This window comes from Heterodontus francisci, chromosome 37 (genome assembly GCF_036365525.1).
Source record: "Heterodontus francisci isolate sHetFra1 chromosome 37, sHetFra1.hap1, whole genome shotgun sequence".
In the NCBI taxonomy this organism is placed as follows: domain Eukaryota; kingdom Metazoa; phylum Chordata; class Chondrichthyes; order Heterodontiformes; family Heterodontidae; genus Heterodontus; species Heterodontus francisci.
The window spans coordinates 26055077-26304380 of NC_090407.1; the positions used below are offsets into that span (position 1 = coordinate 26055077).

Genomic DNA, 249304 nt, shown 5'->3' on the forward strand with positions numbered 1-249304 from the left:
AATAGTGGATGGTTAAGCCTGCTGTGTAAAAAACCATAGAATTATAGAATGGTTACAGCATGGAAGGAGGCTGTTCGGCCTGTCATGTCCATGCTAGCTCTCTGCAAGAGAAACTCACCTGGTTCCACTTCTCCGCCTTTTCCCAGTACACCTGTAAATTATTTCTCTTCAGATAATTATCCAATCCTCTTTTGAAAACCACAATTGAATTTGCCACCACTTCACTCTCAGGCAGTGCATTCCAGATCCTCACTACTCACTCCATAAAAAATGTTTTTCCTCATATCGCTGCTGCTTCCTTTGCCAATCACCTTAAATCGGTGTCCTCTGGTTCTGGATCCTTCCACCAATGGGAATAGAGTTTTCCCTATCACCTCTGTCCAGAACCCTCATGATTTTGAACACCTCTATCAAATCTCCTCTCAACCTTCTCTCTGTCAAGGAGAACAGTCCCAGCTTCTCCAACCTAGCCATGTAACTAAAGTCCTTCATACCTGGAACCATTCCTGTGAATCTTCTGCATCCTCTCTAATGCCTTAACATAGTTCTTAAAGTGTGGTGCCCAGAACTGGACACAATACTCCAGTTGAGGCCGAACCAGTGTTTTATACAGGTTTATCATAGCTTTCTTGCTTTTGTACTCTATGCCCCTATTTATAAAGCCCAGGATCGTTTATGCTTTACTAACTGCTTTCTCAATCACCCCTGCCACCTTCAATGATTTGTGCACGTACATCCCCAGGTCCCTCTGCTCCTGCCTTTCCTCATTCTTCCTACCAAAATGAATCACTTTACACTTCTCTGCATTAAATTTTATCTGCCACTTTCCGTCCATTCCAGCTGCCTGTCTATGACCTTTTGAAGTCTATCACTAATCTCCTCACAGTTCACAATACTTTCAAGTTTTGTGTCATCCACAAATCTTGAAATTGTGCCCTGTACACCCAAGTCTAGGTCATTAATATATATCAAGAAAATCAGGGGTCCTAACACTGAACCCTGGGAAACCCCACTATATACCTTCCTCCAGTGCAAAAACAGCCATTCACCACTCCACTCTGTTTCCTGTCACCCAGCCAATTTTATATTCATGCTCCTACTGTCCCTTTTATTCCATGGGCTCCAACTTTGCTGACAAGTCTGTTGTGTGGTACTTTATTAAGTGCCTTTTGGAAGTCCATATACACCACATCAACTGCATTATCCTCATCAACCCTCTCTGTTACCTCATTAAAAAACTCAAGCAGGTTTGCCCTTAACAAATTCATACTGACTTTCCTTAATTAATCCACATTTGTCCAAGTGACCAAGTTAATTTTGTCCTGAGTTATCCTTTCTAAAAGCTTTCGCACCACTGAGGTTAAACTGATTATGCTGTAGTTGCTGGGCTTATCCTTACACCCTTTTTCGAACAAGGATATAACATTTGCAATTCTCCAGCCCTCTGGCACCACCCCTCTATCTAAGGAGGATTGGAAGATTATGGCCAGTGCCTCTGCAATTTCTACCCTTTTACACTGACCCCACCCATAATACCGTACTATTTTCTACTCTAATACTATCTGTCTCTCGCAATTCTCTGTGCACCTTGGTTTTCCTCTCTAATATTATCTCCTGGTTCCCATGTCCCTGCCAAGTTAGTTTAAACCCTCCCCAGTAACACTGGGAAAGCACCCTGCAAGGGCATTGGTCCCAGCTCTGTTCAAGTGCAACCAATCTGGCCTGTACAGGTCCCATCTTCCCCAGAACGGGTCCCAGTGTCCCAGGTATTTAAAGCCCTCCCGTCTGCACCATCTCGCCAGCCACTTATTCATCTGCTGTATCCTCCTATTTCTATACTCACTTGTGTGTTGTGCTGAGAGTAATCCCGAGATTACTACCTTTGAGATCCTGCTTGCTAGTTTCTTTTCTAGCTCCCTAAATTCTGCCTGCAGGACCACATCCCTATTCCCACCTATGTCGTTGGTACCGATATGGACCACGACCACTGGCTGTTCACCCTTCCCCCTCAGAGTATTCTGCAGCCGCTCAGTGACACCTCGGCACCAGGGAGGCAACATACCATACTGGATTCACATCTGCGGCCACAGAAACGTCTGTCTGTTCCCTAACTATTGAATCCCCTATCATTATTGCTTTTCCAATCTTCCTCCTGTCCTGCCTCGTGCAGCTGAGCCAGTCGTAGTGCCATAGACTAGGCTTTAGCTGCACACCGCAGAGAAACCATCACTCTCACCAGTACTCAGAATGAAATACAGGTTAGAGAGCAAGATGCACTCTGGGGACTCCTGCACTACTTGCCTGGTCTTCCTTGACTGCCTGGCAGTCACCCATTCCCTGTCTGCCTGCGTACCCTTAAACTGCTATGTGACCACATCTGTAAACTTGCTATCCACAAAACTGTCAGCCTTGCGGATATACTGCAGCGACTCTGTACCTCTCTCTCCTCCTGTAAGATGCACCTGAAAACCTACCTCTCCAACCAAGTTTTTGGTCATCTGTCCTAATATCTGCCATGTGGCTCAGTGTCAAATTTAGTTTTGATAATGTTCTATGAAGTGCCTTGGAACTTTTTTCTATATTAAGTGCACACAATAAAAGCAAATTGTTGTCGTTGATTGCTCAAAACCTTTGTAATTGTAGCTTTAATATCTAAACAAAACCAATCCCAATTCATTTTGTCAGAGTTTTATTTGAGGGTAACAATTGAGGCAAAGTCTATTGTAACATAATTTAAAATGAAATCGTTTACATTTTTAAAAAAATCTAAAAATCAGCAAAGAGTAGGAAAATTGTATTAGAATAGATGGCTCCAGTTGGAAAGCTCAGTTGATTTGAAATTCTGGGACGAGTATGGACTCAATGGTTTTGTCTGGAGTGTAATTTCAATGATTCCTCAGAATTCCAGTAAACAGAGAGCACGCAAGAATCATGTTCAGCCACCAGAGGGTGCACAAGGGCCATGTGGAGTTTTGCTGAGCCAGTTCATCTTTTTTCCTCTGGCGTCAGTTATTTTGGCAGCAGAGCGTGACATTTGCATAGTTCATTCTTCAAACCAAACCAATCACAAATGACGTACCTGGCTGATGTGGACTGCAAATTCACCCCATTTAGGGAAATAGCCTACTAGTTTCCCTGCATAACCACAGTGACTACACTTCTTAGAATCATAGAATGGTTACAGCACAGAAGGAGGCCTTTCGGCCTGTCCTGTCCATGCCAGCCCCCTGCAAGAACAACTTAGCTAGTCCCACTCACCCTTTCTCTGCAGCCCTGCATTTTTTTTCTCTTCAGTTGCTTATCCAATTCCCTTTTGATAGCCACAATTGAATCAGTCTCCACCACACTCTCAGGCAGTGCATTCCAGATCCCAACCATTTGCCACATAAAAAAGTTTTTCCTCATGTCGCCGTTGCTTCTTTTGCCATTCACCTTATATTGATGTCCTTTGGTTCTAGACCCTTCCGCCAATGGGAATAGTTTATATCCATCTACTCCGTCTAAACCACTCATGATTTTGAACACCTTCATCAAATCTCCTCTCAACCTTCTCTTCTCTAAGGAGAAGAGTATTTAATTGGTTGTAAATTGCTTTGGGACGTCCTGAGGTTGCCTAGATCCTAGATAAATGCAAATTCTTCCCACTGTTGAGGCAGTAAGTGGAAATGGCTGGATTCACGGATGAGGTAGATGGGGGAGAATGGTAGATGACAGAATGGTGAGAACTCAGTTGGGTGGGAGATGGGCGACAGTACCAGAGGTTGGCTGTTGCAGCTCGGGCAGTCAAAGGAGGCTTTGTAGGTGGTCTTAATTTTGGAGACAATTAATTCCACAAGTTCCCTGCATTTAAAGTTTGAGATGTGGAGGGGAAACTCTGAGCAAAGGACAATGTCTCTCTTAATAGCAAATTATACAAAATTGCGGCTCATGCAACCTTTGTTTAAATAGTATTTATTCTGAAACTTAAAATAGGCACATTCACATCGAGTGAGAACTGGACAATTTAAATTGAAAAGTCTAGCTTCCACTAATACTGGATATTTCAGATGAAACTATAGAGAGCATCTTGTGTAGGTTTAAAAGGATGATGTCAGGGGTGTAATAATAGTTATACAGAGCAATGTGAGTTGCTAGGACTATTTCTATTGCAGGCAAAGAGAGCTAAGAGGAAATATGACACAAGTTTTCAAAATAGTTAACAGTTTTGATTGGGTAAACAGGGAAATACTATTTTGTCTGGTTGAGAAGCCAGTCAAAAAACCCTTGACCCCACTGTCCTTACCAACTGCTGCCCCATCTCCAAACTCCCTTTCCTCACTAAAGTTCTTGAAAGTGCTATCGTGTCCCAAATCCATGTCCATCTTTTCTAGAACTCCATGTTTGAATAGCTCCATCAGGTTTCCGCCCCTGTCACAGTCCCGAAAACGGCACTTATCAAAGTCACAAATAACATCCTATGTGACTGTGACAAAGGTAAACTGTTCCTCCTCGTCCTTCTTGACTGTCTGCAGCCTTTGACACGGTTGACCACACCATCCTCCTCCACTGTTGTCCAGCTGGGTGGGACTGCTATCACCTCTCATTCATATCTTTCTAATCATGGCCAGAGAATTACTTCCAGTGGCTTCTCTTCATGCTCCTATATTGTTATCTCTGGTGTCCTTCAATGATCTATCATTGGCTCCCTCCTATTTCTCAGCTACATGCTGCCCCTTGGCAACATCATCTGAAAGCACAGTGTTAGTTTTCACATAAACGCTGATGACACCCAGCTCCACCTCACCACTTACTCTCTCAACCCTTCCAGCATCTCTATATTTTCAGATTGCTTGTCCGACTTCCAGTAAAAATTTTCTCCAATCAAATATTAGGAAGCCATTGTTTACAGTCCCCACTCCAAACTCCGTTCCCCAGCTACTGACTCCATTCCTCTCTCCCAGGCAACAGTTTGAAGCTGAACCAGACTGTTCGTAGCCTTGGTGTCATATTTGACCCCGAGATGAGCTTCCAACCGCATATCCGTACAATCACAAAGACCACCTATTTCCACCTCCATAACATCTTATTTGAAACTACTGGTCACCTTTTGTTAGTTTTGTAAGTTGGTATAAAGTATACTTCCCTTGGATGCAGATCTGGCTAACAGACCATCTAACCCAGCTGAATTTCTGAATATTCCCATCTTTTGCGTGGTTCTGAATCATGAGTGTTGGCTCCGTGTGGTATTCTTGCTGCTGTATCAGAATTTCACATGTTCAAACCTCACTTCTGAGATTTAAGCACATAATCTGGCCTTCAGTGCATTACTGAAGGAGTGTTGCATTTTTGTAGGTGACACCTTCCAGATGAGATATGAAATCAAAGCCCTGTCTGCCCTTGCAGCTGTATGCAAAAGACCTCATAGCACCATATGAAGTAGGACTGAGAAGTGCTAGTAACATAGGAACAGAAGGAGGCCATTTACCCCTCAAACCTGTTCCACTATTCAATAAGATCATGGCTGATCTTCCACCTAACTCCATATGGGCCTTTGCTCCATATCCCTTAATACCCCGGATAACAAAAATCTATTAATCTCAGATTTCAAATTCACAATTGATCCAGCATCAATTGCATTTTACAGAAGAGAATTCCAAACTTCGACCACCCTTTGTGTTTTGAAGTGTGTCCTAATTTGACAGATCTGACTCTAATTTATTGACTGTGTGCACTAGTCCTGGACTCCTCAACCAGGCAGAAATGTTTGCTCTCAATCTACCCTATCAGTTCCCCTTAATATCTTGAAAACCTCAATCAAATAACCCCTTAACCTTCTAAACCCCAGGCAATACAGCCCTAGTTTGTGTAATTGCTCCTCGTAATTTAGCCCTTGGTGTCCAGGTATTGTTGTGGTAAACCTACACTGCATTTCCTCCAAGGCCGATGTATCCTTCCTAAGGTGTGGTGCTCAGAACTGATCGTAGAACTTCAGGTGTGGTCTAAACAGGGCTTTGTACAACTGTAGCATGACTTCTATCCCCTGCTATTCTAGTCTTCTGGATATAAAGGCCTTTCCAATAGCCTTTTTGATTATTTTCTGTATCTGTTTATAGCATTTCATTGATCCATGTACCTGGATCCCACGTCTCTTTGGACCTCCGCTGTTTTCATCTTTTCACCATTTAGAGAATTTTATCCCTGTTAGGTCTAAAGTAAATGGCCTCACATTTGCTACATTGAAATCCACTTGCCATAGTTTAGCCCATTCATTTAATTTATCAATATCTCTGTAACTTTATGCTTCCATCTACAATGCTTACAATGCTGACTATCTTTGTGCCATCAGAAAATTAGGTATGTGGCTTTGTATCTCATCATTTTCAGTGTTAATAAAAATGGTGAATAGTTGCGGCCCCAGCACAGATCATTGCGGGACACCACTAGTCACATCCTGCCCATTATTCCTACTCCCTGTCTTCTGGCCCTCAGCAAATTTGCTAACCAGGTCAATAACTTGCCTTCAATTCCATGTGCTTCAACTTTAGCTAACAGTCTCTTATGAGGGACTTTATCAAATGCCTTCTGGAAACCCATATAAATAATATCCATCGACATTCCCCTGTCCACTACATTAGTGTACTGGTCAATATTCTTCCCTCACCCAACATTGCTAAAACACTTATCCCTCAAACATTACTAAGATAAATTATCTGATCTTTTATTTCACTGCTGATTGTGTGACCTTGATTTTTTCTTGGTCCCCTACCATTTCTCATCTACACGTTGCCCCTTGGCGACATCATCCAAAAACACATCAGTACACTATGACACCCAGCTCTACCTCACCACCATCTCTTGACCTCTTCACTGTCTCTAAATTATCAGACTGCTTGTCTGACATCAAGTCCCATTCATGCAGCACCCTGTGCTTGCTGACCTAGACTGGCTGCCAGTTAACAATACCTCAATTTAAAATTCTTATCCTTGTTTTCAAATCCCTCCATGGCCTCAGACCTCCCTATCTCTGTAATCTCCTCCAGCCCTACAACCCACTGACCCACTTCGAGTTCCGAGGAAGGGTCACTGACCCGAAACGTTAACTCTGCTTCTCTTTCCACAGATGCTGCCAGACCTGCTGAGTGGTTCCAGCATTTCTTGTTTTTATTTCAGATTTCCAGCATCCGCAGTATTTTGCTTTTAGTATAGGTACTTCTTCTTTGGGCCTCCTTATCTCGAGAGACAATGGATACGCGCCTGGAGGTGGTCAGTGAGTACTAGTGCTTTCGTTATGCGGGTTACCTGTTTTGTGTGAGTAAGACCAGTTTATTTGCAATTACATCTGATGATGGGCTAAGAAGTAGTGTTGCAATACAGCCTCCCATGATGAAAACGTGGCATTTTTTGTCTCATTGAGTCAACAAGACTCCAAATCCCAGACGCCTTTGCAGCTGTGGCACATGCGCAGTTTGTGCGGACAGGATCCGTGTGTCATGCAAAAGCCAGGATTGGGCGTGACTGCGTGATGACGTAACACGTAGTGCGCGAGCCATCGAGAGTGATGAGAAGACGGCTGGGCGAAGATGAGCTCAGGTGAGGAGGACTGCAGGTGAGGGAGGGGGAGAAGAGGAGGAGGAGTGTAGGTGAGGGGGGAGAAGAGGAGGAGTGTAGGTGAGGGGGAGAAGTGGAGGAGGAGGACTGCAGGTGAGGGGGGAGAGGAGGAGGTGGAGGAGTGCAGGTGAGGGGGAGAGGAGGAGGTGGAGGAGTGCAGATGAGGGGGGAGAGGAGGAGGAGTGCAGGTGAGGGGGGAGAAGAGGAGGAGGAGTGCAGGTGAGGGGGGAGAAGAGGAGGAGGAGTGCAGGTGAGGGGGAAGAAGAGGAGGAGGAGTGCAGGTGAGGGGGGAGAAGAGGAGGAGGAGTGCAGGTGAGGGGGGAGAAGAGGAGGAGGAGGAGGAGTGCAGGTGAGGGGGGAGAAGAGGAGGAGGAGGAGTGCAGGTGAGGGGGGAGAAGAGGAGGAGGAGTGCAGGTGAGGGGGAAGAAGAGGAGGAGGAGTGCAGGTGAGGGGGGAGAAGAGGAGGAGGAGTGCAGGTGAGGGGGGAGAAGAGGAGGAGGAGGAGGAGTGCAGGTGAGGGGGGAGAAGAGGAGGAGGAGGAGGAGTGCAGGTGAGGGGGGAGAAGAGGAGGAGGAGGAGGAGGAGGAGTGCAGGTGAGGGGGGAGAAGAGGAGGAGGAGGAGGAGTGCAGGTGAGGGGGGAGAAGAGGAGGAGGAGGTGCAGGTGAGGGGGGCGAAGAGGAGGAGGAGGAGGAGTGCAGGTGAGGGGGGAGAAGAGGAGGAGGAGGAGGAGTGCAGGTGAGGGGGGAGAAGAGGAGGAGGAGGAGGAGTGCAGGTGAGGGGGGAGAAGAGGAGGAGGAGGAGGAGTGCAGGTGAGGGGGGAGAAGAGGAGGAGGAGGAGGAGTGCAGGTGAGGGGGGAGAAGAGGAGGAGGAGGAGGAGTGCAGGTGAGGGGGGAGAAGAGGAGGAGGAGGAGTGCAGGTGAGGGGGGAGAAGAGGAGGAGGAGGAGTGCAGGTGAGGGGGGAGAAGAGGAGGAGGAGGAGGAGTGCAGGTGAGGGGGGAGAAGAGGAGGAGGAGTGCAGGTGAGGGGGGAGAAGAGGAGGAGGAGGAGGAGTGCAGGTGAGGGGGGAGAAGAGGAGGAGGAGGAGGAGTGCAGGTGAGGGGGGAGAAGAGGAGGAGGAGGAGGAGTGCAGGTGAGGGGGGAGAAGAGGAGGAGGAGGAGTGCAGGTGAGGGGGGAGAAGAGGAGGAGGAGGAGGAGTGCAGGTGAGGGGGGAGAAGAGGAGGAGGAGGAGGAGTGCAGGTGAGGGGGGAGAAGAGGAGGAGGAGGAGGAGTGCAGGTGAGGGGGGAGAAGAGGAGGAGGAGGAGGAGTGCAGGTGAGGGGGGAGAAGAGGAGGAGGAGGAGGAGTGCAGGTGAGGGGGGAGAAGAGGAGGAGGAGGGGGGAGAAGAGGAGGAGGAGGAGGAGTGCAGGTGAGGGGGGAGAAGAGGAGGAGGAGGAGGAGTGCAGGTGAGGGGGGAGAAGAGGAGGAGGAGGAGGAGTGCAGGTGAGGGGGGAGAAGAGGAGGAGGAGGAGGAGGAGGAGGAGGAGGAGTGCAGGTGAGGGGGGAGAAGAGGAGGAGGAGGAGGAGGAGTGCAGGTGAGGGGGGAGAGGAGGAGGAGTGCAGGTGAGGGGGGAGAGGAGGAGGAGTGCAGGTGAGGGGGGAGAGGAGGAGGAGTGCAGGTGAGGGGGGAGAGGAGGAGGAGTGCAGGTGAGGGGGGAGAGGAGGAGGAGGAGGAGTGCAGGTGAGGGGGGAGAGGAGGAGGAGGAGGAGTGCAGGTGAGGGGGGAGAGGAGGAGGAGGAGGAGGAGTGCAGGTGAGGGGGGAGAGGAGGAGGAGGAGGAGGAGTGCAGGTGAGGGGGGAGAGGAGGAGGAGGACTGCAGGTGAGGGGGGAGAGGAGGAGGAGGACTGCAGGTGAGGGGGGAGAGGAGGAGGAGGACTGCAGGTGAGGGGGGAGAGGAGGAGGAGGAGGAGGAGGAAGATGACTGCAGGTGAGGGGGGAGAGGAGGAGGAGGACTGCAGGTGAGGGGGGAGAGGAGGAGGAGGACTGCAGGTGAGGGGGGAGAGGAGGAGGAGGAGGAGGACTGCAGGTGAGGGGGGAGAGGAGGAGGAGGAGGAGGAGGAGGACTGCAGGTGAGGGGGGAGCGGAGGAGCAGCAGGAGGACTGCAGGTGAGGGGGGAGAGGAGGAGGAGGAGGACTGCAGGTGAGGGGGGAGAGGAGGAGGAGGAGGAGGAGGACTGCAGGTGAGGGGGGAGAGGAGGAGGACTGCAGGTGAGGGGCGAGAGGAGGAGGACTGCAGGTGAGGGGGGAGAGGAGGAGGACTACTGCAGGTGAGGGGGAGAGGAGGACTACTGCAGGTGAGGGGGAGAGGAGGACTACTGCAGGTGAGGGGGAGAGGAGGACGAGGAGGACTGCAGGTGAGGGGGAGAGGAGGACGTGGAGGACTGCAGGTGAGGGGAGAGGAGGACGAGGAGGACTGCAGGTGAGGGGGCGGGAGGAGGACTGCAGGTGAGGCGGAGAGGAGGACGAGGAGGACTGCAGGTGAGGGGGAGAGGAGGAGGACTGCAGGTGAGGGGGGGCGGGAGAAGAAGAGGTGGACTCCAGGTGAGGGGGGTGGAAAGAGGTGGACTCCAGGTGAGGGGGCGGGGGGGTGAGGGGGGAAAGGTGGACTCCAGGTGAGGGCGTGCGGGAGAAGAAGAGGTGGACTCCAGGTGGGGGGGGGCGGGGGAGAGGGGGTGAAGAAGTGGACTCCAGTTGAGGGGGAAAGAGGAAGACTGAGAGGTGGAGAAGCACGTGAGGGGGTGGGGTGGGAGGATGCAGCCAGGTTAGGGGGTTTGGGAGGAATGGGTGTCAGTCGGAGGCAGTGATTCTGGCTCAGAGTGTGGTCTGGCATCTTGTTCCTCCTTCCCAATTCTGGTCCCCAATCTACTGCACCCTGTAACTCTATACCAACCCTTGGGGGGTGAGGGTTCAGGTTTAAGGCAATGCTGCAGTGAAGGACTTAGCCGACCACAGATATACTGCACGGCATTGCAATGTTCAATCCTCAATAGCATTGCTTATTTATCCGAAGCCATGTTTTATGGCATGAGCAACTTGCAATTGCGTAGTACCTTTTAATAGCAAAATATCTTCAAGTATCTAAGATTGGGGAGGGGGGAGGGGGGGGGGGGGGGGATGCGGATGGGGGGAGGAGGTGTTGAGGGGTGAGGAATACAGAGAAGTGACTGAAAGCTCTGAGGTATTAAGCACAGATTTAATTGTTCTTGCTTTGCAGTTTATTTTGTTTTAATTAAATGTTGAAATGCATAAGGACTATGGTGAACAGTTATGTTCCATTAGATAATGTATCTAGTTTCAACACCATTATTGTTTAACCCATGTTTAGTGCAGTTCAGTCCTAATAAATACTGAAGTCAAGTTTCTACTCTATTCACAGCTTCAGTTTTTGCAGTACTTGCCCAGTTATGACTGTTAACAGTGGTACTAGAGAATTTGAGACTGGGTTCCACAGAATCCCTTTTGCAATTCAGTGCATATTCAAGAATAGATTACAACGTACAAGACTATTAGAGACCAGAGCTTTTTATCTCGGCCCAATGTTCAAAGGGTACCGGTTAGTATACTCCTACTTTCATTGCTTTCTCCCCAAATATCTACAGAGTGTCTCCTGACAACGCAGCCAAGTGCCACTGTCATTACTGCAGTTCGAACTGCAGAATGCATTCACCTTGTGCAAGCTCAAAATGCACCCGAACTTTGCCAGCTTGCTAGTACTATTGTGCGCATGCGCCCGAATACGCCATCACACACAGGGACGTCAACCTCCAGCGCGGGTTTTGGAAAGCAGCCTCAATTGCCGCTTCTCTTCCCTGCTTCCTTTCCCAATCGGTGCCTCATTCGCTGCTTCTCTTCCCTGCTCTCTCCCGTACCTACCTGCTTACTGCTCCATTTCGGAGGCAACGGCGCCCAGTTGGGTGCGGGAGAGAGCGGCAGGATGGAGCGGCAAGAAGTTGGGTGCAGCGGGATGGAGCAGTGTGAAGTTGTGGGAGGGAATGGGAAACAGAAGTGGCAATCGCAAGAGGGTTCTGTGGGGGGTGGGGGGGGTGGTAGGTGGCAATCAGGGCCATTGAGGGGGTTTGGGGTCGAATTTTTTTTAACTGTTAAATTGTGCAGCGCCATCTTTATTACTGGCAGTTTCCTGAGATGTTGCAGGCAGTGACGTTTCTGTTGATGAGGCTCATTTGCATATGTGGCAGTACTGTGGTGCCTAGTCGTTTGACTGGACCCCATGAAGTTTCATGGCATCAGATCAAACATGGACAAGGAAACCTCCTGCTGATTACCACCTACCGCCCTCCCTCAGCTGATGAGTCAGTACTTGGATGTACTGAGGGTGGCAAGGGCACAGAATGTACTCTGGGTGGGGGACTTCAATGTCCATCACCAAGAATGGCTCGGTAGCACCACTACTGATTGAGCTGGCCAAGTCCTAAAGGACTTATCTGCTAGACTGGGTATGCGGCAGGTGGTGAGGGAACCAACAAGAGGGGAAAACATACTTGACCTCGTCCTCACCAATCTGCCTGCCGCAGATGCATCTGTCCATGACAGTATTGGTAGGAGTGACCACTGCACAGTCCTTGTGGAGACGAAGTCCCGCCTTCACATTGAGGATACCCTCCACCGTGTTGTGTGGCACTACCACCATGCTAAATGGGATAGATTTCGAACAGATCTAGCAATGCAAAACTGGGCATCCATGAGGCGCTGTGGGCCATCAACAGCAGCAGAATTGTACTCAACCACAATCTGTAATCTCATGGCCTGGCATATGCCCCACTCTACCATTACCATCAAGCCAGGAGACCAACCCTGGTTCAATGAAAAGTGCAGGAGGGCATGCCAGGAGCAGCACCAGGCATACCTCAAAATGAGGTGCCAACCTGGTGAAGCTACAACACAGGACTATCTGTGTGCCAGACTGCGTAAGCAGCATGTGATAGAGCTAAGCGATCCCATAACCAACGGATCAGATCTAAGCTCTGCAGTCCTGCTACATCCAGCCGTAAATGGTGGACAGTTAAACAACTGCCTGGAGGAGGTGGGTCCACAAAGATCCCCAACCTCAATGATGGGGGAGCTCAGCACATCAGTGCAAAAGATAAGGCTGAAGCATTTGCAATAATCTTCAGCCAGAAGTGCCGAGTTGATGATCCATCTCGGCCTCCTCCTGAAGTCCGCAGCATCACAGATGCCAGACTTCAGCCAATTTGATTCACTCCACGAGATATCAAGAAACAACTGAAGGCACTGGATACTGCAAAAGCTATGGGCCCTGACAATATTCCGGCAATAGTACTGAAGACCTGTGCTCCAGAACTTGCCGCGCCCCTAACCAAGCTGTTCCAGTACAGCTACAACACTGGCATCTATCCTGCAATGTGGAAAATTTCCCAGGTATGTCCTGTACACAAAAGCAGGACAAGTCCAACCCGGCCAATTACCATCCCATCAGCCTACTCCCAATCATCAGTAAAGTGATGGAAGGTGTCATCAACAGTGCCATCAAGTGGCACTTGCTTAGCAATAACCTGCTCAGTGATGCTCAGTTTGTGTTCTGCCAGGACCACTCAGCTCCTGACCTCATTACAGCCTTGGTTCAAACATGGACAAAAGAGCTGAACTCAAGAGGTGAGGTGAGAGTGACTGCCCTTGACATCAAGGCAGCATTTCACCGAGTATGGCATCAAGGAGCCCTAACAAAACTGAGGTCAATGGGAATCAGGGGGAAAACCCTCTGCTGACCTAGCGCAAAGGAAAATGGTTGTGGTTGTTGGAGGTCAATCATCTGAGCTCCAGGACATCACTGCAGGAGTTCCTCAGGGTAGTGTCCTAGGCCCAACCATCTTCAGCCGCTTCATCAATGGCCTTCCTTCAATCATAAGGTCAGAAGTGGGGATGTTGGCTGATGATTGCACAATGTTCACCATTCGCAACTCCTCAGGTACTGAAGCAGTCCGTGTAGAAATGCAGCAAGACCTGGACAATATCCAGGCTTGGGCTGATAAGTGGCAAGTAACATTCGCACCACACAAGTGCCAGGCAATGACCATCTCCGACAAGAGAGAATCTAACCATCGCCCCTTGACATTCAACAGCATTACCATCGCTGAATCCCCCACTATCAACATCCTAGGGGCTACCATTGACCAGAAACTGAACTGGAGTAGCCATATAAATACCGTGGCTACAAGAGCAGGTCAGAGGCTAGGAATCCTGCGGCGAGTAACTCACCTCCTGACACCCCAAAACCTGTCCACCATCGACAAGGCACAAGTCAGGAGTGTGATGGAATACTCTCCACTTGCCTGGATGGGTGCAGCTCCAACAACACTCAAGAAGCTCGACACCATCCAGGACAAAACAGCCTGCTTGATTGGCACCCCATCCCCAATATTCACTCCCTCCACCACCGACGCACAGTGGCAGCAGTGTGTACCATCTACAAGATGCACTGCAGCAAAACACCAAGGCTCCTTAGACAGCACCTTCCAAACTCGCAACCTCTACCAACTACAAGGACAAGGGCAGCAAATGCATGGGAACACCACCACCTGCAAGTTCCCTTCCAAGTCACACACCATCCTGACTTGGAACTATATCGCCGTTCCTTCACTGTCGCTGGGTCAAAATCCTGGAACTCACTTCCTAACAGCACTGTGGGTGTACCTACCCCACATGGACTGCAGCGGTTCAAGAAGGCAGCTCACCACTACCTTCTCAAGGGCAATTAGGGATGGGCAATAAATGCTGGCCAGGCCAACGACGCCCACATCCCATGGATTAACAGGATTAAGGATAATCCCAAAGCTTTTTATACGTATATAAAGAGCAAGGGAAAGGGTTGGCCCACTCCAGGACAGAGAAGGGAATCTATGTGTGGAGCCAGAGGAAATGGACGAGGTACTAAATGAGTACTTTGCGTCAGTATTCACCAAAGAGAAGGACTTGGTGGATGATGAGCCTAGGGAAGGGAGTGTAGATAGTCTCAGTTACTCATTATCAAAAAGGAGGAGGTGTTGGGTGTCTTGCAAAGCATTAAGGTAGATAAGTACCCAGGGCCTGTTGGGATCTACCCCAGAATACGAAGGGAGACAAGGGAAGAAATTGCTGGGGCCTTGACAGAAATCTTTGTATCCTCATTGGCTACAGGTGAGGTCCCAGAGGACTGGAGAATAGCCAATGTTGTTCCTTTGTTTAAGAAGGGTAGCAAGGATAATCCAGGAAATTATAGGCTGGTGAGTCTTAGGTCAGTGGTAGGGAAATTATTAGAGAGGATTCTTCGGGACAGAATTTACTCCCATTTGGAAACAAACGAACTTATTAGCAAGAGGCAGCATGGTTTTGTGAAGGGGAGGTCATGTCTCACTAATTTGATTGAGTTTTTTGAGGAAGTGACAAAGATGATTGGTGAAGGAAGGGCAGTGGATGTTATCTACATGGACTTCAGTAAAGCCTTTGACAAGGTCCCTCATGGCAGACTGGTACAAAAGGTGGAATCACACGGGATCAGAGGTGAGCTGGCAAGATGGATACAGAACTGGCTCAGTCATAGAAGACAGAGGGTAGCAGTGGAAGGGTGCTTTTCTGAATGGAGGGATGTGACTAGTGGTGTTCCGCAGGGATCTGTGCTGGGACCTTTACTGTTTGTAGTATATATAAATGATTTGGAGGAAAATGTAGCTGGTCTGATTAGTAAGTTTGCGGACGACACAAAGGTTGGTGGAGTTGCGGACAGTGATGAGGATTGTCAGAGGATACAGCAGGATATAGATCGGTTGGAGACTTGGGCGGAGAAATGGCAGATGGAGTTTAATCCAGACAAATGTGAGGTAATGCATTTTGGAAGCTCTAATGCAGGTGGGAAGTATACAGTAAATGGCAGAACCCTTAGGAGTATTGACAGGCAGAGAGATCGGGGCGTACAGGTCCACAGGTCACTGAAAGTGGCAACGCAGGTGGATAAGGTAGTCAAGAAGGCATACGGCATGCTTGCCTTCATCGTTCGGGGCATAGAGTATAAAAATTGGCAAGTCATGCTGCAGCTGTACAGAACTTTAGTTAGGCCACACTTAGAATATTGCGTGCAATTCTGGTCGCCACACTACCAGAAGGATGTGGAGGCTTTGGAGAGGGTATAGAAGAGGTTTACCAGGATGTTGCCTGGTCTGGAGGGCATTAGCTATGAGGAGAGGTTGGATAAACTCGGATTGTTTTCACTGGAACGACGGAGGTGGAGGGGCGACATGATAGAGGTTTACAAAGTTATGAGCAGCATGGACAGAGTGGATAGTCAGAAGCTTTTTCCCAGGGTGGAAGAGTTAGTTACTAGGGGACATAGGTTTAAGGTGAGAGGGGCAAAGTTTAGAGGGGATGTGCGAGGCAAGTTCTTTACACAGAGGGTGGTGAGTGCCTGGAACTTGCTGCCGGGGGAGGTGGTGGAAGCAGGTACGATAGTGACGTTTAAGAGGCATCTTGACAAATACATGAATAGGATGGGAATAGAGGGATACGGTCCCCGGAAGGGCAGAAGGTTTTAGTTTAGGCTAGTATCAAGATCGGCGCAGGCTTGGAGGGCCGAATGGCCTGTTCCTGTGCTGTACTGTTCTTTGTTCTTTGAATGGATGAAAAAAAAAGTTGCGTTGTCAGCAAACGCAGTCAAATATCTATCACGTTCCCTCTTAAATTTAGCCACATATTCTTTCTCCTTGGGCAATTATTTCAGAAATTAGCCAAGACTTAAAATTAATCTGTGCCTTGATGGTCTGTTTGTGTGAGTGAAATGTCCTGCAATAAATTGCAGTTATCTACCACCCCAGCCCTTGCTGATCTCTTCTGGCACCCTGACCCCCATTGCATTGAATTCAAAATCCTTGTCTTCAAGCCCTCCATTCTTTTACCCATTGTACTTTTGCAAGTTCCTCCAACCCTATGTTCCAGTCTGTGTCTTACAATCTCCCATATTTCTCCTCCCATATTGGCAAAGCTTTAATTGTCTTAGCCCTACTGGCTGGGATTCCCAGATGGGTACGCTAGCATCGTGGCTAGATTACTGGATTAGTAATCTGGAGGATGGTCTAATGATGCAGAGATATGAGTTCAAATCTCACCATGGGGAATTTAAATTCAGCTAATAAACTAAATCTGGAATAAATTAGTAATGGTGGCTGTGAAACTACCGTGTTGCTGAAAATCCATCTGGTTAACTAATGTCCTACTAATACTCTTTTAAGGGAAGGAAATCTGTTGTCCTTGTCCAGTCTGGCCTACATGTGATTCCAGACCCAAAGCAATGGGGTTGACTTTTAACTGCTGTCCAAAATATCCTCGCAATCCACTTGGTTGTATATGGATGAGCAATAAATGCTGCACTCGCTAATGATGCCCACATCCTGTGAATGAATTTTAAAACAAAACGTTGTCCCTAAACCCCTCTGCTTTGCCACCCTTTCTGCATCAGAAAACCTCCACAAAACTCTTTTGAATGTGCTTTCAGTCCTCTGTGAGTCATCCATGGGATGTTTAATTATGTTAAAAGGGTTATTATGTATGTGCAAATTGTTGATTCTGAAAATGTTGTGGCCTGCAATCAGTTGGCAAGTTGGAGCAGTAAGTCTATGAATCATGCCCAAAAATGCTGTGATTGAATCTGTCTGTAGGTCTGAGATCTGCCTGGGATTTGGAATTCTGTAGAATAGGCATATCATTGTTCTTTATTGTCACTGGGTCAAAATCCTGGCGCTCCTTCCCTACCAGTACTGTGAGCTACACCACTTGGACTGCAGCCGTTCAAGAAGGCAGCTCACTACCACCTTCCCGAGGGCAATTAGAGATGGACAATATATGCTAGCCTTGGCAATGGTGTTCACATTAAAGGCCTGCTCGGGTCTGCAAATGAAACCTGACCCAAGCCCGACAGGACCACATCCGACCCGAACCCAACTTGGCCCGAGTCCTTTCATTTTTTTCCCACACATGACCCGACAACCAGAATGTTCAGTGAACTGAGCTTCCGGTTTTCACTTTTTAAGCTTGTGCAGATAAGCAATAAAAACTGTAACTGGACTTGAAAGGTTGTTTAAAAAGTACATTAAGATTGGAGCCATGTACCGGAGGTGGTGATAGTGTGTCCGACCTGAGCCCGAATGCCGGACCTGGAAGAGCGACCCTACCAGACCCGAACCCAACGCATGTCGTCGGGTCCCGTCTGGTTCGGGTCGGGTAGCCATGCTCTAGTTCACATCCCATAAACAAATTAAAAAAAGAGTGACTGGGTTCACTGCCCTTCTGTCAAATAAGTAATGCAGTTGATTTGAATGCCACATGTGGATCTCGTAGTGTATCAGCTCCCACTTTCTCAACATATCTGTACTTGCTGAACTGCACTCGCTCCCTGTTCCGCAGTGCTTCATGAGTAGCAAATTACTTTTTGAAGTGAAGCCGCTGTTGCAATGCTGGTGATGTACAATTGTTTATAAATCTACCACTGATGTGAACAATTTTATAGCAAATTAAGAGTGTCACATAACATTCACATGTATTGGCTTAAGTGTGATTTTTTTTTTCTCTAATGCACTGATACCCATATTCTAGATAAGCCTGGTGACGACACTGTTAAGAGCTTTTATATGTGTTGCAACACAGGAAAATAAAAATACAGAACTGTGTTCATATTCAGATTGCATTGAGATTTGATGTACTATGAAGCCTCATCCATCTGAAGATGTGTTTGGTTATAGGTGAAAAATGACATTTTCTATTCTCATATTTGATATTTCTGACTGGGCAAACTCATGTCTCAGTTGAAGCTGAGCTACTGTTTCTTGAGCAGTAGCCTATATTTTCCAGAATGTAGTGGGCCCATGACATAAAACTACCTCTAAATTGGGCATTAGATTGACAGGTCTTACTCTTGGGGTATCTGTAGTTCAGGCTTTGGGATCGTGATGTATGTGTGTATATATTTAAAAAAAGTCTTCCATTTATATAGTGCCTTTCATGATCACAGGACACCCTAAAGTGCTTTTTAGCCAATGAAGTACTTTTGAAGTGTAGTCACTGTTACAGTGTAGGAATAGAAGTACAACTGGCTCCTCATCGCGAAAAAATAACTGTAGATCCACTTTTTCATAGGTTTACAATTCTGTCATCAGGTTAAAGGAAATGGTTTTAAAGCATTGAACCGTGTTTTCCTGGAACTTGGACTATAGAAATACTCCTGGCCTGGCCCCTCACTTTCTGTTCTCTGTAAACTTGAGGTCTGCAGCCTGTGTCCTAACTCACACCAAGTCCCAAATGTCCATCACTCCTGTGCTTGCTGGCTTGCATTGGCTCCCAGTTAAGCAGCATCTCAATTTAAACTTCCTATCCTTGTTTTCAGATCCCTCCATGGCCTGGCCCTACCTATTTTTGTAATCTCATCCAATCCCAGAACCTTCTGCGATATCTACGCTCCTCCAATTCTGGCTTCTTGAGCGTCGCCGATTTTAATGACTCTACCATTGGCAGCCATGCCTTCAGCTGCCAAGGCACTACGCTCTGGAATTCCATTCCTAAACCATTCTGCCTTTTTCCCTCACTTTCCTCCATTAAGATGCTCCCTAAAACCTAACTCTTCAACCAAACTTATGGTTATTTGCTCTAATGTCTCCTTTGTGATTCAGTGTCCAATTGTCACACTTTACTACATTAAAGGTGTTATATAAATGCAAGTTATTTTGATATTGAGTTTGGGTCTGATTTGCAGAGTAGAAGGAACATTGGTCTGTATCTGACCAATGCTAGATGGTGGCACTGTTGTATCTGAAATGGAAAGTGTTCCTTTCCTAAACATTGAACATCCCTCATCTTGGCTAATACAAAATTCATTTAAAAAAAAAAGGCAATGTCTGCTTGAACTGAGGCACATGCCCATATTATAAATTACTGCAAATCCTGACACATTGGACAATTCTCTATATGCTGTCTGTATTGTAACACTGTGTTGCAACGCTCAGCTTCAATGTAAACGATTGCCGTTGAATCATCATTTATTTAAAAGCATTTTAAAAAAAAAACTATTTTAAGCTGTTATGAAAAACGAAATCCGTCATCAACCACTTCATCCTTTTATTAAATTGTGTAAAACATAGACTGTTATAGACTGAAATATTACTAAAAGAAACAGGATTATCACACAAAAGTGAGAGGTTGTTCATTTTACAGTCTCAGACATGGCTCGGTTGGAGTCAGAAGGTTGTGAGTTCAAGTCCCACTCCAGAGACTTGAGTACAAAAATCTTATCTGACACTAACTGCAACAGTGCTGTTTATGCGAGCTTGCTGTGCACGTGCTGGCTGCTGTGGTTCCTGCATTGCAACTGTAGTGACACATCATGGCCAATTATGTATTTTTGAATTCCTTTTCGATGTCCGGAGATTGTGTAAGTTACTGTTTAAGTGTAACTGTCTTGCCTTTTATCTGATGCGCTTATCTATCCAAGTAACAAAAGACTTTAGAATGTAAAAGCAAAATGTTGCAGATACTGGAAATCTGAAATAAAAATGGAGAAAGCTGGATATACTCAGGTCAGGCAGCAGCCTGGAGAGAGAAACAGAGTTAATGCTTCAGGTTGATGACCTCAGAATCATAGTCATAGAGTTATACAGCACAGATACAGGCCCTTCGGCCCATCGTATCTGTGCCGGCCATCAAGCATCTAACTATTCTAATCTCATTTTCCAGCACTTGGCCCGTTGCCTTGTATGCTATGGCGTTTCAAGTGCTCATCTAAATACTTCTTAAATATTCTGAGGGTTCCTGCCTCGACCACCCCTTCAGGCAGTGCATTCCAGATTCCAACCACCCTCTGGGTGAAAATTTCTTTCCTCAAATCCCCTCTAAACCTCCTGCACCTTACCTTAGTTCTATGCCACCTGGTCATTGATCCCTCTGCTAAGGGATAAAGATTCTTCCTATCTAAGCTATCAGTGCCCCTCATAATCTTGTATACCTCAATCATATCTCCCCTCAGCCTTCTCTGCTGTAAGGAAAACAACCCTAGCCTTTACAGCCTCTCTTCATATCTGAAATGCTCCAGCCCTGGCAACATCCTGGTGAATCTCCTCTGCACCCTCTCCAATGCAATCACATCCTTCCTATAGTGTGGTACCCAGAACTGTACACAGTACTCCAGCTATGGCCTAACTAGTGTTTTATACAGCTCCATCATAACCTCCCTGCTCTTATATTCTATACCTCGGCTAATAAAGGCAAGTATCCCATATGTCTTCCTAACCACCTTATCTATCTGTGCTGCTGCCTTCAGTGATCTATGGACAAGTACACCAAGGTTCCTCTGAACCTCCTAGGGTCCTACCATCCATTGTATATTCCCTTGCCTTGTTAGTCCTCCCAAAATACATCACCTCACACTTTTTAGGATTAAATTCCATTTGTCACAGCTCCGCCCATCTTAACAGCCCATCGTCCTGTAATCTAAGACTTTCCTCCTCACTATTTACGACACCACCAATTTTCGTGTCATCTGCGAACTTACTGATCATACCTCCTATGTTCACGTCTAAATCATTAATGTACACTACAAACAGCAAGGGTCCCAGCACTGATCCCTGCGGTACACCACTGGTCACAGGCTTCCACTCGCAAAAACAACCCTCGACCATTACCCTCTGCCTTCTGCCACTAAGCTACTTTGGATCCAAATTGCCCTGGATCCCATGGGCTCTTACCTTCTTAACTAATCTCCCATGTGGGACTTCATCAAAAGCCTTACTGAAGTCCCTGTAGACTACATCAACTGCTTTATCCTCATCTACACATCTCGTCACTGCCTTGAAAAATTCAATCAAGTTAGTTAGACACAATCTCCCCCTCACAAAGCCATGCTGACTATCCCTGATTATTCCCTGCCTCTCCAAGTGGAGATTAATGCTGTCCGTCAGAATTTTTTCCAATAGTTTCCCAACCACTGATGTTAAACTCACCAGCATGTAATTACCCTGCTACCCTTCTTAAATAATTGTACCACATTCGCTGTCCTCCAGGCCTCTGGTACCTCTCCTGTGGCCAGAGAGGATTTGAAAATTTGTGTCAGAGCCCCTGCTATCTCTTCCCTTGCCTCACATAACAGCCTCGTATACATCTCATCTTGACCAGGGGATTTATCCACTTTTAAGCCTGCTAAAACAGCTAATACTTCCTCCCTTTCAAGCTAATATGTTCAAGTATATCACAATCCCCCTCCCTGATCTCTACACCTACATTGTCCTTCACCGTAGTGAACGCAGATGAAAAGTAATCATTTAAAATCTCACCTATGTCCTCCGGCTTCACATACACATTGCCACTTTGGTCCCTAATGGGCCCCACTCTTTCCCTGGTTATCCTCTTGCCCTTAACATACTTATAAAATGCCTTAGGATTTTCATTTATCTTGCCCGCCAGTGTTTTTTCATGTCTCCTCTTCGCTCTTTTTTAAGTGCCCTCCTACATTTTCTATACTCCTCTAGTGCCTGCACTGTTTTCAGCACTCTGAATTTGCCATAAGCCTCCTTTTTTTTTTTCCTGATCCAATCCTCTATATCCCTTGACATTCAGGGTTGTCTGGACTTGTTGGTCCTACCCTTCACCTTCATGGGTACATGTTGGCTCTGAACTCTCACTATTTCCTCTTTGACTTCCACTGATCTGATGTAGACTTTCCTACGAGTAGCTGCTCCCAGTCCACTTTAGCCAGATCCTGTTTTATCATCATAAAATCGGCCTTCCCCCAATTCAGTAGCTTTATTCCTGGTCCATCTTTGTCCTTTTCCATAACTATTTTAAATCTTAGAGTTATGGCCACTATCCCCGAAATGTTCCCCCACTGACACTTCTACCACTTGTCCGGCTTCATTCCCTAGGATTAGGTCCAGTACTGCCCCTTCTCTTGTAGGACTTTCGTCATTCTGGCTCAAAAAGCTCTCCTGTATGCATTTTAAGAATTCTGCCCCTTTAAGCCTTTTGCACTAATACTATTCCAGTTGATATTGGGGAAGTTGAAATCTCCTATTATTACCCTATTATTTTTACACCTCTCTGAGATTTGCCTACATATCTGCTCCTCTATCTCTCGTTGACTGTTTGGAAGTCTGTAGTATGCTCCCAGCCAAGTGATTGCCCCCTTTTTGTTTTTAAGTTCTACCCATATGGCCTCATTTGAGGAACCTTCTAAGATATCATCCCTCCTTACTGCAGTAATTGACTCCTTAATCAACAGTGCAATGCCACCTCCTCTTTTACCCCCTCCCCTGTCACTCCTGAAGATTCTATACCCTGGAATATTGAGCTGCCAGTCCTGCCCCTCCCTCAACCATGTCTCTGTGATAGCAATAATATCATAATGCCATGTGCTAGTCAATGCCCTCAATTCATCTGCCTTACTAGTGAGACTCCTTGCATTAAAATAGATGCAGTCCAGCCTGGCATTTTTCACTTGTGCCTTAACAGGTCTATATTTGCTCTGCCTTCCAGTTTCTCTTCTATATTTGACTGTGCATCACCTCTACTGTAACTCCACTCTGTTTCCCATCCCCCTGCCAAATTAGTTTAACCCCCCCCACTAACAGCACTAGCAAACCTCCCAGCAAGGATGTCAGTGCGATTCTGGTTGAGGTGCAACCCGTCCAACTTGTACAGGTCCCACCTTTACCAGAAACTGACCCAGTGATCCAGGAAACTAAAGCCCTCCCTCCTGCACCACCTCCTCAGCCACAAATTCATCCGCTCTATCCTCCTATTCCTATACTCAGTCGCACATGGCACCGAGAGTAATCCAGAGATTACAGCCTTTGAGGTCCTGCTTTTTAATCTGCTCCCTAGCTCCCTAAATTCTTGTTGCAGGACCTCATTCCTTTTTCTACCTATGTCGTTGGTACCAATGTGTACCACGACCTCTGACTGTTCACCCTCTCCCTTCAGAATGTCCTGCAGCCACTCCGAGGCATCCTTGACCCTAGCACCAGGGAGGTAACATACCATCCCGGAGTCTCGTTTGCGGCCACAGAAACCTTTCGTCAGAAGTTCTGTTTTGATTGCTATCCAGTGGCTGATTCATGCTAGAAAGTGCATGTCTGAGGATAAGATTGGACTTGGTGGTGCCCCTTTGTTGAACAACTTTCCAACTTTCTAGGCCTGGTGTGACCCTCCAACATTCCGTCTAGACCTGGGGTGACTCGACTTTTAGCCTTGATGGATAACTTAGTCGATTGTAATAGAGACCTGTGGATCACGTATTCAATGGTTTGGGATTGGCGTTCCTACTTGACACAGTTACAACTTGTGCATCCTTGCTGATGTATTTTCAGATTTGACTGCAGGACATCGGTGGGGTGGGGGGTGGGAGGTGTGGGTGAGGGAGGTGGTGTTGGAGGATTACTCCAATCCTGGTGTTTTGATTGCCTACTAATAGCATTGCTGAATGAACAGGGAGATGGAGCTTCATGTTAGTTCCCTGCAATCAGAGGCAGGTCATCCTCTTCATCCTGGGGCTCTTGAGATTCTCTCTCCCCCCTCTCTTTCCCCTCCCTCCCCCACCCCCACCCCCAAGGAACAAAGGAAGGAATTAATATTTTAATATTTCAGGCTTGAAGTTAGAAGTAAAAAAATGGCTTCTGAACTTGCATAGATCAGCTTTTCAGATTGGACTAGATTATGCGGTTAGTGGTGAAGGAATGACGCTGACCTTTCATCAGATCAGGCTGCCCAGAGTTTTAAGTGGCAACTTAAGGTCGCTAGGGATCATTTCCATTGCGATGCCCTCTACAGTGGATCTGTGGCATGTATGAGCTGGAAAAGCAATAGCATGGCTCTTCGACCAATCAAATTGAAGAATCTTTACTGTGCCATGCGCAGTCTAAACCAGGAAGTTAAAATATTTAATTCTTCAATGATGTACAGAAAACAAAATACAGTAAAAGAATGATGGGATTGAGAGATAAAAAAGACAAAAAATTTCAAAAATTAAAATAAATAAATAAAATTTCCAACATTAATTAAATTCTGAAGGAATGAGACTCCACATTTAGAAAATTAAATTTTCAGTGACAGTGAGATTGTTTGACACTAATTAAGTCTTGTCATACCATTAAAAATTCACTTACACCTGAATGCAGTAGCTCTAACTTTTCTGGCATGTGTCGTGTGTAAGTACTGCAAATTCAACCCTTCCCTTGGATTTCACTGCCAAATCTATTGGCACTGATGGAGCGAAGCTTGTGGAGGAACAGGACAAATTGGACAGCAGCTTCCAAATTTCCATTTTAATTGACATTTGTGGACTCCAGGTGTTGCTGTCTGACTAACTCCATACTAATAGCGACTGCTCATCCCAGGACTTATGTCTGCACATACCTCCTGTCTTGCTGCCAGCTTCCACCATCGTCTTAATCTCTGCTTTAAATGTGCTTTGACATGAAAATGGGGAGGAATGCAGTGAGTGAGTGCAGGAGACAATGTGACCCTAGCGATGTAGGCGCTAGTCTCGTTGGGGCGCGGTGGGGGGGGGGGTGGGGAATCAGACTGGAGTTGGCAGGCGACTTGCAGGTTATATGACCAACTTGATCGGATTTTTTGAAGATGTAACAAGGAAGGTAGATGAGGTGGTGTCGTCTACGTGGATTTATCAAGTCTTTTATTTTATTTTATTTAGATATACAGCACTGAAACAGGCCCTTCAGCCCACCGAGTCTGTGCCGACCATTGACCACCCATTTATACTAATCCTACACTAATTCCATATTCCTACCACATCCCCACCTGTCCCTATATTTCCCTACCACCTACCTATACTAGGGGCAATTTGTAATGGCCAATTTACCTATCAACCTGCAAGTCTTTGGCATGCGGGAGGAAACCCACACAGACACAGGGAGAACTTGCAAACTCCACACAGGCAGTACCCAGAATTGAACCCGGGTCGCTGGAGCTGTGAGGCTGCGGTGCTAACCACTGCGCCACTGTGCCGCCCTTTTGACAAGGTCCCACATGGCAGACTGGTTTTAAAAAAAAATAAAATCCCATGGGTTCCAGGGAAATGCTGCAAGATGGATACAAAAGTGGCTCAGTGGCAAGAAACAAAGGGTAATTATTTATTTAGAGATACAGCACTGAAACAGGCCCTTCGGCCCACTGAGTCTGTGCCGACCAACAGCCACCCATTAATACTAATCCTACATTAACCCCATATTCTCTACCACATCCTACCACCTACCTATACTAGGGGCAATTTACAATGGCCAATTTACCTATCAACCTGCAAGTCTTTGGCTGTGGGAGGAAACCGGAGCACCCGGAGGAAACCCACGCAGACACAGGGAGAACTTGCAAACTCTGCACAGGCAGTACCCAAAACTGAACCCGGGTTGCTGGAGCTGTGAGGCTACGGTGCTAACCACTGTGCCACTGTCTTTTTTACGACTGGAAGGCTGTTTCCAGTGGCGGTCCACCGGGCTCTGTACTGGGTCCCCTTTTTGTGGTATATATTAACGATTTAGGCGTAAGTGTAGGGGGCGTGATCACAAAGTTTGCAGACGACACAGAGATTGACCGTGTGGTAGATAGCGAGCAGGAAAGCTGTAGGCTGCAGGAAGATATTGATGGTCTGGTCGGATGGGCAGAAAAATGACAAATGGAATTCAACCTGGAGAAGTGTGAGGTGATGCATTTGGACAGGTCAAACAAGGCAAAGGAATACAAAATTGTGGCAAAATGCTGAGAAGTGTGGTGGAAGTGAGGGACTGTGGAGTGAATGTCCACAGATTCCTGAAGGTAGCAGGACAGGTTGATAAGGTAGTTAAGAAGGCATATGGAATTCTTTCCTTTATTAGCCGAAGGATAGAATATAACAGCAGGGAGGTTATGCTGGAACTGTATAGATCATTGCACCTCATTACAGAAAGGATGTAATTGCACTAATGAGGGTGCAGAGGAGATTTGCGAGGATGTTGCCGGGACTGGAAAAATGCAACCATGAGGAAACATTGGATAGTCTGGGGTTGTTCTCCTTGGAACAGAGAAGGCTGAGGGGAGATCTGATTGAAATATACAAAATTCTGAGGGGCATGGATAGAGTGGATGTGAAGGGCTCATTTACCTTAGCAGAGAGGTCAGTGACTAATAGATTTAAAGTGATTGGTAAAAGATTAGAGGTGAGATGAGGAAACATTTTTTCATCCAGAGGATGGTGGGGGTCTGGAACTCACTGCCTGAAAGGGTAGTTGAGGCAGAAATCCTCGACTCATTTAAAAGGTATCTGGATATGTACCTTAAGTGCTGTAACCTGCAGGGCTATGGACCAAATGCTGGAAGTTGGGATTAGACTGGGTGGATCGTTTTTCGGTTGGCACAGACACGATGGGCCAAGTAGTCTCTTTCTGTGCTGTAAACTTTCTATGATTCTGTATGTGGCCGGCATCTGTAGTTTGGAAACCACCAAAGCTAGATTTGCATGAAGAACGGCCACTAAGGCAATGTGGAGTTATACTGCCGTGAGGAAACAGTGTCTTGAAGTTGCAAGGGAAATTGTCATTGTTCATATATTAGAGTTTTTACGGTATTTTCCAAACTCACTAAAGCAGAGGTCAAAAGCACCCTGGCCAGCTGTTATCCTGTCTGCTTTGATAATGCAGCTGCAAAGGCAATCTAAGTACTGAGCTTTCATGAAAAGATGAGAGAACCGGGAATTGCTAGCAACAAATGGGGAGGCTTTACAAAGAAGAGTTTCTGTGATAAGCATGCTCTATTGCAACAATAAGAATATGAATGTCTCCCAGCAACCGAACCTGAGTGTGCTACTAAAGAACTCATATTGTGAGTGTGTTGTTTCCTAACAGAGAGAGACCGGACCTGATGCTTCGTTCATTGTAAAATAATCAATGTGAACCCTGCTGGCAGAACTTTAGTGTGGCATTCCACTTCACAATGGCGACCATGGACATTGTGGGTAGGACACTTTGAACAATGTTTTAATTTGCTTTAAAGTTTTATTTGTAGAGTATTGATAAGTCAGTGTGGTAGAGCAGCAGGGAATCCAGCTTTGTGGTACTGGGACCTCGTCCTGCTAGTTAATGGTGCCGTGTGGCATGGGATATGCATCACAAGTATAGTTTGATCATAGATAAGTCAGTAGTGGGAAAGGCTGCAAGCAAAACTGAGAACTACTAGGAAAAAAGTTCAGGGAGTGGTACAGGATGTTTATTGTGACTAACTGCTGCCTGGGCAATTCCTGTAGCTGTCTTTTGAGAGAAGCTCATGCAGTGTCATTCAATGCTGAGCGTTTTAAAGAAGTCTCTCGCTTCTGTCTTCCCCTTTTGCAGTTTTGCCAGGAAAATTGCAAGAAATGTATGGTAACTTTAGCTGTTAAAGACAGCATTTTTGTGGTAATTTTGAAACTAAGAACCATGACACTGGAGAGAAACTTGAAGTGTAGTGGTTTTCCTGGAGAATGCCAGATAGTGGTCTTTCTCTGTCTTTCACCTCCCCAACCCCACACCACACCCCCGCCCCCCCCAAGCTACCTTTTGGAAAGGTTTTGGATTTAGCACTCAACTTGATTTTTGTGTAGCGTGCATTACAATTATCCAGAACTTGGATTGAGACCCTGACCACATTTCATATGCATTCCAAGCAGCTAAAGGAGTCTGAGCTGACTATGAACGGTTGTCTTGGGTAATTAGCTGCATGTTCATTGTTGGGAATGGAGGTGTGAACCAGGGCTTCATGAGAATTTAAAAGTTATAAGCCCTTCTTGTATGGAAATATTTAGCAAAAGTGGGCGGCGCAGTGGTTAGCACCGCAGCCTCACAGCTCCAGCGGCCCGGGTTCAGTTCTGGGTACTGCCTGTGTGGAGTTTGCAAGTTCTCCCTGTGTCTACGTGGGTTTCCACAGGGTGCTCTGGTTTCCTCCCACAGCCAAAGACTTACAGGTTGATAGGTAAATTGGCGATTGTAAATTGCCTCTAGTGTAGGTAGGTGGTAGGGGAATATGGGATTAATGTAGGATTAGTATAAATGGGTGGTTGTTGGTCAGCACAGCCTTGGTGGGCCGAAGGGCCTGTTTCAGTGCTGTATCTCTCAAAAAAAAAAAAATTGCTGGAGCAAAAAAGTGCCTTGATCGGTAGCTGTTGGTCTGAGTAGTGAACGACACATTGAGTTATGCTGAGAAAGTGCTGCACGTAGTTTCTATAACTGTTAAAATTAAAACCCTGACTCAGTTGATAGGCTACTTGGTGTGACGCTGAGCCGTACAAACCAGGAGGTTTTCTGGGTTTCACCATGACTATAGAGTCATCGTGTCATTTACGGCACAGAAGGAGTCCATTCGGCCTATTGAGTCCACAGAGCAATCCAGTCAGTCCCATTCCCCCGCTCGATCCTGCAGTTCTGAGTCAGTTGATCTCCGCGAGGGTGGGGCAATGCATTTGGCCTCAGTGCTCTTCGAGCTAGGGAGGGAAAAATTTAGCTCGAATTCGTGCTCTGATCACTTTCCAGTGATCCTACTGGAAACTGCAAGGTGATATTGATTGAGAACAGGATCGGCTCAGCAATTATGTCTTCCATGGTGCACTGCGTGTTCTAACTGTATAAATTCTCACATGAATGGTTGCTTGGGCGTGGTGGCCGGTACATGTGGGGCCCAGCCAAGAGACTATGCCTTCAGGGGAGTTGAAGGGAGAATAGAAACATTTTAAAGTTGTGAACAAAAAGCATCGTTTTGGAAACACACGAGTCAAATCTGATCTGTATGGAGCTGTGGTTCAGATGAAGCACTGGACCTATATTGGACTGAGCTCAATTACAATTCAAGGTTAATACAATTATTTGAAAGCGGGTTGATGGGTTTTAAAAATGGCAATGTAACACCAAATAAATCTCCGATCAGCTCTACTTATATATTCAGCCTAAGTGTACGCCATCTTACCTTCTGAAGTGTTTCTAAATATGTACTCAAACTGTGAAATTTAATGCCTGTTTTCATCAGTTACTGGTCCACTGTGTCCTCATGCCTCTATTTGGGAGTTCGCCTCTGTTTTGTTCCACATTAAATACTGATCTGATGCCAATAAGTTGTTTCTGAATCAGTATTTGGCTCCATTTGGTGGATCAAGTTATAGATTACAAACTGATAGCGAACTTTATTACCATCACAGTGCTGCTGATAAGCCATTTTTAATGCTGAAAATCTAACTTTTTACTTTTTTACAAAAAAATTCCTGTCTCCTATTTTTCAGATTAAAAAGAATCCCCTTCAGGTTATCACCATGCAGCGAGTTATCAAGCGCACAGCCTGCCCACCCATTTTGCATGTGTTCACTCCTCTAGCAAGCTGTTACTCCATATCTTTTCCTGCAAAGAATCCTGTGTTAATATTCATAAACCTCAGTTAGGAATGGGCCTAACAAAGGAACTAAGCAGCAAACTGCAGTTTATCAATGCTGCTACTTTTATACGTCGTCCTTCCCTTCCCCCAATGGCTAGAGATTTCTACATTCTCTGGCCATCTGTCTTGTTGCTGTTTTCCTGTTTAAAGAATTTAACTGCTTGTCATCTCCGTTTTACTCACTGAACGTTTTCATTTCTAGTGCAGTAGACCAGAGATGTACAAGACTTTAGAATGGAGGGGAGGTGAATCCGTGTCCCACAACAATAGAGGGGCCTGCGTATGAAGGAAATGTTTTTAGGCTTGGTAGAATCGGGATTAAACACCACACGCCGTTGTTTTATTTTTTAATAGAACATTTCCACATTTTGTCTCACTTTCACAATCTCTTTTTTGTGCAATTTGTTTCTTACATTTATTGGAAAGAAAAGCATTTCTTATACAAGTTGACTTTTCAGAATGTGAGTTGGCTTTGATTTTGCTTCACTGGATTGCTCACCTGTATTTCCAGCTTTTGCCATGGACAACTGGAGGAAATCCTGCCAATATTCATTTTGAACCTTGAGCAGAAGTGCAATTTCTGAAGGTTCATTTGTCAAAATGCTTTTTCACAAATACTTGTTACCAGGCAATGACCTGCTGGGTGTGACATTGCAGGCAAGTAGTTAAAGAATGCCGGCATATTGTGTCAAACCTGATTTTCAGCTGATCTTTGCGTTGGAGCTAATTTGAAATGTTTGGTGGGGCAGACTCACAGTTGACAGAACAACAGTTTCCATAGACCTTCAGCTCTGGCCATTTGTTCTGGAAATCTATGAAGGTGTTGACAAACTCATACCCACACTCCTTAGCTTTGCAGTGAAGCAGTTGGCCTTTGCAGTTCCTTTATAGTGGCAGCATGTGAAGGGAGACGTGATGGCTCACCAGCTGACTTTCAAACACCTGAACGTTAGTCTCAAAACGCACACAAGGTTGAGTTCCTCTTTCACAACCTGATGAGCCCATTGAGAATATTCAGTGCATCTTGAGGGATGCAAGGTTCATTAGCCATGCCTTGTTGCAGAATTCTGGCTGAGGTGGTCTGTTTAACTCTGCAAGGTTAGGTTGGAGAAGCTTTTGTTGTTTTACTTGGAGCAAAGGAGATTGAGGAGAGATTTGATAGAGGCATACAAGATTATGACTGGTTTAGATAAGGTAGACAAAGAAAAACTGTTCCCCTTAGCTGATGGTACGAGGACTAGAGAACATAGATTTAAGGTTTGGGTGTCAGGCAAACCCCCCCACCTGCCAAGATTGAGGCATACAGGATTTCGCCACATGAACATTAAAACTTAAAAATTGCAAGTTCTTGACTGGAAAGACATTTGCATAGTAGCAGACGGTGTTGAAACAATGGGGACCCAGTAGTTGCTTCCCCAATACACTGTCACTCCAGAATTGGCCTTTATAGCCACTCCAGGCGCTGCTTCACAAACCAATGACCACCTCCAGGCGCGTATCCATTGTCTCTCGAGATAAGGAGGCCCAAAAGAACACAGGAGTGTTCAGACCAGTTTTAGTCACATGACTAACTGGCTGTTGCGGAGGTTTGAACTGAGAGTCTTAAATTGCAGAAAACAGTACTTGAGATCAGAAGCGCCTGGTTTGAGCAGTCCTCTCCTCTCCTGCCTGCTCATCTCTCGGAACTGAAACCATTGAAGACACATTAACTCAGAGATGAAAATCTCCTACGTGAACAAGGTTTACTAAGAATACTGGGCCCCACCAAACGCAACACCATACCTTTGATCAAGGACTACAGCGAGCTTGAGAAACAGGAACAAGATATTGTCTCAAACTGTTCTACTTATCTTTTCTTCTGCTCTTTTCTGTCCCTATTTGCATGTGTGTACCATGTGTGCATGCTAGCGTGGGCGCATCGCATATCCATAGGTGTTAACTGTATTAGAGTTTAAGTTTAAGTTTTAATAAAATTTCATTTTTCTTCTTTAAACCTCAGAAAGCCTTTGTGAATTGGTTTCTTTGTCTTATAATTGGAAAGTTGTGAACAAGGATTCACAAAAAGGGGAAGCTCAAAACAGTGTGTTTAAAATTAAACCCTATTACAATAAGACCAGGTGAAGATAGTAACAGACCCCTAAGATACCTTTCGCACCTGGGCGTAACATGGGCAAGAGATGCAGGTGGGAGGTGAGGAAAACCTTTTTATGCAACAAGTGGTAATGAACTTGAACTCACTGCCCACGAGGGTGGTGGAATCGAAGATGATCAGTGCTTTCAAAGGAAATTGGATGGACATAACAGAAACAAATTTTCAGGTCTGCGGGCATAGAGTGGGGAAATGAGACTTAATTGGATTGCTCTACGGAGAGCCGGCATAGACTCGGGTCAAATGGCCTCCTTCTGTGCAGTAATGACTCTATTACTGTCTGCAGTAGTGAGCCCTTCTATGAGATTGAAGGAACCATCAACTCCTCAAAGATGAGCTGCTGGACAGTGTCTGTATTAACAGTGCTCTTGTCCACAGCAATGTTGGAGCACAGAAAGCCCCAGGCATTTTCAGTGAGTTGCTCTGTGATATGCTTTGATAGTTGTTTCATCCTTAGTGGACTGTGATCTCTGTCGTCCTCCAATTCTGACCTCTTGAGCCTCTCTGATTTTTATTGCTCCACCATCGGCATCCATGCCTTCAGCTGCCTAGGTCCTCAGCTCTGGAATTCCCTTCCGAGACCTCCCTGCCTCTACCTCTCTTGAAGACGCTCTTTAATGCCTACCGCTTTGACCAAGTTTTTGGTCATCTATCCTAATATCTTTTTAACGTGGCTCGGTGTCAAATTTTGGTAACGCTCCTGTGAAATGTCTTGGCACATTTTACTGTGTTAAAGGCTCTATATAAATGCAATTTGTTGTTGTGTGCTGAAGGGCTATTGGTTTGGGTTGACGATGTCTGCTTTGGTTGTTATGTACGATTGACAAAAATAGCACCAAAAAAGGGTTTTGATGCCTTGGCTAGGATGGTGCCCTTCCATCACTCTGTATACTAAAAAGCAGAGGAAGATGATTTTTCAATTTGCTAACCTTCTCACTGCTGATGTGTTGCTGGGAGGCATGCACGAGAGCCTCCCTCCCTGTCTGATGTTTACTCTGCACACAGTCATGGTGTAATGGGCACTTTTGCTTTCAAGGAAATTACATGATAAAGACCATTATGCCTGTGCAGGCTCTTTGAAAGAGCTATCCAATTAATCTCGCTGCCCTACTCTTTCCCTATAGCCTTGCAAGTTTTTTGCTTTCAAGTATGTGGCCAATTCCCTAAGTGGGAAAATGAGAAAATGTCTCAAAGTGGAGTTTTGGGAGGCAATCCACAGGGCATTTTTTCAGTCCTTCTAGTACTTCAGTAACCCAGCCTAGCATCCAACTGCATCTTGAACTTCCCCAATGTTTTCAATTCCACTACCTGGTAGATCAAATGTTTCTTTGGATGCAGACAAACTCCAGAAAGAGCCAGTACGTTGAAGAGGGAAGAAAGAGGTTTTATTTTAATGCATTCACAGGATGTGGGCATCATTGACAAAGCCAGCATTTATTGCCCACCCCTAATTGTCCTTGAAAAGGTGGTGGTGAGCTGCCGCCTTGAGTTCAACTGAGTGGTTTGCTAGGCCATTTTGGGAGGGCAGTTGCTGTGGGTCTGGAATCACATAGGCTAGACTGGGTAAGGCTGACGGATTTCCTTCCTTAAAGCACATTAGTGAACCAGATGAGATTTTATGACAATATGGTAGCTTCATAATCGCCATTGCTGATACTAGCTTTTCATTCTAGATTCTATTTAATTAACTTTATATTCACCGGCTGCTGTGGTAGGATTTGAACTCCTGTTTCTGGTTCATTAGTTCATGCCTCTGAATTACTAGTCCAGTAACATAATCACTATGCTAACGTCCCCTTAAGTCAGCTAATCATTCAAAAATCATTTCAAGAAGAATCCAGCCTTTTTACAATCCAGCTTTTGGGTTCATTCCTACCCATATAAGACTTTTGATTCTAAAGGATATTTGAAAATAATCAAAGAAAAGCCTTGTGCAGCAGACATCAACATTTCACATTGTAACAGCTGGGCTGGAAAATCAAGAGTATACGTATGGCTGTGTCTCCAGATAAGGCTCAACTTTATCCTCACTTAGTACAACTGTGCTTTGTTTGTTTCTGTCTCTCATGAATATCTGACTCCATTCAGACAGCAGGCAGACTAAGTTAGTGCTTGGTGTGGAAACCCACAGTGAGTTGTTTGATAATATACAGAGGAATAATTACACTCAACTCTGCTTGCCGAACAACCTGGTGAAGGGTCACCTGATGTTTAAATTGTGGACTCCACATGGATAAGCTCATTGGTTTTTATGAATTTTTGTAAGGAAACATGGATTGAGAAATTTCTACAGGGCAAGAGTGGAAACAGGAGCTTGAGAATTATGTGGGTCACTGGGTAGAGTAGAAACAGTGAGTGAGGTGAGTAGAATAGAAACAGGAGTCTAAGGTTCAAGTGGGTCAGTGGAACCAAGTAGAATTAGGCTGATAAACAAAAATATTGGTGAGAACAATGGTGCAGAAGTAGTGTGTAGGATGCTTCAGTGCACTCACTGACTGTGACTGCTACAGAAAACAACAGGGTTCAAAGTCCATTTTGTTCTGTACAAATTCCTCACTGCCTTATTCTGCTCACTTACCTATGTTTCCAAGTATCCTGCATGAACTTATTCAAAACCTTCAATTCTCCAAGAAAATTCTGTCGTTTCTTGGCAAATCCATGTCTCTCTAGTGCCTTGGGATGTTTTTATACCTGAAGGCACCGTGTAAATGCAAGCCGTTGTTGCATGACAGAATTGAGTGTGGTGTGGTGATGAAAGGGTAAAATATTAGCCTGTGGGAGTGGTTCTTAACCGGAGGTGAGGTGGTTCAGGAACCAAATCTGGGAAGGAGGTGAGGTGCTGCAGCAATTTGATAGTTTATCTGTTAAATATTCTTCTTCACAATCAGTTCTAGTGGTTTTGTAGACTAAGCTTGTTCAGACCAGTAACTTGAGTAAAACAGGTGCACAGTGGTATGTTTTTCAGCTCTCCCTTGGCACCGGCTGTTAGTTGAGTTCTACTACTTCCTTTCTGAATAAGTGTCTATGGTTACTGAAGAAACTCTTCTCACCTCTTATGTCATGGAATCGTTACAGTGCAGAATCAGTCCATTTGGCCCAGCAAGTCCATGCTAGCTCTCTGTAAAGCAATCCAGTCAGTCCCATTCCCCCACTCTATCCCCATAGCCCTGTAAGTGCCCATCCCATTTCCTTTTGTTGTTCCTCATCTCCACCCATACTGATTCTACTTCCTAGATCTTCTGAGCCAAGATCCTTTCTCACTACTTCCTTTTGTCATTCTTTATCAGGGCTTCTCTTTTTTTTTCATTCTGCCTGTCTTTTCGAAATGTTGTGGTCCCCTGGAATATTTATTTCCTAACCTTAGTCATCTTGTAACCATGTCTCTGTAATGGAGTCCCTTCGAGTATTCATCCAATTTCCTTTTGAAAATTATTACTGAATCTGCTTTCATCACTCTTTCAGGCAGTGCATTCCAGAAAGAGACGGGGAAGGAATTTATAGTGCAGAGTTTACCATAAGGTATTGTTGCAGTACACTGTTGGCCTAATGGATAAAAGCATCAAATTGTTTAATACAAGATCATATTGACTAGGAAGATCCCAGGTTTGCGGTTTGATTCTTAATCTCTGCCGAGTTAGCTGACGATAGGTCACGTTATCGTTGAGCTAAGAGAGAATGAGGGGAAAGGAAGAGGGGAAAAAAAACAAATTGTCATGGTTCTTGCTCCTGATCATAATTGAGATTTTTTCATTGTTTTCATAAAATATTCAGATATTATGGAAGGATGTGTAATTCCAACTTGAATAGCTGTTTAGAAAACTAAACACTTATAGGTAACGGATAACTGCAGAATTCTTTCCTCCCCACTGGCTTTTTTTCCTCCTGCAGGTGCTAACTTGGACTGGAGAATATTTCCTTAACTTTTAATTCCTTCAGAATTAACTAAAGCTGTTGGATGTTAGCCATGTGACATTGGTTTGGGCATTTTTCATTACTCGTGCATACTGGTCAAGAGACACGGGAGGCCATTCGACCTGTCGTGTCAGCAAAGAGTGCTTTACCTAGTGCCACACCTTGGCTGCCTCCCTGTAGCCCTGCACACACTTCCTTTTCAGATAACAATCCAATTCCCTCTTGAATGCTTCCATTGAACCTACCTCCACTACACTCTCAGGCAGTGCATACCAGATCCTAACCACTCGCTGAGTGAAAATGTTTTTCCTCAAGTCACTGTTTGTTTTGCCAGTTGCCTAAATCTGTGCCCTCTTGTTATCAATCCGTCCACCAATGGGAACAGTTTTTCCCTATCTACCCTGTCCAGACCCCTCATGATTTTGAATACCTCTATCAAATCTCTTCTCAACCTTCAAAGAAAATGGTCCCACCTTCTCCAACTATCCACGTAACTGAAGTTCCTCATTCCTGGAACCGTTCTCATGATCCTTTTTCTGTGCAGTCTCCAATGCCTTCACATCTTTGCTAAAGTGCGGCACCCAGAACTGGACACAGTAATCCAGTTGAGGCCGAACCAGTGTTCTATGCAAGTTTAACATAACTTCCTCGCTTTTCTACTCTGTGCCCCTATTAATGAAGCTTAGGATGCTGTATGCTCTATTAACTGTGCTTTCAACCTGTCCTGCCACCTTCAATGTGTTATGCACAAATACGCCCAGGTACCTCTGCTCTTTCACCCCTTTAGAATTGCACCCTTTATTTTGTATTGTGTCTCCCCTTTCTTCCTATTAGAATGAATCACTTCACACTTCCCTGCAGTAAGTTTCATCTGCCACTTGTCTGCCCATTCCACCAAACCTGTCTGTTCTTTTGAAGTTCTACACTATCCCCCTCACCGTTCACAATATTTCCAAGTTTGGTATCATCTGAAACTTCTGAAATTGTGCGCTGCACACCAAGGTCTGTGTCATTATAAAGTCATAGTTATACGGCACAGAAACGGGCCATTTGGTCCATCATGTCTGTGCCAGCCATCAAACACCTAACTATTCTAATCCCATATTCCTGCACTTGGCCCATAACCCTGTATGATATGGTGTTTCAAGTGCTCATCTAAATACTTCTTAAATGTTGTGAGGGTTCCTGCCTCTACCGCCTCTTCTGGCAGTGTGTTCCAGATTCCAACCACCCTCTGGGCAAAATTTTTTTTCCTCAAATCCCCTCTAAACCTCCTATCCCTTACCTTAAATCTATGCCCCCTGGTTATTGACACCTCCACTAAGGGGAAAAGTTTCTTTCTATCTAACTTATCAATGCCCCTCATAATTTTGTACACCTCAATCATGTCCCCCCTTAGCCTTCTCTGCTCTAAGGAAAACAACCCTAGCCTTTTCAGTCTCTCTTCATAACTGAAATGCTCCAGCCCAGGCAACATACTGGCGAGTCTCCTCTGCACCCTCTCCAGTGCAATCACATCCTTCCTATAGCCCAGAGCTGTACACAGTACTCCAGCTATGGCCTAACTAGCGTTTTATACAGCTCCATCATAACCTCACTGCTCTTTTATTCTATGCCTCGGCTAATAAAGGCAAGTATCCTAAATGCCTTCCTAACCACCTTATCTACCTGTGCTGCAGCCTTCAGTGATTTATGGACAAGTACACCAAGGTCCCTCTGACCCTCTGTACTTCCTAGTGTCCTACCATCCGTTGTATATTCCCTTGCCTTATTAGTCCTCCCAAAATGTATCACTTCACACTTCTTAGGATTAAATTCCATTTGCCAATGCTCTGTTCAGCTATACCAGCCCATCTATATCGTCCTGTAATCTAAGGCTTTCCTGCTCAATGCTTACGACACCACCAATTTTTGTATCATCTGCTAACTTACTGATCATACCTCCTGTATTCACGTCTAAATCATTATTGTACACTACAAACAGCAAGGCTCCCAGCACCGATCCCTGTGGTACACCACTGGTCACAGGCTTCCACTCGCAAAAACAACCCTCGACCATTACCCTCTGCCTCCTGCCACTAAGCCACTTTTGGATCAATTTGCCAAATTGCCCTGGATCCCATGGGCTCTTACCTTCTTACCCAATCTCCCATGCAGGACCTTATCAAATTCCTTATTGAAGTCCATGTAGACGACATCAACTGCTTTACCCTCATCTACACATTTAGTCATCTCCCCGAAAAATTCAAGTTTGTAGACATGATCTCCCCTGACAAAGCCATGCTGTCTATCTCTGCTTAATCTTCACTTCGAGAGGCAGGAATTAATGCTGTCCCTCGGAATCTTTTCCAATAGTTTCCCAACCACTGATGTTAGACTCATCGGCCTGTAATTACCTGGTTTATCCCTGCTATCCTTCTTGAATAATGGTACCACATTTGTCGTCCTCCAATCCTCTGGTACCTCTCCTGTGGCCAGAGAGGATTTGAAAATTTGTGTCAGAGCCCCTGCTATCTCCTCCCTTGCCTCACATAACAGCCTGGGATACATCTCATCTGGGCCTGGGGATTTATCCACTTTTAAGCCCGCTAAAACAGCTAATACTTCCTCTCTTTCAATTATATATCAGGAACAGCAAGGGTCCTAACATTGACCCTTGGGAAACTCCACTACAAACCTTCCTTCAGTCCGAAAAACTTCCATTGACCATTACTCTGTTTCCCGTCACTCAGTCAATTTCGTATCCATGTTGCTCCTATCCCATTTATTCCATGAGCTCCAATGTTGCTCACAAGTCTGTTGTGTGGCACTTTATCAAATGCTCTTTGGACGTTCAGGTACACCACGTCAACAGCATTGCTCTGATCAACTTTCTCTGTTACCTCATCAAAAAGCTCCAAGTTATTAAACATGATTTGCCCTTCACAAACCCATGGTGGCTTTCCCTAATTAACCGCATTTGCCCAAGTGACTATTAATTTTATTCTGAATTATCGTTTCTAGAAACTTCCCCATCACTGAGGTTAAACTGACTGGCCTGTAGTTGCTAAACAAGGGTGTCACATTAGCAATTCTCTAGTCATCTGGCACCATCCCAGGAAGACTGGAAAATTATGGCCAGGGCTTCTGCAATTTCCACTTTCACTTCCCTCAGTATCCTTGGATGCATCTCATCTAGTCCTGGTGCCTTATCAACTTTAAGTACAGCTAGCCTATCCAATACTTGCTTATCAATTTTAAACCCTTGAAGTGTCTGAATTACCTCCTCTTTCACCATGACCTGCACTGTAGCATCATCTTGGGTAAAAACAGATGCAAAGTATTCACTTAATACCTCAGCCATGTCCCCCTGCCTCCATGTGTAAATCCCCTTTTTGGTCCCTAATCGGCCTCTATCCTCCTTTCACCACCCTTTTGCTATTAATATGGCCATCGAAGACTTTTGGAAAACCTTTTATTAGCTGCCAGCCTCTCCTCTTCTCTTTGCTTCAGTTACTTTTTCGTTTCTCCTCTGAACCTTCCAAATTCTGTCTGACTCTCTGTTGTGTTATTCACCTGACGACAATTGTCGTAAGCACACTTTTTCTTCCTAATCTCTTTCGTCATTCAGGGAGCTCTGGATTTGTTTGCAGGGGCAGAAAATATAAGTGGAAGAGTGCAACAGAACTTAGAACCAGAATGAGTAGTAATGGCAAAAAGTCAAAGCTTAAGGCTCTTTATCTGAATGCATGCAGCATTTGTAACAAGATAGATGAGTTGACGGCACAAATAGAAATGAATGAGTATGACTTGATAGCTATTACAGAGACGCGGTTGCAGGGTGACCAAGACTGGGAACTCGATATTCAAAGGTATTCGATGTTCTGGAAAAATAGGCGAAAAGGAGAAGGAGGTGGGTTAGCTTTGTTAATAAAGGAAGGTATCAGTGCGGTGGTGAGTAGTGATATAGGTGCAATAGCTTGTCATGTGGAATCAGTTTGGGTGGAAATAAGAAATAGCAAGGGGAAGAAGTCACGGGTGTCTATAGGCTCCCGAAGAGTTGCCTCACTGTAGGACAAAGTATAAATCGGGAAATAACGGAGGTCTGTAATTGTCATGGGTGATTTTAATCTGCATATTGACTGGACAAATTAGATTGGCAGAAGTAACATGGAAGACGAATTTGTAGAATGCATCAGAGATTGTTACTTCGAGCAATACATTGCAAAACCTACCAGCAAACAGGCTATTTTAGATCTCGTAATGTGTAATGAGGTAGGATTAATAAGAGATACCGTAGTTAAGGATCCTCTAGGGGGGTAGCGATCACAACATGGTAGAATTTCAAGTTCAGTTTGAGGGTGAGCAACTCTGGTCACCACCAGTGTCCTCAACTTAAACAAGGGCAATTACATAGGTCTGAAGAAAGAGTTGTCTAAAGTGGGCTGGGAAAATAGACTAAGGGGTAGATCAGTGGATGAGCAGTGGCAGACATTTAAGCAGATATTTTATAACGGTCAGCAAAAATTTATCCCGGTCAAAAAGGACTCGAGAAGGCTGTTGGAGAGTATCCAATCAAAAACTAAGGCATACAAAGCGGCGAAAACTAGTGGTAGGCCGGAGGATTGGGAATTTTTTAGGAACCAGCAGCGGATGACTAAAAAGCTAATAAAGAGGGAGAAAATTGTTTATGGAAGTAAATTGGCAAGAAATATAAAAACAAACAGCAAGAGGTTCTACAGGTTTATAGAAAGAAAGAGTAGCTTAAGTGAGAGTGGGACCCTTGGAGGATGTGACTGGAGAATTGATAACGGGGAACAGGGAAATGGCAGATAATTTAAACCAATATTTTGCACCGGTCTTCACGGTGGAGGACACAATAAATATTCCAGATATCAGATAAGCAAAGAGATAATGGGAGGAAAGATCTTGTAACAGTCTGTATCACGAGGGACAAAGTATTTGAAAACTAATGGGCCTAAAGGCAGACAAGTCGCCAGGACCTGATGGCCTACATCCACTTTAAAGGAAGTGGCTGCAGAGATAGTGGAGGCATTGGTCAAAATATTGCAGAACTCACTGGATTCCGGGATGGTCCCAGCGGATTGGAAAACCGCTAATGTGAGGTCTATGCTCAAGAAGAGAGGGAGACAAAAAGCAGGAAACTGTAGGCTAGTCAGCGTAACATCGGTCATTGGGAAAATGCTAGAGCCCATTATTAAGGAAGAAATAGGACATTTAGAAAAGCTTAACGCAATCAAACAGAGTCAACCTGGTTTTGTGAAAGGGAAATCATATTGACAAACTTGCTAGAGTTCTTTGAGGATATAACAGTGTTGATAAAGGGGAACCAGTAGATGTAGTGTATTTAGATTTCCAGAAGGCATTTGATAAGGTGCCACATAGATTATTGCACAACATAGGAGCTCATGGTATTGGGGGTAATGTATTAGCATGGATTGAGGATCGGTTAACTCATAGAAGACAGAGAGTCGGGATTAATGGGTCTTTTTCAGGTTGGAAAGACGTAACTATTGAAGTGCCACAAGGACCAGTCCTAGGGCCTCAATTATTTACTGTCTATATTAATGACTTGGAGGAGGGGGCAGAGTGTAATATATCCAAATTTGCTGCTGATACAAAAATAGGTGGGAGGGCATGTTGTGATGAGGCCATAAGGAATCTGCAAGGGGATATAGATAGGTTGAGTGAGTGGGCAAAAACTTGGCAGATGGAGTTTAATGTAGGAAAGAGTGAGGTCATGCACTTTGATAGGAAGAATCAAAAGACAGACTATTATTTAAGTGGAGAAAGACTTCGAAAAAGTGCAGCACAGAGGGATCGGGATATTCTTGTGCATGAAACACAATAAGTTAGCATGCAGGTGCAGCAAGTAATTAAGAAGGCAAATGGAATTTTGGCCTTTATTGCTAGGGGGTTGGAGCTTAAAAATAGGGAAGTCTTGTTACAACTGTACAGGGTGTTGGTAAGGCTGTACCTGGAGTACTGTGTACAGTTTTGGTCCCCGTGTTTAAGAAGGGATATACTGGCATTGGAGGTAGTTCAAAAGAGATTCACTAGGCTGATTCCTGGGATGAAGTGGTTGAATTATCAAGAATGGCTAAACAGGTTAGGCCTTTAATCATTAGAGTTTAGAAGAATGAGGGGTGATCTTATTGAAACGTACAAGATTCTGAGGGGGCTTGACAGGGTAGATGTTGAGAATATGTTTCTGCTAGTGGGGGAATCTCGAACTAGGGGACATAGTTACAGAATAAGGGGACACACACTTAAAACTGAAATGCAAAGGAATTTCATCTCTGAGGGTAGTGAAAGTCTGGAATTCTCTACCCCAGAGAGTTGTGGAGGCTAGATCACTGAAAGTATTTAAAGAAGAGGTAGATAGATTTTTGAAATATCTTGGAGTTGAAGGCTGTAAGAAGCTGGCACGAAAGAGGAGTTGAGGTCGGGGCAGATTAGCCATGATCTTATTGAATGGTGGGGTAGGCTTGAGGGGCCGAACGGCCTACTTTTTATGTTCTTATGTTCTTACCCCATTGAATTTGGCTGTCCCCCAGTTCATTGTTCTTACTCTGGATTGTTCGTTATCCTTTTCATGTAATGTACATAGAAACAAAAGTAACTGAGCAGAACTAGATGGTGAGGCATCATGGAAAGTGCAGTATCTGTACAGAAAAAGTAATATAAATCTGGAACTGTTCTTTCATTATCCTATGGAAAAGATATCATTAAAAGTTAGGGTGGGTTCGGCTACAGGTTGCAGACGATATGAGTGGGCAGGATGCGTGAGCAGACTTGAGCCCAAGATCTCAAAAGATTTGATTACAGTTGAGTGCTGAGACATTGAAGTCAGAAGGAGCTATGTACAGTTTTCAAGATTTGCTCTTGCATCATTTATTGCACACCCTAATTACCTCGAGAGCTTTAAGAGTCAGCCACATAGCTTGGGACTGGAATTGCATATTGGCCAGGCTGAGTACGGCGTCAGTTCTCTGTGGTGACTTTATAACAATCTGTTGTGGGACAGAACCACTTTGGAGCCGGGAGTGGGCCGAACTATAAAAATCTTCAATGGACCAAAGTCTCTCAAAAATCATCAGTTACAGCAGGACTATTCATACAGCAGCATATCGGGAAGTGTTCTTTTGCATGATCACGTTTGTGTCCCTTTGCATAATCACACTTGTCCCGTACAGAGAGAGAAAGCATAACTTTAACAGTATGAACTCTGATAACTCTATTAAACCTTCACTTTCCACATCTGTCCGTCCTGTTGACCTCTGGACAGATTGTATCTGATCCAGGTGGGCACAACCTACTCGTAGAATTCTTGGCCAACAGGGTCGTCCAGGGATCCTACTGGACTCCTGTGGGCATCAAATCCTTAATAATTTGGAATTCTCTTACAGCTTTGTCAGTCATCCTAGTGATGTCTGGCTAGGCTCGGAATATGGTGAATCAAATTGTATGCTATAAATATTAACTTGGTTTCCCCTTCTCTGGATGTGGTTTTGGGAAGGTTGATAGTGGGGCATTTCTCTGGCTGGACATCATTGCCATCTGCACAGTGTTTTTTTAATTTATTCGTTTCATGGGATGTGGGCTTCGCTGGACAGGCCAGCATTTATTTCCCATCCCTAATTGCTCATGAGAAGGTGGTAGTGAGCTGCCTTCTTGAACCGCTGCAGCCGATATGGGGTAGGTACACCCACAGTGCTATTAGGAATGGAGTTCCAGGATTTTGACCCAGTGACAGTGAAGGAATGACTATATAGTTCCAAGTCAGCATGGTGTGTGGCTTGGAGGAGAACTTGCAGGTGGTGGTGTTCCCACGTATCTGCTGCCCTTGTCCTTTTGGGTGGTACAGGTCCCGGATTTGGAAGGTGCTGCCTGAGTAGCCTTGGTGCGTTTCTGCAGTGCATCTTGTAGATGGTACACACTGCTGCCACTGTGCATCAGTGGTGGAGGGAGTGAATGTTTGTGGACGGGGTAACAATCAAGCGGGCTGCTTTTTCCTGGATGGTGTTGCGCTGCTTGAATGTTGTTGGAGCTGCACCCATCCAGGCAAGTGGAGAATATTCCATCTCACCCCTGACTTGTGCCTTGTAGATGGTGAACATGCTTTGGGGAGTCAGGAGGTGATTCCTAGCCTCTGACTTGCTCTTGTAGCTACAGTATTTATATGGCTATTCCAATTCAGTTTCTGGTCAATGGTAACCCCCAGGATGATAGTGGGGGATAGTCAGAAACGGGGGAAATTATAATGGGGAACAAAGAAATGGCAGAACAATTAAACACATACTTTGGTTCTGTCTTCACAAAGGAGGACACAAATAACCTCCCAGAAATCTTAGGGAAACAAGGGTCTGATGAGAGGGAGAAACTGAAGGAAATCCGTATTAGTAAAAAAAAAAAGTGCTAGGGACATTAATGGGGTTAAAATCTGACAAATCCCCAGGGCCTGATAATGTACATCCCAGAGTACTAAAGGAGGTGGCCCTGGAAATAGTGGCTGCATTGGTGGTCATCCAAAATTCAATGTACTCTGGAGCAGTTCCCACAGATTGGAGGGTGGCAAATGTAACCCTACTATTTAAAAAAGGAGGGAGAGAAAAAACAGGGAATTACAGACCAGTTAGCCTTATATCAGTAGTGGGAAAAATGCTAAAGTCTATTGCAAAGGATGTGATAGCAGAACACCTGGAAAGCGTAAACGGGATTGGACAAAGTCAGCATGGGTTTACGAAAGGGAAATCATGCTCAACAAATCGACTGGAGTTTTTTGAGGATGTAGAGTAGATAAGGGAGAACCAGTGGATGTGGTGTATTTGGATTTTCAGAATGCTTTTGATAAGGTCCCACATAAGAGGTTACTGTGCAAAATTAAAGCACATGGGATTGGGGGTAATATACTGGTATGGATTGAGAATTGGTTGACCGACAGGAAGCAGAGAGTAGGAATAAACGGATCTTTTTCGGGTGGCAGGCAGTGACTAGTGGGGTACCGCAGGGATCAGTGCTTGGGCCCCAGCTATTCACAATATATATTAATGACTTATGACTTGGGCGAGGGAACTAAAGATGACATTTCCAAGTTTTCAAACGTCACAAAGCTGGGTGGGGGGGGGGGTTTGCAGGGAGGTAAATGTGTGCTGTGAGAAGGATGCAAAGAGGCTCCAATGTGATGTGGACAAGTTAGGTGAGTGGGCAAATGCATGGCAGATGCAGTATAATGTGGGTAAATGTGAGGTAATCCGCTTTGGTTGTAAAAACAGAAAGGCAGATGATTATCTGGTGATAGATTGGGAGAGGGGGAGGTGCAACGAGACCTGGGTGTTCTTGTACACCAGTCGTTGAAAGCAAGCTTTCAGGTGCAGAAAGCAGTTAGGAAAGCGAATGGTGTGTTGGCCTTCATTGCAAGAGAATTTGAGTACAGGAGCAAGTTTTACAGGGCCTTGGTGAGACCACATCTGGAGTATTGTGTGCAGTTTTGGCCTCCTTATCTGAGGAAGGATGTTTTTTCCATGGAGGGAGAGCAAAGAAGATTTACTAGGCTGATTCCTGGGATGGCAGGATTGACGGATGAGAAGTGATTGGGTCGACTAGGCCTATATTCACTAGAGTTTAGAAGAATGAGAGGGGATCTCACAGAAACCTATAAAATTCTAACAGGACTAGACAGGCTAGATGCAAGGAGGATGTTCCCGATGGCTAGGGAGTCCAGAACCAGGGGTCACGGTCTCAGGATACGGAGTATGCCATTTAGAACCGAGGTGAGGAGAAATTTCTTCACTTAGGGTGGTGAACCTGTGGACTTCTCTACCGTAGAAGGCAGTGGAGGCCAAGTCATTAAATATATTCAAGAAGGAGAGAGATATATTTCTTAATGTCAAAGGGATCAAGGGATATGGGGAGAAAGCAGGAACAGGGTACTGAATTAGACGATCAGTCATGATCTTTTTTGAATGGCTCAGCAGGCCTGAAGGGCCGAATGGCCTACCCCTGCTCCTATTTTCTATGTTTCTATGTTTCAGCGGTCATGATGCTGTTGAAAGTCAAGGGGAGATGATTAGATCCTCTCTTGTTGCATTTCTACTCAGACTGCTTCAGTATCTGAGGAGTTGCGAATGGTGCTGAACATTGTGCAGTCAGCAGCAAACATGCCCACTTCTGACCCTATGATTGAAGGAAGATCATTGATGAAGCAGCTGAAGATGGTTGGGCATAGGATGTTACCCTGAGGAACTCCTGCAGTGATGTCCTGGAGCTGAGATGATTGACCTCCAACAACCACAACCATCTTCCTTTGCGCTAGGTACGTTTCCACCGATTCCCATTGACTTCAGTTTTTCCAGGGCTCCTTGATGCCATACTCGGTCAAATGCTGCCTTGATGTCAAGGGTAATCACACTCACCTCATTTCTTGAGTTTCAGCTCTTTTGTCCATGGTTGAACCAAGGATGTAATGAGGTCAGGAGCTGAGTGGCCCTGGCAGCACCCAAACTTAGTGTCGGTGTGCAGGTTATTGCTAAGCAAGTGCCACTTGATAGCACTGTCAATTACACCTTCCATCACTTTACTCATCGAGAGTAGACTGATGATGGTAATTGGCCGGGTTGGATTTGTCCCATTTTTTTGTGTGCAGGACGTAGCTGGGTAATTTTCCACATCGTTGGGTAGATGCCAGTGTTGTAACTGTACTGGAACAGCTTGGCTAAGGGTGCGACAAGTTCTGGAGCACAGGTCTTCACTACTATTGCCGGGATGTTTCAGGGCCTGTAGCCTTTGGCGTATCCAGTTCCTTCAGTCGTTTCTTGATATCAGGTGGAGTGAATCGAATTTGCTGGGGACGTCAGGAGGAGGCCAAGATGGATCATCCACTCGGTACTTCTGGCTGAAGATTGTTGTAAATGCTTCAGCCTTATCCTTTGCACTGATGCGCTGGGCTCCCCCATGATTGAGGATAGTGATATTTGTGGAGTCACCTCCTCCTGTTAGTTATTTAATTGTCCACCACCATTAACAATTGGATGTGGCAGGACTGCAGAGCTTAGATCTGATCCATTGGTTGCAGCATCACTTAGCTCTTGTCAGTTGCATGCTGCTTACGCTGTGTGGCATGCAAGTAGTCCTGGGTTGTAGCTTCACCAGGTTGACACCTCATTTTGAGGTATGCCAGGTGCTGATCCTGGCATGCCCTCCTGTACTGGGATATGCCGGGCCATGAGGTTACAGATTGTGATTGAGTACAGTTTTGCTGCTGCTGATGGTCCACAGCACCTCAAGGATGCCCAGTTTTGCATTGCAAGATCTGTTCGCAATCTGTCCCATTTAGCACGGTGGTAGTGCCACATGAGACAATGGAGGGTATCATCAATGTGAAAACGGGGCTTCGTCTCCACAAGGACTGTGTGGTGGTCACTCCTACCAATACTGTCATGGGCAAATGCATTTGTGACAGGCAGATTGGTGAGGATGAGGTCAAGTATGTATCTGCACAGTGTGCAAAATCATCTGTTTCTGGTAACAGCAAATGCACATACTGATGATCAGAATGAGTACCAAAGCGACAGTGGTAGCCATTCTGCCTATTTGCCACCAATTGTATTGCATACGGCCGGCCACGGCACTGGCGCTGGCCGAATCCTCCAATACCTTAGTGGTCCCCTTTGTTAAGTTCACCTGCACCCTTCCATGTGTGATGGCCTGCTGAATCGATCAACATGATCTATGACTGTAGCCAAGCCCTTTTGACTGCTTCTCGGGGTGTCTTTCTGGCCGCATCATCTACGTTCAGCTTATCATCCACCAAGAGCCGAAGACCAAACCTGTCAGGGTCCTTCCTGCTAGGTGAAAGCCTCCCAAGCTGAATGAGTCTGCAACTTGGAGACAGAACATGTGATTATTTGCACATACCAATCTTCCATAGAGGTAACTCTTCTCTTTGGTCAGGAAACACCACTGTGTTGGGGACACCTGAACTGCCTTGAGTGCTCCCTGTATGGACTCAACTGTAACCACTGCGGAATTGTCATCTGTTGGTCTTAAAATGTAACGTGCTCATTATCTAATGTGATTTGGTACAGCACTCGTCCGTGATAATGAGCAAGGTGCCATTAGTGCCTTTTTTCACATCCAAGTGACCTCACCCTATATACCGATTCACCCTTGACCACTCCGAGATTCTGTTCAACATCCCCCTGGATATGTACTGTTCTTGGTGCCCTGTGGCATTATCAGCAAAAACTTGAGCGTGTTTTCCCTACCACCATGAGTTGATCGGGTTACTAGTAGTTCTTCTCTACCTGGCTCCAAATTAATCAAACTTAGGCCAGTGTGGTGTCTGGGCACGGTGCTGATTCGAATATCCTCAATATCCAAGTCTACGCTGCCAGTTAAGTCTTGAGCCAGTACATTGCAGGCCTGTCCCTTGGACTGTGAATCAGTTGAATTCATTATGGCTTCTCCCAACGGAGTTAACTGTTTTACTAATCCTATTCCTTGCAAATCTGCTGCTGTGAGTGCAAATTCTGTCCCTCGAGCCACAAATTGCAATACTTTAGCACTTTCCTGTGCCACCCATGCAGTGTAATCATTGATATTCAAAATACCCCGTGAACTTGGGACCGAGTTAGCACTGCTGAACAGGTCCCCTACATCCCTAAGTATACTGCACTTCTTTCTCCCATGTGGGTTCTTTGTTCCAGGGGCTATCTGACTCTTATAGTCACTGATAAGCTGCCCCAATTTGCACTCTGCCCAGCCAATTGACTCAGGATGATTACTGCAGTTGGTCTTCAATGTGGCGATTACACTACTCAAGTTATAGGTTACTTCTAATGTGATCAGAGTAACATCATGTAGCAACATTTTTGGGTTTCCTATCCTTATCACGCAGTCGTCAGGAGGCTACACAGTGACTGGACAGCTTCCGATAACCACATGTTAGATTATAGCATCTTATATCAGTACATCATAACCAGTTAATAATATCAGTACATAATTCTTGACAATATTGTCTCTCAAGTCCTAGCTCCCAGACGAACGGGGGCAAATTAGTCCATCCTGAGGAGATTTTTATGCTTCCTCTGGCATCCTTACTTATCGTACACAACCTCTTCCCGTTACTCAGAGCCAAGGTTTGTCCTCGTGAATAGGTGAATTCCCATCACGGTTTTGGCATGGCCCAGGATTCATTTATTTTCAGTACCTTGATTTTGTCAGATTCTGTCAACACATCGCTTACCCATGCATGACCCCCATCTATCCTGGTGGTTCTTCACTCTCACTTTCCCCCTTTGGGGAGCTGCACATACTGCCCGGGATGCACACAAGTGTCGCTATTAATGTGCACGGTGGGCGTCTCCCATGCTGCTGCTGTTGTCAGGAGGGTGATCATTGCCCCTGGCGTCCACCAGGCTGCCATTGTTCCAGTGGTTTGCCTGAAACAAAATAATTAAGAGATCTGCTGCTCGCTCTCCTTTTGGCAGAAAGAGAATGTGAGTGATATAACAACCTGAGACCAGTGTTTTCATCTACTCCCCCTGGCATATCCAAGCATACACAGGCATCGCTGGTCATCAGGACCATGTAGGGTCCCATCTAGTGGAGCGCCAATCCCAGTTTAGATGGAACTACCTTTGCCATTACTCTGTACCCTACCTCTGGGAGCTCAGGCAGCTTAAGCTCAGGTCACTGTCTATTCCTGTCGGTGGCTTCTTGCTGCTGATTCACATCTGCTTTCGTTCCTTGGAGCTGCTTGCCCAGTTCTGTCACATAGCATTTAATTCTGACCTTCAGGAGTTCTGATCTGTTATTCCCAGCTATGTCTGCCTCAGGTACTCTCATAGCCCTTCCAGTCATTAGCTCGTCAGGGGTCAGACCTATTCAGTTAGGAGTGGCATGTAGCCTCATCTGTACTGTTGGGAGTACATCTACCCAGTTTTTCCCTGTGCTCACAATTGCTTTTGAAATAACGTTTTTTTAAAAGTTCGATTCACACGCTCCACCATCCCTGAGCTCTAGGTTGGTAGGCTATGTGAAACCTTTGTTTGACTCCCAGTAGTCTGCATGAGGTCTTCATAACCTTGCCTGTAAAATGGGTTCCTTGGTCAGAGTCTATCTGCAGGGGAACACCCCGCCATGGTATCACTTCTGCCTGTATCCTAGCAGCTGTGCCTGCTTTGCAATTTTGCATCAGAAACGCTTCCGCCTATCTAGTGAAATGATCTATTATTGCCAGACAGTAAATTTTCCCTCTGCTCTTAGGCAGGAGTCCTGTAAAATCAATTTGCAGATTTTCCCAAGCCCCTCTTTGGGCTGAATTCCCATGCACACCTTTATGCCTCTCCCTGGGTTATGCTGCGCACAGATTAAACATCTCTGACAATGTTTAGCTATGTCCTGGCCCATGCTCGGCCACCACCAGCATCTCCCCAGCGAGTGTAACATTTGGTTTTCGGCCACCAGTTCTTCTGCCTGAGCTAGGGCACCTCCCGGCAGATTTGCCTGCCGGACTATCGGGCTGTCGTTTTTCACCACCGCCCAACCAGTGTGTGGTGACCCATTTATGAATTTCCTTGAGCCAGCGACAAAGAACACTTCACTGTCTCCCTCTAATGGAGTGTCTTTTACTCCACAACTTTCCTCCCTTTCAACTGCTAGCTCACATCTGTAGCATTGTTGTTTTCTGTGCCCTAACTTTCCATAGTTCTTGCATTCCACTGTGGACTTGCCCTTCCTCTACTCTGCTCTGCCTTTTGGACTGCAGCAGTCTTGGGCCACATGCCTTGGCTTACCATAGTTGAAACAATCACCCTTTGTTCTGCCTACTGCAGCCACTACAGCGGCTGCCTTCTTGGTGGGTTTCTTTCCCCTCTTCCCATCCACCTCACTTGCCCAACTCACTGCTGCAGCATAAGTATTTCCTACCCGAATACCCATCCCCAAAATGTCTTGGTGGGTCCCACGGAGACCCTCCTTCAACATTTTCAAGAATACTGCATCGTCCCTACCTGGATTGGGAAGCCCTGAGAACTGCTCATACGCCCTATAATTTCGTTCCACGTACTCTTTTGCAGCTTCTCCCTCTTTCAGGGTGACGCCCATTATGGTGCACCAATTGCTTTGTCCTCCCCCGAGCTGACCTGAAACGGCTGTCTTAAGAGTTTGGTACTTTTGATCATTGGTTTGTCTGGCAGCTTGTGTCCATGTGCCATCTCGTACCTTGGCTGGACACCTCTCCCACACATTGTGGGGTCAGTTCACTTTTACAGTTATGTGTATATCTTTGGGGTGCATTTGATGAGTATTTATCATTTCTTCTAACTTGCTCCAAAGTTCAGTATTCCCAGATGCCAACTTCCATGACAGTAACTATTTAAGATTAACTGTTTTGCCCCTGGGGTGAATGGCTTGTGGACAGAGGTGGTCAGGTTTATCATCTGTCCTTGGTCCTGCATGTCTGGCGCCTGTCTGATTATGGTTTTGGTTGGAGCATCCTTGAGTGACCTCCAGTGCCCTCCCTTTCTCACTGGGGCGGCTGCGCCCTTGGATTCTTCTTCTGAATTCTTGGACACGTTTCCACCCTTGATCTTGGAGCGGTATCATGGCAGGTCATCATCATGACTTTGCCATCCCCACTCCCATGCTTTCTGCCCTAACTCATCCCAATCAACTTCATCTTCATTACTGCTGACTTTCTTAGATCCTATACCTTTCCTCATGATTGCTGCGCATCAGCTCTCTTGGCCTTGATTAATTTCTCCAAGTCCTGCTTTTTTTTAGCCCCACTGTCAATTTACACAATTTCATGTGTGCATAACAAAGGGCTACAGTTCCCTTTTCTGCTTTGCCCTTCGTCTGTTTCCTCCACCAATCCTTTTGTTGGTCTGGGATCCACTCAATGTCCCAACCATCTCTCTCCGTATCTTTTCGTATTTCACAGAATCACAGAATTGTTACATAAGAACTAGGAGCAGGAGTAGGCAATTCAGCCCCTCGAGCCTGCTCCGCCATTCAATATGATCATGGCTGATCTCATCTAGGCCTCAACTCCAGTTTCCTACCTGTTCTGCATAACCTTTCAACCGTTTACTAATTAAAAATCTGTCTATCCTCAAATTTACTCAATGTCCTGGCATCCACTGCACTCCAGTGTAGTGAATTCCACAGACTCACGGCCCTTTGAGAGAAGTAATTTCTCCTCATCTGTGTTTTAAATCCGCTACCCCTTATCCTAAAACTATGACCTCGTGTTCTAGATTGCCCCACAAGCGGAAACATCCTCTCTATGTCTACTTTGTCAATCCCCTTATTCATCTTATATACCTCAGTTAGATCTCCTCTCATTCTTCTAAACTCCAGAGAGTAAAGGCCTAAACTGCTCAATCTCTCTTCATAAGACAAACCCCTCATCTCTGGAATCAATCTAGTGAACCTCCTCTGAACTGCCTCCAATGCAACTACATCCCTCTTCAAGTCAGGGGACCAAAACTACGCAATACTCCAGGTGCGGTCTCGCCAATGCCTTGTACAATTGCAGCAATGCTTCCCTACTTTTATACTCTACTCCTTTAGCAATAAATGCCAAAATTCCATTTGCCTTCCTTTATTACCTGCTGGACCTGCATACTAGTCTTCAGTGCTTCATGCATGAGGACACCCAGATCCCTCTGTACCTAAGCACTCTGAAGTTTCTCTCCATTCAGATAATTTGCCTTTCCATTCTTCCAACCAAAATGGATAACCTCACACTTATCCATGTTAAACTCCATCTGCCAAATTTTGGCCCATTCACCTAACCTTTGCACATTCATTTGTAAATTTCTTATTTCTTTATTGCAACTTACTATCCCACCTATTTTAGCGTCATCTGCAAATTTGGCTATAGTACCTTCTATCCCTGCATCCAAGTCATTAATATAGATTGTAAATAGTTGGGGCCCGAGTGCAGAAGGTGGCCACTCGGCCCATTGTGTCCCGCACCAGCTCTCAGAGCAAGTTCCGCTCCCCTGCCTTCTCTCTATAATCCTGCACATTCTTCCTTTTCATATAACTGTCTAATTCCCTTTTGAATGCTTCAATTGAACCTGCCTCCTCCACAGTCTCAGGCAGTGCATTCCAGACCTTAACCACTCGCTGCATGAAAAAGCTTTTCCTCGTGTTACCTTTGCTTCTCTTACCAAATGCTTTAAATCTATGCCCTCTCATTCTCAATCCTTTCACGAGTGGGATGAGTTTCTCTCTATCTGCCCTCATGATTTTGAATACCTCTATCAAATCACCTCTCAGGCTTCTCTTCTCCAAGGAAAACAGTCCTAACTTCTCCAATCTATCTACATAACTGAAATTCCTCATCCCTGGAACCATTCAGATGAATCTTTTCTGTACTCTCTCCAGTGCCCTCACATCTTTCCTAAAGTGTGGCACCCAGAACTGCTCGCGATACTCCAGCTGAGGCCAAGCTAGTGTCTTATACACGTTCAACATAACTTCCTTGCTCTTGTACTCTATGCCTCTATTAATAAAGCCGAGTATACTGTATGCTTTATTAATTGCTCTCTCAACCTGTCCTGCCAGCTTCAATGACTTATGCACATATACAACTAGGTCCCTCTGCTCCTGCATCCCCTTTAGTGTTGTACCCTTTATTCTATATTGTCTCTCCATTGTTCTTCCTACCAAAATGAATCACCTCACATTTCTCTGCATTGAACTTCATCTGCCACCTGTCTGCCCATTCCACCAACTTGTCTATGTCCTTTAGCAGTTCTACACTATCCTCCTCACATTTCACAATGCTTCCAAGTTTCGTATCATCTGCAGACTTTAAAATTGTGTCCTGTACACCAAAGTCTAGGTCATTAATATATATCCGGAAAAGCAAGGGTCCCAACGCTGATCCCTGGGGAAACTACATTACAAACCTTCCTCCAGCCCAAAAAATATCCATTAACCATTACTCTTTTGTTTCCTGTTACTCAGCCAATTTCATATCCATGTTGCTATCATCCCTTTCATTCCATGAGCTACAAGTTTGCTCACGAGTCTGTTGTGTGGCACTTTATCAAACCCCTTTTGAAAGTCCATGTACACCACATCAACAGCATTGCCCTTATCAACCCCCTCTATCTCCTGAAACTCCAGCAAGTTAAACATGATTTTCCCTTAAGAAATCCATGCTGGCTTTCCTTAATTAACTCACATTTGTCCATTTCTGTAGCAGGTATTCAGTGATGGGCCTCTGGGAGCCCACCTCCTTTTCTGCCATGCTCTCGGGTTATGTGCTGCAGCACGACTGGCTCTCGGCCCTTCAGCGCTTGCAACCCGTCTCCCTATTCTGGTGTCTTACCCCTGTGCACAAGGCTCTTCACCTTGGGAAACACCTGCTAAGTGTTCCCACCACAATCAGTCTGTCGGTAGGAGTGTCTAAACTTCGGTCGCAAGGCTGTTTACCTCAGAGGTATCTGCTGAGTCTCCTTCAGCTGATGGCGATACTATGTACAACGTTGTCCTCTTACCCTTTTCCCTCTTAGAGTCACTCCGTAATTTGTTGTCCTTGAGGCTGCAAGGAGGTTTCAGCGGTCAATCAGACCTAACTAAAGCTGGGTGTGGTATAAAATGAAGTGTACTCGCCCTCCAGTATCTGTTGTTCGTGAGAACTCTCCTTTGGTTGGAACTGTCAGTGGATCCTGCTGACTGTGCCAAGTTGTTGTGGGACAAAACCACTTGAGTCAGGAGTGAGCCAAAGTCTGAAAATCTTTATTACAATCATGTTACAAGCTCAGTGGACTGAAGTCTCTCAAAAATCAGCAGTTACAGCAGGGCTATTCATACAGCATCTTATTGGGAAGTATCCCTTTGTATTAACACATTTGTGTTCCTTTGTGTAAACCACAGTATGAACTCTGGTAACCCTGTTAACCCTTCACTTTCCACATCACAATCCAACATTTTTCATAGTCATTTACTCATGTGAGTCCACAAATTAGCAGGTTTTTAAAAACTTCAATACTGCAACTTGCCATGATTTGAATTTATGATTTCTAGGCTGCTAGTCCAGTAGCATAACAAGTAGGCTATAATACTCCATCTCCATTGAAAGGAAGTGGACAGTGAGACCTGGGAGGGCAGCAACACATGCTTATAATGGTCTGCGAGTACAATGTCGCCACTTTGACTTCAGCCCCGATAAGCAATGACGTTCCATTTGGTGTTTTTGTTGAGCCTGTGTTGCCCCTCGTGTGATGTCCCTCCACAAATGGCTCTAACCTGTAGAAATTATTAGTCTGTAATCTTTCCTCATAGTTCATATATTTATGATTTTTGCTGCTGTTCCCTGTACTTTTCTAAGCAAGAATTTTTTTTTATAATATGGTGGTGAGAATTGAGCACGACTCCATTGTAGGATTTCAACATGCAGTTTCTGTTACATTCCAGCCGTGCTGGTGAATATCCTGACGTTATAATTTTTTTAATTCCTTCACCAAATTGAGATACTTGTGTAAGTTGGTCATTATCTGGCACTTAACTGGTGCAAATGTTTCCTGCCCCCGTGTCAGCCCAAGTCTGGATATTCTCCAGGCCTTTTGTTATAGGCTGGCATGGGTTGCTTCATTTGAAACAGGGCTATGGGGAGAGAGAAGAGCCGTGGAATTAATTCTGATTTGCTCTGGCAAAAGACATGATAGGGTGAACAACCTCTTCTGTGCTGTAAATCTCTATGGTTTAACTATCTTGGTTTTGACCATGTTTCTGTGATTCCCAGGTCCCTTGCCAAGTCTCCCTGCACTGATTCATTTCCTTTAATTGTTTGTTTATTGATGCACATTTTTTTCAACTAATGTGCAATACACTTGTCAGTATTGCATTCTCAGTTGCCACTTTTTGGCCTGGTTATATAACTTACTGTTTTTATAGATCTTCACTGGTATTTTAGTTGTCTACAAATTTGTTATTTTCATTTGATTGCAGTGTTTAAGTTTTGTTTAAATGAGAAACAATAATGACCTGAGCACCAATTCCTGACGATACAGTCATTACCTCCACACCCTCGTCTGATATTAGATCTCCCCGACAGCCCTTGATTTTCCGTTTTGAACAGCTTCGTTTGCTGCCCTGGATTCCTAATATTTAGCTTAACTAGATGTCTTTCTTTTAGTATCTTGTCGAAATCTTCCTGTAAGCCTAAGATTTCACCATCGATCATTGACTGTCTAGACTCATGAAAAATTTGAGCCTTGGGTAAGTGGCCAGAAGTTTGCCAACTTGCATCAAAACAGCTCGGCTAAAGATCATGCAGAAGGAAAGGAGAAAATTGAGCATTTCTTGCTGATACTTGGTTTTTCAATGTAACCTTGAGTGGTTGTGTGCATGCTTTTTGTATGGACAAAGGGAAGTCACTCTGCAACCAAACAGTCATTAAATTGGAAAGCTTCAGTGTCATGTGTTACGATAGAAATGGTCCTGTCACCTTTGACTATGGTTTAAACATAACTCCCAACTTGCAGTGGGTGAGGTCTATTTGGAGCCTGAATTGTGAGGGGCAAGTGATTCTTTTCATGTGTAGCCCAAATAGGTGTATCTTTTTTCTCTTTCCCACACCCCCCCTCAAATCATTCACCTTCTTTCAATGCTGAAGTGTCTAATGTTCTTGAACCTTTCTCATATAGCCGTTCTCTACTTCCAGGGCTTTGATTATTTCCCTTGTGCTTCAGTGGCCAGAGCTGGACTGTTCAAGGTGCAGTTTGATCAGAAGACTTTACAGCTTTGGTGTGATGGCCTTGAAAATGTGTGATGCATCACCACTGCATCGCACCGCACTACCCCATTCCACTTAGTAGATAAGGAGTTGGCAATTCTAAGGATGAAATATGGACTACACAATCACCCTATTATTTTTGATACACTGATATTCTACAAAACCTTTTACTGTCTCCTATCCTCATAACTCTCTGTATGCCCCCGCCCCCACCCCCCCCGCCTCTTCCTACTTTCTCAAATCACAGGAGCACATGCGTGGTATAAAACTGACTCCAGTTATTTCATACTGGATATGGTTTGACCATGAGAAGCTCAACTGGGCATTGACACCGTCACCAAAACCATGCAATATTCTATGGTTATCCTGCTGGGTAAGGATAACTCCAAGCTCCTTTAACACTGAACTCCTTAAATCTCATTCTCTTCTCCCTTCCCTTACCTCTAACGCCAAATGTGAGGAGCTTGTGGATTCTTTGTCATAGTGATTGAGCCCATCCATTCAGCTGCCTGTTCAAATGATTCTGGCCTCTTGCACATTCTCCTTATCCTTTCCTCTTTTTGCCTCACCAAAGGTGGCTATGCCTTCAGCTGCCTTGGTCCTACTGTCTGGCATTCCCTCCCCAAACCCCTTGCTTCTCCATCTCCCCCCACTATTAAGACTGCTCTTAAAGGCAGTCAAAGGCCCTTTGTCCAAACCCTTAGTGACCCTTCATAATTTTTTCTCTTTGGCATCTATTCCTCATCATGCCTCTGTGATGTGCTTTGTTGTTGTCATCATTGTCAGTCTGTCACCACAGGCTTAGATCTGGGTTCTCACCAGGCTTGTTTAATGCATTGGTACCAGTATATTGTAGGACACTAGTGTCCAAACTATGACATGTTTGTTATGATTGAATTTTGTGGCCTGGAGATTTGGAAAGAGCTGTTCTTAGTTGCCTCTTTAGTGTTCAATCCTAAATCCAAGTACCAAGATCTGTTTTAATCATGGATTTAAACCTTGTATGCAACCCCTGAGGTATCATGATATCTGTGTTGCCCACAACAATGGAAAGTTTTGGCACCCCCGCTATAGAAGATTCTTTCTTTTTGGGCCTCCTTATCTCGAGAGACAATGGATACGCGCCTGGAGGTGGTCAGTGGTTTGTGAAGCAGCGCCTGGAATGGCTATAAAGGCCAATTCTAGAGTGACAGGCTCTTCCACAGGTGCTGCAGAGAAATTTGTTTGTCGGGGCTGTTGCACAGTTGGCTCTCCCCTTGCGCCTCTGTCTTTTTTCTTGCCAACTGCTAAGTCTCTTTGACTCGCCACATTTTAGCCCTGTCTTTATGGCTGCCCGCCAGCTCTGGCGAACGCTGGCAACTGACTCCCACGACTTGTGATCAATGTCACAGGATTTCATGTCGCGTTTGCAGACGTCTTTAAAGCGGAGACGTGGACGGCCGGTGGGTCTGATACCAGTGGCGAGCTCGCTGTACAATGTGTCTTTGGGGATCCTGCCATCTTCCATGCGGCTCACATGGCCAAGCCATCTCAAGCGCTGCTGACTCAGTAGTGTGTACAAGCTGGGGATATTGGCCACCTCGAGGACTTCTGTGTTGGAGATACGGTCCTGCCACCTGATGCTAAGTATTCTCCGGAGGCAGCGAAGATGGAATGAATTGAAACGTTGCTCTTGGCTGGCATACGTTGTCCAGGCCTCGCTGCCATAGAGCAAGGTACTGAGGACACAGGCCTGATACACTCGGACTTTTGTGTTCCGTGTCAGTGCGCCATTTTCCCACACTCTCTTGGCCAGTCTGGACATAGCAGTGGAAGCCTTACCCATGCGCTTGTTGATTTCCGCATCTAGAGACAGGTTACTGGTGATAGTTGAGCCTAGGTAGGTGAACTCTTGAACCACTTCCAGAGCGTGGTCGCCAATATTGATGGATGGAGCATTACTGACGTCCTGCCCCATGATGTTCGTTTTCTTGAGGCTGATGGTTAGGCCACATTCATTGCAGGCAGCCGCAAACCTGTCGATGAGACTCTGCAGGCACTCTTCAGTGTGAGATGTTAAAGCAGCATCGTCAGCAAAGAGGAGTTCCCTGATGAGGACTTTCCGTACTTTGGACTTCGCTCTTAGACGGGTAAGGTTGAACAACCTGCCCCCTGATCTTGTGTGGAGAAAAATTCCTTCTTCAGAGGACTTGCACGCATGTGAAAGCAGCAGGGAGAAGAAAATCCCAAAAAATGTGGGTGCGAGAACACAGCCCTGTTTCACGCCACTCAGGATAGGAAAGGGCTCTGATGAGGAGCCAACATGTTGAATTGTGCCTTTCATATTGTCATGGAATGAGGTGATGATACTTAGTAGCTTTGGTGGGCATCCGATCTTTTCTAGTAGTCTGAAGAGACCACGTCTGCTGACGAGGTCAAAGGCTTTGGTGAGATCAATGAAAGCAATGTAGAGGGGCATCTGTTGTTCACGGCATTTCTCCTGTATCTGACGAAGGGAGAACAGCATGTCAACGGTCGATCTCTCTGCACGAAAGCCACACTGTGCCTCAGGTTAGACGCGCTCGGCCAGCTTCTGGAGCCTGTTCAGAGCGACTCGAGCAAAGACTTTCCCCACTATGCTGAGCAGGGAGATGCCACGGTAGTTGTTGCAGTCACCGCGGTCACCTTTGTTTTTATAGAGGGTGATGATATTGGCATCGCGCATGTCCTGAGGTACTGCTCCCTCGTCCCATATCGTCTATAGAAGATTCACACACCAACTAATTCATTTGTTCGTGAAACTCATTCACCCCCTTAGATTGCTCCAACTGCTAGCACCACAAGTGACAGATATTCAACCACCAGGATTTCACTTTGGTGTTTTATACAGCTCAAACTGCACTCCCCAGATGCAGGTGAAGTTTGCAAGGAAAAGATCAAGTTGTTCACATTCATATGAACGCAGTACAAAGACTTCACACGCTTATTGTTATAGTTTACTGAAATCCTAGTGGATGGAGCTGTGAAACAAAAATATTGGTATTGAAGAATGAATCTGCTTGAAAGTTAACAGCTTTATTTTGGGTGTTCTACAGCTATTATCCTGTGAAATTTGCACACTGCTGCAGGGTATACACTGAGGTAGATGGTGGACTGAAATAGTTTTCTGTTCTTCCACAGATAGCAGCAAGCTGCTGAAGGACCAGCCGTCCTGTTACGGTACAGTCCGGCATACTGGGGCTGCCATCTCCATGGTAATGTATTTTGGAGGGGCTAAGAAGAATGAAATCAGGTGTCTGGTCAATATTGGTAGCATGTTTGTTTAAAAATGTTGACGGTGTATTTAATTCTCTTCTGTGAAGACATACACTTTTATATTCTCTTCCCCACAAATCCCCTCACTCCCCCAGCCCCTCTGAGCTATGCACCTGCATCTGACTATGGGAGTATGTGGTCTGATCCACAGTGTCATCAGGGTTGCTCTTAGCTGGCTAGCAGAAGATTTATGGGGACATCCCAGTGAAAACTTGAGCTCATTCATTTCTGCATCGGAAAGTATTTATCCAGAGGTTCAGCGGCCCTGGACTGACTCTGAAGTAAGTGGATCTGCTCCAGAATACACACCAATCCTCCCGATACCTGATGTCATTGGAGCAACCAAGGAAGGGGCAGTGAGACTTCCAGTGATGGGTCTTAGTGAGGCAGCAAATTCAGTGACTAATGTTGTGAGGTGATACAAATAGCTGAGCTGGGGCAAGTGCTTTGAATAGGAAAGTATTCCTTGGCTTCATATCCCTTTTAAGCAACACAATTTTAAAATTTAACAGATTTGGGAAAGATCTATTTAATTCCAGAATCACTGGGATTTTGTGAGGTGTTTAATTTTAGATGTGCCAAATTTTCATGATTATATTGGGTCTTTGTGAGTGATCTACATAGTACTGAGTGGTATTGTTATTAACTGGGGTTCTGGGGGTTTTTGTCGTAAAGTGGTACTAATGCTAACACATTTTCTCTGTAGGAGGTGACTGGCTACCAGCGAGTGCAATGGCGGGTAATTCTCTGCCATATTCTTACTGTGCTGACAGTGGGAGTACTGTGGATAATCTTTCACTGGAAGCCAGTTCTGGAAGTGCTCGCAAAGTGCCATCGCTGCCACCTGAGCCAGTCTGACTGTGTCATAATCAAGGTAAGAAAAACAAGCCTGGACATGGGATCTCGCTGGCATTGTTGAGGTTTGAAGATCAGTTTGATAAGTTTTTGGACTGGCAGCTCTCTTGTAGTTACTGTTATAAGTTTTTGCAGCAGCTCTCTGTCTCTGTCAAGGCAGTTAACACCAATAGTTCAATTACTTGCACTGTTCCTTCTAAGGGAATGCAGCTGATTGGCTTCCCATCTCTAAGCTGACTTTCCATTATACCATGGTTTGTATCTCTCCTTTTGTTGCAAATGGTTGACTTATTATCAGCACTAATGAAGTCTTGAAGTTGTCCACCTACAAGTCTCCAGTTCTTATTGGATGAAGGTGGAGAGCAAGGATGGTGAAAGCAATCTAAAAAGTCTTCAGACCTTGTCCTTCTATTGCTTTCTGTTCTATTTTTTGTGTTGTGACCTCGTGTTTAACAATACACATCTGATTTGCTTTAGTAGTGATGAATTATTTTACTATAAGTAGGTACGTTTCTGAATGTAATTTTGCTCACCTGAACAAGTGATCATTTAGTTTTTAGGAGGAAGCCTCTTTTTAAAGGAGAGTCCTGTTGCTGAGATTCTCCTTTTAAGTTGTAGGGAAACATTGCAGCTTCACAGATTGAATAAGGAGCAGCCTAGTATGGGCTTTTTGTTCCATTCAAAGATCCCCATATGTTTAGCCTTTTAAGAATTATGTATTTTAATCATATAAAATCTTTTTAACATTAAGTTTTGAAATTTTTTTTGCTTCAATTGTTAGTTATAAATATACATAAAGTTTAACAAATTTGTAAAGATCAGATTGACAGGAGTTAATATTCAAACTGCTTTCTTGCAGGATTCATTTAACCAGCAGTTCGTAGCCAGAGTCTGGACAGAAGAGATAGAGGAAGACTGGTTAGTTCTTCTATGTTGGTCAGAATTACTGTGCACATAGAATGACGGAATCTCACATAACAGTGGAACTGTACTGCACAACTACAGCTTTAATCCAGTGTTTACTTGATCATAGAGATCATTGCCCAAAGATCTGGTGACACAAAATGTATGTATGTACCCGACCAACTGGCTAGGCTGGCACTAGGAGTACTATAATTGGCATCAGTGCTTCAGGCTGTAGAGAGGGTTTCTGCTCCTAATTGCTATGTATGGACCCCTGCTGGAATCAAGCGAGGATAGCATGAGGCTCTGTTTTGTACCTCCACAGTCAAATAGTCCATTCACACTCACTGTTTAGTCTCAAAGGAAGATTGACCCCTGGGGGTGGGGGTTCCTGGAAGCAGCTGACAGCTGTGGAAACCCATCCTATCAAGAATAAGGGAGACATATGTCCTGTAATTTTATTCACTCTGGAGATGCCTGTAAAATGTTACATGGTGTATATAGTTCCTGATTGCCTCAAGTTATCCAGACCAAACCCAGATCCTGTTCTTAATACACCTTTACTTCTCAGCAAGAATTTTGGTTGATTTTTCCCCTGCCACCTCGCTGCATACTCATTGTAGTACCCTCAACCTATCCTGACTGACATCAGCTGACTTAGAACTGTCCTGGGCTGTGCCTCTCGCCATTAAGTAATCAGAGGAACTAGAAGGGTGAGCTTTGTTAATCTTTGGCAGGCGGTCTTCAGGAGCTTGAACAGTTAACTAAAATTAATTCTCATTGCACAGGTCTTGAACATACCTCAGATGGGTTGCAGTGATGGATTCAATGGAGCTCAATGGTTCAGTCCTATTCTTCCTACAAAGGAGGGTGGAATAAATGCATGTGGGAAAGAATTCTGTTATATTTTGTGCATTGAAATACTACTGCAGAAATCTGGGGCTAGAGCTCCCTGTTTCTGTATTCATGCCTCAATTTGCTTCTCCATTTAAAGTTATCAGCAAATGTAGCATATCGACCATTTCTCTGTGTAATGCTCTTGCTTTTCTGTGTCTCTATTCTAAAGTTTTACTCATCCAGTTGAGTCTAGTGAAGATGATAACCGAATTAATTTAGCCATAGGAGTGCTTGAAGACGATTGGAAGGACACTATTCAACTTCAGAAACAGGAGGAGGTAGGAGATTGGATTCTGTGTCACCTGTATTTTATATTACTAGCTATATAGACATATGTATCAGAGACAAGGCTCCTATATGATATGAGCTTGGGCAGTCTCAAACCTGTTCCCAATGAACTCTGGCAGCCTCACAGCTCCAGCGACCCAGGTTCAATTCTGGGTACTGCCTGTGTGGAGTTTGCAGGTTCTCCCTGTGTCTGCGTGGGTTTCCTCTGGGTGCTGCGGTTTCCTCCCACATGCCAAAAAACTGCAGGTTGTTAGGTGAATTAGCCATTAGCAATTGCCCCTAGTATAGGTAGGTGGTAGGGAAATATAGGGACAGGTGGGGATGTGGTAGGAATATGGAATTAGTGTAGGATTAGTATAAATGGGTGGTTGATGGTTGGCACAGACTCGGTGGGCCGAAGGGCCTGTTTCAGTGCTGTATCTCTAAACTAAACCGAAACTTAATTGACAGTCTCATTCAGAGAAGGATAGGAAATGGAAAAATGTTGCACTGGTGCAGCAGTGGAAGTGCTTCTGAAGTTGAGGGTGAAGCATTTTTAAAAAATTAATTCTCGGGATGTGGGGGTCACTGGCAAGGTCAGCATTTATTGCCCATACCTAGTTTCCCTTGAGAAGGTGGTGGTGATCTGCTTTCTTGAACCACTGCAGTCCGTGTGGTGAAGGTACTCTCATGGTGCTGTTAGATGGAGAATTCCAGGTTTTATTTATCCAGCCCTAATGAAAGAATGGCGATATATGTCCAAGTCAGGCTGATGTGACTTGGAGAGGAATCTGGAGGAGGTGGTGGTGTTCCCATGCACCTTCTGCCCTTGTCCTTCTAGGTGGAACAGATTGTGGTTTTGGGAGGTGCTGTCGAATGTAGATGGCACATACTGCAGTCATGGCGCATCAGTGGTGGAGAGAGTAAATGTTTAGGGTGATGTATGGGGTCCTGACCAAGTAGACTGCTTTGCCTTGAATGGTGTTGAGCTGCTTGAGTATTGTCGGAGTTGCGTTCATCCAGGTAAGTGGAGAGTATTCCATCACCCTCCGGCCTTGTAGATGGTGGAAAGGCTTTGGGGAGTCAGTATTTATGTGGCTGGTCTAGTTAAGTTCCTGGTTAATTGTGATCCCTCAGGATGTTGCTGGTGGAGGATTTGACACCAGCATATTGTTGGGGAAGAATAAAGGGAGCTCTGCTCTGCATCTTACCTGGGAATATTTGATGTGGCCATTAGGTGCCTACAAGTGAAAGTGTTCCATTCCCTGGTATAAAACAAATTCATTGCTGCCAACTATGAAATACCAGTTTTGTATTAATTAACAGAACCAAATTGTGACTCTTTTTTTATTTGCTGTTTGTGCAGCAAGCACATTGGTCTGTTTTTATATCATCAGTATAAAAATACAGGAGTGTAGATGTGATTGTTAAAAACAAAGGGCCATCCCAGACAACTCTCCTTCCTTTCCAGCTCACCCCAAAACTGACGGGACGTGTTTGTTAGAGGGAGCCAACATGAATGGTCACAATACATGTTGAATGTGAACAACATATAAAGGGCAGCTGTTTTTTGAATCTTGAAAGGAGTGGATTCATTTTCTAAACTACATTATATTTCAAAACATTTCAAAATTAAATTTTGTTGAGCCCAATTAACAACTATCATGGAAAGGAAAATATCTGAGGTCACCTTTTTCGCAGTCAGTGTTGTCACTTATTCAAATTTCAATAATTAGCTTCACCTGAGGTAACATGGTATTGCTATGATCAGGGCTCCTTGTACTTTGTAGCAAAGTCATTTTGTAATCTTTTTAAAAACAATGTTTTTTATTTCTTAAAAGAAAAATGTGATTCGTTACTACACTTTTGATGGTTTACGCTATATTTGGACTGAGAAGAGACAAAGCTTCTGCAAGCTCAGGTATGTAAACTCGTGTAGGAATACTTAGTGACTCTGTAGGGTTACTTATTGGGAATCCCTTCTGTGGGATTGTACTTGGAGCCAGTTTTGAATAGATCTTTTGGTTCACACTTTTGTTTCTAAGTGTATTTTCCCCTGAGCGTGCAGCAGAGGCAGATACAATTGAGGCCTTCAAAAGAGAATTGGATAATTATCTGAAGATAAAAAATTTGTAGGCTATGGGGAAAAGGCGGGAGAGTGATGCTGAGTTGCTCTTGCAGAGAACCGGCACGGACATGACAGGCTGAATGGCCTCCTTCTGTGCTGTAACCATTCTATGAATCTATGTTGTCTTGTGGTTTATTCATGTAACCTGGAAATTAGAGGAGGATGAGTATGTCCTATGATGTATGAACCCCCTAATTACACACAAGTGGGGCATTTGGTGGTATATCTTCAATATCAGGATGTTTCTCTCCATTGTACATTAGAAAACACAAGTACGGATTAGTAAACTTTAGATGAGGTGAGAAGCATTCCTGTTCTCTCTGCTTTCCCCCACCACAGAGTTGTGGATATGTTGGAAGTGAAAATGGGAAGTTTATGTACATTACATTGGGCTGGATTTTGAAAAAAAAGGGGCGGCGCAATGATTAGCACTGCAGCCTGACAGTTCCAGCGACCCGGGTTCGGTTCTGGGTACTGCCTGTGCAGAGTTTGCAAGTTCTCCCTGTGACCGTGTGGGTTTCCTCCGGGTGCTCCGGTTTCCTCCCACAGCCAAAGACTTGCAGGTTGATAGGTAAATTGGCCATTGTAAATTGCCCCTAGTGTAGGTAGGTGGTAGGAGAATGGTGGGGATGTGGTAGGGAATATGGGATTAATGCAGGATTAAAGTAAATGGGTGGTTGTTGGTCGGTGGGCCGAAAGGCCTGTTTCAGTGCTGTATCTCTCTATGACTCTATGGACAGCTGCTGGCAAAAGCAATTGGTGTCACTTTAACTCCTATTGCAAAAAACTGCATATTTAAGTGTGGGTGCAAAGAAAGGATGATTCGTAGTTTAAGATGCCATTGAGAGTTAAAAAGAGAGATAGAAATGAGCTAAATCAGGAAGCACTGATTAGATGATGTCAAGTCTGGGTTTTGGGAGGCTAAAGCTTGCAGGAGGAAGGAAGGAAAATTGACGGAGTGAAGGAATTCCACAATTTTGTGGTTTCAGAATATTGCTGTTGCTTACTTTGGTGACTTGAACATAGTGTGTCAGATACTGACTGACAAAAACTCGTGTGAAACCTGGTAAGATATGAATCAACGTTGATGATAAAATGATCAGGTCTCCAGTGTTTTTGATGCTGCCTGGTCCATAGATGTTTGTGGAACATTGGTGGTCAGTGTTGAATAGGGGAAGATGTAGTTTGGCTTGATAGCTTTACCTGATTACCTTTGTGATTGAGGAGACATTTTAGTTTTATTTTCTTGGAGGTTTTACCTGTGATTGGTCAGGAGATTAACAGGGTGGGCGGCATAGTGGCGCAGTGGTTAGCACCGCAGCCTCACAGCTCCAGCAACCCGGGTTCAATTCCGGGTACTGCCTGTGTTGAGTTTGCGAGTTCTCCGTGTCTGCGTGGGTTTCCTCCGGGTGCTCCGGTTTCCTCCCACCTGCCAAAGACTTGCAGGTTGATAGGTAAATTGGCCCTAGTATAGGTAGGTGGTAGGGAAAATATAGGGACAGGTGGGGATGTGGTAGGAATATGGGATTAGTGTAGGATTAGTATAAGTGGGTGGTTGATGGTCGGCACAGACTCGGTGGGCCGAAGGGCCTGTTTCAGTGCTGTATCTCTAAACTAAACTAAACTAAAGTATGTGGTCTGCAGATGAGTGGCCTTGGGCATGGTCTTTTTTTTGGATACTCTTCTTCCCTACATATTCTGTTCTTGATTAGGATTCCTCACTAGTGGCGGTGCCTTAATTTTTTTCTTCTTTACAACTTTCCTACAATATGAACTGTTCACTTAGCTCTACTCTTGCCAAAACCTAGCCAGAGCATGTCCAGCAGTGCCTTCTCTCACCGCTGTCTCCAGCATCCCCAAGGATCTATCCTTAGCCACCTTCTGTTTCCCATCTACATGCTGTCCATAGGCGACATCATCCACAGACCTGGGGTCAGCTTCAACATATGCACTGATGTCGCCCTGCTCTAACTCTTTACCATTTCTCTAAACCCCTTCATTGTTTTTTTTTGTCCGACTGCTTGTTTGATATCCATAATGAGCTTCATTTTTCTTCAATTAAGCATAGAGACTAAAGATATTGACTTCGGATCCCACCACAAACTCCAGCCTTGCCACTGAATCCATCCCCTACCCAGCCACTGTGTCAGGCTGGCCACAAACCTGTTATCCTTTTGACCCTGAGCTGAGCTTCTGATGCTCATGCACCCTCCATTACAAAGACTGATTAATTCCACCGCTAATATCCTCTGCCTCAGCCCATCTGCTGCTGAAACTCTCAATGCATTTGTCACCTCCAGACTCGACTACTCCAATGCTGTCCTGGTTGGCCTCTCGTCCTGCAACCATAAACTTTGGCTTGTCCAGAACTCTGCTGCTCGAATCGTCTGCCACTCCTTCCGCAACACCTGAAATTTTTAGGTCTTATCCTTGTGCTTAATTCCCTTCATTGACTTGCTCTGCTTTATTTTTGCAACATCCTCCAAACCTCCACCCTTGGAACACTCCACTCCTCTGTTTTGGACCTCTTATTCACCACCTGCCCTTCCTTTGCCCCACCATTGATAGACATGCCTTCAGCCTCCTAGGCCTCTGGAATTTCCTGCCTCTCAACCTCTCCTCCTTTAAGACCCTCCTTAAAACCCACTGCTTCATCGTCCAAGCTTTACCTCACCTCTTCTAATATCTTCTTTTGCTCTGCATTCATTTTTCACCTCTGCAAAGCACCTTGGGGCATTTTTCTATATTAAAGCTGCTGTATAAATGCAATTTTTTTTTGTGTGAGATTTCAACACTGATCAGTGTTTTTTTTTTGCAGTGTTCTTGAAGAGACACTGACATGTGGAGACATTCACAGGCAACAGAGAGGACTCAGCAGACACAACCAAAACACAAAGTGAGTGCTTGTCAGATTCTAAAGGTTTTTTTTATCTGGATGGAATGTTTTGCTGAACTATCCCTGACAGCAAGCAATTGGTAATGCTCTAAGGAAGAGCATGCCTTTGGCTTCAGGCTTTATGACAATTGAACCTATGTCTGTTTAATGGTTGTTTCTTATAATAACATGACAGAGAGCCATACAGCTTAATTTGTAGCCAGATAAATGTAGAACTCACTTTCCAGGATGGTTGCTGAATTTTTCAGAGGATTTGTGCTGCTGAGCCATGCACACTAGTTGAAGCTGGAATTAACACTTTGTAGTTAACCACTTTATTTGCTTAAAATCAGCAAAGTTAGGAAGATATATTTCTAGAAGGGTACATGCTCAATCCCTGGCCTGTGTTGAGTTAGCTATTTGCTGGGGCAGCTGTTGGAAAATTGGAACAGGAATAAGTCATTCAGCCTCTAAAGCCTGTTCTACTACTCTGTCTGATCACACCTCATCTGTGCCTGACCTACGTTTGCCTGCCTTTTCTCCATATCCATTGATACCCTTGTCTAACAAAAATCTATTGCCTTCAGTCATGAACATTATATACAGTTAACTCAGTTGGAGTGCTACAGTTGGTCACGGTACTCCTGGACGATAGGGAGGGGGGCGGCTGGTGGTGGGGATGCGGAGTGCTGGATGGGTAGACAAATCAGCCAGGGCTGCAGCTTCCAATCACTGCCTTAGTGACCTTGGCCAGAAAGTGTATTTATATGGGCAGTAGGTGAGAGCAGGATCAGACTTGGCTCTCTCCGTCAGACTTGGCTGTGATGTGCTGCATGGATGAATGGATTGCTGACATTTACTGTCTAGATTTGTATTTAGGCAAAATGCCGGAGGGCTACTGGTGCCTTTGGAGCTATGGCCCAGCAAGAGTCGATCTCTTCAGGAGAGGAGGAGATAATAGAAATTGACCTTGGTACTGTTACTGGTTAATGCTATAATAGAAGCTGTAATATAATAAGAATGCTGTAATAGGGGTGTCTGTACAGAATATAATATTCATGTGTTTATAATGTGTCCATCTGGCCTCCAGATTCACACAAGGGTAGTTAAGTGTGTAAATCATGGAGTTTGAAATTTGATAAGATGCAGAATATGTGCCCATCGTGCTATCATTTATTTGTTTTTCTTGCAGAAGACGGGTGTATGGACCAAACATGATTGATGTGCCAGTAAAGTCATACTTCAGACTGTTAATAGAGGAGGTGAGTCAAGGTGGCCTTAGTTTTTCATAGAAGACAGTCCTATTTTTTGGTCAGGTGAATAGTTTAATGATTAAGTTGCTCATTCTGTAGTCACATGCTGGCATAAGGTATTGGAGCTCCAGAATTCTCTGGGCTTGGTGGGAGATAGGTTGGTGCCCCAGGACACGCTCCTGACCTCATTCATGCTGTTGTCGGCAGATGGAAATGGGAACTTGGCACTTCATCACAAGGAAGGAGGAAGCACCAGTACAATTGCACAAATGCAGCACATCGTTGTCATAAAGAGGCAATACCCCTCATACTATTGACCCTTAGAGATGATAAATGGGGGGCAAAGATGAAATCTCCCATTATTTGGTGGAGGGAGAAAATAGTTGCTCAAAAGTAAGAAGTTTCTATATTTGTTGAACTCATTATAGTGATCAGTCGAGAAACCTGAGTCTCAACCATCCTTTCATCTTGGGCCAAATGTATGAATGCAAGTACCGTTAACAAGAAAAACAGTAAAGGTGCCACACAATGTTGGTCTGAGCACGAAGATGGTGATTCCAACTTCAACCCCCTGATATCTACTGATTTAGCTGATCTTGACCTGTGTAGCAGGAGGCGCTAAATTGACTTCGATTGGCTAAAGAAGGGAAAAAAGTTAGAGTTCCTGCTGTTCAGAGCCCAGTGACACTCTGCCCTATGTGTCTGCACTTCCATGTATGTTTGTATACTGACACTGAGGGCAGTATTGAACTCAGCTGCCAGAGAGAGAGAGTCTGCTGATACTCACCATCTAGATTGGCAAATGAAGAATTGCCATGCGGTTGAGGTACAGGAGGGTAAATGAAACCCTAATGTAATTTGGCACATTCAGCAGTGGAGGCAAGAATAAAGGAAAGCAATGAACTTTGGGGAAGGTGAATGGAAGCCCTGTTGACTTTCACAGTCTTCTGGTTTTTATTCAATTCTGAAGCTGTGTGCTGTAGTTTTTAAAATTAATTTTTGTTTTTTTCCATTTCAGGTGCTGAATCCTTTCTATATTTTCCAGATCTTCAGTATTATACTTTGGATCACAGAGCAATATTACTACTATGCAGGATGTATCCTGTTCATCTCAATGATATCCATTGGTATATCCCTATACCAGACACACAAGGTACAACATGAAGACACAATTCATAGGGTTGGCTTCTTTGTGACGGACCCGAAGACCCATAACTGGAAATAACATCAGTTTGGTGCCCTAATATAATTTTAATATGAAACAAAAAAGTTGGTTTAGATATAAATGAATATTTGCATAGTCCTGTTAACAGGGAGACAGTCATTTGCAGACATTTGACAAATTTCCACTGATCCACAGAATATTTAAGGGGTTTTGTCAAACACCATTTACCACCTATTTATTTGGATGACTTGGAGTGCTGTTTCGTCTTTGGGTGTTATGTATGAAAATGGGGCTTTTCTCCTATTTTATGGTCACTTGCAGTGAGTTTTGGCAGCAAACTAAACGTTTTGCACACCAGACATTTGGGGAACGTACAAGCTTGCACTCACTCTAAAGTTAATGGAATGTACCTGCTGCTCAGATCCGGTGCTTCAAGAGCCTTACAAACCTCTGTTAACTTGGGTTGCGGGGAGGTTGTCTGTACCTGTTAGTAGTTGTGTACATTGTACAGTGAGAACTTTTGAGACAATTTATTGGTTTTTGATGAATGGGGACAATGTAATAAATGCAGAGAGCTGGATTCCCACTAAGGTTGGTGTATTACCTGCCTAACCATACAGTCCAATACTACAGTACAGACAGAATAATAAATTCAGGGAAGGGAATGTGTTTATTTCGATTCTGTTTCATCCCTGCCCCTATTGAAATTAATTGCCCTGGCATTTATTTGGAAAGTGGGTCTTGGTGTGTTGGTGCAGCTACAGAATGCCTCTGGTGCACATTATTTACTGAATGAAGAGTGTAACCTGTAGTTGTTGTGGACCATCTACCTAGAGTGTGATGCAACTCCAGATTCCCAGCGCTTGTCAATTTGTTTCTGGCTTGTTGTAATTTCCACAGAAACGTGGGAGGAGGTTACATGGCTGTAAACAAAATCAAATGTTTTAGATTACAGTATGAAATAAGACATTGAAGGTTGAGTTACTACTAACTGTCGGGAATCCAGGTCATTATCTCCAAAATGTTTGTTTGAGTCAGATGTTACTGTTACATTATTGGTGCAGAGACAAGCAAGGCAAATGCACCCTGTGATATACTGAACCTTATAGATGTAAGAGCCTCCACGTCAAATCCCCAGTCTGTGCCCTTAGCTGATCTCAGCCAGGGCACCACCTCTGGTCTAGGGAAGGGAAACATCTGCCGAGCCACTGCTTCTCATTATTACAGTGATCACTGGAAAGTATGTGTAAATGTCAGCTGAGGAAGGATCAGGTTCAACTGTGATGCCCTCCATGGTTTAGTAACCTAACAATCATTGTTGAGATCAAGGATATCAAAGTTTTTGTCTTTGTGGGCTGCATAAGTGTGTTCCATGGAGCCTTGGGAGGGTGGGGAGGTGTGGGGTCACATGCAAAGTTGCTGATACACATCAGCTCTTGCTGTTCTGATTTGGAATTTAATCACCAATGAGACATTGATGCTATGGACAGCTCTTTTGCAAAGCTCTAGACCTGCAAAAATCAAACTGGAGAAGTCGGTGAAGGAGGAGGATAAATACTGATAGGACTGAATTGCCTGGGATTTGAGCTCTTGAGTGTCAGGGTTTGAGGGCCACATGTTGGGCTCGAGTTGGGGTGATCTATACTCGCACGTGAAGAATGAGAACTTGAATGAGGTGTAGTGGGACTTTTGGCACTGGTGGAATATACTCCATCAAGAATCAGCATTCTGGAGAGGAAGGAAGTAAATTGGGGGAGACTTCAAAAAAAAACTTGCAGCAGTGAAGCTGACTTAATGTGCTGGTTGCCTTGTAGATGTATGGTCATCGCTAGAACAGAAGGGAAGTGTGAGCAAACTATTGAAGCCATAGCTGCACTTCACAGAGCACAACTTCTGTAGTGCAGGATTATAGTAGTCAAAAGGAAACTACAGGGTCGGCCCAGTTTGCACCCAAAGAATAATTGTAGAAACTAGGAGACAGGCAAAGGAGAATTTCAATCTGTAGATTAAATAATAAAAAAAGTTGCTCCTGGTAAAGAGTATTGTAAAAAAAAGAAACAATGTTAACAGTTGTGAGATTGAGTTTATTAGTACTCAAGTATTTGAAAGTTGCACTGCTTTCTCTACTCTCCTGCCTTTCCTTTAATACTTTAAATATTGTACATTGAACTGCTCTGAGGCACTGTAAAGTTTGAAAGTTTGTCAATCAGATATGAAAATCTGAGAAAATGCCAGCGGCCACAGGCAATCACATACAGATTTACATAATCTCTCGTTACAACAAACGCATCTTTTTTTAACCTGTATTAGACAAATGTAAGTAAAATTACTGGCTTGCGAATAATAGGACATGAGAAAAGAATTCAGTTTGTAACATCAGAGGCAAGTCATGCACTTGTCCTTTAAGTTTGTGGGTTATGTCTTCCCACTGTCATTGAATACCAACACCTACTTTGCGCCACTTGACATTGGCACTTAACCTACATTGCTGCCCAATAACAACTTGTGTTTGCATAGTGCCTTTAACATAGTAAAATGTCCCAAGGTACTTCACAGGAGCATTATCAAACAAAATTTGACACCAAGTTACACACGAGATATTGGGACAGATGACTTCATCATAGAGGTAGATTTTAAGGAGTGTCTTAAAGGATGAAAGAGAGGTGGAGGGAGGGAATTCAAGAGCTTAGGTCTGCAGGAGCTGAAGGCAAGGCTGTCAGTGGTAGAGCAATTAAAATCGGGTGTGAAAGTGGCCTGAATTGAAGGAGTGCGGACATCCTGGAGGGTTGTATTGTTGGAAGAGAAATCACAGACTAGCTACAGCAACACGATTTTAGCCACATGCACTATTTTAGTAGGAAATAACTTGCATACATTCACACAATACAAGTAAATGTATGCCATGTGTATATTTACTTAACAAACATCTTGCCACCATTCAGTAATGAAGGAGTAAAGCACTCGCAATACTCAAAACAAAACACTCGCGCAATCTGTTTTTCATCCCAACAAATGCATAAAAAAGTTAAAGTGGATATGCGTACACCATGTGAATGAGTGCTGAGATTACGTGCCCAACTGTGGTGTCTATTACCAATCTTTAATAGTCAGAAATGCAATTCGCCACATGTGGCTGATGTATTGGGCAGCATGACTTGTATCAATGTTGGGCATACTGAACAACAAAGCTGAGATGTTTCATGGTGTGGTCACTTATTGTGACTTTTTGTGTGTGCAGCAAAGTGTAACGCTACGGGATATGGTAAAGCATATGGTCAATGTGCGGGTTCGCAGAGATACTGGAGGTGAGTGTCTGACACTATTACTGTATAATACAGGGTAGTATGTAGGCTGGATTGTCTTAATGGGCAATTCACAGTGTAAAGTGTGTTATGAGATAGTAACATGTGGGATTGAGATGATTAAACAATGAGAGTATCTTAGTTCATGGGTTAGTGGTAAGGCACTGCCCATTCTAGTGCTGAATTCCAGCGATAAAGGTCTCATAGAAGCATAGAAAATAGGAGCAGGAGTAGGCCATTCGGCCCTTTGAGTCTGCTCAGCCATTCATTATGATCATGTCTGATGATCCAACTCAGTAACCTGTTCCCGCTTTCTCCCCATACCCTTTGATCCCTCTAGACCCAAGAGCTATATCTAACTCCTTCTTGAAAACATACAATGTTTTGTCCTCAACTGCTTTCTGTGGTAGCAAATTCCACAGGCTCACCACTCTCAGGATGAAGAAATTTCTCCTCATCTCAGTCCTGAAAGGTTTACCCCATATCCTTAGACTATGACCCCTGGTTCTGGACTCCCCTACCATCGGGAACATCTTTCCTGCATCTACCCTATCAAGTCCTGTTGGAATTTTATAGATTTCGATGAGATCCCCCCCCGCCCTCACTCTTCCGAACTCCAGCGATTGTAATCCTAACTGACTCAATCTCTCCTCATACGTGACTCCCGTCATCCCAGGAATCAGTTTGGTAAACCTTCGCTGCACTCCCTCTATAGCAAGAGCATCCTTCCTCAGATAAGGAGACCAAAACTGCACACAATATTCCAGGTGTGGCCTCACCAGGGCCCTGTATAATTGCAGCAAGACATCCCGACACCTGTACTATAATCCTGTCACTATGAAGGCCAACATACCATTTGCCTTTTTTACCGCCTGTTGCACCTGCATGCTTGCCTTCAGCGACTGGTGTACGAGAACACCCAGGTCTCGTTGCATATTCCCGTCTCTCAGTTTATAGCCGTTCAGATAATCTGCCTTCCTGTTTTTGCTACCAAAGTGGATAACCTCACATTTATCCACATTATACTGTATCTGCCATGCATTAGCCCACTTACTCAACTTGTCCAAATCACCCTGAAGCCTCTCTGCATCCTGCTCGCAACTCACCCTCCCACCCAGTTTTGTGTCATCTGCAAATTTGGAGATATTACATTTAGTTCCCTTATCTAAATCATTAATATATATTGTGAATATCTGGGGTCCTAGCACCGATCCCTGCAGTACCCCACTAGTCACTGCCTGCCATTCGGAAAAAGACCCATTTATCCCTACTCTTTGTTTCCTGTCTGCCAACCAATTTTCTATCTATCGCAATACACTACCCCCAATCCCATGCGCTTTAATTTTACACGCTACTCTCTTATGTAGGACTTTGGACTTTCAGAAAGCTTTTGACAAATAAACCACATCCACTGGCTCCCCCTCATCAACTCTACTAGTTACATCCTCGAAGAATTCTAGTAGATTTGGCAAGCATGATTTCCCTTTCGTAAATCCATGCTGTCTCTGTCCGATTCTACCAGTGTTCTCCAAGTGTTGTGCTATAAAATCTTTGATAATGGACTCTAGAATTTTCCCTACTACCGACGTCAGGCTGACTGGTCTATAATTTTCTGCTTTCGTTCTGCCTCCCTTTTTAAATAGTGGGGTTACATTAGCTACCCTCCAATCTGTAGGAACTCTTCCAGAGTCTATAGAATCTTAGTGGATGCATCGGTGATCATCTTCCATTTCTCTGGTCCAGTCCCCAGACTACTGTATTAACTGTTTTCAACTCTGGATATTAGGAATGTAGAAACAGGAGATGACCATTTAGTCCCTCAAGCCTGATCAGTTAGATCTTAGCTGATCTGCACCTCAATTAAAGAAGGAACTTGCATTTACATGGCACCTTTCATAACTTCAGGATTCCCCAAGGCATATACAGCAACTACATACCATTGAAATGTAGTCACTGTTGGAATTTAGGAAACGCGACAGACAATTTGCACACAAAGGTCCTGCAAACAGCAATATGATAGCTAGATAATCTGGGTTTTTAAAAAAAAAGTGTTGGTTGATAAATATTTGTCAGGACACTGGGGAAAATTTCCCTTGCTGTCCATTGAAATAGTACCTTAGGATCTTTTACATACGGCTGATAAGGCAGACAGTGCCTCCAATGGTGCAGCACTCCTTCAGTACTGCACTGGAGTTTCAGCCTAGATTTTGTGTTCAAGTTTCTGGAGTGGAACTTGAACCCACAACCTATTGAGTCAAAAATGAGAGTGCTACCACTGAAATGCATCAAATCCATTTACCCATTTTTGTTACCTATCCCTTCATACCCTCACCCAACAAAAATCTATTGATCTCAATCTAAACAATTTCAATTTACCCAGAATCCACAAACTGGAAGCAAATTCCAGTACTCTTGAGCAAAAAGGTCCTTCCTGATTTCGCTCCCAAATGGCCTAGCACTAATTTTATGATACTTGTTACAGTTAAGGTTTGTTAGTGTCCTTGAGCTAGGAAGGGAAAAATCAGCAAGAATGCTTGATAGTAAATGTGGGACAGTGTTTGAGGAGATTTGGAGGATGGGATTAACTGCAATATCCTCCTTGGTTGATTAGTCTACTAACACTCACTGTCAAGATACATGTGAGGATTAGACACATGGGCAAAGTATTTGGAGGATCGTGAGAAACCGGTACCCCAGTAAAAAGCCAACACCTTCAGACGAGGAGGAGAGGGAATAAAGTAAGAATGACACTAAGTGCCTTATCAAATGGCAGATGGAATGCATATTATAGAAGAAATGGCAGGCATTGTATATTCCTGAGTGGACACTGTTACTGAACTATTTCCACATACAGGTGCACATGTAATTGTCCTCATACTAGCCTTCCTATCCTGATTAAACACCTGAAATGCCATTCAATATTTGAAGACAACCCATCTACCATTCTGCACTCTGTCTGCTTTGTGGAGTAGGACTGAACAGCGATGTGAAATATAGTTAATAAGTGTGAGGTGTTTATTACTGTGATTACTGTATCTTAATGGAGTATTTTAATAAATGTCCATCTTGCACTATTTCTGCTGAGCAGCTTTTCAATCCTACTAGAACCTACAATGTTCAGTAGTTTGAAATTACAGAGCACTTTGCAAGAATGGTTTTTATATAAATGTTTAACTAACTTACAACAAATTATTTATTTATTTAGAGATACAGCACTGAAACAGGCCCTTCGGCCCACCGAGTCTGTGCCGACCATCAACCACCCATTTATACTAATCCTACATTAATCCCATATTCCTACCACATCCCCACCTTCCCTCAATTCCCCTACCACCTACCTATACTAGGGGCAATTTATAATGGCCAATTTACCTATCAACTTGCAAGTCTTTGACTATGGGAGGAAACCAGAGCACCCGGCGCAAACCCACGCAGTCCCAGGGAGAACTTGCAAACTCCGCACAGGCAGTACCCAGAATTGAACCCGGGTCACTGGAGCTGTGAGGCTACAGTGCTAACCACTGTGCTGTCCTGTGCTATTGTAACAGATGTTAACCCAAATAGCGCAGCAGATTAAGCATTTGTAATGGAATTGTGCCAACTCTAATTTCTACACTGTAACATTTATTTACACATTCTGTAAAAGTGATCGCTGTCATAACCTTGTAATTGTACTCTTGAATGGCATAGCCTGTGCCCTTGTCCTTGAGCTACACTGTAATTCCTGGCGAGCTTGTCTCCTTTACTGCGTTGGTAGTAGGTTTATTGTTTTGTTTTACAGAAGAGGAAATGGTGAATTCTCAAGATTTAGTACCTGGTGACTGTATTGTGATTCCCGAAGATGGGATTCAAGTCCCTTGTGATGCAGCACTTCTAACTGGAGAGTGTATGGTCAATGAGAGCATGCTTACAGGTGAGAACCAAACTGAACCAGTTCTTTTTATTCCCCCCACCTTGCTGTCCTCAAAGTGCTGATTGGCTGGTTTGTGGTTCCACAGGTGCCAGTCACCCTCTGGCAATCTCAGAAACGTGTTTTGGTTTGTCAGTACCTCAGCTTGTCCTAATATTAAATCCTAGGGTTACCTTCGCTATTGTTATATTTCTGCTCTGGTATAATCTGTTCATATGTGTGGAAAATGAATGAAAGCAGAAAAAATTGGGATTCACTATTTATTTTATTTAGAGATACAGCACTGAAACAGGCCCTTCGGCCCACCGAGTCTGTGCCGACCATCAACCTCCCATTTATACTAATCCTACACTAATCCCATATTCCTACCACATCCCCACCTGTCCCTATATTCTCCTGCCTATACTAGGGGCAATTTATAATGGCCAATTTACCTATCAACCTGCAAGTCTTTTGGTGGTGGGAGGAAACCAGAGTACCCGGCGAAAACCCACGCAGACACAGGGAGAACTTGCAAACTCCACACAAGCAGTACCCAGAATTGAACCTGGGTCGCTGGAGCTGTGAGGCTGCGGTGCTAGCCACAGTGCCGCCCTAGTGTATCATTCTCCTGTGTACCCTCCACACACAGTTCCAGCCCTCTTTCCCCCTTCTTTCGCTGATGTGGGGTTGTTGCACCTTATTAATTGTGTTTGAAATGCTCCCTCTTTTGTCATTTGAAGAATTAAGAGAAGTCAATCCTGATTGAGATCTTCTTTAAGAGTGAGGAAGATTAACAAAGTACACGTTTATAGCATTTCTAGAAGGAAAAATGGAGGGTAAAATGGGGTGAAGACTAAAGCGATGGTTAAAGAGAATAGTTTTTAGCGGACTTCAAAGGAAAGATGTATGGTGAAATGATTTGGGGAGAGAATTCCAGAGAAAGGGGTGCTGCAAATGAAAACTATTAAAGGGACACTCTCCTGTAATTTATAGTATTTGAATGACCTATTCGTCCTTTTGAAACATTAGGATAAACTACATGGATGGCATGAGGAAGGGCATGCTGAAGGTAGGTGCCTACCGTTATGCAATGAAAAGGAATCAATACTGCTGTATGATATTTTGCCAGGTGAGAGTGTACCGGTGATGAAGACCCCTCTACCTGATCAGGATGTGAACTATTCTACAGAAGAACACAAGCGGCACACACTCTTCTGTGGAACCCAGGTCCTACAGTCAAAGAACTACAGCTTGGATCAGCAGGTGGTGGCTGTAGTAGTGAGAACAGGTATTGAGTGGGCAGAGCCACGGGTCAGGTAAAGGGAGGGAAAGGATGCAAATGACAGCTTTAATTAAAGGCGAACTAATAATCGATATCCTTAATAGAATAGCAGCAGTGGGATCTGCCTTGTGAACCACAAAGCATACATAGTCCATGAGCTTGGCTGCATGTTATCTAAGAAAACTGAGTGCTTTATTTTTGTATTCTTGTTGTCTGATCATGAACTTTGATATGAGGACTCCATCTGGCAGGTGCCAGGAAGTAGTCTGGAATTTGGCACAAGGCTTCATACCTGTAAGTGTCACCACTAAAAGCTGCTGATAGAAAGTTGGGGAGGTGGTCTGAAACATACTGAATTCCCAAATGGTAAAGGCAAAAGTTAAAATGGAAAATGCAGGAATAGTCAGGTCAGGCAGCATCTGTGGAGAGATAAACCGTTACTGTTTCAGGTCAATGACCTTTCCTCAGAACTGGAAGAAGTCAGAGATTTAAAAGTTTAAAAGCAAGTTATAGAGCTAGGAAAAGAAGATGGGGGTGGGGAGGCATTGGGAGAAGGGGACAGAACAAAAGGGAAGGTCTGTGATGGGGTAGAGGGCAGGACTCATTAAATGACAAAAGGGATGCTGGTGCAAGGCCTAAGTGAAGTCTATGGGAATCGGGGAAAACGCTCTGCTGGTTGGAATCATACCTAGCACAAAGGAAGATGGTTATGGTTGTTGCAAGTCAATCATCTCAGTCCCAGGACATCACTGCAGGAGTTCCTCAGGGTAGTGTCTGGGGTCCAATCATCTTCAATTACTCCATCATAAGGTCAGAATTGGGAATGTTTGCTGATGATTGCACAATGTTCACCATTCATGATTCCTCAGATACTGAAGCAGTCTGTGTTCATATGCAGCAAGATCTGGACAACATTCCGACATGGGCTGATGAGTGGCAAGTTACATTCACGCCACACAAGTGCCAGGCAATGACCATCTCCAACAAGAAAGAATCCAACCATTGACATTCAGCAATGGTAGTGCCATAGAATCCCCCACTATCAACATCCTGGGGGTTACATTGAAACTGAACTGGAGTAGCCATATAAGTACTGTGGCTACAAGAGCAGGTCAGAGGCTGGGAATTCTGCAGCGAGTAACTCGCCACCTGACTCCCAAAGTTGTCCACCATTTACAAGGCACAAATCAGGAGTGTGATGGAATACTCCTCCATGCCTGGATGGGTGCAACTCCAACAACACTCAAGACGCTTGACACCATCCAGGACAAAGTAGCCCACTTGATGGGCACCCTTCACCACTGACACACTGTTGCAGCAGTGTGTACCATCTACAAGATGCACTGCAGCAATTCACCAAGGCTCCTTCAACAGTATCTTTCAAACCCCCGACCTCTACCACCTGGAAGGATGAGGGCAGCAGATGCATGGGAACACCACAACCTGCAAGTTCTTCTCCAAGTCACATCACCCTAATTTGGAACTATATTGCCGTTCCTTCATTGTCACTGGGTTAAAATCCTGAAACTCCCTTCCTAATGGCACTGTGGGTATACCTACACCACATGGACTGCAGCAGTTCAAGAAGGCAGCTCAGCACCACCTTCTCGAGGGCTATTGGGGATGGGCAATAAATGCTAGCTTAGCCAGCGACACCCACATCCCATGAAAGTATAAAAAAAATTATTTTCCATCTAGGACGCCTGACATGCTGATCATCTTAGCAACTTACCTTGTAACTGGGCTAGTTGGATTTTATTTTCTCACATGTAGGAGGAGTAACAAATAATTTTTTTTTTTAAAAAGAAGCAGTGATGGACAATTGCTTTATGTTCCCCAATAAGCAAATTACAGTTTGAAGTTGAGTGAATTGAATTGAAATTTACATTGAAATGTGAGGAAAGTTGGAAGAGGTGATCTTTCAGCTCTTATTAGAAATGGCTTGTAGGGAGATTGGCTTTCATATACATCAATATGTAGTAATCTATTGTCATGGTATTCTGCTCCATTGTCAGTTTTCTCTTTAAATATTGTTTTCCAATCGGAGACAACTCCTCATATCTCTTTCTTCCTGCAGGCTTTTGCACTGCTAAAGGAGAATTGATTAGTTCCATTCTATACCCCAAGCCTCTAGGATTTAAATTCTACAAAGATGCTGTGAAATTTATCATCTTCCTTGCAATGCTTGGTAAGCTGCATCTTTTATTTGGGAGGGGAAATTTGTGCTTTTTGTGTGTGTGTGTGATGATCTATTTCCCTCTGTGAGGAAGGAACAGGCCTCCACTCAGTCCCTCTCAAACAACACAGCTGGAACTGAGGTGGGTAGGTGTTCAATATCATTGTTGTACAAATTAACACGATTATTCACCATGGAATGTGAAAGCCCATAACAATCTATTATTCATCTTAACTCTTGATTCCTTGCCTCCTGTGTTGGTTGATATACAATCCGTGTAAATCTTTCCGATGGGATAGACCTGGGCATTGGTCTCTGATAAGGATTCTATATTTCAAAGCCACTTTTGCCCTCGTGTTTATTTATAGTTTCGACTGCAGGAGGCTGGTATCCATGAGTTTACGTTGCTAAAATTAACTCGCTTATCCTGACAGAAGAATTGATAATCCATTAAAAAAAAAATGGGGACCAGATTTAATTGGTTAAATTTGGGGATGCAGCACATGTTTACTATACTTCCAGACTGGAAACTAAACTAGTGCCTATATAAAAGTGGTAAAGAATGATCTTTATAATGATCTAGGGCTCCTGATTGCTGCTGTAAAGCAAATAGATGGACCTGGGAAAGGCAAAATCAGATTTGGCTGTGACATCGTCCCTGGTAAAATAGTCTGCCAGCACTCCGTAAGCTCATCCTTAAAGATGCCAGCACCTGTAGAATTGGACCTCAGCATGAGTCAACGCTTTCAGCAGAAATGTAAAAAATGTAAAAAGGTGTCAGCAAGGAAACTGGATGTCACACTTCTCAGTCACCAGAGATTGGAGCATTTGGTAGAAAATTGGGAGTCACAGGGCAGGATTTTGTTCTCATCCCGATGGTGGGTTTCATGACTGGGGGGGTGGGGGGCGTGTGCTGGGGTGGGGATGCGCTGGAGAATCGGGGCAGAGTCACCCACCACAGAACCTGAAACTGGGATTCCCGGTTCCGATTCTCCCAGGGGCGGCAGGAAGATGACCTTAATTGGCCTCTGGGAGGGAAGATCGTCGTCGGCCTATCCCGCGCCTGGGATGTTAGCGGCGGCGGGGGCAGGGCCTCTGTTGCATGGGGAGGATGCCTTGGAAAATGAGGTGCCCTCCCTGTGGGCTTGGGGGAAGGGTCCCTCTTTCGTGGGCAATTTATGGCCCATGAAGAACCCCCACCGGGAACAGCTGTACCCCTGGGACTAGAGGCCTGCTACCCGACCCGAACCTGATGGGACCCGACGACATGTGTCGGGTTCGGGTCGGGTCAGGGCCGGCTTTCTGGCACGGTAAGTGCTCTGCTGGCAAGTATTAAAAATAAAAAACTTACCTGGGCTGGGAGTCCGGGACGAAACTGAGTCTGCGCAGTGAGCAAGTGACGTCACTATAATGTCATCACGCATGCGCTGCAGCTTCGTGGAGCTTCCCAGTCGGAAGGTAAGTAAAGGGATGGTCGGGTCAGGCTCGGGTCGGTCCGAGTAGTGGCGGGGTTGGTTCGGGTCGGGCTTGGGGCAAAATCGGGGGGACTCGGGTCGGGTCGGGCTTGAGTCCCCTGTGGTTCGGGTCAGGTTCTTTTTCCCGACCTAAAGCAGGCCTCTACGCGGGACCACCCTCCCCCGGACCGAATGCCCGCCAACCTCTCCCCACCCCCACTGTCCCCCCAACCCCACTTGCCAGGGCCTTCTGTGCTGGTCCTGGCGACCCTGCCTCACCTACCTCTTTCTTCTCTGGGGTTCCACCACTGGGCCTGGGTCCAAGGCCTCTGCAGTACCGACAGCGGACACCGCTCCCAGTGGCACTGCCGATTCTACTGAGCTGGCCTTGTGATTGGCTGGCAGCTCTTGGAGGCGGGATCCCTGTCCAGATAAAGTCTATAAAGGGACTGGAATCCTGCCTCCTGAAACTTTGACCCTAAAAGACTGGAGGATTGTTCTGGAGGTCTGAAAAGCTGCAGAGGCGGGGTTCCCCCGACTTTTTGGCCCGGCGCTGGGAGCCTGGTCTCCTGCACAAAATCCAGCCCATAAACTGTGATCAGGTGTAATTCAGGATTAAGAACATAACATAAGAAATAGGAGCAGGAGTAGGCCATTCAGCCCCTCAAGCCTGCCCCGCTATTCAGTAAGATCATGGCTGATCTGTCCCAGTCCTCAACTTCTCTGTTGGACCTGCTCTGCCTAACCCTCAACTCCCCGAGATTTCAAAAATCTATCTACCTCCTTCTTAAACACATTTAGTGACCTAGCCTCCACAACTCTCTGAGGCAGAGAATTCCAGAGATTCACCACCTTCAGAAAAGAAAGTCCTTCGCATCTCAGTTTTAAATGTGTCCCCCCCCGCCTTATTCTGTAATTATGTCCCCTAGTTCGAGATTCCCCCACTAGTGGAAACACATTCTCAACATCTCCCCTGTCAAGCCCCCTTAAAATCGTATATGTTTTGATAAGATCACCTCATTCTTCTAAACTCCAATGAATAAAGGCCTAACCTGTTTAGCCGTTCTTGATAAGACAACCCCATCATCCCAGGAATCAGCCTAGTGAACCATTTCTGAACTGCCTCCAATGCTAGTATATCCTTCTTTAAATACGGGGACCAAAACTGTACACAGTACTCCAGGTGTGGCCTCACCAATACCCTGTACAGTTGTAACAGGACTTCCCTATTTTTAAACTCTAACTCCCTAGCAATAAAGGCCAAAATTCCATTTGCCTTCCTAATTACTTGCTGCATTGCATGCTAACATATTGTGTTTCCTGCACAAGAACACCCAGATCCCTCTCTACTGCAGTATTTTGTAGTCTTTCTCCATCTAAATAATAATCTGCCTTTTTATTCTTCCTACCAAAGTGGATTACCTCACACTTTCCCACATTGAAGTCCATCTGCCAAATTTTTGCCCACTCACTTAATCTAGCTATATCCCTTTCCCTTTGCAGATTCTTTTGTGTCCTCATCACAACATGCCTTCCCACCTACTTTTGTATCAGCAAATTTGGATACTCTACACTCTATCCCTTCCTCTAAGTCATTAATGTAGATAGTAAATAGCTGAGGCCCTAGGATCGATCCTTGTGACACCCCACTAGTTACGGCTTTCCAACCTGAACAAGACCCATTGATCCCGACACTCTGCCTTCTGTGTGTTAGCCAATACTCAATCCATGCCAACGCATTACCTCCAATACCCTGAGCTCCTATTTTGTGCAACAACCTCTTATGTGGCACCTTATCAAACGCCTTCTGTAAATCCAAATACACAACATCTACTGGTTCACCTTTATCCACTTTGCTTGTTATATCCTCAAAGAGCTCTAACAAATTTGTCAAACATGATTTCCCTTTCACAAAACCATGCTGACTCTGTTTGATTGCATTATGTTTTTCTAAATGTCCTGCTATTTCTTCCTTAATAATGGGCTCTAGCATTTTGCCAATGACCGATGTTACGCTGACTAGCCTATAGTTTCCTGCTTTTTGTCTCCCTCTCTTCTTGAGCAAAGACCTCACATTAATGGTTTTCCAATCCGCTGGGACCATCCCGGAATCCAGTGAGTTCTGCAATATTTTGACCAATGCCTCCACTATCTCTGCAGCCACTTCCTTTAAAACCCTTGGATGTAGGCCATCAGGTCCTGGCGACTTGTCTGCCTTTAGTCCCATTAGTTTTCAAATACTTTGTCCCTCGTGATAGAGACTGTTGCAAGATTTTTCCTCCCATTAGCTCCTTGCTTATTTGATATCTGTGGGATATTTATTGTGTCCTCCACCGTAAAGACCGGTGCAAAATATTGGTTTAAATTATCTGCCATTTCCCTGTTCCCTGTTATTAGTTCCCCATTCCCATCCTCTAAGGGCCCCACACTTACTTTAGCTACATTCTTCCTTTTAATATACCCATTGAAGCTCTAACTGTTTGTTTTTTTATTTCTTGCCAATTTAATCTCATCAATTTTCTCCCTCTTTATTAGTTTTTTAGTCATCCGCTGCTGGTTTCTAAAAGCTTCCCAGTTCTCTGGCCTACCACTCATTTTCGCCGCATTGTACACCTTTTCTTTTGATTTGATGCTCTCCTTAACTTCCTTTGTTATCCACGGGTGGTTCATCATTCTCTTCGAGTCCTTCCTTCTGACTGGAATAAATGTTTGCTGAGTGTTATGAAATATCTTGCTTTAACGTCTGCCACTACTCATCTTCTGACTTCCCCTGTAGTCTTATCTTCCCAGCCTGCTTTAGACAACTCTTCCTTCATACCTCTAATTTTTTTTTTTTGCAGCTCTACTTGGGGACATATACAGCATTGTGGTTCTAGAGAGACAGAAGGTAAGCATTTTGAGTACCTTGTATCTTCATTATGACTGGCAGCTACATTTGTAGGTCTTGGATTTATTTATTTGAATATAGACCAATCAGTCTTTCCTTGTAATCATAGTTAATACCGTGCAAATTGCAAATCCTCAACTCTAGAAGGATGGGATCCAAGAGTGTTGTGGGCCGTGAGCCCCAAGATGCTGAGCAGTGGAGTGGTGTAATGGGGGTTCATACCACAATGCCTCACACACTGAGTACTCTTGGCTCTGCTTTCTTGGGGCGACTTTGAGTGGAAATCAGACTTTTAAAGTGAAAGGAAATATAGTTAGGAAATGGCACTGCAGTTTCTTTGCATACCTTAGAAATATCAGTAATAGGGAGTGGGGAGCAGGTTGTAAACTGTCGTGAAATACTATTTTTAGTTTTATTTCTCCAAACCTGAAATTCTAGTTTCTTTTCAGCAGGAATTCTAAAATCGTGGCAAGTCAAGAAGTGCAATCCAGTGCAGTGTAGGAGACAAAATCTTTACTGTACTAGGCAGCCTGCCTGCATAACTCAGATTTTCTTCAGAAAATCTATTTCCACCTCTGTTCAGTTTGTTGACCTGCTGTCTTCCACTGTTGATGTCCTAGCCTTCAAGGGAAAGCAGGACTCTAGAATGTCATCTGTCAGTTATTTTTAAAGCAATAACCCAAATAAGGTGGATTTATTGACAACCCAATGTGGAAGTCATCTACAATGTGAATGATCTCAAAATAATGTTTTTCAGCAACAAAATGCTCAGCGAAAGCTGGGAGGGTTAGATTTCCACTGGTGTTAGGAAGATTGCTCGCAAAATTGAGTTCTAAGGAAATTTTCCTGCTTTGTTTACGATATCACTAACCTACAACACTTGGAGAAAACATTCTCCCCAATGGATTTGCTGGCATTTTTGTATTACTACTAAGTATTGTTCACTGAACAAGCATATTTTAACAAAATAAAAGCAAAATACTGGAAATCTGAAATAAAAACGGTAGGTGCTGGAAATTAGCCATTTACCATGCTTGCCATTTCATTTCACCACCCTGCTCTCATGCCCACATTTCTGTCCTTGGCCTGCTGCTGTGTTCTAGTGAAACTCACTGTAAGCTCGAGGAACAGCCCCTCATCTTACGATCAGGCATTCTACAGCCTTCTGGACTCAACATTGAGTTTAACAATTTCAGAGCATATCTGCCATTTAAAAAAAAACCCAATTAATTTGTTTTATTTTATTTTTTAACCATGTACTTGTCTTAAACTTGTTTTTCATTATTTTTTGCTTTTGGACAGAACTGTTCATCACTCTGAACTAATGCTTTGTCTTTTACTACAACTATTAGCACTTAGTTTGCCTTTTGTTCTGTGACATCTGCGTCATTTAATCTCTCCTGCCCCCCGCCCTATCTCACACCTTTCCTTTTGTTCTTCTTTCCCCCCCGCCCGCACCCCCACTTTCACTTGCTCAAAGCCTATTACATTTCTAACCTTTGCCACTTCTGATGAAAGGTCAGAGACCTGAAACATTAACCCTGTTTCTCTCTCCACAGATGCCGCCAGACCTGCGGAGTATTTCCAGCACTTTGCTTTTATTTCAAACATATCTTAAGAACAGTTAAAGAGTAAACTTGTCCACCTTTGTGTTCACTTCCAAGTGAATTTTTGTAACCGAGTGGTTCAGTTTGTGATGTCTGAGGAGCTTGTGATTTAACTGAGAAAAATGATCGTCTTCGAGTGCCTGTCCCAGGGGCCAGTGACGCTGACGGGAAGGATCTACTAAGTATTGTTTATTACTAAGCATAAATGACTTAGCAAATAGTGTGCTGTGTATGCCTTCATCATTGACACTATTCTCCTTGTCTAGTTAGCATTTTTATGTATAATATGAGAAATAGAATATATAAGCGACTGGATGTTCCAATGGAGACTGACACTTCAGGGCTAGTTTTCCAAATGCTTGCTACCAGCATGGATCCCTACCTGCCTGGAGCATATATTGAGAAATCCTCGTGATCACTCCCATATTTACCAATTTGAGATCCTGGTGGTGAGGCTCCATGTCAGGAGTGCATTTGGAAAATCAGCCTTTTACTATTTGGGTGTGACTCATTTTTTTGTCCTTTCCTGTAATATATGTTTTTTCCTTCTGCCAACGCAGGTGTCTGTGGGGCGACTGGTGACACGTATCCTGGATCTGATCACTATCGTTATCCCGCCTGCTCTCCCTGCAGCTATGACTGTTGGTACAATCTATGCCCAGAACAGACTGAAAAAATATGGAATATTCTGCATTAGTCCACCGCGCATCAACATCTGCGGCAAACTAAAACTCATCTGCTTTGATAAGGTGAGGTGGATGACAGTGGAACATATAGGAACATAGGAGCAGGTGGAGGCCATTCAGCCCATCAAGTCTCCTTTGCCATTCAATACAATCATAGCTGATCATCCACTTCAGTGCCTTTTTCCCACACTATCCCCATATCCCTTTGTCACTGGTATTTAGAAATTCATTAATCTCTGCTTTAAACATACTCAATGTCTGAGCTTCCACAGCCCTCTGGGGTAGAGAATTCCAAAGATTCGCTACCCTCTGAGTAAAGAAATTTCTGCTCACCTTGGTCCTAAGTGGCTTCCCCCTTATTTTGAAATTGTGTCCCCTGGTTCTAAACTCCCCAACCAGGGGAAACATCTTAACTGTATCTACCCTGTCTATCCCTTTCAGTATTTTGTAGGTTTCAATAAGATCACCTCTCATTCTTTGAAACTCTAGAGAATATGGGCCCAGTTTCTCTCATCTCTTCATAGGACAGTCCCGTCATCACAGGAACAAGTCTGGTGAACCTGCATTGCACTCCTATGGCAATAATCCCCTTCCTAAGGTAAGGGGATCAAGACTGCACACATTACTCCTGGTGCGGTCTAACCGAGGTTCTATAGAATTGAAGCAAGACTTTGCTGCTCCTGTACTCAAATCCTCTTGCGATTAAAGGCTAACATACCATTAGCCTTCCTAATTGCTTGCTGCACCTGCATGTTAGCTTTCAGTGACTTATTGACAAGGACACCCAGGTCCCTTGGTACATCTACACTTTCTAATCTCTTACCATTTACGAAATACTCTGCACGTCTATTCCTCCTACCAAAGTGGATAACCTCACATTTTTCCACATTATATTCCATCTGTCATGTTCTTTCCCATCACTAAGTCTGTCAAATCCCCTTGAAGCCGCATTGCATCTTCCTCATAACAAACATTTTCACTTAATTTTGTGGTTGCCAGTGATTGACTGGAATTGGGACTCTTAAGTACTATTGATGCATCATTGAGTGTGAAGTGACAGCAGCCATTCTTAAAGTTACCATTTTTCCTCTCAGACAGGAACACTTACAGAAGAAGGCCTAGACATCTGGGGAGTTGTATTGGTGGTGGGCAAGACCTTTGAGCCAATTGTTCATGACATCTGGAATATTAGTAGTCCAATGCTACATGCTCTGACTTCCTGTCATAGTGTCACGCTGTTAAACAATCAACAGATTGGTGACCCACTCGACCTGAAGATGATCGAGTCAACTGGTTGGGTAAGTCAGCTCTCAGACCAGGTTTTCTAGTGTGCTAATTGTTCTGAAGATGGTACTAAAAGGAGATGATGATTGCAATTGGTTGGGTCCCTCTTCCCATGATTCAAAAAGGCTTCCCAGAAAATATCCATGGGAGGGCAGGTTGGTACCCAAAGCTCGGAGTTTAGTTTTCTAGTTGTTTGAGAGAACTTATTGTAGTTGGATTTGTAAAGCATCTTGTGTTGAAACATCTCCACATGCTCTACACAGTGAGGTACAGTTAGTGTTATTTGGGCAAACATGGCTGCTATTCTGTACCAGTAACAACCCACAAACAGCAGCAGCGAGATGAGTGGGTAATTGATCAGTTCTTGGTATTGATGATTTGAAGGGGGATTATTTTCGAGGACGCTGGGAAAGCTTATTGCTATTATTTGAGTAGTGTAATGGGATCATTTTTATTCATTAAACCCAAGCCAGGAATTTACAAGGAAGAGCTTTCATGAGCTTCATGGCATTTCTTTCATTTCTGACTCCTTGTATGATTCTGAACTAACAGAACCAAGATCAAACCACAGTGTAAAATTATTCATTTAAAAATATTTTGTTGTCCTCGCCTCAATTTCCCCACTCAACTTTTTCTTCACAAGGTTGCTTCAAATTCAACACAGTCGCCCAACCTGAGAGGGGGCAGAGTCAAGGCATCTGGTGTGTGATGCTCAATAGCGCCCTGATCACTTTCCATTCAGATTCTGCCCTCCCCCTATGGAGAAGAACCTGACGCCTACTGAATGGCTACATTTGTGATGTCGCAATACCGACATCCTGCTCCATCATGGCACTACATCTGGAGCATCAACATTTAAGAGTATAACTGTGGAAAACTGAGATAGCTTTGGGTAGGATCCAGTGTTCAATTTAGTGTACTTGTCCTAACTGCTGTTTGGCTGGTGGTATGTGTAACCTGTGCTGATTCTCTGGGTATTGAGAGTTAGTCTGTAAATGACTTCTGTTTACACGGAGAACCTACTCTGCTTTCAGATTCTGACTGACGAGATTACGGAATCTGACATTGTCTCAAGATTTGGAATGAAGGTTGTGGCTGTTATGAAGCCTCCGCTGCTGGAAGAACAGCCTTATGGAAGTGTGAGTGCCTATGGTTAATGCTTGATGCTATGACAGTATTAACAATGTTACTACCTCAGACTAATTTCCCTTTTGGATTCCATATAGACCAAGTGATTAAAGTTTCCTATCAATAATGTCTGTGAGGAGTAACTAAAGGTGGTAATTTTGCTACCTAGTGTGGTAGTGAGGCATTAGGACCAGGAATATCCCAGGATCAATTCTTCATATATTGTAGATGTCAGCTGTGAAGGCATTAGAGTTGGCTTCATTGTGCTGGGGCTATGGAAGGGAAATATCTGGCAGGAGTTCTACTCCTCTTCTTATTGATCGACCCTGCTGGAAATTGCATGTGTATTGATGTTGGATGAGAACAAGATTGGGCTGAGTTGTGAGGCCCTCGTTTCTGAATGACCTGCGAACATTCACGATCTACCTTCAAAAATAAATAACACTTGGGTGAGTGTCAGTAATTTCAGAAGAAGAAAGAGTCTTGGAATTTAAAACAAAAACAGTAAACTAAATTGACTGGTCTCTGCCCAGTTTATCAGAACTAATCACATAAGTAGAGACTAATCAATTCAGTTTGTGGAAAAGCTGCATTGGTTCAGCTTCAGCACTGTTTAATTTAATTTTCCAGTCTCCTGACTGGCAAATCGTCCAGTCAGTGAGTTACAATGCTAAAACTAGTTGACATCGGTATTGTCAATAGCCCTGTGTTATTTCAAGTATACCTCAGGATGAGATGACAGAATCAAAACATGACTACTCTCCAACAAGCATCCTGGGCACTTCCAGTTAAAACGTGATAAGGTTATGATTCATAGACCAAATATAACTTTGGAATCAGAGAAGCTTGAATACAAAGGCTGTTACTTCAAAATTTGTGTAAACTGTATCATTTTACAGAAAAAAATGTTTGTTTCCCAAACCCCGAACCAAAAAATAATAACCATATATAATGTTATCAAATATGCTCCTTGATAATCCAACCTATCTGTGTGTTCTTGGCTCAGTCACTGTCTCTGGAGTGGAGTATTCAAAACTGTCTGGGAGCTTCCTGAAGACTGTTCATGAAGGCAATCGATAAGTAAACCACACAGCCTCAAATTGCAGTGATTTTTCAATGTGTGCCGTTATCTAGGTCAGCAAGGGTTCTTGCTCCTGATTGCTGTCCGTTGGCCACATCTTGGGACAGCAGTTAAAGACAGAGTTTGGCTTGGCTGTGATGCCTTCTATAATTAGCCTGCAGACGTTCACAGTCTAAGCTCACAAATAAATTTGCGCTTGTTGGATGAGGCAGTAAAGGGTGAACAGTGCCCATATAACTGGATCCTGGCTAGAACCAGCATCTTCAGGAAAGACTGGAGAAAGAGGTGAAACTTGACAAAATTGTTTTAGCAGGGAGTCAAATATTGTATGTCATGTTAGCTGCTGCAGAGTGATATTGCAGGGGAGATGGAGCTGGTTGACCTACAGGTTGTCCTGCTTTCTTGGCTAAAGAAAGATAACGTGAAGGCAAAGCCCCTGAAAATGGTTAGGTAGCGGTTCCTAACCTATAACATTTGCTGCATTTTTGTGCTCTTTCCTCCCCTCCCCCAGAAACAAGAGATGAGTTTGGGGATTATTCGTCGTTTTCCATTTGCTTCATCGCTGCAGCGGATGAGTGTGATCGTAAAGAAACCGGGAAATTTGCCAGTAGAGGCGTATATGAAGGGTGCACCTGAGATGGTTGCCAGCCTTTGCATAAAGGAAACAGGTAACTGATTAAAACTCACAGCTTAGGATTTACGTTACATTATCACAAAAATATGGAGCAATTTGGGGATGACTAGATTCGGCTATTTAGAATAATTTTAAAACTTTGATTTTTATTATTCAAGACTATAATCAAGTTGGATGTAAAGATTTCCCAGAATTGGGAGATGCAGTGTTTTCACAATGAACTCCGATGTTGTTACACATGGGGGGATAATTTGATCAAGGCAGAGGGAGGAGGGCAGAACAGAGAGGGGAGAGGAATTTGGCAGTTATGGAAACTGAGTAAGAAAAGTACCTCAGCAGGAGGGATTGGAAAACAACTTTGTGGTTGGCAGGGAGAGTTGTAGAAGCAGCTCAGACAGTGGGGTGGGGGAATGGTGGTTAGTAAAATTCTTCATTGGGGTATGGGGAAATGTTACCTTACTGGGTGGTGGGGGAAGGAATGGGGCAATTTCTTCAGCTGGGGCATTGAAAAAGTGCATCAGCAACAGGGAAGGGGGGAATCTACCTCTGAATTGAGAGAGTTGAGTGGAGTTGGAAAAGTGGATAAGGAAGCTCTGATCTTTCAGGCAGTGGAGAGTCCCTGCTATTTTAAAAACTACACAGTCCTGATTTTATTACTCTGAATAGGCCAGATTATTTTTAAAAAAATACACCACAATTTTTTTTACAAACAGTGAAGAAGTTCTGCCACTTAAAGCAGGGCCCATTCAAATGTTTATAAGAAACCAGAAAGTGTCACCTGTATTGGCAAGATTCCTTTTTTGAACAGGCACTGAACTGTCCAGGTTAGTTACTAAGCTAAGGCATTATTGTGCCAACAATGTTAACAATGGTTAATGGAGAAATTAACGTTTGGTTTCGGTCCTTTGTCAGATCTGGAAGAAACTACAGATAAAATAGCTTTGAAATAAGGACAGAATGTGCATGCCAGAGAAGTATTAAAATGTAAAGTCCTTCAGTAAAAGGCAGAAGATGGTTAAGTGGTTGAAATGGTAGTAACCTGGGGCATAATGAGAGAAATTAAAGACATTTACAAGGCAGAGAATGTGCGGGTACCTGAGGTGGTGGTGGTGGTTGAGGAGTAGGTGGTTGAAAGGCATGTAGAAATAGAAGCAGCAAATGGCTTCAGTGGCTCAGTAGCCTAGAAAGGGAAAGAGGTTAACACCAAGGATGTAGACCAACCCAACCCTGCCAGGACAGTGAGCCAATGGCGGGACTCCACCCCAAGCATCAACCTGTTCCCTCACCAAAGCGGTGATGCACACCCATTCCACATTACCAGTGTTTCCCATTGAACAGAAATGACAGTTGTAGTTGATGTCTAATTTATTAAACGCAATATTAATGCCAGAGGGCTGCAAAGTGCCTAGCAGAAGCATGTTGCTTGAGCTTGCATTGCACTTCATTAGGGCAGTGTTGACAGACAAAGACAGAGAGGACAGAGTATGAGTGGGATGGAGAATTGAAGTAGCAAACAGTGGAGAGCTTGGGTAACATTGTGGACAAAACAGAGGTGTTTGATAAAGTGATCATTAATCCGTGTTTTGTCTCTTTAGCGTAGAGGAGACTGCAGCAGATTAGATTAGATTAGAGATACAGCACTGAAACAGGCCCTTCGGCCCACCGAGTCTGTGCCGAACATCAACCACCCATTTATACTAATCCTACACTAATCCCATATTCCTACCAAACATCCCCACCTGTCCCTATATTTCCCTACCACCTACCTATACTAGTGACAATTTATAATGGCCAATTTACCTATCAACCTGCAAGTCTTTTGGCTTGTGGGAGGAAACCGGAGCACCCGGAGAAAACCCACGCAGACACAGGGAGAACTTGCAAACTCCACACAGGCAGTACCGGAATCGAACCCGGGTCCCTGGAGCTGTGAGGCTGCGGTGCTAACCACTGCGCCACTGTGCCGCCCTATTAACAGTATTAACAATAGGTTGGAGAAGTACAAGTAAATGGTTGTCTCACCCAGAAAGAGCGTTTAGAGCCCTGCTCAGTGGTGTGGGAGGAAGCGAATGAATATATGTTGTATTTCCTGCAATTGCAGGAGAAGCAGGTGGCATGGGTGATGAAAGAGTCAACCAGGATGTCAGAGAGGGAATGGTCCCATCAGAAAGGGAGAGAACATGTTGGAGGCAGTGGAAGTGACAAATGATGTGTGGAATGTGGAGGCTGGTTAGGGTTTAAGCTGAAGACATGGGGACTCTACTGTGGCTGAGTAGTGGGGAAAGAGTGAAAGCAGAAGCAAGGCAAATGAGTTGGAACTTGTTGGGGGTCCTGCCTATATATCATAAGGGGATCTAGAACCGAGGTAAAAGGAGGACATGGTGGAAGCTCTGGTGGGTAAGATGTGATGGAGATGGAGAAACTTGAAGAAAAGAATGGTGTCGTTGTAAAGTAGTGGAGTGGGAAGAAGTATAATCCAGGTATTTGTGAGAGTTAGTGGTGAAAACATAACATAGAAAGATTTATGACACAGAAGGAGACCACTCGGCCCATTGTTTTCATGCCAGCTGAAAAACAGCTATCCAACATAATTGCACCTTTTGGCTCTGGGTCTGTAGCCCTGTAGGTTATGGCAGTTCAAGTGCATATCCAAGTGTTTTTATATATGGTGAGAGTTTCTGCTTCTACAGCCCTTTCAGGCAGTCAGTTTCAGATGCTCACCACCCTCTGGGTGAAATAATTAATAGAATGGTCTTGTAATAAATGCCAGTTTGATGGTAAGGATTTTTTTGTCTATGGAATTCTGTATACTAGGAGTGAATAGTCAGGTGTTTGGTGCATGGGATTCTGTGTTTGGGTTGAAATGAGATGTATATTTCCGTGGAACTGGTTGTGTTTTCAACCTAAATATATATTCATTCATTTTTACTTCCAGTTCCTGCTGATTTCTCGGAAATGTTAAGTCACTATGCAAGGGATGGGTACAGAGTTTTAGGACTTGCATACAAAACACTGAGTAAGGACATTGCCTTTGAGGCAATACACAAGCTGGAAAGGTATGAAGCTGCTATTATGGTCATTGCTTCTCTGAACTGTCATCTGTTGGTTCTCAATTTCAAAGACCCAATTTAACAAGCTCTTAATCCTCCCACATCCACCCTCTGTTGTAATTAAGACACAACACACTGTCTCCTCTTTCTTTATTCTTTCACAGGACCTCAAAACTCTGCACTCTTCCTCCCTCGGTTTTTTATATTCCTGACACGATCCCAACCGTGGCCTCCACTAATCACTACTCCCTTGCTGTTGGCCTGTAATGTGAGGCTTGGCCCTTCTCCTTGGTTTCTAACTAACAATGCAACATTTTGTGAAAGGCCTTCATTGCTCTACCCTCTCTAATTTGAGTGTTTGAATGCATTTAAACTAGGGTGTAACCCCTGGGGCAGTAGGTTCCACCTACATGTGTTGCACATTGGAACGCAATGTCTGGCTGCATTGCAAGCTTCAATAGCTATTGTGTTTTCTTTGGACAGGAATTCTGTGGAGAGTGAGATGACATTCCTGGGATTCCTGGTCATGCGGAATATTTTGAAACCAGAAACTAGGCCTGTCATTGACAGCCTGAATCGAGCCAATTTTCGGACCGTAATGGTGACAGGTAGGAGCTGTGGGTTGTGTGGGGTGGCAGTGCTGTTATGAAGTGTTGGGAGTGTGGATAGAGAGGACACGGGTAAACTTTTGTCTGGGGTATTTCACCAGCCTGCATGGGTCTATGTTGATTGATCACACACTGCCCTCTGTTGGTTCCTGTTGGAAACACCTGACCCATATGATAGAATCTGTGTTTTGTTTGATCTCTCTGCCTTTCAGCCCTTTTCCTGCACTTTTCCAAATTATTTTCTCCCATATCTGGAGATTTAAATTCTTACTGGGCTACAGTTCCACAGGCAGCAGCAGCCTTTTGGTACCTTACCAAAGTGTTAATTCTGTATTTGAGTCTGGACAATGTAGGCAGGATATTCCATTATGGAGGACATCACAGCCCTCACTTGTCATTCAGTCTTGGCAGAAGTCCTTAGAAAGTGATCAGAAGCAGGAGCTTGGGCTGATTTTTGTTATTACCCCCATTTGTGCTAGTCCAGAGGTGCTGAGTTAATTCCAGCTCCTTAACTACTGGTAGAGATTAGTTAATCAGTACAGACTAAGCAGTGAGTTTGAGAACCTCATGGTTTGTATAAGTAAACTTTAAATGCCAACCTTAAAACAGATATTAAGATTAACTTCTGGGTTATAATCAGTTTTAACAGCTTATTTATATAGCATCTTTAATGTAATAAAACATCCTAAGGTGATTTACAGTAGCATTGTGGCGCAGTGGTTAGCACCGCAGCCTCACAGCTCCAGCGACCCGGGTTCAATTCCGGGTACTGCCTGTGTGGAGTTTGCAAGTTCTCCCTGTGTCTGTGTGGGTTTCCTCCGGGTGCTCCGGTTTCCTCCCACAGCCAAAAGACTTGCAGGTTGATAGGTAAATTGGCCATTATAAATTGCCCCTAGTATAGGTAGGTGGTAGGGGAATATAGGGACAGGTGAGGATGTGGTAGGAATATGGGATTAGTGTAGGATTAGTATAAATGGGTGGTTAATGGTCGGCACAGACTCGGTGGGCCGAAGGGCCTGTTTCAGTGCTGTATCTCTAAATCAAAATCAAATCAAATTATAAAACCAAATATGACACTGAGCCACATAACGAGCCAATAGGTCAGATGACCAAAGACTTCGTCAAAGAGGTAGGTTTTAAGGAGTGTCTTAAAGGAGAAAAGCGAGGTAGAGAGGCAGAAAAGTTTAGGGAGGGTATTCTAGAGCTTGGGGCCCAGGCAGCTGAAGGCACAGCCATCAGTGGTGGAGTGATTCAAATGGGGGTTGTTCAAGTGGCTAGAATTAGAGGAGCACAGATATCTCAGGGTTGTGGGGCTAGAGGAGATTATAGAAATAGGGAGGGGTGAGGCTATGGAGGGATTTGAAAACAAGAATGAGAATTTTAAAATCAAGACACTGCTTGACTGGGAGCCAATGTGAGCACAGAGGTGATAGGTGAACAGGGCTTGGTGTGCGTTAAGACACGGGCAGCAGAGTTTTGGATGACCTCAAGTTTACGGAGAGTAGAGTATGGGAGACCAGCCAGGAATGTGTTGGAATAGTCAAGTCTAGAGGTATCAAAGGTACGAATGAGGGTTTCAGCAGCAGATGAGCTGAGACAGAGGTGAAGTCAGGCGATATTAGAGGTGGAAATAGGCAGTCTTAGTGATTGCGCCAATATGAGATCGGAAGCTCATCTTTGGGTCAGATGTGACACCAAGTTTGCGAACCAACTGGTTTAACCTCAGACTGTTAACAGGGAGAGGGATGGAGACAGTAGTTAGGAAATGGAGTTTGAAGCGGGAACTGAAAACAATGGCTTCGGTCTTCCCAATATTTAATTGGAGGAAATTTCTGCTCAACCAGTGCTCCATGTTGGATAAACAGTCTGATAGTTTAGTAACAGTGGAGAAGTCAAGAGAGATGGAGGTGAAGTAGAGCTGGGTGTCATCAGCATACATATGAAAACTAATGCTGTGCTTTTTGATGTCATCGAGGCGCAGCATTTCGATGAGCAATAGGAGAGGACCAAGGATAGATCCTTGAACACCAGAGGCAACGATGCAGGAGCAGGGTGAAGCCCTTGCAAGTGATTCTCTGGCTACGATTAGATAAGAATGGAACTAGGTGAGAGCAGTCCCACCCAGCTGGACGACAGTGAAGAGGCGTTGGAGGAGAATGGCGTGGTCAGCCGTGCTAAAGGCTGCCGACAAGTCGAGAAGGATGAGGAGAGAAAATTTACCTTTGTCACAGTCACATTGGATGTCATTTGTGACTTTGATAAGAGCTGTTTCGTTACTGTGACTGGAGTGGAAACCTTATTGGAGGGACTCGAACATAAAGTTCCAGGAAAGATGGGAACAGATTGGGGAGGTAACAACATGTTCAAGGACTTTGGCGAGGAAAGGGAGGTTGAAGATGGGACAGGGGTGTTAAGGGTTGTTTTTTTGAGAACATCAATGACGGCAGATTTAAAGGAGACAGATAATACCTGAAGAAAGAACCATTAACAATATCTGCTAACATGGGGTCCAAGAGGGGAAGTTGGGTGATCAGTTTAGTGGGAATAGGATCAAGAAAGCAGGAGATGGGTCTCATGGACAAGATGACCTGTGAGAAGACATGAGGGGAGATAGAGAAACTAGAGAAAGATGTGAATTCAGGGCTAAGGCATGGGGGAGCACTGGAGGAGGCTTGGCCAGACACAGCAGAGGCAGCTGATTTGATGGTCTCGCTCTGAGTGACAAAGAAATACATGAGCTCCTCGTACTTATTGTTGGAGGTGAGGGTGGAGGGGAGAGGGGTTTTCGAAGAAGCCTGGGTTTGTCTTTGCATTCCAGGATGATCCTGGAATAGTGAGCAGTTTTAGCAGACGAGCAGGACCTGGTAGTGTTTTAAGTGGTCCAGCCAGATCTGGCGATGAATGGCCAAGCCAGTTGTCTGCCATATCCTTTCAAGTTCTTCCCATATGATTAAGGGATCAGAGATAAGGGCCATACCAGAGGGGGATGGCCAGGGTAAGAGAAAGACAGAAATGGTTTTATTGGGGACTCGGGCATTAAAAGTGGAGGTGAGGGTGCAGTTGAGAAAATTAGTATCTGCAGGAATGTGGTGGTGAACAGACGACCAGAGGCTGGCCTGTTCGGATTTTGAAAGTGTAGTTATAAGTGAATTGGGGGATTAGTGTTTTTTTCAGGGATGGATACAGAAGGAGGTAGGATTGGGGCATGGAAGGTGGTTGTGAGTAGTGGGTAATACAAGGAAGTGATCGGAGATGGCCTTATCTATAATTGATATAGGACTAGCAAGACCATGTGAGATGGCAACGTCGAGTGGGTGGCCGTGAATTTGAGTTGGTGAGTTTACATGGAGGGAAAGATTTATGGAGGATAAGAGGGCAGTGAACTCTGAGGAGAGAGAGAGAACATGTAGAGTTGAGAAGGAAGTTGAAATCACTGAGATTGAGAAGTCGTTTGGTGCAGAGGCTTAGAGAGGGATGTACTAAAAATTTTTATCATATCTCGGAGGGTGGTAGTGAATGATTTTGAAAGCGAGATGACAGGGGTGAAACAAGGTGAGATGCTTAAAGGAGGAGAAAGTGCCAGCAGAGTAGGTGGTCAGGCCAAGGTGTGATCTGGTGATAAGTGCCATACCACCACAATGATGATCTTGGCCGGGCTCATGGTGGAATATGTAGTCAGGCTGGGAGGCTTCATTAAGTGGCAAAGTGTCATCATCCCTTAACCAGGTTTCCTTGAAGGCCATGATGTCAATACAATCATCCACAATACGTTCATGGATGGCAACGGCCTTTTCACAAGTGAACGAACAGAGCGAGGGAGATGCATAGAGGGGTAGTGAGAGCTGGTAGTGTCCACAGGGCCGACAGTGGGTAGGATGAGTTGGACAGGAAGAAGATTGGCAAGATTAGCCCCCCGCAGCGCACTGGGCGGGAAGATTGACAGAGTGGGATGGGGCATTTGGGTTTAATGGTTAAAGTGCACACTGTCTCACACAAGGGAATCCTCAAGCTCAGTAATTTACCTCTTGAGTCAGTACCTTATAGCGAGGGTCTTTTATTGCATAATCTGTTCCAGCATTGTGATCTGCCGGCCTTTGTCACTTGGTGCCAGTGTCATGAACCCAGGCATCAATTAGCCCTCTGGTCTGGGTGGCTCCTGCTGCTTACTTATGTTGTGATTTGGTTTCCATGGAAACAAGTGAGAACCTGCTTCATTGCTTCTCTGGTGCTTGGATCATGTTGTATTATCATGTAGGTGACACCAGTTATTAAATCCCCTTCTTCCTCCAAAGTCACCCAAAAAAAAACAAATTGACTGGATGTATTGACTTGGGGATGTTGAAGTCACAGCACAGTTGCCACATTTGCCTACATAACAGTCACTGCACTTCAGATTGATTGTTTGTGGCACTGAGACATTTCAACATGTATTGATAAGTATTGATTTGATGGAGAAACTTGCAAATAAGCAGGTGTGTCAGCCGTTCACCATTTCCCCTGCAGCATAGAAGGGCTCTTCACAATTTAATACAATGCCGCTACAAAATAACACACTGTGTGACAAAGCAGAATAGCATTACGCATGGCCACAGAACATTCGAGAATGCAGTTAAACTTCATTCCAGCAGACTTTTGTCTTTGCAAAGACATTCATCAGAATTGGTGTGTTTCTCTCCTCCCAAACCCTGGTTTCCTTTCTGCTGGGAAGAACTTGAGCCACGATAACAAAAAATCCATTCTCCTCAAGTCATGCATAAGATCTTATTGAAGAAATTGTCCAGCGCTCATTTTTAGTAGAGAAACGCTGATGTGACATCAGACATTCTGCTTCATTCTATATTGCGCATTTCAGAAGCTGGCTATTCATCCAATACGCCTTGACTAACCAGAAAGGATAAGTATCTCGATAGTTTGAGCTTCCTGGGCCTGATTGGTATCCCTGGTCCTTGCTATCACTAATATAGCTGAACCCTCTCTCTCCCAGGAGACAACATGCTGACAGCTCTGAATGTTGCCAGGAATTGTGGGATGGTGGGCTTGAAGGACAGAGTCATTTTTGCCAACGCCTCCCCACCCTCTCGTGATAAACCTGCCTGTGTGAAGTTCCTGCTGTCAGACCCAGCACCAGACCAGCAGAATGGGATGGAGGTAGGCATTCACATGGATCTGTAGGAAACACCATCCTCTGGATTGTATAATTCTAAGTTATAAACAATGTTATGGATTTATTGTGGCAGCAACAGTAGATATGGAAGTAAACTTCAAAAGGGGACATCTTGAACTTGTTTCAACAAGTAACACTTTTGACCAAGTCAGTTATTTTTTTTCATTACTGTGCATCTAAGGTGAACTGTCAGGCTAAACGAGTAGAAGAGGAGAATTAATAAATAGATAAGATCCTGTAGAGTGCAAGAGTCAGAGTCGTACAGCATAGAAGCAGGCCCTTTGGCCCACCGCGTCCATGCCGACCATAATGCCTATCTATACTAATCCCACCTGCCTGCATTAATTCCATATCCCTCTATGCCTTGCTCATTCAAGTACCTGTCCAGATGCCTCTTAAATGTCGCTACTGTTCCTGCCTCCACCACCTCCTCAGGCAGCTTATTCCAGATACCCACTATTCTTTGTGTGAAAAATGTACCCCTTTGATCCCCTTTAAACCTCCTCCCTCTCACTTTAAATCTATGCCCTCTAGTTTTAGTCACCCCTACCATGGAACAGACTCTGGCTATCTCGCCTATCTATGCCTCTCATAATTTTATATACCTCTATCATGTCCCCTCTCAGCCTCCTTTGCTCCAGGGAAAACAGACCCAGCCTATCCAATCTCTCTTTATAACTCAAGCCCTCCAAACCAGGCAACATCCTTGTGAATCTTTTCTGCACCCTCTAGCTTAATCACATCTTTCCTGTAGTGCGGCGACCAGAACTGCACACAGTACTGCAAATGCGGCCTAATCAACATTATGTACAACATGACGTCCCAACTCTTGTACTCAGTGCCTCGGCCAATGAAGGCAAGCATGCCATACGCCGCCTTCACCACCCTGTCTACCTGTGTTGCCACTTTCAGGGAACTATGTACTTGCACCACAAGGTGTCTCTGCTCAACAACACTCCCCAGGGCCCTGCCATTCACTGTATATGTCCTGCCCTGGTTTAACTTCCCAAAATGGATCACCTCACACTTAAATTCCATTTGCCACTCCCTTGCCCACTTTCCCAGTTGATCTATATCCTGTTGTAACCTTAGACAACCTTCTTCACTGTCCACTATACCACCAATTTTGGTGTCATCTGCAAACTTACTAATCATGCCCTTTACATTCACATCCAAGTCATTAATATATATGACAAACAACAGAGGGCCCAGCACCGATCCCTGTGGCACACCACTGGTCAGCGGCCTCCAATCTGAAAAACAACCCTCCAATACCACCCTCTGCCTCCTTATCACCAAGCCAATTTTGTATTCAATTTGCTAGCTCACCCTGGATCCCATGTGTTCGAATCTTCTGGACCAGCCTACCATGCGGGACCTTGTCAAAGGCCTTGCTAAAGTCCATGTAGACAATGTCCATTGCCCTGCCCTTGTCAATCCTTTTGGTCACCTCCTCGAAAAACTCGATCAAATTCGTGAGACTTGATTTCCCACGCACAAAGCCATGCTGACTATCCCTAATCAGACCATGCCTTTCCAAATGCATATAAATCCTGTCTCTTAGAATCCCTTCCAATAACTTTCCCACCACTGATGTAAGGCTCACTGGCCTGTAGTTCCCTGGCTTATCCCTGCTGCCCTTCTTAAATAAAGGCACAACATTAGCTATCCTCCAGTCTTCCGGTACCTCACCCGTGGCTAACGATACAAAAATCTCTGCCAGGGCCCTAGCAATCTCCTCCCTTGCTTCCCATAGCATCCTAGGATACACCTGGTCAGACCCTGGGGATTTATCCACCTTAATGCGCTTCAAAACCTCCAACACCTCCTCCTTTGTAATGTTGCTATGCTCCAGGATATCAGTGTTCCCTCCCTTGAACTCACTAGCTTCCATGACCTTCTCCATGGTAAATACAGACAAGAAATATTCATTTAGGACCTTGCCCATTTCCCGTGGCTCCACACATAGATTGCCACACTGATCCTTAAGGGGACCTACTCTCTCTCCCACGCTACCCTTTTACTCTTAATATACTTATAGAATCTTTTAGGATTCTCCTTTATCTTATCTGCCAGGGAAATCTCATGGCCCCTTTTCGCCCTCCTCATTTCTTTCTTCAGTGTAGTCCTACATCCCCTATACTCTAAGAGGAAGGGTTGACTATGGAAGGTGAGGTTTCAGTTTTTGAAGCCCTGGAAAAAAATGTGATGGAGTAGGAGTTACAGAGATGAGTCTTGATTTAAACATGCAGGATCCACTGAGGAGGAAGAACACGTAGGTCAGTGTGTTGGGAACTTAATGGTGGAATATGCTAAGAGATATTAGGAGTGGTGCAGCAGTTCTGACGAAAGGTCAATCTGAAACGTTAACTGTTTTTCTCTCCACAGGCTCTGCCTGATCTGGATGTTTCCAGCATTTTCTTTTTATACTCCAGATTTCCAGCATCTGCAGTATTTTGCCTTTGTCTTTAGAAAAGGGGGTAGTTAGCCCCTACAAGAGTTCAATCGCATCTTTGAGTGCTGAGCAGGGCCTGGGGAGGGGAGGCTGTCCACCTATCTTCCACATATTTGCATGTGGCCTGTTTGCAGTTCAGACTTGTCCTGTGTTAATCTTAATTATATGTCAATGGTTTGATTACATATAGGTGAAGGGTGTTAATTGGGGTCTTAGTTGAGCATTTATAAACAAACACATCACTGAGACTGATGGAGGGTTTGAGTGAGGAGCTACATGTTTGTAATCCTTTTACTCTGCACAATAAATGTGAAACTGAGTAAATATAAGCTCCAGCATTATCCTTCCATGACGAGCTTTCTGGAATTTAACATCCTGTACCTTTTTTAAATCTCTATCTTCTGTGACGGAAATCACACCTGCCAAATGAAAACATATTAATTTCATCATATGGGACACTACTGAAACTTTTTTTTAACTGGACATTGCACATAATTTGTTTAAAAAGACCACAGAGCTGAACAGCTGAAAACATGGTTGCACATTTGCATTCGGAGAGACAGTTGAATAGAGAGACAATGGGAGTGCTCACTGATTCAATTATCAAGATTTGTCTGTATAAGAGCTAGAATTGCACTGCACCCCGCACTGAGTGTGACTGTAGAGCTTTGAAATCCAACAACCCTCCCAGAAGATGCTGTTTCAAACAGATGGTCACATGACTTACCTGCTGGCCAGACTGGGGGCTTTTTTGAATTGTGCCGCACGGAAAGAGAGCAGACTGCAATTTGATGACAAAAGAGAAGGAAGCTCTCGCTCTCTCTCCAGCAAAGTCCCAGGAAAGCCACAATGGCAGCATGAACCTCAAGACTACAGAACTTTACAGGTGACCATTGAGAAGACAATTGAAACCTCTCTCCAGCCTTTGGTACCAGAGAAGCAAGTCTGAAAGAACTCCAAGACCTTAACTTCAACCCAGGACTTTATATCAAAGATAAAAGAAAGTAACTGAATTCCATTTATTGCCAACCCTACTTCAACCATCCTTCCCCAATTCTTTCTTCCCCTGTTTATCTATTTGTGTGTGTTTATCTCGTATGCATGCTAGTGCAGTTGTGTTGCGTATTTTAGTAGTTTTAACCGAGTTAGTGATGAGGCTAATAAACTTGCAATGAAAGCAAGAAATGCTGGAAATACTCAGCAGGTCTGGCAGCATCTGTGAAAAGAGAAGCAGAGTTAACGTTTCGGGTCAGTGACCCTTCTTCGGAACTTGCATCTTTCTTGTTTAAATTTAAGAAAACCTGTCTGGTTCATTTGCAAATAAAATTAGAGAGCAGTGAGCAAAGACTCACTGAGGTGGTAAACTAAAAACACTGTTTTAAAAGATAAACCTTGATACTGCCAAACCAGAAAAGGAGCAAGAAGGGAGCCTGAGACCCCTTCCTCACCTGGTCGTAACACTTCTCTAATTATTTCAGCAGCAGCAGCCTGGGAACCATTCTTTGGAGCAGTCTTACTATCACTTTGCTCTAAATGGAAAGTCTTTTGCTGTGGTTTACAACTATTTCCCAGATCTTCTACAAAAGGTGAGGAGTCTGATTTTCATTGTCCATTTACTGTAAATCTGGGAGGAAAATTGCATAATATTTATTACTCTGGTACTCTGGCCATCAGGTTGATGATCTGTAATACTATGGGATGGGTGAGACCCAGAGTCATGTAACATTGAGTACAGTACTAGTGGGGATGGAGTGGGGCACAGTGCTTGGTAATATAGAACTGGTATATAGAACTGGTTTAAATGGGGGCTCAGGGTCTGAGATATTGAGGGGTACCGTGCTGTTTTAATGGGGGAGGTGCAGTGTCTGTGAGCCCTGTTGAAGTCTGTGAAACTGAGTACACTCCTGATGGGAACTGGACACAAGAATCTAATGCTGAAAGAAGAATATATATAGTAATAGGACTCAGTCTGTGTGAAATTAATAGGTACAGTACTAGCTGGAATATGAAGCACAGTGTATATGAAATAATGGATTAATGTCAGTATTTTTAATCTTTATTTTCTTCATGCTTCTTCCCAGATCCTGCTTCGAGGCACAGTTTATGCTCGAATGGCTCCTAATCAGAAGACACAGCTGGTGGAGAGCTTACAGAAACTGGAGTGAGTTGGCAATTGAATTATTAAATGTAGTTGGAAGTGAAGAGATGCATTGGTGACTCCAGGTTGCAGTGAGAGTGCAGTGTAGATGTGCACAAAGTACTTGCTCTAATGTCCTGAGCCACTCTGGGTTGGGTTCTGGGTGGGATTGAGGGACATGTGAGCATTCTCACTACCTGTTCGTGACTGGTGTTATCCTGAAGGTTTTTTTTTTCTTTTCCGGGAAGTATGCAGTGTGCCTTTAAGGTTGTAACAGGATCAGTACTGCTTTAAGACAACAAGCTCCAGGGATTCCTGGAGCTCTGGGAGCGGAGCGGACCTGTGGGGAGAATGCCGAGAGCGCAGCGTATAAATCGAACCCGAGGATAGAGGCCCAGTCTCTTGCCTTCCGGGAGCGGAGCGGAGCTCTTCCAGCGCACTGGAGTTTTGGAAAAAAAAAGAAAAAAAAGCCAACAGTGACATCACAGGAGTGCTGCAAGGTGATTGGTTAGTGAGTCACTGCTGTTAGGGAATAGCTCTAAATAGCTGGGTAAGTATCTCTGGTAAGAAAAGTTTAAAGTTTATTTCAAATATGGTAAGTAGAGGTTTTTTTTAGGGATTTCTGTAGTAATGAGGACCAGAGAAGAAGGGCCTTAGAGTAACTGATATTATTGGACATTAAGATCTTCCAGAAGGTTTAATGTAATTTAAAGGGTTATGTCATGGCAGGAGAGCTCAAAGCCATGGTGTGTTCCTCGTGTTACATGTCGGAAGCCGGGAACAATTCCAGTGCCCGGGACCAGCATGTGTGCAGGAAGTGTGTCCAGCTACAGCTCCTGGAAGCCCGGGTTTCAGAGCTGGAACGGCAGCTGGGGACACTGGAGCATCCACGAGGTGGAGGGTATCGTGTATAGCACGTATAGAGAGGTGGTCATGCCGCAGGCTCAGACCCCACAGGCAGGAGGGGAATGGATGACCACCAGGCAGAGCAAGAGGACTAGGCGGGCAGTGCAGGAATCACCTGTGGCTATTCCCTTGCAAAACAGGTATACTGCTTTGGATACTGTTGGGGGGAATGGCCTCTCGGGAAAGCAGCAACAACCCAATTCATTGCACCACGGTTGGCTCTTCTGCAAAGCGGAGGAGTAAAAAGTGTAGGAATGCAATAGCTATAAGGGATTCAATTGTAAGGGGAATAGATAGGCGTTCCTGTGGCCGCAAAAGAGACTCCAGGATGGTATGTTGCCTCCCTGGTGCTCGGGTCAAGGATGTCTCAGAGCGGTTACAGGACATTCTGAAGGGGGAGGGTGAACAGCTAGTGGTCGTGGTACACATTGGTGCAAATGACATAGGTTAAAAAAAAGAGGATGAGGTCCTAAAAGCAGAATATAGGGAGCTAGGAAATAAATTGAAAAGTAGGACCTCAAAGGTAGTGATCTTAGGATTACTACCAGTGCCACGTGCTAGTCAAAGAAGAAATAGCAGGATATATCGGATGTATACGTGGCTGAAGAGATGGTGTGAGGGGGAGGGTTTTAGATTCCTGGGGCATTGGGACTGGTTCTGGGGGAGGTGGGACCAATACAAACTGGATGGGTTACACCTGGGCAGGACCGGGACTGATGTCCTAGGGGGAGTATTTGCTAGAGTGGTTGGGGAAGGTTTAAACTAAAATGGCAAGGGGATGGGAACCTTTGCAAGGAGTCAGAGGAGGGGAGATCAAAGACAAGAACAAAAGACAGTAAGGGGAATAAGAAAAGTGAGAGGCAATGAAATCAAAGGCCTGAATCAAACAAGGACACAGTGAAAAATATTGGGAAGAGGACAAGTAATGTTAAAAAGACGAGCCTTAAGGCTTTGTGCCTTAATGCGCGGAGCATTCGCAATAAAGTGGATGAATTAATCGCGCAAATAGATGTAAATGGGTATGATATATTCGGGATTACGGAGATATGGCTGCAAGGTGACCATGGATGGGAAATGGAACATCCAGGGATATTCAGTATTTAGGAAGGTCAGACAAAAAGCAAAAGGCGGTGGAGTTGCATTGCTGGTTAAAGAGGAAATTAACGCAATAGGGAGGAAAGATATTAGCTCTAGATGTGGAATCTGTATGGGTAGAGCTGAGAAACACTAAGGGGCAAAAAACGTTAGTGAGGGTTGTATATGGACCCCCAAACTGTAGTGGTGATGGGAATGGCATTAAACAGGAAATTAGAGACGCATGCAATAAAGGAACATCTGTAATTATGGGTGATTTTAATCTGCATATAGATTGGGTAAATTAAATTAGTCACAATACCGTAGAGGAGGAATTCTTGGAGTGTATACGGGATGGTTTTCTGGACCAATACGTTGACGGACCAACTAGAGAACAGGCCATCCTAGACTGGATATTGTGTAATGAGAGAGGAATAATTGACAATCTAGTGGTGAGACCCCCCCTTGGTGATGAGCGACCATAATATGATAGAATTCTTCATCAAGATGGAGAGTGAAGTAGTTGATTCTGAGATGAGGGTCCTGAATCTTAGTAAAGGAAACTACGAAGGTATGAGGCGCGAGTTGGCATGACAGATTGGGAAACGTTACTTAAAGGGATGACGGTGGATAGGCAATGGCAAACATTTAAAGAGCACATGGATGAACTGCAACAATTGTTTATTCCTGTCTGGCGCAAAAGTAAAACTGGAAAGGTAGCCAAACCATGGCTTACAAGGGAAATTAGAGATAGCATTAGATCCAAGGAAGAGGCATATAAATTTGCCAGGAAGAAAAACAAACCTGAGGATTGGGAGCAGTTTAGAATTCAGCAAATGAGGACCAAGGGATTTATTAAGAAGGGGAAAATAGAGTACGAGAGCAAGCTTGCGGGGAACATAAAAACTGACTGTAAAAGTTTCTATAGGTATGTGAAGAGAAAAAGATTAGTGAAGACAAATGTAGGTCCCTTAAAGTCAAACAGGGGAATTTATTATGGGGAATAAAGAAATGGCTGACCAACTAAATGCATACTTTGGTTCTGTTTTCACAAAGGAGGACACAAATATCATACCAGAAATGTTTGGGAACACGGGGCTTAGTGAGAGAGAGGAACTGAAGGAAATCAGTATTAGTAGAGAAATGGTGTCGGAGAAATTGATGGGATTGAAGGACGATAAATCCCCAGGGCCTGACGGTATGCATCCCAGGGTACTTAAGGAAGTGGCCCTAGAAATAGTGGATGCATTGGTGGTCATCTTCCAAGATTCTATAGACTCGAACAGTTCCTACAGATTGGAGGGTAGCTAATGTAACCCCACTATTTAAAAAGGGAGGTAGAGAGAAAGCAGGGAATTATAGACCAGTCAGCCTGACGTCGGTAGTGGGTAAAATTCTAGAGTCCATTATCAACGAGTTTATAGCAGAGCACTTGGAGAGCAGTGGTAGAATCAGACAGAGTCAGCATGGATTTATGAAAGGGAAATCATGCTTGAAAAATCTATTAGAATTCTTTGAGGATGTAACTAGTAGAGTTGATGAGGGGGAGCCAGTGGATGTGATTTATTTGGACTTTCAGAAAGCTTTCGACAAAGTCCCACATAAGAGAGTAGCATGTAAAATTAAAGTGCATGGGATTGGGGGTAGTGTATTGCAATAGATAGAAAATTGGTTGGTAGACAGGAAATAAAGAGTAGGGATAAATGGGTCTTTTTTCGAATGGTAGGCAGTGACTAGTGGGGTACTGCAGGGATTGGTGCTAGGACCCCAGCTATTCACAATATACATTAGTGATTTAGATGAGGGAACTAAATGTAATATCTCCAAATTTGCAGATGACAAAACTGGTTGGGTGAGTTGTGAGCAGGATACAGAGAGGCTTCAGGGTGATTTGAACAAGTTGAGTGAGTGGGCTAATGCATGGCAGATGCAGCATAATGTGGATAAATGTGAGGTTATCCACTTTGGTAGCAAAAACAGGAAGGCAGATTATTATCTGGCTATAAACTGAGAGAGGGGTATATGCAGCGTGCACCAAAACATGGGAGGAGCGAGTAGCCAAGGTACGACAAAAGTTGGGCATGTGGGGGCAGCGATCTCTCTCCATTGTGGGTAAGAACCTGGTCATCAGGTGCGAGGCGCTCATGTTGTTGCTCTACGTGGCGCAGGTCTGGCCCATACCCCACTCCTGCGCCGTGGCAGTCACCCGAGCCATTTTCCGCTTCGTCTGGGGATCTAAAATGGACCGGGTCCGGAGGGACACGATGTTCAAATCTCTGGACAAGGGCGGGAAAAATGTACCCAACGCGGCCCTCATCCTGATGACCACCTTCGTGTGCGGCTGCATCAAGCTGTGTGTAGATCCCCAGTACGCAAACTCCAAGTGTCACTACGTGCTGAGGTTCTATCTGTCCCCGGTGTTGCGAAGGATGGGGCTGGTCACATTGCCGCGCAACGCTCCGTGCAGTTGGGCGGTGCCGTACCACCTATCCTTCGTGGAGCAGTTTCTGCGGGAAAACACCTTTGACCACCGGTCCATCAGGCAGTGGTCTGCACGGAATGTCCTCAAGGCCCTACGGGAAAAGGAAACGGTGGATCCTGTCGGATGGTTCCCCGAGCAGACCGTCAAAGTCATTTGGCGGAATGCCTCATCACCAGAACTTTCAAACAAGCACCAAGACGTAGCTTGGCTGGTGGTGAGAAGGGCCCTCCCCGTCAGATCCTTCATGCACACCCGAAGTCTCGCCCCCTCCGCACAGTGCCCCCGCGTTGGCTGTGGTGGGGAAGAGACGGTCGCCCACCTCCTCCTGGAATGTGCCTTTGCAAAGCAGGTGTGGAAAGAGATGCAGTGGTTTTTGTCAAGGTTCATCCCAAGCAGCTCTGTAACACAGGGGTCTGTGCTCTACGGGCTGTTCCCAGGGACGCACACCGAGACAAACATCAACTGCTGCTGGAGGACTATCAATTCGGTGAAAGACGCCCTTTGGTCTGCCCGAAACTTGCTGGTCTTCCAGCGCAAAGAGTTGTCCACCGCCGAATGTTGCAGACTGGCACATTCCAAGGTCCAGGACTACGTGCTGAGGGACGCACTAAAGCTTGGGGCAGCCGCAGCAAAGGCTCAATGGGGAAAGACCACAGTGTAAGGTTCCCCCACCAAGCTGGACTGAGGGGCTGGATCCATGGGAAACCCCTCGAACTGTATCGTTAATATTCTGAATTGCTGTAAATGTAAAACTGTAATTGACATGACAATTGTGAAACGGAAGGGTTGGGAAGAAACTCATGACAGTATTGAAGGAAACTGATCTCCCTTGCAATGTTTGTATTTTTTGGTGCTGTTTGGAAACTGTTTGGCAATGTAATTTTTACAGATTTTTATGAATAAAGTATATTTTGGAAAAAAAAAATATGCAGCGTGACCTGCGGTTAGCACCGCAGCCTCACATCTCCAGCGACCCGGGTTTGGTTCTGGGTACTGCCTGTGCGGAGTTTGCAAATTCTCCCTGTGACTGTGTAGGTTTCCGCCGGGTGCTCCGGTTTCCTCCCACAGCCAAAGACTTGCAGGTTGATAGGTAAATTGGCCATTGTAAATTGCCCCTAGTGTAGGTAGTGGTAGGATAATTGAGGGAAGGTGGGGATGTGGTAGGGAATGTGGGATTAATGTAGGAATAGTATAAATGGGTGGTTGATGGTCGGCACAGACTTGGTGGGCCGAAGGGCCTGTTTCAGTGCTGTACCTCTCTATGACCGTATGACCTGGATGTTCTCGTACACCAGTCACTGAAGGTAAGCATGCAGGTGCAACAAGCGGTAAAAAAGGCAAATGGTATGTTGGCCTACATAGCGAGAGGATTCGAGTACAGAAGCAGTGATGTCTTGCTGCAATTATATAGGGCCTTGGTGAGGCCACACCTGGAAGATTGTGTGCAGTTTTGGTCTCCTTATCTGAGGAAGGATGTTCTTGCTGTGGAGGGAGTGCTGCGAAGGTTTACCGACTGATTGCTGGGATGGTGGGACTGACATATGAGGAGGGATTGAGTCGGTTAGGATTATATTCACTGGAGTTCAGAAGAGTGAGGGGGGATCTCATGGAAACCTATAAAATTCTAACAGGACTTGACAGGGTAGATGCAGGAAGGATGTGCCCGATGGTGGGAGAGTCCAGAACCAGGGGTTATAGTCTAAGGATACAGGGTAGACCTTTCAGGACTGAGATGAGAAATTTCTTCACCCAGAGAGTGGTGAGCCTGTGGAATTCGCTACCACAGAAAGTAGTTGAGGCTAAAACATTAAATGTTTTCAAAAAGAAGTTAGAAATAGCTCTTGGGTCTCAAGGTCTAAAGGGTATGGGGCGAAAGCGGGAACAGGCTACTGAGTTGGATGATCAGCCATGATCATAATGAATGGTGGAGCAGGCTTGAAGGGCCAAATGGCCTATTCTTGCTCCTATTTTCTATGTTTCTATGAATGCATTCTCGTTGCCATAGGATACAGCCATTCAGGACCAAGGACACGAGATACAATGTTGACACCTGGTTTGGTGTGCCAGGTTAATAGATGGTCAATTTGGCTGTGGCTTTCTTTAATTTGGAAAGTTTAAAAATGATATGTTAGGCGATCTGTGGAGGGGCGGAACTGAATCAACAGTGTGTTTCTCCCAGTACAATCAGAATTGTATATTTTGATTGGGGGCTTTGACTTGAGCGGTCGGTCGTAACACTGGTTACAGAACTGAAATGGTCAAGTCCAGTAAAAAGGTCACTAACCTATTCTTTTGACCAAAGGTACCAGGGAAAGCACCTTAGCAGATTTTCTCTCCCTCCTTTCCAAAGGTGCTGATATGCTGAGGTACAGTTCCACAGGCACTTTTTTTTAACCACAGGAGACATTACGTCTGTACCACGTCATCTCCACACAGATTCCTTTTCTAAAAGTGACAGCAGTCAGGAGCAGGGACTGTGGCTAATTTTAGCCCTTCCTATCTCAGATTCTGGCCCCAGTTGTGTACCCAGTTAACACAGCATAAATAAAGGATAAAACCTGAGGCCTTCCTGCTCTGTGTGGTTGTTACTGCTGAGCAAACTTGCTGAGCCATTGGGAGCCACAAAAAAGTGAAAGAAGTCTGTTGGTTAGGCACTGATGGAAATTAGATCAGTCCCAGTTATCAAATATGCTCAAGAATCTAAATCCACCAGTCTATGAACTCAAGCCAGAGTACTGGCCTGTGATTTTCCCAAGAGCCAGCGATGGTGAACTTTCTGTTCTGAAGCAGTTTGCAGCTGTGGGATAAGCAAATCTTTTTTTTTTCATTTTAGATATAAGTATTTTTGGGTAGAATGAATGTTGTAGTGGGGTTCCCACGCAGTCTTCTGTTATCTTGACTGGTGCATTTTGTGTGGTATAACTGCAAGTGGTCCACAGTATAGATAATCTGTGTTATGAGTTACCAGCAACTCCATTAACGGTGATAGGTTGTTTCATGGAGGTTAAAATTCAAGATGGTTAGATATAAAATTCTAGATCTATTTTCATGTGCTTTTGTGTTTAACAGTCAGACTGCTGTGAGTTTTGTGTATTGTTCTGTGATATTGCAAAGCCTTGTTTAATGTTTGCCCTATTTCTCCAGGTACTCTGTGGGAATGTGCGGGGATGGAGCCAATGACTGTGGGGCTCTGAAAGCTGCTGATGCAGGAATCTCTCTCTCAGAGGCAGAGGCCTCGGTGGCATCCCCTTTCACCTCAAAAATAGACAACATTGAATGTGTACCAATGGTGATTCGGTGAGTTCCTGGCTGGCTTAGTCTGATGGAGGTTTTTTAAGGTACCCCTCTGTTGATCCTTAGAATTGTCACCAATTTTACAAGATGCTGCAACTGTCAAAAACGGGTGAGGAGTGGTGCCACTAACTACTGTTACCGTACTGTATTGGGGCAGTACTAGAGTCACGTGCACAATAACTGTCACACTCTACTTATGACCTTAGTAGCAGTTTGTGTTTTCTCACATTGGATAGGTTTCCATATGACTGTTAAATCTCTGATGCCCTTCTCCCAGTTCCAGTATAACACCAGAGCTTCCTCCATTCCTTGCAGGGAAGGTCGAGCCTCTCTGATCACGTCCTTTGGAGTTTTCAAATACATGGCCATGTACAGCATGATCCAGTTTGTCACCGTGTTAATAATGTACTCGGTAAGTACACAAAAACAACAGATATACACCAACAGCCATCCAATCTACTGTGCAGTGACTAATTTTGTCGAGTTTGTTTCCTGACAAGCAGATTGGCCATGGTGAGAATTAGAAAGAGGCTGGGTGGTATAGGGCTTGATCAGTGCTGGGGCCTGGAGTGGAGGGGGAATGGGATTTGTTCCCAGAATCACCCATTTGATCTTGGTTGTTCCATTGTGCACAAGGGGACAGCAATTTGGGCAGCTCCCATGTATATCCACGCAGCTAGTTACGGAAAAGCACTGACTCGGCTGCAGTCAAATCTGCAGTCAATCTCTCAGATGGGAGACGTGTGTGCTGTGTGTGGAGAGACTCCTGAAAAGATGGGGAAAAATTCTTCTGAATCATTTCCCCGTCTCCTTTTGAAGACGTTGATTCATCCTGTTGTCCCTTCCATATGTGCCAGGTGCACCTTCCAGTGCCTTGCCCAATTGACCAGTCTCCCAAGCCTGAGCGACCCTCCCCTGTCATCTACCACACATGACCACTTTCAGCCAATGTAGCATTTCAACTGCTGACTCATCAAGATCAGCCTACAGCAAAGACTGGGAATACTGATTTTGAGTTATAACGACATAGGAGTCCATTCAGCCCATCAAGTCCATGCTGGCCCTCTGTAGTGCAATCCTATCAGTCCCATTTCCCCACTCTATCCCTGTAGCCCTGCAAGTTTATTTTCCTCAAGTGCCCATCCACTTTCCTTTCAAAATCATTCATTGTCTCTGCTTCCACGTAGGCAGCGAGTTCCAAGTCATTACCACTCGCTGTGTAGCAAATGTTCATCCTCATGTCTCCCCCCAGCATCTCTTGCCCTCAGCCTTCAATCTGTGTCCCCTAGTCATTGTACCATCAGCTAATGGGAACAGTTTTTTTGTCTATCTTATCTAAACCTGTCATAATCGTGTACACCTCTCTCATATCTCCCCTCATTCCCCTTTGCTGCAAGGAGAACAACCCGAGCTTCTACAACTTAACTTTGTAGCCAAAGTCCCTCATCCTTGGAACCATTCTGGTAAATCTCCTCTGCACCCTTTCAAGGACTCTCACATCCTTCCTAAAGTGTGGTGACCTGAACTGGATGCAATACTCTAGTTGTAGCCTAACCAGAGCTTTATAAAAGTTCAGCATTACCTTTCTGCTTTTGTGCTCAATATCTCTATTTACGAAGCCCAAGACCCCATATGTTTTGCTAACTACTCTCTCAATATGTCCTGCCACCTTCAAAGATCTATGCACAAGCACTCCCAGGTCCCTCTGTCTCTGTGCACTCTTTAGAACTATTTAGTCTATATTGCCTCTCCCTAACCCTTCTGCCAAAATGCATCATCTCCCATTTCTCTGTATTAAATTTCATTAGCCCATTCTGCTAGCCTGTTTATGTCCTGTTGCAGTCGATTGGTATCATTTTCACTATGTGCCACACCTCGAAGTTTGTTATCTTTGGCAAATTTTTACATTTTACTCTGTATTCCAATATTCAAGTCATATATATATATATATATATATATACACACACACACTCGATCATCAAAGTGATGGAAGGGGTTGTTGACAGCGCTATCAAGCGGTACTTGCTCAGCAATAGCTTGCTCACTGACACTCAGTTTGGCTTTCGCCAGGGCCACTCGGCTCTTGACATCATTACAGCCTTTGTCCAAATATGGACAAAAGAACTGAACTCCAGAGGTGAGGTGAGAGTGACTGCCCTTGACATCAAGGCAGCACTTGACCGTATGGCATCAAGGAGCCCTAGCAAAACTAGTCAGTGGGAATCGGGGAAAACTCTCTGCTGGTTGGAGTCATACCTAGCAAAAAGGAAAATGATTGTGGTTGTTGGAGGTTAATCATCTCAGTCCAGGACGGACATCATTGCAGGAGTTCCTAAGGGTAGTGTCCTAGGCGCCACCATTTTCAGCTGCTTCATCAATGACCTTCCCTCCATCATAAGGTCAAAAATGGGGATGTTCGCTGATAATTGCACAATGTTCAGCACCATTCACAAATCCTCAACTACTGAAGCAGCCTATGTCCAGATGCAGCAAGACCTGGGCAACATCCAGGCTTGGGCTGATTTGTGGCAAGTGACATTCACGTCACACAAGTGCCAGGCAATGATCATCTGAAACAAGAGAATCAAACCACTTCCCCTTGATGTTCAATGGCATTACTATAGCTGAATTCCCCCACTATCAGCATCCACATAAATACCGTGGCTACGAGAGTAGGTCAGAGGCTGGGAATTCTGTGGCGAGTAATTCACCTCCTGACTCCCCAGTGCCTGTCCACCATCTACAAGGCACAAGTCAGGACTGTGATGGAATACTCTCCACTTGCTAGATGGGTGCAGCTCCAACAAACTCAAGAAGCACGACACCATCCAGGACAAAGAAGCCCGCTTGATTGGCACCCCATCCACCACCTTCAACTTTCAGTCCCTTCATTACCAACGCACAGTGGTAGCAGTGTGTACCATGTACAAATACTCTGCAGAAACTCACCAAGTCTCCTTCGACAGCACCTTCCAAACCCGCGACCTCTACCACCAAGAAGGACAAGAGCAGCAGATGCATGGGAACACCACCACCTGCAAGTTCCCCTCCGAGCCACACACCATCCTGAGTTGGAACTATATCACCGTTCCTTCACTGTCGCTTGGTCAAAATCCTGGAGCTCCCTTCCTAACAGCATGTGGTTGTACCTATACTCCAAGGACTGCAGTGGTTTAAGAAGGCAGCTCACCACCACCTTCTCAAGGGCAAGTAGGGATGGGCAGTAAATGCTGGCCTAGCCAGCGACGCCCACATCCCACAAATGAATAGAAAATTGTCAAAGAAAGTACTGGTCCTACCACTAAACCTTGGAACACTACTGCCCAACATCCTCCAGTGTGAAAAGCAACCATTTACTGCGACTCGCTGTTTTTTTGTCCTGAAGTCCATTCTTTTTTATCAAAGCTGACACTGACCCACCTATTCCATGAGCCTCAATTTTGTTAACCAGCCTTTTATGTGATACTTTGTCAAAGGTTTTCTTAAAACCTATGTAGACAACATCCATTACTTTCCCTTCGACAGCCTTCCCTCTTCAAAATAATCAGATTAGTCAAGCATGATCTGCCTTTTACAAATCAGTGCTGGCTCTCCTTAATTAACTCAAACCTCTCCAAGTGCTGGTTGATTTATTTTCCGTGATTATTGTTTCTGCAACCTTACCCTCCACATTATTTTTGAAGCTTTTTAAAAAAGAAATAGTTGTTAAGTCTTCTCAGCGTATCATCTGGTTTCAGTTGTGGCCGTTATCCTAATTAAAAAACAGTTCTACTTCTGTTCTAAAGTATTTTTTAAAATTTTAAATGCAGATCAACTCAAACTTGGGCGACTGGCAGTACCTGTACTTCGACCTGATTATCACTACAACTGTGGCCGTCCTCATGGGTCGAACGGGGCCTGCAAAAGAGCTTGTGCCACAGCGGCCTGTGGGGAGTCTGTTCAATGTTTTGATCCTGGGCAGCCTGCTACTGCAGACCTTGTTGGCTATACTAATTCAGGTCCTTACCTTCACAGTCACTACCACTCAGAGTTGGTAAGTGTTTTACCATTATCCCTAGATGTACATCTATCCCCCTAGGTAAAGAAAGAAGTTGCATTTAAAGTACACAAAATTAAGGCAGTGAAATATTGAGCCATAAAGACCAGGAAGCTCGCAAGTTCTGTATCTGTCTGTTTAGTGCTGACTCAAACGATTGTTCTTTGGATGCCAGGAGGGTATCCTGAGGTTAGTGAAGGGATAATTATCCAAGATTCTCATCCTGATCGGTATCCAGTGACTCCTGTTGGAGTTGTGTGGAAGAGCTTCAGGTGAGGGCAGGAACAGATTTTCCAGTGACTTTCCCCACGTTAACAGCATTCACAGTTCAAACTCTACATAAAAGATTCTCATTTGGCTGAGATACTAGAGGGCAGCTACCATCACTGAAACCGTATCTGAGCAGGGTAAGCAAAAGGAGGAAAAACCTCACCTTGGTAAAGTCTATCTGCCAGTTGTGGGATGCACAGTAGTGCAAAATCCTCAAACTGCTTTTTAGTAAATTGTTCAACCTGTCTAAGAGCAGCTTGTCAGTCATCAGTGGTCAAAAAACTATGAATTTGTCAAAAAGAAAATTGACAGATAAAATGTTAATTGTTTACTCCATTTGGAGACAAGACAACATCTCATAACTAAAATTTGGCCATTGGCATTCCTGTGTGTTCTGGTGTTTGATTTCCACCTCCTGTCTTAGCAGGAGTGTCACAGCATGGAGCAGGGTCTGGGGGTCCGTATTCCTAATTCCACTGGTTAGGGCTGAATTAAAGTAGCTTGGATGTAACCAAGGATTCACCCTTTGTGTTTGTGTTATAAAGTGGCCTCATTATAGCTGATTGCATTGCTCTGTCCCTGTGAACAGCTTTATAGGTTTTTTTTTTGTTTCTGAAGGTTTGTTCCTGTAAACGCCAGTTCTTCTAACAACAAACTCCCGAACTACGAAAACACTGCTTTATTCTGTGTGTCTGGGTTCCAGTACCTCATCCTGGCAACAGTACTTTCCAAGGGTCAACCCTTCCGCAAACCGCTCTATTCTAATGGTACTTGTCTCTTTTAATTCAAGTGTTGGAGCTACATATGCTGTATGTCCCATAGGGTGATAAAGATTGTGATAAAAGCATTGTGTATTCAACATTTTGCTGTTTTACTATTATCTCCCCATGCACCATAATATTATCTTGTGTGTGAGAGGCCAGGCAGTTAAATGGTTCCCTTGGCTGATGGCACCTTCTGCTGTAAAATGTGTAAGAGCAGCTTGAAGCTGCCAATTTTCCTGGCTTCTCTTGGGGATGTCTGGCCACTGCTTCACATTGTGCAGTTCAAGAGCATGTCAGAGGCATAAACTTTCATCCTGCTATTTTGTCACTGTTTCCTAGTACTCCGTTCTGACTCTCCTGTTTGCTGTGCTGCTTATTATCTGTTGTAGTAATGGATTACAAAGTGTACAGAGACATCTGTCTCTGGCTTCTCCAATGACTCTGGTTGTTCCATTGCCTGTATGCTACTGAGTCACAGAGACCATAGAATCCCAAGTTCAATTCCCAGTTTGTGTTTTAGTTGATCTCATTTAGGGTAGTAATACAGGTACTACAGTTGGTTTCAGCTGAGAAGTAGAGAAGTCATCCAAGGTTCCTGCTCCTAATTGCTATTCAGTGATTCCTTCTGGAAAATGCAAGTCTGATTATCAGCTGAAGACGGGATTAGGCTCTGCTATGAAGCTGCCTTTCACTATCTAGGCTAATACATAAAGAACTGCTACTTGGGCGAAATACTGAAAGGCCACTGACCCCTGTGGGACCATGCTCCAGCAAAAGACAATGCCTGCAGGAGAGGAAACAATTGGAGTGGGAGGAGTAAATCTATCTCTATTGTTGATTCTGTTAACACTGACTTGAGATACACTGTATGCGTTAAAGGAATTTTACTTAATACTCTGATGCAGCTGCTTGAGCTTACTCTGCCATTTAATAAGACCATAGCTGATCTTCAACATTAACTACACTTTCCCGCCAGATCGCCATATCCCTCAATTCCCTCAGTATTCAAAAAATCTATTGATCTCAGTCTTGAATATACTTAATGACTGGGCATCCACAAGACTTTGGGGTAGAAAATTCCAAAAGATTCACAACCCTCTGAGTGAAGAAATTTCTGCTCATCTCAGTCTGAAATGGCTGTCCCCTTATCCTGAGATGATGTCCCTAGTTCTAGACTCTCAGCATCTATCCTGTGAAACCTTCTCCGAATCTTGTGTTTCAATGAGATCACCTCCTCATTATTCTAAACTCCAGGAGTATAGGCCCATTCTACTCAAAACTAAATATATTACAACTGGCTAGGCTTACTTGGCACTTTTTCCAAATCACTATCAATCGGGGTCTCGGGAAGAAGGAATGAGATTATATACATTATGCATTGTTAGAAATGTACAAGATAGGGTAATCTGTGTTTGTAGAATGTGGGGTTGTTTCATACAGTATGTATATCGCACCAGATTCCTACAAAATATTTGTGGTCAAATTAGTATCTTTATTGCAACAGTAATTTAAGTACAGGATTTCTAGTTGTTATTTCACCAAAGATTAAGAATCAAAACTTCTCACTCTGGAAAAAGCTACATAAGCTGCCTACGTATGAAAACAGGCCTAGAATTATAAATAGAAATTTGTGACTATGTATAGAATATGAAAGTCTAATTGGGAATAGTTTTCTCATGAGTTGAAAAGACAGGTTCACATCTGATGGCCTCAATATTATTTGAGAAATAAACACACTATTTCCTTGAAATCTGCTTGTTATAATTTCAGCATCTATTATCGAAGAAAGCAGCTTCCTAACTACCAATCCTTTTCCATGATAAAATCTTTGTTTAGGATTCAAGTTTTGTAGCAGTATTATAAATGCTCCTTCCTTGAGTCTAAATTTGTGTGGTGGCATGTCAAAGAAGAACAAAGAACAGTACAGCACAGGAACAGGCCATTCGGCCCTCCAAGCCTGTGCCGATCTTGATGCCTGTCTAAACTAATACCTTCTGCACTTCCAGGGTCGGTTTCCCTCTATTCCCATTGTATTCATGTATTTGTCAAGACGTCCATTGGAGTTAGAATGTGTAGGAACTCTGGAGGGTACAGAGTGTTATCATCTTTGTCTGTAGAATCAATCCTGATGTAATCTTTTAATTCACCTGACAGCTTTTCTAAAACTTTTTCACTCAAATCTAATGAATCTTCATTTTTAGCAGAAAGAATAGCTTTTGAATGATTTGTATCAAATAATTGTCCCTGTCATTTTGCCACACCAATTCCATCATCTCAGCCACCCCTTCCATTCCAATTCCATCCCTCCAATGCCATCCCCATCCCTCACGGAAACAGTCTCTCCAGCCAGGGTAACTTTGTTGGGCTCCCCTTAGCTTCCGCTGTTTTTTTGTTCTCTACCGAACCCCTCGCCCTGACAACGATCCTTGGCAGCCGCAAGTGTGTCATGTGCTCCAGCCCTCCGTGCGCCCCATGTTTCTCTGCGCCAGGCACCACCCACCAATAGACAAAAACTGACTTCTTTTAGATTAGGAGTGATGATTGCATGTAGTTAAGGGGTGCTGGCTGTGATTAGTTTGCACAGTTGAAGAATGTTACCAATATTTTTGATAACTTTAAATGAGCGGTGTTGTGATTAGACCCTAACATTCACACTAGCTGTAATGATTGTGTCTTCTACTTAATTCTGCTGCATTATAATTGCAGTATTCCCTGATATTACATCCACATGGATGTACTGGCTTGGTGTCAAATTTTGTTTGATAACACTTGTAAAGTGCCTTGGGATGTTTTATTATGTTAGTTGTTATATAAATGCAAGTTGTTGCATTGTATGCTGTATTAAAAGGAATGCCTAACTGGACTCTGCATTTCTCCTTCAGTGCTGTTCCTGGTTGCATTGATAGTGCTCTACTCTGTGATGGTATTTTTGACACTTTACCCACTCCAATTCGTTCGTCAGATTTTGCAACTGATGCTCATCACTGATGTGAAATTTAAATTATTGCTGCTGGGATTTGCAGTGTTGCACTTCTTCTCTTCCCTTCTATTTGAGGTAAGAAATGGCTTTAAAGAACACAGAATTTTAACCCTTACTCTGCTCAATCAGCAGGAGCTCCATGATAAGATATCAACCGTCCATACTTCATTTGAAACACCTGGCAAAACCCGTTATCACGCCAGACATGAAAGCCTCCTCAAATCAGCATGAACAGGGTATCTGAAGATCCCAGAGAGAATTCAAAATTGGCTTTGACTTGCTTTAAACCTAATTTACTACTTTTAATCCCTCATTTTCTAGTTAGTTAGGTTTTTTTTCTGCTCTGTGTCCAATCCCCCTCCATGTTGAGCACTATTTCCCAGTGATTGAGCAGGTAAGCCAACACCAGGCCTCTGTGGTATAATAAGTGGCCCCTCCTTACCTAGCTGCTGATTTTTGTCCTCTATCTGGAGATGTGCCTGGCCTTTGTGTACCACTACGTCAATGATGCAGGCCAAGATCAGGTACTTAATGTATTGGGCATCAGTGGCATAAACTGGGATTTGTGCATAGATTTAGTGGTAGGCCAGAAGATTTGAAAATTTTAGAAACCAGCAAAGGATGGCTAAAAGAAAAAGAGGGAGAAATTAAAGTATGAGAGTAAACTAGCAAGAAATATAAAAACAGACAGTAAGTAAAAGCTTCTACAAGTTTATGTAAAAAGGAAAACAGTAGCTAAAATAAGTGTTGGTCCCTTAGAGGATGAGCTTGAGGAATTAATAATGGGAGACAAGGAAATGGCAGAGACTTTGAACAAGTATTTTGTTTCTGACTTCACGGAAGACACAAAAAGCATCCCAGGAATAGTAGAAAATCAAGAGGCAAAAGGGAGGGAGGAACTTAAAACTATCACTAAAGGAAAAAGAACTAGGAAAACTAATGGGACTAAAGGCTGACCAGTTGCCTGGACCTGATGACCGGCATCCTAGGGTCTTAAAAAAAGTGGCTGCAGAGATAATGGATGCATTGTTTGTACTCTTCCAAAATTCCCTAGATTCTGGAAAGGTCCCAGCAGTTTGGAAAACAACAAACATAACAACTCTATTCAAGAAAGGAGCAAGACAGAAATCAGGAAACTAGAGGCCAGTTAGCCTAACATCTGTCATTGGGAAAATGCTAGAATCCGTTAAGGAAGTAGTAGCAGGACATTTACAAAGAAAATCGTACTATTAGGCAGAGTCAACATGGTTTTATGAAAGGGAAATCTTCTTTGACAAATTTGTTAAGAGTTTTTTGAGGATGTAACAAGCAGTGTGGATAAAGGGGAACCAGTAGATGAAGTGTATTTGGATTTCCAAAAGGCATTCGATAAGGTGCTACAGAAAAGGTTACACAAGATAAAAGCTCATTGTGTTGGGGGTAATAAATTAACATGGATAGAGGATTGACTAACTAACAGGAAACGGTGTCGAGATAAATGTGGCATTTTCAGGTTGGTAATATGTTGTTAGTGGAGTGCCACAGGAATCAGTGCTGGGGCCTCAACTGTTTACAATCTATATTAATGATTTGAATGAAGGGACCGAGTGTATTGTAGCCAAATTTGCTGCTGATGCAAAGATAGGTAGGAAAGCAATTTGTGAGGAGGACACAGAGTCTGTTAAGTGAGTGGGCAAAAATTTGGCAGATGGAGCATAAAGTGGTTCACTTTGGTAGGAAGAATAGAAAAGCAGAATGTTATTTAAATGAAGAGAGACTGCAAAATGCTGTGGTATAAAGGAATCTGGGTGTCCTTGTACATGAATCACAGCAAGTAGTTAGGAAATCAAATGGAATGTTGACCTTTATTGCAAGGGGGATGGAGTATAAAAGTAGGGAAGTCTTGCTAATGCTGCGCAGGACATTGGTGAGACCACAATGAGAGTACTGTGTACAGTTTTGGTTTCCTTATTTAAGGAGGGATATACTTGCATTGGAGGCAGTTCAGAGAAGGCTCACTAGGCTGATTCCTGGGATGAAGAGGTTGCCTTATGAGCAGGTTGTGCTTAAACTCATTGGAGTTTAGAAGAATGAGAGGTGATCTTATTAAAACATATAAGATTCTGAGGGGGCTTGACAGGGTAGATGCTGACTGGATGTTTCCCCTCCAGGGCGAATCTAGAATTAGGGGGCACTGTTTCAAAATAAGACTGAGATGAGGAGGAATTTCTTAGGGTCATTGATCTTTAGAATTCTCTACCAGAGAGCAGTGGTGGCTGGGTCATTGAATATAGTCAATGTTGAGTTAGACAGATTTTTGATCCACAAAAGCAGTAAAGGGTTATGGGGGCAGGCCAGAAAGTGGAGTTAAGGCCACAATCAGATTAGCCATGATTTTATTGAATGGTGGAGCAGGCACAAGAAGCCAAATGACCAACTCATAGAATCATAGAAAGGTTAAGGCACAGTAAGAGGCCACTTGGCCCATCGTGTCTGTGCCGGCTGAAAAACGAGCTACCGCATCTAATTCCACCTTCCAGCATTTGGTCCATAGTCCTGCAGGTTACAGTGCTTGAGATGCATATCCAGATACCTTTTAAGTGAGTTTGAGGGTTTCTGCCTCAACTACCCTTTCAGGCAGTGAGTTCAAGACACCCACCACCCTCTGGGTGAAAAATGTTTTCCTCCTCTCCCCTCTAATCTTTCTACCAATCACTTTAAATCTCTGCCCCCTAGTCACTGACACCTCTGCTAAAGTAAATAGGTCCTTCACCTCCACTCTATCCAAACCCCTCACCATTTTGTACATTTCAATCAAATCTCCACTCAGCCTTTTCTGTTCCAAGGAGAACAAGCCCAGACTATCCAATTTTTCCTCATAGCTGTGTTTTTCCAGTCCCGGCAACATCCTCGTAAATCTCCTCTGTACCCTGTCTAGTGCAATTACATCCTTTCTGTAATGAAGGGACCAGAATTGCGCACAGTACTCCAGTTGTGGCCTAACCAATGATTTCTTCAGTTCCAGCATAACCTCCCTGCTTTTATATTCTATACCTTGGCTAATAAAGGAAAGGATTCCATATTCTCCTGTTTCTTTTGGGATCTTACAGCTTAATCACAGAGTGCTGAATTCCTTCATTCGTTTGTTTCACATCCTAGTGCATTACTAGTTCAAGTACCCGATGTTATAGATATTCTGCAGCCCTGTTTGGAGTCAAATTAGTGGACTAATGCAGATTAGAAGCCAGAGCTGAATAAGAATCTTGGTTATAGATCTGTGCGTGAATAGCATTTAACTGTAACCTTATTCTACTCTTTTTCAGACAGCTATAGACAGTGGCCTACTAAACCAATGTACACGGCCCTTTCGCAAGAAGAGACAGTCCAAAAAGCTGTACAAAAGACTTGAAAACGATCTTTGCTCCAACTCAGCATGGCCTCCTCTTAATGAAATTATATATGCTGAATCAGGGAGAATTGTCCACTTCGAATAATGCCTTCCACAGAAACAGGCAAAGGGATAGGGCTGGTTTTAACCAAAAAAACACTGCCCGTAATTCAGCAGGGATACTTAAAGCCTATGAATATGTGCATCAGATGGCATTAAAACATTGTGCAGCTGGAAACAAATCTGACAAACTCGTGACCCTTCCCCAAAAAGTCTAGGAGGAAAAATGTATGGTAAGTTATGAATGGACCAGGCCAGAATTTGCCCTTTGATTACCATCTTCCCTATCGGGTATGAGTGACAGGGCACTCTGCCAACTCTGTAGGACAAGCTCAGCTTTTTTTGGCATTATAATCAAACACTCAATTTTTTTTTGACACATTCGCTGGTTTCCCCATATTATGAGGAACTGGCTCCTGAAGTATATTGTCTCTAGTAACTTATGTCATTATTTATTAAACACAATATTTTCCAAAGATTTTTAATCGAAAAGTTGTTGGGAAATACAGCTCGGGATCAAATGTTGTGTGTTGGGGTGGACACTCAATCAATCCCACCCTTTGAAAACCTGGCATTGCTGAATATATTTCATTAGATCCAGGTGAGTTTTAACCCCATCAATCTAGGGATTGTTGTTTCTATTACCTTTCACCATTGCTTCTGTCACTTTAACTTGAGTGTTTTTCAAGCTTTTTAAAAAAAAAGGGATTTCTCTTTCTGTATTTCCTGTCCTTTCACCTTGAAAATGAAGACTCAGGCAGAGGTACAGTTCCGTGGGTGCTGGTAGCCCTCATGTACCTAATGAGTGTCCATTTTCACATTAGCCCAGATTGTGTTTGTGGGGGATTGGGGTAAAGATACTTCAGTTTGGCCTGATCCTATCCTCAGTCATGAACTCTAAGGAGTTGGAACAGTGGTTAATTTCACAACCCCCCGCCCCCCCTTCACACTCCCCACACCCCTTCTTCCTGTAGTCCAGATTGTTGAAATCAATGATAGTTTCCTACCACCAGACCAAAGATTGAACCTGGGGCTGGTTGGTGTATTTATATCCTGAGCTGTTAGGTGTATTTATTTCCTGAGCTGTTAGGTGAACAGTGTGTCTACTATAGAGAGACACCTGGCTGCAGTTAGCTGTGCAAAAGACAGCTTGGTCTTTGCTGGAGAAGGGATTAAACTATAAAATGGGTAATGTGATGAATACTGACTTTGATTATGTTTAAAATCTGAGATTACTACATTCCGGTACAGATAAAGTGGGAACAAGTTATTTACATCCTAGTAGGGAAGGTAGATTTAAGCAGTTGCAATAATTCAATAAAAAAAATCATTGGTATGAATCTGGATTTAAAATTCACCTTCCAGTTTTTGTAAAACTGCAACCAAGGAAACAAAACCAACAAAAATGTAATCATGGCTCCAGAATATAAATTGTAATTCATTTAATTCTGTTCATACAGCTGTGGAACTGGAATATGTTCAAGCAGGTGGAGTGGATGAGGTTCAGTTAGCAGTGAGCAGCTTTGATGGCTTCCTTGCCCAATCTAGTATGTAACATTTAGGGTGGGGAAATGATCATCCTCTCATCATTGACAACACCTTACGCTGCCACAGGAGAAAAAGAAAACCTGAAAGATAATGACCTCCAAAAATAACATTGCACTGAAAAACATTTGTGAACCATACTCATTAATAATTTTGAATCTGGCTTTGTGCTGGATTATTTTCCATCTAAGAGGCAACATTATGGCCAGTGTCAACACCCTGTGATCAAGCTGGCTTGATCTTCCTTGGCTGATCTTGTGTTTAAAGAGTGTCCCACTTTTGAGAATAATCCCTTGCTACATTTAACTAGTCTAATTCATGTAGAATATTTTTTGACTTGTAAAAACTGATTTTATATTAGTTTTCATAACAAGATGGAGATTATGTATAGTTTACAGGACTTTTCTAAATTCTGTTTTATGCCACTTTTACAAAGAGCATTCCTGTTATGCAAATGCTTTGTCTAACTGTACAGTATATATATATATATATATGTATATATATATAAAATTATTTCTGTGCCTCAACTTATGTTATTGAGAATCACTGGTGTGCTCTCACATTTCTGTCCAGCAACCCATATTCATTCTTTTGTCACCTGGACACATTGCTTGCCCATCATCTCTTTTGCTGCTCTATGCTGGGGGAACTCAATTAATAGCTCCATTTAAAATTCTCATCCCTTCTATCTCTAGATTACTCTCACCTAAATTTCATTCTACTAGTGGCAGTCAAGCCTTCAACCCTTCCTCCAAGAATTATTAAAATTTTATCAAGCATTTGGTCACCTACCTTTTTTAAAATTTGTTTGGGGGATACGAGTGTCACTGGCTCGGCCAGCATTTATTGCCCATCCCTAATTGCCCTTGAGAAGGTAGTGGTGAGCTGCCTTCTTGAAATGCTGCGGTCCTTGGGGTGTAAGTACACTAACAGTGCTGTTGGGAATGGAGTTCCAGGATTTTGACTCCGTGACAGTGAAGGAACAGAGATATAGTTCCAAGTCAGGATGGCGTGTGGCTTGGAGGGGAACTTGTAGTTGGTGGTATTCCCAGGCATCTGCTGCCCTTGTCCTTCTCGGTGGTAAAGGTCGTGGGTTTGGAAGTAACTAACAAAGGAACCTTGGTGAGTTGCTGCAGTGCATCTTGTAGATGGTACACTGTAGCCACTGTGTGTCAGTGGCAGAGGGAGTGAATGTTGAAGGTGATGGATGGGGTGCCAATCAAGCGGGCTGCTTTGTCCTGGATGGTGTCGAGCTTCTTGAGTGTTGGAGCTGCACCCATCCAGGCAAGTGGAGAGTATTCCATCACACTCCTGACTTGTAGATGGTGGACAGGCTTTTGGGGAATCAGAAGTTATTTGCTGCAGAATTCTCAGCCTCTGATCTGCTCTTGTAGCCACAGCATTTATGTGGCTGGTCCAGTTCAGTTTCTGGTCAATGGTGACCCCCAGGATGTTAGTGGGGGATTCAGCGATGGTAATGCTATTGAACATCAAGGGGAGATGGTCATTGCCTGTCAGTTGTGTGGTGCGAATGTTACTTGCCACTTGGCAGTCCATGCCTGGATATTGTCCAGGTCTCATTTCATCAGAACACGGGCTGTTTCAGTATCTGAGGAGTCACGAATAGTGCTGAACATTGCACTGTCATCAGCGAACATGCCCACTTCTGACCTTATGATGAAGGAAAGGCCATTGAAGCAACTGACGATGGTTGGGCCCAGACACTACCCTAAGGAACTCCTGCAGTAATGTCCTGGGACTGAGATGATTCACCTCCAACAACCACAACTATCCTCTATCAACTAACCACAACTCCAGCAGCTGATGGGGACTAATGCCCCTCCAAATCCTCCTTCCACTTCACTTCCCTCTGACCCCACCCCTTCTGATCTGACACCTTGCCGTGTATTCACTATATCCTCTGACCTCCTCCTGTCTGATGCTGAACATTCTGTACTCAGCAAAGGTCTCAGTTTTATCCCCTTACGCCCCCACCTCAATGAATTTCACGCTCGGCATGACGTTGAACTCTTCTTCCATCGCCTCCGCCTCACTTCTTTGACCAGGAGTCCTCCCCCCGACCAGCAGACCCATTCACCCGCCTCCAGCATTCTCCCTCTACCTGGACCCCTCCCCCTGGCCTCTTAGCCGCTCTTGATCTCTTCATTGAAAACTGTCGGCGAGACATTGATCATCTCAATTTCTCTGCCCCCCTCACTCACTCTAACCTGTCCCCCTCTGAACTTGAGGCACTCCGTTCTCTCAGGTGTAACCCCGACATGGTCATCAAACCTGTAGACAAGGGTGGTGCTGTTGTTGTCTGGCGTACCGACCTCTACCTTGCAGAAGCTCAACGCCAACTCACGGACACTTCTTCCTACCTCCCTCTGGACCATGACCCCACCACCGAACATCAAGCCACTGTCCAAAGGACTGTCACTGACCTCATCTCCTCTAGAGATCTTCCCGCTACAGCTTCCAACCTCATAGTCCTGCAACCCCGGACAGCCAGCTTCTACCTCCTTCCCAAAATCCACAAACGGGATTGTCCCGGCAGACCCATTGTGTCAGCCTGCTCCTGCCCCATTGAATTTATTTCTTTCTATCTTGACTCTATCTTTTCTCCGCTGGTCCAGTCTCTTCCCACCTACATCTGTGACTCTTCTGACGCCCTACGTCATTTTGACAATTTCCAGTTTCCTGGTCCCAACTGTCTCCTCTTCACTATGGATGTCCAATCGCTCTACATCTCCATCCCCCACTAGGATGGTTTGAGGGCTCTCCACTTCTTCCTGGAACAGAGGCCCAACCAGTCCCCATCCACAACCACCCTCCTCCGCCTGGCTGAACTTGTTCTCACATTGAACAACTTTTCCTTCAACTCCACGCACTTCCTTCAAGTAAAAGGTGTCGGTAGGGGTACCTGCATGGGTCCTAGTTATGCCTGTCTTTTTGTGGGATATGTCGAGCATTCTTTGTTCCAGTCCTACTCGGGCCCCCTCCCCCAACTCTTTTTCCGGTACATTGATGACTGTATCGGTGCCGTTTGCTGCTCCCACCCCGAACTGGAAAACTTTATCAACTTTGCTTCCGATTTCCACCCTTCTCTCACCTTTACATGGTCCATCTCTGACACTTCCCTTCCCTTCCTCGACTTCTCTGTCTCCATCTCTGGGGATAGGTTGTCTACTAATATCCATTATAAGCCCACCGACTCCCACAGCTACCTCGACTACACTTCTTCACACCCTACCTCCTGTAAGGACTCCATTCCATTCTCCCAGTTTCTCTGTCTCCGACGCATCTGCTCTGATGATGCTACCTTCCATGACGGTGCTTCTGATATGACCTCCTTTTTCCTCAACCGAGGATTTCCCCCCACTGTTGTTGACAGGGCCCATTTCCCGCACCTCTACCCTCACCCCTCCCTCCCAGAACCGTGACAGGGTTCCCCTTGTACTCACTTTCCACCCCATCAGCCTCCATATCCAAAGGATCATCCTCTGCCATTTCCGCCACCTCCAGCGTGATGCCACTACCAAACGCATCTTCCCCTCCCTTCCCCTGTCAGCATTCCGCAGGGATCGTTCCCTCCGCGACACCCTGGTCCACTCCTCCATTACCCCCACCACCTCGTCCCCGTCCCATGGCACCTTCCCCTGCAATCGCAGGAGGTGTAATACCTGCCCTCTCTCCTCACTATCCCAGACCCCAAACGCCTTTCAGGTGAAGCAGCGATTTACTTGTACTTCTTTCAATGTAGTATACTGTATTCGCTGCTCACAATGTGGTCTCCTCTACATTGGGGAGACCAAGCGCAGACTGGGTGACCGCTTTGCGGAACATCTCCGCTCAGTCCGCAAGCAGGACCCTGAGCTTCCGGTTGCTTGCCGTTTCAACACTCCCCCCTGCTCTCATGCTCAGCTGTCTGTCCTGGGATTGCTGCAGTGTTCCAGTGAACATCAACGCAAGCTCGAGGAACAGCATCTCATCTACCGATTAGGCACACTACAGCCTGCTGGACTGAACATTGAGTTCAATAATTTCAGAGCATGACAGCCTCCCATTTTACTTTCACTTTTAGTTATTTTTTCTTTTTTTACATTTTTTACAATCTTTTTTTTTTTGCATTTATTTCATTTCATCTTAGTTTGTTCAGTTTGCTTACCCACTGTTTTTTTTCAGGTTTGCACTTGCTGCTGTTCAATATTCAGTCCGTTGACACCTAATCTGTACTAATGCTTTGTCTTTCAACACACCATTAACATATTGTTTGCCTTTGCTCCATGACCTTTTGGTCAGATATGTGGCCTTGTCCAATCTACACCTCCTTTGTTATCTCTTGCCCCACCCTCACCTCACTTGCTTATAACCTGTGACTTTTCTAATATTTGTCAGTTCCCAAGAAGTGTCACTGACCCGAAACGTTAACTCTGCTTCTCTTTCCACAGATGTCGCCAGACCTGCTGAGTGGTTCCAGCATTTTTTGTTTTTATTTCACAACTATCCTCCTTTGTGCTAGGTATGACTCCAGCTGGTGGAAAGTTTTCCCCGATTCCCATTGACTCCAGTTTGCTAGGGCTCCTTGATGCCATACTCGGTCAAATGCTGCCTTAATGTCAAGGGCAGTCACTCTCACCTCACCTCTGATGTTCAGCTCTTTTGGCCATGTTTGGACCAAGGCTGTAATGAGGTCAGGAGCTGAGTGGCCCTGGCAGAACTCAAACTGAGCGTCAGTGAGGTTATTGCTGAGTAAGTGTCGCTTGATAGCACTGTCGACAACTCCTTCCTTCACTTTGCTGATGATCGAGAGTAGACTGATTGGGTGGTAATTGGCCGGGTCGGATTTGTCCTGCTTTTTGTACACTGGACATACCTGGGCAATTTTCCACATTGCCGGATAGGTGCCACGGTTGTGCTCCAGAATTAGCTGCGCCCCTAGACCAGCTGTCCCAGTACAGCTACAAGTCTTCGTTACTATTGCCAGAATGTTGTCAGGACCCATAGCCTTTAGCCATTTCTTGATATCTCAGTGTGAATTGGATTAGCTGGGGACCTTAGGAGGAGGCAGGGATGGATCTTTTGCACTGATGTTCTGGGCTCCCTCATCGTTGAGGATGGGGATGTTTGTGGGGCCTCCTCCTCCTGTCCATTGTTTAATCGTCCACCACCGTTCACAACTGGATGTGGCAGGGCTGCAGAGCTTTGATCTGATCTATTGATTTTGGGATCACTTAGCCCTGTCTAGTACATGCTGCTTGGCATGCAGGTAGTCCTGTGTTGTAGCTTCACTAGGCTAACACCTCAGTTTTAGATATGCCTAGTGCTGCTCCTGCACTCCTTTGAACCAGGGTTGGTCCCCTGCCATGATGGTAATGGTAGAGTGGGGGATATGCTGGGCCATGAGGTTACAGATTGTGGTTGAATATAATTCTGTTGCTGCTGATCGCCTCAATCTATCCCATTTAACACAGTGGTAGTGCCACACATGATGGGTGCAGTGCTCACTTCCAATACTGTCATGGACATCTGCAACTGGTGAGGATAAGGTCAAACATGTTTTTCTCATGTTGGCTCCCTCACTACCTACCGCAGACCTAGTCTAGCAGCTATGTCATAGATTCATAGAGAGATACAGCACTGAAACAGGCCCTTCAGCCCACCGTGTCTGTGCCGCCCATCAACCACCCATTTATACTAATCCCATATTCCCTACCACATCCCCAAGGTATAGAATATAAAAGCAGGGAGGTTGTGCTGGAACTGTAGAAATCATTGGTTAGGCCACAATTGGAGTACTGTGTGCAATTCTGGTCACTTCATTAGGTCTGTTGCTTGACTAGCCTGCGGGTCAGCTCTCCCAATTTTGGCTCAAGCCGTAAGGAAGACTTTGGCAAACCCAGCCCTGTCACCTTTGCATTGTTATTTCCAGTGGCTAGGTTGATGCTGGATGGTCCATTCAGTTTCATTCCTTTTCTTGAGTTTGTAGCAGAGCATTTCAGAGGGCATTTAAGAGTCAATCACATTGCTGTGGGTCTGGAGTCACATGTAGGCCAGACCAGGTTGGGATGGCAAATTTCCTTCCCTAAAAGGACATTAGTGAACCAGATGATTTATTTTACAACAATCGACAATCGTTGCACAATCACCACACGACTAGCTTTGGATTCAATTAATAAATGTGGAATTAAAAAGTCTACCATCTGCTGTGGTGGGATTCAAACCCATGTCCCCCAAACATTAGCCTGGGGCTTTGGGTTACTAGTCTAGTGGCATTGCCACTGCCTCCCAATATCCTAATGTCATCTTTATTACATGTCTATTTTCTTTATGCCACTGAAGCAACATGGGATGTTTTTCTAGATTTAATTTGTATACCTTAAGTTGCAATTTGACGAAGGGTCTTTCTGCACTGTTTTATTCAAGTAGCATATAATTGAATTGAACAGCAGAATGGTTTATTGGATTTTTACACTTCCATACCTGAAACAATCACTGCAACAGTAAAGGTTTATAATAATTACACAATAGATAAATCCACATTTGCACCACTATGCCGTTGCAGCCTTGGCTTTATACACTGCCATCATCTTCTTAATCTCAGCAATCGCTAGACCTGGATTTAGACCCTGAAAGGCAAGAGAACCAGTCACTCAATCCAAATGAACAAGTAGCAACAGGCAAGTGTTGCATTGTCAATCACATGAAATTGGACTTAAGGCTGTGCACATATTGGGACCTCAACGTTAGGGGCAGGGAAACAAATCAAGGTACAAGCTCGTCTCAAGGTTTGAAAATAATAATGAACACTTTCAGCTTGTCTTTCCTCCCCCACCAACATCAACCTCTAATTGATCTTTTCCACACAAAACTATAGTTCAGAAGCCAATACTGGAACTGAAGGCTCTCTCTCTCCCCTTCAGGATAATATTCACGGTATCTTTCATGATCACCATAAACTCCATTCCCTGATCACTGTCAAGGCTGAACTTGACTCTGCAATTTCGGCATCTAATTTCACCTTGAGTTTCTGACCTCATATCCTCTCCATCACCAAGACCACCTGCTCCACCTTTGTAATGCCACTTGTCCCCACCATGCCTCAATTTATCTACTGCAACCCTCAACTATTCTGATTATCTCTGGTCAACCTTGCAGCCTCCATAAATTTGAGCTCATCCAAAACTCAGCTGTCTCTAATTCACAGCATCCTGTTTACCTGTGCTTGCTGACCTATGTTGGATTCCAGCCTTGGGAACACCTAAAAAAAAAAAGCCTCATCCTTGTTTTCAAACCCTTCCCCATCTCTGTAACTTCTTCCAGGCCTACATTATTTAACTACTGGCAGCCACATCTTAAGTTGCCCATGTCTTAACCTCTCCTCCATTAAGACATCCTTCAAACCTAACTCTTTAATCAAGTGTTCAAACACCTGTCCTGAAACTTGTGTGGTTTGGAGTCAAATTTTGTTTGATAACATTTCTGTCAAGCACCTTGTAAATGCAAGTAATTATTTCAGGAAGTAGTTTCTAAAAAGGAATAATTTCTAAGAGTAACAGTTTCTTTCTAGAACAGTCCTCCCATTTGGAGAGGTTTGGCCATCCAGAATACCATGCTTCTTGTAGCTGCACAATCACTTACCTTTGGGCAGGTCTTTGTACAGTTCATGATGGTGTGGCAGCGATAGAGGGAGAAAGGATCCTGTAGCTGAGCTAGACGCTCCTCTGTGAACTCATCCCTGGAGTCAATCATCCACCGATATGCCTGAAATGTAAGTGAGAAGACAAGCTACAGCAAAGTAGATTTGGTTCAAACTATATGAAGTGAAACAAACTGCAGAAGTACCCAGGAATAGCAAAGATGGATTCTGCCCAACATTGAGCCTGTCATGTGTCCAGTGAACATTACAATTAGCTATTATAAACCTCAGGCTCACTGGCTCCTTAAAAAAATCAGTAATTGTGAGGGCTAAATAGACCTTCACAGGGTCCGTTAGCTCAGATGGCTAGATTGTGGTGCAGAATAATGCTAACAACTCGGGTTCAATCCCTGTATTGGCTGAGATAGTTCTTGGGGCCTGCCTCCCTGCCTTGTCCCATCGTGATATTATGGCATAAGCAACTCTAACAAAAAGGATGCTGCAGCGAGAAACAAACCTTCAGTTAAATATCCCAGAATTTACAGAGAGGAAATGCTATGAATTCACAGTAGGAAATCATCATCTGAAAAAAAATTGGAGTTTGCATGATTCAGAAAGTTATGGGTCAAACATCCACTTCAGAACTTAAGTAGAAATGCAGGCCAAGAATTCAGTTCAGTAATCAAGGATGTGCTGGATTGTCAGGTGTCATTGTATGGTTAACTTCTTTAGGTGGTTGGATGCAAAACGTCCTGCTATTATTCAAAAGCACATTGTTTTCCCAGCATTCTTCCTTCAACCAACAACCCTATAACAAATTAGTCATAGTCTGTTTCCAAGACCTCACTTTCAGATTTGCCTATGTCATCACTGACAGCACTTGCAAAATTTAACTGGTTTGCTTTTAAGGACAGAGTTGTGCTATGTTAACATTAATAGCACAGAATTCCTACTTTCCTGCTATTTACCTCACAAAGTTCATATTACTGCACAGTTTTGAATTTCAGTGGACTGTATATAAATTCAAGTTCTTAACTTGGTTTGGATAAACCCCTTTTGGCAGAAAACTGCTAAACCCCAATCCATTTGTCATCTCTGGATTAATTTCTTCCATGCTCACTGTGCTGTTCTCCCATCCTCCATAAACTCCAACTTGTACAAAATTAGCAGCCTGCAAGTCCCACTCATTTCATCACATCCCCCCAACCTTGCGTTGGCTCAGTGTTTTCCAACATGCTGGATTTAAAGGCTTCTGCCCCAAAATTCCTAGAATCCCACTCCAGCACCCAAAGTATTGGCAGCAGGATCAATTATGTCAATGCCACAGGAATGATTGAGGCAGGCACATTTCATCTTAAGGGAAATCTGGGTAACTGTTTGAAGCAGAGGAAGATACAGGGCTTAGTGTGAGTCAGTGGGATTAATCTAGCAAAAAAAGCTGCCACAGACATGATGGGCTGAATGGCATCCCTCTATACTGTGAACTTTTATAGGTCTACCAAACCGTACAGTTGCAAAGGAAAGTTTATTCATGCAGCTCCATAGGAACAGATTAAATATCAAACACAACCAATCTTTGGCAGTTAAAACTCCCTGTGAAGTGTGTACAGGTTCTATTAGGAGTAAATGGATTTACCTGCATCAGGACAGCAGGGCCTAAGTATTTATCTCCATTCCACCAATAGCTAGGACAACTGGTACTGCAACAGGCACAGAGGATACATTCATACAGACCATCCTGACAGAGAGGAAGCAGATTTAGTTCAATTCCATCAACCAAAACTCACCTGCCCATATTCCTTCCAAATGCATAATTCTCTATAAAACGGTACATAAGTGTCTAACACAAAAACAGCTGAAGCCGCACCAGTCAGAAACATGGTAGAATTTTGTGCAGCTCATTTAATACAATGCAGCCTTTATGTAAATAAGCATATGCAAAGTATGATAAACTGAGTCATAGTCATCCACAAGGTAGCAGCCAAGTGCCATGTATAATCTTGAAAGGACTTTATACCTTGGCCTAAGTTTGAAGAAAACAATCTCCAGCACACTGGAGCAGCAACACACAGGTGTGTTCATGCTGACAGGTCAAAAACTGCCCTCATTAACTGGTCTCAGTTTTATTCGTTTAACACACACAGGTCTTGGATAGATAGGAAGTCTTTCATTAATACACCTGGTAATATTCTTCAGAGGTTGGAATCAATGTGTTCTTACACATGCTTAAAGCAAATACCAAATCCCAGCATGCTCTTTATGCCAACGTTACAGATCATTGTTTTATTGCAAAGGTATTAGCCCATTCCCCACCCCCCTCAATGTTCTCAGTGTAAGCTTGTGATTTTGACTACTGAAAGACTGTTACCTGGTTTATATAGATCAGCCTGTTGTCTTACCAGTTTCTGGCGGTCCTCGATTGACTGCAGGTACTGCTCCTTGCCCTCTTGCGATTCGTCCTTTCTCTTCAGGTATGGCTCAATTGACTTGTACTGAGCATAGAAGTTACTCAGATCCTGGAGCAAAGGGTAAAGAAAGTCAAAGCCAATCAGAACACATCAACAAGGCACTCAACTGACAGCAAAATGGCAATTATTTTAGTAAACAGATTTAAGACCATTATTGTAAGTAGCAGGGTAGTCTAGTAACACAGCAAATTGTAAAACCTAATGAATGTTCATCAGAAAATGTATTTATAGCCATAATTTGCCACACAGGGAGCCTGTAATTTCAGCTTCATCATCATGGGGAGGTGCTTCTACAGGGAAGCCTTGGAGCAGATTACCCATCCAAGGTTGGGAATGACAGGCAGAATTACATAAATTACATGCATTTGTTGACAACCACTAGGTGGCGTAGTACCAGCACAGAAGCCTCATCCACTAAAACATCACTGTCTGCGACATTCAGGCAGCTGCCAGTAATAAAGATGGTGCTGCTCAATGTGTCAAAGAATGAATTAAACCCAAACCCCCTCAATGGCTGCAATCGCCACCTCCATCCCACCCCCAACAGTAGCCACTACCCCACCCCACCCCCGCCATTGCGGTTCTCTTCACTGCTCCCTCCTGCTTCGCCACTGCCCCCACCCCCTTGCTCCTGCCTCACCACTACATTCCCCCCCCACCGCTTGCTCCACGCCTCACCACTTAGGCTGTTAGCTCCCCACCTCCACACCTGGGCTGCTCGCTTCCTGCATTGCCCCGTCACCCCTCGACTTCTCACTCCAACTTGGCAGCTCGTTCCCTGCCGCTTCTCCGGGCAGCATAGTGGGCAGTGATCAGCCGAGGGGAGTAGCAGCAAGAGAGGGGGAAGCGGCTGAAGCAGGGAGCCAACAATCTGATGTCATTACATCTGGCATTATGTGCTGATGTTGGTGCAAGCATGCGACGGTTCATACTGGCAAGTTGGCATATGTTTGGAAGCCCTGATGACAGACGATTGGTCTGCGTATGCTCTGTGTTGTCCTACAGTCCAATTATATAAATATCTTACAATACTGAGTAATAAATCACAGACTCAAGTAGAACATACAAATGATGTAAATTATAATTTTTTCAAAAACAGGTGAGGCTTTTAAAGATTTCGGAGTGAAACAGCAGAGTGGGCTCCTGATTACGACCTGTGCCACTGCAGAAAAGCACAAAATAGAGCCCAGAATTCTCGCTGCAGTGAAGGGGAGGGTATAGGAACAAAAGGGCAGGAGTGGGAACTCACCGGAACAAGATCCTTCACCACATACATGTGAGGTAGGGGATAGATCTTAGTCACTTTGTCAAGGTTGATGTCAATTTTGCAGGTGCAGGCCAATGTGTTGCCACCGTTGATGTTCATGGCACAGGAGCCACAAATTCCTAAGAACAGAAATCCATGTAGAACTGATGAGGTTTTCTGAACTCTTTCACTAAAGCTCCACAATGCCAGCTCTCCAAATCTGCACAGTACTGTACTGTATAAAATAAACTAACATACAAAACAGTCAGTCTAACAGGTCCCAAAAAGTGACTGTCAAGTTTATTAGCTTTTCTATTTAACAGGAGATCAAACTATGACACAGAAAGAGGTCAAATTAGATCACAATAAATGCTAGATGAAGCAGTACTGGCCTCAGAAACACAGGTACGATTTGCATGAGCTCTACAGCAAAGCCTCAAAAAGAATTTTACCCCCTCCCCCCCCCCCCCAGCCAGGTTGGGAGGGACAGCGTAGGGTGCAAATTGTAAATCTGACCTCAACACACCCATTTTATTTTATTATTTTTTATTTAGAGATACAGCACTGAAACAGGCCCTTCGGCCCACCGAGTCTGTGCCAACCAACAACCACCCATTTATACTAACCCTACAGTAATCCCATATTCCCTATCACCTACCTACACTAGGGGCAATTTACCCATCACCTGCAAGTCTTTGGCTGTGGGAGGAAACCGGAGCATCCGGCGAAAACCCACGCAGCCACAGGGAGAACTTGCAAACTCCGCACAGGCAGTACCCAGAATCGAACCCAGGTCCCTGGAGCTGTGAGGCTGCGGTGCCAACCACTGCGCCACTGTGCTTCCAGTTTAACCGCAGCAGGTTTGGTGATCAATTTGTTTTTATTCATTCATGGTATGTGGGTGTCTCTGGTTAGGCCAGCATTTACTGCCCATCCCTAATTGCCCTTGAGAAAGTGGTGGTGAGCTGCCTTTTTGAACCACTGCAGTCCTTGGGTCAAATGAGCACCCTGCTCAAAGAGGCAGATCAATAATTGTAATATTTAAATATGGTTCTATGCCTCAGATTTTGTCAGCAACTTGGATTTAATGTCTCCAGTACAAGTTTCCTTGGGCTTGGGAAACCTGGCATCTTAAGGGAGGTGAGAGCTGCCAGAGCTAGCAGGTCAATGCTTTTCCAGCACTGCATGTGGGTTAGATATGGTGCAATGTGTCTGCCCCCTTCCCGCAATACTATTTCCCTCCAAGCCCTGAGCCTCCCCACCCAACAACCACATCCCTTGGTCTTGGAATGGTTCCCAGTTGTCCACAGCTGCGGTCTTGTAGCATTGCCTTTTGCACCCTCCAGCCAGCCTTCAATTTGGCCAGCTGTTGGATGGGAAACTGACCGACAGGTGCCCCCACACCCTTCCCCCAAGTATGGGGGCCTCAGTTTCTGATCTGGTAACCTCCATTTTAATTACATTGCATCAAAGCCACTTAACACTAAGGTGGATCTAATTTCAACTGGGCCAGAATCCCTCATCCAGGCAATAGATTACAACCTGTAAGTTTACTTCAGAATTCTGCTTGTGAGGCCAGATGTTTGTAGCTATAGAATCTCTATTTACAAGAGCCTCACCTGCCCAAGTCTCATTGCCACAGAGACAGGGATTATGATCTCACAGCAGCAGCTAATAATGAAGAAACTACAGACTCAATTCTTGGTTGAAGGTTCATTGGACATGCTGGGCTTTTCAGACTCAGTTGTTGTTTAAGGCATACACATTGGCAGCAAAGATCAGCCATGAACCCCAACTCCTGCTCTGGGCACTTTCAGCAAGAAATCATGGCCTGCAATGGAAGCAAGTACTTTGTACAACAATGAAAATGGGTGGGTTTAGGACAATGGGAGAATTACAATAGGTTGCTGCTGACACTGCGGTAGTGATGCAAACACCTGAACATGCATATAGGTCATTCAAGGATTTTTGTCCCTCTCCACAGCTCAAGTGCACTGTTATTAACTATACTAATAGTTTTAAGAATGAATTTAACAAATGTCCAGATAGATACATTCACCTCCTCTATTGCCCAAAACCTGATTTCTATCCACAGAAAACTACACCATACTGGTTTTTTTTTATTCTTTCAATGGGATGGGGGCATTGCTAGCAAGGCCAGCACTTGTGGCCGATCCCCAATTGCCCTTGAACAACTGAGTGGCTTACTAGGCCATTTAAGAAGCAATCACATTGCTGTGGAGCTGAAGTCACATGTCAGCCAGACCAGGTAAGGACAATAGATTTCCTTTCCTAAAAGACATTAGTGAACCGATGGGTTTTTACGACAATCAATGATAGTTTGATGGCACCATTACTCAGACTAGCTTTCAAATATAGTTTTAAAAAATTAATTGAATTTATTAATTAATTGAATTTAAATTCCACCAGCTGCAGTGGTGGGATTTGAACCTGTCCCCCCCCACTCCAAGTCATTAGCCTGAGCCTCTTGGATTACTAGTCTAGAGACATTACCACCAGCTACTGTCTCCCCCTAGGACCCATTCTGCAATGCAATCTCACCCCGACCACATTGCCAATGTTCACTACATACTCACCCTCTCTGCAAGATCTTCGGAAGGTCAGTGTGGAGTCCATCTCATTCTTGATCTTGATAAGAGCATCCAGTACCATTGGGCCACATCTACATATTTTGTGTTACAACAGGTTGAAATGTCAGTTTTAACACACTCAAACATAACTTGTATTTTTATATCGTCTTTAATGTCGTACAAATATCCCAAAATGCTTTTCAGGAGCGTAATCAGCCAAAAATTGACACTGAGTCAAAGGAGACATTAGGACACCAAAATGTTTCAAAGAAATAAGTTTTAAGTATGTCTTAAATAAGGAGGGAGGGGGGGATAGGCAACAAGGTTGTGGGAGGGAATTTGAAAACTTAGAGCCTACATGGCTGGAGACACACCTGACAGTGGTGCAGTGAAGGAAGTAAAGGATGCACAGGAGGTCAGAGTTGGAGGGTTGTAGAGCTGAAGAAGGTTACAGAGGTAAGGAACATTTCCTGGAAATGCTTATTCCATTTTTTGCTGCACTAAATTTTTTTTAGATAAATATAGGAGGTAAACAGCAGGACTAAGATACTGTATAAAGAGGACAGCTACTCTTCTGCTGCTGGGACAGTAGAAAGATTATAGAATACAAATAATCAGGAGATAAACATAGACTATAATGTTAGACCCATATTGTCAAATGGCACAGGGGGACCCAAAAGAGATTTTGGAGGTTTCTCTTCTTGGCAGTTTTCTCTCTACTCATCCAGCTCACTCCTGAGATTAAATAAACTGGGGAGAGTTTACACTCAGGCTACGGTAAGGAGTGGACTTGACAAGTCAAATGGCCTTTTCTCATTCCCTTCACTATACTTTTATTGCACTACACTGCTCCCACCCCTCCTGGAAAACAAAATTGTTCTATCCCAAGCTATGTACTATGATGAAGAGGGCAAGTCATATTAAAACAAGAATAAATCAGAAAAAGCATCGTCTGTCTAGTGCATTTAGATGCAAAACCTGTAGTATTTCACTTTACAACACTTACGTATTCAGATCAATCTCATAGGTTTGCATACGAGGTTTGTTGCCAGGCTTATCTGGATTCCATCTGTAAATTGCAAACTTCTTAATGCGAGATGCTGCAGGTGCAGCAGCTGCTGTTGTCTGTGTGCTGCGAGACAACTGCAATACAAGATAAAGGTGGAGCTTAATCCATGAACTATATTCCAAATAATATCTAAACAACCAAATTTCTTCTGCACACTAGGCCGAAGTTCACTACAAAAAATATACACCCAACTGGATTAGTCTGGACAGCTAGCCCAGATACAACACTGGCTAACAACTCAGGAATCCGTATTACAAGAATTACCCCAATTGATGACATGCTCATCAAGGGCATGCTTGTGCATAAGACTGGCAACATTTTCATGCAAGTGCAATGGATTTTTTTTTTAAGCTTATCTCTGCTATTAGTAGCATTTAACCAAAGGAATGCTTTATCCGGCAGCTTACAGCAACTAAAGAGGTGGACCGACAAGTACAGGTTCTACACTTCCTATCCAGCCCAAAGTGGCAGTCAAGGCTAGAGACACTCAGGTGCTGGTGGAAGACAAAAGGATTGCTTTGAAGAACATAAGAGATAGGAGCAGCAGTAGGCCTTTGGTCCAGCTTCACCATTCAATAAGATCATGGCTGATCTCCCTCTCAACTCCACCTTCCAGCACTATCCCCCGTCCCTTAACACCTAAAAATCTATCAATCCTTGTCTTGAATCTACTCAAGGACTGAGCATCCACAGCTTCTGGAGTAGAGAATTCCAAAGATTCACAACCCTTTGAGTGAAGATGTTTTTCATGGTCTCAGTCACAAATGACTGACCCCTTATTCTGAGACTGTGACCTCCTAGTTCTAAACTCACCAGCCAGAGAAAACACGTCCCAGCCCCTATCCTGTCAAGCCCCTTAAGAATTGTCTGTGTTTCAATTAGATCACCTCACATTCTTCTAAACTCTAAGAAATATAGGCCTAGTCTACTCAATCTCTCCTCATGGGACAATCCCCTCATCCAGGGAATCATCTGGTGAACCTTCGTTGCACTCGCTCTAAGGTAAGTATATCCTTCTTCCGAAGGCAAGATCAAAACCGTACACTGTACTCCAGGTGTGGTCTCACCAAAATGCTACATAATACAGCAACACTTCTTTACTCTTGCATGCTAATCCCTTTGTAATAAAGGCTAACATAATAGTTGCATTCCTCATTGCTTGCTACACCTGCATATATACCTGCTCCTCCTCACTGTGTGTCTGTCTGTCTCTCCCGCTCTCTCTCCCCCACTGTGTGTCTCTCTCTCCCGGCCACCCCCCCCGTGTCTGTCTCTCCCACTCTCCTTCCCCCCACCGTGTCTCCGTTTCTCCCGCTCTCCCTTCCCCTCTGTGTCTGTCTCTCCCTCCCAGTGTCCATTTCTCCTGCCCCCCCCCCGTGCCAGTCTCTCGCTCTCCTTCCCCTTCTCTGTGTCTGTCAGTTTCCCAGGCTGACTGTGACTACTGTCTCCATCATGACCCACTCCATTCATTAACCTCCAGGGTCACACCACTAGGCCACAGCCAATCACCATGCAGGCACGCAGTGCTCTCTACGAGTTGTCGTCCCGGATTACGGTTCCATCCATAGGGACCGGGGAGCAGGAAACTAACATTTCCCAGCAGGCACTCACTCAGAAAACAGCAGGGGTGGATGATTGTAATTGATATCTTTGGCTGGCCAGAGGAAATTCACATCCCTGAAGCTGAAAGCAAACAGCCGAGGGCAAAAACTGTGCAGCAAGGAGGAATGGCCAAGCACAGTTTTCATCCGTGAGCCGGATAGAAAACTGTGGCAGGTCAGGCTCTGGCCCGCGGGCCATATGTTGGACATCTCTGGTGTACAAGGCTCCCCAAATCCCTCTGAATAGCAACATTTCTCCATGTCTCTCCATTTAAAAAAAAAAAATTCTGCTTCTCAAATTTTCCTACCAAACTGGGTAACTTTACACTTCCCAACATTATACTCCATCTGCCATGTTCCCGTCCACTCACTTAACCAGTCTATATCCCTTTGCATCCTCCTCACAGCTAACTTTCCCACCTAACTCTATCAGCAAATTTGAATACATTACACTCATCTAAGTCATGAATAGATTGTAAATAGCTGAGGGCCAAGCACTGAACCTGCCAACCCAATAATGACTTGTTTATTCTTACTGTTTTCTGCTCGTCAACTAATCCTCAATCCATGCTAATGTTGCCCCCAAACCCAAGAGCCCTAATTTTGTGCAATAACCTCTTGTATGGCATTTTATCAAATTCTTTTTAAAAATCCAAATACACCATAGCCACTGGTTTCCCCATTATCTACCCTGCTAGTTGCCTCTATTTGTCAAACATGATTTCCCTTTCATAAATCTCTGTTGACTCTTACTAATCATATTATGATTTTCTAAGTGCCCTGTTATCACATCCCTAATAATGGATTCCAGTATTTTCCCTGCTATTGTCAGGCTAATTTTCCTATTGTTTTTCTCTCTCCCTCCTTTCTTGAATTTCAGGGTTACATTTGTTACTTTCCAATCCATGGACACTGTTCAAGAATATAGAGAATTTTGGAAGGTCAAAGCCAATATAACCACTATCCCTGTAGCTACCTCTTTCAAAACCCTAGGATGTAAGCCATCAAAGTCCAGGGGATTTGTTGACTTTTAGTCCCAGTAGGTTCTCCAGTACTATTTCTTTACCAATAGAAATTTCTTTAAGTTCTTCATTCTCGCTAGACCCTTGGTTCCCCATTATGTCCAGAATATTTGTGTGTCATTGCTAATCAGGGATAGTATCACAGCTGCAGAAAGGGAGGTCGTCGAGGAGGGTTTGTCTACTGAGTCATTATGGGTGGAAGTCAGAAACAGGAAAGGAGCAGTCACTTTATTGGGAGTTTTCTGTAGACCCCCCCCTCCCCGGTTCCCCCTCCCCCCCCAATAGCAACAGAGACACGGATGAACAGATTGGGAGGCAGATTTTGGAAAGGTGCAGAAGTAACAGGGTTGTTGTCATGGGTGACTTCAACTTCCCTAATATTGATTGGAACCTCCTTAGTGCAAATAGTTTGGATGGAGCAGTTTTTGTCAGGTGTGTCCAGGAAGGTTTCCTGACTCAATATGTAGATAGGCCGACTAGAGGGGAGGCTATGTTGGATTTGGTGCTTGGCAGCGAACCAGGCCAGGTGGCAGATCTTTCGGTGGGAGAGCATTTCGGTGATAGTGATCACAACTCCCTGACCTTTACTATGGTCATGGAGAGGGATAGGAGCAGACGGGATGGGAAAATATTTAATTGAGGGAGGGGAAATTACAATGCTATTAGGCAGGAACTGGGGAGCATAAATTGGGAACAGATGTTTTCAGGGAAATGCACGACAGAAATGTGGAGGTTGTTTAGGGAGCACTTGCTGCGACTGCTGGATAGGTTTGTCCCGATGAGGCAAGGAAGGGATGGTAGGGTGAAGGAACCTTGGATGACAAGAGATGTGGAACAGCTCGTCAAGAGGAAGAAGGAAGCTTACTTAAGGTTGAGGAAGCAAGGATCAGACAGGGCTCTAGAGGGTTACAAGGTAGCCAGGAAGGAACTGAAGAATGGACTTAGGAGAGCTAGAAGGGGACATGAAAAAGTCTTGGCGGGTAGGATTAAGGAAAATCCCAAGGCGTTCGACACTATGTGAGGAACAAGAGGATGGCCAGAGTGAGGGTAGGGCCGATCAGGAATAGTGGAGGGAACTTGTGCCTGGAGTCGGAGGAGGTAGGGGAGGTCCTTAATGAATACTTTGCTTCAGTATTCACTAGTGAGGGGGACCTGGTCGTTTGTGAGGACAGCGTGAAACAGGCTGATGTACTCGAACAGGTTGAGGTTAAGAGGGAGGATGTGCTGGAAATTTTGAAAGACATGAGGACAGATAAGTCCCTGGGGCCAGACGGGATATACCCAAGGGTATTACGGGAAGCGAGGGAAGAGATTGCCGCGTCTTTGGCGATGATCTTTGCGTCCTCACTGTCCACTGGAGTAGTACCAGATGATTGGAGGGTGGTTCAAGAAAGGGAATAGGGATAACCCTGGGAATTATAGACCAGTCAGTCTTACGTCGGTAGTGGGCAAATTATTGGAGAGGATTCTGAGAGACAGGATTTATGATTATTTGGAAAAGCATAGTTTGATTAGAGACGGTCAGCATGGTTTTGTGAGGGGCAGGTTATGCCTCACAAGCCTTATTGAATTCTTTGAAGATGTGACAAAACATGTTGATGAAGGAAGAGCAGTGGATGTGGTGTATGTGGATTTTAGCAAGGTGTTTGATAAGGTTCCCCATGGTAGGCTCATTCAGAAAGTAAGGAGGCATGGGATAGGGAACGTTGGCTGTCTGGATACAGACTTGGCTGGCCCATAGAAGACAGAGGGTGGCAGTAGATGGAAAGTATTCAGCCTGGAGCTCGGTGACCAGTGGCGTTCCGCAGGCATCTGTTCTGGGACCAATGACTTGGATGAGGACGTGGAAGGCTGGGTTAGCAAGTTTGCCAATGACACGAAGGTTGCTGGAGTTGTGGATAGTGTGGAAGGCTGTTCTAGGTTGCAACGGGACATTGTCAGGATGCAGAACTGGGCTGAGAAGTGGCAGATGGAGTTCAACCTGGAAAAGTGTGAAGTGATTCATTTTGGAAGGTCGAATTTGAATGCAGAATACAGGCTTAAAGACAGGATTCTTGGTAGTGTGGAGGAACAGAGGGATCTTGGGGTCCATGTCCATAGATCATTCAAAGTTGCCACTCAAGTTGATAGGGTTGTTAAGAAAGCGTATGGTGTGTTGGCTTTCATTAACAGGGGGATTGAGTTTAAGAGCCGCGAGGTTATGCTGCAGCTCTATAAAGCCCTGGTTAGACCACACTTGGAATATTGTGTTCAGTTCTGGTCGCCTCATTATAGGAAGGATGTGGAAGCTTTAGAGAGGGTGCAGAGGAGATTTACCAGGATGCTGCCTGGACTGGAGGGCATGTCTTACGAAGAAAAGTTAAAGGAGCTAGGGCTTTTCTCATTGGAACAAAGAAGGATGAGAGGTGACTTGATAGTGGGGTACAAGATGATGAGAGGCATAGATAGAGTGGATAGCCAGAGACTTTTTCCCAGGGTGGAAAGGGCTATCACCAGGGGGAATAATTTTAAGGCGATTGGAGGAAGGTTTCGGGGAAATGTCAGAGGTAGGTTCTTTACACAGAGAGCGGTGGGTGCGTGGAATGCACTGCCAGCGGTGGTCGTAGAAGCAGATACATTAGGGACATTTAAGCGACTCTTGGATAGGTACATGGATGATAGTAGTATGAAGGGTATGTAGGTAGTTTGATCCTAGAGTAGGTTAAAGGTTTGGCACAACATCGTGGGCTGAAGGGCCTGCACTGTGCTGTACTGTTCTATGTTCTACTATTGTGAAGATGGATTCAAAGTACTCACTTAATATCTCTGCCATTCTCTTAAACACATTATAATTTCTCGTCTTTGCCTCTAATGGGCACATTTACTTTCGCTAATCTCCTCATTTTTATATACCCGTAGAAGCTTTTACAATCTGTTTTATGTCCCTTGTCAGTTTACTCTCATGCTATTTTCTCTATCAATTTCTTGGGTCCTCCTTTGCTGTATTCTAAAATCCTCTGAATCCTCAAGATTACTACACTTTTTGGCAACATAAGCCTCTTCCTTTAATCTAAAACTGTCTTTAACTTCTTGTTAGCCATAGTTGGACCACTTTTCCCATGGGGTTTCTCAAGGGAATGTATATTTGTTGCAAATGATGAATTAATTCCTTAAATGTGTCATCTGCCATCATATTTTTAATGTATTTTCCCACTCTACCTTAGCCAACTCGCCCCTCATATCTATGTAGTTTGTTTTGTTCTGATTTAAGGTCCTAGTTTCGGAATTAAACATATCAAATTTCAAACTTAATCTAAAATGTGTAGGGACCCCTTTACTCCAAGGTTATTAATTAATCCTAAATCATTGCACAATACTAGATCTAAAATAGCCTGTTCCCATGTTGGTTCCTCATCATTACTGATTGGAATGTATGCAGCTAATTTGCTCAATGTAGTCAACGCAGAACTAGAGGAAATTGTGGGCCAACTAGATTTGAATCATCCTTGCAATTGATGTGGAAGCAGACAGATCAAGCAGGATATCATCAGCACACATGTGGAAGCTGATCCTATACATCCGAATAGAATTCCACAGGGTACCACGAAAGTGGTGAAGGCAGCAGGAGCAAGGATAGATCTTTGCAGGTATGGTGGAAAACAACATATGTACAGAATAAGAGCTATTGGAGACTGTTACAACCAGGTGAGAAAGAGGTTCCCTTTCAGCCTTCACCTGGTCTTACTGTAACAGGATTTAATTCTAAACCACTTTGCTTCTCTCTCCACAGATGTTGCCAGACCTGCTGAGTATTTCCAGCACTTTTTGTTTTGTTTCAGATTTCCAGCATCTACAGTATTTTGCTTTTAATTTTCAACACACCGTGTTTTTAGCTCCACCTTGGTGAGTCCTTGTTCACCGCTTTCCAATTATAAGGCAAAGAAACCAGCACAAACAGGCTTTCTTAAGTTGACAGAAGAAAAGTTGAAATTTATTAAATTTAACTCCAATTCAGTTAATGCCTATGGATACACGACGCACCCACCGCTCGCATGCATATGTGATACACACATGCAAATAAAGACAGAAAAGAGCAGAAGAAAAATAAAGTGGAAAGATTTGAGGCAACATCTGAACAGTTGTTGTTACGGTTCTTCAAGCTCACCGTAGAGTCCTTGATTGTAGGTAGATCTTGCTTTTTGTTGGAGTTCAGTATTCTTCTTAAACCTTGTTCGCTGTAGGAGACTTTTCTCTCTTGGGGTTCACGTGTCTTCAATGGATTCAGAGGCTTGTGAGAAAGAAATGGGAGCAGACAGGAGAGGGATCTTCTCAGTCCAGGAGCAAACAGACACTCTGCCCAAGCTGTTTGTACAAATTCAAAAAACTCAAGTTGCCCAACAGATTAGTCATGTGACTAGCTGGTTTCAGCATGTACGTTTGTGCATTCGGCCATCTTAGCAGTCAGCCTGGAATGCGAGCTCCCCCACCTTCAACGTCTGGTGATCAAAAGTCCATTGTGGGTTGAATGTCCTGCTTTGTCCTTCCAAACACTGTCTGTTAATATGCAAATGTCTTTTCCAGACTGTTCAACAAGTCCTCCCCTCACTACGGTAACAGTTTAAAATCAATGTTCATAACAAAATTAATGTGCCTCACTGTGGGGGGCTAGCATGACAGAGACAAAGTAGTGCCTAGTTAAGACCAGCATGAGCAGAACAAGGAGGGACGAGTGGCCAAGGGAGGCTGCAGAAGAGAAATACTGGAGGAAAATGGAGGAGCAGGGTCAATGTAGATCAACAAAAACAGGAGTGATGTGTGAGCAGAACTTGATGTGGGACAGAATACAGGTGGCAGGGTTTTGGGTAAGGTAAAGTTTACAGCATCTAGTCCAGGAGGTGACAATTGCACAGATGAGAATTTCAGCAGATGGGTCGTCAGGGGCAAAGAGAACAATGTTAAGAGATAGAAGTAGGCAGTCTTGTTGGATATATTGTTCGAAACTATGTTTGTGGTTGACTATTATGCCAAAGTTGCAAATAGTCTGGCACAATCTGGGGAGGGGGATGGAATCAGAAGCAAGGGTATAGAGTTTGAGGGGGGAAGCTAAAGACAATGGCTTAGGTCTTCCCACTGTTTTAACTAGAAGTCGTAGCTTATCCAGGACACAAAGTCAGACAAGCAGTCTAAAAACTCAGGGGCAATAGAGGGAATAGAGCTGGGTGTTTTCAGTGTACATGTGGAAGCTGACCCCATGTCTTCAAATTACATTAAAGTGCAGGGCATAAAGTGTATTAGAACATTGGATTTCAACCCCTTAACATAAGGGTCAAAGAGGAAGAAGTAATGCTTCAGTTGTACAAAGCCTGAGTCAGACCCCACATCTAGAGTACTGCATATAGTTTTGGGGACCACACCTCAGGAGAAATATATTGGTCTTGGAGTCCAGATTCACCAGAATTGGACCAGAACTTAAAGGATTAAATTTTGAAGACAATTTGCATAACCTTGGATTGAGATTAGACAATTGAGGGTTATCTAACTGGAGGTGCTTAAAATGGTAACAAGAAAACAATAGATACTGAGAAGTTATTCCCTTTGGTGGAGGAATTTAGAACAAGGGGCACAATCTTAAAATTAGAGCTAAGCTATTCAGAAGTGAAAGCTCAAAGTATTTGTTCCACATAGAGGGTATTAGAAATGTAAACTTCTCACCCTCAAAAAGTTGTGGATATTGTCAATTGAAATTTTCAAGACAGATTGACAGAATTTTCTTAGGCAAGAATATCAAGGGATGTTGATTAAAGGCAGGTGGGCGGCACAGTGGCGCAGTGGTTAGCACCGCAGCCTCACAACTCCAGGGACCCAGGTTCGATTCCGGGTACTGCCTGTGTGGAGTTTGCAAGTTCTCCCTGTGTCTGTGTGGGTTTTCTCCGGGTGCTCTGGTTTCCTCCCACGAGCCAAAAGACTTGCAGGTTGATAGGTAAATTGGCCATTATAAATTGTCACTAGTATAGGTAGGTGATAGGGAAATATAGGGACAGGTGGGGATGTTTGGTAGGAATATGGGATTAGTGTAGGGTTAGTATAAATGGGTGGTTGATGTTCGGCACAGACTCGGTGGGCCGAAGGGCCTGTTTCAGTGCTGTATCTCTAATCTAATCTAAATTGCAGAACGGCAGGACAGGCTTGAGGATCTAAATGGCCTATTCTAGTTTCTGCGAGCATAAGCAAGCAAGGACAATCTCACTGAACTAGTCAACAGGAGGATGGTGTGTTTGATTGTGTCAAAAGCTGCAGAGGGTAAAGAAGAAAAAAATTGCACCATGGTCATAGTCACAGAGGTGGTCCATGGGTTCAGGCAGAAACTCGATTCTAAGAATTCAAACATGGAGTTGCAAGAAACACGGGCACAGATTTGAGAAGTCTCATTGTGAATTTAATGAGGAAAGGAAAGGTTTGTGTGAGCTAAAAACAAATGCTGGAATCACTCAGCAGGTCTGGCAGCATCTGTGGAAAGAGAAGCAGAGCTAGTAGATCAGGGGATTGAGCAGCTTTTATGCTGTGCATTTTTCAGCTGTTTAATCATATCACTTAGCTCAAGACTTCAAGAAACGTGCCCCTTTAAAAGATAAAGTCACGATTCTTCAATTCTCTCATGGATCTGTGTGGCGTTTAGCAGATCCATTATAAGCCAACAGGATGTGCTTTCTAGCAGCAGTGTGACCTCTGATTTCGAGGCCTTTTGTCAGCCATCCCGAACTTTGAACGGGTTACAATCGGCACGCCGCCACCTCACCTTCCCACCTAGCTCCTGACCTTCACACGGTGTCACAAGAGACCACCTCCTCCCCTGGGCCCGCGCCGTCCACCCGGGAGGGAGAGGTCAGAGGTCAGTCCCTTGGATACCGCTCGAGCCCCTCACCTGGAGACAGACCGCCCGCCACGGCATCCAGGCCCCGCTCCGCCTCAGGCACACCGCCGCCATCTTCACAGAAATAACCCACCCGGCAAAGCGAGCCGCCACGGATAGTGCTGTATCGAGACAAAATAAACCGGCTCCGAGTGAAGGCAGAGTCTGGGACCGCTATGTTATGTAATCGGCGTTCGGAAGGTAAGGCGTCCGGTGAGTCTCAGTAAATGCCTCCGACTGGGGACAAAACAGGCGCTCACAGTCAGCCCCGTCTGCTTTGTTTCATAACTCTTAAAGGGGCAGCGACTTGAGCATTTATAGACTTGCAAACCAGAATATCTCCATGCCAATCATCATCATCCAGGGCCCCAATAATTCTTAATTATTTTGTATTGTTTTAACAATTTTAATACAAAAATGACCAATTCAAATGACTGTCAGACTTTAAAAACAGTAGAACAATTACTGATGCACAGGCCAGATACATTTATGATGCACACATTTTACAAATCAAGCTATGTTTTTATTTTTAAAAAGTCTCCAAAAGCTGCACAGAATATTAAACACGAGTTATTTCCCCACGTTTTCCTTGTGAATCTTCTCGAAGACACTCGGGGGTAATCGTAGGAGTGCTGCGGCATTCCCGACGGTGGGACCAGAAGTTATAGAGTCATAGAGAGATACTGCACTGAAACAGGCCCTTCAGCCCACTGAGTCTGTGCCAACCATCAACCACCCATTTATACTAATCCTACATTAATCCCATATTCCCTACCACATCCCCACCTTCCCTCAATTCTCCTACCACCTACACTGGGGCAATTTACAATGGCCAATTTACCTATCAACCTGCAAGTCTTTGGCTGTGGGAGGAAACTGAAGCACCCGGTGGAAACCCACACGGTCACAGAGAGCACTTGCAAACTCTGCGCAGGCAGTACCCAGAACCGATCCTGGATCGCTGGAGCTGTGAGGCTGCAGTGCTAACCACTGCGCCACTGTGCAGCCCTATTATATAACCCTGGTGTTATAACTTCCACTCCCGCTGCAAATCCCGTTTCCCACGTGATTTTGTAATTTAGTTAGCCATGCGGCAGCGGGTACGGGGAACACGTGGGATCTTGCGGCGGGGGCAGCCTTTCATCGGTGGAACCCGCCGTCACTGCCCGAAGCACCATGATCGCCACAGATATAAAACATTCTGTGCTGCTCAAGGAGCAGCCACCTTCCTTTCATGTATCTTCAGAATAACAAATTGAAGTTTCCATTTAAATCAAAATGTTTTTGCCTCCCTTATTTTGTGAAACTCACCACAAACTTCATATAATATATATTCCCTACAGCCAAAGTGAATCAAATGGCAGCCAGCAGGCAGCGTTCCACCCAACCGTTCAGCGATGCCTCCCTGCAGGTCTCCTCCAGGCCTTCAGGGAAAGGCAGGAGGTCCTCTTCTCTGCAGATGGAGTGCGAAGACCCTTCCACCTCACCAAGGTGGCCTGGATGGAGGTAGCAGAGGAGGTCTGCAACTGTGGGGTAACTCTTAGAACATGGGTGCAGTGCCGCAAGTGCATCAATGACTTGCTCAGATCAGCGACTGTAAATGGTCCTGGTGTATCAGCCCCATTGTTTTCATGTCTTTGTGGCAGAAGGAAGGAATGCAGTGGAATGCGTGAATAGCCTTGGTGCCATTCACTAAATGATCTTGCGCCAAGATTGGTATTGTTTATGTGATAGGATGTGTCGTGCGAAAGCCAATGCAGAATGAGTGCTGTTGATGCATGTATCCAATGGTTGTGATGCATCATTTGCCATGTCATTAAACTGTCTGCAGCAGGATAAACAAAGCCACAACCAGCGCGAGCCTACTAAGACAGGAGGAGGGAATCCCGACATCAGACTGCTGACCACATCTTGAGAAGCAGGCCTCTGAGATCATGAGAGAGGAGGGAGGCAGGGTGAGCAGAGAAGGAGAAGCAGGAGCCACAAGGTGTGAGGATGAAGTGTCATCTCTGCTCTTGCAACCATATGTAGAAACTGAAGGAAATTGTGTGAACTCATGTGAAGCACATGCTTAAAGTGCCTCTGTTTGTGTCCCCACTGAAGGTGCCCACACTCGAGTACTAGAATGCCGCATGGCCGAAGAATCTCCTCTGGGGAGCAAGAATAAGCCGTTGCCCCAGAGGGTGCAATATAATCTGCCTCTTCTTCCTCCTCCTCCAGCACAGATACATCCACATGGTCCGCAGGGGTGTTTAAGATTATAATCTGGGTCACAAGCTGGTGTGCACGACACAGACATTTCCCAGCAGCTGAGGGAACATGTGCCAGCCGGGTCGCTTGACATTCGGAGGCCTGCTGTGGACCAGGCCCCTCTCAGCCCCACATGCATGATCATAGAAAGTTTACAGCTGTTAGGACCAGGTGAGAAAGGTGTCTAGGGGTCCCTCTCAGCCTTCACCTGGATTCACCATAGCAGGGTTTTAATTTTAGCTCCCCTTTGGTGAATCCTGTTCACCGCTTTCCAATTATAAGGCAAATAAACCAGCACAAACAGGCTTTCTTAGGTTTAAAGAAGAAAAGTAGAAATTTATTCAACTTAAACTTAACTCTAATTAGGTTAACTCCTATGGAGACACGACACGCCCCACACAAGCATGCATAAGTGATACACACATGTAGATTGAGACAGAAAAGAGCAGAAGAAAAGTAAAGTGGAAACGTTTGAAGCAATATCTGAAGAGGTTTTGTTACTGTTCTTCAAGCTCACTTTAGAGTGCTTGATTGGGCCCAGCTTTATTCTTAAACCTTGTTCACTGTAGGAGTCTTTTCTCTCTTGGGGATCATGTGTCTTCAGTGGATTCCAGAGGCTTGTGAGAAAGAGATGGGAGCAGACAGGAGAGATCTTCTCAATTCAGGAGCAAACAGACTTTCTGCCTTCAAACTCTCTGTGGCTAGTTCAAAGGAAAACCCTGGAACAGCCAGGTAGTCATGTGACCAGCTGGCCTAACCAGTCCTGGCCCTTGTGGATTATATCCTCCTCAGCAAGCCCTGGAATGCACTTACTCACCTTCGATGTCTGTTAGTATGTAAATGTTTTTACAAGTCATTTCCTCGCTCCAACAACAATTAAAAATCAATGTTCATGACAAAATTAATGTGCCTCATTCTTGGCAGACCTAGCATGCCACCTCCATAACCAGCAGAATGAAATGTGATTTGAGAAAAGCACATTTCATTAAAAGGGTCGAGAGAAAATATAAGATACAGAAAAAACCCATGCATTTCTCTCATCCATTCACAAATCCTAAAACTTATTAAAAACACCCCTTTTTTTGGCATCCCAATAAACATGTCGTTCTTTTATGGGGAAGTTTCTCTTCCAATTGCCCATTTCCATGGCTGCCTAGGATCTTTGTTCTTGCTGAGGTCATTTTTTTCCCCAGGAGAGTCAGTAGTGGGTGGGTCTATCCTGAACTCTCCCTCAGTGCTTTGCTGAGTCATGCAAAGGCTTTTGACTTTAGGGGGATGGGTGGTTTTCTTTTTTCTGACTAATGAGGAGGATTCTTTGCTAATCTCCCCTTTGTCCCAGAGAGCACTCCTGCCTGCAGGTATTTATGCAGACTACTGCATTCCCCTGTGGCACTTCGACTAGGTGAGGCATCACCCTCTCAGTTTCTGTACACCCTAGAGGTCTTTCTTTGTCTCTGCAGGTTCCTGTAAATGCTGTTAGTAACTCTGATGGGGTGTTTCTAGTGTCTGCATTTACATAGGAGGATGTGGGGGTCTAATCTTTCAGATTTTTCAGGGTTGGCTGACCGGACAGTCGAGGTTTTCAACCGGGATTCCTCCTGGAACTTCCTTTAACCTGTCCTCTTGGTCACTTTTTCCCCTTCCCTGTCCAACCTTTTGTCAGCCTTGTGCCTGCCTGTCCATTTTTGTTCTGGCGGGGGTCCCTTGCAGTTCACCAGCCCTCTGCTGGCGTCTCCTCCTAACACCAATACAGGACTTAGGGGTGCAGGTTTCACTGTAGGTTGGGGTTTTCCCTCAACATGTGGCAACTCCTGCAGTACTCCACCACATCTTTGTGGAGTTTTGACCAGTCAAACTGCTGTCTTATGCGGGCTTTGGTCTTTCGTATACCGGCACATACAGCCACTGTAGTCTCATGGGCCCTTCTTATTATTTCTCTCCGGTACCTCAGTGGCACCACTAACTGGTGAACTACTGTCCACTCCTTGCTCTCAGGTCTGTGAGGAGAATTCCATTTCCTCATCAGTACCTCATTCTTTAAATAGTAGCAATCAGATACTCCCTCTGCTTCGCTTTCAGACTGGGCAGCCTGTGCTAACTCTCGCAATACTGGGTCAGCTTGCTGAGCTTCAGCTAGGGAAAATCTGTTTAATTCATTCCCTGGGCCTCCTAACCTTCCAAAGTAAATCTCAGACAGACTGATCTGGTCATCTGTCTGCAGCGTTAATTCAGTCTCCTCTGGGGGAGCTGGTTTGATCATGGCCTGATTTACTACACATTCAGGGAAACTGCAGGGGCCCGTCTCCTACCACAGCCCTGTCTCTCTGACCTCCTGCGATCTTTCTTTCACTACTGGGGGGGCTACCACTTTCACCCCTGCCAGATCATTACCTAGGAGCAGGTCAACCCGTCCACAGGCAACTAGGGACAATCCCTACAGTCAACGGTCCCAAAACTAGGTCGCACTCTAGGTGCACCCAGTGTACAGGTACAGGCATACACTGCCCTCCGGTACCATTCACCACCATTCTGGTGTTCACTGCATTGTCCGGGGGAAAAGTTAGACCTTTCCCAGTAAAAGGGATCTAGTGGCCCATGTGTCCCTGAGAATTACTATGGACTTGCTTGCCCCACTCGAGGGATATGTGGCTACTTTCTCTTCAAACACAAAACCCTGGTAACCTTCAGGAATCCTATTAAATTTTCCTGCACTTGCAGCCATAACTTACCTGGGTCTCACTCTTACTGCATTTAAAACCCCAGCTTGTTCTGCTGTGTTTTCCATCAGGTTCCTGTCTTCACTGAACGGGTGTACCCTGATTATCCCTATAGGTTTTCCCTTTATTTTCCAGCAGTCAGCTTTTAGATGACCTGCCTTATTACAATGGAAGCACACAGGTCTCCGGGTCTCATTCCTGCTCCCGGCATCTTCCTGTTTGTCTAGAGGAGGGCCCCTTTCTCTCCCAGGACTGCTTGGGCTCCTATTACCTTCCCACCCTTTGTCCCTTTCGGATTTATGGGGGTGACTAGGAAGGTTTCTCCCCTGGGAAACCAACTTATAAATTAAAGCAGGTCTGGCAGCATCTGTGGAAAGAGAAGCAGAGTTAACGCTTCGGGTCAGTGACCCTTCATCGGATTTCCAACATCCGCAGTATTTTGCTTATATCATAAATTAAAGCAAACTCATTGGCCAGAACAGTCACTTGCCGGGCTCTCTGGACCTGCTGCTCCTCCACAACGGTCTTCATGGAGAGTAGGAGAGAGTGTTTAAATTCCTGTAGCAGAATTACTTCTCTGAGATTCTCATAGCTGAGCTGTACTTTAAGAGCCCTCAGCCACTGGTCAAAAGCCAGCTGCTTACTTCTTTCAAACTCCAGATAAGTTTGATTAGTTTGCTTCTTGAGGGTTCTAAACTTTTGGTGATAGGCTTCAGGTACTAATTCATATGCCCCGAGGATAGCACTTTTTGTCAGTTCATAATTTGATGAACTTTCATCTGGCAACAGGGAATAAACCTCATGGGCTTTTCCAGTGAGCTTGCTTTGCAGTAAAAGAGGCCAGGTCTCAGCTGGCCATTTTAGCTGCCTTGTCAGTTTCTCAATGGACACAAAAAATTCTTCTACATTTTCTTCATTGAATTTTGGAATTAATCGAGCTAGTTTTAACAATTCAGCACCCATCCCTGAATTACGTTCCTCCATATTGGCCATGCTTTCACTGGGGTTGCTCTGTCGCACCCTAGTTAACTCAAGCCCCTTCAGCTCTGCCTTTGCATCCTTTCTGGAAGGTTCTTTCTCTTTCTCTCTCCTCTCTTGCTTTCTCGCTCCTCTTTTTCTTCATATTCCTTCTGGAAGACTCTCTCTTTCTCCCTCTCCTGCCTCTCTCTCTTTTTCCTGTCTCTCCCTTTCTCTTTCCCTATCTTCTAATTCAAGTTTCCTTTGTATCTTTGCTAGCAGTACCCTGTCTGGGTCTACTTCTAACACTGCTTTTGCTACTTCAGATTCAAGGGAAAAATGGTTGGCCACTAGCCTTAGGAGTTCTGACTTCCTAGCCTTGCCACATACAGTGATCGCACACTGCTCATCCATTTTCCTCAACTCCTCCATAGATAGTGCTTTTAACTTAGCCCAAGTTACTTCACCCTGGCTTGGAGAGCTACTAGCTTCAGTTGCAGACATGTTAGTATTCAATCACACACAACCTCAAGAAAACCTGAATTGAAATCTTGCTCTTTTTTTGCTTAGAAACAATTTGGCTTCCCACTTCCAATTTCTCTCGTTTGTCTGTGTGTCAATTCCAGACACTAGCAGCCAAATTTCTGTTACGACCAGGTGAGAAAGAGGTCTAGGGGTCCCTCTCAGCCTTCACCTGGTCTTGCCGTAACAGGGTTTTAATTTTAAAAACACCTTGTTTTTAGCTCCCTCTTGGTGAATCCTTGCTCACCGCTTTCCAATTATAAGGCAAAGAAACCAGCTTTCTTGGGTTTAAAGAAGAAAAGTTGAAATTTATTAAACTTAAACTCTAATTGGGTTAACGCAGACAGATACATGACGCGCCCCACGCTAGTATGCGTATGCGATACAGACGTGCAAATAGAGACAGAAAAGAGCAGAAGAAAAATAAAGTGGAAAGGTTTGAGGCAATATCTGAAGAGGTTTTGTTACAGTTCTTCGAGCTCACTGTAGAGTCCTTGATTGTAGGTAGATCTTGCTTTTCATTGAGGCCCAGTATTCTTCTTAAACCTTGTTCGCTGTAGGAGACTTTTCTCTCTTGGGATTCATGTGTCTTCAGTGGATTCAGAGACTTGTGAGAAAGAGATGGGAGCAGACAGGAGGGATCTTCTCAGTTCGGGAGCAAACCGACACTCTGCCTTCAAACTCTCCGTGACCAGTTCAAAGGAAAACCTGGAACAGCCAGGTAGACATGTGACCAGCTGGTCTACCCAGCCCTTGTGGGTTGTATCCTCCTTAGCAGGCCCTGGAATGCACTTCCTCACCTTCAATGTCTGTTAGTATGTAAATGTTTTTTTCCAACCACAGCTGATCTGTTTAACAAGTCATTTCCTTGTTCCAACAACAATTAAAAATCAATATTCATGACAAAATTGATGTGCCTCATTCTTGGAAGGTGGGGGCTTAGCATGACAATGGCACAGAAAGAAGCCACTTGGCCCATCGTGTCTATGCTGGCAATGATGATCCTCTGTTTATTGCCATGAGAAGTCTGTATGTGCAGCAAAGCCATGTGGAAAATATGTCAGAGATGGACTGTGGTCATGCATGACTTAGCGCGTGCCGTGGAGGAGTCCATGCAAGCCATGACGTCTGCCATATCCCAGGCATTTGAGTGTATGGCTTCCTCCGACGAGTGTCTGGTGAGCTCCATGGTGCATCTGGTTGACCACTTGAGTCATATGCAGTCTGACCTGCACTTCATTGCTGTTGCTGTTGGCTCCATGCTGCAGAAGTCTATGTGAGCGGGGGACGAGAAACATGGACCTCACACCAGGTGCTCCTTCCCCTTGGATACAGGCAGATACCATTCTGTGCACAGAGGAGAGCATGCCAGCTGCCCGGGGCCTTCCTTTTCTGGACACCCCCTGGGAAAGTGGCATCTCGTCCTCCCCCGCCCCCCACCTACCAACATTGACCCCCTTACCTCCAGCAGGCGAGCACAGGGATAATCAAGCACAATGGCTGCATTCCCCCAGTAGGATGGAGCCATCAAGGCCCCATTTATCCAGAGGACGCCTGCCACGGTCATCCGCAGCAATGGGGCAGCGCGCTGAGCAGACTACCTCCACCTCAGCTGCTGGAGTTGGGGTAGCGCCTAGACATAGTGGCAGGAAAAGACAATTGAAACAGTTTTGAGCACAAAGGGGGCACTGGTGATGTAGAAATGTTCATGCATGCAAAGATGTATTAAATCATTTTATTGCTTGCAAAATTTGATCCACTGTCAGTAATGTTTTGCTTGGTTACAGATGGATACAAAGAGGTTTTTTGGAAGCCTATGGCAGGAATGCAATGATGCTTGCAAAGCATCTCAGGAAATGTTCAGTGTCCATAACTCATTGAATTTTAGCCTTCAATCTTCAGTGATGGCTGCTTTCCTGTTGATTATTAATAAATTTTTCCAATTCTGTCATGCCTTACTTTTGTTTTCTATGGTCATAACTTAACACTGCTTTCAGTGGTGTGTAGTCGAATTTATCGAACCCATAGATGATTTCAAATGCCAGTCACATGAAAGTGCAGCCACGCTTCGTTAAGATTGCAGAGATGAATAAAACCTCATGCAAAAGGGAATTTGTGTTGGGAATGGTTATGTTTCTCCTCCCAACTTTCCTTGATGATGTGGCTTATTGTTGGCTGAAATGTGCATAAATTAGGCTGTCCCTGATGTCCCTTGCATGTCTCTCCATGGCCCTCATATCAAAGATGGCATCGTTGTCATTGATCTCTCCTCACCCTCTTCACAGTCATCTTCATCTGAGGAAGATTGGTGTTCCTCCTGTTCCTCTGCCTGCAGAATGTTGCTGCATCTAATTGCAAAGTTGTACAAGGCACAGCAGACAGCGGTTATTTGTGACACCCTCTGTGGCGTGTACTGAAGAGCTCCTCCAGACTGGTCAAGGCAACAGAATTGCATTTTCAGTATGACAATGATGTGCTCAATGATGGCTCTGGTGGATGCATGAGCGACATTGTTCCTCTCTTCAGCAGTGCTTTGGGGATAACATACTGGTGTCATCAACCATGTACTGAGTGGGTAACCCTTGTCACCCAGGATCCATCTGTCCACTTCGGCTGATTCCTCGAAAACTGCTGTTAGCTGGGAGTTCCTCAAAATGCATGAGTCGTGACAGCTCCCTGGAAACATGCGCAAACATGTATGATTCTTCTCCTGTGGTCACAAACCAGTTGAATGTTTAAAGAGTGGATTAACCAAGACAGCAGGCTGGCCCCAGGGAGCTCTAAGGGCCACATGAGTACAGTCGATCACCTCTTGCACTCGAGGGAAGCCAGTGATGGCGATGAAGGCTGCAGACCTTGTTGCCTGGCTGTTCTCGTTTACAGGTGAGTAGCTGAAATCATTAACATGTCGAAAAAGGGCATTGGTCGTCTCTTTAATGAACCTGTAGGTCGCAGACTGCGAGATGCCACATATGTTGCCCGTTGATCCCTGGTAGCAAAGAAATTGAATGCTGTAGTAACCCTGAGAGTCATTGGCATAGCTTCGCGTAGCATTCGTAATAAGGTTGATGAGTTAACGGCACATATCATCGCGAATGAATATGATTTGGTAGCCATTACGGAGACATGGTTACAGGTTGGTCACGACTGGGAGTTAAATATCCAGGGGTACCAGACTATTCGGAAGGACAGACAGGAAGGTAAGGGAGGTGGTGTAGCTCTGATATTCAAGGACGACATCAGGGCGGTGCTGAGAGATGATATAGGTTCTATGGAGAATGAGGTTGAATCCATTTGGGTGGAAATTAGAAACTCTAAGAAGAAAAAGTCATTGATAGGTGTAGTCTATAGGCCACCAAATAATAACATCACATTGGGGCGGGCAATAAACAAAGAAATAACTAATGCCTGTAAAAATGGTACGGCAATTATCATGGGGGATTTTAATCTACATATAGATTGGTCGAACCAGCTCAGTCAGGGTAGCCTTGAGGAGGAGTTCGTTGAGTGTATCCGTGATAGTTTTCTTGAACAGTATGTAATGGAACCGATGAGGGAGCAAGCTATCCTAGATCTAGTCCTGTGTAATGAGACAGGAATAATTAATGACCTCATAGTTAAGGATCCTCTTGGAAGGAGTGATCACAGTATGGTTGAATTTGGAATACAGATGGAGAGTGTGAAGATAAAATCCAATACCAGGGTCCTGTGCTTGAACAAGGGGGACTACAATAGAATGAGGGAGGACTTGGCTAGAGTAGACTGGAAACAAAGATTTTATAGTGGGACAGTTGACGAGCAGTGGAGGACTTTCAAAGCAATTTTTCAAAGTGCTCAGCAAAAGTATATTCCAGTGAAAAGGAAGGACTGGAAGAAAAGGGGTAATCTGCCATGGGTGTCTAAGGAAATAAGGGAGGCTATCAAATTGAAAAAGAAGGCATACAAAGTGGCCAAAAACAGCATGAAGCTAGAAGATTGGGAAAACTTTAAAGGTCAACAGAGAGCCACAAAAAGGGCTATAAAGAAAAGTAAGATAGAACATGAGAAAAAACTAGTACAGAATATAAAGACAGATAGCAAAAGTTTCTATAAATATATAAAACGAAAAAGAGTGGCTAAAGTAAACGTTGGTCCTTTAGAGGATGAGAAGGGGAATTTAGTTATAGGATATGATGAAATGGACGAGGCATTGAACAGGTATTTTGTATCGGTCTTCACAGTGGAGGTCATTAATAACATGCCAGTAATTGACAAAGAGACGAACGTAGGTGAGGACCTGGAAACAATCATTATTATGGAAGAGGTAGTGTTGGGCAAGCTAATGGAGCTAAGAATTGATAAGTCTCCTGGCCCTGATGGAATGCATCCTGGGGTACTAAAAGAGATGGCGGGAGAGATAGCAGGTGCACTGGCGATAATTTTCCAAAATTCACTGGACTCTGGGGTAGTCCCAGCAAATTGGAAAACAGCAGATGTGATGCCACTGTTTAAAAAGGGAGGTAGACAAAGGATGGGGAATTATAGACCGGTTAGCTTAACCTCTGTAGTGGGGAAGATGCTTGAGTCGATTATCAAGGAAGAATTAGCAGGGCATCTCGATAGAAATTGTCCCGTTGGGCAGACGCAGCATGGGTTCATGAAGGGCAGGTCATGCTTGACAAATCTTTTGGAATTCTATGATGACATTACGAGCAAGGTGGACAATGGGGACCCAGTGGATGTGGTGTACCTAGATTTCCAAAAAGCCTTCGACAAGGTGCCGCACAAGAGGCTGCTGTATAAAATAAGGATGCATGGCGTTAGGGGTAAAGTATTAGCATGGATAGAGGATTGGTTGACTGACAGGAAGCAGAGAGTGGGGATAAATGAGTGCTATTCTGGTTGGCAATCAGTCACTAGTGGTGTGCCTCAGGGATCGGTTTTGGGTCCGCAATTATTTACAATTTATATAGATGATTTGGAGTTGGGGACCACTTGTAGGGTGTCCAAGTTTGCAGATGACACTAAGATGAGTGGCAGAGCAAAGTGTGCAGATGACTGTGAAACTTTGCAGAGGAACATAGATACATTGAGTGAGTGGGCAAAGGACTGGCAGATGGAATACAATGTTAATAAATGTGAAGTCATTCATTTCGGTAGGAGTAACAGTAAAAAGGATTATTACTTGAATGGTAAAAAGTTGCAGCATGCTGCTATGCAGAGGGACCTGGGTGTCCTTGTGCATGAATCGCAGAAGGTTGGTCTGCAGGTACAGCAAGTAATTAGGAAGGCAAATGGAATTTTGTCCTTCATTGCTAAAGGGATTGAGTTTAAAAGCAGAGAGGTTATGTTGCAGCTGTATAAGGTACTGGTGAGGCCGCACCTGGAGTACTGTGTGCAGTTTTGGTCTCCTTACTTGAGAAAGGATGTACTGGCACTGGAGAGGGTGCAGAGGAGGTTCACTAGGTTGATTCCGGAGTTGAGGGGGTTGGCTTATGAGGAGAGACTGAGTAGATTGGGATTATATTCATTGGAATTCAGAAGAATGAGGGGGGATCTTATAGAAACATATAAAATCATAAAGGGAATAGATAAGATACAAGTGGAGAGTGTGTTTCCACTGGCAGGTGAAGCTAGGACAAGAGGGCACAGCCTCAAGATTAGAGGGAGCAGATTTAGGACTGAATTAAGAAGGAATTTCTTCACCCAGAGGGCTGTTAATCTATGGAATTCCTTGCCCAGTGAAGTAGTTGACGCTTCTTCAGTAAACGTTTTTAAAGCTAAGGTAGATATCTTTTTGAATAATAAAGGAATTAAGGGATACGGTGAGAGCGCGGGTAAGTGGATCTGAGTCCACGAAAAGATCAGCCATGATCTTATTGAATGGCGGAGCAGGCTCGAGGGGCCGGACGGCCTACTCCTGCTCCTACTTCTTATGATCTTATGGTTATGATCTTATGATTCCCAAAGAAAACAAGTGGTTGCAGGTAATGCTGAAGGATCGTATACATTTCTGTCACCATTGCAAGTCACATCCTCATGCTTCTCTGGTATTGCCTCTCTGCCTGGTATCACAGACGCAATACTTTCTAGAAGAAGCATGCAAACTACGTGTCCAATCAAGGAATGCAGATCGAATGGGAGGAGACAAATGATGGTGGACGAGATCTCCTGCTGCATGCAAATGTAAGGCACTCTGACATTTGAAGATAACGTGTCCTTGTCCTGAGGATGCGATGACACGCCAGCACGATAATGCCTTTCCTGGATGGCTTCGCTCTTAGCAGCCTCACCCTCTTGTGCTGCCTGCTGCTCCTGTTGAGGTATCATCTGTTGATCACCAAGATCCCTCCTCAGTCTCTCCCTCTGCAGTGGTTCGTGTGTTAGAGGTCAAATTACATGTTTGAGTCTCATGTCTTTTCAGCCTTTCAATTGTTGAGAGGAGAAGAGTGCTGTAAAACCGTTGTTCTACCATTTAGCAGAACCATAGTCATGAGCAGATGGCTGTTATGTGCCTTACATCTGCATGCAGCAGGAGATCCCACCCACCATCATTTGTCTCCTCCCAATAGACTTGCATTCCTTGATTGGACACATAGTTTGCAAACTTCTTTCAGAAAATATTGCATCTGCGATACTAGGTAAGTTTGCCCACCTTCCAACCTCCTGCCATCTTCCGGCCTGCATCCATCACCCTTGATCCACCCAACTTAACCTTCACCCATCCCCCCGGTTACCATAGAACCTCCCCCAGTGCTGTGGACTGGCTCATCATCAATTCATACATTCCATTCCTCCTCCCTCCCTACACCCGTCACCATCCAACTGCCGAATCTCACCCTTGAAGCTCCAAGAATCCACCTTGATATAGTTACAGATTCCCATTCCCTTCCCTAAGATGACCTCGAATACCCAGCCCTAAGTCTCAACCTTCCCACCTATGGTATACACTTGCCCCCTGTGACTGTGACCGGACCTTCTGCCAGCCAGTACTCTGAAATGTGCACACAGGACTCCGATGATGACAGTGATCCTCCCTCCTTTTAGGCATCTCATGACCATCAGTTTTCTTACAGGAACATATCAACCCACCACACCTTGGACTCTGCCTTTCTCCCTCCCCTGCTCCTCCATGCATCCAACTACAAACCCTGGACGCTACCCTCCTCCCTTCCCTGCTCCTCCATGCACCTGAGACCCCACCCTTCACTCCCCGACTACCCTCCCCTCGCCTTCATGTTTTCTCCACCCATGCCATCACCGCCATCCCTGAGATGATTCAGCCTTGCTGGTGCCGTGCCTGGAGGCAAACATCCATTCCAATGGTCCTGTTAGTTTAGCGGCTGAGTGAAAGAGAGAAGAGCACAGTCCTGAGACTCAACTGCACAAATTCGATTGTTGCATGCCATGTTGAAACATTCGTGAACCGGGTGGCACGGGAATATTACTCACCGATCAGTTAATCTGCAGGTAGGACTAAATCCTAACTATGCATAGGGTAATGAGTATTCATGGCAGGAAATGAATGCAAAGCTACAATCCACCAACGTGTTGGTGGAACTCCGGAACGCTGCAAACCTGCCGATAACTTAATTCCTCAAAAATATCCCACCGTTAGGTATCCAAAAAAAGCACCTGCCTAATTATATCGCCCCACACACCACCAATTCCACTGCGGTGATCTGCATTAAATTCCACCCCCCCCCCCACCTCCACTGTAAAGTTTCTGGGGCACGGTTCATGTCACCACCCAGTACCTTGCCCAAATGGTCATAATTTATGTGTGAGCCAGAACATCAGCTGTCAGTGGGAAATTCAACTGTGAGGGCAGCACAGATCCTCTTGTCATCTGATGTGCACATGCAGGGGCACAGCGATCAGGAACAGGAGTCAAAGCTGATTTTACTCTGCTTTACCATAAAGGCACAACCCAATTGTAGCACCTCCACCACCAACCCAGTGATGATCAGCACAGACTGGCATTCAGACATTGGAACTTGTGGCACTCCATGTCTCAGCTGTTCCAATATAAACATACTGAATTATCAGAGGAAAATTTTCAATTAAAAAAAAAATCAAATTCAAATACAGTGCATCTATAAACAACTAAATAGCCCTGAGGAAATCAGAGATTGAGCACTATACTCGGTTAGCCAAGACTGGTGTATATTGATAAAGTGGCAGTAATATTGAGCTAGTTACCGCTTGTGGTAAATGTCCACACTGGCTATCATTGATCCTGGTGACTCTAACAACATCAGGAGTATTCCAGAGCAGATCAGTGAGAAATATATTTGACTGTGAATATGAAAAATGTTTCAAATAAAGTTGTTGTGTAAAAGAAAATAATAAACAATTGTAAGGAAGGTGATATGTGGTCTTCAGGCACTAGGTGTCAGTGCAGTAAAAGCTAATTGGAGCTTCCTCCAGTTTCTGGTGGCTGATCCTTGTTATGTACTTAAGCCAACATAGGGAGTGCTATCTGTACACCACCTAGATTGCTCCAGTTCCAGATGCTGTAAATCTGCTGTCAAATCATCCCCTCTCAAAAAATCAACCCTTGACCCCACCGCCCTTGCAAACTACCGCCCCTCTCCAACCTACTTTTCTCACCAAAGTCCTTGAATGTGTTGTTGCCTCCCAAATCCACGCCCATCTTTCAAGGAACTCCATGTTTGAATCCCTACAGGTTTCTGTCCCTGCCACAGTACCAAAACGACTCTTCTCGAGCCTCACAACCCTCTGGGATATCTGCACACCTCTAGTTCTGGCTTCTTGAGCATCCCTGATTCTAATTACTCCACCATTAGTAGCAGCGTCTTCAATTGCCTAGGCCCTAAGCTCTGGAATTCCATCCCTAAACCCCTTTTCTCCTTTAAGATGCTCCTTAAAGCCTACCTCAGATTTTGCTTTGTAATACTCCGATGAAGCACCTTGGTAAATTTTATTACATTAAAGGTGCTATATAAATACAAGTTGTTGTTATTAAAATGGTCTCTGCCTGACTACGTTTCTCTCTCTCAAGGCTGAACTTTGCCACTATTGTGCTGATCCGCTGTTAGGATGAGTTATGGGTTGGGAACCCGAAAGAGCGAGTGGTGGGATATCGGGCACAATCTTCCCGGAGGCAGCCAATTAAGAAGCTGCCTCCAGGAATGCTGCCCAACTAGGGACAGCCGGAAGGCACCAGACGCAGGAGGGCCAATCAGAGTGGTAGAATGGAAGGCGGCCGACAGTCCCACTAATAATGGTGCTCAGGTGAATGGAGAAAGGGCGCCACAAAATGGAGGCATCCTACTAATGCTGTAATTGGCAGACAATAGAGCATGGCTACCCGACTCGAACCCGATGAGACCCGATGACGTGTCGGGTTTGGGTTGGGTCAGGTCTCTCTTCTGGTTCCAAAACTCGGGCTTGGGTCGGGTTGGGCTGGACGTGGACAGAAATCAGGACAAACAGAAATCAGAGGTGAGAAGAGTGGGGGGAAAGGAGGGGAAAGAAACAGCTACAAGTTCCGACATAAAACATCCGAGTTAAATTAACCCAATCCCTTACACTCTGAAATCTATCAAGTCCGGGAGAAACTGACAAGCCCAGGGAAGATGCCAGTAACTGCAGTAAGTACAGAAACATCAACTGAGCTCTTGCTTTAATCTATACTTGGCCCAAGGATTTAAAATTATCTGGAAATAGGGAGATTAAACTTCCCAACCTGAGTTCTCCGCGGAGATTTTTTTTGTTAATGGCATCGGAACTTGATACAGTTCAGAAGCTTGTTTGTTACATTGCATGATTTCCTGAAGTGGATACTTTTTTGCCCGTGAGTACTCAGGGTCGCAGTGCCTTCGCCTGTTTGAAATCAGTGTTTGTTGTTTTTAAAAAATTTTATGATGTTAATTGAACACGGGTACATCAACAATTGGCACCTGTACTCGATCACTGGTCTAAAGCCTGGCTACCCGACCAAACCCGAATACATGTGTTGGGTCGGGTCGGGCATTTAAAAAAGTTAAAGGACTCAGGCTTGCGTCGGGTTCGGGTTAGCTGTTGGGTCGGGCCCGGGTTGGGTTTGGCAGACAAATCCTAATGCCCAGAACTATCAGATGGATCCGTCTGCAGAGGAAACATTTCCACTTTAAAGCATTTTCCTGCTGATGTGCTGAATGAAACCTATACGCTCATTTAAAGATAATTCTGCATATTCATTTCATGGCGCTCCCACCCCCTGCTGTGTTGTTACCTCCCGTGAGGAAACAAGCTGCAGACACAGCATGGTTCATTGCACATCTGGGAAACTGCCATTGCCCTGGGAAAATTCTGGTTAATTGCTGCTATCTGGCAATAATTGGCATCCCGCTGCTGGGGGCGGGTTGCGTCCAGTCATGCAGCCCACCCTTGGGCAAAGTGGCCAGAGGCAGGAAGACATCGAGGAGCTGGCCTGACACACTTAATTAAAATTTTCCTGCCCAACCAGCACCTCCCCACCCCCCAGCCCTCGTCCTAACCGGCCTACAAGGGCTGGGCAAATTCCCTCCTCACTCAGAAACATTCAATATTGGCTTTACCTTAATAAAGTTTTTGAAATTGCCCTCTCACATTTCTTCAAATAATTTTGAAAAATAACTAACCAGCTACTGATGGAGGATGACAAGAAACAGTCTTCCAGTCGGGCTGGCGAATTGCTACCAATGGATCCTTGAAAATTGGGCTCATCGCACACGTCAGGCTAGAAACCTAGCATTTAGATAACAGAGCCTTAAATGCTGAGATAGGTCAAAGGGACATGGGCTAGGATTTTTTCAGTGCTCTGGACACGAGGTGGGAAAATGGTGTAGAATGGCATTGGGAGGGCTCCCTGATGCTGCCGCGCCACTGGGCCATTTTCCTAACGGCGGGAACGACAGCAGCTTGGCTGCCTGCCAACCGGAGGTGGATGGCCAATTTAAATAACTAAAAGGCCAATTGACAGCCATTTGCCTGGGCTGCTGGCATTTTTCTGATCGGGCCGGCAGCGTGGAGAGGCAGTTTGCTCTCCTTAATTGGATGGTGGGCCCGGCGGTGATCAATTAAAAGGTCACCGCTGGGAAGATTGTCTCTGTGGACCTGCTGCCTGCCAATGCAGACTGGGCACCTCCATTGGGTCCTGACACTGGAACCTACTTTGTGCTGGCAAAATCCCGCCATGGTTTTATATCTAGAGACATAGCATGCAAAAGTAAGGAGGAATTTCAAACATGTAGAAAATTTTAATTAGGGTGCAGTTGCAGTATTTTGTACAGTTTTGGGTGCTCCATTTCTGGAAGGTGGATATAAACCAATAGAAGAGGTACAATGTAGATTCGTTAGGTGTTACCAAGGATAACAGGGTTATAGTTTTGCAGGTAGACTTGAGAGGCAAACATTTTACTTATTAAAGCTGAGAACATTAGGAAGTGTGATAAAGGTCTTCAAGAATATAAAGAGTCATGAAAGTGTCATCTTTGGCACACTGGTAGCACGCTAGCCTCTGAGTTAGAAGTTTGTAGTTCATAGGAACGTAGGGACAGGAATGGGCATCTCCATTTATCCACCTTAGTTCCATCCCTTTGATACCCTTAACTAACAAAAATCTATCTACAAAAATAAAATACTGCAGATGCTGAAAATCTGAAATAACAGAAAATGCTGGAAATGTTCAACAGGTCTGGCAGCATCTGTGGAGAGAGAAACAGAGTTAACAGGCCAGATTTTATTCTGGCAATGGGGGTACCGGCAGCAGGCCAGAAGGCAGGGGGGAGACACCCCGCCTCAGCCCTCCACTGGACCCCATTGCCATTTCATGACAGGCAGCTAATTAACTGTCCACCATCAGGGATGTTGTCCCTTTAAGGGATGAGCCCCCGCCTCCAGTCCTGCCGGCCAATCAGAAGGCCAGCGGCTCTGCAGTACCCTAGGAGCGGTGACCACTGCCTGTACTGCAGGAGGCTGTGCAGAGTAGAAGAGTGAAGACGACTCTGGAAGAGGTAAGTGGGGTCAGATTCACCAGGTCCATTCAGACAGATCCCTTGACAAGATGGATGTGGATGTTAGTGAGGGTGGGAGAGAGTCTTCCTGGGGGCGGGGGGGGGGGGCCATCACCACCAGGGGGACCCTCTGGAGGCCCTGGATTGTCCCAAAGGAGGGACCCCCCCAACTCGTCTAGGAGGCTGCCATAATTTACCTGCCAGTGTCTTCCTGTGGCGCGGGCCCCTCCACCTGTAGCAAAATTGAAATGTAGGCAGGAAGAGGCCCAGGGCGGGATGGCCGTCCTCAGCCTTGCCTCCCCTGGACTAAGTTCGAAGATGTCGGGAAGGTGATGGGCACTCCACCTCCAGCCTTTCCACAGAATCTTATGGGCACCCCACCTCCGTTCCCATCCCTAGGTGGCCCATAAAACGCAGCCCAACGTTTCAGTTTGATGACCCTTCTGATGAAAGATCTATGTCAGCCTTGAAAGTTCCAATTGTCCAAGCAGCCACAGACCTTTGGGGCACAGAATTCCAGGTTTTACTATCCTTTGTGTGAAAAGTGCTTTCTGATTTGCCTCCTAAATCCTAGCTCTAATTATGCCCCTCCTCATTCTGCATTGGCCCAACAGAGTGAATAGTTTCTCTCTATCCACCCTATCAAATCCTTTTAACATTTTAAACACCTCAATCAGATCACTCCTCAATCTTCTACACTCAAGGGAATACAAGGCAAGTTTATGTACTCACTCCTCATAATTTAACCTTCTAAGCCCCGTTTCATTCTGGTGAATCTGTGCTGCCTCCAATATCATGAGGTGCAGTGTCCAAAACTGAATGTCGTACTCCAGATGGGGTCTGACCAAGGCTGTGTGCAACTGAAATTCCTCCCCTTTGTTAATTCCTTTCTCTTGACTCAAAGAACAACATTCCATTAACCTTTTTGATTGCTACTTGTATCTGTCAATCAGTTTTAAGTGATTTGTATATTTGGTCTACAGTTCCTAATCTCTCACCATTTAGAAAATGCTCTGATTTTCTTAGTGGATGACCACACACTTGCCCACATTAAACCCAAGCTGCCATAGTTTAACTCAATTAATCCACCTATGTCCCTTTACAACTTCCCATTTCAATCTATACTACTGACTGTCTCTCCAAACTTAGTGTCATCTGCAAACTCTCTATTCCTTCATCCGTCATTAATAAATGTGAAGGAGGGCCCCCTCCTTGGGCTATGGAGCCTCTGGAAATGAAGGCCTTTCCCTCCCCCCTCCCCCAAATCTGCTGGGAGGCTGCCTCCACACTGCTGGCTGCCTGCCCACATGGCGCGGGGGGGGGGGGGGGGGGGGTGGGGGTGGTGCTTCATTGGCAAAATGCTGGGGGCCTGGGAAAATGGGCCTTTAAGCATGTAAAATGGCTGCCCGCCTATGGTTGGTGGGCGGCCGAACCCCTGTCATTCCCACTACTGATAATATGGCCCGGCGGCGGCACTATGTCGGAGAGCCCTCCTGACATAACTCCCCAGCATTTACTGGCCCATCCACCTCCCAGCCCGTCACCTCGGGGCCACTAAAATCTCGGCCTCTGTCTTCTACCTCCCAACCAATTTCCAACCCAAATGAAAAGGCTATGTCCCATTCTGTGTGCTTCCATTTTTGCTAATAATCTCTTGTGCAGAATGCTTTTTAGAAGTCCACATAGATAGCTTTTGCCTACCTTATTAGTGGTTTCCTCAAAAATACAACTAGATTAGTTAGGCATGACTTGCTCTTACCAAAGCTTTGTTGGTTGTCTCTAATCAGCTCATGTATGTTCAAGTGGTCAGTCACACTGCCGCTAAGGATGAGAATAGGCTTACATGTGATGCTTCCCCACTCAGGACCAGGACCAACGTTAAGAATTTTTATTTTTTCAAAGTTAATATAAATCATAAAAGCAAACAGTCTAATGTCTGTGAAGATTAACCTGTCTAATATTTTATCCCAAAAACCAACCTGATCAGTATTCTAAATGGTGTGTATATTTATGGGAGATAACCATTGAAAACTGAACCTCAACATATATCAACAACATAGCAGAAAATAAAATAAAATCCCTTCCAAACAATATATATAAAAGTTCCAAAATGTTTAAGAAGAGAATTCCAGAGTGCATGGATGTGGTGGATGAAGGTTCTGTCACCAATGATGGAGCAGGAGGAGGGAAGATGCATAGCAGACAACAGCCAGATGAGTAATGGTGTAACCGAGTATATCAGGACAGGAGAAAGCTGGCAAGTTAGGATACAGCAAAGTTATAATGGATGAGAATATTAAAGTTAGAGCAAAGGAAACAGGAATGTTGCACAGATTGTTGAGGACAAAGGTTCCTTTATAAGAAAACTTGATAAAATGCTTCGAATTTGCTACCTTAGGAATCTGGATGAGAAAGAACAGGATACATCCAACAAGAACCGACAAACTAAACCTGCGTGGTCTTTGGCAGTGCTAGTCCGGACTCGTTTTGGTCTGAGCAGTATGTTTTATCTTTCATACTGAGCAATTATTTACACCTCAGGAAAGCTTAAGACTATAAACAAGACTGCCGAAGAGTTGAACACTGCTTGCATATCTCCCCCAACTCTGCTGACATATACCTGCATCACCACCCTAAAAACTACATAGAACATGAAACACAAATTTTTTTTCACATTTTTTCCCTTGCTATTTTCCCCCCTCTCTCCCACCACTATTGGAGGAGGGCCAATCAGAGTGGTAGAAGGGAAGGCGGCCGACAGTCCCACTAATAATGGTGCTCTAACAGAATTTAACTGTGATCCAACATGCAACAGGCTTACAAACCGATCTCCAACCAAACATATTATGCCAGCAGCATTAACATGCAACTTTCCTTTGGGCCTGGAATTGTCACTAGACACATCGAAATATTGCAAAAGAGTTTGATGTTATAAAAGTGTTACCCATTGGGGGCATGTTTAATTTGCTGGTCACCCATTTTTGTCTGAGAAATGGACAGCCAGTAATTGGAAAACTGATACAAAAGCAAAATACTGTGGATCCTGGAAATCTGAAATAAAAATGGAAAATGCTGGAACTACTTTGCATGTCGGGGGGTGGTTGGTGGGGGCAGATGGGTGATGGTGTTGGTGGTCAGAAGATCTCCTCCGCACGCACAGGGTGGAATCCCAGCAAAACTGAGTTCGGCTGCATTTTTCTGACCACATGTTAAATGTGCACCTTGTCAGATGGAAGAATAATAAGATGAAATATTTTACTAACCCTGCTAATAGTGGATGTAGACAAGCACAAGTTAGACTACATTCTTGATATCTTTTTATGCAACAATACAATTAAATTTCATTGACAATTATCAAAAATATAATGTTATGGTCAAGTGAGGAGGGGTCAAAGGGCTTCCCTCTTTTACCTCCTTGTTTGACCACATCAGGTTTAATTCCTTCTTAAAGTGGATGTACTGGCCAATTCAGTAATGTTTGATTATTTACTTACTATGATCATAACAAGAACCAATCGGACAGATTTTTTTGAGTTAACAAAGAAAGAGGTTAACTTTATGTTGGAGAAAATCCATATTGTGCCCAATTGTTGAACAAATTCTCCGGACTCAGACGTTGAGAACAAACACTTTATTGCATGATATCATGGGGAAGCACACCTTACCTAAAGGCGGTCCAGTGCTACTCCCACGAGCTACAGATCGCCGTGGACTTATATAGTATAAAAGAGGCAGAGCTAACAGTTTCACAATTAGATAAGCACCCATAAGATGGTCACAAGACTGCCTACATGACAGTGCACCATGCAGAGTCCGTTATGTGTAAAGCGTTAGTTTCGACAATAACAAACTATAATTCCTTATTTCAATGCCCACTCCAGACATCAATCTGGCCGTAACGTCTGATTGTGGTTAGCTGCTCTGTCTACATTTTATGACAATTCTTTGTGGTTTGATTAGCTACAAGCTGTGTCCTGCTTTTCTGCTTCTACAAAGTTAAGTAATAATTAGCAAAACTCAGCAAAACTTCTCCAACACTTTATTGTACATGAACCAAACTAATAAAAATAATAATCACGGACCAACTTTCACTCACACACACACTGGAAGTTTACACAAGTAGGTTACAGAATGGAGAAAGGTAAATTGGTTGCGTTAGAGTCCTTAAAAAAGGTACAGAGTCTGTGGAATTTGGTGATTCGGCTGGCTTCCAGCTGAGTGGTCCTGAGGCTTTTAGTTGGAAGAGATAGATGACTTCGTTGAGTCTCTTGAAGTTAGTGATGCGGATGATTTCCTCCAATGGGGTTTGTGATTGTAGCCAGAGTATGCAAAGGTGATCAGTCAACAAGCAGGATTTGAAAGCTTTCAAGCTGGAATTGAGAGAGGGACCCCCACTTAGGGTCTGGTCATGTCAGCGTCCAGTTGCTTCTCTTCTGCTGCAGAGAAAAACACCAGCTTAAAAACCACGGATGGGGAGGGGCTTGTTAAATGACAGTCACTCAGTGATTCAAACATAGCAATTCTCTGCTTGCTGAAAAGAACAGATAGTTTCTTTAAACTTCTTGGGTCTTGGTTCTTGCTGGGAAATGCACAGACATTTTCATCTCCCTCTTCACAGTCCTTTGTAATGTAGGATACATTGTAGTAAACTAGATGATCATCTTCAGCTGCCAGCAAAATAATCCTTTTAGCTGGTCTTTTCATTATGTCTTTAAAAAAATATATAAATTCAGATCTCCAGTCAGTCAGTGGACTAAAGAAAATTATCATTCAACAAAACACATTGACGTAACAATAACAATGGCAGAAATCTTTGGGTGCTGCTGACCGCTGCTCCTGACTCCTCCAGAGTATCCCAGGTCAGGAGGAGATCATCTCATTTTAATGTTAAGCCTTTATGGGCGCACCTTGGGTGTCTGCGGGGAGCAGATCGTCGATGTTGTGATGCTGGATGACCACATGAGAAGGCTGATTTGTAAGATGGCCAATCAAAATAACTTGTTGCCAACATGGCCAGATCTTCCAGGGCCATAATCTGATCTTTAAGACTCTAGTGGGTCCTACTGATGCACCTAATGTGATCTGGACACTGTTACAAGGGTTTTTTTAAACTAAGAACTTAGAATTCTGTGTGTTTTAAAAAACTGAAAAAGGATTTCTCAGTGGACATTGACATCTGCAAATAGCTGAAATTTCTGGATGTTGATTTTGTATATAATAACAGGACTGCAGGCAATTTCAAGGAAACCAGCAAGGGGCTTTGACCTCCTCGGAGCAACACTTTGAATGACAGGGGATAGTCTATGTCTGGTCAAGTGATTGGCTCAGGAACATTTTGCTTTCACTTTTAACCCTTTATAAAAAAAAAAGTGAGCTGGGCAAAGAGCAGGTATTTTTGAAATTTGGCTTTGACTTGCTTGGAGATCAGAGAGGAAGACCCAGGAAAAAGTGTTATCTCTCTCTCTGTGATGGAAGCCTGCATCTCTTGATGAGAAACCCCTGTATGTCAGAGCTAGCAGATTCCTATTGCCTCCTGTCTCTGAAGAATCCCTGCATCAGCTGTGGTTCCTGTTGCCTCCTGTCTTTTAAGGAATCCTAAAATCTGAAGAGGTCTTCTGCTTTAAAACTCAAGCAGACCTTTTGCTACACCCCTGATGAAAGAGCTATGTGAAGTCTGCTGCAGTTGAATTGCCTTGAACACCTACCCATCAAAGACTGTTCATCGACCTCTCCTGGTGGCATCCGACTATTCGATTCTGGGACACCTCACCAAACCGAAGAATTTCCAATCAGAACGTGACAATCTGAATTATTGTATTAGTCCTTCTATTCCTATGAAACAACTGTAAACACAAAATCATTTTTGCCCGGTTAACTGGTTTCTTTTTCAATGGATGTGTGTGTGCTTGAGGGCTAGGAAAATAAGGAGCTTTTCGAATATAGATTTATCTCATTATTGGTTAAGACTTAGTTTATTGATAAATAGTTAATTTTGTTGTTGATTAAAGAAACCTGGTTGGTGGTGCTTTATTCAGGGGGAAAAATAGAACCATAGAAAGATTACAGCACAGAAGGAGGCCATTCAGCCCATCATGTCTGTGCCAGCCGAGAAGAAACAAAATAGAAACTAGCCGCTCAATCTAATCCCACCTTCCAGCACCTGGTCCATAGCCTTGCAGCTTGCAGTCTCCACCACCGTTCCTGGCAATGAATTCCAGACACCCACCACCCCCTGGGTGAAAAAGTTTTTCCTCACGTCCCTTCTAATCCTTCCACCAATCACCTTAAATCTGTGCCCCCTGGTAATTGACCTCTCCACTAAGGGAAACAGGTCAGTCCTGTCTACTCTATTTAGGCCCCTCATAATTATGTACACAATTAAGTCACCCTCAGCCTCCTCCGTTCTAAGGAAAACAACCCTAGCCTATCCAAACTTTCTTCCTAGTTGCAACTTTCGAGCCCTGGCAACATTCTTGTAAACAGGTTTTCTGTAAATCTAATCATTCTGAAGCTTCTCCAATTGAATTATGATGAAGATAGTTCGTCCTTTTTCTGATCACTCAGATTGGATTTTTTCTTCAGCAACAGCACATGTTCTGCAATTTCCTCTATGGATCTAACTCCAAAATTGTGCTTACACATGTAGTTTGCCACTTCCAGAACAGCAGATGTTGCATCCTGAGGAGCACCTCGAACTGCAGCTTTCTTCAGCCACTTGATTTCTGATTCAGCATTTCCCAAGTAAGCCACATTTTCCCATTGGATGTATGGAATTGGCTGTTCTTTGGTTGGTGTGAAAGTTTATTGATATGCTGTGACCAGTGGAGAAGTGGGACTGAGTTAACAGTGCAATCCTTCCGCCTTGGTTGTAACAACACCAAATTCTTCCCTGGTATTCAGATAACTGGGTGGATAGGTGGTAGAAGCCAAGGGAATTCTGGCATGGGAAAGTCATCCCCCGGCCCCACCTCCTCTGACATCAGGGGCCATACTTGGGTGGATGGAAGTACTGTATGCCCCAGGCCCCATCAGATACTGAAAGCCTGGGTGGAAACCTGCCATTTTTAGATCCTGCCAATTTCCCTATCCTTCCACTACACTACTAGTCAATTTAGACTGGAATTGTCCCTCAGACAAACCACTAACTCTGGATGAGCTGACAAAGGCCATCAGGTCCTTCGAGATGAGTAAAACTCCCAGAAATGACAGCTTACTGGTTGAGTTGTATTCGACTCTGTGGGACTGGATCGGTCCAGACCTGCTGGAAGTGTACAAGAGTATGCTTCTGGCTGGCAGCATGTCAGCATCCATGAGGAAAGGCATCATCACCCTCATCTACAAGCAGAAGAGGGCAGAAATCAGAAATTGGCAGCCCATCTCACTGCTTAATGTAGACTACAAGATTCTGTCCAAAGTCATCGCCAGTCAGATCAAGGCTGCTCTGGAGTTGGTAATTCACCCTGACCAGACCTGTACTGTAGCCAGCAGGAAGATCTCTGATAGTCTAGCGCTACTCAGGGATACGATTGCCTATGCACAAGACAGGAGGGTGAACACCTGCCTCATCGGCTTGGAGCAGGAGAAGGCTTTTGACAGGATATCGCACACATACATGATGGATGTGCTCTCCAAAATGGGGTTTGGGGAGGGAATCCGCAATTGGATCAAACTGCTCTACACAAACATCAGTAGCGCAGTCTCAATCAATGAGTGTGAATCAGAAAGTTTCCCAATCAAATCTGGAGTCAGACAGGGCTGTCCTCTCTCCCCTCTCTTGTTTGTTTGCTGTATCGAACCTTTTACTGAGTCCATTAGGAAGGATGCAGGCATAAGACGAGTGACAATCCCAGGCAGCGGAGCCACTCAGGTCAAAGCCTCTGTACATGGACGACTTTGCCGTCTTCTGCTGGTATCTGCTGTCTGTTCGCAGACTGCGACCTGTTTGAACTGGCCTCGGGAGCCAAGTAAACTGTGGCATAAGTGAGGCCATGTTCTTTGGGAACTGGGCCAGCTGATCCTTTATCCCCTTCACTGTCAGGTCAGACTACCTGAAGGTGCTGGGGATATGGTTCAGAAGGGCTGGTGCATGCGCCAAAGCCTGGAAGGAGTGTGTAGCCATGGCACACCATAAACTGATCATGTGGGAGCAGCATTCTCTCTCCATTGTGGGTAAGAACCTGGTCATCAGGTGTGAGGCGCTCATGTTGTTGCTGTATGTGGTGCAGCTCTGGCCCATACCCCATTCCTGCGTCGTGTCGGTCACCTGAGCCGTTTTCCGCTTTAACTGGAAATGCAAAATGGACCGTGTCGGAGGGACACGATGTTCAAACCACTGGATAAGGGTGGAAAAAACGTATCCAATGTCGCCCACATCCTGATGACCACCTTCATGTACGGCTGCATCAAGCTATGCGTAGAGCCCCAGTATGCAAACACCAAGTGGTTCTATCTGTCCCCGGTGTTGCGAAGGATGGGTCTAGTCACACTGCAGCAGAATGCTCCATCCAGTTGGATCATGCCGTACCACCTATCCTTCATGAAAATGTTTGTGCAGAAAAACACCTTTGACCACCAATCCATCGGGCAGTGGTCTGCACGGAATGTCCTCAAGGCCCTACGGGAAAAGGAGATGGTGGATCCTGTCGGATGGTTCCCCGAGCAGACTGCCAAAGTCATTTGGCAGAATGCCTCATCACCAGAACTTTCAAACAAGCACCAAGACATAGCTTAATCAAAGCAAATTACAGCAGATGCTGGAAATCTGAAATAAAAACAAGAAATGCTGGAAATACTCTGCAGGTCTGGCAGCATCTGTGGAGAGAGAAGCAGAGTTAACGTTTCAGGTCAGTGACCCTTCATCTGACGTAGCTTTGCTGGTGGTGAGAAGGGCCCTCCCCGTCAGGTCCTTCCTGCATGCCTGGAATCTCACCCTCTCCACACACTGCCCTCGAGGTGGCTGTGGTGGGAAGAGACTGTTGCCCACCTCCTTCTGGAATATGCCTTTGCAAAGCAGGTGTGGAAAGAGATGCAGTGGTTTTTGTTGAGGTTCATTCCAAATAGCTCTGAAACCCAGAGTCTGTGCTCCTGCCAAGGTTAAGGACATCTCTTCTGGGCTAGAGAGGAACTTGGAGTGGGAGGGAAAGGATCCAGTTGTTGTGGTCCACGTAGGTACCAATGACATAGGTAGGACTAGGAAAGGGGTTCCGTTGAGGGACTATGAGCAGTTTGAGGCTAAATTAAAAAGCAGAACCACAAAGATAATAATCTCCAGATTACTACCTGAGCACGTGCAAATTGGCATCGGGTAAATAAGATTAGGGAGGTAAATGCGTGGCTCAAAAATTGGTGTGGGCGAAATGGGTTCCGATTCATGGGACACTGGCACCAGTACTGGTGAAAGAGAGAGCTGTTCCGTTGGGATGGGCTGTACTTGAACCATGCTGGGACCAGTATCCTGGTGAATTGTATAACTAGGCTTGTAGATAAGGCTTTAAACTAAATAGTGAGGAGGAGAGTTCAATTGAAGGGAAGTTTAAAAAGTCGAAAAGTAACAAAAGAGTAGAGGTGCAGGGTAGTGAGGGGGCATAGATTAATCAGAGTGTGACAGGTAGGGGCAGAGAATACGAGCATATGAGTACAGCAGAAATTAGAACCAGAGTAGCTAAAAATGGTAATAAGTCAAAGCTTAAGGCTTTGTATGCACATAGCATTTGTAATAAGATAGATGACCTGACACACAGATAGAAATAAATGAATATGATTTGATAGCCATCACAGTGACTTGGTTGCAGGATGACCAGGACTGGAATCTCAATGTTCAAGGATATTTGACATTCCGGAAGAGTAGGTAGAAAGAAAAAGGAGGTGGGGTAGCTTTGTTATTAAAGGAAGGGATCAGTGCAGTTGTGAGTAATGATATAAGTGTAATAGATCATAATGTAGAATCAGTTTGGGTGGAAATAAGGAATAGCAAGGGGAAGAAATCACAGGTGGGAGTTGTCTATAGACCCTGAGGAGTTGCCTCTATGTAGGACAAAATATTAATCAGGAAATATTGGAGGCGTGTAAGAAGGGCATTGCAATTATCATGGGTGATTTAAATCTGCATATAGACTGGACAAATCAAATTGGCAAGGATAGCAAGGAAAACAAATTTGTAGAGTGCATCAGGGATTGTTTCTGAGAACAAACGTTGCAGAACCTACCCGGGAACAGGCTGTTTTAGACTTAGTAATGTGTAATGAGGTAGGATTAATAAAAGATCTCATAGTTAAGGATCCTCTAGGGGGAAGCGATCATAACATGGTAGAATTTCAAATTCAGTTTGGGGGTGAGCAACTCGGGTTTCAGCCAGTGTCTTCAACTTAAACAAGGGCAATTACAGAGGTATGAAGAAAGAGTTGTCTAAAGCAGGCTGGGAAGATAAGACTACAGGGGAAGTCAGAAGATGAGTAGTGGCAGACGTTAAAGCAAGATATTTCATAACACTCAGCAAACATTTATTCCGGTCAGAAGGAAGGATTCGAAGAGAATGATGAACCACCCGTGGATAACAAAGGAAGTTAAGGTGAGTATCAAATCAAAACAAAGGCGTACAAAGTGGCGAAAGCTAATGGTAGGCCAGAGGATTGGGAATTTTTTAGAAATCAGCAGCGGATGTCGAAAAAACTAATAGAAAATTGATTATGAGAGAAAATTGGCAAGAAATATAAAAACAAACAGCAAGAGCTTCTACGGAAAAATAAAAAGAGAGTAGCTAAAGTAAGTGTGGGACCCTTAGAGGATGAGACTGGGGAATTAATAACAGGGAACAGGGAAATGGCAGATGACTTAAACCAATATTTTGCATTGGTCTTCACGGTGGAGGACACGATAAACATCTCAACAATAATAGATGAGTAAGGTGTAAATGGGAGGGATGAACTTGTAACAATCTCTATCACCAGGGAAAGGTTCTGGACAAACTAATGGGACTAAAGACAGACAAGTCGCCAGGACCTGATGGCTTGCATCCAAGGGTTTTAAAAGAAGTGGCTGCAGAGATAGTAGAGGCATTAGTCATAATATACCAAAACTCACTGGATTCTGGTAGGGTACCAGCGGATTGGAAAACCGCTAATGTGACGCCCCTATTCAAGAAAGGAGGGAGACAGAAAGCAGGAAACTATAGACCAGTTAGCTTAACATCTGTCATTGGGAAAATGCTAGAGTCCATTATTAAGGAAGAAATAGCATGACATAGAAAAGCATAATGCAATCAAACAGGGCCAACATAGTTTTATGGAAGGGAAATCATGTTTGACAAATTTGTTAGAGTTCTTTGAGGAAAAAACGAGCAGAATGGATAAAGGGGAATCGGTAGATGTAGTGTATTTGGATTTTCAGAAGGCGTTCAATAAGATGCCACATAAAAGGTTATTGCACAAAATAGGAGCTCAGGGTATTGGGGGTAATGTGTTGGCATGGATTGAGGATTGGCTAACACACAGAAGGCAGAGAGTCGGGATCAATGGGTCTTTTTCAGGTTGGAAAGCCGTAACTTGTGGGGTATCACAAGGATCGGTCCTAGGGCCTCAACTATTTACTATCTATATTAATGGCTTGGAGGAAGGGACAGAGTGTAGAGTATCCAAATTTGCTGACAATATAAAAATAGGTGGGAAGGCATATGATGAAGATACAAAGAATCTGCAAAGGGATATAGATAGGTTGTGCGAGTGGGCAAAAACTTGGCAGATGGAGTTCAATGTGGGAAAGTGTGAGGTAATCCATTTTGGTAGGAAGAATAGAAAGGCAGATTATTATTTAGATGGAGAAAGACTACAAAATACTGCAGTGCAGAGGGATCTGGGTGTTCTTGTGCAGGAAACACAAAAAGTTAGCATGCAGGTGCAGCAAGTAATTAGAAAGGCAAATGGAATTTTGGCCTTTATTGCTAGGGGGTTAGAGGATATACTAGCATTGGAGGCAGTTCAGAAATGGTTCGCTAGGCTGATTCCTGGGATGAAGGGGGTTGTCTTATCAAGAACGGCTAAGCAGGTTAGGCCTTTATTCATTGGAGTTTAGAAGAATGAGAGGTGATCTTATGGAAACATATAAGATTCTAAGGGGGCTTGACAGGGTAGATGTTGAGAATATGTTTCCACTAGTGGGGGAATCTCAAACTAGGGGACATAGTTACAGAATAAGGGGGCACACATTTAAAAGTGAGATGCGAAGGAATTTCTTCTCTCAGAGGGTGGTGAATCTCTGGAATTCTCTACCTCAGAGAGTTGTGGAGGCTAGGTCACTAAATGTGTTTAAGGAGGAGGTAGATAGTTTTTTGAAATCTCGGGGAGTCGTACGTTACGCAGAGCAGGCCCAAAAGAGGAGTTGAGGCCTGGGACAGATCAGCCATGATCTTATTGAATGGCGAGGCAGGCTTGAGGGGCTGAATGGCCTACTCCTGCTCCTACTTCTTGTGTTCTTGACTCTGTGCTTTACGGGCTGTTCCCAGGTATGTATACTGAGATAAACATCAACTGCTACTATAGGACCATCAACTTGGTGAAAGACGTTCTTTGGTCTGTCCGAAACCTGCTAGTCTTCCAGAGGAAAGAGTTGTCCATGAACAAGTATTGCAGACTGGCACATTCCAAGGTCCAGGACTATGTGCTGAGGAACACACTAAAGCTTGGGGCAGCCACTGCAAAGACTCAGTTGGGAAAGGCCACTGTGTAAGGTCCTCCCGTCATAGTACACCAAAGGGCTGGAAGCTGTGTAGAACCCCTCGGGCTGTGTGCACCAAAATGTTTTTTACTACGTAATGTTAATGTACATTGCATTTAAAATGGAATGGCAAGAATTGTGAGGCACTTCATGTTTTTCTGTATCAAAGAAATCTCATCTTTATTGTACTTTCCAAAATGTGAAATTTGTACTGTTTTGTAATGTATCTTTGCAATTTTTTCTGAATTCAGTATATTTTTGGAAAAAAAAATGTCAAAGTACTGACAGACACCAGTGGCTCCTCCTCGGATGAGGAAGGACAAGAGGGCCACCATCAATAAAAGAAGCTACAAAACACCAAGGAGGTAACGGAGACAAATGGCCCCAAGCTGAGAAACACTGGAAGCAGTGAAGGGCCCAGGGAACCCCTGCTTCGGGATGCCAGAAGCAGCAATGCAACCAGCACCCGCTCAGCTCCAGGAAGGCGGGAGCAGCGACACAACCAGCGCCCCCACCCCTGCCCCCCCCCCCCCACAGCTCCGGGAAACTGGGAGCAGCAATAGCCTCAATGAGGAGAAAAAAGAAAATACAACACCACCTGAGGACAAGGAAATTCTTCCTGAGTACACGATCGTGCGGTCCCCCCCCCACCCCACACCTCCCCATCACAATGTAACCTAAATGGTACAACTCTCCTCTGGCACAGCGTGCCTGTTTTCTCAGCCCAACGACTGTGGGCAAGTTTTTAACCGCCACAGGTATGCAGGTGTGCACACAGGAGCTGAGACTTGCATAGACTTGTTGACGAACAATCTAAAATTTTTTAAATGGGTTTAAAAATTGCCTCTATTAACGTGCGTAGCGTTAAGTCCACTAGGCGATGTGTTTCGACCTTACGTTACCTTCAAATGTCAAGGCTGACCTATTTTTGCAGGAGTGTGCGATACTGCACTTCAGCACTAACAGGCAATGGTCGCAATGGTGGTCCCATGGGCCATTGATCTGGTCAGGGGGAAATTATTCCCATTCCCCTGGCCTGGGTATTCTGCTGCGGGGAGGCAGCTTCACCATCTCTGAAGTGAAGGAGGTGGTGGGTGGTCGCCTTCATCTAACACACGCATCATACAACAAGGCTCCACTCCGATTAATCAACATGTATGTCCCGGTCCAATACAGTGAACAGCTGACTGTCCTTCAGCAGCTCCCACTGCAGCTGGCAATGTCCAGGCCGGTCATTCTAGTGATGTCAACTGCATCATCGATGCAGCTGGATGATCCAGTAGTGATGACAGCAAACTGGACGCTATGTCCAGGTTCCTAATGGAAACAGTTAAGGATGCCAAGCTGCACAACGTCTTCAGCAACCCTGCAGACGAAGTGCAGTGTAGATACACCTGGTCAAGACCAGATGGGTCTGCCAGTTCCAGGATTGACTTCCTGTTTATGTCCCATGCATTCACGGTGAGATCCACTGATGTCAAGCCAGTTTTCTTCTCTGATCACTGCCTCCTACTGTCTGACTGTCACTTACAGGGCAATCAGCGGGTTGGGAGGGGGCCTTTGAAACTGAACATAAAACTGCTGGCCTAGAGAACATTGAGGAACTCAAAAGGGATTGAAAAGGTTGGAGAACCAGGAAACCTCTCTTTGAGTCGCCAGTGCACTGGTGGAAAGCGATCAAGCGAACATCAAGAGGTTCTTCATCCTCCAAAGATGTTCAGATGATGAGAGACAGATGAGGGAAATGTCCAGACTCCAGAAAAGAATGCAAATTCTGCTCCTGCTGCAGTTGATGGGGGTCAAGGACAAGGAGGGTCTCCAAGAGGTGAAGAGCTAGCATGCTTCGCTCTTTGCTATGGAGGCCTCCAAGATCACCTATTGGTCCAGAGTCCGCTCTGTTGAGCAGGATGAGAGGTGCTCATGTTTCTTCTTCCAAAAAGGTACACAGAGAGAGCTCTGTGATCAGCTGCCTGCAGGAAGAAGATGGCTCGCTAACATCATCACAGTCTGGCATACTAAGGATCAGCAAATCCTTTTATGCCAGGCTGTACGCCGTGAAGCCCAAGGACTGCATGGCCTCCCAGTCCTTCCTGCCATCTATCACGGAGGTCATAGATGGGAGTGTCTGGACAAACCGCTAACTCTGGATGAGCCAACAAAGGCCGTCAGGTCCTTCGTGATGAGTAAAACTCCTGGAAGTCACGGCTTACTAGTTAGTTGTCTTCGCCTCCGTGGTACTGGATCCAGCCAGACCTGCTGGAAGTGTACGAGAATATGATTCTGGCCGGCAGCATGTCAGAATCCATGAGGAAAGGCATCATAACCCTCATCTACAAGCAGAAGGGGGAGAGGAAGGCATCCATCTCACTGCTCAATGTAGACTACAAAATACTGTCCAAAGTCATCGCCAGTCAGGGCAAATCTGCTGTGGAGTTGGTAATTCACCTAGATCAGATCTGTACTCTACCCGGCAGGAAGATCTCTGATGGCCTTGCGCTACTCAGGGATACGATCGCCAATGTACAGGACAGGAGGGTGGATGCCAGCCTCATCAGCTTGGACCAGGAGAAGGCTTTTGACAGGATATCGCACACCTACATGATGGACGTGCTCTCCAAAATGGGGTTTGGGGAGGGAATCCACAATTGGATCAAACTGCTCTACACAAACATCAGTATCACAGTCTCAATTAATGGGTGGGAATCAGAAAGTTTCCCAATCAAATCTGGAATCAGACAGGGCTGTCCTCTCTCCCCTCTCTTGTTTGTTTGTTGTATCGAACCTTTTGCTGAGGCCATTAGGAAGGATGCAGGCATAAGAGGGGTGACAATCCAGGTAGCGGAGGTACTCTGGTCAAATCCTCCTTGTACATGGACGACGTTGCTATCTTCTGCTTCAATCCACTATCCATTTGCAGGCTGATGAGCATCTGCGATCAGTTCGAACTGGCCTTGGGAGCCAAGGTAAATCTCGGCAAGAGCGAGGCCATGTTCTTTGGGAACTGGGCTGACTGTGCCATTGTTCCCTTCACCATCAGGTCAGACTACCTGAAGGTGCTGGAGATATGTTTCGGTGGGGCCGGGGCATGTGCCAAACACAGGAAGGAGTGTATAGCCATGATGAAACAGAACTGGGCGTGTGGGAGCAGTGTTCTCTCTCCATTGCAAAAAGAACCTGGTCGTCAGGTGTGAGGCACTCACATTGTTACTGTACATGGCACAGGTCTGGCCCATACCCCATTCCTGCGCTGTGGCGGACACCCGAGTCATCTTCCGCTTTATCTGGAGATCAAAAATGGACCATGTCCACAGGGACATGAGGTTCAAACCTCTGCATAAAGGGGGTAAAACGTACCCAACCTTGCGCTCATCCTAATGGCCACCTTTGTGTGTGGCTGCATCAAGCTATGCGCAGAACCCCAGTATGCAAACACTAAGTGTCAACATGTGCTGAGGTTTTCTATCTGTCCTCGGTGTTGCAAACGATGGGTCTGGCCACATTGCTGCGGAACGCTCCTTTCAGTTGGACCGTGCCGTACCACCTATCCTTCGTTGAAAAGTTTGTGCAGAAAAACATCTTTGACAACCAATCCATCAGGCAGTGGTCTGCACAGAATGTCCTCAAGACCCTACGGGAAAAGGAGATGCTAGATCCTGTTGGATGGTCCCCACGTAGACTGCCAAAGTTATTTGGCAGAATGTCTCATCACCAGAACTTTCAAACAAGCACGAAACATGACATGGCTTGGCTGTTGGTGTGAAGGGCCCTCCCTGTCTGACCCTTCCTGCATGACCAGAGACTCAATGTCTCTGCACGCTGCCCTCGAGGTGGATGTGTGGAAGAGACCGTTGTCCACCTTCTTCTGAATGTGCATTTGCAACGCAGGTCTGGAAAGAGATGCAGTGGTTTTTGTCGAGATTCATCCTGAGCAGCTCCACCGTCCTGAATTGACATACTGAGGGCCTGCATGAGCTTGACACTTGCATATGATCCCAACATCAGGTTCCATTGGAAAATTCAGCCTTCTGTTTCCGTTATGTAATTTGCATAATCCTGCTAGTTTCTTTTCTACTTGCTACTGCCAGATTCTTGCTGACATTGCTTTGTGCCTGTGCAACAATATTTATGTATTAAAATCGGTTTCACCAGCACTTCCTGTGCTGGTGTAAATCTAAGTTCTTTTTGCCTTCAGTCTGGTTCAGTAAATATACTGAGTCGGATGTGTAGGTAAAATCAATTACTTTATTAGCCGGCTGACTTACTCTAACACAACGACACTGACTCCACCCAGAGTCTGTCTGGTCCACTAGAGTAAGTGAAGTTTGTGATACAGGTACTACTGTTTATACATTAAAAGATTCATGCTACACCTCCTTGTTTAACCAATCAGTGCGGTACAATTCGACTTCACCCACGTGGTGACATGCAGTACATCCGTTACTGAGGTTACAATACACTCCATTCTCAATACATACTTGTTACTAATAAAATATTGTTTTGTACCATCAAGATAAAAGAAAGCGGACAAGCAAGCTAATTAGCAAGAGCATAGGAATCATCAATAACCATGCTGGTCTCACTCCCTACATGGATCATGAGTCTGTCTCTACCTTGTGACAAGTAATTGCGGCACATCCTGCTATCTCTATTAGGTGTACATTCCTGAGTGTTTCGTGCAGTCTGCAGCTACTTCAAGTAGTGGCAGTTCACAAAGATAAGAGGGGCCTAGCACTCCTTATCACTCACACAGGGATGGACATCATTTGATTCACAGGAGTCCATTTGTTCCAAACCACAGGGAGTCACACAATCAGGCCATAAAGAACAGATGTCTTTGCAATTACCAGTGTCGGCTAGTCTTTACAGTCTCACATGCTCTGCCTTTACTTTTAACTATTTCATTGTGGTTTCTGCCACTTAAAATCAAAGCTCAGCAAAGCTACTATTTCTAACTTGGCTATATTTCCCATTAAGCATAGTGCCATGCCTTTCTGCTCACTTCCACACTGGTAATATTATCGCTTATCTTTGTACAGTTCTTGAAGATATGGAACTTCTTCCGGTCTTCCCACGAAACCCTCTGGGCTGGATTTTCAAAGTGGAGGCAGGAAGCAGGAGCCTGGTCTGGTTTTAGGTCTGAAACAAGCCACCTCTGGGAAGCTGATTCAGATTGCAATTTTCAAGTGGGGAAAGTCCTTAATTGGTATGGAGGCGGGGTTCCTGTCCTCTTAGAGCTGGGGGATTGAAAATGGCAGTGGGTCAGATCAAGTGTGGAGCTCGTGTAGACTTAACAGCAGCTATTACTGAGGCTGCTGGTTGTCCTGGGGGAGGGACCGGACTTCCACAGCACCAGAGGGAAGCAAGATGTCACAGGGGAGCTGAAGGCCAGGCACTAGGGCCAGGGCAGACCCTTGCCTCATCTCTGCCAACCTGGGTCGAATGCTGCAGGCCATGAGGGAGAGGAGGGAGGTCCTCTTCCTGAAGGGTGGCAGGAGGAGGCCACCTTGTCATGCAGCAGGGCCTCCTCTCACCTCCTGCTCCTTCCCCGATATGCTGTCTCCTTCAAGGGCTTCACTGTTCTCAAGGCCCACACCTTTCTGGAGGGCCATGTTATGGAGAGGACAGCAGACAGCTCCAATGGCAGAGACCCTTGTAGGAGGTGGCATTGGAGGGTGCCACCCGACCGATTCAGGGATCAGCATCGTGTTTTCAGAAACCCAATGGCTTGCTCAATAATTGGCCTGCTGACCAGCTGGCATTGGTTGTTTTGCCTCTGTCTGGGGCTCCGTAGAGGGGTCAGTAGCCATCTCCAAGGGTTTTTCCTTGTTCCCCTTGGATCCATCTACGCATTATGGCGGAATGGAGTGAATATCCGAGGCTGCCTGGACTGGTGGAGGATGAAGGAGTTATGGCAGCTGCCAGGAAAACGAGTGCACACATGGAGGAAGCTGTTGTTGTGGACCATTTAGACATTGAGAGAGTGGAAGCCCTTCTACTGATGATCTCACTGGCTGGTCGCTTGGTGCCTTGATGGCCATATGGGCGCAAGTGATGATGGTCCTGCACCTGGAGGAATCTATCGATGGCGCGAAAACTCAATGCCGTTCGTGCCAGTTCAGGCCCATCTGTGTCAAAGTGGGTGTAATCCCTGCCCTCCTGAAAAGGGCATCCATGGCTTGCCATGGCCTAATGAGAATGCCGACTGCAATATACCGCCTAGATCCACAGCTGATTCCCTGGAACGACCCAGTTGCATTGAAGTTCAGAGCACTTGAGACAGCTGCATGTAGGGGACTGCCCCGGGGACCCTGAGGCCTCAGGTCATTGTGGATTAGAATACACAGTACCGAGATCATTGGCCTGGATAGGTGCATGCCTCCTGTGGCACTGCGCTCTGCCATTTGAAGGAAGCTGATTTTGGGCTGTGTCCTGGGTAGTGCCTTCCTCCCATTGCAATCCCCGGCTGCGCTCATGTGGGCTCCTGCTGCCCAGGAGGGTATATATTCCGCAGCTCATCACTACCCTGCGGTGCTCCTCCACATGGCATTATGCCCATTCACCACATTTAAAAGTAGCTTCCTGCTCCTGGCTAGCCTGTTAATGAGCTCTTCAATGAGCTTAACAGTCACTTAATTGGTGTTCCCACTCTCAGCAGGGTTTAACAAACTGGCCCTCGAAGATGCTGGCATGGAGTTCACAGCCTCTCTGTTGTTTTGTAACATTTGTTTCCTGAATTCACATTATTGGCACTTACTCTTGCATCAGAAATGTCTCCACTACACAATTCACCAGGACATCAAGCGTCTGCTCAGTAAATCTGGTTTAGCTTATTGACGTATTGAGCCGTTTTAAACAAAAGAGCATTCCAGGCTACATAACAATATTTTCAATATTTTACCACAGCTAAATGGTTCATTCGCTTCTTTGAAGCATTAAAAATTCACTGCTGTAGGTGCATTGTGATTTGCTGTGTTGCACTCCTGCGAGTGAAATTGAATTTTCAGAAATTGCATGTTTGAAAACCAGCACTCCTTCAGTTTCATTAGTGTGTCATGAGTTGCAGACTATCCATCAGCTTTTGGTCAAACGAGGCAATGTGACAATTTAAGTGGCCTTGTGATCATTAGGTAGACCTGCCATATTTCAAATCTTAAAACAGACTAGCCGTGAATTTCCTTAGGTTCTGAGGGACAATTCCAATCTAAATTGACGAGTACTGTAGTGGAAGGGTAGGGAAATTGGGCAGGATCTGAAAATGGCAGGTTTCCACCCAGGCTGTCAGTATCTGATGGGGCCTGGGGCATACAGTACTTCCATCCACCCAAACACGGCCCCTGATGTCAGAGGGGGTGGGGCTGGGGGATGACTTTCCCAAGCCACAATTCCCTTTGCTCCCACCACCTATCCACCCAGTCCTCTGGATACCAGGGAAGAATTTGGTGTCCAGATCACTTTAGGGGCATGAGTAGGACCCACTAGAGTCTTTAAGATCATGCCCTGGAAGATTTGGCCATGTTAGTAGCAAGTTATTTTGATTGGCCATCTTACAAATTGGCCTTCTCAAGTGTCTTCCAATGTCACAGCATCGAGAATCCGATCCCCGCAGACCCCCAAGGTGTGCCCATAAAGGCTTAATATTAAAATGAGATGACCTCCTCCTGACCTGGGATACTCTGGAGGAGTCAGGAGCAGAGGTCAGCGACACCCAAAGATTTTTTGCCATCGTTATTGATATGCCAATGTGTTTTGTCGAATGATAATTTTCCTTGGTCCATTGACATGATGAAAATCTTTTTAACGCACCAAGTGGTTAAGGTATGGAATGCGTTGCCTGAGAAAGTGGTGGAGGCAGATTCAATTGAAGTATTCGAAAGAGAATTGGACAGTTTTATGAAAGGGAAAATTTTGCATGATTACAGGGAGAAGGCAGGGGAATGGAACTGAGGGAATTGCTCTTTCAGAGAGCCAGTGCAGACACAATGAGCCGAATGGCCTCCTTCTGCACTGTAACAATTCTGTGATTCTGTGACTGGAGATCTGAATTTATATTTTTGTAAAAAGACATTATTAACAGACCAGATAAGGGATGATTTTGCTGACAGATTCAGATGATCATCTAGTTTGCTACAATATATCCAACATTGAAAAGGACTGTGAGGAGGGAGACGAAATATCTGTGCATTTCCAGCAAGAACCAAGACCCAGGAAGTTTAAAGGAACTACCTGTTCTTTTCAGCAAGCAGAGAAATACTGCTAACTGCTATGTTTGAATCACTGAGTGACTGTCATGTGACAAGCCCTTCCCCATCTGTGGTTTTTAAGCTGGTGTTTTTCTCTGCAGCAGAGGAGAAGCAACTGGACTCTGACATGAGCAGACTAAGTAGGGGTCCCTCTTTCTCTCCATTCCAGCTTGAAAGCTTTCAAATCCTGCTTGTTGACTGACTGATGCATATTCCGGCTACAATCCGAAACCCCATTGGAGGAAATCATCCACATCTCTATCTCCAAGAGACTCACTGAACCAGTCATCTGCATCTTCAAACTAAAAGCCTCAGGTCCACTGATTCAGCTAGAAGCCAGCCAAATCACCAAACTCCACAGACTGAATACATTTTTTTATGAACTCGAACTCAACCAATCTACCTTTCTCTACTCTGTAACCTATTTTTGTGTGTGTAAACCTCTAGTGTGTGACAGTGTGTAAGTGAGAGTTGGCACATACTTTATTATTTTCATTAGTTCGGTTTCGGTACAGTAAAGTTAACCTCTTTCTTTGTTCACTCAAGAAAACCTGTCTGTTTGGTTCTTGTTTTGATCGTAGCAAGTAAGTAATGAAACACCTACTGAATTGGCCAGTACATACACTTTAAGAAAGAATTAAACCTGTTGTGGTTCAACAAGGAAAGGGAAAAGAGGGAAGCCCTTTGACCCCTCTTCACTTGACTGTAACATATTTTTGATAATTGTCAATGAGAATTATTTTGAATGTTGCGTAAAGAGATATCGAGAATGTAGTCAAATGAGTGCTTATCCACATCCACTATTATGAGGGTTAGTAAAATGTTTCATCTTATGATTTTTCTATCTGACAACGTGCATATTAACACGGGATCAAAAAATGGTGTGGAACCCAGTTCTGCTGGGATTCCACCCTGTGCGGGGGTAGGGGGATATTCTGCCCACCAACCACCCCCCGACCCCCAACCTGCTAAGTAGTTCCAGCATTTTCCGTTTTTATTCCAGATTTCCAGGTTCCACAGTATTTTGCTTTTGTACCAGTTTTCCAATTACTGGCTGCCCGTTTCTCAGGCGAGAAATGGATGACCAGCAATTAAAACATGCCCCCATTGCGTAACATTTTTAAAGCATCAAATTCTTTTGCAATATTTCTATGTGCCTCATGACAATTCCAGACCCAAAGGAAAGTTGAGTGTTAATGCTGCTGGCACAATATGTTTGGCTGGAGATTGGTTTGTAAGCCTCTTGCATGTTGGATTGCAGTTAAGTTCTATTCGCGAACACAGACATGCCTGGTGTCCTTCTAACCTCACAACCAGAGAATAGCTATTTGGATGAGGTACTAGAAGGCGGCCAGCACCCTAACAGTTGTACTGCAGCAAGAATCAGCACTTTCAGACAGGAGAGATGATTTAAATAAGGAAAAAGTGTGTCAAAAATAACATAACACGATGAATTTCTTCACTCAAACATTAAATACAAACATACAAATTAGGAGCAGGCGTCAGCCACTCAGCCCTTCGGGCCTCCTTCGCCAATCAACAGATCATGGCTGATCTGATTGTAACCCCCACTCCACTTTCCTGCCAATTCCTAATAACCATTCATCCCCTTGCTTATCAAGAATCTATCTACCTCTGCCTTAAAAATATTTAAAGACTCTACTTCCGCTGCCTTTTGAAGAAGACAGTTCCAAATACTCATGACCCTCTGAGAGAAAAAATTTCTCCTCAATTCTGTCTTAAATGGACGACCCTTATTTTTAAACAATGACCCCTAGTTCTAGATTCTCCCACAAGAGGAAACATCCTTTCCACATCCACCCTGTCAAGAGCCCTCAGCATCTTACATGCTTCAATCAAGTTGCCTCTTACTCTTCAAAACTCCAGCGGATACAAGCCTAGGCAGTTCAACCTTTCTCATAAGACAACCCACCCATTCCAGGTATTAGTCCAGTAAACCTTCTCTGAACTGCTTCCAATGCATTTACATCCTTCCTTAACTAAGGAGAACAATACCATGCACATTACTCCAGATGTGGTCTCACCAATGCCCTGTGTAACTGTAGCATAACCTCCCTACTTTTGTATTCAATTCCCCTCACAATAAACGATAACATTCTTTTAGCTTTTCTAATTACTTGCTGTACCTGCATACTAACCTTTTGTGATTCATGCACTAGGACACCCAGATCCCTCTGTAGATCAGAATTCTGCAATCTCTCACCATTTAGATAATATGCTTCTTTGTTTTTCTTTCTGCCAAAGTGGACAATTTCACACTTTCTCACATTATACTCCATTTGCCAGATCTTTGCCCGCTCACTTAACCTATCTATTGCTCTTTGTAGCGTCCTCATGTCCTCTTCACAGCTTACTTTCCTACCTATCTTTGTGTCATTGGCAAATTTAGCAACCGTACCTTTGGTTCCTTCATCCAAATCATTTATATAAATTGTAAAAAGGTGAGGTCCCAGCACTGATCCATGAGGCACACCACTCATTACATCTTGCCAACCAGAAAATAACCCATATATGCCTACTCTCTGTATCCTGTTGGCTAGCCAATCTTCTGTACATGCCAATATGTTACCCCCTACACCATTCGCTTTTATTTTCTGCAATACCCTTTGATGTGGCACCTTATCAAATGCCTTCTGGAAATCAAAGTACAGTACATCCACCGGTTCCCCTTTATCCACAGCACATGTTACTTCTTCAAAGAACTCCAATAAATTGGTCAAACCTGATTTCCCTTTCACAAAACCATGTTGACTCTGCCTGATTATCTTGAATTTTTCTAAGTGCCCTCCTATAATGTCTATAATACCAGCTTCTAACATTTTCCTTATGACAGATGTTCAGCTAACTGTCCTGTCGTTTCTTGCTTTCTTTCTCCCCTTTTTGAATAAAGGGGTTACATTCACTATTTTCCAATCTAATGGAGCCTTCCTGAAATCTAGGGAATTTTGGAAAATTAAAACCAATGAATCAACCATCTCAGTAGCCACTTCTTTTACGACCTAGGATGAAATCCATCAAGACCCGGGAGCTTGTCAGCTTGCAGCTCCAACAATTTGCTCAGTACCACTTCCTTGGTGATTGTAATTTTCTTGAGTTCCTCCCTCCTTTCCATTTCCTGATTTACAGCTATTTCTAGGCGTTACATGTATCCTCTATAGTGAAGACCGATCCAAAATACCTGTTGAATTCATCTACCATCTCCTTATTTTCCATTATTAATTCTCCAAACTCATTTTCTATAGGACCAATGCTCACTTTGTTAACTGTTTTTAAAATATCTATAGAAACCCGCACATTCTGTTTTTATATTTCTAGCTAGCTTTCTCTCGTACTATCATTTTTCCCTCATCAATCTTTTATTCATTCTTTGCTGTTTTTTATATTCTGTCCAATCTCCAGACCTGCCACCCATCTTTGTGCAATTATATGCTTTTTATTTTAGTTTGATATGACCTTCAACTTTTTTAGTTAACCACGGATGGTGGGTCCTCCCCTCGGAATTTTTCTTTTGCATTGGAAAGTATCTATTCTGTCTATACTGAAATATCCCCTTAAATGACTGCCACTGCATTTCTATTGACCTATCTCTTAGCCTAATTTGTCAGTTCACTTTAGCTAGCTCTGCTTTCGTGGCCTCATAATTGCCCTTATTTAAGTTTAAAGTACTAGTCTTAGACCCATTCTTCTCTCCCTCAAACTGAAAGTAAAATTCAACATATTATGATCACTGTTGCCTAGGGATGCCTTCACTATGAGGTCATTAATTAATCCTGTCTCCTTGCACAATACCCGGTCAAGTAAAGCCTGCTCTTTGGTTGAATGTGCCTTTCTAAGAATCAATCCTAGAAACATTCTATGAGCTCCTCATCTAGGCTACCTTTGCCCATCTGATTTTTCCAGTCTACATGCAGATTAATATCCCCCCTGATTATCAACAGACCTTTCTGACAAGCTCCCATTATTTCTTCCTTTATAACCTGTCCTACTGTATGGTTACTGTTAGGGGGCCATCTAATACTCCCACAAGTGACTTCTTGTCTTTATCATTTCTTATCTCTACCTCTTAGGTCATCCCTCTCTATTGTACTAATACCATCATTAATTAACAGAGCCACCTCTCCACCTTTTTTTAGCTTCTTGTCCCTTCTGCAATGTCATGTACCTAAATCTCACCAGCTGTGATGAAATATGAACCCATGTCCCTAAGACATTAGGCAAGATTACTGCTTCATTGACATTACTGCTTCATTGACATTACCACTACACCGCATTCCCTACTATTAATGACTTGGATGAAGAAACCAAGTGTATTGTAGCCAAATTTGCAGACGATACAAAGATAGTTCGGAAATCAAATTTTGAGGGGGACACAAAGTGTCTGCAAATGGATATAGATAGGTTAAGTGAGTGGACAAAAATTAGGCAGATGGAGGAAAATGTGAGGTTATCCACTTTGCAAGAAGTATACAAAAGCAGAATATTATTTAAATCAAGAGAGACTGCAGAATGCTGTGGTACAGAGGGATCTGGGTGTCCTTGTACATGAATTACAAAAAGTTAGCATGCAGGTACAGCAAGGAAGGCAAATGGAATGTTGGCACTTATTGCAAGGGGGATGGAGTATAAAAATAGGGAAGTCTTGCTACAGCTGCACAGGGCATTGGTGAGACTGCAACTAGAGTTCTGGGTACAGTTTTGATCTCTTAAAGAGGGATATACTGCATTGGGAGTAATTCAGAGAAGGTTCACTAGGCTGATTCCTGGGATGAAGCGGTTGTCTTATGAAGAAAGGTTGAGCAGATTGGGCCTATACTCATTGGAGTTTAGAAGAATGAGAGGTGATCTTATTGAAACATATAAGATTCTGAGGGGACTTGACAAGGTAGATGCTGAAAGGATGTTTCCCTTCAGGGGGGCATCTAGAACTAGGAGGCACAGTTTTAAAATAAGGGGTCTCCCTTTTAAGAAGAGGTGAGGAGGAATTTCTTTTCTCAGAGGGTCATGAATTGTTGGAATTCTGTTCCCCAGAGAGCAGTGGAGGCTAGGTCATTGAATATATTCAAGGCTGAGTTAGACAGATTTCTGCTCTACAAGGGAGTAAAGGGTTATGGAGGGCAGGCCAGAAAGTGGAGTTAAGACCACAATCAGATCTGCCATGATCTTATTAAATGGCAGAGCAGGCTCAAGGGGCCGAATGGCCTAATCCTACTCCTACTTCTTATGTTCTTACTTTACACTATCGTGCAAAGTCTAAAATCTACCCCCCAGGTCCAACTACAATGATGAAAGGTCACTGACCTGAAACATTAACTCTGCTACTCTCTCCACAGATGCTGCCAGACCTGCTAAGAATTTCAAGCATTTTTGTTTTTATGAATAAGGTAGGTATGTTTTCAGTCGAATAAGCAGCTAAGTTCCATACCAGATGTGCACTATGAATGATCATTACCCTTTAAAAATTTCTGCATCATCTATGATTTGTGTTTTTATTTATTTTTACAGAATATAACGGCATTCAATTGTACGGGGCCAAATTGTAAACTTTTATCTTCAGCCTAATCTAAGGACAGGATTTTACCATGGGCTTTGGGACCCCGAAGCCGGGATCAAATGGGGGTCCCAAGCCTGCTCTTGCTGGCAGTGAAACTGGCTCAGCAATTTTATCAGTTAATTCCGGCCACTATATCTCATCCAACTCTTCATTCTTCCACAGAAACCATCTTTCCCTTTCTAATTCTCCCAGTTCAGACTGATACTCTTTTCTCCTCACAATGCATGTGGCACTCCTCCTCGCCAAATATGTTTGAACTGATTCCTCCACACCTCATTCAAGCTTGCCCTCTTTCATTTGCACTGAAATCTCCACTCAAAATGGCATCAAAATTCTACCCCTCTACTCTTTATACACTTCCCAAATAAAGACACAATACTGATAGCCTCCTTTAAGGTTTCGAGATGGATCAACTATTTAATTGCATTTCAAGAACTTTGTTATTCCAGTGGTGTGGGTGGGGGGAGGGGGAGGGGGGGGGGGGGTGATATTGGCAGGATGCATGCTGGGGACTGCCTCTATGAATGAAGGGCGGAGAGAGGAAAATAAGGCTTCAAAATGGGAAGTGGTGGGGGGCGGGGAAGAGATTATTTTCACAAACTGGAGGGTTTGGCAAAAAGGATGGTTCCATGTACTGGATGAATGAATTTGGGAGATTAGGGGTAAATGTAACTCTTGAAAAGGGAGAGGGGAAGACTGACTCTGTGAAGGGGAAAAGTAGACAAAATTTTAAATGAGGGAAAGTTACGTACATGTAAAAACTATGAGCAAAAGTTAAAGATTCTCCCAACTGTAAGCACTGTGTCGTAATGATCACTGGGAAATTTACATTGCTTTAAAACAACTTAAAAATAAGACTTATCTGTTAATCACCTTTGTTTTACAGCCGACATTTTCTGAGATGAAAACTTTAGTCACTCACAGGAATGTTTTAAAGGCAGCTTTTAGCAAACACATGTTAATTTTCGTACAGTAATTTACATAAATGGTAGGATACGAAGAAGTGTAGAGGAACAGAGGGACCTTGGAGTGCATGTTCACAGATCCCTGAAGGTGGCTGGATAGGTAGATAGGTGGTCAAAAAGGAATAGGGGATCCTTGCCTTTAGTAGCCAATGCATAGAATATCAGAGCTGGGAGGTTATGCTGGATCTATATAAAAAACTAGTTAGGCCACAGCTGGAGTACTGCGTGCATTTTTGGTCACCGCAATATAGGAAAGAGATGATTGCACTAGAGAGGAGACAGAAAATATTTACAAGGATGTTGCCTGGATTGGAGAATTTTAGATATGAGGAAAGATTGGTTAGGCTAGGGTTGTGTGTTTTCAAAAACTGAATAAAAAAGGATTTTCAGCAGATTAGGACAGCTGCAAATAATTGGAATTCCTGCAATGTTTTGAAAGATATTCATAACAACAGTTGAACTTTATGGGTGCTATGAAAGGAAATTGAACTTGTACAAGGACAGGAAAGCCAATAATTCAAGGAAACCACAGGGGTTTGACCTTTCTTCAGGGCAACTTTTGAATGATGGGGGAGACACTGTGTCTGGACATGTGACCATGTTCAGCAGGGTTCTTTTTACACCTTGGATCTTTTAAAAAGCCTGTGAATTGGACAAAAGGCAGGAATTTGAAATCTTTGCTTTGACCTGCCTGGAGCAAGAGAGAAAGACCCAGAAAAGTGTTGCCTCTTGGTAAAGGAGACTTGCATCTCTTAAGAAAGAATCCTGCATTTGAAGGGCGGCAGATTCCAATTGCCTCCAGTCTCTGTGGAGTTCCTGTATCCAGAGTGGTTCCTGCTGCCTCGTGTGCGTTGGGAGATCCTGAAATCTCAAGAAAGCTTCTACTGCTAGACTGCTGTTTAAAAAACCCAAGCAGACCAGTTGCTGCATACCTGCTGAATGACCTGTGTGACGCCTGCTGCAGACAAATTGCCTTGAAAGCCTACCAATCACAGACTGTTCATCAACCTCGCCTGGAAAGACTTTAAATAGCCAGGGTCAGGGATGTCTTGGATTGAGTCTACAGGATTCTTAAGGGGGAGGGGGAGCAGCCAGAAGTCGTGGTACACATCGGTACCAATGACATAGCTAGGAAAAGGGATGAGGACCTGAAAAGCGAATATACGGAGTTAGGTTGGAAGCTGAAAGGCAGGACGAGCAGAGTAGTAATCTCTGTACCAGCTCTGTAGCCACGTGCTAGTGTGGATAGAAACAGAGAGCGAGTGCAGCTGAACACATGGCTACAGAGCTGGTGCAGGAGGGAGGGCTTCAGATATGTGGATCATTGGGATACCTTCTGGGGAAGGTGGGACCTGTACAAGAAGGACGGGTTGCATCTGAACTGGAGGGGCACCAATATCCTGGACGGGAGGTTTGCTAGAGCTCTTCAGGAGGGTTTAAACTAGTTTGGCAGGGGGATGGGAACCGGAGCTACGGATCAGTGGATGGGGTAGCTGTTCAACAGGCAGATACAGAGTGCAGAGAGTCTGTGAGGAAGGTTACACAGTTGACAGGGCAAAGTTGCAGCCAGTATGATGGGTTGAAGTGTGTCTATTTTAACGCAAGAAGTGTCAGGAATAAGGGTGATGAACTTAGAGCATGGATCAGTACTTGGAGCTATGATGTTGTGGCCATTACGGAGACTTGGATATCACAGGGGCAGGAATGGATGTTGGATGTTCCGGGGTTTAGATGTTTCAAAAGGAATAGGGAGGGAGGTAAAAGAGGTGGGGGAGTGGCATTGCTAATCAGGGATAGTATCACAGCTGCAGAAAGGGAGGTCGTCGAGGAGTCAGTATGGGTGGAAGTCAGAAACAGGAAAGGAGCAGTCACTTTATTGGGAGTTTTCTATAGACCCCCCAATAGCAACAGAGACACGGAGGAACAGATTGGGAGGCAGATTTTGGAAAGGTGCAGAAGTAACAGGGCTGTTGTCATGGGTGACTTCAACTTCCCTAATATTGATTGGAACCTCCTTAGTGCAAATAGTTTGGATGGAGCAGATTTTGTCAGGTGTGTCCAGGAAGGTTTCCTGACTCAATATGTAGATCGGCCGACAAGAGGGGAGGCTATGTTGGATTTGGTGCTTGGCAACGAACCAGGCCAGGTGGCAGATCTCTCGGTGGGAGAGAATTTTGGTGATAGTGATCACAACTCCCTGACCTTTACTAGAGTCATGGAGAGGGATAGGAGCAGACGGGATGGGAAAATATTTAATTGGGGGAGGGGAAATTACAATGCTATTAGGCAGGAACTGGGGTGCTTAAATTGGGAACAGATGTTCTTAGGGAAATGCACGACAGAATTGTGGAGGTTGTTTAGGGAGCACTTGCTGCGACTGCTGGATAGGTTTGTCCCGATGAGGCAGGGAAGGGATGGTAGGGTGAAGGAACCTTGGATGACAAGAGATGTGGAACAGCTAGTCAAGAGGAAGAAGGAAGCTTACTTAAGGTTGAGGAAGCAAGGATCAGAAAGGGCTCTAGAGGGTTACAAGGTAGCCCGGAAGGAACTGAAGAATGGACTTAGGAGAGCTAGAAGGAGACATGATAAAGTCTTGGCGGGTAGGATTAAGGAAAATCCCAAGGCATTCTACACTTATGTGAGGAACAAGAGGATGGCCAGAGTGAGGGTAGGGCCAATCAGGGATAGTGGAGGGAACTTGTGCCTGGAGTCGGAGGAGGTAGGGGAGGTCCTTAATGAATACTTTGCTTCAGTATTCACTAGTGAGAGGGACCTTGTCGTTTGTGAGGACAGCGTGAAACAGGCTGATATGCTCGAACAGGTTGATGTTAAGAGGGAGGATGTGCTGGAAATTTTGAAAGACATGAGGATAGATAAGTCCCCGGGGCCAGACGGGATATACCCAAGGTTATTACGGAAAGAGAGGGAAGAGATTGCCGCGCCTTTGGTGATAATCTTTGCATCCTCACTGTCCACTGGAGTAGTACCAGATGATTGGAGGGTGGCAAATGTTATTCCCTTGTTCAAGAAAGGGAATAGGGATAACCCTGGGAATTACAGACCAGTTAGTCTTATGTTGGTGGTGGGCAAATTATTGGAGAGGATTCTGAGAGACAGGATTTATGATTATTTGGAAAAGCATAGTTTGATTAGAGATGGTCAGCATGGCTTTGTGAGGGGCAGGTCATGCCTCACAAGCCTTATTGAATTCTTTGAGGATGTGACAAAACACATTGATGAAGGAAGAGCAGTGGATGTGGTGTATATGGATTTTAGCAAGGCGTTTGATAAGGTTCCCCATGGTAGGCTCATAGGCTCATTCAGAAAGTAAGGAGGCATGGGATACAGGGAAATTTGGCTGTCTGGATACAAAATTGGCTGGCCCATAGAAGACAGAGGGTGGTAGTAGATGGAAAGTATTCAGCCTGGAGCTCGGTGACCAGTGGTGTTCCACAGGGATCTGTTCTGGGACCTCTGCTCTTTGTGATTTTTATAAATGACTTGGATGAGGAAGTGGAAGGCTGGGTTAGTATGTTTGCCGATGACACAAAGGTTGCTGGAGTTGTGGATAGTGTGGAGGGCTGTTGTAGGTTGCAACGGGACATTGACAGGATGCAGAGCTGGGCTGAGAAGTGGCAGATGGAGTTCAACCTGGAAAAGTGTAAAGTGATTCATTTTGGAAGGTCAAATTTGAATGCAGAATACAGGCTTAAAGACAGGTTTCTTGGCAGTGTGGAGGAACAGAGGGATCTTGGGGTCCACGTCCATCGATCCCTCAAAGTTGCCACCCAAGTTGAAAGGGTTGTTAAGAAGGCGTATGGGGTGTTGGCTTTCATTAACAGGGGGATTGAGTTTAAGAGCCGCAAAGTTATGCTGCAGCTCTATAAAGCCCTGGTTAGACCACACTTGGAATATTGTGTTCAGTTCTGGTCGCCTCATTATAGGAAGGATGTGGAAGCTTTAGAGAGGGTGCAGAGGAGATTTACCAGGATGCTGCCTGGACTGGAGGGCATGTCTTATGAAGAAAGGTTGAGGGAGCTAGGGCTTTTCTCATTGGAGAGAAGAAGGATGAGAGGTGACTTGATAGAGGTGTACAAGATGATGAGGCATAGATAGAGTGGATAGCCAGAGACTTTTTCTCAGGGCGGAAAGGGCTATCACCAGGGGGCATAATTTTAAGGTGATTGGAGGAAGGGTTAGGGGAGATGTCAGAGGTAGGTTCTTTACACAGAGAGTGGTGGGTGCGTGTAATGCACTGCCAGCGGTGGTAGTAGAAGCAGATACATTAGGGACATTTAAGTGATTCTTGGATATGTACATGGATGATAGTAGAATGAAGGGTATGTAGGTAGTTTGAACATAGAGTAGGTTAAAGGGTTGGCACAGCAACGTGGGCCGAAGGGCCTGTACTGTGCTGTACTGTTCTATGTTCTATGTTCTATCTGACTATTCGACTCACGACACCTCACCATGCTCAAAGTATCCTACCAGAATGTGATAAACTCAATTATTTTCATTATTCCTTCTATTCCTAACAAACAGCTGTAAACCTAAATCCTTTATCCCCGGTTAACTGGTTTTGTTTTGAAAGTATTTGTGAGTGCACGAAGGTTAAGGAAATAAGGGATTTTTCATGTATAGATTTATCTCGTTAGTAATTAAGACCTATTATTTCTTTTCTAATGGATAGTTAATATTGCTGTTGTTTAAAGAAACCTGGTTTGGTGTGCTTTATTCTAGGGGAAAAATACAATGTTTAATTTGGCTACTCTTCGGTAGGTGGGAAACTTTATTTGGTATACTATGACCTGTGGAGTAGTGGGACTCAATTAACAGTGAATTACTCCCACCTTGGTCGTAACATATTAATTGGGGGCTCTTGTCAGGATCGTTTCCAATGCTAATTATGTTAATTGTAAAGGGAGTAAATAATTGAAAAGAAATAAAGGAACCAAATTTCTTGTGTAATAGGGTAGAGTCTACGCCACCCGAATGGTATTAGCAGCTGCTACAGCTTTTCTGGGAAAAGAGAATATGTCCCTCAGTGACTTGACAATTTTAACCAGTTTAAATTTTTAAAAATTGGCAGTACATTTGTGGTTAGAATTGAAATCAAATGCTAAAAAAAACAGAGATAATTGATGTAATATCCCAACATCTGAAATTGGAAGAAGTTAGGGAGTGATGCTGTTGAATTGGCTAAAATTCAGTTAGAAATAAAAAAAACCTGAGGCTGAAAAAGAACTAAGAAAAAATGAACTTCGGAGAGGAAGAGAACGAGAAGAGAGGGAATTTAGATTAAAAGAGATGGAACTAAGACAAAGTGGTTGTCTTGACTCCAGGGAAAAGTCTGGTAAGGGAGAATCTGAATCCAGCCCAGGATCCAGCGAAAAACTGTTCAAATTTATACAAGGTCTTCCTAAGTTTGAGGAAAGGGATGTAGAGGCATTTTTCATTTCTTTTAAAATAATAGCCAAACAAATGAAATGGCCAAAGGAAAGCCAGACACTGCTTATGCATAGCAGGTTGATGGGCAGAGCTCATGAAGTTTATGACATGCTTTCTGAAGAGGCTTCTGCAGGTTATGAGATGGCAAAAAAGGCTATTCTCGCTGCGTATGAGTTCGTCTCTGAAGTTTATCGACAGAAGTTTCAGAACCTCCGGAGATTGCTGTGCAGACGGATGTAGAATTTGAGAGGGTAAAGCAAATTAATTTTGATCGTTGGATATGGGCAGTAAAGATGGAAGCCATGTATGAGAACCTTAGGGAACTGATTCTCTAGGAAGAGTTTAAAAATTCAATCCCTCCAGTAGTGAGAACTCATGTAGAGAACCAGAAGGTTTCAAAAGCCAGGCAAGCAGCAGAAATTGCTGATGATTTTGAGCTTGTGAATAATACAAAACCTTTTGTCCGTCACCCCCACAAACCCTAGAAGGAGAGAAGGTCGGAGAGTGAAAGGAAGGCAAGTAGCTGGGGACAAGAAGGAACAGGATCCTCTCTTCAGGCTAGAAAGGAAGGGTAGCAGTAAGGTCCGCAAGCCAAAGTGTTATCATTGCCACACGGTGGGACAACTTTGTTCAGAATGCTGGAAGTTGCGAGATAAATCCATGGGATTTGTTGGGGTACTCAAAGCTGATGCAGAGAAAGGGACTCTGACTGAGAGCACAGCAGACCAGGCTGTAGTGTTGATGGCAGCTGTAAAACCAGATACAAAATCCAAAATTGAGTGTAGGGGTTGAGAATAAGATACCTGAAAGTTATAGGGAATTCTTGTCAAAAGGAAAAATAACTCCAGATCCCTCAAGTGAGACAGGTAAACCTATAGTTATATTTAGGGATACAGGAGCAACCCAAACTCTTTGGCTTTGGAAAGGTATAACATTTCCACCAGAGAGCACACTGAATGCTAATGATATTGATGATAGTTAATGATATTGGTGGGGAGTATATATCTGTACCTTTGTATCAAGTGCACCTAGAATGTGACCTAATGTCTGGGATGGTAACCGTAGGAGTTGTCCATAGTTTGCTGGTAAAGGGGATTGACCTACTGCTGGGAATAATTTGGCTGGAGCAAGAGTATCAGTTTCTCCTATCGTCACAGAGAATCCAAGTGAAGTTAAAGAAACAGAACAATTACAGGAACAAGTTCCAGGAATATTTTCTGCATATGTAGTAACCTGAGCAATGGCTAAACAGATTCCATTGTCAGAGGTAACATTGGCACCACAAACAGGTAGCTGAAATCTGAAACGTTCCTTTGGGATTTAGATAATCCAAATGAGATGTTTAACAAATCTTCTATAATTGCAGCACAGCAAGCTGATCTACTGTTACATAGAATAGCAGTCGGCTCTGTCAGAGGCTGAGGCAAAAGGAGTTCAAGAAAGCTATTATGTTGAAGGCGGGGTTCTGATGAGGAAATGGAGACCGCCTCACAGACCTACGGATGAAGACTGGATGGTTCTTCAACAGGTAGTGGTACCACCTAAATATCACCAGGAATTATTACGGTTAGCACATGACATTCCTCTAGCAGGACACATGGGGATCCAGAAGACTAAATCACGTATAAGTCAACATTATTACTGGCCAGGCCTTACAAAGGATGCGGTACAGTTTTGTAGGACATGCCATATGTGTCAAATGGTGGGAAAAACATAACCTACCATAAAACTGGCACCCCTAATTCCCATACCCGTTATTGAGGAACCATTTAGTAGGGTATTGGTAGCATGCCTAGGACCCTTGCCAAAAACAAAACCAGGACATCAGTGGTTAGCACCTCAGCCTCACAGCTCCAAAGACCCGGGTTCAATTCTGGGTACTGCCTGTGCAGAGTTTGCAAGTTCTCCCTGTGACCGGGTGGGTTTTCGCCGGGTGCTCCGGTTTCCTCCCACAGCCAAAGACTTAAAGGTGATAGGTAAATTGGCCATTGTAAATTGCCCCTAGTGTAGGTAGGTGGTAGAGAATATGGGATTACTGTAGAGTTATTATAAATGGGTGGTTCTTGGTCGGCACAGACCTGGTGGGCCGAAAGGCCTGTTTCAGTGCTGTATCTCTAAATAAATAAATATACTTACTATTCTGGATATGGATACTCGATTTCCAGAGGCCATTCCTTTGAGGACAATTACTTCTAAAGTAATAGTGGTGAAGTTAATCCAATTCTTTACGAGATATGGATTACCACTTGAAGTTCAATCGGACAAAGGTTCTAATTTCATGTCTAAGATATTTCAAGAAGCCATGGGTAATTTGGGTATCAAACAGTTAAAACCTTCAGCATATCACCCACATACACAGGGTGCTTTAGAAAGGTACCATCAAACTCTCAAAACAATGATTAGAGCCTACTGTCACCAATATCCCCATGATTGGGATAAAGGGCAAGACTTTCTTTTATTTGCCACTGGAGATTTACCGAATGAGTCTACAGATTTTAGTCCTTTCAAATTGGTTGACGGACATGAAATAAGAGGTCCTCTAAAATGCATCAAAGACAGGTTCTTAGAACAATAGAGTGAATCTTCGGTACCAGACTATGTACCCATGTTCCGGGAAAGGCTCATGAAAGCTTGCAATGTGGCTCAGGAACACCTTAAAACATCCAAAACCACTATGAAAAGATGGGCAGACAAGAACGCAAAGACCCGTACTTTTCAAACAGGGAATGAAGTATTAGCATTATTCCTGTTACAGTGTGACCCATTAAGACCATGGTTCAATGGTCCTTATATAGTGGTCAAAAGAGTGGGTAAGGTAAATTACTTGATTGATACCCCAGATCACCAGAAAATGAATCGGCTGTGTCATATCAATATGTTAAAGCAATATTATCACAGGGAGGAGGATAAGCCAGTATAGGTATGTCAGGTAATAAGGACAGTTAAGAATGAAAGGGATAGAGAGGATGAGGCAGAAGGAGGCCAAGACAATTCTCAAATTAAACCTCCTACTATCCAGTTAGCTAATCCAGAATGGCTAGGAAAATTGGACAACCTGTTTTTGTACTTCGAAGCAGAACAATGAGAAGACCTAACAGGGCTACTCACAGCATTTAAAAGAGTCCGTAGGGATGAGCCAGGATGAACAACCTCTGCCACACATGATGTGGATGTTGGGGAATCCATTCCTATAAAACAGCATCCTTACCGCTGAAGTGCAGACAAATAGGCCCTAGTAAAAGCAGAAATCCAATACATGCTGGAAAACAACTTAATTTAACCTAGTCAAAGCAGATGGAGTTCACCAATAGTATTAGTATCTAAACCTGATGGGTCAACCTGACTTTGCATCGACTACAGAAAGGTCAATGCTTAGAAGACTGTATTGACAGAGTGGGCAGTGCCATGTTTCTTACAAAGATAGATTTGCTAAAGGGCTACTGGCAAGTTCCTTTGACACCCTGAGCCAAAGAAATATCAGCTTTTGTCACACCAGATGGTCTTTATCAGTGCCAAGTGATGCCATTCGGGCTAAAAAATGCCCCAGCAACCTTTCAGAGACTAATGAATCAAGTGGTAGCCAGTGTTCTCAACTGTGTTGTGTATCTTGATGATGTGTTAATATACAGTAATACTTGGAAGGAGCACTTAAACCAGCTAGAAACTCTGTTTAAAAAGTTGCAAGGAACTCATTTGGTGGTAAATCTGGCAAAAAGCAAATACTAAAAGCAAGAGTGACCTACCTCTGGCATATAGTGGGGCAAAGACAAGTGTTGCCAAGAATGGCAAAAGTACAAGCCTTAGTAGAGTTCCCTATCCCTAAGACTAAGCGTGAAATCATGAGATTTTTGGGGAAGTGTGGTTTATGCAGAAAGTTTGTACCAAATTTTAGTACTATAGCTGCTCCACTATCCGATTTGTTACAGAAAAAGAAAACCAAGGTGGTGTGGTCAGGTGAATTCCAGGCATCTTTTGAAAAGCTAAAGTCAATGTTGACTAATGAACCCATGTTGGCTGCTCCAAATTTTGCTGAACCCTTCAAGGTAGTGATTGATGCTAGTGACCTGGGAGTCCTATTACAAGATGACAAATCGGGCATAGAAAAACCAGTAGGGTACGTTCAAAAAACTAACTCACCACCAAAAAAAGTATTCCACCGTGGAAAAAGAAACGTTTAGATTATTGATAGCTCTTAAACGTTTTGAAGTATACGCCCGCCACAACTACAAAGAAACACTGATATACCCTGACCATAAGCCATTATCTTTGTGGAAAAATTTAAAACCCAAAATGCCAGAATATTCAGATGGTGTTTATTGTTACAACCTTATCACTTGAAGATTGTAGACATGTTGGGGAAAAAACAAAGTTATCACAGATGCATTGTCACAATTTTAACTTTGTTGAGCTGCATGAGTAGCAATGGTACAAAGCAAAAATTGTGTTAACTACTAGTAGAGTGAACGAGAGGCATCAGTACGAAAAAATGTTTAAAATGTTTTCAATTTCTGTTTTACATTGTAATGAAACGCATTCAAGAATGGCATTTCATTTCACCAGGGGCGGAGATGTAACAAAGGGTTTTATTTTTGTACTAAAATCTTGGACATCTGTGTGTTTTCAAAAACTGAACAAAAAAGGATATTCAGCAGACTAGGACACCTACAATTAATTGGAATTCCTGCAATGTTTTGAAAGGAAGTTCATAACAAGAGTTGAACTTTATGGGTGCTTTGAAAGGAAATTGAACTTGTACAAGGACAGGAAAGGCAGCAATTCAAGGAAACCACAGGGGTTTGACATTTCTTCAGAGCAGCTTTTGAGTGATGGGGGAGACACTGTGTCTGGACATGTGACCATGTTCAGCAGAGTTCTTTTTACACCTTGGACCCTTTAAAAAGCCTGTGAATTGGACAAAAGGCAGGCATGTGAAATCTTTGCTTTGACCTGCCTGGAGCAAGAGAGAAAGACCCAGAAAAGTGTTGCCTCTGTCTGTAAAGGAGACTTGCATCTCTTAAGAAGGAATCCTGCATTTGAAGGGTGGCAGATTCCTAATGCCTCCAGCAGTTCCTGCGTGCAAAGTTCCTGCTGCCTTCTATGTTTTTGGAAATCCTGAAATCTCAAGAAAGCTTCTACTGCTAAACTGCTGATTTTAAAAACCCAAGCAGACCAGTTGCTGCAGACCTGCTGAAAGACCTGTGTGACACCTGCTGCAGACAAATTGCCTTGAAAGCCTACCGATCACAGACTGTTCATCTACCTCACCTGGAGAGACTTTGAGTGGCATCTGACTATTCGACTCAGGACACCTCACCATACTCAAAGTATCCTACCAGAATGTGATAAACTCAATTATTTTTATTATTCCTTCTATTCCTAACAAACAGCTATAAACCAAAAATCCTTTATCCCCGGTTAACCGGTTTTGTTTTGAATGTATGTGTGAGTGCACAAGGGTTAAGGAGATAAGGGATTATTCATATATAGCTTTATCTCATTAGTAGTTAAGACCTATTATTTCTTTTCTAATAAATAGTTAATGTTGTTGTTGTTTGAGGATATAACAAACAGAGTGGATAAAGGGGAGCCGGTAGATGTAGTGTATTTGGATTTTCAGAAGGCATTCGATAAGGTCCCACATAAAAGGTTATTGCAGAAAATAGGAGCTCAGGGTATTGGGGGTAATGTGTTGGCATGGATTGAGGATTGGCTAACACACAGAAGGCAGAGGCGGGATCAATGGGTCTTTTTCAGGTTGGAAAGCCGTAACTAGTGGGGTGTCACAGGGATCGGTCCTAGGGCCTCAACTATTTACTATCTATATCAATGACTTGGAGGAAGGGACAGAGTGCAGAGTATCCAAATTTGCTGACAATACAAAAATAGGTGGGAAGGCATGTTGTGATGAGGATACAAAGAATCTGCAAAAGGCTATAGATAGGTTGCGTGAGTGGGCAAAAACTTGGCAGATGGAGTTCAATGTGGGAAAGTGTGAGGTAATCTACTTTGGTAGGAAGAATAGAAAGGCAGATTATTATTTAGATTGAGAAAGACTACAAAATACTTCAGTACAGAGGGATCTGGGTGTTCTTGTGCAGGAAACACAAAAAGTTAGCATGCAGGCGCAGCAAGTAATTTGAAAGGCAAATGGAATTTTGACCTTTATTGCTAGGGGGTTAGAGTTTAAAAATAGGGAAGTCTTATTACAACTGCACAGGGTGTTGGTGAGGCCACACCTGGAGTACTGTGTACAGTTTTGGTCCCCGTATTTAAGAAAGGATATACTAGCATTGGAGGCAGTTCAGAAATGGTTCGCTAGGCTGATTCCTGGGATGAAGGGGGTTGTCTTATCAAGAACGGCTAAGCAGGTTAGGCCTTTATTCATTGGAGTTTAGAAGAATGAGAGGTGATCTTATTCAAACATATAAGATTCTAAGGGGGCTTGACAGGGTAGATGTTGAGAATATGTTTCCACTGGTGGGGGAATCTCGAACTAGGGGACATAGGTACAGAATAAGGGGGCACACATTTAAAAGTGAGATGCGAAGGAATTTCTTCTCAGAGGGTGGTGAATCTCTGGAATTCTCTACCTCAGAGAGTTGTGGAGGCTAGGTCACTAAATGTATTTAAGGAGGAGGTACATAGATTTTTGAAATCTCGGGGAGTTGAGGGTTATGCGGAGCAGGCCCGAAAGAGGAGTTGAGACCTGGGACAGATCAGCCATGATCTTATTGAATGGCGGGGCAGGCTTGAGGGGCTGAATGGCCTACTCCTGCTCCTACTTCTTGTGTTATTGAGTCTGTGCTCTACGGGCTGTTCCCAGGGACGTATACCAAGATAAACATCAACTTCTACTGTAGGACCATCAACTCGGTGACAGATGCTCTTTGGTCTGTCCGAAACTTGCTAGTCTTCCAGAGGAAAAAGTTGTCCATGAACAAGTATTGCAGACTGGCACATTCCAAGGTCCAGGACTATGTGTTGAGGAATGCACTAAAGCTTGGGGCAGCCGCTGCAAAGACTCAATTGGGAAAGGCCACTGTGTAAAGTCCTCCCGCCATAGTACACCAAGGGGCTGGAACCTATGTAAAACCCCTCGGGCTGTGTGCACCGAAATGTTTTTTACTATGTAATGTCAATGTGCATTGCATTTAAAATGGAATGGCAAGAATTGTGAGGCACTTGATGTTTTTCTGTATCAAAGAAATCTCATCTTTATTGTACTTTCCAAAATGTGAAATTTGAACTGTTTTGTAATGTATCATTGCAAATTTTTCTGAATTCAGTATATTTTTGGGAAAAAAAATGTCAAAGTACTGACCGACACCAGTGGGTCCTCCTCGGATAGTGGAGGCAAATGGCCCCGAGCTGAGAAACACTGGAAACAGTGAAGGGCCCAGGGAACACCTGCTTCGGCATGCCAGAAGCAGCAATGCAACCAGCAACCCCCTGCTCCAGGAAGGCGGGAGCAGCAATTGCCTCGACGAGGAGAAAAAAGAAAATACAACACCATCTGAGGACAAGGAAATCCTTCCTGAGTACACGATCGTGCGCACCCCACCCCCCCCAAGACCTCCCCCTCACAACGTCACCTAAATGGTACAACTCTCCTCTTGCACAGCATGCTTGTTTTCTCAGCCCAACGACTGTGGACAAGTTTTTAACTGCCACAGGTATGCAGGTGCGCACACAAAAGCTGAGACTTGCATAGACTTGTCGACGAACAATCTAAATATTTTTAAATGGGTTTAAAAATTGCCTCTTTTAACGTGCGTAGCGTTAAGTCCACTACATGATGTTTCGACCTTACGTTACCTTCGAATGTCAAGGCTGACCTATTTTTGCAGGAGTGTACGATACCGCACTTCAGCACTAACAGGCAATGGTCACAATGGTGGTCCTATGGGCCATTGGTCAGGTGGGTCTGCCCGTTCCAGGATTGACTTCCTGTTTATGTCCCATGCATTCACAGTCAGATCCACTGATGTCATGTCAGTTTTCTTCTCTGACCACTGCCTCCTACTGTCTGACTGTCACTTACAGGACAACCAGCGGGTTGGCAGGGGGACTTAGAATCTGAACATAAAACTGCTGGCCCAGGGAACATTGAGGAACTCAAAAGGGATTGCAAAAGTTGGAGAACCAGGAAACCTCTCTTTGAGTTTCCAGTGCACTGGTGGAAAGCAACCAAGGTGAACATCAAGAGGTTCTTCATCCTCCAAAGGTGTTCAGATGACGAGAGACAGACGAGGGAAATGTCCAGACTCTAGAAAAGAATGCAGAATCTGCTCCTGCTGCAGTTGATGGGGGTCGAGGTCAAGGAGGATCTCCAAGAGGTGAAGAGCTAGCATGCTTCGCTCTTTGCTATGGAGGCCTCCAAGATCACCTATTGGTCCAGAGTCCGCTCCGTTGAGCAGGATGAGACATGCTCATGTTTCTTCTTCCAAAAGGTACACAGAGAAAGCTCTGTGATCAGCAGCCTGCAGGAAGAAGATGGCTCGCTAATGTCATCACATTCTGGCAAACTAAGGATCAGCAAATCCTTTTATGCCAGGCTGTACGACGTGAAGCCCAAGGACAGCATGGCCTCCCAGTCCTTCCTGCCATCTATCACGGAGGTCTTAGATGACAGTACGCGGGAGTGCCTGGACAAACCACTAACTCTGGATGAGCCAAGAAAGGCCGTCAGGTCCTTCGAGACAAGTAAAACTCCCGGAAGTCACGGCTTACCGGTTGAGTTGTCTTTGACTCCGTGGGACTGGATCCGGCCAGACCTGCTGGAAGTGTACGAGAGTATGATTCTTGCCGGCAGCTTGTCAGAATCTATGAAGAAAGGCATTATAACCCTCATCTACAAGCGGAAGGGGGAGAGGAAGGCATCCATCTCACTGCTCAATGTAGACTACAAAATACTGTCCAAAGTCATCGCCAGTCAGGGCAAATCTGCTGTGGAGTTGGTAATTCACCTAGATCAGATCTGTACTGTACCCAGCAGGAAGATCTCTGATGGCCTTGCGCTACTCAGGGATACGATCGCCTATGTACAGGACAGGAGGGTGGACACCTGCCTCATCAGCTTGGAGCACAAGAAGGCTTTTGACAGAATATTGCACACCTACATGATGGACGTGCTCTCCAAAATGGGGTTTGGGGAGGGAATCCACGATTGGATCAAACATCTCTACACAAACATCAGTATCACAGTCTCAATTAATGGGTGGGAATCAGAAAGTTTCCCAATCAAATCTGGAATCAGACAGGGCTGTCCTCTCTCCCCTCTCTTGTTTGTTTGTTGTATCGAACCTTTTGCTGAGGCCATTGGGAAGGCTGCGGGCATAAAAGGAGTGACAATCCAGGTAGCGGAGGTACTCAGGTCAAAGCCTCCTTGTACATGGACGACGTTGCCATCTTCTGCTTCAATCCATTATCCATTTGCAGGCTGATGAGCACATGCGATCAGTTCAAACAGGCCTTGGGAGCCAAGGTAAATCTTGGCAAGAGCGAGACCATGTTCTTTGGGAACTGGGCTGACTGTGCCATTGTTCCCTTCACCGTCAGGTCAGACTACCTGAAGGTGCTGGAGATGTGATTCGGAAGAGCCAGGGCATGTGACAAACACTGGAAGGAGTGTATAGTCATGATGAAACAAAACTGGGCATGTGGGAGCAGTGTTCTCTCTGCATTGCGGTTAAGAACCTGGTCATCAGGTGTGAGGCAGAGGTCTGGCCCATACCCCATTCCTGCGCTGTGGCGGACACCCGAGTCATCTTCCGCTTTATCTGGAGATCAAAAATGTACCATGTGCACAGGGACATGAGGTTCAAATCTCTGGATAAAGGGGGAAAAACGTACCCAACCTTGCGCTCATCCTAATGACCATCTTTGTGTGTGGCTGCATCAAGCTGTGCGCAGAACCCCAGTGTGCAAACACCAAGTGTCAACGCATGCTGAGGTTCTATCTGTCCTCGGTGTTGCAACCGATGGATCTGGCCACGTTGCCGCGGAACGCTCCTTTCAGTTGGACCGTGCCGTACCACCTATCCTTCGTGGAAAAGTTTGTGCAGAAAAACATCTTTGACAACTAATCCATCAGGCAGTGGTCTGCACAGAATGTCCTCAAGACCCTACGGGAAAAGGAGATGATTGATCCTGTTGGATGGTTCACCAAGTAGACTGCCAAAGTTATTTGGCAGAATGCCTCATCACCAGAACTTTCAAACAAACATGAAACGTGGCTTGACTGGTGGTGATAAGGGCCCTCCCTGTCAGATCCTTCCTGCATCACCAGAGACTCACCGCCTCCGCGTGCTGCCCTCGAGGTGGCTGTGGTGTGGAAGAGACCGTTGTCCATCTTCTTCTGAATGTGCATTTGCAAAGCAGGTCTGGAAAGAGATGCAGTGGTTTTTGTCGAGGTTCATCCTGAGCAGCTCCACCGTCCTGAATTGACATACTGAGGGCCTGCATGAGCTTGACACCTGCATATGATCCCAACATCAGGCTCCATGGGAAAATTCAGCCCTCTGTTTCCGTTATGTAATTTGCATAATCCTGCTAGTTTCTTTTCTACTTGCTACTGCCAGATTCTTGCTGACATTGCTTTGTGCCTGTGCAACAATATTAATGTATTAAAATCGGTTTCACCAGCACTTCCTGTGCTGCTATTGAACAATAATATTATCGCTTATCTTTGTACAGTTCTTGAAGATATGGAACTTCTTCCGGACTTCCCACGAAACCCTCTGGGCTGGATTTTCAAAGTGGAGGCAGGAAGCAGGAGCCTGGTCTGGTTTTAGGTCTGAAACAAGCCACCTCTGGGAAGCTGATTCAGATTGCAATTTTCAAGTGGGGAAAGTCCTTAATTGGTATGGAGGCGGGGTTCCTGTCCTCTTAGAGCTGGGGGATTGAAAATGGCAGTGGGTCAGATCAAGTGTGGAGCTCGTGTAATCATAACAGCAGCTATTACTGAGGCTGCTGGTTGTCCTGGGGGAAAGACCGGACTCCACAGCACCAGAGGGAAGCAAGATGTCACAGGGGAGCTGGAGGCCAGGCACTAGGGTCAGGGCAGACCCTCGCTTCATCTCTGCCAACCTGGATCGAATGCTGCAGGCCATGAGGGAGAGGAGGGAGGTCCTCTTCCTGAAGGGTGGCAGGAGGAAGCCACCTTGTCATGCAGCAGGGCCTCCTCTCAACCTCCTGCTCCTCCCCGATAAGCTGTCTCCTTCAAGGGCTTCACTGTTCTCAAGTTACACACCTTTCTGGAGGGCCATGTTATGGAGAGGACAGCAGACAACCCCAATGGCAGAGACCCTTGTAGGAGGTGGCATTGGGGAATGCCACCCGAACGATTCAAGGATCAGCATCGCGTCTTCGGAAACCCAATGGCTTGCTCAATAATTGGCCTGCTGACCACGTGGCATTGGTTGTTTTGCCTCTGTCTGGGACTCCGTAGAGGGGTCAGTAGCCATCTCCAAGGGTTTTTCCTTGTTCCCCTTGGATCCATCTGCACACTTTGGTGGAATGGAGTGAATATCCGAGGCTGCCTGGACTGGTGGAGGATGAAGGAGTTATGGCAGCTACCAGGAAAATGAGTGCACACATGGAGGAAGCTGTTGTTGTGGTTGCGGACCATTTAGATATTGAGAGAGTGGAAGCCCTTCTACTGATGATCTCACTGGCTGGTCGCTTGGTGCCTTGATGGCCATATGGGCGCAAGTGATGATGCCCTGCACCTGGAGGAATCTATCAATGGCGCGAAAACTCAATGCCGTTCGTGCCAGTTCAGGCCCATCTGTGTCAAAGTGGGTGTAATCCCTGCCCTCCTGAAAAGGGCATCCATGGCTTGCCATGGCCTAATGAGAATGCCGACTGCAATATACCGCCTAGATCCACAGCTGATTCCCTGGAACGACCCAGTTGCATTGAAGTTCAGAGCACTTGAGACAGCTGCATGTAGGGGACTGCCCCAGGGACCCTGAGGCCTCAGGTCATTGTGGATTAGAATACACAGTACCGAGATCATGTGCCTGGATAGGTGCATGCCTCCTATCTGCCATTTGAAGGTAGCTGATTTTGGGCTGTGTCCTGGGTAGCACCTTCCTCCCATTGCAACCCCCAGCTGTGCTCATGTGGCCTCATGCAGCCAAGGAGGGTATATATTCCGCAGCTCATCTACCCTGTGGTGCTCCTCCACATGGCATTATGCCCATTCTCCGCATTTATAAGGAGCTTCCTTCTCCTGGCTAGCCTGTTAATGAGCTCTTTAATGAGCTTAACAGTACTTAATTGGTGTTCCCACTCTCAGCAGTGTTTAACAAACTGACCCTCTAAGATGCTGGCAAGGGGTTCACAGCCTCTCTGTTGTATTGTAACATTTGTTTCCTGAATTCACATTATTGGCACTTACTCTTGCAACGGAAATGTCTCCGCTACACAATTCACCAGGACCTCAAGCGTTTGCTCAGTAAATCTGGGTTAGCTTATTGACGTATTGAGTCGTTCTAAACAAAAGAGCATTCCAGGCTACATAACAATATTTTCAATATTTTACCACAGCTAAATGGTTCATTCGCTTCTTTGAAGAGTTACAGGTTCACTGCTGTAGGTGCATTGTGATTTGCTGTGTTTCACTCCTGCGAGTGAAATTGAATTTTCAGAAATTGCATGTTTGAAAACCAGCACTCCTTCAGTTTCATGTGTGTCGTGAGTTGCAGACTATACACCAGTTTTTGGACGAATGAGGCAAAGAGGCCCTTTTTTCCCCACTATGACAATTTATGCAGCCTTGCGATCATTAGTTAGACCTGCCATATTTCAAATCTTCAAACAGAGTAGCCCTGAATTTCCTTCGGGTCTGAGGGACAATTCCAGTCTAAATTGACTAGTAGTGTAGTGGAAGGGTTGGGAAATTGGGCAGGATCTGAAAATGGCAGGTTTCCACCCAGGCTCTCAGTATCTGATGGGGCCTGGGGCATACAGTACTTCCATCCACCCAAACATGGCCCCTGATGTCAGAGGAGGTGGGGCCGAGGAATGACTTTTCCATGCCAGAATTTCCTTTGCTCCCACCACCTATCCACCCAGTCTTCTGGATACCAGGGAAGAATTTGGTGTCCAGATCACTTTAGGGGCATGAGTAGGACCAACTAGAGTCTTTAAGATCATATTATGGCCCTGGAAGATTTGGCCATGTTGGTAGCAAGTTATTTTGATTGGCCATCTTACAAATCGGCCTTCTCAAGTGTCATCCAGCGTCACAGTGTCGACTATATACACCCCGCAGACACCCAAGGTACGCCCATAAAGGCTTAATATTAAAATGAGATGACCTCCTCCTGACCTGGGATACTCTGGAGGAGTCAGGAGCAGAGGTCAGCGGCACCCAAAGATTTTTTGCCATCGTTATTGATACGCCAATGTGTTTCGTCGAATGATAACTTTCCTTGGTCCATTGACATGAGGAATATCTTTTTAACGCAGCAAGTGGTTAAGGTATGGAATGCGTTGCCTGAGAAAGTGGTGGAGGCAGATTCGATTGAAGCATTCAAAAGGGAGTTGGATGGTTATATGAAAGGGAAAATTTTGCATGGTTACAGGGAGAAGGCAGGGGAATGGAACTGAGGGAATTGCTCTTTGAGAGAGCCAGTGCGGACACAATGAGCTGAATGGCCTCCTTCTGCACTGTAACAATTCTGTGATTCTGTGACTGGAGAACTGAATTGATATATTTTTTAAAAGACATTATTAACAGACCAGATAAGGGATGATTTTGCTGACAGATTCAGATGATCATCTAGTTTGCTACAATATATCCTACATTGAAAAGGACTGTGAGGAGGGAGACAAAATGTCTGTGCATTTCCAGCAAGAACCAAGACCCAGGAAGTTTAAAGGAACTACCTGTTCTTTTCAGCAAGCAGAGAAATACTGCTAACTGCTATGTTTGAATCAAAAGAACAAAGAACAGTACAGCACAGGAACAGGCCATTCGGCCCTCCAAGCCTGTGCCGATCTTGATACCTGCCTAAACTAAAACCTTCTGCACTTCCAGGCGCCGTATCCCTCTATTCCCATCCTATTCATGTATTTGTCAAGGTGCCTCTTCAACGTCTCTATCGTACCTGCTTCCACCACTTCCCCTGGCAACAAGTTCCAGGCACTCACCACCCTCTGTGTAAAGAACTTGTCTCGCACATCCCCTCTAAACTTTGCCCCTCTCACCTTAAACCTATGCCCCCTAGTAACTGACTCTTCCACCCTGGGAAAAAGCTTCTGACTATCCACTCTGTCCATGCTGCTTATAACTTTGTAAACCTCTATCATGTCGCCCCTCCACCTCCGTCGTTCCAGTGAAAACAATCCGAGTTTATCCAACCTCTTCTCATAGCTAATGCCCTCCAGACCAGGCAACATCCTGGTAAACCTCTTCTGTACCCTCTCCAAAGCCTCCACGTCCTTCTGGTAGTGTGGCGACCAGAATTGCATGCAATATTCTAAGTGTGGCCTAACTAAAGTTCTGTACAGCTGCAGCATGACTTGCCTATTTTTATACACTATGCCCCGACCAATGAAGGCAAGCATGCCGTATGCCTTCTTGACTACCTTATCCACCTGCATTGCCACTTTCAGTGACCTGTGGACCTGTACGCTCAGATCTCTCTGCCTGTCAATACTCCTAAGGGTTCTGCCATTTACTGTATACTTCCCACCTGCATTAGACCTTCCAAAATGCATTACCTCACATTTGTCCGAATTAAACTCCATCTGCCATTTCTCCGCCCAAGTCTCCAACCGATCTATATCCTGCTGTATCCACTGACAATCCTCATCACTGTCCACAACTCCACCAACCTTTGTGTCGTCCGCAAACTTACTAATCAGACCAGCTACATTTTCCTCCAAATCATTTATATATACTACAAACAGCAAAGGTCCCAGCACTGATCCCTGCGGAACACCACTAGTCACATCCCTCCATTCAGAAAAGCACCCTTCCACTGCTACCCTCTTTCTTCTATGACCGAGCCAGTTCTGTATCCATCTTGCCAGCTCCCCTGTGATCCCATGTGACTTCACCTTTTGTATCAGTCTGCCATGAGGGACCTTGTCAAAGGCTTTACTGAAGTCCATATAGATAACATCCACTGCCCTTCCTTCATCAATCATCTTTGTCACTTCCTCAAAAAACTCAATCAAATTAGTGAGACATGACCTCCCCTTCACAAAACCATGCTACTTCTCACTACTAAATCACTGAGTGACTGTCATGTGACCTTCCCCATCTGTGGTTTTTCAGCTGGTGTTTTTCTCTGCAGCAGAGGAGAAGCAACTGGACTCTGACATGAGCAGACTAAGTAGGGGTCCCTCTCTCTCTCCATTCCAGCTTGAAAGCTTTCAAATCCTGCTTGTTGACTGACTGATGCATAATTCCAGCTACAATCCGAAACCCAATTGGAGGAAATCATCCACATCTCTATCCCCAAGAGACTCACTGAACCAGTCATCTGCCTCTTCAAACTAAAAGCTTCAGGACCACTGATTCAGCTGGAAGCCAGCCAAATCACCAAACTCCACAGACTGTATACATTTTTTTAATGAACTCTAACTCAACCAATCTACCTTTCTCTACTCTGTAACCTATTTTTGTGTGTGTAAACCTCTAGTGTGTGACAGTGTGTAAGTGAGAGTTGGCACATACTTTATTATTTTCATTAGTTCGGTTTCGGTACAGTAAAGTTAACCTCTTTCTTTGTTCACTCAAGAAAACCTGTCTATTTGGTTCTTGTTTTGATCGTAGCAAGTAAGTAATGAAACACCTACTGAATTGGCCAGTACATACACTTTAAGAAAGAATTAAACCTGTTGTGGTTCAACAAGGAAAGGGAAAAGAGGGAAGCCCTTTGACCCCTCTTCACTTGACTGCAACATATTTTTGATAATTGTCAATCAGAATTAATCTGAATGTTGCATAAAGAGATATCAAGAATGTGTTCCAATGAGTGCTTATCCACATCCACTATTATGAGGGTTAGTAAAATGTTTCATCTTATGATTTTTCTATCCGACAACGTGCATATTAACACGGGATCAAAAAATGGTGTGGAACCCAGTTCTGCTGGGATTCCACCCTGTGCGGGGGTAGGGGGATATTCTGCCTACCAACCACCCACGACCCCCGACCTGCTAAGTAGTTTCAGCATTTTCCGTTTTTATTCCAGATTTCCAGGTTCCACAATATTTTGCTCTTGTACCAGTTTTCCAATTACTGGCTGACTGTTTCTCAGGCGAGAAATGGGTGACCAGCAATTAAAACATGCCCCCATTGCGTAACACTTTTAAAGCATCAAACTCTTTTGCAATATTTCTATCTGCCTCGTGACAAGTCCAGACCCAAAGGAAAGTTGAGTGTTAATGCTGCTGGCACAATATGTTTGGCTGGAGATTGGTTTGTACGTCTGTTGCATGTTAAGTTCTATTAGCGAACACAGACATGCCTGGTGTCCCTGGCCTACGCGAGTTCTCAAGAAATCCAAGCTGGGAAGGGGAAAACCAGCCAAGTTTTCTGATCCTGATTAATCTCCAGTGACACTCTGCTGGAATTAGTATGTGGAAATTGGCTTACGTGTGATGCCTTGTTGGTTGAATGGGCTAATAATAATCACCATCTAACCTCATGACCAGAGAATAGCTATTTGGATGAGGTACTAGAAGGTGGCCAGCACCCTGACAGCTGTACTGCAGCAAGAGTCACACTTTCAGACAAGAGAGAAGATTTAAATAAGGGAAAAGTGTGTCAAAAATAATATACATAGAATATAAGAGCTGGGAGGTTAAGCTGGATCTATATAAAAGACTCGTTAGCCCACAGCTGGAGTACTGCCTGTAGTTGTGGTCACCGCACTACAGGAAAGATGTGATTGCACGAGAGAGGATACAGAAAATCTTTACAAGGACGTTGCCTGGACTGGAGAATTTTAGATATGAGGAACGATTGGATAGGCGAGGGTTGTGTGTTTTCAAAAACACACAAAAGAGTTGAACTTATGGGTGCTTTGAAAGGAAATTGAACTTGTACAAGGACAGGAAAGCCAACAATTCAAGGAAACCTTGAAAGGGTTTGACCTTTCTTCAGAGCAGCTTTTGAGTGACAGGGGAGACACTGTGTCTAGACATGTGACCATGTTCAGGAAGGTTCTTTTTACACCTTGGACCCTTTAAAAAGCCTGTGACTTGGACAAAAGGCAGGCATTTGAAATCTTTGCTTTGACCTGCCTGGAGCAAGAGAGAAAGACCCAGAAAAGTGTTGCCTCTCTGTAAAGGAGACATGCATCTCTTGAGAAGGAATCCTGCATTTGAAGGTTCCAATTGCCTCCAGTCTCTGGGGTGTTCCTGTATCCAGAGTGGTTCCTGCTGCCTCCTGTGTTTTGGGAGATCCTGAAATCTCAAGAAAGCTTCTACTGCTGGACTGCTGTTTTAAAAACCCAAGCAGACCAGTTGCTGCATACCTGCTGAAAGACCTGTGTGACGCCTGCTGCAGACAAATTGCCTACCGATCACAGACTGTTCATCAACCTCGCCTGGAGAGTCTTCGAGTGGCATCTGACTATTCTACTCAGGACACCTCACCAGACTGAAAGTATCCTACCAGAATGTGATGAACTCAATTATTTTTATTATTCCTTCTATTCCTAACAAACAGCTGTAAACCAAAAATCCTTTATCCCCGGTTAACTGGTTTTGTTTTGAATGTATGTGTGAGTGCACGAGGGTTAAGGAAATGAGGGATTTTTCAGATATAGACTTATCTCATTAGTAGTTAAGACCTATTATTTCTTTTCTAATAGATAGTTAATATTGCTGTTGTTTAAAGAAACCTGGTTTGGTGTGCTTTATTCTCGGGGAAGAATACAATGTTTAATTTGGCTACTCTTTGGTAGGTGGGAAACTTTATTTGGTATACTATGACCTGTGGAGTAGTGGGACTCAATTAACAGTGAATTACTCCCACCTTGGTCGTAACATATTAATTGGGGGCTCTTGTCATGATCATTTCCAATGCTAATTATGTTAATTGTAAGGGGAGTAAATAATTGAAAAGAAATGAAGGAACCAGGTTTCTTGTGTAATCGGGTAGAGTATACACCACCAGAATGGTATTAGCAACCGCTACAGTTTTTCTTGGAAAGGAGAATGTGTCTCTCAGTGACTTGGCAACTTTAACCAGATTAAATTTTTAAAAATTGGCAGTACATTTGTGGTTAGAATTGAAATCAGACGCTAAAAAAAGCAGAGATAATTGATGTAATATCCCAACATCTGAAATTGGAAGAAGTTAGGGAGTGATGCTGTTGAATTGGCTAAAATTCAGTTAGAAATGAAAAAAACCTGAGGCTGAAAAGGAACTAAGAAAAAATGAACTTCGGAGAGGAAGTGAACGAGAAGAGAGGGAATTTAGATTAAAAGAGATGGAACTAAGGCAAAGTGGTTGTCTTGACTCCAGGGAAAAGTCTGGTAAGGGAGAATCTGAATCCAGCCCAGGATCCAGCGAAAAACTGTTCAAATTTATACAAGGTCTTCCTAAGTTTGAGGAAAGGGATGTAGAGGCATTTTTCGTTTCTTTTAAAATAATAGCCAAACAAATGAAATGGCCAAAGGAAAGCTGGACACTGCTTATGCATAGCAGGTTGATGGGCAGAGTTCATGAAGTTTATGACATGCTTTCTGAAGAGGCTTCTGCAGGCTATGAGACGGCAAAAAAGGCTATTCTCGCTGCGTATGAGTTAGTCTCTGAAGTTTATCGACAGATGTTTCGGAACCTCTGGAGATTGCTGTGCAGACGGATGTAGAATTTGAGAGGGTAAAGCAAATTAATTTTGATCGTTGGATATGGGCAGTAAAGATGGAAGCATTGTATGAGAATCTTAGGGAACTGATTCTCTTGGAAGAGTTTAAAAATTCAATTTCTCCAGTAGTGAGAACTCATGTAGAGAACCAGAAGGTTTCAAAAGCCAGGCAAGCAGCAGAAATTGCTGATGATTTGAGCTTGTGAATAATACAAAACCTTTTGTCTGTCACCCCCACAAACCCGAGAAGGATAGAACATGGGAGAGTGGAAGGAAGACAAGTAGCTGGGGATAAGAAGGAACAGCTGGTAATGCCCCAGGATCCTCTCCTCAGGCTAGAAAGGAAGGGTAGAAGTGAGGTCCGCAAGCCAAAGTGTTATCATTGCCACATGGTGGGATAACTTTGTTAAGAATGCTGGAAGTTGCGAGGTAAATCCACGGGATTTGTTGGGGTACACAAAGCTAACGCAGAGAAAGAGACTCTGACTGAGAGCACAGCAGACCAGGCTGTAGCATTGATGGCAGCTGTAAAACCAGATACAAAAACCAAAAGTGAGTGTAGGGCTTGAGAATAAGATACCTGAAAGTTATAGGGAATTCTTGTCAAAAGGAAAAATAACTCCAGATCCCTCAAGTGACGCAGGCAAACCTATAGTTATATTTAGGGATACAGGAGCAACCCAAACTCTTTGGCTTTGGAAAGGTATAACATTTCCACCAAAGGGCACACTGAATGCTAATGATATTGATGATAGTTAATGATATTGGTGGGGAGTATATATCTGTACCTTTGTATCAAGTGCACCTAGAATGTGACCTAATGTCTGGGATGGTAACCGTAGGTATTGTCCATAGTTTGCTGGGAAAGGGGATTGACCTACTGCTGGGAATGATTTGGCTGGAGCAAGAGTATCAGTTTCTCCTATCGTCACAGAGAATCCAAGTGAAGTTAAAGAAACAGAACAATTACAGGAACAAGTTCCAGGAATATTTTCTGCATATGTAGTAACCTGAGCAATGGCTAAACAGATTCCATTGTCAGAGGTAACATTGGCACCACAAACAGGTAGCTGAAATCTGAAACGTTCCTTTGGGATTTAGATAATCCAAATGAGATGTTTAACAAATCTTCTATAATTGCAGCACAGCAAGCTGATCTACTGTTACATAGAATAGCAGCCGGCTCTGTCAGAAGCTGAGGCAAAAGGAGTTCCAGAAAGCTATTATGTTGAAGGCGGGGTTCTGATGAGAAAATGGAGACCGCCTCATAGACCTACAGATGAAGATGGTTCTTCAACAGGTAGTGGTACCACCTAAATATCACAAGGAATTATTACGGTTAGCACATGATATTCCTCTAGCAGGACACATGGGGATCCAGAAGACTAAATCACATATAAGTCAACATTATTACTGGCCAGGCCTTACAAAGGATGTGGTACAGTTTTGTAGGACATGCCATATGTGCCAAATGGTGGGAAAACCGTAACCTACCATAAAACTGGCACCCCTAATTCCCATACCCGTTATTGAGGATCCATTTAGTAGGGTATTGGTAGACTGCCTAGGACCCTTGCCAAAAACAAAAGCAGGACATCAATATATACTTACTATCGTGGAAATGGCAACTCAATTTCCAGAGGCCATTCCTTTGAGGACAATTACTTCTGAAGTAAGAATGGAGAAGTTAATTCAATTCTTTACGAGATATGTATTACCACTTGAAGTTCAATTGGATCAAGGTTCTAATTTCATGTCTAAGATATTTCTAGAAGTAATTTGGGTTTCAAACAGTTAAAACCTTCAGCATATCACCCACAGACACAGGGAGCTTTCGAAAGGTACCATCAAACTCTCAAAACAATGATTAGAGCCTATTGTCACCAATATCCCCATGATTGGGATAAAGGGCAAGACTTTCTTTTATTTGCCACTAGAGATTTACCGAATGAGTCTACGGATTTTAGTCCTTTCAAGTTGGTTTACGGACATGAAATAAGAGGTCCTCTAAAATGCATCAAAGACAGGTTCTTAGAATAATAGAATGAATCTTCGGTACCAGACTATGTATCCGTGTTCCGGGAAAGGCTCATGAAAGCTTGCAATGTGGCTCAGGAACACCTTAAAACATCCAAAACCACTATGAAAAAACGGGCAGACAAGATCGCAAAGACCCGAACTTTTCAACCAGGGGATGAAGTATAGTATTACTACTGTTCCAGTGTGAACCATTAAGAGCATGGTTCAATGGTCCTTATTAAGTGGTCAAACAGGTGGGTAAGGTAAATTACTTGATTGATACCCCAGAGCACCATAAAATGAATAACCGGTGTCATATCAATGTGTTATAGCAATATTATCACAGGGAGGAGGATGAGCCAGTATAGGTATGTCAGGTAATAAGGACAGTTAAGAATGAAAGGGATAGAGAGGATGAGGCAGAAGGAGGCCAAGACAATTCTCAAATTAAACCTCCTACTATCCGGTTAGCTAATCCAGAATGGCTAGGAAAATTGGACAACCTGTTTTCGTACTTAGATGCAGAACAACGAGAAGACCTAACAGGGCTACTCACAGCATTTAAAAGAGTCTGTAGGGATGAGCCAGATGTACAACCTCTGCCACACGTGATGTGGATATTGGGGAATCCATTCCTATAAAACAGCATCCTTACCGCTTAAGTACAGACAAACAGGCCCAAGTTAAAGCAGAAATCCAATACATGCTGGAAAACAACTTAATTCAACCTAGTCAAAGCAGCTGGAGTTCACCAATAGTATTAGCATCTAAACCTGATGGGTCAACCCGACTTTGCATCGACTACAGGAAAGTCAACTCAGTAACGAAGGCAGACTCCTTCTCAATTTCAGGCTAAAAAATGCCCCAGCAACCTCCCAGAGACTAACGAATCACGTGGTAGCCAGAGTTCGCAACTGTGTTGTGTACCCTGATGATATGTTAATATACAGTAATACTGGAAGGAACACTTAAAACAGCTAAAAACTCTGTTTAAAAAGTTGCAAGTGACTGATTTAGTGGTCAATCTGGCAAAAAGCAAATACTAAAAGCAAGAGTGACCTACCTCTGGCATATGGTAGGGCAAAGATAAGTGTTGCCAAGAATGGCAAAAGTACAAGCCTTAGTAGAGTTCCCTATCCCCAAGACTAAGCGTGAAATCATGAGGTTTTTGGGGATGTGTGGTTTGTACAGAAAGTTTGTACCAAATTTTTGTACGATAGCTGCTCCACTATCTGATTTGTTACAGAAAAGGAAAACCAAGGTAGTGTGGTCAGGTGAATTCCAGGCATATTTTGAAAAGCTAAAGTCAATGTTGACTAATGAACCCATGTTGGCTTTTCCAAATTTTGCTGAACCTTCAAGGTAGTGATTGATGCTAGTGACCTGGGGGTCGGTGCAGTCCTATTACAAAATGACAAATGGGGCATAGAAAAACCAGTAGGGTACTTTTCAAAAAACTAAATCATCACCAAAAAAGTATTCCACCGTGGAAAAAGAAACGTTAAGATGATTGCTAGCTCTTAAACATTTTTAAGTATATGTCTTCCATGACTACAAAGAAACACTGATATACACGGACCATAATCCATTACCTTTGTGGAAAAATTTAAAACCCAAAATGCCAGGATATTCAGATGGTGTTTATTGTTACAACCTTATCACTTGAAGATTGTAGACATTTTAGGAAAAAAAACAATGTTTTCACAGATGCATTGTCACGATTTTAACTTTGTTGAGTTGCATGAGTAGCAATGGTACAAAGGAAAAATTGTGTTAACTACTAGTAGAGTGAACGAGAGGCATCAGTACGAAAAAATGTTTAAAATGTTTTCAATTTCTGTTTTACATTGTAATGAAACACATTCAAGAATGGCGTTTCATTTCGCAAAGGGTGGAGATGTTACAAAAGGTTTTATTTTTGTACTAAAATCTTGGACTTCTGTGTGTTTTCAAAAACTGAACAAAAAAGGTTTTTCAGCAGACTCGGACACCTGCAATTAATTGGAATTCCTGCAAAGTTTTGAAAGGAAGTTCATAACAAGAGTTGAACTTTATGGGTGCTATGAAAGGAAATTGAACTTGTACAAGGACAGGAAAGCCAGCAATTCAAGGAAACCACAGGGGTTTGACCTTTCTTCAGAGCAACTTTTGAGTGATGGGGGAGACACTGTGTCTGGACATGTGACCATGTTCAGGAAGGTTCTTTTTACACCTTGGATCTTTTAAAAAGCCTGTGAATTGGACAAAAGGCAGGCATTTGAAATCTTTGCTTTGACCTGCCTGGAGCAAGAGAGAAAGACCCAGAAAAGTGTTGCCTCTCTGTAAAGGAGACTTGCATCTCTTGAGAAGGAATCCTGCATTTGAAGGGTGGCAGATTCCAATTGCCTCCAGGCTCTGGGGAGTTCCTGTATCCAGAATGGTTCCTGCTGCCTCCTGTGTTTTGGGAGATCCTGAAATCTCAAGAAAGCTTCTACTGATAGACTGCTGTTTTAAAAACCCAAGCAGGCCAGTTGCTGCATACCTGCTGAAAGATCTGTGTGATGCCTGCTGCAGACAAATTGCCTTGAAAGCCTACCGATCACAGACTGTTCATCTACCTCACCTGGAGAGACTTCGAGTGGCATCTGACTATTTGACTCAGGGACATCTCACTGTACCAAAAACATCCTACCACAGTGTGATACACTCAATTATTTTTATTATTCCTTCTATTCCTAACAACAACTGTAAACCAAAAATCTTTTCTTCCCCAGGTAACCAGTTTTGTTTTGAATGTATGTGTGTGCAAGAGGGTTAAGGAAATAACAGGTTTTTCATATAGATTTATCTTGTTAGTAATTAAGACCTGTTCTTTCTTTTCTAATAAATAGTTAATATTGTTGTTGTTTAAAGAAACCTGGTTTGGTGTGCTTTATTCTAGGGGGAAAATACAGTGTTTAATTTGGCTATTCTTCAGTAGGTGGGAAACTTTATTTGGCATGCTATGACCTGTGGAGTAGTGTGACTGAATTAACAGTGCATTACACCCACCTTGGTCATAACACAATGCTTCAGTGTTATAACATTACTTGTGTGGGAGAGCCCATCAGAACACCTTTTAAGGTATAGAGGATTCTGAGGAAGGGACAGGAAAGATTACATTGGGAGGCAACTAAAGTGTGTTTGAAGGAATTGATTATTAACAGACTTATAAAGAAAGATAGATAGAAAGGCAGAGTGGTTTTAGAAGAGAAATAAAAGACACAGGAGTGTCTCCGTGGAAAAATCTGGCTACCAATTTGTAAAGTGGAAAACAGAAATTTTCTTTCAATTTATTAATTCACAGGATGTGAGTCGCTGGCAAGGATGTTGTCCAGGTCTTGCTGCATGCAGGCATGGACTGCTTCATTATCTTAGGAATTGCAATTGGAACAAAACACTGTGTAATCATCAGCAAACATCCCCACTTCTGACCTTATGATGGAGGGAAGGTCATTGATGAAGCAGTTGATGTGCTTGGGCCTAGGACACTGAGGAACATCTGCAGCAATACCCTGATGATTGGCCACCAACAAGCAGAACCATCTTCCTTTGTGCTAGGGATGACTCCAACCAGTGGAGAGTTTTCCCCAGATTCTCATTGACTTCAGTTTTACTAGTGCTCCTTGGTGCCACAATGAACAGTAATCTGGTGTCAGAGGACCTGAGAGTGCAGGCCAGAATATATACCTGGAAGAGATTCCTCGCATAGGATGCTTTAGATCATGGAGGGATTTGAAAAAAAGATTGAGGTCTCTGAAATCGATATGCTGGGGTCAGAAGCTTAAAAAGAGCAGAGGTGATGGTAATTCAACCGCTCAAGGCTGTGCTGCCATTCAATTCGATCATAGTTGATCTGTAACTTAACTCCATATTACCTGCCTTTGCTCCATATTAATCTTGTTAAGGGTACCAAAAAATTAATCCAGAACATTAAATTAAATTGCTGGAATAGAACAAGGGGACACAAGTTCAAGCTAGTAAACTAATTTTAGGACTGATAACAGTAAAATCTTTTTCATGCTATCATAGAATTAGATATTGGGAAGTATGGGCAAAATCCTAACAGAAATATCCTTGGACCAGTACTACTGTACCCAAGAGATTACCGAAACTTGTAGCAGGCAGCTTTGTATCATCAGCCACGATCTCACTGGCACAACAGGCTCAAGGGGCTGAATGGTCTACTCCTCTTCCTATGTTTGTTCCTATGTCAGTAGTGCAAACAATTTCTATATAGCACCAGCCATTTCTTGTTCTTCAATCCTGACCTGCTTTGCTGAGTCTCTCAAAGGATTCTGATATTTTTGAGACGTGATAATTGTTGAAATTTTAAAGCAATGTTTGCGAACCAAATGTTTCTGAAACCTCCAAGAAAGTGTGGCACAACTTCATTGCATAACTTGTGCAATTTGCCTACTTCTCCATTATCTCTTCGTTTACTGTGATTAGCATTTCTTTATCATTAACATCTTGATTCCCAAATCTATCTTTCTAGACAATGATCTATCTGTCCAGTCCATTAAGTTAAAGTATGGGTGGGGTTGCTGGGGGCCTGGCATGTATTGCTGTCCTCAGGGACAGTAGGATCATGAAACTGCAACCCCTGAGTGGTTTGGTCCTAATCATCTTCACTATCATTTTTCTCTGCTTGTGTTGCCCACCCACTGTTGCTGTGGTCTGCAGGATCTGCAGGAAAGGAAAGTAGAAGCGAAGAGTATGTGGGCATCACACCCTTGAGATCAAGGTGACACTGAAAGGAGTGGAAGGTTGTGTTTGTGTGGTGCATCAAAGGGATGCCATGATGACAATACAGGTGTTAAGTCAGTAACCTGGCTCTGGTAATATGCCACCGAGCACAGCAACTCGCATGTCAAGAGCTGAGTATCTTCCCACGATCTGCACAGCCTTGTCCTTGAAGGGGATGAGGCAACTTTGGTTGGGAAAACCCCCCACCAGTGGCTTGCCTGTGATGGGCATTGCACACCAATTTGTCCTGCAAGAAGATGGTGATTGAGGGTAAGGGTGGCAGTTGAGGAGTGTGTGTCACGTGTCATGAGAGAAGTGAAGTAAGAGATGTGGGTGTATGCAGATATTAAATGGAGGAAGGGATTTTTCAGTTGAAAATGTCAGTAATTCGTTTGAAGGGAGCTGGTAACCATATTGCAAGATGCTGAGTTTGAGGCTCCCACCCCTTAACCAAAGAGGATTGTGAACAGCTGCTTGTGGCAGAGCTTGCATTAAGAGGGTGAAGAGTGTGTTGGTATCCAGGGGAAGGGAAATAAAGGAAGAGATGTGCAGTATGTTTCCTTGCCTACCCTGCTGAGGATGACCGTCAGTTTCAATGCTATCTCCTCCAGGCGGCATGAGAGGTAATTCTGGGTGTCAATGGAATCCACACCCAGGAGTCTCTTTATCCTGCCTTCAATGCCCTCGCAAGAGCACTTGGAGGTCTGAATGTGTGAAATTGTGCATTCTTCGCCTCTGACTTGGTACCATGTCCAGTTGCCCTTTGGGCACAGATGGTGATTGAGTATTCATAATTCTGTCTGAGTGTAAGAAAAATGTCGGTAAGGCTTGCAGTGAAGTAATTTGAGAGAGACATATAAAAACAAGCACTGTTCCTGTCTTACCTCCTTGTCCCCAGTTTGCTGATGAACAGCTCAAGCTGAACAGTGTATTGTAAAGCTGCACAGCAGCTTCTGATTGCTTCAGTTACTTGCAATGATTTTACACCAATCCCTGCACCACTGGGTGTGCAAATATGAAGAGCCAGGAATTTTACATGTAGTTTCCTCTTTAGGCAAATATCTGTACATCACTTTTAAATGTGTAACAGTAGTATAACTCATTTCAAGGAAATTCTAGGCCAAACTATATTAATGTTATAGAAAGATGTAAAAGGGGAATAAGCAATGAGAGCTACTGATTATATTAGATAAATCTTATTTACATCTGCGGAATGATTGCTGGCACAGGCACGATGGGCTAAATGAGCTCCTTCTGTGCTGTATCATTGTATGTTTCTATGATTGTAGTTGAAAGAAAGACTGGGTGACTCTGGACTGTGAGTAGGGTAGAGTGTGTGTATAGGTTACTCTACCTGTACTGAAACACTTTTTTTTAATTCTGCCGAGTGCTATAAGCCTTCACTATGTACAAGCAAATGACTATGCGCCTGGAGTGTGGGAAATCCACCCAAGTAATTTATGTGTTGCGGATGGAACTCATCATAGACATTTACAAGTAAGTCAATAAATTCAGATCACCCATTCTGCCCCTACTTCAGGCTTTAACCCTTACCCATGCCTTTGTCACCTCTACACTCAACCGTTCCAATGCTCTCCAGACAGCATTCTATTCTCTCTCCAAAAACTTCATCTCATCCAAAACTCTGCTGCCCATATCCTATCCCAAGCCAGGTCCCACTCACTCATCAACTGTATTCTTGCTGTCCTACATTGGCTCTCAGTCCAGTAACACTTCAAATTTAAAATTCTCATCCTTGTGTTTAAATCCTTTCATGGCTTTAACCACTGCCCCCCACCACCCCATCATCACTGTAACCTCCTGCAACTGTACAGCCTGTTCCTCAGACTCCAGTCTTTTGTGCATTCTCCACTCCATTAATGTGTAATGTCTTCATCTACCTTCTCCTGAGCTCTGGAGACAGACTGAGGTGAAAGAAAGAAGAGGGAAGTGGGTAGCTAGACAGGGAGGGGAACTGGTAGTGGAGAGGTTGGAAAAGGGAAGAAAGGAAGATGGGGAGTTTGTGGGAGGGGGAGATGATAAGAGGAAGATGGGAAAGGTGCAGTGAGGAGGGGAGAGGGAGAAAAGAGAGAGGGAAATGTTGAAGGAAGAGGGGGGGGAGGGGGGGAGGAGTTTGCCCCTCTCAGATTAGTGTCACAACTGGAAAATGAGTGCTGAATTGGACTATTTTTAAACTAGCTGTGGGTCCACTGAACTCATTTCAGGTAGAACCCTTCCAATCAGCATAATATCTTATTGATCAGATAACTAATAGATTTATCATTTGAATAAAGTAACTAATTACCTAGACTTAAATATTTTCTCTTTTTTCCAGGCCTCCCCTCTAAGATCCCAGTTATTTGAATTGTATTCCAGTCCTGGTGTCAAATATTCTATTTCAGATCTGCACAATGTAACCATGATTGCAAAAAATGCAATAAGGTGAGCCATTAACAAAGAGACTTTGCTTGTGGTGACTGTGGAAAAAAACAATGATGTCAGCAATTGTCATACCTCAGTAAAAATGCCTTTTTTAGGCTCAGTCATTAAGATTATTACCTTTTTTTATTACATCTCTGTGAAGCACATGGGATATGTTTTTATCTTGAGTTGTAAAGGTAATAATGAGTGATAGTTCATGTTAAAGCAGGGAATGAAACTTTTATCGTGTAGGCTATCTTCAAAATCTCTTTCCTCCTGCAACTGGCTGGACCAGTTTCTGAGCACTGTGTCTTTATTCTCTGCTGTAGACTTTTTGTAACTTGAGCCAAACAATTAATCCTGATCACATATGAGTTTGCAGAAGGATACACAGGATGCCCTTTATGCCACTTGCATAGAATCATTGCATAGAACAGCACAGAAGGAGGACATTCAGCCCATTGAACTCTTCCAAGAGCAATCCAGTTAGCTCCACTCCCCACTCTTTCCCTTATCGCTGCAATACATTTTCCTTTAAAAGTTATCCAATTCCCTTTTGATGGCTACTATTGAATCTATATCCACCACCATATAAGGCAGTGCATTCCAAATTCTAAATACTAATTGGGTAAAAAAGTTCTTCCTCTAGTCGCCTTTGCTTCTTTTACCACTTACCTTATCTTTCTGCCCTTTGGTTATCAAACTTTCAGCCATTAGAAACAGTTTCTCTTTACTCTATGTAAACCCTTCATGATTTTAAACATCACTATCAAATCTCCTAGACTTCCCTCCTCTGAGGAGAACAACCTTTGTACAGACTGAACTATTGTTCAAAGGTATGTAAAAAAAATGTTTAAAAATTATTCACTGAAGCATAAAAATTAGGAGTAAGATTTGTAGGAGAGAATGGGAAGCAGTTCACAAATGATCAATATAACCCTTTAGAACACTGTCTCCAGCATTTCAGACAGTCTCTTGGAGTGGAATAGCTTCTTTAAATGAGTCAAATGAGCCTTCTCTCATTCTTAGGTAAATATGAATAAATTCACTGACCCTACACTCAAATGGAATATGAGGTGGAGAATCGGGGTTATAGTATTTTAGCCCTGCACTTGACTTGTACTTCCTTCAAGCATAAGTGTCTGCTAAAAGCACGGGATCACCGAATTGTTCTTTCAATACAAAGAACAGTACAGCACAGGAACAGGCCATTCGGCCCTCCAAGTCTGTCTAAACTAAAACCTTCTGCACTTCCGGGCTTCGTATCCCTCTATTCCCATCCTATTCATGTATTTGTCAAGATGCCTCTTAAACGTCGCTATCGTACCTGCTTCCACCACCTTCCCCGGCAGCAGGTTCCAGGCACTCACCACCCTCTGTGTAAAAAAACTTGCCTCGCACATCCCCTCTAAACTTTGCCCCTCGCACCTTAAACCTATGTCCCCTAGTAACTGACTCTTTCACCCTGGGAAAAAGCTTCTGACTATCCACTCTGTCCATGCCACTCAGAACTTTGTAAACCTCTATCGTGTCACCCCTCCACCTCCGTCGTTCGAGTGAAAACAATCCGAGTTTATCCAACCTCTCCTCATAACTAATGCCCTCCAGACCAGGCAACATCTTGGTAAACCTCTTCTGTACCCTCTCCAAAGCCTCCACATCCTTCTGGTAGTGTGGCGGCCAGAATTGTACACAATATTCCAAGTGTGGCCTAGCTTGGAATAAGGTTAATAATACAGTAATAATAGTTGATAATACAGTATCAAAGTGTATCTTATATGATGAGACGTTACATCAGCATAGGTGAGCCTGAAACAGCCACATGACCTAGTTTACCCTCGGAAAGAATTATTGACCATTGGGTAAATTCAATGCTTTTGTAGTCCAGGGGGCAGCCACATCCCAAGGGAGCAGTGAACTTAGTGCTCAGAAACACAGCCCACCCTGTGAGAGTGTTAGCTCTGCAACTGGAGCTGTCTAATGTAATTTGCAGGGCTATGGGAAAATGACAGGGTAATGGGACTAATAGGATAGATCTTTCAAAGAGCTGATACTGGCACGATGGGCCAAATAGCCTCCTTCTGTGTTGTGTCATCCTATGCCTTTATGAATGAAATGATTGAAGAGTCTTCCTGGGCTGACCTGGTAGACCTCCAGTAGCAAGTTCAAAGCAGCATCAGAAAAGGGGGCCAGATTCATTGTTCCTAATCTTACGTTTTATCTATTTCTGTAAGTTACAGTTACATTTTATGGCGACAAGTTGGAAAAGCTGATTGATAAGATGATCCTCCTACTCATGGTCATCAGTAAGTGATTGACAGGTTAAACAGATAGTGCCAGGTTAGCCTTTGTTTGCAAAGAGGTAGTCTAATAGTGTTATACTGTAAACGGTTAGTCTCAGGACAAGACAATAATCCATCAGATGACAGACAATAATCCAAGTCAATTGCTAGTGAGGGTAGGTATAGGAGGATAAGGCAAATTACTGCGTGGCTGAAGAGTTGGTGTAGGCGGGAAGGCTTCAGCTACTTGGATCATTGGGATCTCTTCTGGTGCAGAGGTGACCTGTACAAGAAGGACGGGTTGCATCTAAACTGGAAGGGGACCAATATCCTTGCGGGGAGGTTTGTTAGTACTACTCAGGAGGGTTTAAACTAGCCTTGCAGAGGATGGGACCCAAAGTAGTAGCCTCTCTGATGAGATAGTTGAGCCAAATGTAGAGGTTAAAGCAAGCAAGTCCAGTAGGCAGGCCGGGCAGGGGCAGGACAGGGAGTGTGGAAGGTCTGATAGGCTAAACTGTATTTACTTTAATGCAAGAAGCCTTACAGGTAAGGCAGATGAACTCAGAGCATGGATCGGTACATGGGATTGTGATATTATAGCTATTACGGAAATGTGGTTGAGGGATGGGCAGGACTGGCAGCTCAATGTTCCGGGGTACCGATCCTTCCGGCGTGACAGAGGTGGAGATAAGAGAGGAGGGGGAGTTGCACTATTGATTAGGGAGGACATCACGGCAGTACTTAGAGAGGATAACCTGGGGGGAATGTCCAGCGAGGCCATATGGGTAGAACTTAGAAATAAGAAAGGGGTGATCACTTTGATGGGATTATACTATAGGCCCCCCAATAGTCAGAGGGAAGTGGAGGAGCATATATGTAGGGAAATCACAGATAGGTGTGGGAATTATAGGGTTGTAATAGTAGGTGATTTTAACTTCCCTAATATTGACTGGGACTGCCTTAGTGCTAAGGGATCAGATGGGGAAGAATTTGTTAAGTGTGTCCAGGATAGTTTTCTGAAGAAGTATGTGGATGGCCCTACTAGAGAAGGGGCTACATTCGACCTCCTCTTAGGAAATGAGGATGGGCAGGTGGTTGATGTGTCAGTGGGGGAGCACTTTGGGACCAGTGACCATAACTCTATTAGCTTCAAGGTAGTTATGGAAAAGGATAGGACTGGTCCTCAGGTTGAAGTCCTAAATTGGGGGGAGGCTAATTTCGATGGCATCAGACAGGAACTCTCAAAAGTTGAATGGGAGAGGCCGTTTACAGATAAAGGGACGTCCGGCAAGTGGGAGGCTTTTAAAAGTGAGATAGGAAGAGTTCAGGGCCAGCATGTTCCTGTTAGATGGAAGGGAAAGGCTGGCAAGTTTAGGGAACCTTGGTTGACGAGGGATATTGAGGGTCTGGTCAGGACAAAGAAGGGGGCATATATCAGGTATAGACAGCTGGGATCAAGCGAGTCCCTCGAGGAGTATAGGGGATGTAGGACTACACTTAAGAAGGAAATTAGGAGGACGAAACGGGGCTATGAGATTTCCCTGGCAGATAAGATAAAGGAGAATCCTAAAAGATTCTATAAGTATATTAACAGTAAAAGGGTAGCTAGGAAGAGAGTAGGTCCCCTTAAGGATCAGTGTGGCAATCTATATGTGGAGCCATGTGAAATGGGCGAGGTCTTAAATGAATATTTCTCGTCCGTGTTTACCATGGAGAAGGTCATGGAAGCTAGTGAGTTCAAGGGAGGGGACAGCAACATCCTGGAGCATATCAACATTACAAAAAAGGAAGTGTTGGAGGTTTTGAAGCGCATTAAGGTGGATAGATCCCCAGGGCCTGACCAGGTGTATCCGAGGATGCTATGGGAAGCAAGGGAGGAGATTGCTGGGGCCCTGACAGAGATTTTTGTATCATCGTTAGCCACGGGTGAGGTACCGGAAGACTGGAGGATAGCTAATGTTGTGTCTTTATTCAAGAAGGAGAGCAGGGATAAGCCAGGGAACTACAGGCAGGTGAGCCTTACATCAGTGGTAGGAAAGTTATTGGAAGGGATTCTGAGCAACAGGATTTATATGCATTTGGAAAGGCATGGTCTGATTAGGGATAGTCAGCATGGCTTTGTGTGTGGGAAATCATGTCTCACGAATTTGATTGAGTTTTTCGAGGAGGTGACCAAGAGGATTGACGAGGGCAGGGCGATGGACGTTGTCTACATGGACTTTAGCAAGGCCTTTGACAAGGTCCCACATGGTAGGCTGGTCCAGAAGGTTCGAACACATGGGATCCAAGGTGAGCTAGCAAATTGGATTCAAAATTGGCTTGGTGATAGGAGGCAGAGGGTGGTAGTTGAGGGTTGTTTTTCAGATTGGAGGCCGGTGACCAGTGGTGTGCCCCAGGGATCAGTGATGTGAATGTAGGGGGCATGATTAGTAATTTTGCAGATGACACCAAAATTGGTGGTATAGTGGACAGTGAAGAAGGTTGTCGAAGTTTACAACAGGATATAGATCAACTGGGAAAGTGGGCAAGGGATTGGCAAATGGAATTTAACGCAGACAAGTGTGAAGTGATGCATTTTCGGAAGTTAAGCCAGGGTAGGACATATACAGTGAATGGCAGGGCCCTGGGGAGTGTTGTTGAGCAGAGAGACCTTGGGGTGCAAGTACATAGTTCCCTGAAAGTGGCAACACGGGTAGACAGGGTGCTGAAGAAGGCGTTTGGCATGCTTGCCTTCATCAGCAAAGGCATTGAGTACAAGAGTTGGGACATCATGTTACAGTTGTACATAACGTTGGTTAGGCCGCATTTGGAATACTGTGTGCAGTTCTGGTCGCCGCACTACAGGAAAGATGTGATTAAGCTAGAGAGGGTGCAGAAAAGATTCACAAGGATGTTGCCAGGTTTGGAGGGCTTGAGTTATAAAGAGAGATTGGATAGAGAGATTGGGTCTGTTTTCCCTGGAGCAAAGGAGGCTGAGAGGGGACATGATAGAGGCATATAAAATTATGAGAGGCATAGATAGGCTAGATAGCCAGAATCTGTTTCCCATGGTAGGGGTGACTAAAACTAGAGGGCATAGATTTAAGGTGAGACGGAGGAGGTTTAAAGAGGATCAAAGGGGTAAATTTTTCACACAAAGAGTTGTGGGTATCTGGAATGAGCTGCCTGAGGAGGTGGTGGAGGCAGGGACAGTAGCAACATTTAAGAGGCATCTGGACAGGTACTTGAATGAGCAAAGCATAGAGGGATATGGAATTAATGCAGGCAGGTGGGATTAGTATAGATAGGCATTATGGTTGGCATGGACGCGGTGGGCTGTACGACTCTATGACTCAATCGTGGCTTTAAGAAGAGCCAGTAACACCAAGAACATACTGGCTGAGTCAGGTACAGTCAGACTGCTGTGACTCAGATCTTTTAGAGCGTACATACAAAAATGGAGGTGTGACTTTAAAGAAAAACCACAAAATCACCTCTTTTTTATTTGCCTTAAAAATGTAGCTACCCACATGATTGTGTTGACAAATGTGGCAGACATGTCTAGAATGATCCTGACGACCAAAGGCCTCAAATCTCTGTCACCCAGCTACAAATTCCCGCTGTATATTTCAACTTCTGGCAATGAAAAACCACAGGTCTTTCAGCACAACATTATTGCATTTCCCATCCTGTGAGTCTATCTGTCTGAGGATCTTCAGTGGGAGTATATCTTACTAAAGCTCCATCAGTGTTCCCTTCTCCCTACAATTCTCAGGGTTTTAAAAACTAACCCTTGACTCCTTCACCCTGGTTTCTAATTTTAAATCCTTCACTAAAGAAACTCTGCCTGCCCAATGAATTTGTATGTCTGTTTACAGGAGCTGTGTGTACTCAAGGGATCTTGAATGCTGGACCACCATAGAAACGGACAGAACAGGCCTTGATATTGATATTGATAATCCCCACTCCCAGGATGGGTGGGAGAGGGTTGTTGGGGTGGTGTTGTGACTAATTTAACTCGGGATGGGAAGATTGACCCCTTTATCCAATTATGTCAAACTCCCAGGCACCAGACACCGGAATACAAACCTATGACAAGGAGAAGTTTAGTACAACAGTTTTATTTAGACATCAAATAAGCACAAGTCTCACTTCTTGTACAAGATACTACCCGTCAACGCAGAGGTGATCAGTCTCTTATCACGGTTGATCACCGAGTCTCTCGACTCAGGGTTCTGCCTTCAAGAGTTGTTCCTGGGTTCTTGCCAAGAATACACTCTCGCATTAACCCTTACAAAGGCTCATTGCGTGACCCATGAGTCACATGATCTTGTTTTGTACAAATCTTCAAGCATCAGCTCAACTTTAGCAAACATTCAGTTTAATCCACAGGGACAGATGTCCAGACTTTTTTGTGATACCTATAGTTTGTTCCCCTTTATCTGTTCCCCTTTATTTATTCTGCTGCAACAGTTCATTGCAGTGGTCACATATCCTTGACCACAAATTTCGACATGTCTGCCAGCTTACTTAAGCAAGTTCTGCGCTTATCTTTAGCTGCCTTAGAGCATGCTGGGTATAGAACAATACTTGACCAATTTTTCAAGGCCTACTGTGGGGAGAGGGGGTTAAAGATTAAAAATCGATGATGGGTAGTGGCTATGTGATTGCCCCTTCTAGGAAAGGTGGGATGCTTCATTATTATATCTAAATCAGGCTCCCACAGTGAAGTTAATTTAAATTTAACAGCTGCTGGCTGGATTTCGCAGGGCTTGGGAAACCCAACAGCAAAATAGAGGTGATAGCTGCTGGCCCCAGCAGATTAGTGCCTTGTACAACAGTCCTTGTGGACCAGCAGCAGTAGAAGGGCTCTCCCTCCACCCCCCTCATCACCAATCCCTCAAGGAAGCCTTCGAGCTCCTATCTGCCGATTGTGGTCTTCTGTCTCTATCGCGATTACCGACCCTCAAACCCCGCCAAGCCTGATCTCTTGCTCCCTCCCTCCAAGGTCCTGGGCTCAGACAAACCCCCCCACCTCACGAAGCCCCGATCTCTCCTCCTCTTCTGATAGCTGGACTCTGATCCCCAGCCTCCCTCCAACCCCACCAAACCTCAATCGCGGGCCCCGATCTCTGAACCCTGCCCAACCACAAGCCACAGTTGCTGGGTACTGTCCCCAATGGTCTCCAGCTGCCCCTTGCTGCCACTGGCTTTCCCACCCAGCAGCCAGTCAGCTTGTCAATCTGGCCAGCTGCCAGCTGGAAACGGAGGAAGAAAACGAGAATGACGTCATGACAATATTCCTCCGTGTCCCTGGGTCTTAACACACCTTCCCCTAAATTCGGGACTATAAAAAAATAAACTCCAGTTCATTCATCTATCTCTTCCATAAACCTTAACACAACAGAGGCAGGAGAGGACCCAGGCCTGTTACAATCTACTCATTGCATGCAGTTTCTGAGAGGCCCAAACTGCACTTAACCAGCAGTTTTACATGTTGGAACTTTGGCTTAATTTTGTAAACATGTGATTGCGGTAAAGTTGCTAGGACTGCTTTACAGCAACTTTATTAGCATTAGCAACCCATGGTGCCATCTCTGCTGTCATCATGTAAAATTGGAACCATTCCAACACACTTTTGCTCTCACTATCTCTCTTCATTTCCATATTTTCATTTAAAACTTCTTATTCAATGAAGCAGTTTAATTCTCATTGCATCATATTTCTTTCCTCTGAATTCTGCAGCAATATGATACATGTCCTGGGAAGATAAAAGCTGTCATCTGTTATGGATTTTATGAAAGGGAGCGATGAATATAATTTATTTGTTGAAGGGCTATGGTTTCCAGATGAGGGTTTTAACAGCTTGCTGACCCTCAACTTCAGCCTGCTAGAACCAATGGTAAAATTCTAAGCCAATTGCTGCTGCTATGGTATGTAGTACAATTATGTAAGTGGCAGGAATGGATTTGATACTGATCCTTTCATCTCCGAGATATGGCTTTGAATGAGGTGCAATCGTCTCTATCGGCAAGCCATAAGGATTTATATGAAATGAGTTGCATAGTCTCAATCCAGTTTCAGGTGCCCCTAATTTGGCAATCTTATGCAGATGCCACAAGAATGGTCAGTAGGAAATAGAAATTGTCACAGTGATGTGCAGAAAAAGGCCCTCTCCTGAGGTTGCGGCACCTTGTTGGAGCAGAATAGTGGTTTACTCTGCAACTAATCCATCTATAGCTGAGCTGGGTGCGCATTATGCTGATGCTCTGTGCTTATAATGGATGTGTTTCATTTTTTTAGTGCTAATCTCCCTTCCCTTGAATTTGAAAAGCTTTATTGGTCTCAGCACTGAGGGAGAGATGGACGGTGTGGTGTGTTTTTTAATCTCTGTCTTGGTGATCTAACCCAAACTGAAGCCGATTATGTCTCTTCTCTGTGTTGACTGTGTTGCTGTCCTGACTCCTTTTGTGTTACAAATCAGAGTAATGTCTACCTTGATTGGAGGAAAACACTTAAGAGGCCAGTAATAGGATGCTGGGGGCTTGATACTCGGAGGTTCGTCGTGTGGCAGCTCTCCGTACTATTGGGCAGCAAAGTCTGAGGGGCTCAGTACCCTACACTACATCCTTGCAGCACATAGTGTGCTGGGACCGAGTGTACAAATTGTGCATGAAACTCATTGAGGCCAAGGGGAATATTGAAAATGAGGGACATCCCTAAAATTCAACTGAAGTATTTGAGCAGTGCTCCAGTCACTCAGCACCTACATGAAATGGATACAGAATGAGAGTCTTGGGGGATTTTGCTGTTGTTAGGCTGGAGTAAATAATTCAATATAGGGACCAACTGCGCTGCAGCTTTAGCATAAATCAATTCACACATTGATATTACACGGTTTCTAAGGTGTAGTGTAAATAAGATTAGATTGCTTTATGGATTCATATTACTTAATAATATTGTATAACTATTAATTGAAGGGGAAAAATTTGCAGGGCTGTGAAGAATGGGACTAATGAAATAGCTCTTTCAAAGACCCCGCATAGGCACAATGGTCTCCTGTGCTGTTTCATTCTATATGCCAATAATGTAAAATATAATTACTCAACTTAGATTTCATGCTGCCAAGTTGTACTAAATAAATTAAAGGGGATTACTGTTGGAAATTGCAGTATCAAGACAAATATAAATTCATAACATGTTTCCGTAAATGTGTCACACTTTAACACTTTCTTTCCAGACTGTTGGAGAGGCTCCTGTTTTCACAGACCAAGTGATATTCTGCATGGCTCCATGGATTATGACTCCTAATATGTTGGTTTTTAAGGAAGTGTATGTATGCAGCAGGTAAGAGGCTGTTGCAAAGATTGTTTTCCTTATGGATACGGAATGGACTTTCCTAACCAGATGCTCCTATATTTAGATATCTGCATGTTGCCTAAATCAGCCAGCCACAGTTTTGCTGAATTTGGTTACCTAATGTTTACGGATGGGCAATAAATGTTGGTCTTGCTTGTGCCGCTAACACCCTGTGACTGAATTAAAAAAATTTGCCATAGTGGAAACTTGACACTGATCACTGGGTTTGCAGAGTGCACTTCCTATTGGCTGAGTTTGGGGTGTCACTGGGGTCAGTCATGAAGGAACTGGGTATAAATCCCTATCACAGGAGTGGGAACCTGATGGGACAAAGAGGGTTAATAAGCCAAATATAGTTCAATGAGTTACAGGATCCTCCAATATTTGAGAGCTTTGCAATAGTGTCAAAAACCAGACCCTGGAATACATGGACTGGATTGCCTTTTTTTATTCATTAACAACATAGTTAACTCCTAACTCTATCAATGTGACCTAGAATTCTAATTTTTGAGAGGTGCTAATTCCACTTCTGAAACTCTACTACCCCATTTAATTCGATCCAATGCATGCTAAATAGCACAAAAGGCAAACAGCAACAAATAAAACACAAATGTAATAAAACCAGATGTCTGTACTGTGTTTATAAGTTTTTTGTGATCTGTTGAATGAAGGAGGTTATTTGACCCATTTTCTCCCACTTGAGAATATCAGCATTAATAGGGCACTGGAGCCATTACAGCTATTTTTTAAATGAGTGTCATGTCCTGGCCTCAGGCACTCTTTGTGGTCACCCTATTTCAGCTATTAATCACCCGCTAAACAAAATAAAAAATTCCTGGAGGCTGTGATAAATTTGTGCTTCACAGCCCTAAATCTGCGTTTACTTGTCCTGTTGCCCTTACATGTCTAAGCGCACTCTGCCTCCAGACCTATCGCAGGGACAGCATAAAATTCCATTCAATATCTCGTTGCTGTTCGTGGAAGCCTGCTGTGTACAAATTGCTGTTTTCTTACATTACAATAGTGACTACCATTTAAAGACTACTTCAGTTGGTTGTGAAGTAGTTTGTGATGTCCTGAGGTTCTATATATTCTACATAAATGCAAAGACTTTCATCTTTGTCTTCTTGTGGGGTATCCATGCTCATCTTTTTCTATTACCACAGAATAAAATTGTATTTAGTTACATAGTGCTTCACCAGTGCTTCTCTGTTTGTCTCCTCATTTAGGAAAGGAAATATTTGCACTGGAGGCGGTGCAGCCAAGATTTACTAAATTGGTCCCTGGGATGTCCTAAGGTGAGAGGCTGTGTAAATTGTGCCTATATTCTCTGGAGTTTAGAAGAATGAGAGCCGATCTAATTGAGATGTAAAAGATTCTGAAAGGGCTTGATAGAATCGAAGCTGAGTGATTGTTCCCATTGGTCAGGAAATCAGAACATGGGGGCACAGTCTCAGGATAAGGGGCTGATCATTCAGGACTGAGATAAGGAGAAATTACTACACTTAAAGGGTTGTGAATCTTTGGAATTCTCTCCCCCAGAAGGTTATGGATGCTCCATCACTGAATATATTTAAGGCTGGGATTGATTTTTTTTTGGTCTCAAGGGAATCAAGGGAAATGGGGAGCAGGCAGGAAAGTGGAATTGAAGCCCAAGATCAGCCATGATTGTATTGAATGGCGGAGCAGGCTCGATGGGCCATATGGTCTACTTCTGCTCCTATTTCTTGTGTTCTTGTGCTGGATTCTCTTCGAGATCAAGGATTGCAACACCTTACCTACCAAAACCTCCTGGAGAGGTGCAGTGATTTTGTGGCGTGTTTTTTTCCCTCTAACTCTCCTAAGGTTTTAACTGCTAGTGGGGTCATGCTGCATTGGCGCTGGCAACCTTCTCACATCTGGCCCAGTTGGTCATTTTTCAGCAAGGGCGGTGAATGTCAGCAGACAATCTGACAGTAGAGGGCATCACCATCTTGCCTGATCATGTCTTTAATTGGCCTTCACACAAAGGCACACTCTTGAGTAGGAAGCACTGCATTGTGATCAGGACCAATCTTTGCCACAGCGTATGAAGGGTATTAATACTGCATTAACTGCTCAACTTAGGTATATTCTGCCTTTAGTTCATCCTGCACCTGATCTGGGAGTATTGGATGCTCATAATGGGGATAAAAAACTGGAAGAAATTGTTGTTTCTTTCACCTCGAGAATACAAAAATTCCTTAAACCTCTAATTTTAATTATTTATTTTTCTGAAACTTGACTCCTTTACTTTCTTTTATTGCATCTTTGCCCAGGGCCCAGATTTTGGACATGTAACCAGAACATCTGATGTAATTAACAGCCTGGACCCCTTTGGGAATCTGCAGGTCAGCCCTCCAGTTACAGTGAATGGAAAAGAATATCCAATGGGAAGGATTATCATCAGAAGCACTTTGCCCACGTAATGTTGTTTTATTAACTTTTGGGGGAGTGAGGCCAAGGTGAAGCATTCTTACCCTCTTATTCTGGGATACGTTTCTCAGGTGACAGCCACTGTCCAGCAGCTTGACAGAGTAACTATGCTGCATATGTAAACATAGATGGTGAGGCTGTTTGATGTACCGAGTATGACCCAACCACGTCCTTTAGTTTTCTAAATTCAGTCTTACATCAAGTGTTTCTATTTTTTGAAGTTACTTTTAATTGGACAAACATGAAGCTTGATCAGCCTTTAAATCAAACATGGAATCACAATTCTTAATCTGTACAGTTTTCTGTCTGGTACCAGCTTGCTTGTGCAATATAGTTCCCGCTCCGGGAACAACTTTATCCCCCAGGAACCCCCTCCCCCTGGTCCAAATGCACACACACCCTCACTGGGGCCTTCCGGACTGGCCCCAGTGACCCCGCCTCACCTACCTCGGGTCTACGGTTCCAACGCTGGGCCTGGGTCCAAGGCCTCTGCAATACTGGCAGTGGCCACCGCTCCCAGTGGTGCTGCTGATACTGTTGAGCTTCCGGCCCTGTGATTGACGGACAGCTCTTGGAGGTGAGATCCCCGTCCCTATTAAGTGTTCAAAGAGACAGGGATCCCACCTCCTTAAACTTTGACCCCAACTGATCAGAGGATCCGTCCGGGGATCAGAAAAAAGCCTGCGACGTTCAGGCAGCTGCCGGGACTAAAGATGGCGCTGATCAAATAATCACACAAAGGCAACATAAACACATGGCAGCACACGATGGCGGGAGGGCGAGAGCGGGTGGGGGGGAGGGAGAGAGTGGGCGGGTGGGCGGGCGGCTCTCTCCCCACTTCCCCCCTCCGCGGTCTCCACGCATTACACGATGACGCCATCTGCGCATGCGCCAACCAGTCCTGGCAATGCAGAATGCAGCGCATGTGCAGTGAGCGTGCGCATGTGCACATCTTGGCGCAGTCTGGTGATGTCAGTGGCCGGCTGCATTGTCAAGAATCACTTTGCAGAAAAATGTAGAGGCAGGGTTCCCCCAGTCTCTTTGGCCGATTGCAGGAGTCCCACCTCCTGCATAAAATCCAGCCTACTGTGTCCCAAGTCATTCTTTTCCCTATGTGAATTGATTACATAGAATTGCATGGAATTTACAGTGCAGAAGTAAGCCGTTCAGCCCAACCAGTCCATGCTGGTGCTCATGGGAGGATTTCATGGAGAGGCTGCAAGACATTCTTCTGGGGGAGGGTGAACAGCCAGAGGTCGTGGTCCACATTGGTACCAATGACAGAGGTAAGAAGGGGGATGAGGTCCTAAAAGCAGATTTTAGGGAGCTAGGAAGGAAATTAAAAAGCAGAATCTCAAAAGCAGTAATCTCAGGATTACTCCCAGTCCCACGTGCAAGTGAGCATAGGAACAGGAGAACTGAACAATTGAACACGTGGCTGGAGAACTGGTTTGGAGGGAGGACATCAGATTTCTAAGATATTGGGACCGGTTCTGGGGCTGGTAGGACCTGTACAAGATGGACGGGTTGCATCTTAGCAGGACTGGGACGAATATCCTTGCAGGGAGATTTGCTAGTGCTGTTGGGGAGGGTTTAAACTAAATTGTCAGGGCGATGGGAACCTGAGAGGGAGCTCAGACTGGAGGGAAGCAAAACTGGTAACTAGTCAGGGGTTTGGGAACCAGGAGCAGGTATTAGAGAGGAATACCAAGGTGCACAGAATACTGGGGGAGATTGATAGTATGAGAGTAGGGAATAGTGCGTTATTAGGTGGGGTCAGAGTAAGGGAGGAAGTAATAAAGTCTGAATCAGGGTTAATGTGCATGTATGTGAATGCACGAAGTGTGGTTAATAAGACTGGTGAGGTACAGACGCAGATTCTTTGGTCTCCTTATCTCGAGAGACAATGGATAAGCGCCTGGAGGTGGTCAGTGGTTTGTGAAGCAGCGCCTGGAGTGGCTATAAAGGCCAATTCTAGAGTGACAGGCTCTTCCACAGGTGCTGCAGAGAAATTTGTTTGTCGGGGCTGTTACACAGTTGGCTCTACCCTTGCGCCTCTGTCTTTTTTCCTGCCAACTACTAAGTCTCTTTGACTCGCCACACTTTAGCCCCGTCTTTATGGCTGCCCGCCAGCTCTGGCGAACGCTGGCAACTGACTCCCACGACTTGTGATCAATGTCACAGGATTTCATGTCGCGTTTGCAGACGTCTTTAAAGTGGAGACATGGACGGCCGGTGGGTCTGATACCAGTGGCGAGCTCGCTGTACAATGTGTCTTTGGGGATCCTGCCATCTTCCATGCGGCTCACATGGCCAAGCCACCTCAAGCGCCGCTGACTCAGTAGTGTGTATAAGCTGGGGATGTTGGCCGCCTCGAGGACTTCTGTGTTGGAGATACGGTCCTGCCACCTGATGCCAAGTATTGCCATGTCAAAATATAATGTTGTGGCTACAACAGAGACCTGGCTCAAAGAAGGGCTGGACTGGGTGTTTAATATTCCTGGATACAAGATGTTCATGAGAGATAGGAAAGGGTAAAAAGTGGGAGGGGTGGTGGTATTGATTAAGGAGAGCATTGCAGTGCTGGACAAAAAGGATGTCCCAAAGGGATCGAGGACAGAATCAATTTGGCTAGAGCTAAGGAACAAAAAAGGTGCAGTTACATTGCTCGGTGTTGTCTACAGGTCACCAACTAGTGGGAAGGACATGGAGGAACAAATTTGCAAGGAAATTACAGAGAGGAAATTATAAGGTAGTTTTAATGGGGGACTTTAATTATCCAAACATAGACTGGGATAATAATAGTGCAAAAGGCAGTAAAGGGCAAGAATTCCTAGGGTGTTTCAGGAACATTTTCAACAAAAGTATGTTGCTAGTCCAACAAGAAAGGAGATACTGCTAGACCTGGTGCTTGGGAATGAGGTGGGCCAAGTGGATCAAGTATCAGTAGGAGAGCATTTATGGGATAGTGATCATTGTATCATAACGTTTAGGCTGGCTATGGAAAAGGACAAAGAGAAATCCAGGGTAAGAATAATTAACTGGGGGAGGTCAACTTCAATGGGGTAAGAATGGAGCTCAGGCAAATAAATTGGAATCAAAAGCTGGCTGGAAAACCGATAGATGAACAATGGGCTACCTTCAAAGAAGAGATAGTTCGGGCACAGTAAAGGTATGTTCCCTCAAAGGGGAAAAGTAGAGCAAACAAATCCAGAGCTCCCTGGATGACAAAAGAGGTAGATATTAGGATAAAGAAGAAAAAGTGTGCTCATGATGTACGCCAGGTATAAAATACTATTGAGAACCAGGCTGAATATAGAAGATCCAGAGGGGAAGTGAAAAAGCAAATAAGAGAAGCAAAGAGAGAGCATGAGAAGAGACTGGCAGCTAGCATTAAAGGAAATCCTACGCCAAGTTGTTGGATCTCAATTTTCCTGTTCTCATTGGTTACACCAAAAAGAGACGAAGTCCGACTGTAGCTTTAAGAAACTTTATTGCAGTACTTAATTGTTACATCTTCAGAAAACTTAACAATGAACTGAACTAAAACTAAAAGCAACACATACACTGAACTAACACTGAACTAACCACCACCCCCCCCCCCGAAACTGAACTGAACTGACTCTTCGCGCAAAATCAAGCCTTATTATAGTTATTCATACAAATCAGAAACACCTACTCTTTGTTCCCAATTGGTCTACAAACTTCTGCAGTTTCTTGGTGTCGGGGTCTGATTGGGGTACTGCCTTGTCATCCTCTCCTCAAGCAGTTTCTTATTCCCCTATCTCTTTGGACCGTTAGTTTGAGCCACCCTCGGACAAGGGGCGTGGATTTGCCTGGTCAGTATGTTTCTCACACTAACTGTTCCTTAGGAATGTGTCATGTCTGGGTGATGCAATAAGAAGAGTGTTGTTGAAGCATAATGTCTCTTTCTGCTATTGCGCTGTACCAGCTGCAAGGCCAATGGTGAAATTCCTGTTAGTTTCTGCTTGTTAGTCTGTTTCTGCTGATAAGTTGCCTCTGCAGCCCTGAAGTTATGAAGTAATTACTGATAAGCTGTCTCTGCAGCTCCGAAGCTAGCTTGTTAGCAATACATGATTGATTAATTATTTCATCTTAAATGTCCCCATAAAATTCTGTTCTTAAAAATTCTGTTCTCACAGTCCCCCCTTTGATTCATCAAAACACTTTTAAGAATCATTCCCTTGATCCCACCTAGGTGCCTTTGATGGTCTCTACTTGTTTAGAAACAGCCTTCAACACCCGGAGGAGTCACATTCAATACGTTGCCTGCTTGTGCCACAGAAGGGGCCCGCGAGAACTCTGTAAAATCATAAGTTTTGCGGGGGCTTCAATTACTTGTTTACAACATAAAAGGTGGTACACTTGTACAATTACAATTTCATTTAAGTATCACTGTTACATAATCGATTGTACAAACATAATACAATTTCATTCTTAAAGTACATTGATCATTCATTAACTCATTTTAAGTATATATGAAAAGGTTATACAATTACCCTTTTATGGCATAACTAATTGTCTCTCCTTTTATAGAGCAAGCTCGAACACTAATTGCTTTTCGGGTAGCTGTCCAACCTGTGTTCATATATCCTCTTACATTGCCTAATTAATTTCTTAAGTTGCCAAATTAAGTATGTCACATCTAGCACTATGATACCCAAAACCACTATCAGGACATGGGAGATAATTCTAAACCAGGGGTGTATCTGCATGTCTGAGCCCCAGTTCCATAAATCCTCCTGCCAGGTAGAATCATTTATCTCATCAATCTCATCTTGTAGCATCTTCGATTGTTGTTCCAGATTGTAGTACACTACAGCAATGACTTCTAGCTGCTGTCCCTCTTTACCCAAGCGTGTGGGCAATGGCTGAATAGTATATTCATATTCCTGGAGGTAATTTGTCAAATCCTCCTTAATACTTTCTGTCACAGTTATTGTTTCTGTCTTTTGTTTATATATCTCTACCAACTTCACCTTCCCTACTCGGGTTGGTATTTGTGGGTTGAACCAAAATGTACTGTTGCTCACCGGACAAGTCCGTTTATGTCCATACTGGTACTCCTTCACTGTGGTGGTTAAGCAATATCTTCCCTTTCCCATATAGGCCACATGGGTTAGCCCTGACAATGCTTTCCTAGCTTCCATGGTGCAATTTACAGTGGTATTAAATTCACATTTTGATTCTGCCATTTTATCTGTAGGATGAGGACATATGACCACCTGGTTTTCCAGACTACACTCAGACAATGGACAATGTTGTTTCAATTACCTCTTTTCCAATTTCCACAACATTTCCATAACATAGGATAATATATCATAGTATTTTATGTAATCTTTTCCCCTTATTACCCCTATATTTTCTACTTTGTATATTAGAATTAGAATATTACAGCGCAGTACAGGCCCTTCGGCCCTCGATGTTGCGCCGATCATCTGACCTACACTATTCCATTTACATCCATATGTCTATCCAATGACCACTTAAATGCCCTTAAAGTTGGCGAGTCTACTACTGTTGCAGGCAGGGCGTTCCACGCCCCTACTACTCTCTGCGTAAAGAAACTACCTCTGACATCTGTCCTATACCTTTCACCCCTCAACTTAAAGCTATGTCCCCTCGTGTTTGCCATCCTCATCCGAGGAAAAAGACTCTCACTATCCACCCTATCTAACCCTCTGATTATCTTGTATGTCTCTATTAAGTCACTTCTCCTCCTCCTTCTCTCTAATGAAAACAACCCCAAGTCCCTCAGCCTTTCCTCGTAAGACCTTCCTTCCATACCAGGCAACATCTTAGTAAATCTCCTCTGCACCCTTTCCAAAGCTTCCACATCCTTCCTATAATGTGGTGACCAGAACTGCACGCAATACTCAAGGTGCGGCCTCACCAGAGTTTTGTACAGCTGCATCATGACCTCGTGGCTCCGAAACTCGATCCCCCTACTAATAAAAGCTAACACACCATATGCCTTCTTAATGTTGGGATACAGGGACCAGCAGCCCTTGGTTACCTGTCCCAAATGCCAATGTTTACGTGAGCCTAGACAGCATGTTTACTGGACTATTTAACTTCAATAAACATCACATCATAGTCCTCAATCCTGTCCTCATCCTGACTTCAAGTGTTTCCTTTATAGAAGGGTTGCTGGTTAATAATCAGGAACAGAAAACAATTACTTTTTCCCACAAGTATTAGGACACTGAAGCCAATTGTAGGACTTGTACTGTTGCACCAATTGAGATCAGCACAGATTTAGAGATTTAGAGATACAGCACTGAAACAGGCCCTTCGGCCCACCGCAGATCAGGAATTCCACCTTATGGTCCATGAGGCTCAGCCACAAACTGTTAAAACTTTCTTTTCTTGGGCTATGTTTCCCTTTTGCTTCTGCAATATTCCCTTCATCTGCCAGTTTGGCAACAGTCAAGGTGGCGAATGTTCCACATGCTCCTGCAGCACCCGAGCACAACTTTCCTCCTCCACTTTTTGCTCTGGCCAACTGAAATATACTGCAGCCTTTCTCATTGCAACTCAGATCAAGAACCGAGCACAAGACCTGAATGTGCATCTGTCTCTGTTATGTGGCACTACAACACCCCAGTGTTCTTGAATTTTATAGGATGGATTCATACAGTGCACGTGCCAAGAGCAAATGACAATGGGTTTGGATACCATGTGCGTGCTGTGGTAAAAGATTTGCAGTTTGGGAATCCCCAACTGTTGAGAGTTTCACTTTCAAGCTGCTAATGTAATAGGAAGTCAGAATGCCCATTTGTTCTCTGGTCAGCTGTGATACTGAAGCTGGAGTGTAAACATAACCTAAGATAGGGTGATAGCATATCCTACATTACAACAGTACCTGGTACAGTACGGCCCTTATCTCCACTTCCTTAAGTTCACAGAACTTAGACTTGAACGCAGATGGCAGATTACTGGTTTAGCTATGCTGTGGCCAAAACTCCTCACTATTCCAGGATTATCCTGGAATACAAAGATAACTTCTTGGCTGTACTGTAAACCATCTTCTTAAATCCCTCTCCCCCATCTCACCAACAAGTGCAAGGAGCTCATGGACTGCTCTGTCACAAAGATTAAGAGCATCTGATCAGCTGCCTCTGCCACTTCCCTCCTTCCCCCTCGTCCACTGGGCCAAACTTCCTTGAAG

The 249304-nt window shown here is 44.4% G+C and overlaps 2 protein-coding genes across 6 annotated transcripts; one reads left to right on the forward strand and one right to left on the reverse strand.

The window, feature by feature from the left end:
- The first annotated feature begins 7523 nt into the window (after nucleotides 1-7523).
- atp13a2 (ATPase cation transporting 13A2) lies at nucleotides 7524-125505 on the forward strand. Of its 5 annotated transcripts, XM_068017389.1 has the most exons (30): nucleotides 7528-7569; nucleotides 27499-27608; nucleotides 60025-60098; nucleotides 60866-61033; nucleotides 61874-61932; nucleotides 62984-63092; nucleotides 64923-65002; nucleotides 68028-68105; nucleotides 69277-69346; nucleotides 70356-70490; nucleotides 73741-73807; nucleotides 77586-77717; nucleotides 78826-78984; nucleotides 81056-81166; nucleotides 85449-85495; nucleotides 87663-87851; nucleotides 88883-89086; nucleotides 90107-90211; nucleotides 91793-91949; nucleotides 94851-94971; nucleotides 95449-95573; nucleotides 100558-100721; nucleotides 104671-104778; nucleotides 105274-105353; nucleotides 112936-113088; nucleotides 113401-113497; nucleotides 116895-117118; nucleotides 118010-118158; nucleotides 121038-121210; nucleotides 124438-125505. In XM_068017389.1, the coding sequence occupies exons 2-30, from the start codon at nucleotides 27587-27589 to the stop codon at nucleotides 124606-124608; spliced, it is 3531 nt and encodes a 1176-aa protein (XP_067873490.1). In that variant the 5' UTR covers nucleotides 7528-7569; nucleotides 27499-27586; the 3' UTR covers nucleotides 124609-125505. The 5 variants fall into 5 exon arrangements, with proteins under 5 accessions (XP_067873492.1, XP_067873490.1, XP_067873489.1 ...); XM_068017391.1 differs by lacking the exon at nucleotides 27499-27608 and having other exon boundaries at nucleotides 7524-7569; XM_068017388.1 differs by lacking the exon at nucleotides 7528-7569 and having other exon boundaries at nucleotides 27251-27608.
- Nucleotides 125506-132543: 7038 nt separating this feature from the next.
- sdhb (succinate dehydrogenase complex, subunit B, iron sulfur (Ip)) lies at nucleotides 132544-150923 on the reverse strand. The gene is made up of 8 exons (XM_068017393.1): nucleotides 150645-150923; nucleotides 141058-141194; nucleotides 140058-140143; nucleotides 137464-137600; nucleotides 136146-136262; nucleotides 135383-135484; nucleotides 133749-133871; nucleotides 132544-132736 (listed from the first exon to the last, which is right to left on the reverse strand). Exons 1-8 carry the CDS (start codon nucleotides 150705-150707, stop codon nucleotides 132659-132661), a joined length of 843 nt encoding a protein of 280 aa, XP_067873494.1. The 5' UTR covers nucleotides 150708-150923; the 3' UTR covers nucleotides 132544-132658.
- Between the last annotated feature and the right edge of the window lie 98381 nt (nucleotides 150924-249304).

Bases quoted from the DNA above. Each gene is read 5' to 3' on its own strand.
- sdhb (XM_068017393.1), bottom strand. From the start codon at position 150,707: ATGGCGGCGGTGTGCCTGAGGCGGAGCGGGGCCTGGATGCCGTGGCGG. The intron at 141,195-150,644 runs GTGAGGGGCTCG...CTTGTATTGCAG, and splicing joins GGCGGGCGGTCTGTCTCCAG to TTGTCTCGCAGCACACAGAC. The intron at 133,872-135,382 runs GTAAATCCATTT...CTTACATTTCAG, and splicing joins GCCCTGCTGTCCTGATGCAG to GCATATCGGTGGATGATTGA.
- atp13a2 (XM_068017389.1), top strand. From the start codon at position 27,587: ATGGCGACCATGGACATTGTGG. The intron at 69,347-70,355 runs GTGAGTCAAGGT...TTTCCATTTCAG, and splicing joins TCAGACTGTTAATAGAGGAG to GTGCTGAATCCTTTCTATAT. The intron at 85,496-87,662 runs GTAAGCATTTTG...CTGCCAACGCAG, and splicing joins TGGTTCTAGAGAGACAGAAG to GTGTCTGTGGGGCGACTGGT.